This window comes from Mercenaria mercenaria, chromosome 18 (assembly GCF_021730395.1).
Source record: "Mercenaria mercenaria strain notata chromosome 18, MADL_Memer_1, whole genome shotgun sequence".
NCBI lineage: Eukaryota > Metazoa > Mollusca > Bivalvia > Venerida > Veneridae > Mercenaria > Mercenaria mercenaria.
The window spans coordinates 3,924,271-4,212,628 of NC_069378.1; the positions used below are offsets into that span (position 1 = coordinate 3,924,271).

Consider the following 288,358-nt stretch of genomic DNA (forward strand, 5'->3'; position numbering starts at 1 on the left):
TTTTCTGACGAAAATAAGAATAAAGCAGGCTGTTCACGTAAGATATGGTTAATAACATACATGTCTTTAATCAAAGCATACTGTATAATAAATTACTTGACTGAAATCATCTTTATAGTGGCAAAACAATTCGTAAAAAGTGAATGAAGTATTGCCATGCAATACAAAGTCCCCTGCCGGAAGGCACCTAATTTTCTCTACTGCAGTATAACATAATGAACTGAAATCTGTCAATGATGTATAAACAATATTGTACTACATATACAATATGTTATAACAACACACTTGGATTAAAATGTGCATATATAAAAACCCACAGTTGTTTTCATATTGAATTTTTTTGGCTGATTATAAAAATGTTATCATGTAAGTTATTTATAGTAACAACAAAGGGAAATTAATCTTAAAAAAAAAATCTATATAATATAAGTCCACAAGAAACTCTTTACCAGGTAGAGATAGGTCAAAATACACCTAAAAATTGGATGTAACATGCATGCTGTACCACAGAAAAGTGGTCTCGATTTTTCTCTACCGAATAAATTTTCTAATAAAAAAAGTTACAAAAAAATCTATTTATAGTAACAACAAAGGGACGTAATTCTAAAAGCAAGAGTACCTCATGGTAGTGAACATTTGGTCCAAGTTACACCAAAATCCCTCCATGCATGAAGAAGAAATGTTCCTTACAAAGTCATTCTTGAATTTGACCTTTGACCTCTAAATATGACCTTGACCTTAGACCTAGGGACCTGGTTCTTGCGCATGACATGTTGTCTCATCCAGGGGAATATTTGTGCCAACTGATATCTAAATCCTGCTTTGCATGACAAAGTTATAGACCGGACAGGAAAAAAATCCTCTTGACCTTTGATCTCAAAGTGTGACCTTGACCTTTAAGCTAGGGCACTGGGTGTTGCGCATGACACGTCATCTCACCATGGGAAACATTTATGCCAAGTGATATTGTAATCCCTTGATGGATGACAGAGTTCTGGAACGGACAGGGAAAACACCTTATTGACCTATGACCTCCAATTGTGACCTTGACCTTTGAGCTAAGGGTCTGCACTTTGCGCATGACATGTTGTCTTATCATGGGGAACATTTGTGCCAAGTAATATTAAAATCCCTTCATGAATGGCAGAGTGATGGACGGGACAGGAAAAAAACTCTGTTGACCTTTGACCCCCAATTGTGACCTTGACCTTTGAGCTAGGGGTCCGGTATTTGCGCATGACACGTCGTTTCATCATGGGGAACACTTGTGCTAAGTGATATTAAAATCCCTTAATGAATGTCAGAGTTATGGACCGGACACGAAACAGACCCTGTTCATGCTATGTTAACATTTGACTGCTAAGTGTGACCTTGACCTTTGAGCTAGGGGTCTGAAAGTTGTGCATGACACATCGACTTATTATGAAGTACATTTGTGCCAAGTAATATTAAAATCCCTTCATAGATGGGAGAGTTATGGACCGGACAGGAAAAAAGCCTTGTTGATCTTTGACCTCCAATTGTGACCTTGACCTTTAAGCTAGGGGTCCAGGTTTTGCGCATGACACGTCGTCTCCTCATGGGGAACATTTGGGCCAAGTAATATTAAAATCTCTTCATGGATGGGAGAGTTATGGACCGGACAGGAAAAAAGCCCTGTTGACCTTTGACCTCCAGTTGTGACCTTGACCTTTGAGCTAGGGGTCCGGGATTTGCGCATGACACATCCTCTCATCATGGGGAACATTTGTGCTAAGTAATATTAAAATCTCTTCATGGATGGGAGAGTTATGGACCGGACAGGAAAAAGGCCCTGTTGACCTTTGACCTCCGATTGTGACCTTGACCTTTGAGCTAGGGGTCCGGGTTTTGCGCATGACACGTCGTCTCATCATGGGGAACATTTGTGCCAAGTAATATTAAAATCCCTTCATGGATGACAGAGTTATGGACCGGACACGAAATTGCGGACAGACGGACGGACAGACGGACGGACGGACGGAATGACGGAAAAGTGCATTCCTATAGTCCCCGAAACTGGTTTTCAACCAGTAGGGGACTAATAATATAATGATAATTTTATGTAGGTTTTCTTATCGTTGAGTAGCTCCTTTGCCACACGTAAAGAGCGCATGCGCGTTAAAATAAAAACATCCGTGAAATAGCATAGCAACCTATAGCTTTTGTAAAAAGGTCTCAAATACGCGCGCCGGCGCGCCATATATTTTTCTTCAGGTACTGTTCATAAAGACAACAAACCAGCCTTTTTATAATTGTTAGCCTGAAAATGAAAGTTTTAGAAACATGAGAAAGTTTTCGTAAATGAACAAAATATCAGAGCGTAAGAAAAGTTTATTCTATAGACTTCTATAGAAATAACTTTAATAGCTTATCTTTGATCTTTTGCCAGTCTCAATATCAAGTTATTGCAACCACTCATGGACATATTGAGCATATTGCTACACGTGCTATGCACATAGTTCCGATAGTTTATAGACATTTAAGATACAAGACCCTTTAAATATGCTTTAAACAGCACTTTATTTAATAAATGTATGGCGTTGCATCATATTACATAAATCATGTAACAGAAATATCAGTCTATCAGAATTATTCAATTTTGATCAAGTGTAAACAATTCGTCGTTTCTAATAGTTGGTAAAGATGATATTGGGTTGTTTAGAAATTTCCCGACATGCATCCACTCCGGAACTAAACGAAGAATACAGAACGGCTAGCAAGCACAGTAACATTCCATTAAATAACATAACTTTGCCTGTAGACCTGATCAGTATTCAAAACAGTAATAAATGACTGAAATTCTTTAAAATTGTAAGATTTCAGAGCAATCATAGGGAAGCTATATTTTAACTTATTCTATAATTTGTAAAATACGGTAAGCAAGAAAACTAACCTACCTGGACATACAGAGTCTAATTACGTTCAAAACAATTACCGTAGAACGGGACATTCTCATACACATATACAACCAGATACAATTTGTCATATTTTGGTTCGGGGGTTGGGTGGTGTACTTGTGTATGTCGACTTTGTTGTAAGTGGCGTTTCGGTGAATACGTTTTTTCCTCTATCTAATATGCAGCAACTTTTGACATCTTTCAAATTATAGATAATACAAAGTATTGACGTCTCGTGATATGGAGAGACAAGTTATCAGTTAAAACAAATCTTTTCTGACAGTTTACGAGACAGAACTTGTTTCAGAACTTGTTTCAGGGCAATGATTGTTAATATTCTAGACAAACTGCATCTACCAGAATTTTTCTTCTGTCAAACGGCTCATAAGTTTGTCTCAAGTCCGGATGAAATAGACATGTATCTTCCATACAAAAATGTACAGTAAATATTTAAGTGCAAGTAAGATTATTTCTTTGTAAACAGCTTGATCTGATATATTTTGTTTTACTTATTAAAATTACTGCTGTATAAATGAACTTTAATTTTTGACAAGATCAAAGCACTGAAAGTACAGAAAGGCTGACGTTGAAATGGTAACGAAAGTGCAACTTCTGATATATAATGGGTTTTCTCTAGTCGATTAATATAAATACAGGAATCTTTATTATGCATGGGAATGCTACAGACGGAAGAACATACATTGCTCCACAATGGTTCTTTTTTATTCACGAAACCTCAAATTCTAAAAATTACTGATTTATCAGTTATTTTATCATAACAAATAAAGTGACTGTGGACATGCGTGTTTCCCCAATTGTGCAACCTAGAATCAACGAAATCTAAGGTAGTCCTACATGAAAATCATGATTTCACAGTACATGTACATGTATCAACAAATTATTTTTTTTTGCATATTTATTAATAACATGACATTTTGAAACGATATAATTGTTTCGAGTTGTATTCTCATCATCACATGTATTTGTACAATAGATAAGATATAATGTGGATATATTAGGAATTTAGGTGTAATTTTCCGGTGACATAATGCGAAACACAAAATAAAACTTCTGTCCTTTCTTGTGAATGTTCTCATCGACTTCCTGCACAGACACTGACAATAAAGAGAATGCAGTAATTTTCGAAGTATATTCTGGGGAAATTTGCAAATTATGTTATATTTTATACCTATAAAATAAAACTGACGCTAGAAATCATTTCTTTTTGTTGCAGCATCTGCATATTTTATTCTAGGCCAGTTTACATTTTGGACTTTATATCTAAGACAGCCATTCCCAAGTTAAAAATTTATAGATCACTATGAAGCCTTGAACACTACTAAGCTCAACTAATCATAACATCCAAGCTATAGCAAAATTTTTAATACGTGTATATCTTTATCAAAAGTCTGGTGTAAAGAACAGTTCATAATAATATAATGAAGAGACTTACCCTAAGCTTTCTTTACACAAAGGAAGCAATCTGCTTATCGAGTGCTTATCGAGTGAAATTGTTGAGTGATCATAATCCTGTCCATGTTATATCAATGCAATGGAAAATTCAGATATCTATTTCGCCTACTATACAGGATAACAAAGTCATGCATCTAACAGTCTGTGTATTTTCTTTAATTTTCTCATATTTCTAGGGATTTTTTTATATTTTGACGCATATATATGGGCAGTAGAAAAAGTTTTCTTCCCAGAAATAGCTTTCTCTACATATTTTACCTTGTGAAGTTCAGTGCTTTTCATCTTTTTTGTAAAAGAATCGTTTGTTTGTTGACAAATTCCACATATAATAAGTCACATTTTCATCTGATCACTGTATTGTTAAGGTTCTCTTAGATGTTAAAAAAGAGACTATTACTAGTAGGAGCGTAACGTTTAGAAACTTTAAAGATTTGAATGAATCAGAATTTTCCAACGACCTAAGTGCATTCTTGCATAAAAACTACTTTTTTTCACTGGATCCGCCCATGTATTAACGGGAGAAAAATCGTGTGCAAACAAGGCAATTCACGTGCTGTTAATACCCGATTTTTATTTTTGAAATGCTTTGCCAGGGACATATGTATGTATTTTTGCGCACACTGATATTTGGCATCTGCGTCTTGTTTCTTCCATAACAACCTCTTCTTGTAGCATTATAGATACAATGTAATCCATAGTATGTTTAGCTGTATCAGTTTCCAACCCCAAACGTACTGCCCCCATCAATGTACGCACTAGCTTCTCATAGAGTTCACTCCCTTTACAAAGCGTCTGTTCAGTTATTGTAAATAACTGTGAATAAATAAGTATCGCGTGTAACTTGTGCTGTTGCTCGTTTTTAGGAATCATATTTATGATTTTGGTAAGTGTCAGTCGGTATGTTGTTATGCTTAACAAACCTTTTTCAGTACCTGAAATTGAAAGGGCAATTAATGCATTCCTAAGCAATAACAAGGCGTCTTCGACATTTGACAATATTTTGAACGAGTACCTTAAAAATGTTCACCCTAGTATGTTATCAGTATTTTGTAGTTTGTTCAATATCATTTTGGACTCGGGTATTTTTCCCGATATCTGGAGTAAAGGTGTTATTTTACCTTTGTACAAGAATAAGGGTAGCATTAATGACCCCGACAATTACAGGGGCATAACTATACTAAGCTTTTTTGGAAAGTTGTTTACATCTTTATTAAACACTAGGTTAAACACCTTCTTAGATGCCAATAACATATTGTGTGAAGAACAGGCTGGATTTAGAAAACATTATAGCACTGTTGATCATATATTTTCTTTAAAAATGTTAATAGATATGTAGATGGAAGTGTCTAGGGGTACGGATCCGTACCTCTAGAATCTGATTCTAGAGGTACGGATCCGTACCTCTAGACAAGCCTGTTAGGGGTTTTCTAGGGGTACGGACCTCTTTTTTCTAGAGATTTAGGGTTATTTATATCTTAAATTTTGTTGAAAATGAAATAACAACAAAGTCTTAACCAGTCTTCACTTAAAACTTGGATCTAATTGGTTTACAGATACCAGCTTTCGTCCGATTGTTTACCTTCTCTTTCAAAACCTAAATATTCGAGGAACTCCAAATGAATACACTGTTCTATGCCGATAGGAATTATATAGTTTGTTATCAAATAAACTGTTGATAACAGCTAGATTAATGAATGAATCTATCCCTTAAATGAATTCTATTTGAAATTCAGCAAATAAATAAATAAATTAGGCATAATAATATGCACCAATCTTTTTTGTTATTTAACAATGTACATTGTTGTATAATGATAATCGGCACGGAACTTTGATAATCAATTAAGCAACATTAAGTAAAAGAAACTGTTTGTGAAAACGTCCCATGTATCTCGTAACGGCAACCAAATGTGTGAAAAACGCGTAAATACATAAGGGCTAATTATCAATTAAAAATAGTTTTCCCCCAACATACTTAGAATTATTTTGTTTAATCTTTATATCTTTTTTTTCTGCCAGTTCGAAACTTCGTGATTTATTTGGTGTTCCTCGGTTATTTACGTTCCGAAAGAAAATGTAACAAATCGGATGAATGTTGTTATCTGTAAACCATTTAGATCCAAGTTTAAGGTGAATTCTGATGAAATGTTATTTGTTATTTCATTTTCAACAAAATTTGAAATGTAAATGACCTTTAATCTCTAGAAAAACGGAGGTCCGTACCCCTAGAAAACCCCTAACAGGCTTGTCTAGAGGTACGGATCCGTACCTCAAGAATCAGATTCTGGAGGTACGGATCCGTACCCCTAGACACTTCCTATGTAGATTCTATTTTGTCAATAATAAAAAACTGTACTGTGCTTTTGTGGATTACCGTAAAGCCTTCGACTCGGTCAATCGTATTGCTCTATGGCGAAAGATTTTAAGTTACAATATTGATGGTAAATGTTTTAAAATTATTCTCAACATGTATGATAAAGCGAAGTCTTGTGTAAAATCAAACAGTACTCTATCTGAATTTTTTGTGAGTCATACAGGAGTTAGACAGGGTGAAAATCTCTCTCCTGTTCTATTTTCTTTATTCTTGAATGATTTAAATAGCTTTATGTCTAGTAAATTTCATGGTCTTCAGTTATTATCTGACAATGTTAGTCATATGTTAAGTGATAATGATGTTGAGGTTTTCTTCAAGTTATATTTGCTTTTATATGCTGATGATACAGTCATCCTAGCAGAAACCCCTAATGACCTCCAGTCAGCTCTTAATGCCATGTCAGAGTATTGCATCTCATGGGGGCTAAAGGTTAACACCGCAAAGACTAAAGTTGTCATATTTTGGAAAAATAAGAGAGGTATGCGTAATGCGCCAGTATTTCAATTTGAGGGTAATATTTTAGAAATTGTTGACCATTTCTCATACTTAGGTATTCAATTTTCATTCAATGGCAAGTTTGGTAGAACTAAGGCTCATTTAGTTGATCAAGCACGCAAAGCTATGTTTGCTGTTATTAGTAAATCCAGGAAATTGTTTTTACCTATTGATTTACAATTGCACCTTTTCGATACCATGGTTACTCCTATTATCTTGTACGGCTCAGAGGTATGGGGGGTTGAAAATTTAGATATTGTTGATAAATTTCAGTTGAAATATTTAAAACTTATTTTAAATTTGAAGCAAAGTACCCCTAATAACATGTTGTATGGTGATCTTGGTATTTTACCACTTTCAAGTCGTATTAAATGTAGAGTGTTAACTTTTTGGAGTAAGGTAATAAGCTCCAAGGAAGATAAAATTTGTAATATTTTGTACAGAACTTGTCTCTCACTGTCTCAGAGGCAAAACAAGAAATTTAACTGGTTATGTTATGTCAAAGATAGTTTAGATTCTCTTGGTATATCTAATTTTTGGTTTGATCAGAAGATTCACTCTTTTAACTCCTTCAAAAATCTTGTTAACACTAGAATTAAAGATCAGTTTATACAAAACTGGAACTATTCAGTTAATAACTCAAGCAAATGTTTAAATTATAGAATGTATAAACACGAATTTGTATTTGAAAAATATTTCAAGCTTTTACCTTTTGACCTTAGCATTTCACTTTGTAAATTCAGATGCATGAATCATTTGTTGCCAGTAGAGAAAGGTAGATTTGAAAACATTGCAAGAGAACAAAGAACTTGTCATTTGTGTAACAGTAACATTTTAGGAGATGAATTTCATTATCTTTTTGATTGCAAATATTTCAGTGTTGATAGGAAAAAATATATAGATGAATTTTATTATAAGTATCCAAATACTGTCAAATTTTCTAACCTTATGAACAATGACAATAAGAATACTTTGTTAAAACTGGCTGTTTTCTGTAAGAAAATTATGTCTACTTTCACATAAATAGTTCTCATCCTCCACATTATCAGTTACTTCTGCAATAATTTGTCATGTTTTACATGCTGTTCTGATTTTGTTACTATAACTGTTATTGTTATAATTGTTGTCAGATGCCCTTATGGGCCTTGACTTGATTAATAAACTTGAAACTTGAAACTTGTTATCTAATTTCTCGAAGAATTTATATAAACAGCTTGGAAGCTAACACTATGTTCGTACTCATCCGTACTCCAACAGCGTGTCCGTACTCAATATAACTCGAATGTAAAGTTATTATTCTTGAAATTGTGATAGAGTCCAAAAATTGTGAAATGATATAAACAGTTATTGGTAATTTTATGTTTGTAATAATGAGAGATAAAAAAATCGCTTAAAAACCTTCAGGATGTACTTTTGATAGTGTTGTTTATTTCCAGGCCCTGGATACGGATATTTAAAACATGTTTACCATTTCCAAGAACAACAGGAATGGTAAATAATAAATGTACCGGAATCGTCAAGTCATCAATATGAAAACAATACATAAATCGTCGTGAAATATTTTTTTATGCAAGAATAGCGACAATACACACGGTCTCGGTCACAAACAATCCCGCGAGCTTCTGCAGACGTGTATTATCCCTACAATAAACGTTGATTAACAGAATATAGACAAGTTTGTGAAAGAGTTTGAATCGGAAATAGAGGATGTCCTGAATAAGCACGCTCTCCTAAAAGAAAAACTTCATGGCAAAAATCTCAAAAAATACGCCAATCCCAAAGTGAATACCAAAACTTTGAACCTCCAGTAAAGGATATACAAAATTTAAATGAATTTACTGAATTGACTCAAGATGAAGTGAAAAACCTCGTCAATGAATTGAATACTACGTCTTCAGAGTTAGATATTTTGCCAACACGTATTCTGAAATCACCTGTAGATGAACTTCTCTCTAGTATCACTAAATTGGTGAATCTCTCATTACAACAAGGTGTTTTCCCTGTGAAATACAAACAAGCAGTTGTTAGACTTCTGCTAAAAAACCGGTCTTGAACTAGAGGTTTCCAATTATCGTCATGTGAGTAATTTATCATTTCTATCAAACTTATTGAGAAAGCTATTCTTTACAGATTAAACAAACATATAAATCAAAACAGTCTTTTGCTTAAGAACCAGTCTGCATACAGAAAACACCATTCCTGAGAATCTGCGCTATTTCGGTTAGTCAATGATCTTCCAAGTGGTATGGAGAAAAAGGAGGTCACGGCCCTTGTTACAATTGACTAAGTGCGGCATTTCACACTGTCGACCACGACATTCTTTTAGATGTCCTAAAAGCACAATATGGCGTTTGTGATACAGCTCTTCAATGGGTAGACTCCTATGTAAGGCCTCGTACTTGTGAGATTAATATCAACAATGCATATTCATCAGACCGCCATCTTGAATGCAGTGTGCCCCAGGGCAGTTGCCTTGGTCCTTGGCTGTATCTCACCTATGCTGGAACTCTTTTTGATGTCATTCCAAAAATCAGTATCAGTCTACGGTTTTGCTGATCAGCAAGTTTCGTCCTACATCTGTTTCCGTAGAATCACAAGCGGTCGGAGACCTTGAAAGGTGCGCAGTTATAATCAATGACTGGATGAATAGAAACAAACTGAAAATGAACACTTCCAAAACTGAATTTATTATGTTTGGTAGAAGACCGCAATGGAACAAATATCTTACAACTTCCATTAACATTGCTGGTGATGATGTCAAACGTGAAAGCACAATCAAATATCTCGGCGCAGTTCTTGACGAAACCTTGAACTTTAAAGGTCATGCAAATCGCAAATGTCGTAAAGCCATGTTGAATTACCTACGAATTAAGAACATCCGAAAACACTTAACAAAAGCAGCCACTGAAATTTTAGTTTTGTCTCTAGTTATTTCACATCTTGATTATTACATATCATACTGTATGGTGTAGCTAACTGTGAGGTGCGTAAGATGCAACGTATTCAAACCAGGTGTGCAAAACTTGTCCTTAACAGGAGGAAATTTGACAGTTCTAAACAAGCATTGTAACACTTACATTGGTTGCCGGTGAAAGTAAGAACTGAGTTCAAGATACTTTCTTTCATGTATAGCTGTCACACTGGAAGAGCACCTCTGTATTTAACAGAATTGCTTACAGAGTATATTCCTAGTAGACAAGGTTTAAGATCGTCTGAAAATTCTGAATGTCGTTATGTTGTTCCATACAACAAGGGCATAACATTCAATGATAGAAGTTCTTGTACTATATTGGTCTGCCGTTAGAACTACGCAAAGTAAATCACTTGACACATTACAAAAATCTTAAGATACTGTATTTCAGAGATTTCGTGGCATTGTTTTAAATTTTTGATAACTGTTTATCATGCGAAAACAGCGGGTGATAGTTTTTAATTTTTTGTAAAAGGTTTTACATTTCAACAATTACATCTCCAGGGTTTGTTTAATAAACACACTTGTTAGTAAGTCACTATGTGTAGGGTAGTGTGTGTGGTATTTCTTTCTTAAATAGTATATGATGGCACCATTAACCGGGGGGTTTGAACCTCTAAATGCAGCTCGTCTGAGCGTACCAGATGCTTTAAGCATTAGTATTGGCAATAGGGGTAAAATGACCTCAATGGGAGAATCAGATTATTCAGTTTTAGTTTCAGATTCAGGTGCTAAAGTATGACCTTGACCTTGAAGCGAGACATCCAGAACATGCGCTCTGCATGTCGTCTCAATGTGGTGATCATTTGTGTCAAATTTCTTTGAAATCCTTCAAGGGGGTCAAGAGTTACAGAACGGACACGAAACACACACTTCATGTATTTCAGACATATACATCATAACACCAAGGGACAACAAGAGTGCCATGATGACCCTGGATCGCTCACCTGAGTAATATGAGCAACATGTTTCAAATGTTAAACTGATGCTGTCAAAAAGGTCATAAACTTTCTAATATTTTAGAATCAGTTTGGCATTTAAACATGTGGTCCATATTCATGTGGCTCATGAATGTCAGTAGGTCACATTCATGGTCACTGACGTTAGTTTAAGATCGGTGTGCAAAACTGTATGTGTCATCCAAATTTCATGGCTCTATTTTAAAAAACAAAAAAGGTAGGTCAGTAGGTCAAGGTCAGTCGAGTGAACCCTAATTACTTGGGATCATTAGGTAATTATAATAAGACAGTCTAGGAAATATGATCAGAATTTTTTTAAGACTAGTATTCTTTTCCTATATAACTCATATAAGTGACCCCAGGGGCCGGGCCTCTTTTCACCTAAGGAGCATAATTTGAACATTCCTGTTTGAGAACCACTAAGCAATGCTACATACCACGTTCAAAGGCCTAGACTTTGAACTTTCAGATAAGATTTTTTTTATAAGTCCTATATTAGACTACATAAAACTTGGGATCCCTGTGATGGGGCCACTGTTCTTCCCAGGGTAATAATTTGAATAATCTTGGTAGAGGACCATAAGGCAATGCTACATATCAAATATCAAAGCCCTAGGCCCTGTGGTTTAAGACAAGAAGATTTTCGACATTTTCTCTATACAAGTTTATATAAACCATGCGACACCCAGGGAGGGGCCATACTTGACCCTAGGGGATAATTTGAACAATCTTTGTAGAGGGCCTCTAGATGATGCCACATACCAAATATCAAAACCCTATGACCCGTGATTTTGGGCAAGAAGATTTTCAAAGTTTTCTCTATACATGTCTATGTAAATCATGTGGCCCCTAGGGCGGGGCCATATTTGACTCTAGGGGGATAATTTTGGTAGAGAACCACTAGATGATGCTACATACCAAATACAAAAGCCCTAAGACCAGTGATTTAGGACAAGAAGATTTTTTTTAAAGTTTTTCCTTTCAGTTGCAATGGCAATCAGAGTTCTGCTTGGAATTCAATTCTTTGAATAACTTTGAAAGGGGCCACCCAAGGATTTTTCCTGTAATATTTGGTGTAATTCTGCCCAGTAGTTTTCTGTAATTCATGCCCGCCTCATATCTTCTAAATACTGGAAATATTTTCATACAATAACCATCAAATCTATTTACCTCATTAAGACCATGCGGATGCGCATGCTGGTCTGGATCCATGCTGGTTGCAAAGCCACTATGTTGGTTTTCTCATGGCACGGCTCATATGTGATCTATTTTCATCTGTCAAACTTATTGATACTCAAGATCATTTATCATGTAAGTAAATGGCCTAAATGATTGCAAAAAGTTACAATAAAAGGTATTTATAGTAACAACAAAGGGATGTAAATCTTAAAAAAAAAAAGCCTTACCAGTAGAGATAGGTCAAAACACACCTCAAAATAAGCTATTTATAGTTACAACAAAGGGAAATAATGCTACGTTCTTGCACATGACACTCCGTCTCATGATGGTGAACAATTGTGCCAAGTTACATCAAAATCCCTCCAAACATGAAAAAAAATGCTCTGGACAGTCATTCTTGTATCTGACCTTTGACCTCTAAGTGTGACCTTGACCTTAGACATAGGGTCCTGGTTCTTGCGCATGCCACTCCGTCACATGGTTGTGAACATTTGTGCCATGTTACATCAAAATCCGTCCATGCATGAAGAAGAAATGCTTTGGACAAAGTCATTATTGAATTTAACCTTTGACCTCCAAGTGTGACCTTGAACTTGGATATAGGAACCTGCGGTTTGCACATGACCCTCCATCTAACTGAGGTTACTATTCAAGCCAAATATAAACGAGACTGCTCCATACATGTCAAAGTAATGGTCCGGACAAACAAATCCAGACGGACGCACGCATGCACATACACCGAACAGCCATTTGGACAACTATGTCTTCGCTTCCACAAGCGGGCTCAACAAAAAAAGAGGAAAATGATTTTTTGTGTTATATACTGTGATTATGCATGTTCTCCATCCATAATGTACCGTTTGTAAATAAGAATGTAGGTGTAGATATTAATTAAAAAAACATAAGGAATAACATCAAAAAGAGAAAGACCTTAATGTTATGTTTGTAGTTATACATGCACCAGAGGTGATCTGTTGATTGAGCCACACCATGAGAAAACCAACAAAGTGGGTTTGCGACCAGCATGGATCCAGACCAGCCAACGCATCCGCGCAGTCTGGTCAGGATCCATGCTGTTGGCTTTCAAAGCCTATTGTAATTAGCGAAACCATTAGCGCCTGACCAGACTGTGCAGGCTGGTCTGGATCCACGCTGGTCGCAAAACGCACTATGTGGGTTTTCTCATGGTGTGGCTAAATTAAAAGACACACAGATGAGAAAGCCTTTAATTTTAATACATGCAATTTTACAGCTAATTACAGTTCATTTTAGAATAAATTGCTTTTAATGTGAGGTTTGTGGTAAGGCGTTAATTGATAAATGTAATCTAAATTGACTTGTAAGCAAACACACAGGTGAACAATAGTTTCAATATGATCTTTGTACTAAATCCAACAGTGACAACAGTATCTTAAGCAGACATACAATGTATGGCCATTCATAGTGAAGAAAAGAAGTATTCAATTGCAATGTTTGTACTTACTCCACTTAGGAAAATCAATTTTTATACAGCATAAATACTGTAAACGCACATATTTTAGCGGGGTCAAAATTTCACGAATTTGAAATTCTGAAAATGTTCTCAAGGTTTAATATTCGCCAAATTGTAAAAATGGTATCTTGCTTGCATTAAAATCATACTAATGGTGAATAATACGCGAGGATTTATTTTCGCGAGATATAGGGCCTCGCAAATATAGCGAAAATTAAACCCTCGCGAAAATTTCTACTTTTACAGTAAATACATATACACAATTATAGGTCATAAGGCGACTTTCTAGCTTCAATAGTGGAGGAAGACCCCTGGTGCCCCTCCATGCATTATTTCATCACGAGCGGGCACGTCGGGTCTCAGACAAAGATTGTTTTCCATGAAAACTGAATTCTAAAGTACAGTAACTTGATTGCAATAACTAAAACACTTACTGTAAGATGATGCTTTTTAATTCTTCATAATATTACTTTAAAGGGATAAGATCATTGTTGATGCATTAAACATCCTCAACATGCAAGGATATCTTTGAAGTTTATAGTTTAATTTTTTGTAGCCGTAGTAACGCTTTTTGATTTACTCTTGCTGAAATCATATTAAAATGCTTCAAATTTAAAAACCGTTTTGTACCTTAAAATTTAATTTTGTTTCAAAACAAACTTAAATAAACAATTAAACAAGAGATCACAGAGTGATCTTGGCGCCCACCAATGTGCCATTTTTGAGTGTTCCAAATTTCAAGACTTACTGACTAGCTCAAGGTCAAATTTCATTTCCGTACACAACACTTTGCATGTGGTCCAAATTCGAAAGCTGTAGCTTGAGAAATGTGAAAGTAGGTCACTAGATCAATTTCAAGGACGAAATGTGAAAGTAGGTCACTAGGTCAAAATCAAGGTCAAATTACACTTCAGAACACAAATTTATGCATGTGGTCCAAATTTAAAGCCTGTACCTTCAAAAATGTGAAAGTAGGTCACTAGGTCAATGTCAAGGTCAAAGTTTGTTTCGGTACACAATCCTATGCATGTGGTCTAAATTTGAAGCCTGTAGCTACAGAAATGTGAAAGTAGGTCACTAGGTCAATCTTAAGGTCAAAGTTCATTTCGGTACACAAAACTATGCAAGTGGTCCAAATTTGAAGGCTGTAGCTCGAGAAATGTGAAAGTAGGTCACTAGGTCAAAATCAAGGTCAAATTTTATTTCGGAACACAGAACTATGCATGTGTTCCAAATTTGAAGCCTGTACCATCAAAAATGTGAAAGTAGGTCACTAGGTCAATGTAAAGGTCAAAGTTTGTTTCGGTATACAAAACTATGCATGTGGTCCAAATTTGAAGGCTGTAGCTTGAGAAATGTGAAAGTAGGTCAGTAGGTCAAAATCAAGGTCAAATTCCAATTCAGAACACAAAACTATGCATGTGGTCCAAATTTGAAGCCTGTACCATCAAAAATGTGAAAGAAGGTCACTAGGTCAAAGTCAAGGTCAAAGTTTTTTTCAGTGCACAAAACTATGCACGTGGTCCAAATTTGAAGGCTGTAGCTACAGAAATGTGAAAGTAGGTCACTAGGTCAAAATAAAGGTCAACTCATGTCAAGGTTCATCTTGCCACTCAAAACCATACATGTGGTCCAAATTTGAATGTTGTAGGTTATTGACAAGAAGATTTTAAAATCTTTTCCCTATATAAGTCTATATGAACCATGTGACCCCCCAGGGCGGGGCCATATTTGACCCTAGGGGGATAATTTGAACAAACTTGGTAGAGAACCACTAGATGATGCTACATTACAAATGCCAAAGCCCTAGGCTTTGTGGTTTGGACAAGAAGATTTTCAACGTTTTTCCCTATGTAAGTCTATGTAAACCATGTGACCCCCGGGGCGGGGCCATATTTGACCCTAGGGGGATAATTTGAACAATCTTAGTAGAAGACCACTAGATGATGTCATATACAAAATATCAAAGCCCTAGGCCCTGTGGTTTTGAACAAGAGGTTTTTCAAAGTTTTTCCCTATATAAGTGTATATAAACCATGTGACCCCCGGGGCGGGGCCATATTAGACCCCAAGGAAATATTTTGAATCATCTTGGTAGAGGACCACTAGATGATGCTTCATACCAAATATCAAAGCCCTAGGCTCTGTGGTTTTGGACAAGAAGATTTTCAAAGTTTTTCCCTATATAAATCTATGTAAATTATAGAAATAAACAAAGGGCCATAACTTACTAAAAAATTGTTGAACCAGTCTGATTTTCAGGGGGACACAACTAGGGTATCAATACATCATTCTGACAAAGTTTGGTCAAAATCCCCCAGGTAGTTTATGAGGAGATGCGATAACGAGAAATTGTTAACGGACGGAAGGACGGACGGACTGACGGACGGACGGACGGACGGAAGGACGACGGACCACGGACGCAGAGTGATTTGAATAGCCCACCATCTGATGATGGTGGGCTAATAAAATCTATGAACAGTCTTTACAAAAGAACAAAACTAAAATCCTTTCAAAACTAGAGCTATCACTAAAGGTGATGAATGTACCCCCCTCATGCACTGACACAGTACATTGCAATTTGACGCACACAAGATTGCATAATTATGTGGACTGTATGTATATAGACTGTATGTATACAGTATAGTAACAAAAAACAAAGTCCCATAACTATGCAGAATATTTATCTAAAAGAACGAAACATGCACCATGCACAACAAGGGTTGGTACTGATCACTTGTGTGAAGTTTCATTAAATTGTGTTCAAGGGTTCGGAAGATTAGGCGTGCACAAGATTGCATATGCAGACTGTATGTACATAGTATGTTAACAAGAAACAAAGTCCCATAACTCTGCAATTTTTGTCGTTGAAAGAACCTAACATGTCCCATGCACAACTACTGTTGTTACTGATCACTTGTGTGAAGTTTCATTAAATTGTGTCAAGGGGATGAGGAGAGATGGTGCGCACAAGATTGCATCTATGTATATAGTATAGTAACAAAAAACAAAGTCCCGTAACTCTGCAAATTTTTTTTCTGAAAGAGCCTAACATGTCCCATGCACAACTACTGTTGTTACTGATCACTTGTGTGAAGTTTCATTAAATTGTGTCAAGGGGATGAGGAGAGATGGTGCGCACAAGATTGTGTCTATGTATATAGTATAGTAACAAAAAACAAAATCCCATAACTCTGCAATTTTTTTTTCTGAAAGAACCTAACATGTCCCATGCACTACTACTGTTGCTACTGATCATTTGTGTGAAGTTTCATTAAATTGTGTCAAGGGGATGAGGAGAGATGGTGCACACAAGATTGTGTCTACGGACAGACAGACAGACAACCTGAAACCAGTATACCCCTCTTACAACTTTGTTGTCGGGGGGGGGGGGGGGGTACAATAAAAAGGCACAGTCTTAAAGCCACACAATATCTGATTACTGATTCAACCTCTGCTTGAATAAAATCCCTGGAACAAGCAATTAACTTCAACTGGTTCATTTAACTGTAACTGAAACAAATCCTTTCCATAGGCAGACACTACTCCGACACTTGACTTTTGCTGCTTCACTTTACCGTAAAATTCAAGTTCAAGAATATTCAGTAAGTTTTCTCCACTCAATTTTGATTGGCCCTCCGTTGCATAGGATATAGTAATATGAGCACTGCATCCATGCTGAAACAATGCATGTTTCTGGTCACTATCTGATGAGTGTAAATGAACATCCCTGTACCTTTCACGTAAAATTTCTTCTTCATCCTTTACATACAGATCTGATAACCTAATTGTTTCATACTGTCTATCACTACAATTTTCAGAACCTGAAGTTCCTGAGAAACTTGTAATACCCCTGGAATCTGATCCACTTTCCTTAGAAACCAAGTTTACTGCATCTTCTTGAAGAACTACCCTTGCGCTTAAAGCTTGTCTACTGTAAACAAATCCTGAGATCTTAAGTGTAAATTTCCTGCCCATGGCTCTAACTACATGGTCCTCGTTGTGGTAGGCATCCTTGGACCGCCTTGCAAGGTATGCCGCTGTACAGTGCAACATGGGGTGTGGATCAGTATAGGATATCACCACATTGCTCAAAATATCTGGGAAAAAAAAGCAAATCTTACTTGCTAATAAGAAACTGCCTTTATAATAAGAGCTAACACTCAAAGTACATTCAACTGACCTCTTTTAAAACAGTCACATTTCTGTTTTGCATTTGTGGCAAGGTAGCTTAAAGCTAGACATTATGGCTATATTTAGTGAATCATGAAGATTACACACAGAGAGAAGACATATAATAAATACATTTAGTCAGTCAGCCAGTTCAAATATAAGTCTAGAATAACAATAATAATAATAATAAATTTGAAAGACTTTCATTTTTCTTTCACATTTCTATGTGAATCTCTGTTTAAACAATACAAAACTCAAAACAAGGATTTCAGACCACATTTCAATGATTTACCAACATGCACATAAATTGTTGTATATACTCGTATAACCTTTCAAAATATAAAATAAAATATAAATAAATGTACCCTCTAAAGCTGTGAAACTGTCAGAGACATCCTGAGAGCCGAGATCTGGAAAAGCCACTTCATTCAAACACTGCCTTAGAACATCTCTCGATTTCTTCACCAACATAGAGGAATCTTCCTTAGAAAGGAACCATCTGAAAGTATGTAATTTATTCATTTCATTCTTAAACACGAAAACAATTGATGCACTGCATCAATGTTATAGAAAACAACTTTAGCCTTCACGCTTCAGTGATAATAAATTGATTACAGGACATCCATGATGGCCCTGTATTGCTCACCACTGTGTTTCAAAACTGAACAGTATAACAAAAGCTGTTAGTAAAACACATATGCCCCCCCACCATGAAGGCTTATCCCATTCAGTGATGTGATCACTATGACCATGACCTTTGACCGCCGACTTGATAAGCCCTATTAATATAATACCAAGTAAGAAGGTCTTCGGTCAAGTGGTGACCATTCTCAAGTTATTGTTTGGAAACCATTTTCAAGTTTCAGATGACTGTGACCTTGTCCTTTGACCTACTGACCCCAAGAAAACTACAAGGGTCACCATGTTTCCAACTATGAAGGTAGTGGGTCAAGTGATTCTTAAGTTATTGTGCGGAAACCGTTCACTTTACCGAAAGATGGACCAACTGACATACCAATGTGACTGACAGGTACAAAGCAATGGAAGAAACTGATTTCTACCAAATTATTTTGAAAACTGGTCTGCAGATTCAGTCGAGAAGATTTTCAAAATTTACACAGAGCTGTCTAGGGCAAAAATTTTTTAACAAATCAAAATGACTTTTATTAATTATAGTAGAATTTTTTGAAACCATCAATGTGGTTAAAGGTTCAGCGCATACATAGTAATAACTGAATTGGTATAATTGAGTTTGTTTATGACAGGTTACACAATATGCAGCAACATTGAATGGAAATGACAAGAAATAATTACAACACCATGTATGGTCCAAGTACCAGTTACTAGTATTGTAGGATTCCACTTTGCCATTTTTTTTGTTATTAAAACCATATTTTCCCATAGCAACCATGCATATTAGTTGCCAGAGCAACAAAATAAAAGGGTGTGCATATTTTCAATACTACCACCTATTCATGTACCAATTTTCATAGCCTTGGAAATCATCTATCAATCAATTTGTCCATACAAACATGTGTACAATATCTACACATTTAGCCAACTGCAAATATTTTGTATTTCTGACATTTTCAGCTAATGACGAAAGATAAAGTTCAGACTGGATTCTATCACAGGTCTACCATTCCCTGGTTAAACCTATGGCTTATTTGCCAAACATTTGTTTCAGCCAATCAATAGCATTTCTTGACAAATCATTGTGGACCAATTGAAAAAGTCCATGAAAAGCAAGGCTGTGTCCATTTCAGTATCACCACCAAATCACAAGAAATGCAACAGTTTTATTTCTCAAGATAAACTTTTAAAATATCAGATAGAATGAGTAAATGTCTATTGATCACAGTCATTTTGAATTGTCTTAAAGTCAGCAGGTCAAATAAAGGAAGACACTGCTTGACTGGAACAACTCCCCATGGTAATTAAGTCTGCATAGTCTCACCAAAACAATGAAAGAAAGAAATCAGAGGTTCACAATAGGACAATGAATACACTTTAATAAATGAGAACGACTTCTATACCTACCCATAATACAACGGTCTGTACACATTGTCTCTCAAACTCTGTAGCTTCCTGCCAATAGTTTCCCTGTCAACATGATGTTTATTTCTCTGTGCCAACTCCTCTGGGTCATATCGCCACGGAGTTTGGGGTTCTAAAACAACCACATGATAGTAGCAGCTTCTTTGTGCAAGTTTCATGTAAAACCCCATAGACCATCGTTGTATGTTTGTGTTATCTATAATTACGACTGGTGTTCCTTTATTACAGTGGTATGCTGCCTTGTTCTGGCAGTCTTTATGAGCTTCTGACAGTCTGCCTGCATCAAAACTGAAATAAGCAAGGTTTCATATCATTTCTTTCTTTGTATTTTAGATGTACAACAATGGTAAAAATGGCAACACTATCTGATGTTTTATGTACATGTATTTAGCATCTGTATTTCTTGTATATTAAGTTCTTTCACCTGAAAAGTGGATAGATGTATTCTTGGGACTTATTTTCGTTGGTTTTTTTTTATATCAGCTACAAAAAAATAATGTTCACCTGGAGACAAAAAAATCTATAATTATGGTGTGTGCTGGGAATTTGTTATTCCTTTATTTCATTTACAATATTATAGACAAGAGCTGTCCGTAAGACAGCGCGCTCGACTTTTCTCAGTGCTTGACTCTAAATTAGAGCTTTGCAAGTAAATAAAAAATCCAAGTTAAAAAGGGACATAACTCTGTCAAAATTCAAACCAGAGTTATGGGCATTGTGTCTCCTGGTATAGACTTTGATAGTAAATAACTATTTTGAGTTTCAAGTCAAAAGCTTTAATAGTAACAGAGATATTTGACTTTATCAAAAATTTTAACAAAAAATTCTAAGTTAAAAAAGTACATACATGTAATTCTGTCAAAAATCAAAGCAGAATTATGGGGATTGTTTCTCCTGGTGTAGACTTTGATGGTAAACAAGTATTTTAAGTTTCAAGTAAAAAGCTTTGATAGTAACAGAGATATTGGACTTTATCAAAAACTTTAACCAAAAATTCTAAGTTAAAAAGGGGCATAGTTCTGTCACAATTCAAATCAGTGTTATGAGAATTGTGTCTCCTGGTGTAGATTTTGATAGTAAGTAACTACTTTGAGTTTAAAGTCAAAAGCTTTAATAGTAACAGAGATATTTGACTTTATCAAAAATTTTAACAAAAAATTCTAAGTTAAAACGGGGCATAATTCTGTCAAAATTCAAACAGAGTTATGGGGATTGTTTCTCCTGGTGTAGACTTTGATGGTAATTAACTATTTTAAGTTTCAAGTCAATAGCTTTGATAGTAACAGAGATATTTGACTCAATCAAAAACTTTAACCACAAATTCTTAGTTAAAAAGGGGCATAATTCTGTCAAAATTCAAATCAGAGTTATGGGGATTGTTTCTCCTGGTGTAGACTTTGAAAGTAAAAAATATTTTAAGTTTCAAGTCAATAGCTTTGACAGTAACAGAGATATTTGACTTTATCAAAAGCTTTAACCAACGGCGACGGCGATGCTGACGCCGGGGCGAGTACAATAGCTCTACTTTTTCTTCGAAAAGTCGAGCTAAAAATGCAACTTTTTTGGAGATCTGTTAAAAGATTTGAGGCACATAAAAATGTAGCTGATAAGTTCTTCACAAGGGTTATCCTTAAACTTTACTTTGCTAAATTTCTATAATGAACTTGTCCATCTTACAATTTTGACAGTGCCATTAACTGTTAAAAGGGGTGCTTACCTAAAAGATACTGACAGAATGGCGAACAGTGTAGATCTTGATCAGACTGCATGGATGTGCAGGCTGATCATGATCTACACTGGTCGCAAAGGCAGAATCAATCGTGTCCAGCATGATAAGGGTTGAACACCCTTTTTGGGGTAAAAATTTAAGCTAGAGTGCAATGTTTGTTAAAACTGGCATTTTGTCAATGCAGCTAGTTGTATAAATTTATTCAAGTATCATTGTTCACAAAGTATCCAACTAATGTACAATCATTGTTCACAAAGTATCCAACTAATGTACAATCATTGTTTTGAAGTAAAGCATGTGCACAAAATCATTGTGTTGAAATAAAGTAAAGCATGTAAAATAAACTCTCTTCAGAAAGATGCTTTATTGGTCAAACATTCTATAATGACTTACTTGTAACTTCCATCACTACTACGAAAGAAGTCATCAGCAGAACACACTGCCACTGACCCTTTGTAGATATTTTGTAGACTTTTCACAAGTGTTGATTTACCACTGCCAGGGAGGCCCCGCATGATGAACATTGTGTTAGAATGTTTAATGAAGTTAATAGTATCCTCATCACTAAGAAAGGGCATCTCTTGATAGCCATGCACTTTTCTTATCTGAAAAATGACCACCATCACTTAGCAAGAACATTTCTACAGGTTCTTGATATATGGATATAGAATTCAGTTTCATCTTATATCTTTCAAGTTTCAAACTACCAGTATGTGCATCCTTACTTTTTAAATTAATTACTATTGCATTTCATTTTTTATCAGGCCTTAACTGAGTATGTTGGGCCGTAGGAACAGGGGTGGGGGGCCCCTCCCCCCCCACAATAATTTGACCGATTAAGGTAATTATCTTAGCAATTTTTTGACAGCGAGTCAATTTTAGCTGTGACCTGCAGTTTTGTAATTGTTTTAGATGGGCCAAGCATGCACAACTATAAAAAAAAACAACAAAAAAACGTTTGTTTCTTTAATCCGGGTCTGTCATAGGTCGCCTGATTTTCAAAATGTGTGCCCCCTCCCCCAAATCTGAAAATGCCTCCTATGTGCCTGATATGCTCAAACAGAAATAAAATGTCATTATTCTGATTTATCAGAAACTTTGAAAACCACTTTACTGAACAAGTTTGGCAACAAAAGAGCAAATTTAACAAGAGCTGTCAGTGGACAGCGCGCTTGACTACACTCTGTGCTTGATAGTATAATATAAGCAATGAGTAAAACTTTAACATTACAATAAGCATATTCTAAGTCGAAAAGGGGCCATAATTCAGTCAAAATGCTTGATAGAGTTGCCTCCTCCTTTTTACAGACTGGGGTCATGATTGTAAACCAGTATGCAAAATATGAAAGCAATATCTCCATGGACTTTGAAAATATTTGGGGTGGTACGCAAACTTTAACATTTATTCTAAGTTGAAAAGGGGTCATGATTGTAAACAAGTACCGGGATGCAAAATATGAAAGCAATATTTCAATGGACTTTGAAAATATTTGGGGTGGTACGCAAACTTTAACCTTTGTGTGACGCTCACACTAACGCCGACACCAGGGCGAGTAGGATAGCTCCCCTATTTTTCGAATAGTCGAGCTAAAAAAGAGGCTCTCATGAGGACCTATTTCACCTGTATTTCATTTAAAAAGTATTTAACCCTTATGATTTCTAAATGACAAAATAGTTTGAACATCAGAAAAGAGGCCATTACCATTACGTTTGCACAATTTTTATTCATTACTGTTACAAGATGCTTCCAACTAAATTTGATTACATGTAATTAAGAAATTCTGGAGAAGTTGTATAAAGGAAATACTAGCTGTTATGGACTACGTACATTATGACATCAGCTTAACCTTGTCTTAAAAGAGTTTAAAACATTGCATGCTATACAGCATTGAATACTATCATTAATTTTATACTTAAGAAATAATAAGTTCCCAAACGTGGTTTATCATAGAATAACCCGAGTTTTGAGTTCTGATGCGTAAGAATATATAACGAAGTCCGTAGGCTTGAGTGATATATTGTTTCCCATAAGAACGAAAAACTAGGGTTATTCTACGATAAATCACACTTGGGATCTTGTTATTTCGATTCTAACACGACATACTAGTATCAACTGTGTTAGAAAAAGTGGTAACTACTTTTTACGACCATGCTACACACCTGGAGCGGATGACGTCATCGCACGCGAGTGGTTTATTGCAGAATAACCCGAGATAAGATTTTGCTCTACATGTATGTAGGTTATTCGCTGGTCGTGTTAGAATTCTTATTAAAGAAGTTATTAAACAGAATTATCTTACGTCAAATGGTTCCTGACTTTCCTGTTCAGTCATGACTGTAGACAAATGTGCAACTTTCACAGGAACATCAACTTCATCATTGCCAGAGTTATTTCTATCTGACAACTCTCGCTTCCTTGAACCAACATCTGTAACATGCTGACGAGAAATTTCCTCTTTCCTGTATTTGTTGATTGGTTTGGCAGCAGATAAATGGGCAACTTTTACAGGAACTACAAAATCATTGTTGCTACGGTAACCTTTATCATCTGATCCTCGTTTCCTCGAACCAATACCTTCTAAATGATTAATTCTGTAACCCGTCCCAACTCTGCCTACATCATGTGTCCCAGTCCCGCCTCCATCAGTTGTATCATGAAGGTCAGCTGTTGTCTGGTGAAGGTCAAGATCATCTGGCAGTTGACCATTATGATTGTCGTCACTCCATATCCAGTCAATAAGTGTTCTTATTGCCTGAAAATTTAACAGGTAAGTAAGTATAAGAATATACATTACAAAAATGACTTTTCTTCAAAGTTTGCTTAAACTGCTTCAATTTTAATTTTTTAAATAGTAGGGATTTGGTAAACCTTTTATTATTTAACTGGGCATTCTGGACACTTAACCAATACAGTCAAAGTGCATTGTAACAATGTTGTAAAAAGGTTGTTGCTCTGATGATCTGTTTGTTTTGGGTTTTAAGTGCCACTTTTAAACAGTATTTCTGATGCGTAATGGTGAGCAGTTCTCCTTACCAATGTACTGGTATTCTGAGCAAACCTGTTCTCCACAAATAACTGCCAACTTCTCCACATGATTCAGAAGTGAAGTATGAAATAACCCTTGACACAATGTCTTTCTTTGTTGGGTTTGTTGGCTTGGATAGTGACAGTGCTGACTATATGTTGTGTTGGGTGTGTTGGCTTGGACAGTGACAGTGCTGACCATATGTTGTGTTGGGTGTGTTGGCTTGGACAGTGACAGCGCTGACTATATGTTGTGTTGGGTGTGTTAGCTTGGATAGTGACAGTACTGACTATATCTTGTGTTGGGTGTGTTGGCTTGGATAGTGACAGTACTGACTATATGTTGTGTTGGTTATGTTGGCTTGGACAGTGATAGTGCTGGCTATATGTTGTGTCGGTTGTGTTGGCTTGGAGGGTGACAATGCTGTCTTTACATTGTGTTGGGTGTGTTGCCTTGGACAGTGACAGTGCTGTCTATATGTTATGTTGGCTTGGACAGTGTCAATGCTGACTATATGTTGTGCTCGGTGTGTTGGCTTGAACAGTGACTGATGACTATATGTTGTCTTGGGTGTGTTGGCTTGGACAGTGACAGTGCTGACTATATGTTGTGTTGGTTGTGTTGGCTTGGACAGTGTCAATGCTGCCTATATGTTGTGCTGGGTGTGTTGGCTTGGATAATGACAGTGCTGACTATATGTTGTGCTGGGTGTGTTGGCTTGGACAGTGACTGCTGACTATATGTTGTGTTGGGTGTGTTGGCTTGGACAGTGTCAATGCTGACTATAGGTTGTGTTGGTTGTGTTGGTTTGGACAGTGACAGTATTGACCATATGTTGTGTTGGGTGTGTTGGCTTGGACAGTGATAGTGCCGACTATATGTTGTGTTGGTTGTGTTGGCTTGGATAGTGACAGTACTGACTATATGTTCTGTTGGGTGTGTTGACTTGGACTGTGACAGTGCCGACTATATGTTGTGTTGGTTGTGTTGGCTTGGATAGTGACAATGCTGACTATATGTTGTGTTGGGTATGTTGGCTTGGGCAGTGACAGTGCTGACTATATGTTGTGTTGGATGTTTTGGCTTGGACAGTGACAATGCTGACTATATGTTGTGTTGGGTGTGTTGGCTTGGACAATGACAGTGCTGACTATATGTTGTGTTGGGTGTGTTAGCTTGGACAGTGACAATGCTGACAATATGCTTTGTTGGGTGTGTTAGCTTGGACAGTAACAGTACTGACTGTATGTTGTGTTTGCTTGGACAGTGACAGTACTGACTATATGTTGTGTTGGCTTGAACAGTGACAATGCTGACTATATGTTGTGTTGGGTGTGTTGGCTTGGACAGTGACAGTACTGACTATATGTTGTGTTGGCTTGGACAGTGACAGTGCTGACTGTATGTTGTGTTGGGTGTGTTGGCTTGGACAGTGACAGTACTGACAATATGCTGTGTTAGGTGTGTTGGCTTTGACACAGACAGTACTGACTATATGTTGTGTTGGCTTGGACAGTGACAGTGCTGACTGTATGTTGTGTTGGGTGTGTTGGCTTGGACAGTGACAGTACTGACAATATGCTGTGTTGGGTGTGTTGGCTTTGACACAGACAGTACTGACTATATGTTGTGTTGGCTTGGACAGTGACAGTACTGACAATATGCTGTGCTGGGTGTGTTGGCTTTGACAGTGACAATACTGGCTATATGTTGTGTTGGCATGGACAGTGTCAATGCTGTCTATATGTTGTGTTGTGTGTGTTGGCTTGGACAGTGACAGTACTGACAATATGCTGTGTTGGGTGTGTTGGCTTGGACAGTGACATTTCTGACTATATGTTGTGTTCGCTTGGACAGTGACATTACGGACAATATGCTGTGATGGGTGTGTTGGCTAGGACAGTGACAGTTCTGACTGTATGTTGTGTTGGCTTGGACATTGACAGTACTGATAATATGCTGTGTTGGATGTGTTGGCTTCGTTTTTGTTTTGGGCTGACAGTGACAGTACTGATTATATGTTGTGTTGGCTTGGACAGTGACAGTGCTGACTATATGTTGTGTTGGTTGTGTTGGCTTGGATAGTGAAAGTACTGACTATATGTTGTGTTGGTTATGCTGGCTTGGACACTGAGAGTGCTGACTGTATGTTGTGGTGGGAGTGTTGCCTTGGGCAGTGACAGTGCTGACTATATGTTGTGTTGGGTGTGTTGGCTTGGACAGTGACAATGCTGACTATATGTTATGTTAGGTGTGTTGGCTTGGACAGTTACAATGCTGACTATATGTTTTGTTGGGTGTGTTGGCTTGGACAGTGACAGTGCTGGCTATATGTTGTGTTGGGTGTGTTGGCTTGGACAGTGACAATGCTGACTATATGTTGTGTTGGGTGTGTTGGCTTGGACAATGACAGTGCTAACTGTATGTTGTGTTGGGTGTGTGAACTTGGACAGCAACAATGCTGACAATATGCTGCATTGGAAGTGTTGGCTTGGACAGTGATAGTACTGACTATATGTTGTGTTGGCTTGGACAGTGACAGTGCTCACTATATGTTGTGTTGGGTGTGTTGGCTTGGACAGTGACAGTGCTCACTATATGTTGTGTTGGAATGGACAGTGTCAATGCTGTCTATATGTTGTGTTGGGTGTGTTGGCTTGGACAGTGACAGTACTGACAATATGCTGTGTTGGGTGTGTTGGCTTGGACAGTGACAGTGCTGACTATATGTTGTGTTGGCTTGGACAGTGACAATGCTGCCAATATGCTGTGTTGGGTGTGCTGGCTTGGACAGTGACAGTACTGACTATATGTTGTGCTGGCTTGGACAGCGACAGTACTGACAATATGCTGTGTTGGGTGTGTTGGCTTGGACAGTGACAGTACTGACTATATGTTGTGTTGGCTTTGACAGTGACAGTGCTGACTATATTTTGTGTTGGGTGTGTTAGCTTGGACAGTGACAATGCTGACAATATGCTTTGTTGGGTGTGTTGGCTTAGACAGTAACAGCACTGACTGTATGTTGTGTTTGCTTGGACAGTGACAGTACTGACTATATGTTGTGTTGGCTTGAACAGTCACAGTGCTGACTGTATGTTGTGTTGGGTGTGTTGGCTTGGACAGTGACAGTACTGACAATATGCTGTGTTGGGTGTGTTGGCTTGGACAGTGACAGTGCTGACTGTATGTTGTGTTGGGTGTGTTGGCTTGGACAGTGACAGTACTGACAATATGCTGTGTTGGGTGTGTTGGCTTTGACACAGACAGTACTGACTATATGTTGTGTTGGCTTGGACAGTGACAGTACTGACAATATGCTGTGCTGGGTGTGTTGGCTTTGACAGTGACAGTACTGGCTATATGTTGTGTTGGCTTGGACAGTGTCAATGCTGACTATATGTAGTGTTGTGTGTGTTGGCTTGAACAGTGACAGTACTGACATTATGCTGTGTTGGGTGTGTTGGCTTGGACAGTGACAGTTCTGACTATATGTTGTGTTGGCTTGGACAGTGACAGTACGGACAATATGCTGTGTTGGGTGTGTTGGCTTGGACAGTGACAGTTCTGACTGTATGTTTTGTTGGCTTGGACAGTGACAGTACTGATAATATGCTGTGTTGGATGTGTTGGCTTGGTTTTTGTTTTGGGTTGACAGTGACAGTACTGATTATATGTTGTGTTGGCTTGGACAGTGACAGTGCTGACTATATGTTGTATTGGTTGTGTTGGCATGGATAGTGAAAGTACTGACTATATGTTGTGTTGGGTTTGTTGGCTCGGACAGTGACAGTGCTGACTATATGTTGTGTTAGGTGTGTTGGCTTGGAGAGTGACAATGCTGACTATATGTTGTGTTGGTTATGCTGGCTTGGACAGTGACAGTGCTGACTATATGTTGTGTTGGGTGTGTTGCCTTGGGCAGTGACAGTGCTGACTATATGTTGTGTTGGGTGTGTTGGCTTGGACAGTGACAATGCTGACTATATGTTATGTTAGGGGTGTTGGCTTGGACAGTTACAATGCTGACTCTATGTTGGGTTGGGTGTGTTGGCTTGGACAGTGACAGTGCTGGCTATATGTTGTGTTGGGTGTGTTGGCTTGGACAGTGACAATGCTGACTATATGTTGTGTTGGGTGTGTTGGCTTGGACAATGACAGTGCTTACTGTATATTGTGTTGGGTGTGTGAACTTGGACAGCAACAATGCTGACAATATGCTGCGTTGGAAGTGTTGGCTTGGGCAGTGATAGTACTGACTAGATGTTGTGTTGGCTTGGACAGTGACAGTGCTCACTATATGTTGTGTTGGGTGTGTTGGGTGTGTTGGCTTTGACAGTGACAGTGCTCACTATATGTTGTGTTGGCTTGGACAGTGTCAATGATGTCTATATGTTGTGTTGGGTGTGTTGGCTTGGACAGTGACAGTGCTCACTATATGTTGTGTTGGCTTGGACAGTGTCAATGCTGTCTATATGTTGTGTTGGGTGTGTTGGCTTGGACAGTGACAGTACTGACAATATGCTGTGTTGGGTGTGTTGGCTTGGACAGTGACAGTGCTGGCTATATGTTGTGTTGGCTTGGACAGTGACAATGCTGCCAATATGCTGTGTTGGGTGTGTTGGCTTGGACAGTGACAGTACTGACTATATGTTGTGCTGGCTTGGACAGCGACAGTACTGACAATATGCTGTGTTGGGTGTGTTGGCTTGGACAATGACAGTGCTGACTATATGCTGTGTTGGGTGTGTTAGCTTGGACAGTGACAGTACTGACTATATGTTGGGTGTGTTGGCTTGGACAATGACAGTGCTGATAATATGTTGTGTTGGGTGTGTTGGCTTGGACAGTGACAGTGCTGACTATACATTGTGTTGGCTTGGACAGTGACAGTGCTGATTATATGTTGTGTTGGCTTCGACAGTGACAGTGCTGACTATATGTTGTGTTGGGTGTGTTGGCGGCTTGGACAGTGACAGTACTGACAACAATATGCTGTGTTGGGTGTGTTGACTTAGACTTAAAACCATTTCTGCACAATAAATACAGAATGCTTTGGCCTGCAGTTGTCAAACTTCATAATATGATTGCCTGGGGGTTAACAGATGAACTCTACTGTTTTTGTGGTAAGTAGGTCAAAGGTCTTAGTCACAGTGACCATGTGACTAACAACTGTTTCCACACAATAACTAAATAACTGGAATACAATCATCAAACTTCAAAAGATAACTTATGTTTTCAGTAGATAGCCACTATTGTTTGGTGGTTCATTAGTTCAAAGGTCAGTCACTGTGACACTGAGAATGAAAATGGTTTCAGCTCAATAACTAAAAATGCTTTGGCATACAGTCAGCAAACTTCACAGGGTGATTGCCTAAGGTCGAAAGATGGCCCCCTTGTTTTGTGGTACAGTTGGTCAACGGTCTGGGTCATTGTGACTTTAAGAATGGCAAGAGTCTCCTATTAATACCTAAATAACACTTTAGCCTATAGTCATTAAACTTCACAGGATGACTGCCTTTGTTTATTAAAGCAGATGACCCCTACTGTTTTAGGCATCAGCATGTCAGAGGTCAAGGTCACAGTGACCTTGAGACTGAAAGTGGCTAAAAGAACTTATCTCAAACTTTATTGGATTTTTGCCTGTGGACTGAGTAGATGGCCCTATTGCTCTTTAGGTCAGTAGGACAACGGTCATAGTCACAGTGACTTCTGGACTTAAAACAGTTTCAACTTAAATACTTTGATTGATTTGGCTATAGATCTTCATATGACGGTTTCTTGCAGTCAGCAGAAATGAGGTCATTATGTCATAGGTTAAGGCTAGAACATATAAAGTTACATACCCAATTGGCACAAGTTTGCCTTTAATATAGGCTGTCTTGGGGATATGTGTTTTCAAAACAGACTCTTGTTTACATAAGAGCCAAAATTGGCAATAATATACATAGGCACCAGATTTTTTGGGCTACGCTACAGTGCATGACATGGTACTATATATGTTGGCTCGAGCGCGCTCTGCGGTGCAGGAGCGTAGCCCAAAAAATCGGGTGCCTATGATAATATATATAAATTCTGTTATTTTCTCGTATCATCCCTGCAAGATATTCAACTGTATTAGATATGGTTTTGTAAGATCAGGATAACTCATCTTTTACATAAAACTATATGACTTCTTCATTTTAGGTAACACTTTCGGTGTTTTGTAAAGTTTAATTATCATGATAATAGCATTTTCCAATAATGATGATTTATTATCAGTATTATTAAATCTAATATCACCATGATATAGATCCAAATTGCAGTGGCAGAGCGGGGGCTGACCTCCAAGTGTCTGGTAATGGTAATGTTCCATCCTAATATCACAAAAAAACAATGAACTGCAGCAAAAGAAACTGATGATGGACGTATCTGCACACTACCCTTAATAAAAGCATCTGTTAATTTTTTGGCTGTGGCTACGATTACGGTACCATAATCCTAGCCTCCGGTTCTAGGATTACGGAAGTTCCGTATTCCTAGACATGCAACCCTATGAGGATATGGCTAGGATTATGGAAGTATATATTTAGAGGCATAAAGTATATGTTAGGACACACATAAATGATGTTGTAAACTTACTTATTTCACTTAATTTTTCATGCCTGCCTTATTATTTCATGTTTTCAATCCGCCGTTTTGGGTTAGTGTAATCTTAATGGCGGCGCGCGGAAATATATTAGAAATATGACTGTCAAAGTTAGATTTTTAAAAAAATCTATACTTTGAATATAATGATATTTAACCATATTTTATGTTATTAACGACCATTTGTGTTGACTTGATGAAAAAAATATGCAGGTATATACGAAACATAGATAATTCTATATATTTCCGTGCACCGCCATTAAGATTATACTAATGTAACTTGAAAGAGAGTTCGTATCTAGTTGTCAAACAACCTGTTATCAGGGAAATTTTCTTCTGAGAATGGGGAAAAAAACATTTTATGAGGGGAATGGTACCCATATTCGGCCCCAAAAACGGCCAAACGAGTGCCCTGTTTAATTATGCATGTCCTAACATAGCCTAAATTTGATGCCTCTTAAATACTTCTGTAATCCTAGCCTATTCTCATAGGGTTATCTATGTCCCCTAGTCCAAATAATAGGACGTTTCGGGACAGCGTGATAACTTTTGACTGTAAAGGGATGACAACTATAAAATATCAGAATTCAGATCATAAAATAAGTCATCCCGATAAGCCAAATGTCGAAATGAGTATAAACTAATTTTCCCCCCAAACTTGACAAAATAACGTTAAGAATCCTTGACAACTGCCAACACAATAACAAAACTCCATAGATACCGCATATACTTACAAAATGTATCCCAAAAAGAATTGTGAACATAATGACTCCTAAGACGAAATGAGCGTTTGTTAAACGTGAACTGACACGGATAAAATTGCAGTGGATCCTCGTCAAGGGTTGTGAAATGCATAAACCGAAAGTAAAAATAATTTACTGACGAATATCTGTTTTCAATATCGCTGTGATCATTAGACTAAAAGAGACATGTAAACAAATAAATTACCTAACAGTCAAGTTAATTTTCATACTCGAAACACATATAATGGTGTATCGTTATATCGTATAAGTCTGCATTTAAGTTAGATGCATGAACCATTCTTAATTATAGTTACTGGATGACAACGATTCAGCAAATTAGTAGTGAATACTTTTCAAAATGGCGACTCCCATGAATTTGACAGAAAAAATAAATTTTCTACGAGAAAAGTCCTACAAACTTGAAACATTTGAAAAAGTTAAAGAAATTGACTACAACAATTTTTTCAAAGAATATCTGCTTGCAAATAAACCTTGTATATTTACCCCAGATGTCACAATGCAGTGGAAGAGCAGAAAAGATTGGGTCATGGAAAATCACACACCAAACTACACGTTTCTTAGGGCACTGTTTGGTAAATTTGCAACCTGTGTTACTACGTGTAGACGTAGCAAAATTTCCTATGCTGAGCTCGAATGAAAATGCAATGTTACGAAAAAACGGCCGGGCCATTGGCTTTTCATAGGACTGCGATTGTACTGTAATATGAAATTAGGTGCTACCTAAAAAGCAGAGCTCCCTTGAAAAATCACCAGTGCATGCATGTTTTAAATGATAACTCCTTTAAATTGAAAAGCTTGAACCTTGAAAATTTCAAACCTAACAGAATCTCATTAGGCCAATAGCCTAAGGAATTCTGCCTCTTTCCGTGTGAATGTTTGGCAATGAGGACTTAATGTAAATAGTTAATGTTCCAATTCCAAAGTTAATAGAAATTAGAATTTTACAAAATCCTGGAAATGACTATTGAAATTCTTTTAAATGTCATTTACTGAACTTAAGTTAACAATCTATGGCTTTTTTATGGTTAATCTTTTAGCACTATAGAATAGGGATGGTAGTAAGAACCTTTTTGATGTTTATTGATCATTCATCGCCAATAGTTTTAGTTTTTTTGATAAACTTTGGTCAGTGATTTTAAAGCTAACATATGAAATACATGTATATGTGAACGGGAGAAGAGCATTATTTGCTTTTCACAGTTCAATGCCTGTATATTTTGATCCTAAAGCTTTTTTTTTTTTTTTTTAAAGTTATGTCTACTGACTACTGCACAGACACTACATTGAAACCTGACATCAAAACTAAACAAATTTCACATGAATGATTTTAGTTATACAATATTTTCAAAACTCATAATAATACAAAAAAAAACACCTTGAAATAAAAAAAAAGGAATTAAAAAAAAATCTGGTCCAGGTGAGGTTCGAACTCACGACCTTTGGATTTCAACCCGAACTCGCTAACCACTACACCACTGCGGAGTTATGACGTCATCTGGACAAACATAATTATACATAATAAAGTTCAGTAATGGCAGCGTGACGAAAGTTGTTTCAAAATGAAAATATTTTATTTTATTTCTTTTTTCTTTGTAGAAAATGTATTTAGCACTAATTTCTTATTATCAAACGCTCATTTACATTTTTATTCAATATTCAAAGCAGTCAGCGAGACGCTTTTGTCAACCGTAAACAATAAGCTTCTACTGACGTCTTTACTGATTAATTACTATGTGCATAGTGTACTTGAAAAAACCGAACAACACCGATTCCAAAAAGTACCACGAATTTTCAACTCGATAGTATACACAGTAAGATCTCTCTATTCATTTTCTTTTTCATACGTCTAACTGTAATGCGACGCTGTCGGCGCCGCTTTGCAGCGCCGGTAGCTCTGCTATAACTCATTTTTTATATATTGCCAAACAGGCTGGTAACATTGCCCGATCGGGCTTACGACATAAAAAGTGATATTTCTTGAAAAATAATAAAGATATTTCTTTCAAACTTGGTTCATTTATTAAGCATAACATATGATGCTTATCAAGATAGAAGTAACTTTGTTGCCTTCAGTTTTGTTAGAATTACTTCCCTTTTTCAGATTTTTATGATGCATAATTTTTGAAGTCCAAAATAGTTATGTTTTTAATGCAATGTTTAAAACAGAAAAGGTTCAATTGCTTTCTAATGCTCCAAACTTGTGCGCCAATACCCTTATTCTATATATTTAGGATTAATACTTCGTTACTAGTGCAGATGTATGAGCATTTTTTTTTAAACTAACATTTCTCTATGATGTTGTAAGTGAAAGCAGAGTAAAATGTAAAAATTCATGTACTAGCGCAATAATTTAGAGTATTGATAGCCATTGAACCCTTTTTATGCCCCCGAAGGGAGGCATATAGTTTTTGAACCGTCTGTCAGTCTGTCGGTCTGTCAGTCTGTCCGCAATTTTCGTGTCCGGTCCATATTTTTGTCATCGATGGATGAATTTTCAAATAACTTGGCATGAATGTGTACCACAGTAAGACAACGTGTTGCGCGCAAGACCCAGGTCAGTAGCTCAAAGGTCAAGGTCACACTTAGACATTAAAGGATAGTGCATTGATGGGCGTGTCCGGTCCATATCTTTGTCATCGATGGATGGATTTTCAAATAACTTGGCATGAATGTGTACCACAGTAAGACGACGTGTCGCGCGCAAGACCCAGGTCCGTAGCTCAAAGGTCAAGGTCACACTTAGACGTTAAAGGATAATGCTTTGATGGGCGTGTCCGGACCATATCTTTGTCATCAATGGATGGATTTTCAAATAACTTGGCATGAATGTGTACCACAGTAAGACGACGTGTCGCGCGCAAGACCCAGGTCCGTAGCTCAAAGGTCAAGGTCACACTTAGACGTTAAAGGATAATGCATTGATGGGCGTGTCCGGTCCATATCTTTGTCATCGATGGATGGATTTTCAAATAACTTGGCATGAATGTGTACCACAGTAAGACGACGTGTCGCACGCAAGACCCAGGTCTGTAGCTCAAAGGTCAAGGTCACACTTAGACATTAAAGGTCATGTTTCATGATAGTGCATTGATGGGCGTGTCCGGTCCATATCATTGTCATTCATGCATGGATTTTAAAATAACTACGCATGAATGTGTGACACAGTAAGACGACGTGTTGTGCGCAAGACCCAGCTCCGTAGGTCAAAGGTCCTAAACTCTAACATCGGCCATAACTATTCATTCAAAGTGCCATCGGGGCATGTGTCATCCTATGGAGACAGCTTTTGTTTTGTTTTAAACTTAGCATAAGAACATATTTTTTGGACTTCAAAGATTATGCGTCATAAAGATCTGAAAAGGGGAAATAATTCTACCAAAACTGACGGCAACCAAGTTATTTTTATTCTAATTTGTATAATTTGTTATGCTTAATAAATGGACCAAGTTTGAAAAAAATAGCATCATTAGTTTTCATGAAATATTACTTTTTATGCCTTAAGCCCGATCGGGCAATGTTACCAGCCTGCCAAAGGCTCATAGTGAGCTTTTGTGACCGCTCAATGTCTGTCGTACGTCCGTCAACAATTTCTAAAAAAATCTTCTTCTTGAAAACCACTGAGCAGAATTACACCAAACTTCACAGAAATGATCCTTGGGTGGTCCTCTTTCAAAATTATTCAAAGAATTTAATTTCATGCTGAACTCTGATTGCCATGGCAACCGAAAGGAAAAACTGTAAAAATCTTCTTGTCTAAAACTGCAAGGCTTAGAGCCTTGACATCAACTTATGGTCCTCTATGAAGATTGTTCAAATTATGCCCCTGGGGTGAAAAGAAGCCCCTCCCCGGGGGTCACAAGTTTTACATCGACTTATATAGGAAAATACTTTAAAAATCTTCTTGTCTAAAACTACAAGACCTAGGCCTTTGATATTTGGTATGTAGCATTACCTTGTAGTCCTCTACCAAAATTGTTCAAATTATGCCCCTGGAGTGAAAAGAGGCCCAGCCCCGTGGGGGCTCAAGTTTTACATAGACTTATATAAGGAAATTTTTTTATGCCCCCAAAGGGAGGCATATAGTTTTTGAACCGTCTGTCGGTCTGTCAGTCTGTCCGCAATTTTCGTGTCCAGTCCATATCTTTGTCATCTATGGATGGATTTTCAAATAACTTGGCATGAATGTGCACCACAGTAATACGACGTGTCGCGCGCAAGACCCAGGTCCGTAGCTCAAAGGTCAAGGTCACACTTAGACGTTAAAGGTCATTTTTCATGATAGTGCATTCGTGTCCGGTCCATATCTTTGTCATCCATGGATGGATTTTCAAATACCTTGGCATGAATGTGTACCACAGTAAGACGACGTGTCATTCGCAAGACCCAGGTCCGTAGCTCAAAGGTCAAGGTCACACGTAGACGTTAAAGGTCATGTTTCATGATAGTGCATTGATGGGCGTGTCTGGTCCATATCTTTGTCATTCATGCATGGATTTTAAAATTATTGGGCATGAATGTGTACCACAGTAAGACAACGTGTTGCACGCAAGACTCAGGTCTGTAGGTCAAAGGTCCTAAACTCTAACATCGGCCATAACTATTCATTCAAAGTGCCATCGGGGGCATGTGTCATCCTGTGGAGACAGCTCTTGTTTAAAAATCTTCTTGCCTTAAACTGCAAGGCCTAGGCTTTTGATATTTGGTATGTTGCATTGCCTTGTGGTCCTCTACCAACATTGTTCGAATTATACCCCTTGGGTGAAAAGAAGCCCTGCCCTGGCCCTGGGGGTCCCAAATTAACATAGACTTATATAGGGAAAAAAAATCTTCATGACCCAAAGTTCAAGGCCTATGCCTAGTGATCTCTAACAAGAGTGTTCAAATTATGTCCCTGAGGTGAAAAGAGGCCCCATCCTGGGGTCACTTGTTATAATTATGAGTTATAGAGGAATAAATACTTAAAAAGATTATCAGATCTTATTTCCTAGACTGTTCAATTATAATTACCTTATGACCCCAAGCGATGACCTTGACCTACTGACCTACTTTCTTGTTTTTTAAGATACAGCCTTGAAATTTGGATGACATGTGCAGTTTTGCACACCGATCTCAATACTGACTTTCAGTGACCATGAATGTGACCTACATTCTAACATTTTAGCATCAGTTTTGCATTTTAAACAGGTGGCTCATATTACTCAGGTGAGTGATTCAGGGTCATCATGACCCTCTTGTATATATCATCTTTCTCATACTTCAGAGCCTTCCAATTGATGCAAGCCCTTGGAAAAATTGCACTTGCATATAGAGGCTGAGGGGGCCTACATGGCTAAGTGGTTAAGGTCACTGACTTCAAATCACGTGCCACTCATCGATGTGGATTCGAGCCTCAACTGGGGCATTGATTCCTTCATGTGAGGAAGCCATCAAGCTGGCTTATGGAAGGTTGTTGTTCTACTCAGGTGCCCGCTTGTGATGAAATAATGCACGGAGGGGCATCTGGGGTCTTCCTCCACAATCAAAGCTGGAATGTTGCCATATGACCTATAATTGTGCTGGTACGACGTTAAACCCAACAAAATAAAATAAATAAATTAAAATATAGAGGCTTAGTTTGTGTAAGAGCACAAGAACAACTAGCTAAAAAAATTCAGCTCAGAGATGTTTACATGCTGTCACGGATCTCTGAGCTTTAGCATATGCCATATTGAAACCTAACCAAAAATCCTGCAAGAGGTCTTGTCATGCTATATTTTCATCAGATGAAATGCCATGGACTCACCTTTTACTTTAAAATATTTCTAATCCATTTTTCTTTTGATCTGATATACACCATGCCACAAATTCTGAACACAAGTTATACACACAAATTTTAAATGGGTAGCGCTGGAGACCTGCAATATTTTGTGCGCCATTGCAGTTGTGACCTGATCTGGGTACTCTTCATTTGGAAAATAAATAGGTCGTATAGACTTGTTGTAATTGATCTTTTATGTGAATTTAAACCTTCTAATTAAATGAATTATGTTGTTTTTCATTAACTTTATTGAAAATGTACGTTATTATTATATTGTTATATTTATAATTCAATACAATTCATAAATATACAAAATGTTGATATTGATTTTAAAAAACAACAATGTACTGTAGATTTAGCTTTGCATGGCATTGTCAGTTTCTCACTAGAGTCAGTGTGCAGATGTTTGACACTGTTTAAAAAAACGAATGAGGTTACACCATAACTTAATGGATGTAACCATCAGAAAATAAAAGTAGCGTCAGTTAAGTTATGTTCACCAAAACTACAGAAGCACAAACTATCAAGATATTTTCTGTAGTTTGCATCCTTTAAATGCACCTACATGCCAAAATTATAAAATAGCGTTTAAAGGGCAACATCACACCAGAATGTCTAAATAATATATTACCATATATTTGCGGCATTGGCTCACGAATTTTTGTTGTGGCATATTGGAATCCTTCAAACATACAAAAGTACAAATTAGGGCAACGATACAACAAATATTACTTTTGATTTATTGACATGCTAGTTTGTCATTTTGGCATATTGGTACCCTAGTTGTGTCCTCCTGAAAATCAGACTGGTTCAACAATTTTTGAGTGATTTATGGCCCTTTGTTTATTTTGATTTCTAATAATATTTTATATCCATTGGCCCTCCAAGTAGTTAATTGGTATTTAGCTCCACTATTCGGAGAATAGGGGGCTATTCTACTCGCCCCTGCGTTGGCGTGACCTTTCTTGATTAAAGTTTTTCGGCAACCTTTGTTTTTTTGTCATATCTTTGTTACTATTGCTTATATCTTACTATAACTTCACATAAATATTGTCCAATATACAAACAAAATATGTTTAGGGGCTGAGCCCATTATACCCAAGGTCAAGGTCACCAAGGTGTTATACTTAGGTTATTTTTAAGGTTAAAGTTTTTCAGCAACCTTGTTTTTCTGTCATATCTTTGTTATTATGGCTTTTATCTTACTGTAACTTCACATAAACATTGTCCAGTATACAAAACAAAGTATGTGTAGGGGCTGAGTCCATTATACCCAAGGTCAAGGTCACCAAGGTGTTATACTTAGGTTATTTTTAAGGTTAAAGTTTTTCGGCAACCTTTGTTTTTCTGTCATATCTTTGTTACTATGGCTTATATCTTACTGAAACTTCACATAAACATTGTCCAACATACAAACAAAGTATGTGCAGGGGCGAGGCCCATTATATCTAAGGTCAAGGTCACAAAGTTGTTATACTTGGAAGGGGCCTCCGTGGCCGAGTGGTTAGAGTCGTTGACTTCAAACCATTTGCCCCTCATCGATGTGGGTTCGAAACCTCATTTGGGGCGTAGAATTCTTCACGTGAGGAAGCCATCCAGCTGGCTTGCGGAAGGTCGGTGGTTCTACCCAGGTGCCCGCTCGTGATGAAATTGTGCACGGAGGGGCACCTGGGGTCTTCCTCCACCATTAAAGCTGGAAAGTCACCATATGACCTAAAATTGTGTCGGTGCGACGTTAAACCCAACAAAATAAAATGTTATACTTGGAATTATTTTCATGTTAATTTTTTTCGAAAGCTTTGTTTATAGACATATCTTTAGTACTTTAAAAGATAATGACTTGAAATTAAAAATATTTCTTTATAATCATCATCATTCTGCATGTGTGGTTACAAACCCCATAATTCTAATTGTATTTTTAGCTCGACTATTCGAAGAATAGTCTAGCTATTCTACTCACCCTGGCGTCGGCGTCGGCGTCGGCGTCACACCTTGGTTAAGTTTTTGCATGCAAGTACATACAGCTATCATTTAAAGGCATATAGCTTTGAAACTTATTTATTCTTTTTCTAGGTCAATTATCAACCTCACTGGGTCAAGTTCCATAACTCTAACATGTATTTTGAGCAAATTATGCCCCCTTTTGAACTTAGAAAATTCTGGTTAAAGTTTTACATGCAAGTTACTATCTCCAAAACTAATGCAGATATTGAATTGAAACTTCACATGTGTCTTCGGGGTTATAAAACTAGTTGATAGCACCAAGTCCCATAACTCTGACCTTCATTTTGGCCAAATTATGCCCCCTTTTGGACTTAGAAAATTCTGGTTAAAGTTTTGCGTGCAAGTACATACAGCTATTACTAAAAGGCATATAGATTTGAAACTTATTTTTTCTTTTTCTAGATCAATTACCTACCTCACTGGGTCAAGTCCCATAACTCTGGCATGTATTTTGGCCAAATTATGCCCCCTTTTGGACTTAGAAAATTCTGGTTAAAGTTTTGCGTGCAAGTACATACAGCTATTACTAAAAGGCATATAGATTTGAAACTTATTTTTTCTTTTTCTAGATCAATTACCTACCTCACTGGGTCAAGTCCCATAACTCTGGCATGTATTTTGGCCAAATTATGCCCCCTTTTGGACTTAGAAAATTCTGGTTAAAGTTTTGCGTGCAAGTACATACAGCTATTACTAAAAGGCATATAGATTTGGAACTTATTTATTCTTTTTCTAGATCAATTACCTACCTCACTGGGTCAAGTTCCATAACTCTTAACATGTATTTTGAGCAAATTATGCCCCCTTTTGGACTTAGAAAATTCTGGTTAAAGTTTTACATGCAAGTTACTATCCCCAAAACTAATGCAGATATTGAATTGAAACTTAACATGTTTCTTCGGGGTTATAAAACTAGTTGATAGCATCAAGTCCCATAACTCTGATATGTCCCCTTTTGAACTTAAAACTCTTTTGATATTTAACATTTTGGGTAATAATTTCCAGCTTCTGTGACAATATTTCGAATAGTCGAGCTTGGCTGTCTTATGGACAGCTCTTGTTGATAGAATTATGCCCTTTTTTTACTTAAAGTTTTTTTGCAATCTTCGCTTTCAGGATATAACTTTAATGCAATATAATATAAAGACTGGAAACTTAAAATGTATCTTTATCATCATCATCTGCATGTATGGTAACAATCCCTATAACTTTGATTTGTATTTTTGACCAAATTATGCCCCTTTCATACTTAATTTTTTTAACAAACTTTGTTTTCTGGACATAACTTTGGTACTATATAAGATAATGACTTGAAACTCAAAATATATCTTTACCATCATCATCTGCATGTGTGATAACAATCCCAATAACTCTGATTTGTGTTCTTGACAGAATTATGCCCCTTGGTGTATCTTCCTTTTAAAGTAGGGGTCTCTTATTGAGACAAATATTCATTTTACTGTCAAATCCCCGGATAGAAGAGCGCGCTGTCTTATGGACAGCTCTTGTGTATGGACTTACCTATAGAAGGGTCATAAAGTCTGCAGATTCTAATGAGATAATGATTCAAGTTGTTCATTATTTTCCTATTACACCTTAGCAATGGATGGACTACCCTAGTAGATTGATGATTAATTTGTTTAGTACTCAAAGTTTCGGGTTTAATTATTAGTTATAATATAAGTAATTATATTATGTGCATTCTTTGTTTCCGTAATAAGAAAAAAAAAATTAATCGTGTCATCCCTCTTGTTTAGGGTCAAGGTCACTTATTTTGACCTAGTGACCTAATTATTTGTTTTTAACCTACAACATTCAAATTTGGACCACATATATAGTTTTGAGTGGCGAGATGAACCTTGACATGAGTTGACTTTGATCTTGAGCTAGTGACCTACCTTCACATTTCTGTAGCTACAGCCTTCAAATTTGGACCACATGCATAGGTTTGTGTTACGAAATGAAATTTGACCTTGATCTTGACCTAGTGACCTACTTTCTCATTTCACAAGCTACAGCCTTCAAATTTGGACCACATGCATAGTTTTGTGTACCGAAATGGACTTTGACCTTGAGATTGACCTAGTGACCTACTTTCACATTTCTCAAGCTACTGGCTTCAAATTTGGACCACATGCGTAGTATTGTGTTCTGAATAGAAATTTGACCTTGATTTTTACCAAGTACCTACTTTCACATTTCTCAAGCTGCAGCCTTCAAATTTGAAGCACATGCATAGTTTTTTGTACCGAAATGAACTTTGACCTTGAAATTTATCTAGTGACCTACTTTCACACTTCTCAAGCTACAGCTTTCAAATTTGGACCACATGCACAGTTTTGTGTAACGAAATGAACTTTGACCTTGATCATATATTGACCAATCTCTTTGATATTTGGTATGTAAGTACCTTGTATGAAGCCAAAACTACCAGTTGGTATTAGAGGTCACTGGATCCAAGGACTGTGATGACCTGGATTCTGACATAGTTACCTACTTTTAGGATTTTGAGCTAGTCTTGAAATTTGGAACATTCAAAAATGGCTCAATGGTGGGCGCCAAGATCGCTCTGTGATATCTTGTATTAGTGATAAAAGTTTTATTTTATAAAGGTTGATCATCATAACTACTGTAGTCAGAACAGAGAGATTTTACTACTGACAACATTGCACAAAATACGACATTGTCGCACCTTCATCATATTTCTGTTACATATGTTAACTAGTTCAAATTCTTCCAGGTGATGCCATAGTGCCGGTAGCAAATTGTAAACAGGAACAATACAGCTCACATCCTAAACAGGACATACTGTTGTCAGAATACCTTGATTACTGGGAGAAGTACAGGGTTGATGGATATCCAGAGGATGAACCTCGCCTGTATCTCAAAGACTGGCATTTTACCAAGTGAGTGTATCAGTAGAATATATATAGACTGGTTTCACATGCTTCAAGACTATAGATTATAGTTTGAAGGCAAGCCAGTGATCCAGTCCATGTTTAGAATCAACAAGTCAGAGATTTCATTTTGAGACAGATCTCTGTAAACACGTGTATAAACTGGGATACTTGTGTTGTCAGCTGTACCCACTGAGTCACACTGTACAGACTGCACCTTTGGAGAAGACAGAGAAGCAAAATTTTGCACTTTCTCACTCAAACCTATTTTCTGATTCATATTGGAGACTTCCTTCGTCGCACTAGTTATGATGGCTTTATAGTTAGGCGGACTCTTAAATAAATCTAATTCGAAAATAAATGTTCAGGATTTGCATTTTTTTAATGCAAAGTCACTGACTCTATATAAGAGAATATGTATATATTAGGGAGATGCTACAGAGTATATATAATTGAAATTATTTCTGACCAAAAACTGAAATTGATGCATCTTTAGTCATATTCAGGGTGATGGATGCAAAGTACCTTTAATGATAACCAGTATGTAACAGTAGCCATGTTAGAAATTTATGGCTGACAGAAATGCTGTATGTCACTATATGCAGTATAAGAGTAAAACGAAAAAGATACGATTGAACACTGGTCAGAAGTCTGAAATATATATAAAATGGATGCCCCTCCAGTAAGCGGTCACCTGGCTTAAGCAGCCAAATTGTCTGTTTCCACTAGCTGGCTGCTTAAGACAGGTTAGACTGTATATATATTGAAAAGAATTATGTAAATAGCAGTTTGTTAAGTATGAGATACATTTTTTTTTTTCAAAGATCAGAGATTGAATGTTTATTGATTTCAGAGCATATCCAGACTATAAGGCTTATACCACTCCAGTATATTTCCTGTCAGACTGGCTCAATGAATTCTGGGATACCCTGCCTCAAGATGATTACAGATTTGTGTATATGGGACCTAAAGGAACTTGGTAGGTATAATATTACCAATTTGTGTACGTGGGACTTAAAGGAACATGGTGGGTTTAACATCATAGATCTGTGTATATGGGACTTAAAAGGAACATGGTAGGTTTAATATGATTATAGATTTGTGTATATGGGACCTACAGGATCATGGTAAGTGTAACATTACAGACTGGCATCTATTGGACCGAAAGAAACATGGTAGGTATAACATTACAGGTTTATGTTTATGCCATCTAAAGGGTGTAACATTACAGATTTGTGTATATGGGATCTAAAGGGTGTAACATTACAGAGTTGTGTATATATGGGACCTGAAGGGTGTAACATTACAGAGTTGTGTGTATGGGACCTATAGGGTGTAACATTACAGAGTTGTGTATATGGGACCTAAAGGGTGTAACATTACAGAGTTGTGTATATGGGACCTAAAGGGTATAACATTACAGAGTTGTATATATGGGACCTAAAGGGTGTAACATTACAGATTGGCATCTATTGGACCTAAAGAAACATGGTATGTGTAACGTTACAGATATGTGTATATGGGATCTAAAGGGTGTAACATTACAGATTTGTGTGTATGGGATCTAAAGGGTGTAACATTACAGAGTTGTGTGTATGGGACCTAAAAGGTGTTACATTACAGAGTTGTGTATATGGGACCTAAAGGGTGTAACATTACACAGTTGTGTATATGAGACCTAAAGGGTATAACATTACAGATTTGTGTGTATGGGACCTAAAGGAACATGACAGGTGTAACAGTACAGATTTGTGTACATGAGACTTAAAGGAATGTCACAGTGGTAGGTGTAACATAGGAATGTGGTAGGTGTAACATTAAAGATTTGTATGCAAGGGTCCTAAAGAAATATGGTAGGTGTAACATTACAGATTTGTATGTGAGGGACCTAAAGGAATGTAGTTTGTCTAACCATGTAGCATTTATAAGCCGTCACAATAACCAAGTACTGTTGAGATACTATTTGAAAAAAAAGCAAGCTGATAATTGCTTCAACAAAGTGTTTTAACAGCTGCCATTTTACTAAAGATTTTACTGCATGTTAGTTTTTCTACATACATGAACAAATAATGCTTATTAAGAGTATGTGAGTCTTCTGTACAGTTACATACTAGCTTAATTCAGGTACTTTCTAAATTTTGAATATTACATCAGATGTGCTCATTTAATTGACCAGAAGTACTGTGCCTTTCAGGACACCTTTTCATGCAGATGTTTACAGATCATTCAGCTGGTCAGCCAATATCTGTGGCAAGAAAAAGTGGATATTTTATCCTCCAGGTAAATTGGATATTTTTTAAGGATATGTTTTTGTAGGGATAATGCATGTTCTTTCGTGTTATAACATCTGCAGAATCCTGAGGGATTGGTTAGTACCCGAGCCTCGGTAGAACATATTTACACTGTTATGGTGTGTCACACAGGTGAGCGACCTAGGGTCATCTTGGCCCTCTTGTTATAATAGAAAAAGAGAGTAGATTTTTTATATTTCGGCAAAAAAGCTATTATGTGATAAAAAGAATATTACATTTGTGACTTTCCACATTGAATTTATTAAACTTGTTGAGTAAAATTGATAAAATGCTTGGCAGAGCCTCGCATTTTATTAGCTCACCTGTCACAAAGTGACAAGGTGAGCTTTTGTGATCGCGTGGCGTCCGTCGTCCGTCCGTCCGTGCGTGCGTTCGTGCATAAACTTTTGCTTGTGACCACTCTAGAGGACACATTTTTCATGGGATCTTTATGAAAGTTGGTCAGAATGTTCATCTTGATGATATCTAGGTCAAGTTCGAAACTGGGTCACGTGCCGTCAAAAACTAGGTCAGTAGGTCTTAAAATAGAAAAACCTTGTGACCTCTCTAGAGGCCATATTTCTCATGAGATCTTCATGAAAATTGGTCAGAATGTTCACCTTGATGATATCTAGGTCAAGTTCGAAACTGGGTCAACTGCGGTCAAAAACTAGGTCAGTAGGTCTAAAAATAGAAAAACCTTGTGACCTCTCCAGAGGCCATATTTCTCAATGGATCTTCATGAAAATTGGTCAGAATGTTCATCTTGATGATATCTAGGTCAAGTTCGAAATTGGGTCATATGGGGTCAAAAACTAGGTCAGTAGGTCTAAAAATAAAAAAAACCTTGTGATCTCTTTAGAGGCCATATTTCTCAATGGATCTTCATGAAAATTGGTCAGAATGTTCACCTTGATAATATCTAGGTCAAGTTCGAAACTGGTTCACGTGGGGTCAAAAACTAGGTCAGTAGGTCTAAAAATAGAAAAACCTTGTGACCTCTCTAGAGGCTATATTTCTCAATGGATCTTCATGAAAATTGGCGAGAATGTTCACCTTGATGATATCTAGGTTAGGTTTGAAACTGGGTTACGTGCGGTCAAAAGCTAGGTCAGTAGGTTGAAAAATAGAAAAACCTTGTGACCTCTCTAGAGGCCATGTTTCTCAATGGATCTTCATGAAAATTGATCAGAATGTTCCTCTTGATGATATCTAGGCCAGGTTCGAAACTGGGTCACGTGGGGTCAAAAACTAGGTCAGTAGGTCGAAAAATAGAAAAACCTTGTGACCTCTCTAGTGGCCATATTTTTCATGAGATCTTCATGAAAATTGGTGAGAATGTTCACCTTGATGATATCTAGGTCAGATTCTGAAGTGGGTCACGTGCCTTCAAAAACTAGGTCATTAGGTCAAATAATAGAAAAACCTTGTGACCTCTCTAGAGGTCATATTTTTCAATGGATCTTCATGAAAATTGGTCAGAATTTTTTATCTTGATGATATCTAGGTCACATGTGCTCAAAAACTAGGTCACTATGTCAAATAATAGAAATAACGACGTCGTTCTCAGTTCAACACTGGGTCATGTGGGGATAGGTGAGCGATTCAGGACCATCATGGTCCTCTTGTCATTTTATTCAACTAGTTAAATAAATTCAATATGAAAAAACACTCATGTAATATCTTCTATGTAAGAATGCTACAAAGTTATCAGTTTCAAACATATAAAGTTATCAGGATACACTTCACAACTTTTCACTTTAAGGTTTGAGAGTGACAGTTTCATTTTGAATTAGCAAGTTTAACCCTTATCATGCTGAACACGATTGATTCTACCTTTGCGAACAGTGAAGATCATGATCAGCCTACAAAAGTCAATATCTTTTTGGTAAACACCCCTTCTAAAAGTTAATGGTACTGTCTAAATTGAAAGATGGACAAGTTCATTATAGAAATTTAGCAGGGTAAGGGTTAAGGTTTTATGATATTCTTTAATTGTTTTGTCACAGGATGTGAGGTGATGTTAAAAGATAACCTAGGAAATCTTGTCTATGATGTCACGTCTCCAGACCTTGAAAACCAGAAAAAGTTTCCTAATGCATTCAAGGTTAAAGGTCAAATGCTAGAGGTCATACAAGGTGAAGGTCAAATTATTTTTGTACCAAGTGGCTGGCATCATCAAGTTTATAATCTGGTAAGTTATATTTGAATTCTGGTATAGGTTTTTACAAAAATGATGGCACTTCAGGCGGTATTTAATACTTGATGAAATGTTTATTCACTAAATTCTTTAAAAGTTTGGTTTCTTATTATTATTTAGAAAAAGCATGTTTTAGAAAGATCCTGAGATTTCTAAACAGATCAAACAAAACAGTATCATCAATTTTTATACACCCGTCTCTGAAAGAGCGGGGCGTATTATGTGAATACCCGTGGTGAGACAGGCGGGCAGTCGACATCCAAAAGCATGTCCTCTAAGTCGAACAGTTTTGATCGGATCTTCACCAAACTTGGTGACAATGTTTGTGGGCATAATAACTCGGCCAAGTTCGATATCCAGCCAAATCATTTTTTCTGCATTATTAAACCATTAAGCATCAGATCGGAGACAGGTTCATGATTTTTTCTCAGAAGAATGGATATACAAACACATTTAGTTTGTCGTATACATCATCATAAATAGTCACGTTAACTTACGGTTGGGCATGCACACATACAATTATTAAGGTAACCTACCTCCTTAATCAGTGATCATGTACCGTTTTGTGGCTATAAGCAACTTGGAAACTTTGACTTATTCGCAACACTAGAGCTTTAATTTCTGAAAAATGCTTAATGAGGTTCACTCTGTTTTATAGGAAGATACCATATCTATAAATCACAACTGGCTAAATGGGTGTAATATAGATATATGCTGGAAACATTTACACAGTGGCCTACAGGATGTCAAGAAAGAAATTGAACATTGCCGAGATATGGATGGATGGAACACACAGTGTCAGGTATGCACAAGTCCTCCAGTTACCCTGAAAGTTTTACGACAGTCTATGAACAAAAAAGTTCAAAATTGAAATTGAACCCCCAATTTTGAAATTACCCTACCATGATTATTTTTATACACCCAAAGGGACTTATCATGTTATGACGCCGGTTTCCGTCTGTCTGTCCGTCCGTCCATCCGTTAGCAATTTCGTATCCGCTCTGTAACTCTTGAATCCCTTGAAGGATTTCAAAGAAACTTGACACAAATGTTCACCACACGGAGACGACATGCAGAGTGCTTGTTTCGGGTGACTAGCTTCAAGGTCAAGGTCACACTTAGGGGTCAAAGGTCATATGAGTGTGTTTCGTGTCCGCTCTGTAACTCTTGAACTGCTTGAAGGATTTCAAAGAAACTTGGCACAAATGTTCACCACACTGAGACAACATGCAGAGTGCTTGTTTCTGATGACTAGCTTCAAGGTCAAGGTCACACTTAGGGGTCAAAGGTCATATATGACTTTGCTGTGTCCGCTCTGTAACTCTTGAACTGCTTGAAGGATTTCAAAGAAACTTGGCACAAATGTTCACCACACTGAGACGACGTGCAGAGCGCTTGTTTCAGATGACTAGCTTCAAGGTCAAGGTCACACTTAGTAGTGAAAGGTCATATATGACTTTGATGTGTCTGCTCTGTAACTCTTGAACTGCTTGAAGGATTTCAAAGAAACGGCACAAATGTTCACCACACTGAGGCAACGTGCAGAGCGCATGTTTTGGATGACTCGCTTCAAGGTCAAGGTCACACTTAAGGGTCAAACAGTAATTGTAAAAGTCCTTATAGACGTAAACTTGAGCATTAGTTTGTCTTTAAATTTTTCTGCATATGTGTAATGATTTAATAAAGGGGAATAATGTAGGTGATTCCACCTTGATCATTAATGTAGGCACAGATATTATTTCATTCCTGAATATCAAATGTATTTTGCTGCCAATGGTTGCATAAATGTTTTGAATTTCTATTTGTGTTATATTTTTAATCAGTCAGGTAGACGATTTTTATTTGTTTAATATAAGATTGAAATAACCTTCACCTTCAGAAAATCGTATTTGATGATTCTGCAGGTAGCCATTTAAATGTTAAGTATTAATATATTAAAAGCTAATATGAATGTTAATATAGAAAATAATATATCATTTTGTTCATTGATAAAGACTGTCATTTAAAAATTTTGGATAAGACTCCTAATTGTTTATAATTCATATTCTTCCACATTCAAGTGTAATTTTGTTCAAAGAAATCCGTTTCTGATCAATAACTTGAAAACCACTTAACCTAGAATGTTGAAACTTCATAGAATGATTGGATATGCAGAGTAGATGACCCTGTTTATTTGGGGGTCCATCCACCAACTGTCAAATTCACAAGGTCCTGAAGATAAAAAAAATTTCCAGTCAATAACTTAAGAACCACATGACCCAGAATGTTGAAACTTCATACGAAGATTGGACTTGCAAACCAAATGATCCTTATTGATTATAAGGTCGCTCCATCAAAGGTCAGCGTCACAGGGTCCTTCACATGGAAAACCATTTCCGATCAATAACTTGAGAACCACTTCACCCAGAATGTTGAAACGTCATAGGACGATATGACATGCATTCTAGTCGACTATTATAGTATTAAATTAAAATACTGATAAAAATGGTGTTATACCAAATAAAACAAACCAAACAATTTACAGTACTTAAATTTTATATAATGTTAATTTTCAGCTTATATTGAAAGCCTGTGCAGGAATTGATTATAAACAGTTTTTACAAATGCTAAGAGTGATAGCAGAGAACAGAATAGAACAGCACAAAAAGCAAGAAACAAGTGGTGCAATTGCAGAATTATGTATAGGTAACACTGGAATTGTGGCTGAAAGTCAGCCACTAGATAACAGAAAACAACAAGAAATGCAAGAAAACAATGTGAAGGAAATATATATGAGTGAAAAATGCAGTAATGAAATTAGTGAACTTGAAAAAGAGAGAACAAAAGAACAGAAAGAGGTATATACAAAAAGAAGCTTTTGTGATAAAAAAGAATTTTCTCTTCCAAAGGAACTTTGGGAACATTTTGCAATGTTTGCTTTTTCATCAGATTGGGAGTGGTCTGAAAATGACTATTTGATATTTGATTTATATCGTATCAGACATATTTTACAAGTTATTATTTCAGATGAAGATTACAAAAGTTTATATAAAGAATATAACGATTCTGCTGAATACATTATAGATATTATTGAATCATGGAAAACAAACAAACTATTACCTTTTAATTAATTCTCTGCTGATCAACTGATATCGCCTGACCATCATACACCAGCAGTTTCAGGAGTATAAATTAAATGTTTGGTGTTTGACAAAAACAATTCTGTTTTGGAAGCTGATGTAGTTATACCTGGATTGCTTCTTAGTATATTTCATCTTGTAAATAAACCTGTGTGTGTTAAAGACTATAGTTCATCTTGTAAATAAACCATCTGCACTTGTTCCAAATGTTCCGTAGTAGAATAATAGTGCCTTTAAAGCAGCATGCCTCCAGATTTGGCTAAAAAATAATCTTTCTTTCAAATTGAAGTTTGGTCTTATTATGAACATTAGAATATGAATTTTTGTTTCTAAAATATTTTAAAAGTTCCAAATCAAGATAAAAAGATGACCGCGTCGGGAATTGAACCCCCGACCGCCGCGGCAATAAAGACATTTTCCTGTCATCGTAACCAATAGTGCTATAGCTGAAGTAGTGAATAATGGCTTCAAAATATAGATATTTATAATCGAGACACTTTACATTGAGTCAAAGCGTGACAGACGCTTTCCGATTTTTATCGTAAAAAGGAGTAAAAACAGCAAATTCTCATGTGTTTCCATAACATAAAGTTTGTCAGTAATTAAGTTTTAAATCCTTCTTAAGAAATATAGCATTTATTTCAAGACATCTAAAACAGAACTTATGCGCATTTCCCAAATACAAAGCTAATAACATGTAATTATCACCACAAATATAACAGAAAAGGATAGATGTGTAGGCTGATCATGATCTGTACTGGTCACAAAGGCAGAATCAATCGTGTCCAGCATGATAGGGTGAATGAATATCCTTTTCTGTTATACGTTTTTGTGGTGATAGTTATATGTTATTAGTATTGTATTGGGAAATGTGCAATATCTGCACTGTTCACCATATAGTCAGTATCTTTTATGGTATCATCCCTTTTAACAGTTAATGGTACTGTCCTAATTGAAAGAAGGACAAGGGTAGCACTGATATAGCAACACTTACAGTATATAGGACCATAGTAGCCCTCTTGTAGATCCTTTATAAATGTTTTTATTAATCATTGAAAAGTTATCAAAAATTATTGATTAAAAACAGCTATGTCGGTGCTTTTTTTAAAAATGCAGTGGATCTGTTTGTCTGTTAGCAATTACAGTCAAACTTCGTTCCCTCTAACGTGGATAATAGGCTTCTTGGCTCAAACTCGTCCTCAGGTCGCACCAAAATTCCTGTATAATGTATTATGTTTGATGGCTGGAACTACTGATAAGTCGAACAAATTTTGCCTGTCCTGTCAAGTTCGATCGAACGAATGACTGTATTTCAGAGTTTTTGCAAGTGGTAAAAGACCAGCTGAAGAGTAGTATATTGTTACTTCACCTAGTTGACATTTTAGATAATTGTCCATTGCTTCCCACTGCAGTGGATTCAAAACCTCATTTGTGGTGTACAACTTTTCCTGTGAGGAAGCCACCCAGTGGTTCCACTCTTGTGCCAGACCAGGCATGGACACCAGGAAGTCTTCCGCCATCTTCAGAAGCTGTTGAGTTCCCACATGAAACATAATTGTGTCAATGTGATGTTAAACTCAACAGAAACTGAAAGCAAACAGGATGAACTATTGGTACAGGAAGATGATTAAGTGTTCATTTTCTTCTATAATTTGAATATTTAATGGTCTTCTCTGAAACTCCTGTTCAGAATTACACCTTACTTGATCTGTAGCATCCTGTCATCTGGAAATAGAAACATTCTTAAACATTTTGAAAGAGATTCAACAAATTTTCCCAGTAGCAATTTCTTGTATGTGCTCTTTCCAAATCTGTTCATTTGACTGCACTTTACCTCTTTTAGGGGTCTCCAGAGCTAAAAATAGAAAAGATTTAACAACTTCCTTTTGTTAGCCAGTTGATGGATTTTCACCACACTTTGTAACATCAATGTATGGGTCTCTATGAAGTTTTTCACCTGGTTTTCTTGACCCCTTCTAGCAGCCACCAGATTAAAGGTAAAAATTACTTTATACAGTTTCTCTGAATGAACCTCAAGTTTGTTCGCATAATTCTAGTTGACCCCTATTATAGGGACAACCAAAGCTAGAAAATAGAAAATCTTCAGATGTCATTTTTTCATGAACCGCTTCATGGATCTCCACCAAACTTTAATTAATGAATGCCAATGAAACTTGTAACTGACATTCTGGCCTAAAATTATTTTTTTGCAAATTTAAATATCTTTTTATAGCCCCCAATATGTGAAAATATATTGGGAGTTCAATTCCAATAAAAAAAGAGAAAAATGATACTAGTCATTTTATTGTATGTGCAATTTGTTTATATTTTCAGTGCAAACTTTGTAAGTATACTATAGTGCACTCACAATTGTTTTGCACTAAGATTTTTAATTATACATTGGTATAAAAGTATTGTAACTGTAACCATATAATAATTAATATTCTTTTGTCATTCATCTTACCATTTGTTATATAGTAAACTGGTATAGAAATAATTTCTTAATCTTTTATAAGAGAAAAAAAGGAAACAGTGTAGTTGCAATAGTTTCGCACTGAAAAAAATCTAATTGAGTCAGTTACAATACCTAACAAAAGAACAACCTTTTGCTTTAAAATTCAGGTTCCATTTATATTATTTGGTGATTTTGGTTTTAGAGATGGCATATAATCTTTAAACAGAGGGGGGAAAAATGAGTTACAGTAGTTCCGTTAGTTACAGTAGTTCCGCACTGACACCCGCCCCCTCCCCCCAAGATGGCCGTAGGTCGCTCACCTGAGAAACATACCATAACAGTGTAAACATGTTTTACCTAGTGATTTCACGGAAACAAATATTCTCTATAATATTTCTTTGATATGACCTAGTGACCTAGTTTTTGACCCAGGATGACCCATATTTTCAAATTGACCTATATTTCATCAAGGCAATCATTCTGACCAAATTTCAATTGAAAAATACAGCCTGTATCGCATACACAAGGTTTTTCTTTGATTTGACCTAGTGACCTACTTTTTGACCCCAGATGACCCATATTCAAACTCGACCTAGATTTCATCAAGGCAATCATTCTGACTTAATTTCATGAAGATCAATTAAAAATTACAGCCTCTATCGGGTACACAAGGTTTTTCTTTGATTTGACCAAGTGACCTACTTTTTGACCGTAGATGACCTATATTTAAACTCTACCTAGATTTTATCAAGGCTCAGTTTGACCAAATTTCATGAAGATCAATTGAAAAATACAGCTTCTATCGCATGCACAAGTTTTTAGCTCCCCTGAGCACGAAGTGCTCAAAGGTGAGCTTTTGTGATCACCCTGTGTCTGCGTCCATCGTCAACAATTTGACTGTTAACACTCTAGAGGTCACAATTTTGGCCCAATCTTAATGAAACTTGGTCAGAATGTTACCCTCAATAAAATCTTGGACGAGTTTGATATTGGGTCATCTGGGGTCAAAAACTAGGTCACAAGGTCAAATCAAAGGAAAAGTTTGTTAACACTCTAGAGGTCACAATTTTGGCCCAATCTTAAGAAACTTGGTCAGAATGTTACCTTCAATAAAATCTTGGACGAATTCGATATAAGGTCATCTAGGGTCAAAAACTAAGTCACCAGGTCAAATCAGTGGAAAAGCTTGTTAACACTCTAGAGGTCACAATTTGGGCCCAATCTTAATGAAACTTGGTCAGAATGTTACCATCAATAAAGTCTTGGACAAGTTTGATATTGGGTCGTCCAGAGTCAAAAACTAGGTCACCAAGTCAGATCAAAGGAAAATCTTGTTAACACTGTAGAGGCCACATTTATGACTGTATCTTCATGAAACTTAGTCATAATGTTAATCTTAATGATCTTTAGATCAAGTTCGAATCTGGGTTATGTGGGGTCAAAAACTAGGTCACCGGGTCAAATCAAAGGAAAAGCTAGTTTACACTGTAGAGGCCACATTTATGACCATATCTTAATGAAACTTGGTCAGAATGTTATTCTTGATGATCTATAGGTCAAGTTAAAATCTGGGTCAGGTGGGGTTAAAAACTAGGTCACTAGGTCAAATCAAAGGAAAAGCTAGTTAACACTAGAGGCCACATTTATGACTATCTTCATGAAACTTAAGCAGAATGTTAATCTTGATGATCTTTAGGTCAAGTTCGAATCTGGGTCATGTGGGGTCAAAAACTAGGTCACCGGATCAAATCAAAGGAAAAGCTATTTAACACTTCAGAGGCCACATTTATGACCATATCTTAATGAAACTTGGTCAGAATGTTAATCTTAATGATCTTTAGGTCAGTAGGTCAGGTGAGCGATACAGGGCCTTCATGGCCCTCTTGTTTCTTTGATTTGGCCTAGTGACCTACTTTTTGACCCCAGAATACCCATATTTGAACTCGACCTAGAATTCATCAAGGCAATCATTCTGACCAAATTTCATGAAGATCAGTTGAAAAATACAGCCTCTATCGCATACACAAGCTAAATGTTGACAGACGACAGACAGACGACGGACATCGAGCGATCAGAAGATTTGCTCAGGTGAGCTATTAAAAAATCTATACTGAAGCTGTCACTGAATATGTCAAGAGGTATTGGCCTTCTAATACAGTTGCTGTCTTAACTGACAGTATATTTTTTTATACTTTTTTAGGATGCTACAGGCTTCCTTTCATCAAGGTGACCAAAGGTTCAATGGCAATGGAAAACAGTGTATTGCAAATTCACTGACTTCTATAGTCTGTCACTATTGAAAATGTTTCCAACTTGACTGAAGCAACATTGAATGACATACGTCATAAAGGTGATGATTTGTACATGACCATTTCAAGGGATGAAGGAGCAGAATATTTGATGCTGAGCAATCTCCCAGAAATTGTGAACAATGTTTCAGTTAAACTGTCAAAAAAACGAGGAAGAATATCCAACAGGGAAAGCCACGTTCAAAAAAACGCAGCTTCCCCAAAGACGCACACGAACAACTCTCGCACACCACACATAAAAATGAACACTAAAGGACAAAACAAACAAATACAGGAACACAGTGGGGCACCGCCTTGGAACGTCAGTGGCAAAACCACCACTGGGGAGTTTAATTCGATTAATGGTGCACCTAACCTCACTCTTACCCCCACCATGTTCCAAAGTCACAAGACAGTGTAAATAAAAGTTTTTCCCTGCAGGTGAAACCCAAACATACGTAAAGGCAACAGAAGGCATGCAATGTAAAACACAAAAATGCTGTTGTATATATAGATATAAAAATGCAATATTAAGAACCTAAAACGTAGGTACTCAATGCCTTTGCAGAAGACAGAGCAACAAGGGAAACACCCTTAAGGGCCCGACGAAACAGGCCAGAAGACGGAAATCGTAATAGCTCAGTCCTGGTGGGATTTAAGAACTACTAATCATAGAGTCCTCCCCCTGTTCCGTCAGACACAATCAAAGAGGAAAGCGTAGCGTCCTACTGTAAAGGGCTGAACACCAAACGTGCGGTGTGTCTCAAAACAGTTGGATCATAACCTCTTTTCATAACTCTTGTAGCTGGTACTGTGCAATATCAGGATCCCCTTTCTATAGTATCGACGGAGCTTTGAATCATTTCGACGAAAAGTCAGATTTATATATGGGATACATCCTTACAATTGGGCAGTCCACACCTTGCTATACGATGGCTATTATACGACGTAATAAACAATATTATGGCCTTGGTTGTCACAGTCGTTGTGAAATAGGCATGGTAACTGAAAATGGCAAAGCAACAATGACATTTGATAAAAACTTATTTGCACTCTCTATTCGTGAAGCATTTAACCACTTCTCTATACGGCAAGAATGATGTTTCATTTGAAATCGGAGCTGTTTCATTATATGATATTACGGAATTTAAGGGATTAAATTTTGAAGTTAGGGACTTTGAACTCTCATCAGAAAATGAATCAGAGTTTTCTGGATATGATCTTGATGAAAACAGTATCCAGACTAAACTGAATATGTTAAACAATAGCTCGAAGATGGACCTTGAAATGTTGGACACAGATGTTAGTAGAATTTGCTCTGAAGATTTAGTGCTAATACACCAGTCAGTGGAGGGCCTTGATGATTCAGCTGCATTTTTGCAGTCAATTGATATAAGTACATTTTCTGATGATGAAACGATTGCAGAATCAGAACAGAGGTACACAAATTACAATGCTAGCTGTAGATGTATAAACAGATGTTGATACATATATGAATTTGAGTAAAAATTCAGATGAAGATAAAATAAGTAAAAGTTGTAACCCATTCAGTAAAAAAGCACAGAGTTGCATGAAAATGAAGTGAATTTGAACAAAAAAATGACAAAAAAAAAACTGTTAGAATGTGACGAAAATAATAATGATGACAGTAGTAAAGAAGATGAAGCTTATGACAATGACACTGAAACTTGCTCTTATTCAGCAAAAGATGATGTGAAATCTATTGCCCTTAAGTTACATTAGAAAAAAAGAAACAACAAAAAAGGAAAGAAGTTTGATGACAAGAAAGGCTCATGATGAAATAAACAGAGGTTTAATTGTAAACAATGATGTTGGTAGCAGAACAGAAGAAATGTCCGATGTTGATGCAATTATTGTAGCTATAAATGAAAGAGAAACACAGCAAAGAGGAAGAAAACGAGTTCGAAATGAGGACAAATGGAAACGGAACATTGTAAAAAAGGAGAAGAAATCAGGGAAAGAGCTATGTTACAAGATACAATAACATGAAATCATCACGTTTGATGAAACCTCTATGTGGTCACTCCTGTCGAAAAAAATTTAGAGAAAAATGTACTGAGGATGACAGGGAAAAAGTTTTCCATACATTTTGGAGTCTTGGACAGATTGTTAAACAGCGCCAATTTTGCTGAAATATGCTGGTAAAAAACACAAAATGCGAAATAAGCAGAAATTTACCAGACGACAAATTCGGTCACTTGGTCCTTGCCATCTTTTGAAAAAAGAGTTCGTTTAAAGTCTGCAAAACTTTTTTTTAATACTTTATCAATTTCCAACCAGATGGTTGTTACAGCACATCAATTTCAGAAAGTAGGAGTCGTCACAGAAGATGGGAGGGGCAAATCTAGAAGGTCTAGAGCAAACAAAATTTCTGAAGATAAGATTATAGAAAGTAAGAGAGCATATTGAAAGTTTTCCTGTCATGGAAAACCATTAGTGTCTACTGTCGCAAAGACTCAAACAGACGGTACTTAAATACAGGTTAAGTGTATCAAAAATGTACGATATGCATCTTGTTTATTGCAAAACTAAAGATATTGATCCTGTATCACATTTTCTGTACAGACATATTTTCAATACACAGTTTAACTTTCGGTTTTCTAAACCAAGAAAAAGATCATGCATTTTGATCTCTGCAATGCATTTAAAAATGCAGGAAATACAAACAGGGATATATTAGAAAATGAATAAAAATACATATAGAAAACAAGGAAATAGCAAGGTAGAGTAAAGATAAGGACAAAAAGAGAACACAAACTGATCCGGAGCTAAGCTGAAGTGTTACCTGCTTTAATCTTGAACAAGTGTAAGTTATGTCCAAGGGTTCCGAGTCTAGTTTATATTATAAGAGGGAATTAAATGATTACAATTTCGATTACGATTCAAATAATATGTTGCTTCCCTAGTTTTGTAATGTTATGTTGCGAATAACACAGTGAGACAGAACTTGGCCGTATGCGTCTTTCGTCATTTTTGTTTACGCCCGTCAGTTTCCTGCTCAGTTATTAAAATTTCTTTGAATAGACATATTTCACTTAGATCAGCATAAAATAAAAACATTTTTGTATTTGTTTGGTGAATGTGAAAAGCGAGGTGAAAAAGTCTTCACATTTTACCATGTATACATGCTTGTGAAAATAAAACCTTTCTCAATTCTCCTTGAGATAATTGCACTTAAATTCACATAATTATTATTCATTAAATCTGATCCGATATAGTGGCTTACTTGTTTTGTGATATTTGAAGTATGACCTATATCGCCTGTGCATGTGTAGCTCGTGTTGCAGCTCATGTTAGACTAAATCAAGTATTATTAATTTCAAGTCATGGTGCGGATCTCACGAGGCGTACAAGAATAGTATGATCTGACCTTGCAAAATCCATGAGAACCGGACACAAAATACCAGATCTACCTAGCTACTGTTATATAATGACCTTTAAATTTTATTATATGCAACCACCATTTTGTTTGTTGTTTTGTTTTCGAATGTTTATCGATGTTAAAATAGAGCTGATTGAAGTTATTATGTATGCTATTTATAGAACTGTGTCAGGTGAAAGTAGTCCGGCAACATACCATACAAAAGGTACAATATGGATTTTTTCTGCCTGTTCATATTTACTTGTTTTCTGCCTGCGTATTACAGGCTGTGTTTTTGACAGAATTTATAAAGTTAGACATTTTGTTATCATAATATAATTATTTATTATATTCCTATATAAATTTTGTAAAAAATCGGCCTGTATTTCACAAATAAATATGAACAGACAGACAAAAATTCCGTATTGTACCTTTTAAATTCCGTATTGTACCTTCCGTATTGTATGCTGCCGGACTATTTTTATTAATATGCATGACCCGACACATTTCGATAAATAGCGCACATAAAAACTTCAGTAATTTCCATTTAATATCGATAAACATTGAAGATTTCGTTCAAGAACAAAACAAGAATCAAAATGGTAAATGTATATAATAAAAGGGTCATTATAACAGTAGCTAGACCTGGGACTTTGTATTCGGCTCTCGTGGATTTTGCAAGGTCGGATAACACTCGGCGCTTTTGCGCGCCTCGTGAGATCCCATCTGGCAAAATCCACTCCAGCCGAATACCGCATCCCAGATCAAGCTACTGTTATAATAACACTATTGTATTCAGTTGTCATATTTAGAAAAAAGGCTAAATCAAAATCATTCAAATCAGGAACTGAATATATGTTGATGTACAGTTATTAGTTTTAAATTATTTAAAACATTATGTAGGCCTATAACGCCATTGAATATGTCACTGTGTAGAAATAGGCGTTTAATCAAATTCTTCAGTTTCAGTTAAAACGACTATTCATATAAAAAATATAATTGAATACGAAAATATGAAAATTGTAAGTTTTTCAAAACAATTTGAGTTTTGAAAATCCATAAATGAGCGAAAAAGTTATCAAAATTTAAAAATTCCGATCACGAACACAAACGCTGTAAAAACATTGTTTTTGCCAACAGCTCTTAGTTAATGCGTGACGACACGGTGATCTCTCCTATATTAGCAAACCCTTACATCATAAATAAAGTCAAATTAATGCGTCAAGCGTGGTACGTTTGCGGAGGTTTCCGTAGCAGTGGGCGTATTCGAATGGTAATTTTTCGCGGAGCATAGTTATACAGTAATGTTGGTCCACATAATTTTCAATAGATATGGCACAAAATATGGTTCTAGGGAAATCTCCGAATATTGCCCGATCGGACAATTTCATCCACTGATATCGATATGCTGAAATTATCACATGATGAAGTGCTAAGAATATGCAGTACGTCCACCATGTACTTCTCTGGAATTTCTCAAAAGCGGATTTTAATGACTGTCTTTCTCAAACTGTTGACGTATAGTTGTAACCTGAACATATATCGTTATTCATTCTTCCCAAGGACGGTCCTTGTATGGAGCAGTCTTCCTACTGTAGTGGTTACATCATCGGCGTTGGATAGCTTCAAGATCGCCGTCCAACAACCCGGCACCCATTGAAAAAAGGGAAAACATTGTACAGTCTATGTAACAGCTGGATTTTAAAGTGAGAGCACTTAAGATAAGATAAGATAAATTTTATTTTTAGTTGGCAAGACAAGTAACAATACAACATAGGCACTTTAGGTGCTTTTGAGCCGACTATGTGTTAACAAACTTATAAGGAACAAAAGTAAAACAAGCTGTAAAAGAAGGACATGATTAAAAGAAAAACATATGAACATTAAAATTATTTTTTTGTTGCAAATTAACCAAAAAAAAATTATATCTTGCACAAAGACAGAACATTATAATGCCATTGCACAATCAGGGAGATCTAGTATATAAAACAAGCCATACATATAGCACATGAAAGAAACATAAAATGACATGGCAGCATTTTGATGTGTTACTGATAGATTTTAGATTTAACACCCATGTAATACAATACAATAGATTTAAAAACCATGTAATTTAAAAACCATGTAATAGCTGATATTCTAGGTCGGTGACCTAAAAACTGCCATAAGAAAATAAAAGTAAAAAAGTGAAACCATCAAAACAAGCACAATGCATAATTTAAAAGAAAGCCAAAGGAAGTTATCATCTCCGGATCAGACATGAGGTGAACTGAGCAGCAACTACCACATGATAGCAAGAAAGTTCAAGAAAGCATAACTGCAGGAAAAAACTAAGCAAATATATATTTTTGGGAACTAACGACACCCACAAATTGTATAGCACGTTGCAGTTTGTAACCCCTTCCACTCAACACGATGTCCGCCTGCGGATGAAGTTGAGGAACATCATCAAAGTCAAAGTCAAAGGTATCATATACCAATACACTTTAAACTATATGTCTTTGTATCTTTCTTTGCATGTCTTTGTGTCATTTACTCATCTTTGTTGAGTTCAGCAGAAGTCACACAATTTTTATTATTTATTTATCATTTTAACAAATTTTCTTTAAAATCACTATAAAGGCAATAATATATCAATACACTTTAAAGTATTTGTCCTTGTGCATGTCTTTGTGTGCCATGTACTCGTCCCTGTTTAGATTCAGCAGAATTTTTTGCATTTTTTTTACATGTGTTTATTTAGGCATTATCCAGGAATAGTCCCCTCTATATAGCCCCCTCTGCGGAATAAAGTATGTTATATCCACCTCAATCCCCTACCACCACCCCTAAGAGTGTCTAAAACTTATAGATATTTAATTATGACATTCAGAAAGTTTTCTAAATCAACGTTTTTTTATCTCCCTTTATTATTTTTGTTCATTCCGTATATAGAGGGGATGTCGTGTATGCGTCTTTGTTGAGATTCAGCAGAAATCTTCACAATTTTTTTTTATTTATTTATTAATTTTTAATAAACTTACTTTAAAATCAAGTTGTACAAACATTAATATACCTATACATATTGAAATATATGTCTTTGCGATAGTCTTTGCATGTTTTTGTGTGTCTTTGCACGGCTTTGTGTGTCTTTGCATGTCTTTGTGTGTCTTGGCAGTGTTTAGCACGACCCTACAAGTACTATACGGTACGGTACGGTACGGCAATAGAAAATGAAACCGGAAACTGCAAATCAACCGGAAGTGTATTTGGGTCGAAAATGGTTCCAAATTCAATTCGCTGTTAGATATTTCTGATAATTCTATGGTAATTATTGTCGTTTAATTAAATAAGTAAACATTTTTAATGCAGAAGAAGGAATTGAGAACAGCGATGAAGTTGTACACGAAGAAATTTTGTGACTTACGCAAAGAAAATTAACTGAAAACACAAGAACTTTAAATTTTCAAGTTCTGACACGAAATCATGATCATCCTTGAACGGGTTAATCTTTAAGCTTGAACATTTAATATGAAATAAGGCGCTGCCTATCTGACGGGAAAACCTACTCATACAGAATCATTCTTCTTTCTGCATAAATTGTCCTTTTTGATATTTTCAGTTTTGACAGTAAGCATGACGGCTTTGCTCTTTAACTTGTTAAGTTGTTACGAAAATTTTGAGCGAAGGCAAATGTTTTAAAATGTTTGGTTTAAATGAACAAGATCTAATCATATTTTCAAGTTCCACAAGCTCTTGTTCCAATAGGCTTTGAAAGCGAACAGCATGGAACCTGACCAGACTGCGCGGATGCGCAGGCTGGTCTGGATCCATGCTGGTCGCAAAAACTGTTGGTTTTCTCATGGCGCGGCTCATATAATTTCAGATCATTTTGTCTAAATCTACTTATGCCAGTTCTACTCCTCGTGATTGATGTTGTGTTTCTCAGCTTTTTACGTTTTCGAAAGAAATGTAAACTCTCAAGTGAATGCTGGTATTCGTGAACCATCTAATTGCAAGTTTTATGTGATTAATGATTAAATCTTATCGGAAACTTTTGCAAAATAATAATAAAGATGCAGAAATTCACAATATCTGGAACAGGCATGTCTAGACATACGGATCCGTACCATAATAAATAATAATAAAGAGGTGATTAACGATGAAGTCTTATCGGAAACTTTTGCAAAATAATAATAAAGATGTAGAAATTCATAATATCTGGAACAGGCATGTCTTGGCATATGGATCCATACCTAAAGAATCAGAGTCTAGAGGTAAGGATCCATACCCCTAGATACTTCTTCCATTAAAAGATAGCCTTCCTTTTTGGACTCACCTGTGTGTTAGCATTAGCGTCCTGATTTGGTTTAAGTTTTGGTATGTAAGCTGGTATCTCAGTAACCACTTATATATGGGAATGGATTGTAACTTCACATACTTATTCACTGTGATAAACTGACTTGCGCTGCACAGGTTCCATAACTCTATTTTATTTTTTCATAAAATTATTCCCCTTTAGTTATTTAATACTGTAAAAACTCGAATATATTACGCAGTTTTTTACGATTTTTTTCATTTTCTCAAAGGGGTGCGTAATATACACCAAGGTAGAGCTTCAAACATTTTCTCCCAGCTTGAAAACCCGAAAAATCCGCGAAAATCCAACAATTTTGTCAACTGTCATGTGTTTAGACATTTTGGACCATGCTTTTTAAACCTCCTCTTGAAGAGCGTTTTATTGGGTGGGTCTGAAAACACGTACGGAACCGAACCTCTGGTGATATATGGTAACGTTCTATTGGTTTTGATTGGGAGTTAAAATTTTTGTATCTGTAAATTTATTTAATAAATATGGTACATATATATCCAGAGCATGGGATAATGTGTCAGTTTAAAATACAAAATTTCGCGGTTCCGGGTTGTAGGTATTTGATCATTAATATCATTATTTTTCAAGGATGCCCAAATAAATTACAATTAAAACAGATTGTTTGTTATTTCTTTATCTCCAACCAATTATTACTGATCAGTACAGCCACTCGTATATTGGTAAACAAACATGTTAATTAACCGCGATTTTCTCGGTTGATGTGCCCATAATTATGAGAAATTTGTTCACATGTCTGTTAAAGCGTACTAAGGTGTTGACAGCTTGAGAAAGTTCTAACATACTTCAGATATTGTCACTGTTGTCTGTAACCCATTATGCAGCAATTGCGATTTTCTCGAGAAATCGTTTTTACGCATGTCGCTAATGGCCGATTTCGAGTTTGTAAACAACGTTTTCTGACTGAATTTTCGGTGCGCAGTATATTCCGATGTTAGCATTTTTCCCAAGATTTTGATACAAGATCGGGGGTGCGTAATAAACATGCTAGCGTGATATATTCAAGTTTTTACGGTATTAGTTGTTTCTGTATGTACATGAAAGCTGTTATCTCAGTACCCACTAATGGGAATGGATTAGAACTTCACACACTTCTTCACTGTCATAAGCTGATATGAAGTGTACAGGTTCCATAACCCAGGTTTGCATTTTTTACAGAATCATGCCCTGTTTTTCAACTTTTATATTCATTCAATTGACAATGCCGTTGAATAATTGAGCGTTGCTGCTCTTGTTCTATATGTAGTTTTGTAGGATGATTTATTTTGTCAGCTATATTATAAGTTTGTATATACTTTGTATCTATATGAATATATCTGGTCTCTGCAATTAAGTTAATGAATTGTTCAGTAGATCAAATATATTTGGCCATTCCTGGTGTAACTGGGTTTTAAAAAGTAATTCATTATTTCAAAGTGTTGAATTAAATGAAAAATAATAAAGATAAGAACTATAATCACTGGATTCGGCGTCCCAGTACATATAATTGGTCACGGTATACACATGTTTAATGAAGCTTGGGGGACACCAGACACAGTTTCTGCAGTGGGATGCAGTCATTAACTCTTTAATTAAAAAAAAAATACATGTAATTGTTTACAAACACCAGCGAATACATAAGGTTTGACACTCGGTAAATTCCAGAGAGCAATATCACATGCTTGTCATTGATAGCCAGGTATAGCCAGTTGAGACAGGGCAGCATGAATATTACTTAAAGCTTTTGTATGTAAGGTTAGTATTAGGTAGAAGGGCGTTTTATGATGAAGCTATCCCAGTTTAAATAAAGAATTCATTCAAAATACCAGGAGTTGGAAATTTATCTTAAAATTAAAAGGGAAAAATCATCTTGAAGTAAGACGGTAACATTTTGTGATCAGGCCTGAAAGCTTAATAGATAATAGATTTACTTGAAAAAAAGGTGGGGGGGGGCACCTGTTCCCACCAATTTTCTTCACGTATTTGAATTTGTTGTGCGGAAACTTCACATGTGAAATTCTTTGTTTCCTTTGACCAAGCAGTATAGTGGGTGTATTATCCTCTCCTGTGATCATAGCTCTAGTTTCCTCTGATATGCTCTATTTCACTATCCAACACAGAAATAGTGGAGCACAGTGCCCACTCTAATGTCTCTTGTTTAGGTTGCCAATGCTTCATTGCTACTATAAGAATATTGTGTATCACTGGTCAGCTAAAGTTGAGCAGCCTCGAAATGAGAAGAATGTAATTGTAGTAATTTTTCAGTGATGCAAAATTATTTTTTTTTTTCATTACAGCTGTTCCTGTTTGAGTACGATATCTGAACAGAAGATGTTTGCTAAACCAGCTCCCAGAAAACCTGCTAAATCTAACACAAAACAGCAGAAGGTATATTTTAAGAAGCTTTTTATTATACTGTAAAATCGTTTAATTTCGTGGGCATGAAATTTCGTGGTTTTCAATTTGGTCAACACAGCAATTTCATGGGGATATGAATTTGTGGATTTCAACTTCTGAACATAAACTTAATGGGAATTTTACTTGTTCATTGGGGTTAAATTTCATGGATTGACTTAACCGTGAAATCCACGAAAATTAGTCCCCCACAAATAATAATGATTTCACAGTACATCAGTTTGAAATACAGGATAAAACATGGCCCCAGGCCAGCTAGTGGCCCAGTGATTAAGAGCTCTGACTTACAATCACATGCTTCCCCACTGCTGTGGATTCAAAACCTGGCTTAGGGTGTAGATCCAGATGGCTTGTTGGAAGACTGGTGCAAAACAAAGATAATTACTCACTAGTGGCTTGCAGTTTCTACTCGATAACAAGGGTGTTTTTTCTTGGGTTGAAACTGTTGGGTCAAGTTAGATACAAACCACATGTATCACTTTGACCCTTTGTCCCAAGAGTTAATGCACTTAATCAGAGTTTTGGAAATTGGCAGGGTCCATTCAGTATTGAATCTATTAAATATGTTGAATAAAATAATAAAATGCCAAACTCTGTGATGGCCTTTGTTTCATTCCCACAACATCAAACATGTGATAAAATGATTTTTGCAGTGATACAGTAGAACTTTCAAGGTTTTATAATTATTCAGTTTAGTTGGTGACTGTTTTCATGGTTTGATAGAAACAAAAATAGAATTTCATTTAGGTATTTTTTGAGACTGAAGAAACGTGTTTTTTGTCTGTCTTTATTGGATTTGAACTTTTGACCGTTTGTTTAATAATTAGCCATTTTAGGGTAAAGAAAGAAATCTATATTGTGTCTAAAAGTGTGATCACTATTCATTCAGAATGGAAGACTAATTGACTGGTATAAAGCAGAGTGTTATTTTTGTCAAGGGTTGAAAATTATATTTATGATCATTTTCTGTCAGTCAGTCAAACAATCAATTTGGAGTCAGTTAGGACAAAGAAGTATATTTTATTAACCTTTAGCCTGCTGGCGGCAAGTGATTCTGCCTTTGCGATCAGTCAATAAATTTTCAGATAATAAATGGTACTGCCCAAATTGAATGATGGAACAGTCCATTTTATAAATTTAGCAGGCTCAGGGTTAAGAAGAATAGCTTGTCTCTAGTATGAATGTCAGTCTTTTTTATATCGGAAGGAAAAATCCTTCCCTTCAAGTAGTTGTGCATGTTTAAATGCATGAGAATTGTCTTGTCTACAAGACTGTGCTTTACTGCATATTGATGTAGACTGTGTTTTTATTGTAGACTGTGTTTTAACTTTATTTCAGAATTTAAGCAAACCAAAGACAGTCAGTGTGAAGACTGGAGTCAAAGCACCACAGGGTAAAAAGTAAGTAATTACAGCAGTAAGTGGCTAATTCTCTCAGCTCTGTGGCAGATCTTCTAATTTATTAAAAACATGTTTTCCAATTAAATTTCTACAATGAAGCCTTCTATCCTTGGAGATGGTGTAAATTACAAGAGGCAGAAATAAAGCTAATAAAACTGTGTTTGTGAGTTCAGTGCCAGATGAAACAGCTGTAAGTGCAGCATAACTGATCTACTTACATGTTGAACATTACTGTAGCACTAGGTAAATTTTCTTGATTTTATGTTTACTATTTTGTTTTGCTTAACAATCAACACTTCAAAATTTTGTAATTTGAGTTTATTTAGAGTAGACCCTCCAATGCAGATTTTGAAATCCTTTCAACACTTTTTGCAATGTGTTCTGATGGCAATTGTGTGTTTAACCTTTAGCCTGCTGGCGGCAAATGATTTTGCCTTTGCGACCAGTGGAGACGCAGATCAGCCTGCACAACCTTGCAGGCTGATCATGGTCTGCACATTTCGATATTCAGTCAGTAAATTTTCAGTAAACACCCCTTCGAAGAATAAATGGTATTGCCCAAATTGAATGATGGACCAGTCCATTGTAGAAATTTAGCAGGCTAAAGGTTAAGTACCTGAGTTTGATATATAAGCAGTGACAGACTGTCCTATGTATATTTGTAGGCAACTTAGTGCAGTTAAGTTTATTTGTCACATACCAGTCCTGACAACAGACATGATTCACATTTACGAACATTCTGAAATATCATTTCTGTATGTTATAAACATTGTTATATATATAGCCGGTATTTTAGAATACCAGTTTCGATTTCAGGACAAAGTGTGAAGTGAAAAAGTCACTAAAGCCTCCGCCTAGACAAGATGCTGGCTATTGTCTGTATTCCAGTGACAGTGAGGATCAAGTGTCGTTAGCGTTAAATGATATGGAGTTGTGTGAGAAATTATTGACTCAGATCAAACATAATCAGAAAGGTATTAGTTAAATACTGTAATGTGCATACCTTCTTTTGCTTGCATAAACAAAATCAATACGGTGTTCAGATTTTGGTGGGGCGGCCTCATGGCCAGGTGGTTAAGGTTGCCAACTTCAAAAAACTCTGCTCATCGCTGTGGATTCGAACACTCATTTGGAGTGTAGAATTCTTTATATGAGGAGGCCATCCAACTGGCGTACTGAATGTAATACCCAGGTGCCCGCTTTGCATCTTTACATCTGAATATTAACACTTCAATAATACTCACCTTCCTTGAGCAAAGGACTGTCTCTATGTAAATTACTGTCTAACAGAAATTTAGCAAGATATGTCTAATGAAGTAAACTACACTAACACAAATTCTGTAAAAACAGCAGAAAATATGACAGGATTTTAAAGGCATTTGATTCATTTTAAGCATATTATACGCCCGTTTGAAGAACGGGACGTATTATGGGAACGCCGCTGGCGGGCGGGCGGGCGGCTTCCACAGACTTTGTCCGGAGCATATCTTCTACATGCATGAAGGGATTTTGATGAAACTTGGCACAGTTGTTCACCATCATGAGACGGAGTGTCATGCGCAAAAACCAGGTCCCTAGGTCTAAGGTCAAGGTCACACTTAGAGGTCAAAGGTCAGATTCAAGAATGACTTTGTCCGGAGCATCTTCTTCATGTATGGAGTGATTTTGATGAAAGTTGGCACAATTGTTCATCATCATGAGACGGAGTGTCATGCGCAAGAACCAGGTCCCTAGGTCTAAGGTCAAGGTCACACTTAGAGGTCAAAGGATACAAGAAAGAAAACTTTGTCCGTAGCATATCTTCTTCATGCATAGAGGGATTTTGATATAACTTGGCACAAATGTTCACCACCATGAGGCGGAGTGTCATGCGCAAGAACCAGGTCCCTAGGTCTAAGGTCAAGATCACACTTAGAGGTCAAAAGATACAAGAATAAAAACCTTGTCCGGAGCATTTCTTCTTCATGCATAGAGGGATTTTGATATAACTTTGCATAAATGTTCACCACTACGAAGCGGAGGGTCGTGCGCAAGAACCAGGTCCCTAGGTCAAAGGTCAAGGTCACACTTAGAGGCCAAAGGTCAGATACAAGAATGACTTTGTATGAAGCATTTCTTCTTCATGCATGGAGGGATTTTGATGTAACTTGGCACAATTATACATCATCATGAGACAAAGTGTCATGCGCAGTTCCCTTCTTAGAATTACTTCCCTTTGTTGTTACTATAAATAGCTTATATTGTAACTTTTTCATTACTAGTCGTAGGGAAAAATCGAGACCACTTTTCTGTAGTACAACATGCATACTACATCCAATTTTGAGGTGTATTTTGACCAATCTCTACCTGGTAAAGATTTTTGTGTGGACTTACAATTTTTTTTTGAATTTTTTTTTTTTTTTTTTTTTTTTTTTTTAAGATTATCTTCCCTTAGTTGTTACTATAAATAACTTATATTGTAACTTTTTTATAATTGACCGTAGGGAAAAAACAAGACCACTTTTCTGTGGTACAACATAGATATTACTTTCAAATTTTAGGTGTATTTTAAGGTATCTCTACCTGGTAAGGAGTTTTTTAGTGGACTTAGAAAAACAAATGACTTACAATGATTACTAAACAACCACAAAATTAAAATTCCATTTGCAAATACAGGTGCTAGAGTAAAGAAATTTGCTGTGACGGGCGTATATTGTGACATTCTGGCACTCTTGTTTTATAATAGTTTTAGAAAAACTACTTACAGCTGTGTATACAATTGTATTTCTACAGCCATGATCAGTACTCATGTGTAATAACACCTTTAAGGGATTGAAGGGACAGTTGACATATTGACATGCCACTGGATTAAGACCTCAGTCTGGATAAGGACTGACAGTTGTTAGGTTAACGGTCCACTACTTTACCCTTGCATCATATAAAGTATAATGTTTTTCAGATTTTTAGAATTTTGTCATTGTTGTATTGCTGAAAAACTTATTTAAATTTCAGAGGCAGACAACAAACTACAGAAAGGTAAAGGAAAGAAAAAGAAGAAAGATAAATCCCCATTACCTAAAGCGTTAAATGAAAATCCACCAAGAACAGATATAGTACCAGGTACATTTACCGATAGATTTGCAGTGCTTCACAGTTACTGTGCATAATTAGGTGAACTATTTTAAGATTATCTTTCTCACCTTGGTGTCGGCATCATCCTCACACCTTGGTTGATATTTTGCTTGCATGCAGTCATATCTCAGTAACATTTTATTGGATTGAATATTCATACCGTGCTTCCCAGTCATCACACCTATAGATGACTCTTTGTTGCATCTAACATAAATTATGGCAATTTTTCGACTAAAAATATTTAATTAAAGTTTCATGTACGTCTGACTACCGTATTGTATCTTAGTAACAGCTACATAATATCTGATAGCAACTTCACTTGGGGCATGCTTCCATCTAATGAACTTACATAACCTGGTTTTGGCCCTTATTAGACTTATCATTTCTTTGAAGTTTTGCATGCAAGTTGTTACCATTGAAATAATAAAATTCTAGTATTTTGTAACAAGTTTTAATAAAACAACTATGTTATGTAAGTCTTGTCTGACTGTTATTTAAGTTGCAGCCTTTTTTATTAGCTCCCCTGAGCCAAAGGCTCATGGTGAGCTTTTGTGACCGGTCAATGTCCGTCGTGTGTCATGTGTCCGTCAACATTTTCCAGTGCTAGCCCTGGCCATTATAAATTAATAGCCACTTTTTTTCAGGTAAAAAATTAATAGACAAACTTGGCACGCCCGTAATTCGCATGCGCTTTCGTATTTCAATGAAAAACATAAAACAGGGTATTTATAACTTTTTTTTTCATGAAACACTTAAACACAGTTTATCTTTCAGAACTTTATCATTTTTCATGTTTATCATAGGCTTTGAATAATCATACATTTATGCATATCTTCATTTGTTTGTGTTCAGATGTCACTGAAAATACTATTTTAGTATGTGACATGACCCATTGTGAATTCTTGTCAAGAATGATCATTACTTTTTGTGACGAAAGTCAGGGCTTAAGCTAGGCTAAGATTTTAGGGAGAAGTCACTTCTCCCTCAGCTAAGATTAGGGAGAAGGGGAGAGATTTTAGAAGTGACAAGATTTTAGGGAAAATGTGGAAATATTTTAACGCCATGCAATTTGAAAAAGGAACTAAATATGCTTAATATAATGTTAGTATTTTTATTATTTCCTGTCTTTGTTTAAGTCTATTGATTTAAAGTAAATAAATTCACTCAAAATGTCAGTGATTCTGTTTTCTTATCCTTGTAAACCTTGTGAATCTAATGTGATTAAACTGCAAATTAAAGTTTATTCTCACTCTTGTAATGATTGCCCAAACCAAGAAAACCCTTTGAATATAAATACAATTTAAAAAAGTTAATCTGCCCAAAATAAATCAACTCCCAGTGCTTAATGCACTCAAAGTCACAATCACATTAAATAACAGGTGTGTGTATTGATGCTGGTTCTGAATTAAATACATGTCAATAGCAGTGACATCACTATGACATCACATGGAATACAGGTCTTCTTTGGTCTCCTGGTGTGGGCACACATTTAAAGAAACAGTTGTCAAACAGGTTCAACCCAGTTTCTGATGGCAGGTGTCAATGACACTTGAAAAATTACGAGTAAAATTAAGTGGATTTAAGGAAATTATTGAGCCAGTCAAGGTAAGATACTTTCTAAAGGTCGAAAAAGAATGTGTAAGCTAATGTAATGTAAATCCCTACTGTTAATTTGTGCTTGTCCACAGACAGACAGAATGCAAAAACGCACTTGTTGTTTGCTGTCTAAAAGTCTCGAGTCGGACATAGGAATTCCACATCTGAAGGAATTATGTTTAATTAATTTGTTTGTTTGGTAATTAATGGCGATTAAATGATCAAGGATAAGTGAAGATAATTGTTGCTTTAAACTTCTATACGATCAATAGTGCACACATGCGGATCAATTAGTGAAGTATACCACGTACGCATGTTGGCGATAAACAAATCAATTAAGCGTGTCACCGTTTAGAAGGGGTAATTATACCTCTGGGCAAATACGCTTCCAGCTACCGACTTCGCATGTTTTTGTCGATAAAACTACATATGTTCCAACAGTTTAAGGACAGTTTTTTGCAATATTTTTTTTGTTGCATTTTTATAAATTATTCGCCATTTTATATCGCCAAAAATTGCGTTTTAATCGACACTTTAATAAAATAATCGCCATTTGGCGATAATGTCGATTGGCAGCGCGAGCACTGATTTTCTAAAAAAAAACTTCTTGAAAACCTCTGGGCAGAATTACACCAAACTTCACAGGAATGATCCTTTGATGGCCCCCTTTCAAAAATGTTCAAAGAATTGAATTCCATGCAGAACTCTGGTTGCCATGGCAACCTAAAGGAAAATCTTTAAAAATCTTCTTGTCCAAAACCACAGGGCCTAGGGCTTTGATATCTGGTATGTAGCAATATCTAATGGTCCTCTACCAAGATTGTTCAAATTATCCCCCTAGGGTCAAATATGGCCCCGCCCCGGGGGTCACATAGTTTATATAGACTTATATATGAAAACTTTAAAAATCTTCTTGTACAAAACCACATGGCCTAGGTCTTTGATATTTGGTATGTAGCATCATCTAGAGGACCTCTACCAAGATTATTCAAATTATCCCCCTAGGGTCAAATATGGCTCCGCCCCGGGGTTTAAAGTTTTACATAGACTTACATAGGAAAAAAAGTTTAAAAATCTTCTTGTCTGAAACCACAAGACTTAGGCCTTTGATATTTTGTTTGTAGCATTGTCTTATGGTTCTCAACCAAAATTGTTCAAATTGTACCCCTGGGGTAAAAAGAGGCCCTGCCCTGGGGGTCCCATGTTTTATATAGACTTATATAGGAAAAAACTTTAAAAGTCTTCTTGTCTGAAACCACACAACCTAGGCTTTTGATATTTGGTATGATGCATTGCCTAGTAGTCCTCTACCAAAAATGTTCAAATTATGCCCCTGGGGTTAAAAGAGTCCCCGCCTCAGGGTCACTTAATTATTATATGAGTTATATAGGGAAAAATATTTAAAAAATTATCTGATCCTATTTCCAAGACTGTTTAATAATAATTACCTGATGACCCTAAGTAATATGATGTCACTTGACTGTGACCTTGACCTGCTGACCTACTTTCTTGTTTTTTAAGATACAGCCTTGAAATTTGGATGACATGTACAGTTTTGCACACCAATTGTAAAACTGAATTTCATTTACCATGAATGTGACCTACTGACTTTCTTAATATTTTAACATCAGTTTGACATTTGAAGCATGTAGCTCATATTACTCAGGTGAGCGATCCAGGGTCATCATGACCCTCTTGTTACTTAGAAATTGTCAAATATTCTAGCCCTGTGTCCTATGAATGGCTCTAATTTCTATGGTTACACTGTCATAAAATCATCATTTTAAATATGCCAAACAGCTTCAAAATGTTGAAACTAATAAAAAAACAGTGTGGTAATATCTTGTATTCTCTTTGTTATAGTGCTACAGCGAACTTGCCCATTCCGAACCAGTTTTTAATTTTTTATCGTTTTACTTCGTCAAGTTTATATTTTAAATATAATTTTCATTTTAAATGCTGGACAAATATGTCACGATTAAAATAATGTGAAAAGAAATTCGAAACAAAACATTGTTTGTAACAGATTTCTGTAAATGATCAGACTGGTACTGTGCATAAACCGGGTCATACTCGCCTATTCCGAATCACCACAAATGACCTGAAATGGTTTTCTTACTACTATCCACAACAACATAAAACTACCATCTTGAATCGAAAACTGAAATTATTTTATGTCAGGAATAGAAATAATCGCATCTAAGGCCAATTAAATGACTAAAACGATAGGCACGACATCCTTCTTTGGCATTATTGAAATATTCTGTTTTAAAACAGACATGTGGGCGGTCTTGTCCTTTATGTGAATTAAATAGTCACATTGTATAATAATACCTTCGCCTTTTTCTGTAACATCTGGCCATGGGTAAAAACAATAACATAAATTAATATTTTGGACACATTGAATCGATATTTTTTCTGCAATCTTTAAACAACGTGCAGCAGAACAGAACTGAAAATGTGTGATTCGGAATAGGCACAATGTATGCCATCTATATTTCCTCTTTAGGCATCTCAATGGACAAATTGTTTTTAATGTGGGATATATGACTGGAAAAAGCATAAAATTTCCTTCTTTTTAATCTCCCTTCCATTTCATTTCATTAAAAAACTAGAACGCAAGCGCTCTTTGAATCTGACATTTTTGTTTACAATCGTCAAATTTCCACATAAGAAAAAATATAGCATTTGGACAATGTTGTAAATATGTATTATGTAAGAATAACTTGAACATTTACCAGCAATTAATTATTAGTTTAGTGTATTAGATATAAAACCAAAACATAACTTACGGTTTTTCTTGACGTATGCGCGACGGCTGCTTAAAAACTTGGAAATGAGTCAATTTAAAGACTGGTTCGGAATAGGCAAGTTCACTGTATTGAAATAAAAAGAAGAATTAAAAGGATTTGATATTTATTATTTTCAGAGATTTTTTGTCTAAGGCAAAGAAATTTTGCAGAACAAGTTTACAAGACAGAAAGTTGCAGAAAAGAAGCTCATTTTAGTACATTTTTCTGAGATGACATGGAGATGTATATATTTATGGTTAGAGAAGCGTTAGAAATCGTTTTTAATTTGAATTATTTGTTTGAAAATATTTTTTGAAAATTATACTGCACAATTTTTCTTTCCAGGATTCAGCTCTATCTATGGAACAACCTATCCTTATGGTACAGCATTATTTCTGAGACAGCTACAGTCTCAAGACTATGCGAATAATCCTATCTTCAACACGCGTCTTGCTTCGTCTACACCTGATCCAGAAAAGCACCTGGCTGATCTCTCTGCAAGCAAGCTTCCAAGTGGAACTGATCAAGTTTCTCGAGACATACCGGAAAAAGACATCTCGGCAGTGTCTTCAGTACCCCCTAGTTTCAATCATATACAAAATATGGCTGACATGGTAGATATTTACAAGCGAATTGAACTTAACAAATTTACTGAGCTTCAGGAAGCTGCTGCTAGAGCAGAATTAGAAAAATTCAAAGCATTTCGGAGTGCAAGTGTAAAAGATCCCCAAAGTTTAAGTGGATCGGAGGGTCAAGATCATTTGAGTAATGCAGGACAAAATGAAAATTTACTTAAAGATGATACAGAAAATGTGTCAGAGCCAGTTGTTGGTAGACAGTCTGGTGGATTTGTAATGACTGGCAGTCAGGGGTTTTCATTGCCTCCTGCAGATTCAGTTTTCAGACCGGTAGTTCCAGGGACAGGGTTATATGATTCAAATACTCAGTTTGAAGGTCAACAAGATAGCAGTCTAACAGCCTTTCAGCCGTATCTAAGTGGTGATTCCAGGGAAATTCTGCCTCCTCAAGCTTGGCTGGTAGGTGCACAAGCTCAAACTGAAGGTCATGTTCAGAACTTGGAAAATGCACAACCATCCTCACAGAACAGTACTATGAAGGAGGGTGGAGAACAAGAAATGCCTCTCTCAGGAAGGACTGATTATTCTGAGGCAAGTAAAGGAACTGACTATATCGTGTTACCACGGCGATCTGATGTGCCTAAAGGTCATGATGTGAGGTCAAACACTGATGGTAAAGTTGTGTATGAAAAACAGAATGGCCTTTTTCAGCTTCATCAGAAAAAAAGTTCAGATCAAAGTTCAAGTGGTAATTTAAGCAAATCGGACAAGAGTGACTCGACAAATAAAAGTCAAGGTCCGGGATCACTAGATGAAGTTCCAGAGAGGGATACACCCGCCCAAAATTTAAAACAATCTGCTACTCACTCTCAGTCATCAAAGGATGGCACATTTAGGATGGAAGGTTTAAAGAATGATTCACAAAATCTGTCTGAAGTTACTGCATCTACTCCAAGAAATCAAAACATGAGTGGAACTGGTAGTACTAGCAGTTATGGAGGCAAAATTGTATTCATTCCAAATGATTCAAATACTCAAAATGTGATTGGCTATGTCCCAGGTCTTCCCATCATCCCTGGCTCAAATCAGCCAATCAGTTTGCCTGTTACAAATGAAATTGTTGGAAGTGCTGTCCAATCAGGAAGCATTCTGTCATCAGCTGTAGGAACACAGGGACAGTCAACATCTCAAGTGACATCACAAGGTCAGCAAAATAGCACAGTTTATCACAGTGCAAGGCATGCCCAGACCGTTGCAGCAGGGGATGTAGGTGTCAGAAAACTCAGATATCTGTTAAAGGAGCTCAAAGAATGTACCAAAGTTTCCAGTAAGTATACTTATTTTGTTCCTTTTTCATAAGAATTCTAGTACCTTTAAAAATGTTTTAGGGTACTGGTTCTGATGATAAACTCAGACAGAAAATGAGGTTTTTTTTACCTGTAACTCTTTTTATTTCTGCAAATTGTTATCAATGGTTGGTATCGATATAAAACTTAACATTTGCTGAAAAATTGACATAATTTGTATTTAGTAAGCAAACTCACACAATTTTCTCCATAGTGTTACATTGAAACTTTCCCAAAAATGCAGCAACAGTCATTATAGATCAAGTACTGGTAATGAAAAGTTACCCAGTGTCAGGCCTTAATGTGTTGACAGTGAGCATGCACAAAAAACATCCTCTTCCCCAGTGATTTTGGATAAATATTTTTTAAACAGATAAATGTAAGTCATTTATTTATACAGAATATTTACCAATTTTGATTTTGTTAACAATAGTTGGTGTTGTAAGTGGTTGCTATTAGATGGCGTGTTCAACTTCAGTTATGTAAATAGCCAATTGCAATAGAATAATTCGAAGGTGGTCGATTTTACCATCTGTTCTAGCTTATTATTAGTACCAGTAGGGGGCTTTTAGGTTTACTTCTATCTGTACATCTGCCCATCCATGCAAACAAAAGGACATTTCTTGGTACTGAGGACAGTAGGTAATGTTAATTTATGTTCTTTTCGTGCTGCTTATTGAGTACTTTCTGTTGCTTGCTAGGTGCTTTGTAACAAAAGAAATGCCAATTTGTAAGAACGTCTGTCCATATGTCTTGTCTGTCAAAATTTATGTCAAGCATATCTCAAGAAGTATTTGACCTAGAGTCATCAAACATTATAGAAATATTGTTCTGCTTGTGAAGTTGTAGAGTTAATTTTTTGTTTGAGATTTCACTCTCCAGAGTTATGGCCCTTGACTTAGTCAAAACTAGGCATAAAGGGCCTAAAGGTAAATGTCACAAGTCATGTATCTCAAAAAGCATTTGATTTGGAGTCATGAAACTTTACAGGAATGTCATTCATCATTTGTAGTTGTGCACCTGGAGTTCTATTATGTCCCCCACCCCCGCACAGGGGAGACATATTGTTCTTGCCCTGTCCGTCCGTCCTTCGGTCCGTCCATCACACTGCATTTCCAATCAATAACTGGAGATTGAACCATTTGACCTAGAACCTTCAAACTTCATAGGTTGGCAGGGCTTATGAAGTAGACGACCCCTATTGTTTTGGGGGTCACTCGATCTAAGATCAAGGTCACAGGGGCCAGAACATGGAAAACCATTTTCGATCAATAACTTGATAACCAATTAACCCAAAATGTTGAAACTTCATAGTAGATGGTCCCTATTGATTTTCGGGTCACTCAGTTGAAGGTCAGGGTCACAGGGGTCTGAACATGAAAAACTATTTCCGATCAATAACTTGAGAAGCTTTTGACTGAGAATGTTGAAACTTCATAGGATGATTGGACATGCAGAGTAGATGACCCCTATTGATTTTGTGGTCACTTTAATAAAGGTCAAGGTCACAGGGGCCTGAACATGGAAAACCATTTCCAGTAAGTAACTTGAGAATCACTTGACCCAGAATGTTGAAACTTCATAGGTTGATAAAACATGTAGAGTAGATGACCCCTTTTGATTTTTGGGTCACTTGATCAAAAGTCAAGGTCACAGGGACTAGAACATGGAAAACCGTCTCCAATCAATAACATGAGAACCTTTTCACCCATAACTTTCAAACTTCATAGGATGATAGGAGTAAAAGAGAATATGACCCTTATCGTTTTTGGGATCACTTGAGCTAAGATCAAGGTCACAGTGGCATGAACATAGAAAACTCTTTCTAATCAATAACTTGAGAACCACTTTACCCAGAATGTTGAAACTTAATAAAGTTAATAGGATGATTGGACATGCAGAGTAGATGACCCCTACTGATTTTAGGGTCACTCAATCAAAGGTCAAGGTCACAGGGGCCTGAACATGGAAAACCATTTCCAATTCATAACTTGAGAACCACTAGGCCCAGAATGTTGAAACTTAGTGGGATGATTGGACATGCCAAGTAGATGATCCATATTGCAGCCAACCATCAGTGTCTCTTTGACTTCCGCTCCTGTCCCCTATTGACTTCTTGCCTATACAACTTTGCATTGGGGGAGACATGCGCTTTTCTATAAAAGCATCTTCTAGTTTGGTATTTACCCCACTCAGACCTTCAATTTACTTTATCTTTAAGTTTCTTGGTGATGTTTTATTGTATCCTTGCCCTCCCCCTAACAACCCAAGGTAATATGTAAGGTGACTTTGTCTTGCATTGACACGTGCCTGTACATTGACAGGAAGTGGTGGTACCTGTGTCTAGAACTAGTGATACAGTTGGAATTAAATTTTTATTCTAGATAAGTTCTCTCACAATCCACATGAAAAAATCTTGTTTTGTGTTCATAAGTTTATAGAAAATCCTGGTATGATGATTAAACTACTATATTATGACTTTGTAGTTGTCTGTAGAGGTGTGATTGTGTGATTAGTTTGATTATTATTTACCTGTCGAGGTCATTTGTCACATTTACAACTTCAAGCACTTTTTGTTTATGGTCACCAAGGTAGAATAACATATTTCCAGGGAATGATAATGAGTTTTGATAAAGTACATGTAACCGATTTGAGATAAAAGATCACTACCTATTGTTTTTGCATGTTGATGGATTCCAGATCTTTGTGTTTTACATGGTCATCTCACCGAATAAAAGCAGTTTTAGGTTTCATTTAAAATCTTGTTTATTTAAGAGATAATTTATAGCAAAAGAGTGTTTTAACACTATTTATGCACGATGGGCAGTTGTAAGTTGACGTAATAATTTCACGAGGGCACAGCCCTCGTAAAATTATTTGTACAACTTATTACCGCCCGAATGAAAAAATAGTGTTAAAACACTCTTTTGCTATAAATTATTTTGATTCTAATGTGCCCTTAATCTAAAACAGTAGATAAAATAAAGTAGCGCTCTATCTTGGTCGCAACAAAAACATTGACGTCACCGCACATTTATGTGACGTCATTCTAGCGTAAGAGTGTTTTAACAGAGAAAAGCATATTAGAATATGATATAACCCAGGGCTCACAAAAGAAAGCCAGCTTTTGCCAAACCCTCCCAAATACTCTGACAGAGCGGGGCGTATTATCTGAACACCTGTAATCTTCACCAAACTTGCTGACAATGTTTGTGGGCATAATATCTCGGCCAAGTTCGATAACCATCCTAATCGCCCCAGGCACTCTTGGATTATGGCCCTTGAAGTACTCGAAAAACTGCGAATTTAGCCTTGTCCGCTTCATAAGTCGAACAGTTTTTATCTGATCTTCACCAAACTTACTGACAATGTTTGTGGGCATAGTATCTCAGCCAAGTTCGATAACCACCCAAATCGCCCCAGGCACTTGGAATATGGCTTTTGAATTAGGCCAAATTCGATGATGGGGTATTTTGTGACAGTCTGGCACTCTTGTTTTGGGTGAACAAGGCATACAACATCAATATTACAACCTTTATGATACGTAACTTAATATTTAGACAGGCATATTTTGTGACTGTCAGGCACTCTTGTTGTATAACGTAAAATTCCAATTTTTGTTCCAAACCAAATGGAATTTTACCAGATATGTTGGGCAGTCATACACAATATCAAGAGCACTGACTACCATGATATAACAATAAAATACAGAAAAGCATGAAATGAAAAGTGTATGTAGCTCAGCCAGGAAGTCACAAATGTAAGCTTCGAGTGCGGGAGGTCATGAGTTCGATCCCCGGCCGCGTCATACCAAAGACGTAAAAAATGGTACTAGTAGCTTCCTCGCTTAGCGCTCAGCATTAAGAGGGTAATGTTAGGACTGGTCAGCCCGGTGTCAGTATAATGTGACTGGGTGGGGTATCATGTCACGTGTCTATGAGGTGATATCATATTCCAGTGAGGCAGCACTATAAAGTTGGGCATTGTGTTCACTGCTACAAGTAGACACCGTCATTTATATGACTGAAAAAATGTTGAAAAAGACGTTAAACCCAAACACACACACACACACACACACACACACACAAATATACTTAATCAAGTCTATGCTGTTGTAGAAGATGTGAGTATAGGATATGTCTGCGGTTCAGACTTGAAGTACCTCTATAACCTTCAAACTTGAGCTTTTTTTTTTTATTAAACTAATATTACTTGTTGTGCACTAAATATAACTTCTTTATCAACAGAAGATGTGGAGGTGACCAGGCTAGTGTGTAAGATGTGGAGGTACTAGACTAATGAACACTAAATATATTGATAATTGTCTTTATCAACAGAAGATGTGGAGGTTTCAAGGCTTATGAACACTAAATATATTGTCTTTATCAACAGAAGATGTGGAGGTTACAAGGCTGATGTACACTAAATATATATATTTTTTTATCAACAGAAGATGTGGAGGTTACAAGGCTGATGTACACTAAATATATATATTTTTTTATCAACAGAAGATGTGGAGGTTACAAGGCTGATGTACACTAAATATATATATTTTTTTATCAACAGAAGATGTGGAGGTTACAAGGCTGATGTACACTAAATATATATATTTTTTTATCAACAGAAGATGTAGAGGTTACCAGGCTGATGTACACTAAATATATTGTCTTTATCAACAGAAGATGTGGAGGTTGCAAGGCTTATGAACACTAAATATATTGTCTTTATCAGCAGAAGATGTGGAGGTTGCAAGGCTTATGTACACTAAATATATTGTCTTTATCAACAGAAGATGTGGAGGTTGCAAGGCTTATGAACACTAAATATATTGTCTTTATCAGCAGAAGATGTGGAGGTTACCAGGCTGATGTACACTAAATATATTGTCTTTATCAACAGAAGAAGTGCAGGTTGCAGGCTATTAAACACTAAATATATTCTCTTCATCAACAGAAGAAGTAGAAGTTGCCAGGCGGATGTACACTAAATATATTTTCTTCATCAGCAGAAGAAGTGGAGGTTGCCAGGCGGATGTACACTAAATATATTTTCTTCATCAACAGAAGATGTGGAGGTTGCCAGGCGGATGTACACTAAATATATTTTCTTCATCAACAGAAGATGTGGAGGTTGCCAGGCTAATAGACAACAGAAGAAGTGGAGGTTGCCAGGCGGATGTACACTACATATATTTTCTTCATCAACAGAAGATGTGGAGGTTGCCAGGCTAATAGACATTAAATATATTTTCTTCATCAGCAGAAAATGTAGATGTTATCAGGTTGTTATAATACACTAAATATATCTTGTTTATCTTTATCTATAGAAGATACGGAGGTTACAAGGCTGGTAATGGAGATTGATGCAGCCATCAGTGCTATACCACAGTTGGCCTTGACCTTTAACCTTCAGACAGAGATTGACCTTGCTATACAGCCATTGAGGAGTGAAAATAGTCAGCTTAGAAGGTAGGTTTCTTGTGTAGCAACCTTCTTACCTGGAAACAGAGGGGCCTTCGTGGCAAGGTGGTTAAAGTAGCTGGCTTCAAATCACTTGACCGTCATCAATGTGGGTTCGAGCCTCACAAAGTGTGTTAAATTCTTCTTATGAGGAAGCCATCCAGCTGGCTAATGGAAGGTCATTGGTTCTACCCAGGTTCTGGCTTATGAGAAAAAAATGCATGGAGGGGCACCTGGGGTCTTCCTCCTCCATCAAAGATTGAAAGTCACCATATGACCTATAATAATTCTTGTGTTGGTGCAACGTTAAACCCAACAAAATAAATAAATTTCAGGGAAACAAAGTTTATTACATCTGTTTTAGAGAAAGTGCTTAACACTACGTATAGTGACTACTTACAGTTCATTACTCACACCTCAGTATAAGATTACAGAGACAGCTCAGTCATGTTTTGTTCATACTAGTTTCCAAACCATGAGTTAGGAGTTTAATTGCCATGTCTTAAGAGTATCTTATTTATACCTGAATTTTTTACTAAATCAAGATTTGGGAATTGGGTTTTACAATTAAGAAAAAATGCATACTAACATCCAAATTGAGAAATGCTCAAGAAAAGTTATTGTTTTACCAAAACATTATATTTTAAAAGAATAATGGCCAGTAATGCTCGAAGTGTTTCAAATATTTATTGTGTCGTATGTACAGTCTTGCCAAAAAAAAGTAAAAAAAAAAATAACTTTAAGAAATTTAGCTTTAAAATTGGGGGAAAAATACTTCGTGCCATTGAGACTAAAGCAGAAGTTTGGTTCAAAAGTGAGCCCCCCCCCACCCCCCCTCAAAAAAACCCCAAAAAAACACAGCCTGTCAGGGTGACTACTGACTGAATAACATACAACAGGCCATTGTGAGGGAAGGGGAATATTTGATTTACAAACCACACATTTTATTTGTTTGATGTAATATTTACCGATGCAATATTTTTTCCCCCCAGAAAGTTACGCTTGCTAAACCAGCACTTAAAAGAAAAGGAGCTGTCTGCCAATGAGGAACCAAAAGATGTCAATTTTGAAAGTGAGTATCATTTTCAGTTCAATTTTTGTTCTGTCTTTTTGAAGAAAGGTGTATGAACAATTTTGAGATCATATTTTAATGATAGATGAATTTAGCTTTGTATTAAGAAACAGGCTTGAGTTTTATTACAGATATATTACATGACATTGGGAGCATTATATAATGCCTTGTAAAAAATGTTGATGAAAACAAGGCTTATAACTGTTATATCATGTAATATGCTCTTACACCAAAAGACTGACAGACAAACAGCTTCACGTTATTGCTATTTGCATAACTATTATTTTGAAAACTCACCTCATGTGAAATTTTAATGTCACTATGAAAACTTTTATTAGAAATTTGGTGAAAATATGTGGTATATGTTTGGTCCTTCATTTCTGTTGGCTTGAAAAAAACTATTACGTGTGTGTGTGTTACAGTTTTACACCTGCAGACGAGCAATGACACATTACAGAAAGTGCTGAAAGAAGAGAAAGAGATAAAAACACGTCTAGCAGCTGAAGTCCAGTATTTATACAATGAGATACATAAAATGAAAGTTGAGAAATCCAAGCTGATTGCCCAGACTAGTGAGAAGGTAGGTTTTTGGTGACACTTTAGGTAAAAGCACAAATGTAACGAGTACTTTGTCTGCAAAGTAATCCTTAAACTACTTCTCTCTCAAGCATTTTATCTTTAAACCAGTCAGCCCATGTCATGATTTTGCAAGAGACATTCTGTGTTATGTCACCCTGTATGTAGGGAGATATATTGTCTGTCTGCCTGTCTATCACAAAAGTTTGTCAAGACTTCCTCTTTGACTTTGCCTACTTGTCAGCATTCCCACTGACTTTTTGAAAAGTGGGTACATGTACCCACATACTTTAGAAAATGTGGGTACATGATAAAAAAAGTTGGGTACAAACCATACAAATTGAAAAAAATGTTCCAACTGAAACAAAATTATAAAGTTCTAAGTATATGGGAAGTGACACTTTTATTCAGCCAGTGTTAATGACAGTGGTTTGTTTTACACATGCACCACAGGGATACAGCTAAAAGTGACTTCTCCTTATAGAAAAGTGGAGAGACTTCTAGTTGAAAAATAGAAATTTCTGAACATCATTTCTAACACAGTATACCCCCCTCCCCACCACACACACCCAGCAAGCTTGTGAAGCAATTTGAAAAGATGGCTATAATTTTCTTGTTTCAATATGGATAAAAACTATTGATGTGACCATTCATTTTCTTAGATACATCATTTTCCATGCAAAGAGTTTTTCTTTATTCCATAATTCTGAAAAAAAAACCCGTTTTCAAAAAATTAAGCAGACGCTGATGGGTATCACCAGCCGAGTTTTTAAAACATTTTTTTGCTGCTATATCTTGCTGCAACATTATAGCAACAAAAAAAATGTTTTAAAATCAAAACTCAGCGAGTAATACTTATTTAGCATGAACAGTATCGGACTCGAATAAAAATGAAAAATTGCTCGATGAAAGTCAGTCCGCAACCGGTCATTTTGTAAATATTAATAAACAAGCAGTTTACGAGTCTTTCTTTTACAATTGAGACCAAATAATTGTGTAGGGATGCCAGCTGACCAGCTTTTACAATGGAGACCAAATAATTGTGTAGGGATGCCAGCTGACCGCTTGATTATTCAACAACTTGTTGAAAAAACGTCCAAAGTCGTTGTTTTTGCACTCGCACATGTTGACAATTATCGGAAAGTGTCAAAGATGTAACTGCATCGTTGATTGGCTGAATACTATCACGTCTAGTTTTGCAAATTATTTGATTCCCTGTCACAGTTCTCGTGAAAATCTCACAAGTACCTGGAGTAGGCGGAGCTTAAATTATGCCATCGGCATGTAAATTCAACTCGTCTTGACATGTAGCAAATTGTCAACAGTGTGTATTGCGGTAATTTGCGTGTACAGATCAAAAATAATGTCTGGTTACTTGAATTTCGGCTCTTTATCGACGAACAAAGTATTTTCTGTCAGATTTTTTACGCGTGCATTGTACCCGTGGAATTTTAAAACTTGCGTGCAAGTGACTTTTTATGCGTGAATTACGCGGATTTTTGTGTGAATGGGAATGCTGCTTGTGTATGCCTTAGGAACACCTATATTTCTTATTTATATTTGGTTTAGCTGACTTGAACCAAAGGTTCAGGACGAGCTATTTTGTAGAGGCAGATGGCCAGTGGCAATTGTCCTTCATCCATTGTCCATTGGTTATCTTCAACAAATTACATATACATTTTCTGCTCTGAAACTACTGGTCATAATTACGTCAGACTTGGTCTACAGTATCCTGGCATGATCCTCTGTCAGTTTTGTCCAAGTTGGGTTACTTGTCCCCTTTTTAGGCATCGCTAGGGCTTTAACTAGAAAAAAACTTTCAAAAAAGTTCTTTTCAAGTTCACAGGCTTTCCAGCGTTCCTACTTTTTCCTACTTTTTTGAAAGTGCTTCAAATTTTTTCCTACTTTTCTACAAAATCTCCTGTTACTCCAACTTTTTCATGTCAGAATTAGTAAAACTGCATTTTTTGAACCCCTGAATCAAAATTTTACTGATAACAAGGTATGATGTTGGTTGAATGGCCTTCCATGTTGATCATTAAAATGTTGTTTACCTTACTTTATGGTTTTATTCTTGAATTCAGGAAAGTGTCAGATTCAGTTCCCTCAGTTAAATGACATTGTTATACCACATCAGCATCCCACACTGTAAATCATGTTTTATCTGTATTTGAGATCAGCTGCGGTAAACCAGATACACTCTTTTATTGGTTTGAATGGACATGTTTTCTAGAAGTTATGGTGAGAATAGACCAATGAGATGTTTTATTTCACAGTTTAATTTTCATTAGTGTAAAGGAATCTGCAGTCTTATGTTTGCTGACACCTGTATATAGGGTCACCTTGCTTAGAATGGTCACATGTAGGTACAAGTATTTGAATTCCCTATAGAATAACCCTTTATATTTCTAGATCTTGTCAAACATGGCCAGTGGCCAACAAAACATGCCCTACTAAACTGATATTAACAGATTCTCTGGTGTTATATTTGTTAATATACACAATAGAAAAAGGTGTGAAATAATGTTCTTGTTACTCCCTGGAAAATGACGTTGGTATATTAGAGTCATCTTACAGTGAGTTGGTCAGTAGGTCATGCAATCTGTTGCAAAAAGTTTGTGCAGGGAATTTCTTTCTGTTAAGGTATACTGCACCCAAATTTGATATTTGAAAGTATGAACAATTACAACATATCACTCATGTAAATATAAAATTCTTCATGTGTATTAACAGTATTATGTGTAAGGTTTTATGTAGTACACGCATAATTGATACTTTGCTACATGTACAGCTAAACACAATATCTATATAGATGCGTACTATCACTGAAAACAATTTTAACAACCAGCTGTTACTGAATGGCATTTAATTATGACTGTAGCTCTACATACGCAATTAATTTATATATTTAGAAATGTAAAGTAAATTTAATGAAACCGCCTTGGTAGCCTAGTGGTAGAGCGTTCGCTTCGAGTGCGGGAGGTCGTGGGATCGATCCCCGGCCGCGTCATACCAAAAACGTAAAAAAAATGGTACTAGCAGCTTCCTCGCTTGGCGCTCAGCATTAAGGGGATAGTGCTAGGACTGGTCAGCCCGGTGTCAGTATAATGTGACTGGGTAGGGTATCATGCCACGTGTCTACGGCATGATATTCCAGTGAGGCAGCACTATAAAGTTGGGCATTGTGCTCACTGCTACAAGTAGACACTGTCGTTTATTTGACTGAAAAATTGTTGAAAAAGACGTTAAACCCGAACACACACACACACACACAAATCTAATGAGGATTATATACATTTGAAGTAAGTATCTAAAGATAGAATATTTTAGTGAAAGATGGGCAATGGATATCTTTGAAGGATTCTATAAGACTGTGTACATAATTATGATAACCATGAAGTGTTTTCTTTGATGGATAGAAAAGTGGGGCAGGCAGCCATGCCCAGAAATATAATCTGACGAGGGAGGCTACCATGCCCAGAAATACCATGTTCCCTCTGACGAGGGAGGCAACCATACCAAGAAATATCATGTTCCCTCTGACGATGGAGGCAACCATGCCCAGAAATACCATGTTCCCTCTGACGAGGGAGGCTACCATGCCCAGAAATATCATGTTCCCTCTGACAAGTGAGGTACCCATACCCAGAAATATCCTGTTCCCTGTGACGAGGGAGGCAACTGTACCCACAAATATTATGTTCCCTCTGAAGACGGAGGCAACTGTACCGAGTAATATCATGTTCCCTCTAACGAGGGAGGAAACCATACCCAGTAATATCCTGTTCCCTCTGACAAGGGAGGCAACCATACCCAGAAATATCCTGTTCCCTCTGACAAGGGAGGCAACCATACCCAGTAATATCCTGTTCCCTCTGACAAGGGAGGCAACCATACCAAAACTGTCCCTACAAGGAGCAATCTACGAAATATCCTGTTCCCTCAAGAGGAACCATACCAGTAATCGTCATGACAGGGAGGCAACATACTGAATCATGTTCCTTGATAGGGCAACCATACAGAATTCGTTCTGACAAGTGAGGCACTACCAGAATATCGTTCCCTCTGACAAGGGGCAAACAGAATTCTGTCGTGAAGGGAGCACATCCAAGAATGTCATGTTCCTCTGAAAGGATGTTGGGTATAATCCTTACCAAGCATCAAGCTAAACAACCGTGTTAAATATATTTCGGTGAATAGTTTGTTGTATGTCACAAAGATGTCAAATATCTGCTTTCTCAGATAAGGAGTGTTGAGTTATCCTGCTGATTATCACTGATTGTCACATGGTTCCAAATCAAGTAAAGTTTAATTGCCCTAACAAAGAATTTCATGAAGACAAGCAGCTGACAGGTGAGACAGGAGATGACCTTAGAGATGCAGAAGATGAAACATGACCTTGACCTTATAAAGAAGGAGCAGGAGTAATGTGTAACATTGGGGTATGAGAAGGATAATCACATACTCAAATACATTACAGCAAGAGATGATGAGATAGCACAGTCAGATGTGGTAGTGTGGTACACCGAGATAGCGGCAGTCAGAGATTTAATATGTGTGTACATGGATACCAGGCAGCAAGATTGGGTTATAGTGTGTGTACACTGAGATAGCAGGCTGGTCAATTGATTGAGTCAGGCGGTCGGAGTTGAAGATAAGTGTGTGTACACTCTGAGATAGTGCAAGTTTAGATTGTGAAAGTATGATGTGTACTCGGAGGTACCAGATAATCAGTGATTGTTGAGTAAGGTGTGTACCTCTGAGATAGCAGGTCAGATGTAGGTAAAACAGTACACTCCGACTATACAAGACAGTGAGATGTAGAGTAAGTGCGTGTACACTTGAAATAGATCAGAAGTCAGATATTTAGATAAGTGCATGTACATGTGAGATAGCCAGACAGTCAGAGATTGTAGAGTAAGTGTGTGTACACTGTGAGATAGCCAGGCAGTCAGAGATTGTAGAGTAAGTGCATGTACACTGTGGATAGCCAGACAGTCAGAGATTGTAGAGTAAGTGCTGTACACTGAAATAGCAGACGTCAGAGATTGAAAGAGTTGTGTGTGTACACTCTGGATAGCAGGCAGTCAGAGATTGTAGAGTAAGTGGTGTACACTGAGATAGCCAGCAGTCGAGATTGTAGAGTAAGTGATGTACACTGTGAGATAGCCAGACATCAGAGATTGTGAGTAAGTGTGTGTACACTTGAGATAGCCAGACAGTCAGAGATTGTAGAGTAAGTGCATGTACACTGTGAGATAGCCAGACAGTCAGAGATTGTAGAGTAAGTGCATGTACACTGTGAGATAGCCAGACAGTCAGAGATTGTAGAGTAAGTGCATGTACACTGTGAGATAGCCAGACAGTCAGAGATTGTAGAGTAAGTGTGTGTACACTGTGAGATAGCCAGACAGTCAGAGATTGTAGAGTTTGTGTGTGTACACTGTGAGATAGCCAGACAGTCAGAGATTGTAGAGTTTGTGTGTGTACACTGTGAGATAGCCAGACAGTCAGAGATTGTAGAGTTTGTGTGTGTACACTGTGAGATAGTCAGACAGTCAGAGATTGTAGAGTAAGTGCATGTACACTGTGAGATAGCCAGACAGTCAGAGATTGTAGAGTAAGTGTGTGTACACTCTGAAATAGTCAGACAGTCAGAGATTGTAGAGTAAGTGCATGTACACTGTGAGATAGCCAGACAGTCAGAGATTGTAGAGTAAGTGCGTGTACACTCTGAAATAGTCAGACAGTCAGAGATTGTAGAGTGTGTGTGTGTACACTCTGGGATAGCCAGACAGTCAGAGATTGTAGAGTAAGTGCGTGTACACTGAGATAGCCAGACAGTCAGAGATTGTAGAGTAAGTGCGTGTACACTGTGAGATAGCCAGACAGTCAGAGATTGTAGAGTAAGTGTGTGTACACTGTGAGATAGCCAGACAGTCAGAGATTGTAGAGTAAGTGCATGTACACTGTGAGATAGCCAGACAGTCAGAGATTGTAGAGTAAGTGCATGTACACTGTGAGATAGCCAGACAGTCAGAGATTGTAGAGTAAGTGCATGTACACTGTGAGATAGCCAGACAGTCAGAGATTGTAGAGTAAGTGCGTGTACACTGTGAGATAGCCAGACAGTCAGAGATTGTAGAGTAAGTGTGTGTACACTGTGAGATAGCCAGACAGTCAGAGATTGTAGAGTTTGTGTGTGTACACTGTGAGATAGCCAGACAGTCAGAGATTGTAGAGTTTGTGTGTGTACACTGTGAGATAGCCAGACAGTCAGAGATTGTAGAGTAAGTGCATGTACACTGTGAGATAGCCAGACAGTCAGAGATTGTAGAGTAAGTGCGTGTACACTGTGAGATAGCCAGACAGTCAGAGATTGTAGAGTTAGTGTGTGTACACTTGAATAGCCAGCAGTCGAGATTGTAGAGTAAGTGTGTGTACACTGTGAGATAGCCAGACAGTCAGAGATTGTAGAGTTTGTGTGTGTACACTGTGAGATAGCCAGACAGTCGGAGATTGTAGAGTTTGTGTGTGTACACTCTGAAATAGTCATGCAGTCGGAGATTGTAGAGTTTGTGTGTGTACACTCTGAAATAGCCATGCAGTTGGAGATTGTAGAGTTTGTGTGTGTACACTCTGAAATAGCCAATTTATGGCCAATTCATGAAATAAGCGGCAGTTAAACCTATATCATTTAAAGCGTCAGCAGCGATGAAAATTTCATCGGAACTTGCTTCAACTAAAAAGGTCTTTCAAGTGTTTGACGCAAGTGGGGATATTGCCCATGGATACGAAAATTATGTCAATATTTCCTAGGATTGCGTCAAATTAGTTAGACTAATATAAAGTCATCCTGTAGGAAATAATGTTGATAATTGTTCACAGACAGTGATGAAAATGCCAAGTATTTCCAAACAAAGGATTGAGATAGATACATTCCACTCTTTGATATATTTTGTATTAATTTTTATGCCCCCACTTTGATGGGGGGCATATAGATTTGCCCTTGTCCGTCCATCTGTCCGTCCATCCTTCCGAGAATGTTGTGTCGCGCCTAGCTCCAAAAGTATTTGACGTAGAGTCACAAAACTTTACAGGAATGTTGGTCAGCACCTGGGGTTTCGCGTCCGGATTCATTCAGTCATGTAGAAGTTATGGCCCCTGACTTTGTAAAAATTGGTCATTTTAGTGTTTTGTCGCGCCTAGCTCCAAAAGTATATGACTTAGAGTCACAAAACTTTACAGGAATGTTGGTCAGCATGTGTAGTTGTGCACCTGCGGTTTCGCATCCGGATTCATCCAGTCATGTAGGAGTTATGGCCCCTGACTTAGTAAAAAATTGGTCATTTTAATGTTGTGTCGCGCATAGCTCCAAAAGTATTTGACCTAGAGTCACCAAAGTTTACAGGAATGTTGGTCAGCATGTGCAGTTGTGCACCTGGGGTTTCGCGTCCGGATTCATTCAGTCTTGTAGGAGTTATAGCCCCTGACTTAGTTAAAAATTGGTCATTTTAATGTTGTGTCGTGCGTAGCTCCAAAAGTATTTGACCTAGAGTAATCAAAGTTTACAGGAATGTTGGTCAGCATGTACAGTTGTGCACCTGGGGTTTCGCGTCCGGATTCATTCAGTCCTGTAGGAGTTATGGCCCCTGACTTAGTTAAAAATTGGTAATTTTAATGTTGTGTTGTGCGTAGCTCCAAAAGTATTTGACCTAGAGTCACCAAAGTTTACAGGAATGTTGGTCAGCATGTGCAGTTGTGCACCTGGGGTTACGCGTCAGTATTCATTCAGTATTGTAGGAGTTATGGCCCCTGACCTGGGAAATAATTGTCATTTTAATGTCATGTAGTGGGGGCATCTGTGTCCCATGGACACATTTCTAGTTGTTAAATATTTTGCATTTGTATCTCTTTTAGTGTATAAAAATATAGACAATAAAAATGACTGCTTTTTTTAGAACAATGAAAGAAAGTATATCAGAGCTTCTGGGTGAACTGGAGCAGAGTCGGGTTGGAGAGAAGACCTGGGATCATAATAACAGCTATGGTTTACATAGATTGATGAAAATTGTTGAGGAGGAAGGATCTGGGTAAGTATTCAGGTCTGGTTGTGGAAATAAGGTTGGGATGGGAACTTGACTTGGAGAGTATACCTGGGATGGTACTGACACTTTACATAGACTGATGAAGGCTGTTGCAGAGGATGAATCTGGGTAAAACTTAGCAGGGGAACTGGTTTACAGGCAAACCAACATTAGTGGCAAAAACAACTCCATAATTATAAATGGAATAGGAAAAAAATCAGTGTTGTTATGTCTTAAACAAAAGAATTTGGATAGAAATCTTTTCGGACACCCCAGTAATTATGGAGTCAGAGAAAGTGGTTGATTTGGTTAGAATTATTTTGTTTGGCTCATGATCAGTAGATAATGAAAAAAAGAATACATAAAAATTGTAACACATGAAAAAAGATAAAAATTACTGCTGTAAAGTATCAGATTGTAAAATTTAAAGGTCAGTTAATTTTGTTGATGTAAAAAAACATGCACAGTATATTAAATAACTAACTTAAATTACTGTGTACTGAAATATTATCACTTTCACTTCTTTTGCCTCAGCATAACATTTTTATGAGAATTTTTTACCAAAACACCTCTATAAATTCCAAAGCTATGGGTACAGATGATATTCCCTTAACACTGTAAACAAGTGCTGGCTAAACATAGCACAACTTCTGTACTGTATTAGAAAAAGGTATTATAGGTTTTTGTAACAAACTTTAATGATTTTTTAGCTCACTTCGTGCTCAAAGGTGAGCTTTTGTGATCGCCCTCTGTCCATTGTCCGTCGTCAACAATTTGACTGTTAACACTCTAGAGGTCACAATTTTGGCCCAATCTTAATGAAACTTTGTCAGAATGTTACCCTCAATAAAATCTTGGACGAGTTTGATTTTGGGTCATCTGGGATCAAAAACTAGGTCACCAGGTGAAATCAAAGGAAAAGCTTGTTAACACTCTAGAGGTCACAATTTTGGCCCAATCTTAATGAAACTTGGTCAGAATGTTACCCTCAATAAAATCTTGGACGAATTTGATATTGGTTATCTGGGGTCAAAAACTAGGTCATAGATCAAATCAAAGGAAAAGCTTCTTAACACTCTAGAGGTCACAATTTTGGCCCAATCTTAATGAAACTTGGTCAGAATATTACTCTCAATAAAATCTTGGACGAGATCAATATTGGGTTATCTGGGGTCAAAAACTAGGTCACCAGTTCAAATCAAAGGAAAAGCTTTTTAACACTGTAGAGGCCACATTTATGACTGTATCTTCATGAATCTTGGTCAGATGTTAATCTTGATGGTCTCAAGGTCCAGTTTGAATCTGGGTCATGTAGGATCAAAAACTAGGTCACCAGCTCAAATCAAAGGAAAAGCTAGTTAACACTGTAGAGGCCACATTTATGACCATATCTTAATGAAACTTGGTCAGAATGTCTTGATGATCTATAGGTCAAGTTCAAATCTGGGTCAGGTGGGGTCAAAAACTAGGTCAAATCAAAGAAAAAGCTTGTTAACACTCTAAGAGGCCACATTTATGACTGTATCTTCATGAAACTTGGTCAGAATGTTTATCTTGATGATCTTTAGGTCAAGTTCAAATCTGGGTCATGTGGGGTCAAAAACTAGGGCACTGGGTCAAATCAAAGGAAAAGCTTGTTAACACTCTAGAGGTCACAATTTTGGCCCAATCTTAATGAAACTTGGTCAGAATGTTACCCTCAATAAAATCTTGGATGAGTTTGATATTGGGTCATCTGGGGTCAAAAACTAGGTCATAGGTCAATTCAAAGGAAAAGCTTCTTAACACTCTAGAGGTCACAATTTTGGCCCAATCTTAATGAAACTTGGTCAGAATATTACTCTCAATAAAATCTTGGATAAGTTCGATATTGGGTCATCTGGGGTCAAAAACTAGGTCACCAGGTCAAATCAGAGGAAAAGCTTGTTAACACTAGAGGTCACAATTTTGGCCCAATCTTAATGAAACTTGGTCAGAATGTTATCCTCAATAAAATCTTGGGCGAGTTCAATATTGGGTTATCTGGGGTCAAAAACTAGGTCACCAGGTCAAATCAAAGAAAAAGCTTTTTAACACTGTAGAGGCCACATTTATGACTGTATCTTCATGAATCTTGGTCAGATGTTAATCTTGTTGGTCTCAAGGTCCAGTTTGAATCTGGGTCATGTAGGATCAAAAACTAGGTCACCAGATCAAATCAAAGGAAAAGCTAGTTAACACTGTAGAGGCCACATTTATGACCATATCTTAATGAAACTTGGTCAGAATGTCTTGATGATCTATAGGTCAAGTTCAAATCTGGGTCAGGTGGGGTCAAAAACTAGGTCACTAGGTCAAATCAAAGAAAAAGCTTGTTAACACTCTAAGAGGCCACATTTATGACTGTATCTTCATGAAACATGGTCAGAATGTTAATCTTGATGATCTTTAGGTCAAGTTCAAATCTGGGTCATGTGGGGTCAAAAACTAGGGCACCGGGTCAAATCAAAGGAAAAGCTAGTTAACACTTTAGAGATCACATTTATGACCGTATCTTCATGAAACTTGGTCAGAATGTTTATCTTGATGATCTTTAGGTCAATAGGTCAGGTGAGCAATACAGGGCCTTCACGGCCCTCGTTCATAAACCAGGTCATGTTGTCTCCTGGGTACACTCAGTGCACAATGTCACAGCTATATGCAAGTTGAACTTTGTGTTGAGTTTGGTTTAGTCTCTGAGTATTGAACCCAAAATTGAACTTTTCAGTATATATGTCTTTTTAAGTAGGATTTAGAGTTAGACCTGGCTTGTCAGTAGTCACGGTCAATTTTGTCAACAGTTCTGCCCAATTCTTATAACAGTGACTAACAAACAGACAGACAGACAGACCAGTTTGTATAAACAGAGGGTTTTGTCTATCTACAGACAAATATCTATGTGTATTAAATACAATATTTGCTCGTAGAATTATCTAAAGAGCTTAAAACCATAGTGTAATGACATTTTATTGAACTGTCAGTAAGTTGATATGGCAACCTGACTCTATTTCTGTCTGTTTCATATATAGATGTAATATTAAAGTGAGGTTGATTGTCATTTTTGCTTGTAATATTCAGTACAGAAATGTGATTAATTGTTCATTGGAGAAATCTTGTCAATATTTGTTCTTCTCCACCATATGAGGGAGATAATTCATTTTAGCTATTTTAGTCAAAATAATCTGAAACTACTGCTGCAGTTTCAAACTTTATAGGAAGGTTCAGTATATTTGCCAGAGTTATGGCCCCTTTTTTTACTTAAATTTCAGCAAAATGTCTATAAGCATTCGATAACTCTTGAAAAGATGAATGGATTGAATTCATTTTCATTACACGGGTATATTATTATGTCTCCCCCAGGAGACATATTGTTTTTGCCCTGTCCGTCCGTCCGTCTGTCCGTCCTTCCATCCGTCCGTCCCTCCGTACGTCACACTTCATTTCCGAGCAATATCTGGAGAACCATTTGACCTAGAACCTTCAAACTTCATAGGGTTATAGGGCTGATGGAGTAGACGACCCCTATGGTTTTTGGGGTCACTCCGTCAAAGGTCAAGGTCACAGGGGCCTGAACATTGAAAACCATTTCCGATCAATAACTAGAGAACCACTTGACCCAGAATGTTGAAACTTCATAGGATGATTGGCCATGAAGAGTAGATGACCCCTATTGATTTTGGGGTCACTTCGTCAAAGGTCAAGGTCACAGGGGCCTGAACATTGAAATACATTTCCGATCAATAACTAGAGAACCACTTGACCCAGAATGTTGAAACTTCATAGGATGATTGGCCATGAAGAGTAGATGACCCCTATTGATTTTGGGGTCACTCCGTAAAAGGTCAAGGTCACAGGGGCCTGAACATGGAAAACCATTTCCGATCAATAACTAGAGAACCACTTGACCCAGAATGTTGAAACTTCATAGGATGATTGTACATGCAAAGTAGATGACCCCTATCGATTTTGGGGTCACTCCATTAAAGGTCAAGGTCACAGGGGCCTGAACATTGAAAACCATTTCCGGTCAGTAACTTGAGAACCACTTGACCCAGAATGATGAAACTTCATAGGATGATTGGTCATGCAGAGTAGATGACCCCTAACGATTTTAGGGTCACTCTGTTAAAGGTCAAGGTCACAGGAGCCTGAACAGTGACTTGAGAACCACTAGGCCAAGAGTGTTGAAATTTAGCGGGATGTCTGGACATGCCAAGTAGATGATCCCTATTGCAGCTAACCATCAGTGTCTCTTTGACTTTCGCTCCTGACCCCTATTGACTTCTTGCCTAAAGGACTTTGCATTGGGGGAGACATGCGCTTTTTTACAAAAGCATTTTCTAGTTCAAATTTGATTCTAGTTACAATCCACTAATTTTTGGGTAGTGTAAGGTCCCGTTTTGACTTAATATTTGGTTTTCCATTCAATTACTCTTCAACAGATGAATTGATTGAATTCATTTTAAATACACAGCAAATTGATTACAATCCACCAATATTTGGGGGAAGTTTTTGTCCTTTTTAGCTTGACTAATCAAAGAATAGTAGAACTATTGGACTCACCCATGCATCTGCGTCCGCGTCGCTGTCCCGATTTGGTTAAGTGTTTGTATGTAAGCTGGTATCTCAGTAACCACTAATGGAAATGGATTGAAACTTCACACACTTGTCCACTGTCATGAGCTGATATGCACTGCACAGGTTCCATAAGCCTGTCTCCCATTTTTACAAAATTCTGCCCCTTTTTCAACTTTTGTATTCATTCAATTGACAAGGCTGTTGAATAGTCGAGTGTTGCTGTCCTACGACAGCTCTTGTTTTACTTAATGTTTGGTTGTCCACTCAGTTACTCTCCAGACAAACGGATAAAATTCATTTTAAATATGCAGGGATATGATCATAGACAAGTGGCAAAGTTCAATGTTAGTTACAATCCACCAATTTTTGACAGAGTTATGGCCCTTTTTCTGACTGAAAATTTGGCAGAATGTCAATATCTGTTAGGATGTATGTATTTCATTCATATTTGGTACACAGATCTGTGATTATAAAAATATACAGGCCAAGGTTGATTTTGGTTACAGTCCACCAGTCTATGTTGGAGTTATGACCCCACCATGTTTTGACTTAAAATTTATGATAATTAAAAAGGTCTTTATTTTGTACAAGAAGACTGCGTTTAATGGGGGTATTTAGTGACCCGTAAGGCTGACAGTTTTAGTTTGGTTTAAAATTTCTTCAAAAAGGTATCTAGTTACACTATTACACATAATGCCACGATTTTAAACTTTTGAACAGAGTGGATTTGAGTACCTCTGATGAGTACTGCAGAATTTTAATTGCATCCACTGCATGTTGCTTTTTCTTGATTTTCTCTTAGTTTTCATCTCTTCATATCACAGAATGTTTGGATGTGCTTAATTAGTCCATGCAAATGAAACTGAAAATGTTATACAGTAAACATTAGTTTCATTTAAGGCATAAACATTTCAAATAACACATTATTGATATTATGTAATATTAAATGTATCAATTTAAACCAGTACTTTGGCACAAATCTGAGGACCAGACTGTTGTGTCTTCAATAGGACTTTTTTAGATAGGATATTTTTTTTATCAGACTAACATGTCTTCCTACTTTCATTGAACAGATTTTCAAAAGAACAAACAGAAAGGAAACTACAGAGGACACCTGAAAGAAGAGCTTTTGATTTTAACAACAGTGATTCCACGACCTCCACTGCACGATTAACACGTGCAGCCCTTGCTTATCATGATCGTCGACACCAGCCTGTAGGGGGCAGACTGGGACCAGATGGTCGACAAGGGCCAGCATCAGAATCAGAACTAGATACTCTTGTTGAAATGTATTCGAAAAATAAACCACAGACACTTGGTCAGGGAAAAATAGACAGACCGTGTCGGAGACGTACCTCGAGCTCATCACCAGTTCGGCTGAGAAATGACCCTGCAGGTGGAAATTTGCGACACCAGCGGACAGTCAGCTCTCCGACATATAGGCGTAATCAAGTCAGAGATGCTGGCGGGAATATACACAAGTCTGCAGATAAACTTGGCTATGGCCGACCAAGAGAAAATACAATCGGCCAAGAAAGTGATACTGAATGTGATCTGTCTCCTTCTAAAAGAGAGGAAGTCGGCAAAAGACGATCTCCTTACAGAAGAGTTTCTAGAGATGCAGAAAGTGTATCTCCAGAAAGAAGAGCTTATTTTGCAAATATGAAAGGAAGAGTTGCCCGGCAAGTTGATGGGTCAGAGATAAGTGTAGAACAATCTAGATATAGTGTTACTGATTATTTTAAGAAATATCATCCTCAAGACCCTGTTGTAAGACCTAAAGAACTTTTCGTTGAAAGAGATATACCTCCCTCAGGACGACCAGGCCGTCATTTCAGGGGCGACGTAATACCAGGTCATTCAAACAGAGACAGTGCACCCCAAAGTAGATTAATGTCTCAGTTTAGAACTTCAAGTGAAATAGATGATAGAACTGTGAAATCGTCCGAAGGACAAGCAAATCGAAATACAAAACATGGACATTTTTTTAAAGGGATGAGAGATGATCAGACAATTAGCGCGATTCATGATGATGATAATTTTTCATCAGTTTCTATGTCGTCAGTCACAACAGCTAACACAGTGGACGACAGAAAGTTCCGATCAGGCATCGCTACACTTGATGCCAATATTGCAAGGTTACAGCAAGCGTTACAGAAAACAAAATCTATGTTGGCATGAAAAGAAGAGAGATTTGATTATCATATATATAGAATCTAATGATTTTGGTAATTCCTGTAACATATATTTGTTTAATGAAAAATGCCTGTGGATTGTTTATTTTCTAATTTACCACTGTTCAGGGACACAAGGCTGAACTATGAGAATATTAGTTCAAGTAGATAAATATCTAGCATCTGATCTGTGAACCATTGTAAATTAGATAGTAAACCACAACGGCTTCATTTTAACATTCTCATTAAAATGTGATGATAGAAGTTATTCTGTACTTGATTCATTGGTATAGTAATTAACTGGGTGTCATTCTGCTGTTTGGCATTAGAATTGTTTATCGTAGAATATACGATGCTTGAGTTCCTCCGTTGTTCACTGACAAAAAAATATAGTCATGTTAGAATTTATATTTAAGAATTTGTATCTTTTGATAGTCATAAGGTAGAGAACTGTGAGCAGATGCTCAAAATGCCCCTGTATTGATTGACATCATTTACATGCATACAGTGGATTTTTTCTTCTTAAGAGTGTGCAGGAAGTAGTTAACCTAAATCCCTTTTTTGCTGAAATTTGCATTTAGTTACAGGATGATTGAATTGTACAGGCAAAGTGAGAAATCTTTGGCACATTTCTGTCTGTTTAAAGTTTATATGTCTATTGTATGTAATATAGAAAAGCAACATTTATCAACAGAATGGCTTTTTCAATATCTCGAACTGAAAAGCAGTATTTAGCTGATTGTTCAATTTGACCACAGAGTATATCACTCTCGAGTATTAATTTGTTTCTTGAATTGCAAAATGTCAGCGAATTTTGATTACTCAGTAAAATGATATTAAGACATAACATTCTCTTCAATAGAAATATGAGTGTTTCGTGTCCAAATTAAAAAAGGAAAAGAGTTGACGTGGGTGAATTAATGTGGTAGCTAAAGTTACAGAATAATCTGTGTCTAGGTTACCAAAGATCTTGTTATTATATTCTATCAAATTGGCTGTTAGTTTCTTTATTTATAATTATTTTAATATTTTATACCAAGACATGTTGAAGGGGCCTTCATGATCGAGTGGTTAATGTCGATGACTTCAAATTATTTGCCCCTCATCGATGTGGCGTCACTCAGTGCATTGAATTCTTCATGTGAGGAAGCCATCAAGCTGGCTTTCAGAAGGTCAGGGTTCTACCCAGGTGTCCCGCTCGTGATGAGATCTTCCTCCACCATCAAAGCTGGAAATTTGCCATTTTACCTATAATTGTGTAGGTGTGACATTAAACCAAACAAAATAAAATAAAGACATGTTGAAGTAAATTGTTACAAATTAAAAATAAATTTTGCATTTTGATTAGATATCAGTTACATAATTAAGAATTAAGACTGTGAAGATGTTATATAACTATCTGTGTAAGACATGATTTTTCCTACCAGTGGTAAAGCATGGAATGAGAAACAGCATTTAGTGATGTGTATTATCCATGCTGTCCCGAGGGTCGGGAAATCAGCTGTCATAAGTTTACTTATGTATATTCAAGGAACTGATTTAGCGCTGCAAAAAAAATGAAGTAATAGATCCATTATGATTGGATTAATATGTCTTATGAATTGGCCAGAGCAAGTGTCTATATGGTGTTCTTGTAGAAATGCTTCAGTAGTACTTACTGTGTCCTAAACTGTCTTAAAGAATAAGAAATGAATTGCCATGAATTAATTTCATATAAAAGCCATATTTTGTTTTACGTTGACATAGAAACAAAATGGGAGCCATTGATACCTTTTTATACGCCCAGAGGGACATATAATGTTATACCCCTGGTGTCCGTCTGTCCATCCGTTTGTCCGTCTGTCCATTAGCAATTTCGTGTCCGCTCTGTAACTCTTGAACCCCTTGAAGGATTTCAAAGAAACTTAACACAAATGTTCACCACACAGAGACGACGTGCAGAGTGCATGTTTTGGATGTCTCGCTTCAAGGTCAAGGTCACACTTAGGGGTCAAAGGTCATATCAGTTTGTTTCGTGTCTGTTGAATTACTTCCCTTTTATGTTACTATAAATAGCTTATTTTCAAAATTTTTATTATTGGCCATAGGGAAAAACCGAGACCACTTTTCTGTGGTATAACATGGATGGTACTCAAATTTTTAGGTGTATTTTGACATACCTGTACCTGGTAAAGATTTTTTTGTGGACTTGGATTATTTTTTTTGGAATTTCTTCCCTTTGTTGTTCCTGTCCTTTGGGCTTCAACAGTCAAGTTCTTTAAATTTTGCACCCATCTTCTGATGTAACCCTTCGGGCATATATATTCACCCGCTTGGCGGCGCTCTTGTTCATTTTTAAGCTGAATATTTTGAAAATTCTTTGTCTGCCTTAAATGATTCAAGAAAACCTAGCCGGCAGAATCAGTTTTAAACAAATGTTGTCACTTCTTTGATATATATTTATGTCTCTCCCGATCCCCTCCCTCCACATAAGCTTGTAGTCTGCCTGCTTAGCTCATTAGGGAGCCCACAGATCTACAGATGCCTGATGGCAAGGTCTTGCGTTTGATCCCTAGATAGGTGCATGCACTTCCTGATAATTGTTAAAAGACTGTTTTTTTGGAACTATATGTTCTCCACCTCTGATTCATGTTGGGAAAGCTGGTAGTTACCTGCGGAGAACAGGTTAGTACTGGTACAGAATCCAGGTGTGCTCGTTCGGTTAACTGCCCACCATTTCATAACTGAAATACAGCTGAGAAAATGGTGCAAAACACAAAATGAAACAAATAAATTTATAATCACCACCTGAGAAACCTTGCTGTATTTATACACCATATCACTCTTTGCCCATCATATGATATTGTTGTCAGAGCAGAAATTAAATGTTCAAAGACCTATATGATGTAGCAGATTTTCCAAGAGTTTTTTTTTCTCTTCTTAATATGTATATGTTAAAATAAAATAGGACACTTTGATGTGCTCTGACATCTCTCCTAGGAACAATGTGAAATGTTATGAAATTTTGCCTTCAGATGTAAAAGGTATTAAATATTTTTCCAGGTAAATGTCAATACTATTAGATTGTCATCTATAAATTGTTACTGTTTTGTCAGATATTGGCGATTATTTCTGTAAACTTCTGATTCTTGCTTTTTCATGTAAGAAAAGCATTTATGTATTTTTAGCATTTACATATTTGTCAATGTGTTATATATCACCGTCATCAAAGGAGCAATGATACATGTGTGTTAGGTTGAGATGACTTTCAAATTACTACTGCAGTTTGTCTGCTACATGTATTCGTAATACAAATGTATGTTAAAATTTGAAAGGAGGTAAACAAAAATTAAAGTACTTCTGAGTTTATTTCAAACAGTATTTTTTTTTTATCTTACATGGGTAAACATATTGACAACAAGAACTGTTTTGATTTGATTTACAGCTTTTGTTTTTATCACTTTGCTAACTTTACCTATGTCAGCTGAGTTATTTAATGAAAACTTCTATATGTTAATCTTTTTCATATTTGTTTACTTTTACTACTGAAAAAGGTCACTCATTTTTCATGCAACGTCAGTTCTCAACTGCCTGTCTGTTTGATTTAGCTGATTTTGATTAATTTTACAAACATCTATTTGAGCCGTGCCATGGGAAAACCAACATAGTGGCTTTGCGACCAGCATGGATCCAGACCAGCCTGCGCATCCGCACAGTCTGGTCAGGATCCATGCTGTTGGCTTTCAAAGCCTATTACAATTAGAGAAACGGTTAGTGAACAGCATGGATCCTGACCAGACTGCGCGGATGCGCAGGCTGGTCTGGATCCATGCTGGTCACAAAGCCACTATGTTGGTTTTCTCATGGCGCGGCTCATTTAATAAATGAACAAATATGCTTTATTTTAATTATCAGACAATTTGATACTGGGTCATCTGGATTAATCAAGTCAGGTTATAGAAAAACCTTATTAATACTACAGACAATGTTTTCTGCTAGATTTACATAAAAACACAAACCTCAGTTAACCCAAGGGGGTATCCACAGGAAATTGAAGTATATTCTTTCATTCTTGTGGTATTTTCCTCCTGAACAAATTCTGTCAGCATTTATTGATGATATATTTAGATAATGCATTGTCATTTTAGAGAATTGAGATTCCAGAATGTATTTTATTATCTGTGGAGAAATATATATTTACCTGCACATTATAAAGTAAAAAATCTATATCTGGTTTAAAGATAATTGAAAACTCGGTGGATTTATATGTCAGGAAAATTGCATTTCATGGAATTAATGTTATCTGCGGAAATTGTATATTTTCCATTAGAAAAAAGAATAGGTTTCCCTTTATCCATGACAGAATTATTACTGAAGAAATATGAAAATTATTCTTGTGGTTTTAAATTCAGTAATTTACTTTACTCCATGAACTGTTTATTATCTGATATCACCTGTTGGTTGTTCTTGATTTCAATGAAGAAATGTCACAAGGTATAGAATCCAAACCAGCAAGATCATGCTTTGTTTTAGCGCACCTGGGTCGAACGGATCCTAGCACCCATTTGGTGTAGTCACTTCCTTCAGGCAAATTTTCAAGAACTAATTACTTTCTCAAGAATTGCTTAGTATTATTCAACCAAAATTAGGTGAAGAATACTTTTTAAAACATGATAGTCCATGATCAGTAGGTGACCCTGTTTTTTATGGGGGTTGACAGGTCAGAGGTCAAAAGTCAAGTGACCTTTACACCAACAAGAGCACCGCCTGCTAGTCTCAGTGCTCGTCTGTAAGTACTTGTTGTAAGGCATTACGTTAGAAAAGCATCACAGATCTTGGCAGTCTGACTCGCCTGTTAATGACAAAAAATGTAAAACGTTTCAAAGATATAATTTTCAAGAGAAGTGGATGTAAACAAAAAATAGATAAAGAAATACCAGTTTTCGAAGTTAAAAAGCCCCATATTTCTGACAAAATATAAGAGAGAGTAATGGTTTGTGACCTACTTACTAACCTTATGATGATAAAGCTGTAATTGTTATAGTATTAATGAATTATTGACCTAAACAAAAGTTTTAACAAAATAGTTCCTTCCAGTTTTCTAAGTACTTAATTGGACATAATTCTGATAAAATGCATATCCGAGTTATAGTTCTTGGCCTCTGTAATCATCTTACCATGATAAACAAGCTTGCAAGAATTCAAATCTATAATTACTCATATAGTATTCAAGTGAAGTGGACCTAAAAAAAATTTGTAATCAAGGAGTTCCAATTTTCAGAGTACAGAAAGGGCCGTAATGATAAAAAAATTCAAGTGAGTGTTATGGTTCATGGCAGACTTACAGAATATTGATAAACAACAATGCTATAGCTATTATTATATTAGTTTTTGAGAAAAAAATCAGGTGACCACAATAGCTCGTAGATTTTTTATAATGACAGATGAGCTAAAAATGAATATGTTTTAGCTATATTCATTAACTATCCATTTTCTCAAAAGTAAATACTTGTGAAAGTGCTTTTATTGTTGTTAATAGTCTTTCTTGTTGGCCACATATCATAATTATTCTATACCAGTTGTTCTCTTCCAGTCAATGATTTGCATTTGTACCTTGTGACCATTCATTATATTTTATTATTGGATACATTATATTCCATATTAAATGATGCAATAATTTTGATAAGGATCTCCATGTAAACTAAATGATAAAAGCCGTGAACCAATAAAAGTATCTGAATGAATATCAGTGTCAGTAAATGCTTGAGGCAATGCTTCTGTATGCATTTAAAAGATGGAATTGTGTCTGTTTTGTGACCTGTTCTTACTGAGACAAATAATCATAGAATAAAAAGATTATTTAAGTTTGACTTAAATACAACACTTATATGAAAAACATTTTGGACGATGTAATAATTGTGTTTCTTCAAATGATTGCTTGTCCAAATATATCACTGTATAATGCAAAACAATGTTAAATAACCTGTTGATATTGTTGCAAGGAAACCAATTCCAATTTAAAATGTAACAAACTTTGAGCATGGCAGAATCATCTGACTTTATGGTAGCTAGCAAAGTCATTTTTAGCTCATCTGATTTTTTGAAAAAAAATGATGAGTTATTGTCATCACTTGAGCGGTTGTCGGCGTCGGCGTCGGCGTCGGCGTTGCTGGTTAGTTTTATGTTTAGGTCAGCTTTCTCCTAAACTATCAAAGCTATTGCTTTGAAACTTGGATTACTTGTTCACCATCATAAGCTGACCCTGTATAGCAAGAAACATAACTCCATCTTGCTTTTTGCAAGATTTATGGCCCCTTTTGTACTTAGAAATATCAGATTTCTTGGTTATAGTTTTATGTTTAGGTCAACTTTTTCCTAAACTATCAAAGCTATTGCTTTGAAACTTGGAAAAACTTGTTCACCATCATAAGCAGACCCTGAACATCAAGAAACATAACTCCATCTTGCTTTTTGCAAGATTTATTGCCCTTTTGGACTTAGAAAATCAGTTTTCTTGGTTAAGTTTTTGTTTAGGTCAGCTTTATCCTAAACTATCAAAGCTATTGCTTTTAAAACTTGCAAACACTTGTTCACCATCAAAGTTGACCTGTATAGCAAGAAAATAACTCGTCAGCTTTTTGCAAGATTTTATGGCCCTTTTGGACTTAGAAAATATCAGATTTCTTGGTTAAGTTTTATGTTTAGGTCAACTTTTTACTTAAACTATCAAGCTATTGCTTTGAAACTTGCAACACTTGTTCACCATCATAAGCTGACCCTGTACAGCAAGCAACATAACTCCATCCTGCTTTTTGCAATAATTATTGCCCCTTTTGGACTTAGAAAATCATTTTCTTGGTTGAGTATTATGTTTAAGTCAACTTTTCTCATAAACTATCAAAGCTATTGCTTTAAAACTTGCAACAGTTTTTCACCATCATAAGTGGACACTGTACATCAAGAAACATAACTCTATCCTGCTTTTTGCAAGAATGATGGCCCTTTTTAGACTTAGAAAATCATGGGTAGGACAATATTTCTATTACACAAAAAAAATCAGATGAGCGTCAGCACCCGCAAGGCGGTGCTCTTGTTGTTAGCTTGAAATGCTAAGCAACCAGTTTTACTGCTGCAAGACTTATATCTGTAGAATATCTACGTAGTTCTTACTTGATATTTTCACTATCTTTCCTTGAAACCCAATCAATATGGTCTTATCTTATTGTTGAAAAGGTTTATATTTTATTTCATATTATGGATTTATCTAGATTTATCTTGATCGTGACAAAACATTGTTTCATGCCAGCTTGGCGGGGAAAGACAAGGTTGTCCCAGTAGATCATCTTTTCCCTTGGGAAAAGATAAGCTACACTTGCACATACTGACATAATTTAATGTCAAAATATGACATCAGAGTGTATAAGCAACTTTTAGTTTAAAAAATGTCCTTGAAAATGTTGCAGTAATATAAATGGAAGGCAAGAAAATGATCTAACATGTCTGCCTGAGTAGTAAGGCAGATTTTTTTTCCAATCCTCGGGACATCATGGATAAAAAACTTCACTGATATTTGGTTTTTCATTCTACGTTGTCCTTTGAGTTTATCAAAACCCTGTCTTGCACAGGCAGACATATAAGATCCTTACACTCCATCCCAAGATATCTAAAGGCATGGATGAACTTTGTTTTAAATTTGTAAGAACAGTTGTTGTTTTTAGCTCACATGTCACAAAGTGACAGTGTGAGCTTTTGTGATCGCGCAGCGTCCGTCGTCCGTGCGTCCGTCCGTGCGTAAACTTTTGCTTGTGACCTCTTTAGAGATCACATTTTTCATGGGATCTTTATGAAAATTGGTCAGAATGTTCATCTTGATGATATCTAGGTCAAGTTCGAAACTTGGTCACGTGCGGTCAAAAACTAGGTCAGTAGGTCTAAAAATAGAAAAACCTTGTGACCGCTCTAGAGGCCATATTTTTCAAAAGATCTTCATGAAAATTGGTCAGAATGTTCATCTTGATGATATTAGGTCAAGTTCGAAAACTGGGTCACGTGCCTTCAAAAATAGGTCAGTAGGTCAAATATAGAAAAACCTTGTGATCTCTCTAGAGGCATATTTTTCATGGGATCTGTATGAAAGTTGGTTGAATGTTCATCTTGATGATATCTAGGTCAAGTTCGAAACTGGGTCAGCTGCGGTCAAAAACTAGGTCATTAGGTCTAAAAATAGAAAAACCTTGTGACCTCTCTAGAGGTCATACTTTTGAATGGATCTTCATGAAAATTGGCAGAATGTTCACCTTGTGATATCTAGGTCAGTTTGAAACTGGGTCACGTGCTTCAATAACTAGGTCAGTAGGTCAAATAATAAAAAAAACCTTGTGACCTCTCTAGAAGCCTATTTTTCATGGGAACTATATGAGGTTGTGAATGTTCATCTTGATGATATCTAGGCCAAGTTCGAAACTGGGTAAACTGTGGTTAAAAACTAGGTCAGTAGGTCTAAAAATAGAAAAACTTGTGACCTCTTAGAGGCATATTTTTCACAAGATCTCATGAAAATTGGTCAGAATGTTCACGTTGATGATATCTAGTTTCAAGTTTGAAACTGGGTCATGTGCCTTCAAAAACTAGGTCAGTAGGTCAAATAATAGAAAAACCTTGTGACCTCTCTAGAGGCCATATTTTTCATGGGATCTGTATGAAAGTTGGTCTGAATGTTCATCTTGATGATATCTAGAATATTTCGAAACTGGGTCAGCTGCGATCAAAAACTAGGTCATTAGGTCTAAAAATAGAAAAACCTTGTGACCTCTCTAGAGGCCATATTTTTCACAAGATCTTCATGAAAATTGGTCAGAATGTTCATCTTGATGATATCTAGATCAAATTTGAAACTGGGTCACGTGCCGTCAATAACTAGGTCAGTAGGTCAAATAATGAAAAAGCCTTGTGACCTCTCTAGAGGCCATATTTTTCATGGGATCTGTATGAAAGTTGGTCTGAATGTTCATCTGATGATATTAGGTCAGTTCAAAAACTGGGTCACATGAGCTCAAAAACTAGGTCACTATGTCAAATAATAGAAAAAAAATGACGTCATACTCAGTTCAAAACTGGGTCATGTTGGGACAGGTGAGCGATTCAGGACCATCATGGTCCTCTTGTTTAATTAAGCCTTGTAGATCTGAATACAAGTATTTAAATGCATACTTTCTCTGTTCATTTAAATACATTAATAGTACTACTTTGCCAAAATAGCTTTATATTAATATGGAACTTTCTTCGAATAATCATATGGTATTGCCTTTCAAATGCAACAAGAATGTGCAAACTAAAATGTTTTTAAGGGTTAAGAGGTTGTTGTCAAACACCATTTAGCAAAGTAAGATGAGAGTAAAGGTTAAGAGTTTGTTTCTGTCAAACACCACTTTAGGAAACTTAAATGTGTTTAGAGTTAGTTGCTGTCAAATGTGTTTAGAAATAGCTGCTGTTAAACACCAATAGGCAAAGTAAAATGAGTTTAGAGATTGTTGCTGTCAAACACCACTGGGCAACTTAAATGTGTTTAGAGATTGTTGTTTTCAAACACCACTTGGCAAACTAATGTGTTAGAGATTGTTGTTTTCAAACACCACTGGGCAAACTAAAATGTGTTAGAGATTGTTGCTATCAAACACCACTGGGAAAACTGAAATGAGTTTAGAGATTGTTGTTTTCAAACACCACTGGGCAAGCTAAAATGTGTTTAGATATTGTTGCTGTCAAGCACCACTGGGCAAACTAAAATGTGTTTAGAGATTGTTGCTGTTGTACACCGCTTGGCAAACTAAAATGTGTTTAGATATTGTTGTTGTCAAACACCATTTGGCAAACTAAAATGTGTTAGGGATTGTTGCTGTCAAACACCATTGGGCAAGCTAAAATGTGTTTAGATATTGTTGCTGTCATACACCACTGGGCAAACTAAATTGTGTTAGGGATTGTTGCTTTCAAACACCACTGGGCAAACTTAAATGTGTTTAGAGATTGTTGTTGTCAAACACCACTGGGCAAACTAAAATATGTGTGTAGAGTTTAAGATGTTGTTATGGTTGATTTACTAAGACTTATCAACTGGAAAGAAAATATATGTAATGGACAACATGTATTCACTCAAGATCTTTTTAACAGAGGTTAAAATGTATGTATACATAACTTCATGCAGGTAAAGGACAAGCACTTTAAAATTCATAAGATTCATAATTTCACTTTTTGTCATGTTACTGTAAAACTAGATGTAGATAAATCTACTTGACTGCCATAGAGGGTGTTATTATCAGCAGACTGTCGTTTGTATAAGTCTTAACAAATGCTTATCTTATTTTACAATGAAATTGCATTATATGTTACCTGTGATATTACATGTATAATAACATATTTTTTTTTTGTATATTTTCATGTATTTTTGTTTCTTTATGGCAGCAGATATTATTTTTGCCAATAAATCTTTGAAGAAAGTCAAGTGTTGCTTTGTTTACAAAAAAGGAACTTTAGATGAAAGTTGCCCAGTTTATTTTTTCTCATTCATGAGCTTGGCTTGTTTTTCCAGGCAACAGCCTGTCAGCAAACAACTCTACTGAAATCAATGAATGTATAAATCCATTGCCTGACACAAATGATGGAATTATTCAATGTGTAATTCATTGCCTGAGATCAGTGATGAAATTGTAGAATATGTAATTCTGACATCAGTGATGAAATTATTGAATGTGTAATCCACCGACTGACAACACTGACAAAATTATTGAATGTGATATCCATGATGAAATTATTATGTCTCCCACCACACAGTGGTGTGGAAGACATTGATTTACTCCAGTCTGTCTGTGTGTGTGTGTGTCTGTCACAAAGCTTGTCCGCACTCTAAGTCGAACATTTCTCATCCGATTTTCACCAAACTTGAAAAAAATGTGTTTGACCATAAGACCTCGGCCAAGTTCGATAACTAGCCAAATCGGTCCAGGCGTCTTAGAGTTATGGCCCTTGAATTACCAAAAATCGGTCTTTTTACTCTTGTCCGCACTCTAATTCGAATATTTCTCATCCGATCTTCACCAAACTTAAACAAAACATGTTTGACCATGACACCTCGGCCAAGTCCGATAACTAGCCAAATCGGTCCTGGCATTTTGAGTTACGGCCCTTGAATTATCGAAAAATTGGCCTTTTTACTCATGTCCGCACTCTTAATCGAACAATTCTCATCCGATCTTCACCAAACTTGAACAAAATGTGTTTGACCATGAGACCTCGGACAAGATCGATAACTAGCCAAATCGGTCCAGGCATTTTGGAGTTACTGCCCTTGAATTATCGAAAAATCGGCCTTTTTACTCTTGTCCGCACTCTAAGTCAAACATTTCTCATCCGATCTTCACCAAACTTGAACAAAATGTGTTTGACCATGAGACCTCGGCCAAGTTCGATAACTAGCCAAATCGGTCCAGGCATTTTAGAGTTACGGCCCTTGAATTACCGAAAAAATCTGTCTGTTAATTCTTGTCCGCTCTCTAAGTCGAACATTTCTCATCCGATCTTCACCAAACTTGAACAAAATGTGTTTGGCCATAAGACCTTACCCAAGTTCGATAACTAGCCAAATCCGCCCAAGCACTTTTCATTTATGGCCCTTGAATTACTGATTGAATCCACTCATCCAGACCATCTAATTGGATCCACTGGTCTAAAACATCTAGAGAAACTAACATTTTTCATCATCTAAGGGGCAGTTGTGGGAGACATGCGCTTTTCTCAAAAGCATCTCTAGTTGAATGTGTAATCCACTGACTGAGAACACTGACAAAATAATTGAATGTGATATCCATGATGAAATTATTGAATGTGTAATCCACTGACTGACAACACTGACAAAATAATTGAATGTTGATATCCATAATGAAATTATTGAATGTGTAATCCACTGACTGACAACACTGACAAAATAATTGAATGTGATATCCATTATGAAATTATTGAATGTGTAATCCACTGACTGACAACACTGACAAAATAATTGAATGTTGATATCCATAACGAAATTATTGAATGTGTAATCCACAGACTGACAACACTGACAAAATAATTGAATGTTTATATCCATAACTAATATGAATGTGTAATCACTGACTGAACACTGACAAATAATTGATGTTAATCCATATGAATTATTGATGTGTAATCATGAGACAACATGACAAAATAATTGAATGTGATATCCATGATGAAATTATTGAATGTGTAATCCACTGACTGTCAACGCTGACAAAATAATTGAATGTGATATCTACTGACTGACAACAATGACAAAATAATTGAATGTGATATCCATGATGAAATTTTTGAATGTGTAATCCACTGACAGACAACACTGACAAAATAATTGAATATGTAATCCATTGCCTGGCAACACCAATGAAAATATTGAATGTGTAATCCACTGACTGACAACACTGACAAAATAATTGAATGTGATATCCATGATGAAATTTTTGAATGTGTAATCCACTGACAAACAACACTGACAAAATAATTGAATATGTAATCCATTGCCTGGCAACACCAACGAAAATATTGAATGTGTAATTCACTGACTGACAAGACTGATGAAATTATTGAATTGTAATCCATTGTCTGGCAACACTGACAAAATTAGAATGTGTAATCCGTTCACTGAGAAGACTGACAAAATTATTTATTTTTAAATCCATTCATTGAATAACACTGATGAAATTCATCGAGTGATATTAGTGTTGAAATCAGTAGTCCCCTACCAGTGGAACATTGGAGGGGACTATAGGAATACCCTCTGTCTGACCATCTGTCTGTCCGCAAATCCTGTGATAACTCAAAAAGTATTCAAGCTAGGTTCATAAAACTTGGTATGTGAATAAAGGACAATATGTAGATTATACATGTGCATGACATGCTTGTAGGTCAAGGGTCAAGGGCAATATTGAAGGACAAATAAAGTTGTTTTTGCTCCATAACTTTTCTATGCATTTATGGATTATCTTAGCGCTACACATAAACGTTCTCCAAGAGGGCAATTAATATGTAGATGATGCACATATATTATACTTGTGGGTCAAAGGTCAAGGTCATTATTGAAGGTCAAGTAAAAATTGTTTCTGTTCCATAACTTTTGTATTCATTGATGGATTATCTTAGTGTCTTAGTGGTACACACAAACGTTCCCTATGATGAGACAATGTGTCAACACACGATCTATGCTTGTTGGTTAAAGGTCAGGGTCATTGTTTAAGGTCAAATTTCTGCTCCATTAATTTTAATTGCATTGAAGGATTTTTAGTACTAGACAGAAATGTTCCCCGTGATTAGATTATGTGTCGCGCACATGACCCATGGTTGCCGGTCAAGGTCACTACTGAAGGTCAGGTTAAATTATTTTTTCACCGATAGGGTGTAACTGAATATCTAATCCTCTGACATCATTCACCCAGGATGTAGATATAACAATGATGAACTTACTATACGTGCAATACATAATGATTAAATCGTTGTGTCAAAGGTAACATACCCAGGAAATAACTAAATTTGCCACTAGGAGCATGCGATTTATTAGAATTCTTGTCCGTCGGGAAAACCATAGTAGACCCCTGATACGCGGAAGGATTCATGAGATAGTGACAATGTTGATCGCACTTTACGGTACCCTTGCAGGTGGTAAGATCTTCATTTATTTTAAACTATTTTAAAATTAACATCGACAGTCATACATTAAGACAATATTTATAAGAAATGTAAGTTTGTAGAATAACTATTACCTCCCTTCGTTTGCCAACCGAAATATATCGGAAATAAATGAATTTGGTAGCTGCACTTCGTCACCTCAACGCAAGAAGTGGATAACTGCATTGACTTAAAGCAGAACTTACTGACTTTTTACGCTAAGGTGAAGACTTGCAGTTTTGTTTAGATTGTTGATATGTCCAGATCAAACTAAATAGACGGTTCTTCTTTTTATAATACAAATCAATGCACTTATATATCAAAGGGGGTAATTACAAAATTTCGATAAAAATGTACATTTCTAATAGGGATCAAACTCATAGGCCATTTGGTACATATCCAATGTCCAGCTTTCACTAAACAGACTATGCGAAAAAAATAATAAAATGATGCTTAAAACCTGATTGGCCACCAGAACGCGATACTCGTCCTTTGATACCAACAATATTTCAGTGCACGCCTAATTTTGTTTCCACATTTTTATTTCTAAGAGAAAGTTCAGCTTTAATGACATCAATAGAAAACTTTATAGCAATTTCTAAGTCATAACATTTCTAAACTATGTTCCTTACAGCATAAAGCAATTTTGCCATTATTATAATGTGTTCACATACTAGACAGGCTGTGGTAAATTTCGTTTTGCTTTTTTTTTATGAAAAACGCATCGTTCTACCCTGACATGGATCCATTTCTGATAATTAGTGGTAAAATTTTATTTAGTAATCCTGGTATAAATTAGGTATGTAATAAATTATGTTTGGCTTTAGAAACGTTTAATTTTAATACGAACGTACAGTTTTAATAAAAAAATATTTTTTTATTTCCTTTACACACATCTACATGGTAGAAAAGCGTTTTTTATTTTTTGTATTCTTATCACCTGGTAGATCTACCTACACATCAGAAAAAAGTTGATTTTGTAATCGCTTAAAATTAAGAATAGTCTGACAGCACGATATTTGGAATATTACCAGATATGATTCACAAAAACAAGTTTTTAAACTATTTATTTATATAAATCTATTTCATAAGTTCAAGAGATATCTGCCTTGTTGAATCACCAAGTTTAAAATGATTCCGTATCGGTACTTGTCTTCATTTTTATATCTTTCTATAAATAGGTCAGTTAGTAATTTGCATACGAAATTGACCAAATATAGACAGAGGTGAGCTTACAACATGGTATTAAACCCCGAATCGACGTCAAAATAGCACAATTTTTAACACATAGAAGTGGCTCTTTAGTATTTCTCATTATGTAAATCTATGTTTAATAAGTATTTTATTAGTACTATAATTTAACTTTCAGCTGAATAGATCTATCGCATCCGTTGAAACCCATTACATTTTAGAAGCGTGACGAACACCTAGCTATGATAGTTTTTCGTTATATTTTATAAAGTATGTGTGTTTTCATAAAAAAAACACTACCCTGGGCTGATTGAATCACATTTTTAATATATATTTTGGATAAACGTAACTGTTCTAAAGTGCAACCCAAACCTAAAAGTGGGGAGGGGGCAGTCCGACCTTAGAAATACGTGTAGCTAGCGTATCCCAATCATAAGGAGTGTACTTAACTTACGATTTAGGAGAGGGGATGGGGACTTTTTAAACTCCGTTTGAGCTCCCACATGGGTAATTAATTATAAAAAGGAAAATTGATAGAATCCCTGCTCAAGTAGGATCTAACTTCCATTACTGTCTGACCCAGGACAGGGATTAGATAGATGCTTAAATTAGATCAAACAAATGTTATTAGATTGAAACTTGATTGCTTTTTAATTTGTTATAAACGTTGTGTGGCAGGTTTCCTTGAAATAAATGAGAGATCTCTCCAACTGGGATTCATGCCCCTGACCTTCGTTCACGGTATAGTACGCTGTTGTAAAGTGACCCAAACTTCATTAGCTCTGTCAAACCATTATTGATTGAACAGTAGCTGAGATGTGTCAGCGTTTACGATTGGCTACGAAAAATTCTTCGCATACCAGCTCGTTGTTACATAGGTTCTGATTGGCTGAATTTCACGTTCTAGACTACACGAATACTTACTTTTAACATGTACATTGCCTGGATGAATCATGTTGAATGGGTAGAGATGAATTGAAGTTTTTTAATTTTGATTCGCTTCATGATTTTGATACACTACATAGGCAGATAAGTAGATAACCATTCGATTTAAAGAACTGTCAACTAGCTGGATGTGTTTAGCGGCAGCTACCGCGTTATAAATCTTAGACGGCGGCAGGGCTGTCAAAATAAATTACAAACATGGATATTCTACCGAGTGGAAATATATTTCGAGAATTACAAGTCGTGCACGACACTGGGTACTTCTCTGCTCAAGCCTCACTCGAGGACCGTTGGCAACAGGTAGGTCCAGTTTTGAAGATGATTTTAATTTGCAGGTGCTTGAATGGTGGCTTCTTTGATCTTCCATTGATCTGTTGGTTGACAGGTCAAATTGTACTTTGTCACAGTTGTGTATTTTAGTTATAAATGTTGAGCACTGTTCACAACAACAGTGTGAAAGTGTTGCTGATCATGATAGTGGTGCACATGGGTAAAATACAAATTTTATTGCAGTGTAAAATATAGCTAATTAACCAGCTAACTGAAGTAATTTTAATTGCTCTGGTTTACTATTTTTTGGTAAATTGTAATTTCTGGTAGCACATTTATTGAGGAAGAATGTGTTTGGCCCAGGACATTTAAGTGTAAAAATTAAATCCAACTGGTTTTGCTTCCATGCATGGTACAACCAGCGTGGTATTCAAGTCAAATAGAAGTGTGCACACATATTTAACAATGACAAAAAGTGTACATGTTGTAGATCCTGTATCAGTTATTCAGGACAACCATTCTTCAAGTATACAATATGTAACACTGCTGTAGATGGTATGTTTTAATTTGAATAAATGTAAGAGTAATTAAGCAGTTGTATAAACGTAAAAGTCACATTATAAATTTGTAATTTAATCTGTGATAAGATGAGATATGTCATACCAGATTTTCCTATCTTAAGTGCACTCTCACAAACATTTTAATTACAAAATAACCTGATAAAGAACATGCAAATCTTCATTTTCAGATATCATATTCATGAAACTTCCCTTGACCTATTATTTACTGAAATCAAGCTGTTCGAAAGATTCAAGGTTTCGAATGGATTATATTTCACTAAAATATAAAATTTCCTTATAATGAAATGTAGGGGTATTTATTTATTTTGTTTGGTTTAACGTCGCACCGACACAATTTTAGGTCATATGGCGACTTTCCAGCTTTAATGGTGGAGGAAGACCCCAGGTGCCCCTGCGTGCATAATTTCATCACGAGCGGGCACCTGGGTAGAACCACCGACCTTCCGTAAGCCAGCTGGATGGCTTCCTCACGTGAAGAATTGAAATGAAGGGGTATAGAACATCATATCCCAAATTGTTGTCATATGCATGCACACAACCCGACTGCAGCTACAGATCCATCTTAGTTATCAAGGCAGGGTGTCATGTTTTCAAAACTTCCACATGAGCCATGCAAACGAATAGAATCATAAATGCATATTGTTAGAGAATTCATGGGCTGTTACGCAGGCATAATGCATGTTGTGTGTTCTACTATTGTTTCCCCACAGATGATATTTGAATGCTTTCTGTATATCTGATGTATATATAGCAGTTCATCAAACCTTGTAACCCTTCTTGTTTGTAACAAGCTGATACATACATGTCGTACTAACATCTCAACAGAAGATGGGATCTAAGAGTCTGTGACCTCCAAGCTGATTTATAGTTTTTCTTAAAACTGCTATCCATTCAAATGATTGATCAGATACTATCATCAGTCTATGTATTCTTATTTTTAACAATTGGAGACAGTGTCTAGAACATATTCTCAGTTTTTTATGAGAAAAGTGTCAGAGAATACGTTTTGTAGAAAAAAAAACAAAACAAAACATTTTTCTGTATTTCATAAAGGTTAATTGTATCAGCCAGCATTCATACCTACCAGGTATCTAATGTATAAATAATGTATCTGTATGTTTAGAAAGTGATATAAAGGAGCTGTATACCAGATTGTATAGATCAAGGAAGATAACTTGACACATTTGTACATTACAATATAACAGTAACATGATGGATTAAATCATTACATTTCAATATATCATACAATCATATGTTAAAAAGGATGCCCAGAAGCAGGTTATGCAATTAGCAGATTATATTTTAACTACCGTTAACTAGCAAGATTTATAACGTTAATTGTTTAATTATCATCCTGCAGCTATACATTGAAAACAGGTGGCATATGTAATCAAATGTTATGCTCTTTTATTATTATCTGTTTTTCTGTTTAACTAGCATTTTGATATTTCACTTGATGAATCATTAAGACTTTCTGTCTGATCTATTGCTTTTCGTATATAACCTTTTGTTCTATTTGCTAAATTAACAAAGGTGTAATTTCTTTTTTAGAAGATTGTTACTTTCATTGACATTTTATTGATATATTGGATATTTGACTGTGTTCTCAGCCAGACAGTCTTTTAAGGGGTCAAGGGAAGTAGAATATGTTTTTAGGGGTCAAGGACATGCCTTATTGGGTGGAAGTGGATTTTCTAGGGGAATACGGTATAGGGGGAGGGTGGGGGTGGGTTGAATGGAAGGGTCTGCAGTTAGACCTGTAATAAATATGGGTAGTTTGCAGGAGACTGAGAGAGAGTACTAAGGCTGGGTTGTCTCCAGTTAAGATAGAATATGAACGAGAAGCAGGGGTACATACATACTTTTGGATGATACAGACTAAGATATTGATTTAATGGATTTTTTTACAAAAAGATCAGTGAAACTAAGTAATAATTAAGATAGGCTACATAAAAGGGAAAGATGTATACAAATTATTACCATACAAAGATGTATACATGTATATTATACAGAAAACAAAAACAGGAAGGAATGTAGTGAATTAAGGTAGTGGTCATTCATCCTTGTTGAATCTTCCTCATTGAAAACTAAACCAATCCTTAAACTGTGACAATACATAATTTTTTTATGTCCTAAAGAAATAGACAACAACAGATTTTAATTTTGTGTGCAATTGCGGGGCTCAGGTATGTGTGGGCATGCATTTTGTTTATTTTAAAACATTCTTAAAGCATTACACCATTGATGAAAGACTGCTTGTAAAGATGACACCTTAGATATAACATTGAGAACTGACCAGGGGCAGAATGTGTCAATTATAGAAATTATGTTACAACTGATGAATGTTTATGTTTCACTATTGTCTTCAGGCATTTTCTCTCTCGGATCTTGGTGTTCATCTTCATACATGGGTATATCTGATAAAGTAAATCTACATTTAAGTGCAAAATGATTTAATCGGCAGCCATGACATGCTATACAGGTTGTTTACAGGTACAATTAGTTCAGGTAGATGGCAGTAAATTCCAAGGAGGGGGTCTTTTAAAAAAAAAATCTGATGTTTTAAATACATTCAGTGATATATCTATTGCATCCTAATATCATTTAATTTTGTGGGTGTAAATTTTGTGTTTGGAGCCAAATTTGTCATTTCTTGGGCATATAAATTCATAGATTGCAAGATTTGAAGATACATGACATGGAACTTTTATGTTTTTGCTGGGATTAAATTTCATGGATTGGTGAAACCACAAAATTGACAAAAAATAATCCTCCTCAAGTGTTAATTATTTCACAGTAGTTAGTTTAGCGAAGTATGACACACTGTATGTGTATTTTTAAATTAACCTTCTTGACAAATACTTAAGTTACTATAACATTGTAAAACTTGATAAAAGTGCAGCCCTGGTATGTACACTTGTCCCTGTTAAAAAATTAGGGCAGGAATTATGGCAAACTCTTACGCAGTGATCTCCCTTGCCGCTACAGATCTGCCAACAATTTTTTTTATCAATATATGATATTTCATGAATTAAAATTCAAACAACAGTATTTAAACTTTTAAAGTTATTGTAGCAAGAACTATATTTAATTTAGTGACCTTTCTCATATAAAAGTCTTGTTAAGATTTCAAAGGAAGTGCACCGGGTACGTATTGGCAGGGTCGTTTGTTTGGATCAGGCAGGAGTCAATTTAAAAGAAAGGGTTTGACATCATTTTTATAAAATTATAATGATTATATCAAGTATAAACAGTATCACACAGTTAAATTTGTTTAGCTCAGACCTGACTACCTCTGTTTCAAATTTTGTACGGTCATGTCTGCTTAAGTGTGAGAACAAGTTCAGTGTTTCAGTGACATTAATGTAGGACCCACTCAGCACATCAATCCTCTAACTTTTTTATTAATTAACAATCTGCCAAGCTATTTGCTGTAATACACACATTTCCAATATCAGGTTAGGAATAAATGATTATTCTTAATTGGCACAAGCATTTTTTCTGCATAAGAATTAGCATAATTATCACAAAAAATGTTTTTCAAAATATGGCAATGTTATAGCTGCTACAAATGCAGGCTAATTAGAGCACATTTTAGACCAGTCCATTCTGCAGTATGTATTTTGTTAAGGCTAAAGTCTCCAGAATGTGGTTCTTCTCAATGTACCCAAGTTGCACCTGTGAGAAATAAAATTGTGCCATCAGTTGCAAAAGTCTTTGCCACTAATCCCAGACTGTTGCTTGTTGGAGGGTGAACTGATGGAGGGCCTCGTTCCCTGACTGTTGCTTGTTGGAGGGTGAACTGATGGAGGGCCTCGTTCCTTGACTGTTGCTTGTTGGAGGGTGAACTGATGGTGGGCCTCGTTCCCCAACTGTTGCTTATTGGCAGGTGAACTGATGGAGGGCCACATTCCCTGACTGTTGCTTGTTGGAGGGTGAACTGATGGAGGGCCTCATTCCCTGACTGTTGCTTGTTGGAGGGTGAACTGATGGAGGGCCTCTTCCCTGACTGTTGCTTGTTGGCGGGTGAACTGATGGTGGGCCTCATTCCCTGACTGTTGCTTGTTAGAGTGTTAACTGATGGAGGGCCTCATTCACTGACTGTTGCTTGTTGGAGGGTGAACTGATGGAGGGCCTCATTCCCTGACTGTTGCTTGTTGGAGGGTGAACTGATGGAGGGCCTCATTCCCTGACTGTTGCTTGTTGGAGGGTGAACTGATGGAGGGCCACTTCCCTGACTGTTGCTTGTTTGAGGGTGAACTGATGGAGGGCCTTGTTCCCTGACTGTTGCTTGTTGGAGGATGAACTGATGGAGGGCCTCGTCTGTTTTCTGAATGATTAATTTTGTATTTTTATTGTTTGATATCTTACTCTTGAAAGGATGTAGTAGAATTACTTTGCAACAGATACTTGCCTGCCACAAATGACTTGCAGAAATTTGAGATTTTATGGTGAGGAATCTCATTTCTGTACAATGTTTTCTTTCTCTACTGAATATTTTAAATAGCGGTTTCCTTGAGAAAGTAGTTCTGGAAAAAAAAGTCTGAAGATACATACAGTATATATGCTAAAAGGGAAAAGGGAAGATGATTAGATCGAAATATTTTAATTTAGGGTCCTCTTTTTTTTTGCCCAGCAATACCAGCATCCTGTTCAACAAAGACACGATCTGACGTTCAATATTTCTGCTTATCGCATAGTGCGGCAATTTTCCTTTGATCTTTGCAGCATGTTATACATAGTAACACACATTATTACTACAAAACTGTGCTGATATCTTACAAAACTGTTGCGATATATATCAACACGGAAATCTCTATGGCGTTTCATAAGAAAAAAAGTGTTCCGATATATATCAGCACAGTAAAACTGTTCCGATATATATCGGAACACTTTTTCTCTATTGAGGTCCTATCAAGGGAGTATAATTTTTTCCTTTCAAAGAAAAGATGATTTTAGCTCCAATTTACAGTTCACAGAGAAAGAATTGTCACAAACACCTACATTTATAAAGTAAAAGAATAAATAAACTAGAATATTTCAAAAACTTGATAGTTATTGCCAAATTCAAAAATACATGAAATATATGAAATTCTGAGATTTCTCAAATGTTTCTTTTTCTTTGATTTTTTTTTACAAACAAAACAACAAGTTTTACAATATGTCTGGCCAATGAAATGCAAAGATTTAAAACCAATGCAGAAATTTGTTGGGTACTTTTATCTGGGGAACACATTTTCTAAAACAGAAGTTTTGGTGTTTCAGTCAGCGAGGCGCAGAAAGGGAATCAAAATAGTAAAAATAATAATAAACAAATTTAAATGAAAATAATATATAATTTTTTTTGATAAACTATGCGATAAAACAGTTATAATATGTAGTGCTCGTGTGTTACCAGGATATATCAGAGCTAGGGGTAAATCTCGTTATTTTTCTCTTCACATATCTGTCTCGGCCTACCGGCCTCGACGATATGTGCAGAGAAAAATACCCTCGATGTACCCCTAGCTCTGATATATCCTGGTAACACACTCTCACACATACTATAACTATTACATATTTTTGTTCATTTCTGTTTTTGTGAGGCTAAGTATAATAAATTGTTGTCAGATTCATTACAATGCAGCACTGGTTAGAATTTCTGGTGACAAAGGTGTCTATTGTATTATGGTCAAGTCCTTAAGGTGCCAGTTTAATATAAGACGTAAATCTGGATGCAGCCTGCATGAATTTACTTTGAGCAAAAGGACATAAAAGTGTACATGAATTAAAAGGTTTAAACTTCCATATTAACATTAACAGTGGAAATACACTGCATTGAGCTAATCAGTTGTCATGTTGTTATCATTTGTGTAAACACCTGTAATGTTCAGTGATAACTCATTATGAATTATGATACACCCTCGTGTTGAGATAGTCTCCTGGTTCCAGTATAATAATGTTTATAATTACATGTATATTTCAGTGAATTACCAAAATATTAGAATGGAATATAATCCGGTATTTTCACCATGTAATTTTTTTCACTGGTAATAAACTAAAATGGGTAATGAATTTAGTCAAAACATGAAATAAAAAAAAAATGTTTGTTTTACATGTAAGATAAAAATTTCTTTCACTCATGACACTTTATCTTACATTTTTATATGCGCAGAGGGACGTATTATGTTATACCCCTGGTGTCCATCTGTCTGTCTGTTTGCAATTTCCTGTCTGCTCTGTAACTCTTGAACACCTAGAAGGATTTCAAAGAAACTTGACACACTTAGTGTTCACCACATTGGGACCACGTGCAGAATGCATGTTCTGGATGGCTCGCTCCAAGGTCAAGGTCACACTTAGGGGTCAAAGGTCATAGGAGTGTGTTTCATGTCCGCTAGGTAATTCTTGACCCCCTTGTAGGATTTCAAAGAAACTCTGTTAAAAACATGCATTTAGTCATATAGGTAATGCAGATAGAGCTTTTATCTTGTGATGAAGCAAATCAGTGTAGTGAAGACTTACGTCCATGCTCTGCCTTTAACTTTCTGTTAAAATCGGGCCAAAATATGCAAATTAGAAGAATACATATATCATTACAAATGTCACTGAGCGGTCACTCCTAATAGGGAAGGTTCTGTATCGTGTATGATATAGTTCCCAATTAGTTTGGATATCTGATTCTTCTGTATCTAATTGGTTTTTCAGCAAAAAACTTGTAAAGCAAGTCATTTACTTAATTTATATGATTATTATTCAAATAGTGCATATTTACTGGCAGTTTGTTTGTTTATTTTCACCCGGTTTCCATGTTTCGTCACTGCCTAATGAATGCATGATGATGATGCAAAATTCATGTTTATAAATATTGTATAAATACATTGTTGTGTGTTACTGGTACGGTTTAATGCTTTCTGACAACACAGTCATATAGTGAAGAAAATGTTTAAACAAGACATCTTCATACCAGATCAAATAAAGATAAAACAAATTTATCAAGAAAGTCCCATTTTTTGGCTATATTTTGCTGTAAAAGTCACCTATACTGCTGTATAAGTATGCAGTGCTGTATAAGCTGTAAAAGTCTACAACGCAGTAAAAGTCTGCAGTGCTGTAAAATCCTAAAGTGCTGTAAAAGTCTGCAGTGCTGTAAAATCCTAAAGTGCTGTAAAAGTCTGCAGTGCTGTAAAAATCTGAAGTGCTGTAAAAGCCTAAAGTGCTGTAAAAGTCTGCAGTGTTGTAAACACGTACAGCTAGAGCTGTGAAAGCCTGCAGTGCTGTAAAAACGTAAAGTGCTGTAAATTAAAGTCTTAAGAATTCAGTGCTGTAATAGTCTGCAGTTCTGTAAAAACCTACACTTTTCAGTCTGCCGTTGTTCGTAAAAATAAACTCATTCATTCTATCTCTGAAAAAAAAAGAAACTGAAAAAGGAGAGGCTGATAAAGGTGGGGAAGCATTAAAACTATATTTGTCAATATTTGTTTGATGATATTGGCAACACTGTTGTGTGATAAACATTTTACCCTGTAGTGATTACTAAATGTAATTGCGATCTGTGAATAGATCAGGAACTGTTGTTAATGATGATATTATACTAGCAAAAATCAATTAGGCGCCTGCATTATGATAATATATAGCAATATGATAAACACAATCACTCTGATATTACTCTTAGATAGCAGTTATATATAATAGATAAAGAAGTTTTATTTCAAATTTCAGCAAGATGCATAATTATAACAATACAACATAAGCTCTGAATGAGCTTTTTAACCAGGAAATGAGCTTTTTAATTGGCAGTTTATAATATATTACTATGGTATCAACAGCTGAAATTTTTTGTTCCATCATGTTTATGACCATGTCATAATAAAGCCAGATCTGTTTCCAAGAAGCAGCATTGACTGCCTTGGATGCCTAGTGGTAGAGTGCCTGCTTTGAGAGCCGGAGGATGTTGCGAGTTTGCTCCCAGATCATGTCTAACCAAAGACGTGAAAAATGATACTAGTTGCCTCCTTGCTTGGCACTCAGCATTAAGATCTAGGACTTGTCAACCTGGTGTCAGTATAAGATGCAAAATCAAGGTAACGAGTTTTCTTCATGATTCAAATAGTAGGACTCAGTTCTTCAGCATGATTTCACACTGTGGTATATTATATTTTTTTTTAAATATATATTTTATTTTAAATATTATCAAGCTGGGGAATTGTTAGTTGCTGATCACATTTACAGAAATAACATGATAGAAGACTTCCAAAAACAGGAATGGTTACTTTAAAGCTTGAATTTTGACATGGCAAACTTTTTAAAAAAAATTGGAGACAGTAACAGTAGCAGAAGAAAACTACAATGCTTACGTATTGGCAGTTAGAAATATCAACATTGGTGCATTGTTGACATCTGCCTTCAGAACGTCCAGGCAAAAATGTCTTTGACAGGTCAAGCAGATCTCATGTCCAAGCTTTTATATAACTGTAAGGTATCTACAATATACCTTGAGACATATGAATAATACTTGATATAACAGGAGAGTGTTTTATTTTCAAACTTGCAAGAATTAAGTCATTGACAGGTTTTACTGGATTGTTGTTTAACGTCTTGTTTAAAGTCTTTTTTCCTCTAAGCCAAATTAAAATTTTTCACAAGACTTTTAACCCACATTGTGCAAACATTCCTTTCCTCCTTTTATTGAAAGCAGTGAGCCTTAAGTTATTGAAAATTTGATATATATCTCGCCTTTAAACTGTTTGTAGGTTCACATTCTTTAGTAACATTTTGGGTCACAGTCACATTACCAATTAACTGTAAAGGAATTTTTCCGTAATTGTAAAGACCAGTATTGTTGTTACGCTGTGGTATCTGTCCATGTAGTAACACGGTGTTGTCCACTAAAAGTACAACTGACAAGATATTTCACCCTGAACACCTTAAGGCAGAATGAAAATTTTATGGTCAGTTGAAGTTATTTTAACCCCTAATTGGTAGTTCTTACCTTGAAACTATAAAAATGGTTTTTATTCATGCTTGTTCTAAAGATTTGATTATTAATATAATAAACGGATCATATTTTGAAAGTCTGTTTACCCATTAAAATGAACTTTAATTATTAATGTTATATAAAGAATCAGAAAGTTTGATTTTATTCTTATAGATCTGCTTAAATACATTTTTGACCAGGTCATAATTATGTTATACAACTTGCAAATTGGAAGGCTTTTAAGCAAATTCAAATATAAACATTTTCACATTCCATGTTTTTAACTATTAATTTGCTAGCTCTAATGTGAAAGGATCATAGGAAATGCATCTAGTTAATGAATGTTTTCCGCCAAGACTAAAATCGTCTCCCTTGAAATGCTCACCCCATAGGTAATGGTTCAGTGGAAAGACAAAACAGTTCTATCAGTAGCTGTGAGCACTTGATGCCACAGGTGCGAAAACAGCTACCCAGAGTTCAAATTTACATAAGAGACTGTTGGTAACCTTTTTATACAAATTTTAAGAAGATGAGAAATTGGTCAAACATAAAGAAGACCATCAAATTGTCAATAAAACTCTGGTTCAAGAGCAAGGCATACTGACCACATTTTATCTGACCATAATCCACATAAGTTCAAAAGAATCGCTTCACCCTAATCCAGAAATAATGATAAATCTTTCAATAACATTTTCTGTTTGAAGTAGATAAATCATATACCTTAGTGATTTGCCTGAAGATGGTTACAAGAAGTCCAGTGGGAGGTGAAAATCCCTCATTAAAGCACTTTGAGAAAGTAAGCATTCACTTTATTACTAAATATTTCAAAACTGTAAAGATTGAAGCATATCAAAAATGCACAATGGATATCCATTACTGTTAGAAAAGAACAAAAGTTCAAACTTTTAAAGAACTTAAAAACTTTAGAACTAGGCCTAATTAGCCTTGGTAGCTGGCTGCTGGACTATATATATATATCATCTAATACTGAGCTTGGGTTATAGACATCACTTCCCTCACATAGAGCAGGAAATTTTGAAATATCTGTGGTCAGAAGGTCCTTACTTGGGATGAGGCATATAAGCTTGGTAATACCTGAATGAAGAATAACTTAGAAGCCCATTGGTCCTGCATCCGTGGTTGTTAGTTACTTTGAGGGAAGAGTGGCAATACAGAAGGCTTACTATAATTATTTCATTTAAATACTGTTGAAAAAAAAATGGGTTTTCAAATGATTGAGATTTATGTTGTTAACAAGATGTTTTGATGTTTTCCCCTACACAGGTGAAAATGGGAGGACAGTTTAAAATGAAATGAATCATATCCATGCTAATTTACAAAATAAATCTTCGGAGCATGCAAATATTTGAAAGTAAAATGTATTGCAAAACCGCAAATTACAAGTTGTAGGTGTTATTATCAAAAAGTTTTTTTTTATTGACAACTTGCCAACATTTTTGTGAGCTTCTAACATCATGGCGAACCAAAATACTAATTTTAAATATTTGTTTTTAAATAACACATGCAAGATCTAGGAGTGCTTTTTTAAAAGCCAGAAAGTGTCCTGTCATAATTGCGTGCATGCGTGCGTGTGTATGTTTCTTTGTGGTTTAATAGAACATAATAGACACTGCATTTTTTCGAAAAAATTGAAAGCAAAATGTCATTGTCCAAGGTCAGGTAGATTTTGCGTGGTGGCCCGTGGTTGTCCTGGCAGAAGATTACAGTTTTTCATTGTTGATTTGATTTTTGTATTTACAAAAGAAATTAAGAGATGTTCAAGTAACATGTATTTAAACAATTGCAATTAATCGTACAATTGCTTGCTACAGTGATTGTACTTTTAGATGATATGAAAAAGTGGGGCATATTTCGTTTAAAAAAAAAAGAGGATTATAGTTGGAGCAATTGGTGCGATTTAGTTGATATTTGCCGTTCCTTGTTATACATAGTATTATTGTCAGCTTAGTTCATATTTTTTGCTGAATGAGACTAATAGTGTAAGGTTTTAAAGATTATACCCACAAATTAGCCCACTTTAACATACAGAGACATTCCGATAACAGATTTAAACCAGAGATTTGCATAGTTGTAGAACAAAAGTAAATTCTTGTTTTGTTGTTGAGACGATCCTGCAGACAATTAGTTTTATTTTCCTTATAATGTTGTGTTTCAATTAAGAAGATAAAAAATGTGATAATGTATGCATGCCTGTTTATCTTCTTATGCAGCCAAATGAAATAAAAATATTAATTTATTCTGAACAAAAGGTGAAAAAATATTAGCTTAAATTGTTCAACAGAGTAATTCAGGCAAGGTCTGAAACAGCCTTATTCCACATGAAATTATCACTGTGATCTGTGATTGTTCTGTCTATCAGTAGTTTCTCATACTTGAGCTCAAAGATCAACAGAGCTTCTATTAATTGTAATATAAAATGTGATTTGTAAATAATATAAGTTCTTGCAGGATTCAGGGCACTTTGTTTAGACAATACAAGCTTAAGTCCAAACAGGCTACATGGGGTCTCAAAAGAGATAGACGAGTTTGCATTAATTTAGCTGGAAAATACTAAATGCAGGGGTTTCATTGGTTTAAACATATTTTATTCGTCGTTATCATATGCATATTATATAGTTCAAAATAATTGTACATGTATCATTTATGAAATGGATTGAACTGGAAGCAAGATGCTTATAAATATATAAGTTCTATCCTAAGGGTATCTAGGGGTTTCCTTAAAGGGAGAGCATGGGTTTTCTCTGCTTTTTTTGTCTGAAGATAGTGCTTCTTTCCCTAAGCAATTTAGGTCATTTGGCAACTTTTCCAGCTTTGATGGTGGAGCAAGATCGCTGGCACCCCTCTTGGCATAATATTTCAGACATGGTCAGCACTGTCGTTAAATTACAACCAGTGAATGGCCTATTGCAAGCTAGCTGGGTGGCTAGCTTCCTCAATTGAAGATCATTATGTTTACGGTAGAACCCACAGTAAGCGAGAAGCAATTAAGCCATTTTAAGTCAGTGGCCTTATATAATTATAACCACTTAATGCTAGGCCGTGGGGGTCCTAAACACTGTTCCATTTGAGGAAGTTGCCTAAATTTACTTCTGATCATATACTCAACACCATAACAGACCATTCAGTTAAATTATAAAAAAAAACAACATATTTTTGTTATTGTACATACAGTAATTCTTTTCTCATTTTTTTCTTTTGTAAAAGGGATTGTATGGTTATATAAAGACTTTAAAGAAATAAGATTTAAACCTTAAGTAATTATAACTGCAGTTTGTACGTAGGTGTATACTTATTGAATACAGAGTTATAAAAGGTGTGCAAGCTTTATATTATAAATGTTCAAATTGTTTGCAATCAGGGTGTGTTCTTTTTCAATTTTAAAAAATGCATCTCTTGGACCGCAAGACAAAACGCGCGCTCTGTAAGAAATTCTTCCTACTTTTGTTCGAAGCAAGTGTGATTTTTTAATTACATCTTGCCATATTTGTAAATACATTATCGAGGAATCCAATTTGGAGAAACAGTGGCTTGTAATGGACTTCGACAATTAATAACACTTGATTGTTAGCTTGTCTGATTTGACTTGAACATTGGCATTGGTTGAAATTTTTGTTTAGGTCCAATTTTTCCCATAACTACAAGAGTTTCAGCTCTGAAACTTTGCACACTTGTTTATCATGTGTAAGTGGACAAAGAACCAAAACTCTAACCTGCATATTGCCAGAATTTTTTGTACTTAGAAAATCTAAACTATATCTCTTTTCTTACATTATATACTGTCCAGCACTTGCAAATCAGTAAATATTGGCACCCACAGCAGGGTTCGAATTTAGCCAGATTTTCTACTTGCATTTTTTCGCAAGTGGCATTTTTTTTAACTTGCTAAATGAAAAAACAACTTGCATTTTCCGCGACTTGTCACTTTATTAGAACATTAACACAAACATCCACGTGACGAGTCAAGCCAATCGTATTTGCACTTTATAAATAGTAGCTTAGGCCTCACCAAATTAAAAAGTTGTTCATCGGATTTGCCGCTCGTATTTTTTCAGAAACACAAAAAAATATTTTTTTTTGTTTTTGGCTTGTGCTCGCCCCATTGAAAAAAATCGATCCAAAATTTTTTGGTGCGCTACTTTTTACGGACGTAAAAGTGTATAAATGCTTATAATTCCAGTCCCAGATTGTTCTCAAATGGATTTTAATCAAAATAATAAATACATACTACGCCACATCGTCTATAATAAATCATAACACTTATATTTAGTTGGATTAAAGTTATTTCCCCTTTATGCAGTTACACCATTTTCTTCAAATGTTTACCAAATATCGATTTATTTCATTGAAATCAGGATGAAGATAAGCATACTGATTTGTTTGATAACATCAGTCTACATTATTTTGGTAAGGGTAAATACTTATTGTTGCATGTCACTTATCTGTTTTCTGTTGTTTTTTTTTCATGTCAAAATGATCAGCATTTGCATCAAAAGTTGGTGGGGTAAGGAATTTACATTACGAGTTGTTTTCAGAACACTTTTGATTTTCAAATTTTCCAGTCGTTTAGTGGACTAATGTTTATGCATGTTAATCTCCATTTCAGACTTTAATTGAGACTTTGTTTCAACAAATTTAATATGTTATGAAAGTTTAAAGTTAGAAAAAGAGCTGTACATAAGACATCATGCTTGACTTTTCTGAATCAGAGCTTTGCCAGTAAAAGGGGCATAATAGTCAGAAGCTATTAAAGTACAGAGCTATTCAGTATTGGTCATTATATAAAACTTAATTAAAAATACTCTGTGTTAAAAAGGGGCATAACTCTGTCTAGATTCAGAATTAAGAGTATTGTTTCTCCTGGTGTAGACTTTGACAGTAAATAACTGTTCTAAGTTTCAAATCAGAAGCTTTAATAGATCTAGTAACACTCACATAGACATATGATGTATCAAAAACTTTGTAAAGTTAGCTAAGAATGCTACATTTTCATAGCAGTAAATATTCAAGTCACATGTATGTGATAAGTATAGTGTAAGGTTATGCATTGTTGTTTATTACATATTTTCTAACAGCATTTTCAAAAGCATGCATTATTTGATTACAGTGTACTGTATGACAACGTTATTACCTTTTTTCCCCGAGTTCGCTTTTTTGTGCATCTGCATGTCAGATTTTCTCAATCCCTGGGGACTTACTTTTTAATTTAAAAGGGCTATACATTCTATTTTAAGGTTTTTATTAGTCAGTCGAGAGACAAATGAAGACAAATATATTTCTTCGCTCTTCGCTCGCTCCTGATTTTCTCAAAAACCAAAAAAAATATTTAAATTATTTTTTCGCTCGCCGCCTCAAATTTTTCAGAAAAAAATCCGATGAACAACTTATCAATTTGGTGTGGCCTTATTATAGATTACCAAAAAACCCACCGGATGCGGTAAAATTTATGTCATCAAAATTGGCGCAGGTACTTGTCAGCAGTTGAAAAGACATGCGCACAGTACAGTATCGAGTGTAAACTCCGTTTACGAAGAAAGATGAAAGAGTGCTCCGAAATCCGTTCTGCAAAATGGCAATGGGCTGCAATGACCGCGAGTTGTTAAAGAAAGAACAGTGTAAGATCGAGACGACCGTTAGAAATGCACATTATTCGGCCAAAAATTTTTACTCGCAAAAAAATGCTGGTGTCTGAAATCTCACCTCGCAGTTTGAAATTTGCTCTCGCATTTTGCGAGTATGCGAGCTTAAATTCGAACCCTGCCACAGGACTGTGGTGCTCTTGATTTTGTATGATATTTCGTAACACAGGCTCCTGATGCACAGGTGACAATGGTCACACTTCAGGTATCACCATATTTGGTTAGATTTATAAATGCCATGAATGGATGATGAATTTTTAATTTTCTTGAGTGTATATTTGTTTTCATTTAATAGCTTATCAATGAGTCATAGTTTATGCAAATTAGTTAGAAATGTAGGCATAATGTATTATTAAGTGTTATGATAAATTATTTTAATTTTTGTTGTTTCGCAAAGCTAGCTTTGACATATTAATTAGGGACAAACAGTTTCAACAAAATGATTATGCAGTATACTGAATATTCTAACACGATCCGCAGCAATTGCTATATAAACATATAGCGAAATCGCCTATACATGAATCTACGATAAAATATGGCTGGCTGTTACATTTCACCCCTATGATTGTAACATAAGATATTCTACTTCAGTTCCATTACATACGAATTATTTCAGGGCCAAACAGTTGAAAACAGCATTTCAAAAACATAAATATAATAAAAAGTCATACTGACTTATGTGTAGGTCGGTAAAACACGTTCTGATCTCTACGAGCGAATTCAATTAGTTTAATTATGATTCAGCGGTGACGTCATAAATGTATGACATAAAGTATGACGTCATAATGATGTGACGTCATATAAAAGTTAAGCTCGCCACTCGTAACACAGGGTCAACTCGCCTAATTTGATGATTCTGTTCATAATTAGTTTGCGAGCTGTTAGATTACTAATTTATGAATACTTCTCAAAATTCTGATAAAAAAGAAACAAATATCTATACGTTCCATTGGCTGTGCAACACTTTCTAACCATAGGGGGTAAATTGTAACAGCATGTGACCCGAATGACGTATTACACTGAAAATGTAGTACTGTAAAATGCGAATTATTTGCGTTGTTAGAATCGAAATAATAAATCTGTTCCAATAATTTTATCAATTAATAAAACATGGGCAGTCGTTTGGATGCGAATAATTAAATCACTCGTGCTACGCACTCGTGATTTAATTATTACACATCCAAACTCCTGCCCATATTTTATTAACTGATAAAATATAGGAACAGATTTATTATTTCTTAAACAAACACGATAATTTTGCATAACAAATGAGCACTAAAATGTTTCTTAAATTTGCAATTGTAATTACAAAAGTGGTCAAGTTTAATAAAAAAAAGTGGTGTAAAGTACATAACAATAAAGTTGGCTTCATTTATCTAGCATGTGAATTAAAAGTCTAAAATTTAAACTTTAATAAAAAAAGAAGACTTTAAAAGATTGTATTAAAATGTTGCGTATGTCAGCAAAAATTGAAGCACTACATATATTCATATATAGCTGCTGTTTAACGTCTCTGTTTAAATTTCAAAGTTACAGTGATGTAGAATTATAATGGACCCTGACTGTCTTGGAACAACAGATGTATGTGTCCTGAGTTTTTGTAATAATTAATAGAGGACATTTTAGTAACAATTGGGGTGACAGTTACTTAAAAATGATGCCTATTATTTCTTAGTTATTACATTGCTAAGAAAAGAGAAACTGCATTTTTGCAGTGCGTCCGTGCGTGCGTGCACACGTGTCCATCCGATTTTGTCAGGACCATAGCTTAACAATTGCAAGGACCAATCATGTTTATATTTGGCATGAATGTTAACCTCAATGAGAAGGAGTGTCATGCGCAAACCCAATGTTCCTATCTCAAAGATCAAGGTCACAGTTGGAGGTCAAAGGTCAAATTGGAGTTTGTCTGCAGCATTTCTTCTTAATTAATGTGTAGTGGGATATTGATGTAACTTGGCATGAATGGTCATCATTATAAAATGAAGTGTCTTGCGCAAGAACCAGGTCCCTAGGTCTAAGTTCAAGGTCACACTTATGAGGTCAATGGTCAGATACAAGAATGACTTTGTCCGGAGCATTTCTTTTTCACGCATAGAGGGATTTGATGTAACTTGGCACAGTTGTTCACCATCATGAGACGGAATATCATGCGCAAGAATCTAGAATTTCTTCCCTTTGTTGTTACTATAAATAGCTTATATTGTAACTCCTTTTATTGCTGGTCGTAGGGAAAAAGCTGCTTGAAGACCACTTTTCTGTAGTACAATATGGATCCAATTTTGAGGTGTATTATGACCTCTCTACTGGTATAAGGATTTTTGTGTGGACCGAGTGTTGTGTGCAACTCCCAGTCCTTATTACAGCTGGCGGGCTCGACTTGTTGCCCGTCACGGCATCTTCTTTAAAAGAATGTAATTGTTTGGCAAACATTTAGTAGGTTTTTAAGGTACAAATCGTGAGAAAAAAATGAAGATAGAGATAATTGCGTGATGATGAACAACATCTAAATGGGATGTAAAAAAGTTATTCAAAGGTAGCATGGTGGAATTTTATGTAAAGTATGCTTGAGACACCGTAGCCATAGCTTAAAGTTCCTATTTTGGGCCAATTTTAAAAGATGATTACCTTATATGGCTCCTTTATAATAAAATTCATGTACAGATCATGCGTGAAACTTTACGATATAATGATTAACAGTATAGAACCATTTCCCATAAACATAACATTAAACCAGCTATTAAAATAGTGTTAGGTACATCACGTTTTTTTTTATAATTTTTAAATCACACGGTTGATAAAGTTTGAAGAAAGCAATATGAATGCCTTTTCATATTTTTAATCGAGCAGCTTGGTAGGAAGAAGATACTAGTATCAGTATCACTTAAGTCATTAAAAAATCCCCCCACTCATATTCCTTTGAAATTTGAATCGTTTTATTCATCGTTAACTTTTTAGTATAAAGTTCATATAATAGATGAAGCAGTTTTATAAGTAAATTTCTATCATCATTTCCTATGCTTAAAAAAAGTTTAAGCTATTTTGCATTTTATATCCATTACAGGTAAATTTCCATAGTAAAATTGATACCATATAAAATTAAATGGGTTCATATCACATATAAAGTACATATAGTGAAATTATTATGCTGATTTAATCATAATATGGGCCTGATGTTTCATATATGGTTTTATAATTGGTCAAAACAGAAATTTCCTGAAGATTTCAACTTTTGAACATAAAATGATTGTGAATTTTACTTGTCCATTGGGTTTTAATTTTTTGATCGACATAATCTTGAAATCCATGAAAAGACTCTTCTCTGAAATATGCGTACAGTCAAACCTGTATAGTTTAGCATTTAACCAAGGGAGCAACACAGTCTGGCTGTTTAAAGGCAGGTGGCTTCTTAAGACAAGTTGAAGTTTGAACAAGGTGTCCATTTGGGAATGGTAGCTGATTGGCTGCTTAAAGCATTTATATATAATTATATATACTTTTAAAATAATTGCATGAGGTCCAATACTGATAATATAATCAAGGAAAAAAGATATTTTAGGATTTGATGTTATTTTTTCTGCGCTTTTTACATTCTGTAAAGTTTTCTTCTTCAAAGAGACCTGTGTTCGGAATTACTCCCTATTTTTGGTACTTTTCAACTTACATATACTGTTACAATCATGGTTATTATGCCAGTAAAAGGAGGGTCCAGTTTGTCAATATGAAATTTATTCAGAAATGCATGTTTTATGTCTAATTGATGATTTATATTGCGATGTACTTCACGAGATGCATCGAAATGTGGGCGATATAAAAACAGAATCGGAAATACCTCGTGTTCATTCAACTGCAGTGAAAACAAATTGATATCTGCTTATATTAATGGATGCCAGTGATTTACATTTTAATGTGAATATTTTAAGCGATAAATCAGTAATTTTCTTTGTGTCCAATCAAATTTGAAAAAGTTAAGTGATATTTGTTAATAGATGTCAAAAGCTATTGCTTAATTATGGCCAAGGCTTTTTCTAAACCACTGACCTAGAAACTATTACCCTTAGTGGTTTATGAACTTAATTATTTTTAAGTAAAATTAACCAACAAAAAAGCTCTTTTAACCATTTATAAATCATAAAAACATTTGAAACGTGATATTTGACCCATATTTTTTATCGCTTGAGAAATCATTACATACAAAAAAAAATGTTTGATTTTTTTGTTAAGAAACAGAGAGTTAAATTGTTTTAAAGAAAATAACTTCCAAAGACAATATTAAAGAATGTGTTCAATGAGTGGAGAATTTAGTATAAGCAAAGATTTAAACAGTTTGCAAAAAATTAGTTGGTTAATTGGGTAGGTCTATTGTATGAGCAGGGAACACAGTGATTTGTGGCATTATAATTCATCTTAATACAACCAACTTACAAATCTGAATTATATATTTTTGCTATATACTTATAAATTGATACAAAAGAACTGTTAAGTCAAGTTGACAGCGCAATTTTTAAGGTTTTATGCAGTGTCGTGGGACAGTTAACTAATGTCTTTGACAAAAGTTGCTCTTCATAACTGAATGTTTACTTAAAGTCTGTAATAATACCTGTGACATGCCTTGACAGGTTTTTGTAGGATTTTCTTGTCTGTCAAGTTAAATATTTAAGATTTGAAGGAATGCTTGACAATTTAAAGCTCCCATTCATAAACAAGAACTATTCATAAATGACATACTGTACCTTACAAAACCACCAAAAATAAATTTCAAGTGGAATTGGGCTGCGTATTAAACATTACCCTATCGTTTATTTGCATTTGCTTTTATGTTGATATTTTACACTTATTTGTAAACAGAAAGCGTCTTTGAATACCCGAGTGAAGTAGAACGCTCAAGTCTTAATCCAAACTCATGGATTAAGAAGAAGATCAAAAGTTATACACATAATAGTATTTCTTTAAAGATCTATTTTCTCAAGACTTAGGAAATGGTCAGTGGGTGGAAAATTTGTATTGATTTTACAAAATTGATAGTATTTTATTTGCATGGGAGAATTGCTAACAGTTGATTTGACAAAAGTACATGTACTGTTTTCTTAATTGTGACAGCAGAAGTGAGGAAATTCCTTACATTTTCAATATCAATAGACAACCAACTGTATGTCTTAAGGCGTAAAAAAAAAATTGTTTTAAACTTTTTAACAAAAAGTTGCAAAACTGTATTTTTTATGCTTTAAGCATGGGCAGCAATGTTAGAAATCAACATATTGATGCTCTAAAGGCATAACCTTGTTAACTGTATTCATTTTTTGACACAAAAATAATTTCCGAAAAGTTCTCAAGTTAAAGCAGTCATAATGCAGTTCCGTAGTAGCCCCTGTGAAATGAAATGTTACTGTTCATGAACAGTTCATGAGCAGTGCATGCATATTGCATGAACGGAGTTCATGAACACTTCATGAATTGTTCGTGAAGATGAAATGGCACAAATTCTTGAAACGTTCTTAAATACCGTGTTCCTGAACAGTGCATGAAAAGTGAAAGATGACTTCAAGAACTAATGTACACGAACAGTTCATGAACTGTTCACATAATGAATATATAGTTCTTGATATTTTGTTGAGCATGAATAGTTCATGAACTTCTTGCTGTATGTTTTAATTGTGCCATTTTATCTTCACGAACTAGCAGTGAACCATTCATGAACTACCTGTCATGAGTAGTGCATGAAAGATTCAAGAAAATACCATCATGGTTGTTCCTTTAACCTTTTACCATGGACAATTCAAGAACTCTGTGTGATTCTTTAGTAGTACATGAACTGTTCATGAACACTTTTTGAGGACAGTTCATGTCCAAAAATTCATGAACACAAATCAAGAACTGTTGAAGGTTAGTTCATGAACAGTTCTTTAATGGTTTGAATTGTTCATGATTTCAAGAACTGCATTTCGCAGGGGAGATCAGGAGAGATTTTAGCATTGCAAACAATAAATCAACTTCAACTTTAGATGTTTCAGTGATCCAGCTTCGTTTTAATTCAGTTTATTATATTTTTGGTCAAAATTCACAGTGACGTCCTGCAGGACAACTTACTGCTAAGCAGGTTTTGCTTAAAAAATTGCCCAGAGCAAATTTCTACCATTTTTTTACCAGTGGACGATTGGATTTAGGGCCTGCAGCCAGGTATAATTCTCATCCAAAACTTAGTGAATGAGAACATTTCTGGCAAAGGCCTTAATAAGATTAAAATTATTTACATAATTTTAACTATTAGTCACAGGTTTAAAATTTGTTGAATATTTGTCAGTGTTAATAAGTTTTTATTCATGATTACAGCTGTGCAACAATTTCAGTATTAAAATTTAGTGTTTGACAATAAAAAGGAACAAAATTTAATGCGCAAAAAGCTTTCCTGGTTCTCCTTTTGGTAGTTGTGCTGGCGTGACGAGATTAGATCATCAGTTTAAGTATATGCATATATTATAGCAGTTGTAATAATTATGTAAGAACTATTTTTATGTTGTATATATTTAAAGTTTTACATTGACATGTAAACAGTAAAACTTACTTTCTAACATGCCCTGTTTACTTTCTAACATGCCCTGTTTACTTACTGTTTTATTTCAAACATTTCATCATGTTTGAATACACTTAAGTGAAGTTTATTTAAAATTTTCTTAAATTGGTTCTCGACCCAGATTATCACAGTGTCAGTGTAAAAGAACAGTCTGTCAATGGTCATTTAATATGATTGAAATGATGTATCTGAGCCACTTCTTAATACAGACACACCTTTAAACCAAATAAGTCAGATCAATACGTATTTATATAATGAACATCAGTGGCATACCAGAAGTAATTCACGAAAAAAAATTTGAAAACTGAAAACATGTGGAATAAATAGGTGTGATCAAGTCTGAGTTTTTATGCCAATTTATACTGAATACGAAAGTTTGAAGTCTTGCAGCTTCCTACATGATTGTAAAAGTTGTGTCACATTGACAACACTAGACAGATTATTTTAGTCTGCCAAAGATACTACTTACAGTTCATAAACTGCCTTTCATTCACATAATTTTCATTTCATATTTAATAGGTATAATTCATTTTTTCCTGATAAATTATAATCACCTTATAATTTATTATGTATACATTGGAGCAAGTATTAAAAAAATTGATAAATTCCAAATGCACTCCTTTTGCTGCATTTGTCCTTGATAACAGTGACAGCTTTTGAAAAGTGTATTATTAAAGAATTTGTGCAAATTATAGATAAGACAGTGAAAATTGTGCACATTTAAGATAGTTGTTAGGTGGGGAGAAAGCTTTTGTCGCTCACTGATCCAAACTGAATGATAAGTCTCCCAGGCATGGGAAAATTATAGGTAGAAGCAAATTACAAAAGATTCCCATGATTCCACGGGTTTTAATGAAAAAAAGAATTAACATGAATGTTAGGAAAATGTGGTTTCATTAAAAAACAATTTTGAGAAAGTACTGTACTATTAAATGAGCTGTGCCATGGGAAAACCAACATAGTGGGTGTGCGACCAGCATGGATCCAGACCAGCCTGCGCATCCACGCAGTCCTGGTCAGGATCCAGCTTTCGAATAATGGTTTTCTTAAAATAATAGTCTTTGAAAGGAAACATGCATGGATCCTGACCATGACTGTGCGGAATATGCGAGGCTGTCTGGATTCCATGCTGGGTCGAAAAAGCCATATGTTGGTTTTCCCATGGCACGCTCAAATGTTTTCAGTCCACCCCGTATCAAGGCATAGTTTTCCTCTTACATTCACTGTCCCTTTGTTAATATAAACATTATTAAATTCTTAATGGGTATAAACCAGCACATAATATGATTTATTATTATTATCTTTTTCTATTGAAAATCTGTGAAAATTGCAAATAATAATTTTGAGCAAGGAGGAAAACTACTGAATAACTGATAATAAAAATGTTCTTTTGTATGGTTGAAATGAATGTAACCAGTCAATATGATCTGCTTTATGGTAGAAATGAATGTGACCAGTCAAAATGTTCTTCTGTATGGTTGAAATGAATGTAAACAGTCAATATGTTCTTCTGTATGGTTGATTCCATACCTCATGTTTTTATTTTGACGTAAATGAGATATGAAACCAAAATTTGTAGTCCTGTTTGGCGCCATATAACCTATACTGTGTTGGTGCGCCGTAAAACTAAAATAAATAAGTAAGTTCTGTATGATTGAAGTCAAAATGTGTTTCTGTATGGTAGAAATGAATGTAGCCAGTCAATAATTTTATGTTCTGCAGTATGGTAGAAAAGAATGTAGCCAGTCAATAATTTTATGTTCTGCAGTATGGTAGAAAAGAATGTGACCTGTCAAAATGTGTTTCTGTATGGTAGAAATGAATGTAGCCAGTCAATAATTTTATGTTCTGCAGTATGGTAGAAAAGAATGTGACCTGTCAAAATGTGTTTCTGTATGGTAGAAATGAATGTAGCCAGTCAATAATTTTATGTTCTGCAGTATGGTAGAAAAGAATGTAACCAGTCAAAATGTTCTTCTGTATGGTAGAAATGAATGTGACTAGTCAAAAAATTAATGTTCTTCTATATGGTTGAAATGAATGTAACCAGTCAAAATGTTCTTCTGTATGGTAGAAATGAATGTGACTAGTCAAAAAATTAATGTTCTTCTATATGTGAGAAATGAATAGTAACCAGTCAAAATGTTCTTCTGTATGGTAGAAATAATGTACAGTCAAAAATTAATGTTCTCTATATGGTTGAAATGAATGTAACCAGTCAAAATGTTCTTCTGTATGGTAGAAATGAATGTGACTAGTCAAAAAATTAATGTTCTTCTATATGGTTGAAATGAATGTAACCAGTCAAAATGTTCTTCTGTATGGTAGAAATGAATGTGACTAGTCAAAAAATTAATGTTCTTCTATATGGTTGAAATGAATGTAACCAGTCAAAATGTTCTTCTGTATGGTAGAAATGAATGTGACTAGTCAAAAAATTAATGTTCTTCTATATGGTTGAAATGAATGTAACCAGTCAAAATGTTCTTCAGTGTGGTAGAAATTGAATGTAACCAGTCAAAATGCTCTACTGTATGGTAGACATGGAATGTAACCAGTCAAAATATTATTCTATATGGTTGAAATGAATGTTACCAGTCAAAATGTTCTTCTGTATGGTTGAAATGAATATGACTAGTCAAAATATTCTTCTATATGGTAGAAATGGAATGTAACCAGTCAAAATATTCTTCTATATGGTTGAAATGAATGTAACCAGTCAAAATGTTCTTCTTATTGTAGTGATAAAAATGTTTTTATGTATGGTTGAAATTAATGTAACCAGTCAAAATGTTCTTCTGTATGGTAGAAATGAATGTAACCAGTCAAAATGTTATGCTGACAAAATGTTCTTCTGTATGGTTGAAATGAATGTAACCAGTCAATGAAATTTAGTATGTGGAACTTGTGAATAGATAAAACATGAAAAACACTTAACAAGTTAACAGCAGTTTCTGGTTTTATAGAAGTTTTTTCAGAAGCAAACCAGATTAATATTAACCCTTACCCTGCTAAATTTCTATAATTAACTTAAACGCCATCTTTCATTTGGACAGTACCATTAACTGTTAAAAGGGGTGCTTACCAAAAAGATACTGACCAAATAGCGAACAGTGCAGACCATGATCAGACTGCACGGATGTGCAGGCTGATCTTGGTCTGCACTGGTCTCAAAGGCTGAATCACTTGCCGCCAGCAGGCTGAGGGTTAAAGGTGGCAAAAGGTATCAAATTGCATATTGAGTTTTAACTCTAATAGAATGAAACACTATAATATAATGTCAGAGACAGATATGTGGGATTTTCGTTTTGTTTGATCAGTCATACAATAAAAATGACTTGTTACTTGAATTAATGAGAAATGTAATTGGATTGCTTAAAAACTCATAAATTGTCAGTGACAAAATTCAGAATGGTATAATATACAGTGACATATTAACAGTTTCAAATGAAATGATTTTAACCAGCTTGCTGTAAAATTCAGTATATAACAAATGTTTTTTATTATATCATAAATTTGACAGATATGCAAGAGTGATTATGTAAATGGATGATTGTACAAAGTAATATTTTTTTACTAAAAAGTCAGAGAAATTTTCGACAGGACTCTCTGAATGAATACTTTGTTTGAACTGGGCTGTCATTTTTATGATGAAGTAACAACTTTGTTAGGTTTTTGCAACAGTTAATGTCAAGAAAAAAAAAGTAACAGAAAAAATACAAAATTTAGCCAGATGGAAATGTCATTCATGCATTTTACTATACCACACAGAGATAGGACAGCATATAGTTTATTCATCTGTTAAACATCTAATATTTTCAGCAAAAAAGAATTACCATCAATAATGTTTTTTAAACTTTAAGAGACTCTTGTATACAGACCAGGCTGATCATTATGGACGTTTTCTTGCACTGACCCTCAGAAAGATGACTTATCATAAGAATTAATATATCATAGGGTATTTTTAAATGAAGTTTGCAACTTGTGAGACATTTTATCACATTCAAATAAAGATTTGAGGCAAGGATCATTCTTTAGGAAGTTTCGCTTCAAACCTTCAGTTCAAAGCCTGCATCTTTTAAGACATTGGACATGCTTTTTATAAGCAGTGCACACATGCAGATTATTAGATAATAATAAAAATGAATAGTATAGAACATTTTTTAACTTATGACAAGCCAGGTATTTCATGCTTAATTTGAAAAGTTACCCCAGTGTCAAACCATAAGTGACAGTATAATTATTTATTGTAAAAATTGAAAAGAATTCCACAGATAATGCTTGCTTAGCTAGTGTAAGATAATCGTCTGTGTTATTTAAAAAAAAATTAAATAAAAACTGCAAGCTCAGTACTTTTTAGCTCATCTGATTTTTTGAAAAAAAATGATGAGTTATTGTCATCACTTGAGCGGTTGTCGGCGTCGGCGTTGCCTGGTTAAGTTTTATGTTTAGGTCAGCTTTTCTCCTAAACTATCAAAGCTATTGCTTTGAAACTTGGAATACTTGTTCACCATCATAAGCTGACCCTGTATAGCAAGAAACATAACTCCATCTTGCTTTTTGCAAGATTTATGGCCCCTTTTGTACTTAGAAAATATCAGATTTCTTGGTTAAGTTTTATGTTTAGGTCAACTTTTCTCCTAAACTATCAAAGCTTTTGCTTTGAAACTTGGAATACTTGTTCACCATCATAAGCAGACCCTGTACATCAAGAAACATAACTCCATCTTGCTTTTTGCAAGAATTATTGCCCCTTTTGGACTTAGAAAATCAGTTTTCTTGGTTAAGTTTTATGTTTAGGTCAGCTTTTATCCTAAACTATCAAAGCTATTCCTTTAAAACTTGCAACACTTGTTCACCATCATAAGCTGACCCTGTACAGCAAGAAACATAACTCCATCCTGCTTTTTGCAAGATTTATGGCCCCTTTTGGACTTAGAAAATATCAGATTTCTTGGTTAAGTTTTATGTTTAGGTCTACTTTTTCTCTTAAACTATCAAAGCTATTGCTTTAAAACTTGCAACTCTTGTTCACCATCATAAGCTGACCCTGTACAGCAAGCAACATAACTCCATCCTGCTTTTTGCAATAATTATTGCCCCTTTTGGACTTAGAAAAATCATTTTCTTGGTTGAATATTATGTTTAAAACAACTTTTCTCATAAACTATCAAAGCTATTGCTTTAAAACTTGCAACAGTTTTTCACCATCATAAGTGGACACTGTACATCAAGAAACATAACTCTATCCTGCTTTTTGCAAGAGTGATGGCCCTTTTTAGACTTAGAAAATCATGGGTAGGACAATATTTCTATTATACAAAAAAAATCAGATGAGCGTCAGCACCCGCAAGGCGGTGCTCTTGTTCACCTTTATAATTGAAACTTTACACCATATTAAGTACAGCTTTAATAGAACTATTTTCTTGTTTCCCATTTAAACATAACTTTAAATCATTACTAACATCATATTTTATCTTCTCCTTTTCAATTATGTTTATAGTGACTCTAATTACCATTTTTCAAAGATTCTCATTACCTCTTCACTTTACGTCATAAATTTTCAATGGGAAAATACAACAGACCTTTTCATAATTTTGTGATTTATTTTTACGCTCATTGATTCTGTTACAATGAGGTTACAGCCACACAGATGAAACTGTATTACTTAATATTGAAGTTAAAACAATAATTCAGAGATTCAAGATTATGTGTAAACATAGTTTAAGAATACAGGAAGCAAATGCGAATAAAATTTTGCGAAAACATTTACAGGTTTTTGAAATATTTGATGTTATTTTCACAGGTGTATTGTATGAACGAACAAGGTAAGGTAATTACAGGTTACTCGTTGACGACTAGACGGTCATTAAAACCATAAAAACGTTAAAACTTCAAGGGTGAGAATTTTTGATATTTTAACCTCAGATATTATATGTCCTTTTATTTACTTAAGTATTTTGGGTATAAAATTCAAATGTTTACATACACTTAAATTTGACAGACTGAATACATTATATATACATTCGACAGAAGAACATTATTTCAATTTATTTAAATAAAATTGTATGGTGCACATATTGCATTTGTATTATACATCATCTTTTATATTCATGTCATAATGTAAATGGAGGTGAATGCCGGGCATGCAAGTTTGTATAAAAATTACTTGATATGTAATTGTTATCTAATACATCTGTAAATTATGAAAAATACGTTTTACTTAAAATGAGTTATTATGCCATTATGTCAGTGACCTCCTTGGCTTTAAGTGAGTTAAGTGATATTAGTATAGGGTTTCGATAATTTTGGCTCAAAAATAACTCAATCTGCAGGTTACCCTTTTGCTTGGCTGAGTCAGACATTGAATAACTCACCTGTCAGTCTATATTGTTCCAAATCCTCATCAGGAAGCCCATCTTTGTCAAGCAACAAAAACAAGTAACAAATATATGCCGCAAAATATTGTTCACTTGATACCCTGTTGTATCAAGATGTACCAGGCTGACACTGTAACAATAATGTATGTACCAAATAAAATGCAATACCTGGTTACAAAAAATAAAAGATATTAAATGATTGTCTTGACATTATGAATAATACTGGTATATTATACTCCTGTAATTCAAGATACTGGTAAATTTAAACCATTGGTAATAAAGCCCTGTTGAGAAATTCATGAACAGTTCATGAATAATCCTTGAACTATTCCAGAACTTTGTTCATGAACAGTTCACGAATAGCTCATGAAAGTTCGTGAACTACAAATGGGACTTTTTACGGCATCAAAAATTCATGAATTGGGAGTGGTTCATCAAGTTCATGAACTGGTTCATCAAATTCATGAACTGGATGTGTTCATCAAAGTTCATGAATTGATAGGTTCATGAATTTGATGAACCAGAAATTCGCAAACTTGATGAACAGTTCATGAATAATTCTTGAACTATTCGTGAACTATTCATGAACAGTTCATCAACTACAAATGGGACTTTTTGCGGCATCAACTATTCATCAAGTTGATGAACCATAGTTCATGAACCAGGGGTTCATGAACTGAAAGTAACAAGATAAATGGAAAGTTGATGAACCCAGCTGAATTAGAAACAGTGATTTTGACCATAGTGACATTACTATAGCAACTGCCTGATAAAGCCTGTCTGAGAAAAGCAGGCTTTCTCATGTCAGTGACTTGAGAACACTTTGCACTGTTTAAACCTGTGATTAAATCCCAAGGACATCCGATTGTGTCCATTTTGCATTTAAAAATTATTACGCCCTCATAAGACACTGAAAAAGGTCTTTAAATTCCAAAATATAAAAAAGCAGAAAAAACAACAAAATCCCAAGTGAAATTTTATCCAAAATTCAGTTGCTAGACGGTCTAATTTACTTTAATCTCAAGATTGACATTCAGATTAGATACTAACTTTGTTTCAGGGTCGTGAAAACATGTGACATTTTAAAAGGATTTTATATTTTTAAAATGAACAATTTATGACAACACCATAATTACTTATTTGATATTCAGTATACTCATGTTCCTTTTTAACCATTCCTTACTGTAGTATGATAAATATTTCCTTCTCATTTGCTGCACAAACTTCTAAAAAATTGCTGAATCACATGTGCAAAAAATTTCCCAGCATGCAACAAAATAATGGAAACTGATCGTGTGACATAAATTTTATGTTCATGAACTTATTCATTTATTGTAAAAGGAAAACCTAAGTTTTATGTTTAATGAGTGAACAGTTCAGAAACTCCTCCTATTGGGTTCAAGAACTGGTACTGAACTAGAAAAAGGTTTTGAATTTTTAGTACTTTTATTGAATCTTAGATGACTTTTTCTTAAGAACACATCAAGAATGTTTTAAGAATTTAATATTCTTAAACTGCTCATAAAATGTTCATCATTTTTTTTTCAAGAATTTTTCTTGAATTCTATAGGTATATTGACATTCATGAAAAAATCTTGATTCATTCTTAAACAAGTTCATGAATATTTCAAGGATTTCTGGTATGAAATGAAAGACATCAATAAATTCACCAACCAAGTATCAGTGTACACCATTATTCTTTTCCAGTGACGTTTTCTTAATTGCCAAATAATGATGAAACTTCTGTTAGCTATCCCCAATGTTTAATCAAAATTTTGTACAAATTGCAGACAACATAAAATACAAAATACATGTAGTAACATTCCTAGTCATATGTATGTTATCAGTAACTCTGGTATTAGCCTTCTGCTGTAAATACTAGAAGCTTTTACAAGTAAACGGATCCTGTTTTATGAATTTTATGAATTTCAGACTTGATTGATCAATTCATTAATATGAAGTTCATGAACAGTGTATGAACTTCAGGTTCATGAACCATCAGCATAATTGAAATAAAATCAAATACTGCACTGGAGTTCTGAATGAAGTCACTTTTTTGATTACTGAACTTATAATTCGTGAACTTAAGATCATGCACCAAAAGGTGAAATTTTTGAAGAACCAGTTCATGAATAATTCTTGAACTTTAGGTTCACAGACAGTTGGTGAACTTTTTCAGGAATAGTTTCATGAACAATTCATGAACTTTTGGTTCGTGAACAGTTCACAAACTTTTTGAGGAACAATTTCATCACATTGTTTACGAATGGTTCAGGAATGTTCATGAACAGTTCATGAACAGTTCATGAATGCTCATCAGTTCATGAACTACAGCTCAACAGGGAGGGATTAGATGACAAGTTGTTAAGAATAATGGTCTGCCCAAGAGCAAATTCAAAAAAAAAAATTGTTCCCATTAAAATATCGATGTTTTTTGTTACCACATCTAATGAAGCCTTTTTTTGTTTAGTTTAGTACAGTCCGTGTATGATAACTTCGGAGTGACGTCACGTTTGTTTATATTTTCTGGACTTATAGAAATAACAAAATAGGTAAAGCAGCTTACATAAACAATAATATTGGGAATATTTTATTGCAACATGTCTGTCAGTCCCGGTAGCTCAGTGGTTAAGCCTTAGTCTTTGAAATTTCGAATATTGCGGGCCGTAGGTTCGAATCGAGCGGAGTGTTGTTGTTGTTTTTTTTTTGTTCTTTTGGTTTATCTTTCAAGGTAACCACCATAATCATTCATTTCTCCTGGAATATATTTTTATTTATTTAGATAAAGGGGACCAAGCATCAGCTCTGTGTAAACACATCGTATTATGAATGCATAGTCAAGAAAACACTCGTAAATTTCGTGCAGGTTAAATTCCTCTGGTATATTGCCAGTATTACTGTAGTCAACATGTCCGAGGCATCCACGTCTTTTTTGCAAAGAGAAACACTGTTCAGTATAAGAATGATGCATAATGCATACTACAAACTTTTCTGAAGGTTATTTCAAGCATAATCATTTTTTTTCATATTTCAGTTCGTTATTATATACCGTAGCGCTGTATTGCTGCATTTTGAATATTTTCAATTGTCTTTGGAAAACTGTAATTAAAACATAGATAAAAAGCAAGGATTTAAAAAAGTATAAATCACGTCGGACTCGAACTAACGCGACAATGGAAATATAAAAGAATCGCACATGTAAGGCTAACGCGCTACGACTGGTACTAATCTTCTACTTCAAAGAAAGCGTTTCAGTTAGTAGTATAATATAAAAGTGTTTACTTAGATTAATGATAATTATCGATTACCTGCCTGACTTGGACTCGTCCAAATAGTCTCTCCGAAGTTATCAGACACGGACTGTATCTATATATCATACCAGTAACACACCTTGAATACACTTACCTCCATGAGGCTTGTCATGTGACAGTTCCAGAGCATATTGTAAGGGAGACAACTAGCCTGGATCTAGGAGACCTTGAAGCTCTAGGTTTTACATTAAATAAAGAACCAAAATGTGTCAGTTTCGCTGATACAAGTTCAGCTTGGAAGTATCATGTACATATATTGAAGAGAAAAGAATTGCGCACAGGGAGAGCAAGTATCATGGAGACAGAGAGAGGGAGAATGTATATGAAGAGTGATGGAAGAATGTTCATGCAAAAATTAAAACAGCTGGATCGAGTCACTAGTATAATCATACCTTGTTTACCTTAGACTGTTTCTGAAACAATAACTTACTGAAATTTCTGCAAAATGAAAATATTTATTCATTGTCATTAGAATAAGTAAGGCAAGATAGTTAATATTTGATAGCATTGTGACATTAAAATGGCTTGCCCTTGGGTAAAATATTTCTCTACCTTCATCAGGCAGTTCCTGAATCAATTATGCGCTTTATGATATTATTACAATACCTGATTTATTGTTAGAAATTACCTTTTCAGCAATTTTAACAAAATGTTTTTATCTGTGGCGATGTTTCCTAAGAGAATAGAATGTGTAAATTATCCTATATTTTTAGTGTTATTAGAAATGTTGTGTGATAAGCTGGAAAATATTCTGTATAAATGTGTTTGAAAAACCAATTTGAATAGACAATGTAATCTATAGTAACATTACTCTCCATTGTACGCATTTAATTTCATGATAATTTGCTTCTGGAAATTCATTGATTTAAAATAATAAATTGTTGTGTATAATTTCAATATTACAGTGTAAGCAATTGTTTCTATGGGTTACAGTTTTTCCTCTATTGTAATGTCAGAGGTGTGGTTTAAAAATTATGACAGGAAATTTTTCCAGGCTCTCAATATTTTCCCCACCACCATGAAAATAATAGTCTAATTGATACTGTGATATCATTTAATTTAACACTTAATATTTTATGGGTTTGGTCAAAACGGGTGGGTATATTATAAATTCAGGGATTATAAGGTTTGAGCATAAGAGCAATGGGAATTGTATTTGTTTGTCAGGATATAATTCTATGGATTGAAGCAAAGCGAAACCAGGAAACTCAGTCCCCCCCCCCCCCACAAAAAATAATATTAATTTAAGCATGCTGATAGTTTACATTCAAAGCCATCTTAGTGGCAATTAAAACTACATTACAATGTTGCTCACTTTGAAACTCCTGCCTTACCCCATCCCAGAACACCTCAGCACTACCATCGTCCTCCCCTACCCCACCCCAGCACACCTCGGCACTACCATCGTCCTCCCCTACCCCACCCTAGCACACCTCGGCACTACCATCGTCCTCCCCTAGCACACCTCAGCACTACCATCGTCCTCCCCTACCCCACCCCAGCACACCTCGGCACTACCATCGTCCTCCCCTACCCCACCCTAGCACACCTCGGCACTACTATAATAATTGTCCTCTCCTAGCACACCTCAACACTACCATTGTCCTTCCCTACCCCACCCTAGCACACCTCAGCACTACCATCGTCCTCCCCTACCCCACCCCAGAACACCTCAACACTACCATTGTCCTTCCCTACCTCACCCCAGCACACCTCGGCACTACCATCGTCCTGCCGTACCCCACCCTAGCACACCTCGGCACTACTATAATAATTGTCCTCCCCTACCCCACCCTAGCACACCTCGACACTACCATCATCCTCCCCTACCCACTCCAGCACACCTCGGCACTACCATCGTCCTCCCTTACCCCACCCCAGCACACCTCGACACTTGTAACCATCGTCCTCCCCCACCCTGCCCCAGCACACCTCGACACTTGTAACCATCGTCCTCCCCCACCCCACCTCAGCACACCTCGGCACTACCATCATCCTCCCCTACCCCACCCCAGCACACCTCGGTGCTACCATCGTCTGGATCTCCTACTCCACTACCATCTGAGAGATGTGTAAGCAGTCTTCCAGATGTCTATGGGAAGCGGATTGTTCTATAAAAATCAAGATTTCCACTTTGCCATTGGTCAATCTTAAAATAATGTTTTATGGAAAAACAAGTTTGAGACTGTTAGTACATTAACTGAGACGAGCCTATGAAAACAGCTTTTTGGACTATAATGTGGAATTTAGATTTAGATAGAGCTTGTTAGTTGTAAATTGTTATATATAGTTTCACAGTTATTGTAGTAATTTTTAACTTTAACAGTATTGACTAAAGTTTGTTTTGTTTTTAGCTCATCTGATTTTTTGAAAAAAAATGATGAGTTATTGTCATCACTTGAGCGGTTGTCGGCGTCGGCGTCGGCGTCTGCGTCGGCGTTGCCTGGTTAAGTTTTATGTTTAGGTCAGCTTTTCTCCTAAACTATCAAAGCTATTGCTTTGAAACTTGGAATACTTGCTCACCATCATAAACTGACCCTGTATAGCAAGAAACATAACTCCATCTTGCTTTTTGCAAGATTTATGGCCCCTTTTGTACTTAGAAAATATCAGATTTCTTGGTTAAGTTTTATGTTTAGGTCAACTTTTCTCCTTAACTATCAAAGCTTTTGCTTTGAAACTTGGAATACTTGTTCACCATCATAAGCAGACCCTGTACATCAAGAAACATAACTCCATCTTGCTTTTTGCAAGAATTATTGCCCCTTTTGGACTTAGAAAATCAGTTTTCTTGGTTAAGTTTTATGTTTAGGTCAGCGTTTATCCTAAACTATCAAAGCTATTCCTTTAAAACTTGCAACACTTGTTCACCATCATAAGCTGACCCTGTACAGCAAGAAACATAACTCCATCCTGCTTTTTGCAAGATTTATGGCCCCTTTTGGACTTAGAAAATATCAGATTTCTTGGTTAAGTTTTATGTTTAGGTCAACTTTTTCTCTTAAACTATCAAAGCTATTGCTTTAAAACTTGCAACTCTTGTTCACCATCATAAGCTGACCCTGTACAGCAAGCAACAATACTCCATCCTGCTTTTTGCAATAATTATTGCCCCTTTTGGACTTAGAAAAATCATTTTCTTGGTTGAATATTATGTTTAAGTCAACTTTTCTCATAAACTGTCAAAGCTATTGCTTTAAAACTTGCAACAGTTTTCCACCATCATAAGTGGACACTGTACATCAAGAAACATAACTCTATCCTGCTTTTTGCAAGAGTGATGGCCCTTTTTAGACTTAGAAAATCATGGGTAGGACAATATTTCTATTATACAAAAAAAATCAGATGAGCGTCAGCACCTGCAAGGCGGTGCTCTTGTTTTTATTTTCAGGTGAGTACATTGTCATCATATGGTAGCTTTATGTTGAAAGAGAAAAGAACATACTGGGAAAGAATAGATCAGACAATTGTATGAAAACTGTTTGTACTGCTGTAACCAACTTGTATATTTTATGTAAATATTTCAACTACATGGAATAGAAGGTATATTTGATCTATAAGTGTGGGTCTTGTGCCACAGTCAGTGCAAAGCTACTCAAGTGGGGAAGCTCCATAACTTCCAATACAGCACCCAAGTTAGCCATTTAGATGAAATATACCTGTCATTCCATTAAGTCTTGAGGTCTTGACTTCAATACCCGAGACAGGCAAACATGCAGTCTCCATAACAACTTATAGAAGACATGTTTAGATAATTGAAGTATATAGGAAAATAGTGTCAGACAAAATATTATCCAGGTATGGTTTGATGTTGCCTATCGTTTCTGATGACAGTTTGTTTGACCAAAATATTTTTTTGTCGTTTGGCAATTTATCTTGCAACAATATTGCAGGGTTTCTATCTCTCTGTAGCACATTTCATTACTGTTTAATGGCTTTGAATGGCACTGAAAGGGTTTGAACAATAATTAAGTGGTGATTTTAATTGTAGACATTGGGTGGTGAAGGTCAGTTTGTAACTAGTAAAGGCAGCTGTGTTAGGAGAGGAGACTGGTTAACCAACAAGTCTTCTTGTGGTTTTTACAGTGGTTTTAGTTGTCAATTAAAGTAACTGCGTGAAGAAAGTGGATCAGTAAGGTAGTTATATGTAAGAGGATCATGATATCATTGCAAATGGGAGTAATTATTGGAGAGCTGGTGGATTAGGTATTGGCCACTCAACCTGGAGGGCTAGATTTCAAGCACTGCTGGGGCGGCACACTGCCTTCTGTGACACTGTTACTGGTTTTTCAAGACATTGTTCCAGAGACAGAGTCATTATAAGCTTTGCTTTCTCATAATCAAACTATAAAATGAATACATAAACTTAAACTTCCACAAATGATTAAATAAAGTATTAAGTACAAACGTGTAGAATCAAGGTCAGTGTGACAAGTAACATTTTTTGGAAGAAAAAAAGATAATAGTTTTGTTCTGTACATTTTTCAGTCTGTAAAATGCAGAAGTATTTAAAACATTTATTGTTTATTTGCCTTTTTCGGCAGGAAAAAATATGATACAAAGCAGTTTAAAAGACATTGAGCGATATCTGTTATCAACACGGGTTGACCCGCGATAACCTCTTGTCAGTTCTACAGTAGTATGATACAGTCAGATAGGTACTTTGAACATTCCACAGTTGTAATATGTATTCCTACACTACTTTATCACACATGGTTACAGTATTATATTATAAGCGACAACATGGTAATTCAAGGTGCGAAACCATTATTTATTAATATAAATTATTTACCGCTTTTAAAATGGGCAGACATTATTATATAATCATTCAGTCAAGGCTATGATGAACAGTCAAGTATATTAAAGTTTGAACCACTGAGGAAATTATTCAGTACTTATGCTAATTGCAGACAACAGCATTTAACCACAAATATGTACACTTCATAACAATTTGTAATTCACCTTGCAGAGAACACTCTGAAAGTTTGTTTACCATTATGAATTATAATTGCATTTGTAAGGTACCCTCTGCAGATAGAAATATATTTGATCAGTATGATCAAATGTGAGGGGAGCATTAGTGGAGTCCCCATATTGATCATACTGACCCTACGTTATTTCCGTGGAGGGTCACGAACAAACCCTATACAATTGATTTGTTATATCAACCACATATTCTAAACTAGATGGACATGAATATCTACTGGCCCCGCCTCCCTAGAAATGTAGGGAGTCCCAACGTGACAACCTTTTAACCAATTAAAATGCCAGAATCTTATGGAAGGTTACCAACAAAAGTCCTTAGAATAACTCTAGATTTTATTTAAGATATTTATAGCATTTACTTGCAAAATATTCTAGCAACCCTCTTAAAATTCTAATCACAGTACAGTCTGTTTTTACCCACACATAATTATGAAAGATGTAAAGACGTCATCATGTTGGTTGGTCGTTTGGACCTTTCGTCGTTCATGTAGTCAATCTGTTGCAAGTAATTTATGATTTGGACTATTCCCATAGTTTTAAATATATTCCAATGAAACTTTACATTATATGATCACTGTGAAATATAGTTTCTTTTGCCTTGTAGAGTAATATGCCAAGAACATTCGGGGCCTTCTTGGCCGAGTGGTTAAGGTCGCTGACTTCAAATCACTTGCCCTTCACCGATGTGGGTTACTTGAGCCTCACTGAGGGTGTTGAATTATTCATGTGAGGAAGCCAACCAGCTGGCTTGCAGAAGGTCGATGGTTCTACTGAGCTGTCCGCTCGTGATGAAATTATGCATGGAGGGGCACCTTGGTTTTTTTTCTCCATCATCAAAACTGGAAAGTCGCCATTATTACCATAGAATAATATTGTGTCATGCAGTGCGATGTTAAATCCAATAAACTGGAAGGACATTCCTCCCGATTATGATTTGTTAATATATCTGTCTGCCTGTCTGTCTGTCAGGAGCTATAATATCTGCTAAATAATTATACATCATCTTTTAAAATGAAATATGGAACCATTGCATGAGCATGCATGTAAAACTTTCATGCAGGAGCATCATTAAAGATTGAAAACCTGCTTCTGTTTAACAGCTAGGATTCGCAGCACGTATTTGTCTGCAGAATGTTATAAATCATTTCTTAATGAGGAGACTTTCAAAGGTACTTGATAATTTATAACTGTTTATTAAGTGATTGCATTGAAGATTTATGCTCTTCCATTTTTTTGTCTCATTTTAAGGGTTTAGAAGCCCTTTACTGAAAACTGGTTTGCACGCATCGCAAATTATTATACAAACGTCACACTTTTCTCATAGTTCATGATCATTCTGTAGAATGTTCCATGTGTCTCATATTTGACCATGTTTAGCAAATTGACCAGCTTGTTGAACTGTTTTATAAAATTTACCCAATTACCTCCCTTTATCATGTTACAGCAAGATAGTAATATCTTGATACTTTCAAAGAAATACTTTATGTAAACTCGCGTAAATTTTTTTAACTGTTTATATAAACAGTTCTTTCCTATTCATTAATTAAAAGCACGATGAAATTCTATAAAATAAAAAAAAACAATATATAGGTCTACCACTTGATGGTGCATCCCTTATGAAAAACCTTCCCTATTGTCAGTGTGTGGTCAGTTTATGTCCAGTGTGTTTCCAGTCAATAATACTCTAAAATCCAGTTACTTGCCAGCCTATTTCCAGAGCTGACAATAAACTGATCCAGTGTGTTGCCATTGAATAACCATCATGTGTCCATGTGCTTGTCAGCTGATTTCCAGACCTGAAAACCAGCTGTAAAATTTAAATTCCAGTCTGCTGTCAGTTTATATACAGTTTGTTGTCAGTGATGTTTGTAATGACGTTTTAACAAAATTTCATTGAGTTTTCATATAAAACTATTTGAAGGAGCTAAATTATTATAGATGTATCTGGAAATAAACACTGACAACAATCTGGCAACAAACTGGTATGCAATGTCAATCTGGCAACACACTGGATACACAACTGACAACAAGCGGCTTTTTGGACTTTCCAGTCTGTTTGTCCTTGTATTGTCAGTGCACAGCCAGTCAACTGGAAATAATTTTTCTGACAACACACTGGCATATTGCCAGTGTGTTGTCATTGTATTGTCAGTGTATAGTCAGTCACAACGTGCCAGGCTCTCTTACATGGGACAAGAGAAACACTTTAGCAAACTATCATTATTTAAAGTTTTAACTAAATTCCTTCCAGTGTTCCTGAATTCTGTACCAGTAAAAACCTGTTCTCTGTAAGAAACTGCCAACTTCCCCACATGAATCAGAGGTGGATGACTAATGATTTTCAGACACAATGTCATTTATCAAATAGTCACCGAGAACATAAGCCCCGTCCTAAGATCGAACTCGCGACCCCATGATCCGTAGATCGACGCTCTGCCTACTGAGCTAAAGATGGACTAGTATCCCAATATATCGCTTACTACTCAGTGTTACTAATTTTTTTTATTTCCCCTAGGAAAATTGTCTTATTACCATTGTATTGTCATAGCATTGTCGTGTATGGGAAGTTTGTTTCCAGTTTAGTGTCAGTATATATTTTTTTTCTATTTATCCTTATTAATGTTTAATATGAATTTTAATGTGACTTAAAACCTTCATTTGCTTGTGACTCAATTTTAATACCAATTAAGATTTGCAATATTTCAGTTATCAATAATATAATACTGAAACAAAGGAAATTTGACAAAGATTATGGTAAATCTGCAAGTTTAATTTTACAGGGTAGCGAAAATACATGACTTTTAAAATTTCTGCATCTGTTTAGCAAAAATACTTGTTGCGGACAGAATCTGTGTTACAATGAAAACAAGTAACTGTAAAATGATGAAAAAGTACCTTTACAATGTGCCCATCAGTGCTGGAAAAAATATTGAAACCTGAAAATAGTTTTGGAGGGAAAAATGCAACACTCGGCCAATTTGATAAGTTGTCTTGTAATAATCTGTTTTGCTGTGAAAATTGCTAAGATGGGTATATTGCCAGTGTATTGCCATTGTGTAGCCAGTGCATTGTCAGAATCTGCTCTGAGTAAATTTATATCCAATGTACTGTCAGACAAACAGAAAATCCATACAATATTGTCACTTATGTAATTTTTATCTCGATTATCAAAGAATAGAAGTTATTGGACATGCCCCTATGTTTTTTTTGTTTTTTTGTTTGTTTTTTTTTTTTACAAAATTATAGATTGAAACTAATTACACACTTGTTCAATGTCATGACCTGACATGTACAAGCAGGTCCCATAACTATACTTTTTTCCAAAATTAAGCACCTTTTTCCACATAGCATTTTTTGCTTAAGTTTTTGTATGCAAGCTGGTATCTCAGTACTCATTCATTCGATTATAGAAATTATGTTTTTTATTTCCAGTTTCTTGCCATTTTCCTGCCAGATTTCTTCCAGATGCTGGAAACAAGCTGACAATATTGTCAGTGTGTTTACATGCTGATGTTATGAGCCAGTTATTTGTCATATAGTTTGCAGATTATTCCCAGAAACTGGAAATAATATGGAAATAGTGTCCATATTATTTTCAGCTAAACTTTTTTTCTTGGAAGTTTGTTCCCATATAGGAGTCAGATTATTTCCAGTTACCTTTTTTTTTTGACAGACTGTTGCCAGATCATTGACAGTTACCTTGCAGCTTAATGCCAGCTTGTTTCCATATTTCATTTTCGTAAGGGATGTATTAGACTGAATACTATTTCATATGGAATTTACAACTGGCATTACCTATATAATAAGCAATAACAGATACCTTATTCCTGATGTTTAATAAGCATTCCTATCCATAGATATTTCTTTTTTCTTGGAAAACCTTGTATTTATTGGAAATCACATTATTAATGAATTTTTAGAGGGTCTGTTAGTTGTAGGTAGTTAGTTTATTTGTACTTGCCCTGCCCTGGCTTGGTCGAGTGAGAGCTGTTACTAAATTGATTCCCTATCAAAGTAAGAAAGTCAAGAAAGAATACGTGTCTGAGAATGTTCTTTCTCCACCTTTTTGTTGTGGAGAAGTTGTGAGTAACAGTATGGAGTCCATGAGCAATCTGGCAAGGTTAACATTCTGTCATTACATAAATGAAGTATGGCATTAAACCTAACTTTAATATATAAAATGAATACAAAATTTGAACTTGCTTTTTGTGCAGTGGTAATTTGAGTAAACTTGGTTCACCATTTAAAGTTACATTTGAATGATAGTAAATTTTGTTTGTGGCAATTCATCATTCAGCAAAATGTATTTATAGAACAGTTTTACAAAAAAAGTAGTTCTGGTGTGTGAATAAATAAATAATAGAGTAGGCTCTGTGCCAGTTTATATTTAAACCGTGTGTATTCTCAGCAATTCTGTATTAAAAAAAGTTGTTTTAATCAGTTTTGTCTGGGATATAATTCATTCAGCATTCTTAGACAACAGATTGTTGTATTTCTTGGTGTATTATAATGAAATAATGTCAGCTCACATAACTTTCTTCTTTATTACTTAAGTGCAGCATACCTTAATCTTAATTCATATTTAGTACCATAGTATGGTGGTGATATTCAGTGCAAATTATGTATGGAAATATTTATATTAGCTGTCCTGAACCAAAGGTTTGGGGTGAGCTATTAGTATAGTTGGATTGTCCAGAGACAGAATTACATCAAACTAAACAATGCTCTGCCTCTGTAGCCACCTTGCAAAGTTACAACTCTCTCAAAATGGTTCATATGGCTGTGCTTGGCCTCTTATAAGGGGCATTAGATCTGAAAATTAAAAAATGTTTAAAGAATTTCTGCTTATGAACAGCTTGATGGATCTTTATCAAATTTGACCTGTAGCTTCATGAAAGATCTTCTTTCAATATTCTATACAAATTGGGGCATTTGGTCCCATTTAGGGGTCTTTAGAGCTATAAACACAGGAAACCTTTTAACAATCTGCGTGATTGATCTGCATCAAACTTGGTGTGAATCATCTGTTGTTCAAATTGGGCACTTAGCCCCTTCTAGGGGCCGCTAGAGCTAAAAATAGAAATACATTTAAACAACTTCTACTCATGTATCGCTTATTAAATCTTTATCAAAATTGGTGTGTATATCAATTTAAGGTCCTGTGCCAGTTTGATGGAAATGGGGGGCATTATCATCAGCCATTTATTGAAGCCTCTAGTCTCAGCTGAAAATAGAAATAACTTTAAATGACTTTTACCTTGAACTGCTTGGCAGATCAGCATTAAACTTCGTACATAGCAGTCTCGTAAAGTTCTCTGTCAAACCCAAAGGGTGCACATGTCTTGTTTTATGTTTTCGTTATACTATATCAACACAGTTAATTGTTACTATTCATGATTCAATGTGTCATGCATAATATTCAGGACCAAGAAGTATGGGTCAGGTGAGTGACTTAGGTTTTTAGGCCCTCTTGTTTCAGTATATAATTAGGGTATGAGGAGAAAAGCCCTCATTTTAAGAATCATCTAGAACATGTGCACAAATAGTTCCAGGTGGGGTATATAATGCTGCACAGTACCACTCTAAATGTAAAAATTGAGCTGGAGCATTGAACAATATACTATACCGTAAATTGTCTGTGTGCACCCAGTCAAATAAAGATTTTATAATTGGAATGTCAGAATAAATTCTTAGCATTTTATCATTTTCAAATAACAAACATGTTCTGTTTCTTGAAGTAGAATATTATATACAAAAATGCTCTAAACTTGCCAGCATAATCCAAGTGTAGAGTAAAAAAAACTATAAAAGGGAGTTAATAACAAAAGTAACTTTCTGCAATAAATCTTGTTAACTTCTGTTTAAGTCTATAGAAGGGAGATATGGAAAAATACTTTCAGCATATTATATTCTATATCTCTCAAGAATAGTCCTGAAATCAAAATTTAAAGTCAGTGTGCAGTGTGGAATTATTAGCAAAAGTTTAAAGGTTAAATTTGATATTGTTTGAAGATGGCCTCGGATTTCGGCTTTTAAGGCATAACAAAAAATTGTTTGTTTCTGGTAACATGCTAAAAAAATGAGGGTAGGTAGGTCGGTATTTTTTTTTTTTTTTTTTTTTTTTTTTTTTTTTTTATAAAGTGGGACTTTTCAGAAATTATTTTCATGTCAAAAACTGAATACAGATAAAGGGGTTATGCCTTTAGAGTATCAGTAAGTTAATTTCTAACATCACTGACCATGTTTAAAGTATAAAAAGTGCAGTTTGCAATTTTTTGTTTAAAAGTTGGAAAAAAATATCCAAGGCCTTAAAAACATTTAGGGTATAGGGCCAAAAATTTAGGGTAGGTTGGAAACAAACAATTTTTTTAACGCCTAAACAGAGTGCAGCTTATAGGAGAAAAACAATATTTTACAAATTCCAAGCAGATATGCAAGCTCCACATTAAATATTTACATTATAGAGTAACAGTAATGCAGAATATATTATAGTGTTACTCATACAAGTTCATTCAGTCCTCACACAAGAAAAAAAATCATCATACTTTTAAAAGATGTGGCCCCTGCTAAATTTCTATAATGAACTCATCCATTTTTCAATTTGGACAGTACCATTAACTGTTAAAAGGGGTGCTTACCAAAAAAATACTGACTGGATGTCAAATAGTGCAGATCATGATCAGACTGCACAGATGTGCAGGCTGATCGTGATCTACACAGGTCGCAAAGGCAGAACCAGTCGTGTTAAGCATTATAAGGGTAAAGGTAGCCCACTGACAACAGTGAGTGTTATGTGAACTACATTCTGTAATATTTCATTTTCTGTGGAATAATGTAAATATCCATTCATGGCTTGACAAAATTTTTGAAAACAAGTAAAAGTTCTGCAGGGTGAGCTACCAAGAATTTTTTATCGTTCTGCAGCAGTTTGTACTTGCAATATATATGTCCTTCAGTTCACTGAGCAAAAACAGTAAAAGCTATATTTACCTGCAATGTCTATTTTTAAAGTCCTATTAAAATGTTATATTACATACCAAAATCTTATCAATTGGACTATCAAGTGTCTCATAGTGTGGTACTTCAACAAAAAGAGAAGAATTTTAAGAGCTGCAAGCAATAAATCAACTCCTTTTCAATAGTTTAAATATCTGACCTGCACATAGTTTCGATATCTTACCAATGCACAGCACCATTTTCATTTGATTTATGATATTTGACTTATGATATTTATTTTGTCAAAAAGCCGGCTTGTCCTGCAGTGGGAGCTTGTACTACATGTTCTGCTCACTTGGAGCTCAGGTTTCTACTGGTATTTATGAGGAGATGTGGAGCCATGATATTTATTGTAATTAAGGCATTTATGAATTAATCTGAAACAAAATTTACACATACAGTAACTGGAATTAAATACTAATATAGCGTATAATTAATTTCTTGCTGTATTTTCTGTTAATCTGTCATATTAACACTTATCATGCTGGACTCAATTTATTCTGCCTATGCAACCAGTACAGATCAAGATCAGCCTGCACATCCGTGCAGTCTGATCATGATCTGCACTGTTCACCATTCAGTATCTTTTTGGTATGCACTCATTTTAACAATTAATGGTGATGTCCAAATTGAAAGATGGACAAGTTCATTATAGAAATTTAGCAGGGTAAGGGTTAATACTGTTTGAAGGTTGCTCGTTAACCGAGTCCTATAAGGAAAGAAACAAAAACATCAGTATAAAAAATGGGCTGTAAAACTCCTGATTTAGAAATGGTCTCAAATGAAATAATTTGATGATGAATGAACGTCATGTTTACTTGCTTGTTACAATAATGTGTGGGTGAAGTATCATCATTGAGTATTACCTGCGGGTGTCAAATGGGGAAGCAACGTACAGTATCAGGGTGACATCTTCAGTGAACTAGAAGATAAATGATTGGGTTTGGTATCCTGGAATTTAAGATATTTGATTATTGATGTCTATCAGTGAAATTGTCAAAATCATACCGCCATACAGAAACATACCTGTTGTTGATGTTGTCAAACCTCGATCTAACATAAACGAAATAAATGAGTAATGTATATGTAATTTATTAAAACTTCTTTCATCTGTATGAGTTCAAATTGCACTCTTTTGTTATGTAGAGTGATATAGGAACGCATCTGTAGGTTTCACACCTCTATTGTATAATTCTCAGATTTGAGACACTAATTTCTGTTCTTGTGCAATTAAGAATGGTTGCCAAGTAAGGCATTAAAATAAGTATTTTAAATGTTAACAAAAAAAAAAGAGAAAAAAACATACATGTTAGATATGTAGGTATGAAGAACATTTTTTCCAGTAGGATTAACAAAAACTGCATGGCATGTATAAAAACGATACCAAATATCTTCTGTTGCAGTCTGCAACTATCTTCAGTACACGTTTTCATATCTCAAAAATCTAATAAATATCATGAAATTCATCAACTACAAAATGTTTCAGATGCAACCAATTTTTTTTTATTTAAACGCATAAAAAGTCACATGATAAATTGTGAACAGATGCTGAATTGAAAAAAAAAATGTCCATCTATATAGGGGGGTGACACTGGTATTAAATTTGTCTGGTTCAAATAGTTGTTTACTTGACCTTGGTACATCCCTGGGGTATTTTGATTAAAGTCTGTCAGCTAAAATAATTGTGTGGGAACCTGTGTCTAACTCAATAAATATTAGGGTTGATTTCAATACATTTGGGTTTATCTCATCAATTTTGGGTGATTATTGCATCTATAAACTGACCATAAACTGCAAGGTACTGAATGACTTTTAAGGAAGATGGGGTATCAAAATTTAATTAAATTTCTTTCTGACTGGTAAATAGTTTGCTTGTCCAGTATTCAGTGAACTGGACATGATGATGGGTGACCACCCAGTACAAGGTCATATTGTTTACATGCACTGCTGCATGAGACGGGGGTATATTATTATCATTTTTAGCTCACCTGTCACAAAGTGACAAGGTGAGCTTTTGTGATCGCGCGGTGTCCGTCGTCCGTCCGTGCGTCCGTAAACTTTTGCTTGTGACCACTCTAGAGGTCACATTTTTCATGGGATCTTTATGAAAGTTGGTCAGAATGTTCATCTTGATGATATCTAGGTCAAGTTCGAAACTGGGTCACGTGCCATCAAAAACTAGGTCAGTAGGTCTAAAAATAGAAAAAACCTTGTGACCTCTCTAGAGGCCATATATTTCATAAGATCTTCATGAAAATTGGTCAGAATGTTCACCTTGATGATATCTAGGTCAAGTTCGAAACTGGGTCACGTGGGTTCAAAAACTAGGTCAGTAGGTCTAAAAATAGAAAAACCTTGTGACCTCTCTAGAGGCCATATTTTTCATGAGATCTTCATGAATATTGGTCAGAATGTTCACCTTGATGATATCTAGGTCAAGTTCGAAACTGGGTCACGTAGGGTCAAAAACTAGGTCATTAGGTCTAAAAATAGAAAAACCTTGTGACCTCTCTAGAGGCCATATTTCTCAATGGATCTTCATGAAAATGGGTCAGAATGTTCAACTTGATGATATCTAGGTCAAGTTCGAAACTGGGTCACGTGGGGTCAAAAACTAGGTCATTAGGTCTAAAAATAGAAAAACCTTGTGACCTCTTTAGAGGCCATATTTCTCAATGGATCTTCATGAAAATTGGTCAGAATGTTCACCTTGATGATATCTAGGTCAAGTTCGAAACTGGGTCATGTGGGGTCAAAAACTAGGTCAGTAGATCTAAAAATAGAAAAACCTTGTGACCTCTCTAGAGGCCATATTTCTCAATGGATCTTCATGAAAATTGGTCAGAATGTTCACCTTGATGATATCTAGGTCAAGTTCGAAACTGGGTCACGTGCGGTCAAAAACTAGGTCAGTAGGTCTAAAAATAGGAAAACCTTGTGACCTCTCTAGAGGCGATATTTTTCAATGGATCTTCATGAAAATTGGTCAGAGTGTTTACCTTGAAGATATCTAGGTCAAGTTCGAAACTGGGTCACGTGGGGTTAAAAACTAGGTCAGTAGATCTAAAATAGAAAAACTTGTGACCTCTCTAGAGGCCATATTTTTCATGAGATCTTCATGATTATTGGTCAGAATGTTCACCTTGATGATATCTAAGTCAAGTTCGAAACTGGGTCACGTGGGGTTAAAAACTAGGTCAGTAGGTCTAAAAATAGAAAAAACCTTGTGACCTCTCTAGAGGCCATATTTCTCAACGGATCTTCATGAAAATTAGTGAGAATGTTCAGCTTGATGATATCTAGGTCAGGTTTGTAACTGGGTCATGTGTGGTCAAAAACTAGGTCAGTAGGTCGAAAAATAGAAAAACCTTGAGACCTCTCTAGAGGCCATATTTTTCACGAGATCTTCATGAAAATTGGTGAGAATGTTCACCTTGATGATATCTAGGTCAAGTTTAAAAGTGGGTCACGTGCCTTCAAAAACTAGGCCATTAGGTCAAATAATAGAAAAACCTTGTGACCTCAGTAGAGGCCATATTTTTCAATGGATCTTCAAGAAAATTGGTCAGAATTTTTTATCTTGATGATATCTAGGTCACATGTGCTCAAAAACTAGGTCACTATGTCAAATAATAGAAATAATGACGTCATACTCAGTTCAACACTGGGTCATGTGGGGATAGGTGAGCGATTCAGGACCATCATGGTCCTCTTGTTTTATCTTATTACAATTCTGGCTGTTCAATTTTTACCAAGTATTTTTATTGCGTTGACATTTTGTCCAGTCTGTGTTTCCGCGGCTGCCAGTGTGTCTTGGCATGTAATCTATAGCATTATTTTTGCCCAGGGGAGGGGAGCTGGGCACCGGGTACTTAGATTTGCATTTGTCCATCCGTCCAAATTTGTATCATGCATATTTCAAAAAGTGTTTCACTTAGAGTCATCAAACCTCACAGAATTGTTATTCAGCATCTGAAGTTTGTGCACCTGGTGTATTAATTGGGATTTCATACAGCCAGACAAGAGTTACAGCCCTTGACTTGGTAAAAAAATAAGCATACAGTGACAGGAGTGGGGGCACCAGTGTTCTATGGGCACACATGTGGTTTTGCTACTGCAAAAACAAGTTTGATTTCAGTACCTATTTCAATACGAAGTAAATTCTGTAATTCTGAAATGATTTTATCCAATAAATATACTATGTAAGTAAAGGCAAGCAATAATTATTAGACGGCAAGGATAAAACGGTATAACCACATAAATCTCAAATACTAAAGCTTTTTTTGCCAGACAATCTAAATATTGGCTGTTCTTGCTGGACTCTCAGTCTATTGCCATTAAAATAAACCTGTTCCAATTTCATAAATGAAAGTAAAAATGCCTAAATTTTTTATGTGAAATAAAGGCATGATTTGTTAAGTTGTTGTAGCAAATTGTTTTGCAAGAAGGAATGTTGCAGCTGGGTTATATTATTTTTTCATAATTATGTTTTACATGTAACAATCTGCCTATTATATATTCAAGATAAAATCTTTGCCTCAATTTATAAGCAAAGCACTCAAGTTGATCAGGGTATATTTGTATATCATGACGTGTCACCATGGCAACAGATACATGACAGATATTCATGTATTACTATTATATAGAAAATTTTCAGTTATTGTAAGAGGTATTTGTAACAAAATGTGCTATCTGATAAACATGCTGTTGCCATTTAGCCTGTCATACTTGACTCTTATTCAATACATTTAAAAAAAAAGCTATTTGTTTACCTAAAGCCCTCTACAGACGGTAAGTTTTTGTTGTACAACACCAATTAAATTCAAGATGTACAGCCAAATATTACCGTGTGTACGATGCTATTCCTTGGTTTCGTAAATCTTATGTCTTGACTTACAGATTAGGACATGTTCTATTTCGTAAGTTTTGCCTTACGTACCACCCATGTTGACAAGCAACAAATTGGTAAATAATTAGCTGATAAGAGGCAAGTGAATGAAATTCCAGAAACAATTGGCCAAAAAATAAACACAAATCTGAATATAAAATGGCTTTTAATGCATAATGGAAGGATGACACTGAAAAGTTAAATGATTTGAGCTGCGCCATGAGAAAACCAACATAGTGCGTTTACAACCAACATCCGCGCAGTCTGATCCATGCTGTTCGCTAACGGTTTCTCTAAATGAATTAGACTTTGAAAGCAACCGTCACTGATCCTGACCAGACTGCGCGGATGCACAGGCTGGTCTGCATCCACGTTGGTCGCAAAGCCACTATGTTGGTTTTCTAATGGCGTGGCTCATTTGTGTCATGCGTAATCAAATTCATGGGACATAAAAAGGTGCATATTATTTTTTATAATATTAATAGTTACATTCTTTTCAGTACCTGATGCACTATGTTTACTTGGTTAATCTCTGTGATTTATATAGGAATGGAATACTGTCTGTATGTGCAAAATGTACAATTTCAAAATTGTACATCTTTGAGATAATTAGTGTTGTACAACAAAAACCTACCGTCTGTAGAGGGCTTAACTCTAATTACGAAACTGCCTTTAGCGGTATATTTTTGATAAACCTGGTAACATTTTACTGTCAAGTCCTAAGAAGAGAATGATGTTCGTTTATGAATCTTTCCTGTAGCCATTTCTACAGAAGTCTGACACTGTGGTTTTACTGTTGGCGAAAAGAGGGAGTTCGCAGTTTTTTTAAGTCGAAGCTTAGACTTGATGCTAGAAACTTGAGCACAGGCTCAGTTTGTCTTGTTCAAGTTTGAAATTGTCCTGCAGTGCCCGATTGCAGTCTGATACTGCTTATCAAGATTTTCTGGCAGATCAGGTTAACACCAAGAATAAAACATTTCAATGTGTTGTATATAATGCTTATTACATATATAGTGCTTGTTGCTTTGTTTTTGGAAAAAATGTGTAAATCATTGTATCTTGTCATAAACTATTGTCTGCCTTATCAGGATAGTGTCCAAGACAATATTCAGACTGAGGCACAGTTTGTATAGTCTGGTTCAAGTTTCATTTTGTGGTCATTGTCATTTGGAAGCTTGTTTTACTCATTTTTTGTTATTTTGCTTGTCAACACCTTTCCACCTGAGTGATCCAGATCAGATCAAACATGATATGTATCGCATTTTGAAACTGTGGAATATTATATGACACCTTTTGTTTAAAATAGTCGTTAATTTTATGCACACTAAATTATTGACAGCCTTTATGAATTTTCATTCACAGATAGTTGAATGGTTAATAAGCTTTGGCTCTTGGGACAAAAATTCAGTTATCAAGCATTTGTACTTCTGTGTGTCCTGATGAAGATTCTGCACGTTGATTTTTAGCTCCGAGAATGATGATCCGAGCAGAAAGTACTCGTGTTAAACTCTAAGGACTGATGGATGTTGTTGTCCATCTCTCATCTGAGTCAGACATCTTAAATTTTGTTTGTTTGCACTTGCATCCACTTTTTTTTTTTAAACAGTATTTTAAAAGCATGAATGTATACTGAAGTATTAGTTCAATTAATTAATTTTTATTATTGGTTGATTGAACCATTATGTTAAGAAGGAAGAGTTATGGTCCTTGATGCATCAAAATGCTTTACCTGTTATTAATATTTTTAATATTCTAGCTTCTTATATTACTTAACTAATTAGTAGATCATACTTAGACAGAAATATGCATGATAATATTATGATAAAGTTTATTTAAGGGCAAAAGTGAACTAATTGGTTCAGAGTTATTGCACTTGATAGATCAAAGAAATGCTGTATTTCACATTGTTTCACCAGTTCTAACACATCCATGCAGAGTGTAAGTGAATTTTTAAAGACCTTTAAGCATGTTTAATTGTAAAGCCCTTGATTTATCATAAAAGAATAATAAAAAAGAGTTCTGTCAGTATTGATTATACTCTTTATTTCAAATTACTATGGTTGATATCTCAAACTGGTGAGAGACTTACTTTCTTATTAAGATTTAGAATATGTTACATATTGTTCTGCATTCCTGAAGAGTTCCTTCTAATTCTTGAAACTGGTTGAACATAAATACTGGAATATAAGAGCTATAGATCCAGACTCTCGTGAGACCAACAGAGGGTTTCAAATGGTTTATATTATTTGTTGTTAATCACAATGCACTGTGATTTACATCGAGAAAAGTATGGTATAGGCATATTTATTTCATCTACTACTATACTTGATTCAGGTTTTCAGTCAAGTTTTAACCCTTACCATGCTAAATGTCTATAATGAACTTCTCCATCTTTCAATTTGGACAGTACTATTAACTGTTAAAAGGGGTGCTTACCAAATAGATACTGACTGATATGCAGGCTGATCAAGATCTACACTGGTCGCAAAGACAGAATCAGTCATGGGTTAACCACCTTTAATACTGTTTTGCTGCAGTTGCTAATTTATAAATATGATATGTCATTAATGTATTGCTAAGTTCCTGCCATATTACATAATAATTATACATGTATTTGTATGGTGGACATATATTTTAAGACCTTTTCAATGCATTTAATTCTCTTTCTATTAGACTTTTGTTATAGAAAAAATTATTGCTAGATCTTGTTGAATTACAACTCCTTACTTTTTTCATGCCAGTTACTTGCTATTAATTTTCAAAATGTGTATTAATTGATATATAAATGCCAAGACATATGCACCTTTGAAATCAAGTTAGAAGAAGCATTGATATAAACTAATTGATTAATGTCTTGAATCTCTCTAAGAAGCTCAGGGACTAAGTACCTCTCTTAGAAGATCAAAAAACACAAAGCTCATTCTTAATTCTTTGTTTGATGTCAGCACAATTGATAGAAAATTAATAAGGAAGATTAAATGGGCAGTTTTTTCACCTTTACATTTAGAGTTCATCAACCTTTATGGTTGGGAAAAGAATAGAAATTTTCCTATTTAATTGATCATACCAACAATTTGTTACCTAGGTGAAAACGCTGTGACAGATTTAGTTGCACTATCTGAATGACTATATTGTGTAAAAATGCTAAACGCTGGTGGTGCTGGGGTCGTGTGTGTACATGGGTGTTTGTGCTTGTTTGCAGTTTTTGTGGGCGACTTCTCAAGAAGACTGTTAGCAATTTTTAGATGCCTGTTTTTGAAAAGGGATGTTTTACCGCTATTTGAAGGGATGAGCATTTTTCCGTCTGTCCGTCCATCTTATTGTGTGTCCGATTTGTTAATCACACAAGTGTTTGTAGACATGTTCAAGAACTTCATACACAATTGAATTAAACTTCTCTAATTAATAGAAAATGTTGATAACTTTTTCTGTTTTTTATTTTCAGAATTGCCTGGAGATGGAACGTTATTTAAAAAATGAGCCAAAACTTACATCTTTCAAGAAACTTAAAGACTCAAAATTAGAGCCCAGGCAGGCATGGGTTGACTCAAATCCTCCAACACCATGTTCATCTGTGGATCAGGAAAATTCGGAAAATTTGGCAGGTTTAACTGAAGATAATGACGATTTATTAATTCCGGAACCACTTAGTGATTGTGGGGACGAGGATGATGATGATTTGACGGAAACAGAGTCAGTTGATCGTCTTTCAGAATTAGCGCACCTTAATCTTAATGATCGAACTGCAGATAACCTTAGTTTAAATAGCTTTAGTTCATCAAGTAGTGGTGTGTCTTGGGATTCAAACATGTCGGACCCGCCACTTTCGCCGATTCAACCGAAATCCAATGATCCGTTTGCATTACGGCTTGTTGCTGGACCAGGTCGTACACATATGGTCGCCATGCGCGTCCATTCTGCAGATAATTTGCATAAACAACAACGTGTACTTGTTCCAGGACATAGTGCTAATCGTTCACGACCTTACACTACTCAAAATGTAGGTCAAGGACAAATCCAAGGCCAAACATTGACACAAAGACCTCCATTGCCTAGTGCAGTTCGCCAGTGTGATTTGAGCCCCGATTCAAAAAGGAGGAACCATAAATGTCCGTATAATGGATGTAAAAAGGTTTATACTAAAAGTTCACATCTCAAGGCACATCTACGAACACATACAGGTATGTTCCTCATAACAAATGTAACCAAGGAAACAAAAACTAGATGATTTGTTATTGGAAAAAAATCACTAAGTGTATGAACAGTTATATTTGTTTTTCATTTGGAGATATGATATTGACTGGTATAACAGTTACAGTTAGAACTGAATATCTATGACTGCTGTTTTCAACACCAGTGCTTTTTTTCCACCAAACACTTCTGTGTCAAAATACTGCTTATTTTAAACTTCATAACTTTAATTGCTATATTTTGCTCTAAGTTGTCAGAATAACTTCGAACTGAATATTTATGACAGAGAAGGTATTTAAGGGTATTTTATGTATGAATGAAACTGAGGTATTTTCACATGAATTTGAATGATTATTCATAACTTACAGCTTTATGTTACATTTTGAAACGTAATTTATCTTATGAAAGCGAAAAGAAATTCTTCATCCGTATCTTATGATACATAACTTTTTAAGAAGTGATTTGACAAAAAGTAAATGAGCCATGCCATGGGAAAACCAACATAGTGGCTTTGCGACCAGCATGGATCCAGACCAGCCTGCGCATCCGCGCAGTCTGGTCAGGATCCATGCTGTTCGCTAACAGTTTCTCCAATTCCAATAGGCTTTAAAAGCGAACAGCATGGAGCCTGACCAGACTGCGCGAATGCGCAGGCTGGTCTGGATCCATGCTGGTCGCAAACCCACTATGTTGGTTTTCTCATGGCACGGCTCAAATGTATTTTGGCTTTATGAGCTTAAATTATACACATTACAGAACCAGCTATTACTTTAACATAGTCATTACTTTTAAAATAACCAAATTATATTACTTTATCACGAAATATCGTAAAATACAAAAACTGAAAAAGGCAAAATACTTTTAAGTGGCAAATATTAAGAAGCATGACATGCACAAAATGATTTATTTTTAGCAGAGAAACAGTAAGTATTGTGAATCATTTAATTTCGTGGACATAAAGTTTCGTAACTACACTAAAAAATGCAGTTTTGTGGGGAATTGATTTCCTGGATTTGAAATTGTTGTTTGTCTAGATTAAAATTTGTTATTTGACCCAACAAAGAAAAAACAAGAAAACCACGAATACTATGTCCCCCATGAATATGAAATATATATTTAGCATATAATATAATAGTAATAACTATTTAAATTAATTAATGTTAATAATTATGGCAGTTGCTTTAGACTGATTTTTTCAAGAGTTGAATGTGACTTGCCTAAGGGAAGCAAGTTTTATAGAGATAGTTTTTAGAATTGAAGAGTTATTTTTCTTCATACAGTATTGTGTAGAGATTTGCAGTGTGTTCAATAATGAATATAAACCTCAAAAACAAAGATTTTAGTATTGAAGAGTTACAATTCTATAATTAGTTTTCCTATTCTTGAGTGAAGAGTTACAATTTTCTATTTTTCAGGTGAGAAACCATACTGTTGTAGCTGGGAAGGTTGTGAGTGGAGATTTGCTAGATCTGATGAGCTTACACGACATTACAGAAAACACACAGGGGCCAAACCATTCCGTTGTAGATTTTGTGATCGATCATTCAGTCGGAGCGACCATCTTGCACTGCACCTCAAACGACATGCAACGTCTGATTTGTAACGAGATCTAACTTAGGACTTTTTAAAATTTTTCATACATTTCCATTTAGAAGATTTCTTGACTTCAATTTCTTCAAAAGGTCTTTTTTGTTTAATGGAAGTTCAAATATCTTCAGTTCATGTTTTCATATTTTCTGAGGGCGACTTTGCAAAAAATGTTGCCATCAGCACAGTGCGTAACACTGCAGTGACATTTACAAACACCTTACATATAATGTAATTCATATCGTTTCAAACATTCTAAATGTCCTATGTGATATATGTGACTCAAAACTTATTCAGGGGCTTCATATTACCCTCCAACCTCAGCCTGCACATGTCTCGTTTCGTGAAGGGAGTCGGCCTACGTTACACAATACTTGTAGTGTGTTTGTGTTTTGACTTTGAACTTTGACTCAACTTTATAATGCCAGTACTATGAAAGACGTGTCAGTAATGTATTCTTATAAGTAGTGGATATGGTAGTGACGTGTGCATTGTATACGGAACGTGTGATACAGACTGAATATTTTCTTACTTATATTTCAATTCCAACCAAAGCATATGTGATACCGGTACAGCATGCAATCATTATACCGAAACTCGATTGTCTAGAAAACCTACTCAAGTCGGCTGTAAAAAATTTCACAACCAGAAAAAGTTTCGTGAAATCATCATAGATACACAACCACCTCCAAGAAACTGCATTAGAAGTTTAACAATGGAAGAAAAATGTGAAGAAATTATTTCTTTGGTAGAAAGTCCTATCATATAGATAGTTTTTCTGCGATGGTAGTAACAGATATTTTTTCATTCAAGATTAGTCTTGTGAAGAGATGATGTTTTTGACACAACAAAAAGAATGAGGTTTCTTTAAACAAAATTATGGTAAAAGAAAAACAGTCAATTTTTATTTAATTTTGCTTTTAATGAGATGTTACACCTCTTTTGAATCCCTTATTATGTTTGAAATAAATTATAGACTGGTTTAATTTAAAAGAAGAATGCTATTCAAATTTTCTATGTATCTACTGAAACTTGAAACTTTTCTAGCCATATACCATTAAAAGGGCTGGTTCCTAGAGTTAATTAGTTTTGTATTATGCAAATTTATGCAAACTGTTGGAAGATAAAGATCTGATTGCAGATAAGCGTGATAAGTTTTTTTACTTATTTATTTAGTTGTTATGTCATAAAAGACTTTTTTGCTGGCAATATATTGTAAACTGTGGTAGGGTAATTTTGAACAGAAACTTAATGAGCTGGGAACCATTCTTTGTCTGTAGCTGTATTGTAAGATCTTCTCTCCGAAATTTGTATTTAATACTATATAAGATTTGCATGCATATAATTATTATTTATTTTTTTATCTGTGGCAAATTTATGTTAAAGTAATGTAATCAGTTTATGTAGAAATATTTAAATTACTGAACGATTTATTAAAGAAGTTTTAATTGATGATTTACTTTAATACAGCACTAATTTTACAAAATGCCCGACCACAGTAGCTGTTTTTTTTGTCACTGTTAAGATACTTTCAATGGAAAATGTACAAGTATGTTCACTTTCATATAGATGTTTTTAAATAAACAGGTGTCAAACGATAATCATACAGAAAATTGTTCCGAACGACATTGCTGTCTCGTTTTGTATTTCTTTTTTGTGTTCGCTTTCCCTGTCTTTAAAGGGGCTTGCCTCCAGGTTAATGTCAATATCTCAAAAAAAAAAAAAAAAATTGCTGAAAATAATTGTACGCTATCACAATTGATGAATATACACAATTCAGATTTGATAATTTTTGTTTAACTACAAAATAGACTTAAAATCCTGATATTTTCTTGTACAGGTATAGGATTAAAAGTATTTTCTGTACATTTTACTACCACATGTGTGTGTTTCTGAACGCTTCATGATTCCAGGCTCTCATCGTCTCAACTTTAAACTTACATTTACTGACTTACACTGTATTTACTCTTTATTTCAAAATGTTTGGCATAAATCTGGCAGAAAGCCCCTTTAATTAAAACTCATGCTCATTTCATAAGATTATTCTTTTGTTTCATATATGTCATGTTAATCATGTATTATAAATACTTGGGGTAAAATACAGTTATCATTAACCATTTTGCTACAAAAATACACTAACCCTATTGCACAGTTTACCTAATATGGCACATATTATACATTGTATCAAAATATACTATACATAAACTGTAATGTCATATAAATGCACAAGGATTGCAAGAAAAGGTAGAAAAGATACATGATGGGGCATTGTTTTATGTCGTTATATTCCCAAATGTTTTTGAAGTATTCACAAGTTGTAGGAATAAAGTGTACAACAAAAGTTTGATTGACAGTTGTTAATAGAGCAACATTTATATGTCTTTTTCACTCTTTAATTTCATTACTGTTAATACTAAAGTGAACAAATGCAAAAATTGCTCACAGGTTTTTATAACCTAGTGATGTATAAGCAGTTCTTTAAAATTTTAGCACCCATATGTCTCTCTTATTGTTTAAGGAAATAAAACTGTCCTAGATATAATGTACCCAGACCTTCTCTTCAGTTCCTAGTGCTTAGACGATATTTGTTTCTACAGGAAGTTAGTTACAAATTTTCGATATTATGTAATGTCTGTGATAAATTTCGTATAGAAGTGTTATTTTTTGTTGTGTAAATGAAATAGGATTGACCTTCTTGATGTATTATATTCTTTGTTAAGTAAATTATCTGCAATATAACGAGGTATTTCGGTTCCATTTTTTCTTTGTAAAAAATGGAGGTTCACAGGTTGCCTGACCCAAAATTTGAAAAGCACCCCAAGTTTTCTGGGTTGATAACGATTAGTTTGCTCAAATTATCCTTAGGTATAATTTGACATGTATATCACTGTTATTTGGGGTCTAAAAGATAAAGAAGAGTTTTGTGAAAAATTTCTGTAACAGAACATGGAAAACAAACAGTAATTTACTGTCTTTATTGGCAGATTATCGATTTTTCATCAAAACCATCATTTTAACAATCAAAGTTTACATTGTTTTTGCTGTAAGATTTTTTTCTTGTCTTTTTCTTCTTTTATAGTCAGGTTGCTTTAGATGTCATATTTTCTATACACTTTATTTATCTATATTCAATTCACTGAAACATTCCTAATAGCTAGTCTGTTATAATATTATTTTGGCCTGAAACTGTCTTGTTTTGTCTGAAAAGCTGTTCTCATTGTGTCTGTTTTTGTCTCGTTCTGTCTTTGTCAGGTTGGTTTGTTGTTAAAGACAAGGTAGTTTTTTAGAAATTACTGATCGATTAAATGTGGTTTTTACAACACAATTCTGTCCATTTCAAATCTGCTGAAACCCTACAGATATTGGGTAATCTGCATTTGGCATTTTCTGCAGTTTATGATTTGCCGAAATGTAAAAGTTTGCCAGACTTGGCAGGAACACATATCATTCTGCTTCTTGAACAAATTTTGTTGCAATTTTAGTAAAGTTTTTGCAATTTTATTAAAGTTTCATCCAAATCCACATAATGTTACTCATTACAGCATTTTGTTTTTTCTTTTTTTTTTTCATTTCAAAATATTGATATCAGTACTACGTATTTTCTGTAGTTTAAAATACAGGTAGGTCTTATTGTAAGAAGTTCCATGCAAGTTGAAACATACATCAACTACACAGCAAGTCTGCCTGCTTAGCTCCATTGTCAGAGTGCATATTTGCGGATTGAGGGATTATGAGTTCAATCCCTGGGGTGAGGCGCATGTTCTTGACGATTTGATAAAAGACATTGTGTCTGAAATCATTCATTCTCTACCTATGATTCATGTAGGGAAGTTGGCAGTTACTTGTGGAGAACAGGTTTATATTGGTACAGAATCCAGGAACACTGGTTAGGTTAACTGCCCGCTGTTAAATAACTGAAATATTGTTGAAAAATGGCATTAAACCTAGAGCAAAACTAACAGCTGTCCTAAAACAACAAAAACGTGACATGTTCTCAAGCTTCCGTCTTCAACAGAGTACTGTAAAATCGTTTGATTTTGTGAGTGCAAAATTTCTTGGTTTGTGCCAAAATTGATATGAATTGATGTAGTTTAAACTTTTGAACATAAAAGTATAGAAATTTTACATATACTTATGTATTTGATGTCATGGATTCACTCACCCATGAAATCCCCAAATATTAGTCCACTACAAATGTTAATGATTTCACAGTATTTTGATTTATCTGCTGAATTTTTGTGCCTTTATCTTCATTCCTCCTGCTGAACTTTATTTACATCCCTCCTTGACTACTTTCACTTTTGAGAGGAAAATCCTTGTTCACTGCAATATTAAGAAGACATTTATGTAAAAAAGGCAGAAATTTCTTTTGTAAGTTTTTTTGACATGTTCTTTGAGAGGCCTATATGCAGAAAATTGTTCAACGTTTCGATGAAATATTGTCATTTCATATTTTCGCTGTCTTTAAAGTTGAACAATTTCAGCTTACTGTTAGGCTAATTCTGATAAGTGAACACAAATATAATGTTAACATAATCAGTGTAGCATCATTTACTTTGCATCCTGATGCAATGAAAAAAAAAACTGACCAGTATGTCAGGCAATAAATTTAAGTTTGGAGACCAGTCTCCGACTTAGACTTCTGATTGGTTGTATTTGAGTTTATTGTTGAAACTGACCAATGGCATGTCTGCATTTTTAGACTGGTCTTCAAACTCCAGTTTTATAATCTTGAAGCTACTGCTCTTGCCTTTGTAAAGAATTTGGGTGAATCCTTGACCTCCAGGTCTAGTGATACACCTTGACTGTAACTGTTGTATGTAATCTATTTATAAGGTGAATAAAGTTAGTAGGTCAAGGTCAGTTATTCTGATCAAAGTGTTCTGATGGCTTGAATCGTTGTTTTGTTAAAAAATGATATGAAAGAATTGTAGAATCTGTGTTGCACAAGAATCTGGGTAATATTTTTTTTTCAGGTTTTTTCAAGTTTTAGAATATCAAAAAGCTTAACGACATAAAATTCTTCCTTTCGGTATGTATATCATGTTAAGATATATTGAACTTTGTCATGGTATTGCTTCTTATATTACAAAGTAAAATCAACACACTTCATTAATTTAAGAATATTTTTTCTAATTTGACATCTGAAGCGTAGAAACATCAAACGGTGATGCTTAATTTCTCATCCTTCATTTCATCAACATAACTGGTTTACACATGTGGCCTATGATGAATTAACAGGTTTTTTTTTCACTTACTCTTTTATGTCAAGTGGATGAACTCCCACGAAAATCTTTGATAAATCAAGAAGGTAATAGGGTTAGGGTTCAGTCAGAAGGTTTATAGCACAAAAGGAAATTCAGCTAGACAGTCAAGAATTTACTTACAGTACACAGAATTCTTCAGCAATGTTTTCTGTTAATTCTCAGTAATTTCATACAAAACTCCAGAAAAATTTAAAGTCTAGCGACCAGGTTAAAGCTTTAAAAAAAAAGCCCCTAATAAGTGGCGTGATTGTAAAGTAAATAGTAAGGGTTAACATTAGCTAATAAAAAGTTTTCGATTGAATAGTTTCTTCGCAGCTTACCAGCACACAATATTATGTCATCATTAGTCACCAGTGAGTGCCTTTACAAACAGAAGCACCTCATTTGTTTTCATTGAACCATCATTATATATTCAGCATTCAACTTGATGTTGGTTGACATTTCAGTCCATATAACAAGACATTTGACTCGATTTTTCAGACGTTCAACTCAATATTGTCAGACATTTGTTTTCATTTTGTCAGACATGTATCCACTTGGTATTGTTGGACATTCAACTAAATGTTGTCAAGACATTCAACTGGTTATTGTTCTGTGATTTTTTTCTTCTTTTTTTTTAAATTTATATTTTTTGTTCAATTTTTATCAGCGATACAGGTGACTTGTCCAGTGAGTTTCAAGGTTTTAATTTGTATTTTTCCACCAGTTCTTTTACAATGCATGGAATACAAGAACAAAAGTTACAATTCTAGGTATTTCCTAGTTGTTTAAGCTATCATAGTAAAAAGATCAAAATGATAAGAGGAGGTTGAAAGATGAAGACGTATTTGTTGGGTTGTGTGGAAAACAAAGACATGTAGCGAAAAATGTTTGCTGAAAAGACAGACATTTGCTTAGGACCTGTTTACCATGCTAAAGAAACCAAAAACTTTACTTTTTTCCATGTAAAAAATAGTGTATTTAAACCTGTGGATACATTTTTCCATGTAAAAAAATATAGTGTATTTAAACCTGTGGATAAAGGTCGCCTTTAAGAGTGATGATGGTCTTTATACACAGGTTTGACTGTTATCTGAAAAACTAAATCAAATAGCGGGAAATGTAAAACATGTTTCGGCAAATTGAGCGAAATTGCAGTTACGACAATTTAAATCCTACATGTACTTTTATTAATACATATAGAAAACCTCAACCTTTCTAAATAAACTTGAGGTTTAAAATGAGTGTAACACACCTCTTTTAGTGGGAGGTTTTGGCAGATATCTTTATAAGGGAGATAGTGCAATGATGAAATGTTCAAATTATACATGTATGTTTGTTGCTATGTCATAATAGGTGTGCTAAGATTTATGTATGTGAAATAAAGTCCACCTCCGATATAGAAACAGGTATAGATTGGGTTGTTCCACGTTTGTGAAGAAAATTCTTTTAAGGGAAAACCTAGCAATGGAATATATATATACTTGATTGAAAAGTTAGTTTATGTGTCATTTACTTGCTTTTTTCACTTAATTGAAAAAGTAAGATTTAATTGCGACCTGTTTGCTTATGGATAAAAAATATTTGCAAGATAGAATGAAGGTAAAATGAAATGATGCAAGACAGAAATCTGTGTGTTGATGTACTGAAGTTGTTAAATTGTCCCAGCCAAAATGTCTTAAACACACCAAAGCTATGTTAAGTTTGTATAGAATTATTGTCTGTTTTACACGTTGTCGTGCAAAATATTCTTGACTATTTCTTTTTTGAATGAAAAAAAGAAATTGTAACTTTTAAGTGTTAACAACCTTGTCTTTGAAAGTAAGTTCTAACTTTAGTATACAAGATATTAACTAACCATTTTCATTGAAGAAATTACTCGTTATTGAAATGAAGTGTACCAACAGTTTGTGCCACGATAACACTGTAGAACAGACAATAATTTTTACGGTATAATGCTTTGATAGCATCGTTTGTTTCTAGTGAAGTTAAGTAGGTAACTCAGTGTGATTATTGTTTTGTTATTTGTTTAATATTGTCTTGAATTTTTTTTTTGAAATTTGATATGTATATATAAATATATACAGAGCTATATGAATTAAATATTATACATTAACTTAATATGTCTTGTGCTTCTTAGTAATTTTCCCCATCTTGGAATCCAAGATGATTTTTTATTTCCTGCCACCGTTGTGTGGGACTGTACAGGAATCATTTTGTCATTGCTTCCGGTTGCCTATGTCCAGAATTGTTTACAGTTTTCCGGGAATACCAGACATTGATCATTCAGAGGTTATTTTCCATTTTGCACTGTGACAATGTCCAGAAATTGGCATTTTTAGCTCGACTACCTGTATTTGAAAAATATATGGAGAGCTATACAACTCACCCTGGCGTCAGTATTGGTTAAAGTTTTTATGAAATGGTAATATCTTGTATATCATCAAAGATATTTACTTCAAACTAAGAACACTTGTTTATTATAACAGTCTCTACCTGTAGGCAAGAGTACATAATGTCAGTTATTTTAGCTGAATTATGACCCATTTTGGACTTGGAAACTGGTTTAATTTGACATGTTGCTTTGAACACTTGTTTGTTGTCATCTGTATGAAAGAGTACACAACTCCTATCAATTAATTTAGCTGAATTATAGACCTTTTTTCACTTGGAAATCAGTTAAATTTTTCATACAAGTCCATATTTTGCCTAACCTGTTTGTCGTATGGCTTTGAAACTTTGACCACTTATTTACCATCATAGTTTACATATGTAGGCAATAAAATTTGTAAAAAGATCCTTTGGAAACATAGAATGCAACCAAGAAGAATAACAGAAGACTCGGTTTGATTGTGTCTGTTCGTGAGAAGTAATGAAATGTGCAATAACTCTCACGCCCGCTAAGTTGAACTCTATTACACATAATGTTAAATGAACTCTATGTTCCCTAAGGATCAGAAAATATAACAACACTGAATGCAAGTACGGGGGAGACTTTTTACAGCCGCCACATGGCACTTAAAGGTTGCTGTTATGATAGATAATAAAATTTGTAAAAAGATCCTTTGGAAGCATAGAATGCAACCATGAAGAACAAGAGATCACAGAGTGATCTTGGCGCCCACCAATGTGCCATTTTTGAGTGTTCCAAATTTCAAGACTTAATGACTAGCTCAAGGTCAAATTTCATTTCCGTACACAACACTGTGCATGTGGTCCAAATTCGAAAGATGTAGCTTGAGAAATGTGAAAGTAGGTCACTAGATCAATTTCAAGGACAAAGTTCTTTGTACACAAAACTATGCATGTGCATCAAGTTTGAAGGCTGTAGTTTGAGAAATTTGAAAGTAGGTCACTAGGTTAATCTTAAGGTCAAAGTTTATTTCGGTACACAAAACTATGCAAGTGGTCTAAATTTGAAGGCTGTAGCTTGAGAAATGTGAAAGTAGGTCACTAGGTCAAAATCAAGGTCAAATTTCACTTCACAACACAAATCTATGCATGTGGTCCAAATTTGAAGCCTGTATCTTCAAAAATGTGAAAGTAGGTCACTAGGTCAATGTCAAGGTCAAAGTTTTGTTTTAATACACAATCCTATGCATGTGGTCTAAATTTGAAGCCTGTAGCTACAGAAATGTAAAAGTAGGTCACTAGGTCAATCTTAAGGTCAAAGTTCATTTCGGAACACAAAACTATGCAAGTGGTCCAAATTTGAAGGCTGTAGCTTGAGAAATGTGAAAGTAGGTCACTAGATCAAAATCAAGGTCAAATTTTATTTCGAAATACAGAACTATGCATGTGGTCCAAATTTGAAGCCTGTACCTTCAAAAATGTGAAAGTAGGTCACTAGGTCAATGTAAAGGTCAAAGTTTGTTTCGGTACACAAAACCATGCATGTGGTCCAAATTTGAAGGCTGTAGCTTGAGAAATGTGAAAGTAGGTCACTAGGTCAAAATCAAGGTCAAGTTGTATTTCGGAATACAGAACTATGCATGTGGTCCAAATTTGAAGCCTGTACCTTCAAAAATGTGAAAGTAGGTCACTAGGTCAATGTAAAGGTCAAAGTTTGTTTCGGTACATAAAACCATGCATGTGGTCCAAATTTGAAGGCTGTAGCTTGAGAAATGTGAAAGTAGGTCACTGGGTCAAAATCAAGGTCAAATTTCATTTCGGAACACGAAACTATGCATGTGGTCCAAATTTGAAGCCTGTACCTTCAAAAATGTGAAAGTAGGTCACTAGGTCAATGTCAAGGTCAAAGTTTTTTTCAGTGCACAAAACTATGCATGTGGTCCAAATTTGAAGGTTGTAGCTACAGAAATGTGAAAGTAGGTCACTGGGTCAAAATCAAGGTCAACTCATGTCAAGGTTCATCTTGCCACTCAAAACCATACATGTGGTCCAAATTTGAATGTTGTAGGTTATTGACAAGAAGTTTTTAAAAGCTTTTCCCTATATATTTCTATATGAACCATGTGACCCCCAGGGCGGGGCCATATTTGACCCTAGGGGGATAATTTTAACAAACTTGGTAGAGAACCACTAGATGGTGCTACATTACAAATATCAAAGCCCTAGGCTTTGTGGTTTGGACAAGAAGATTTTCAAAGTTTTTCTCTATATAAGTCTATGTAAACCATGTGACCCCCGGGGTGGGGCCATATTTGACTCTAGGGGGATAATTTGAACAAACTTAGTAGAAGACCACTAGATGATGTCACATACAAAATATCAAAGCCCTAGGCCCTGTGGTTTTGGACAAGAGGTTTTTCAAAGTTTTTCCCTATATAAGTCTATATAAACCATGTGACCCCCGGGGCGGGGCCATATAAGACCCATGGGAAATAATTTGAATCTTCTTGGTAGAGGACCACTAGATGATGCTTCATACCAAATATCAAAGCCCTAGGCTCTGTGGTTTTGGACAAGAAGATTTTTAAAGTTTTTCCCTATATAAATCTATGTAAATTATAGAAATAAACAAAGGGCCATAACTTACTAAAAAATTGTTGAACCAGTCTGATTTTCAGGGGGACACAACTAGGGTACCAATACATTATTCTGACAAAGTTTGGTCAAAATCCCCCTGGTAGTTTCTGAGGAGATGCGATAACGAGAAATTGTTAACGGAAGGACGGACGGACGGACGGACGCCGGACCACGGACGCAGAGTGATTTGAATAGCCCACCATCTGATGATGGTAGGCTAATAATAGCAGACTCGTTTTGACAGAGTCTGTTCATGAGAAGTTATGAAATGTGTAACCCCTCTTATGCCTCCTAGCATCAACTTAAGCGGAACTATTACACCTATGTTGAACGGACTCCATAATCCCAAAGGACCTGAAAATATAACAACACTGAATGCATTTTTAGGATAAGGACTTTAGCACAGTTTTAAAGGCATTTCTAGTTCTAGTGGCCCCTAAAAGGGGCCAACTGCCTCCATTTGAACAAAATTGGGAAAGGACCTCCTAATGATGCTATAGACTAACTTTGATGAAGATCCTTCTTGCGGTTCATGAAAAGAAGTCGTTCAAAAGTATTTCTAATTTTTGGCTCTAGCGGCCCCTAAAAAGGACCAAGTGCCCCCACTTAAACAAACTTGGGAGAGAACCTTCTAATGATGCTACAGACCAAGTTTGATGAAAATCCTTCAAGTGGTTCATGAGAAGAATTTGTTTTAAGGCATTTCTTATTTCGGCTCTAGTGGCCCCAAAGTGCCCCCATTGGAGCAAACTTGTGACAGGACCTTAGAATGATGCTACAAAGTTTGATGAAGATCCATCTAGCAGTTCATGAAAGTAAGTTTTTTTTAAAGGTTTTCTATTTTTAGCTCTGGCCATGCCAGGATGCTAATGACCAAGTTTGGTGTAGTTCTGACCAGTAGTTTCAGAGGAGAAGCTGTTGAAGTGAAAATGTGGATGCTGGATGCCGGATGACCGACGCCTGACCATCAACCTATTAGTGGCCAAGGTGAACCATTTGAAAAAAACTTGATAGAGGGCCATGCCAGGATGCTATTGACCAAATTTGGTATAATGCTGAAGAAGTTTCAGAGGAAGATGTTTAAGTGAAAATGTGGATGCTGGACGCCAGACCAACCACCTATATTATATTAATGGCTCACCCTGAACCTTTGGTTCAGGTGAGCTTAAAAGTAATATACAGAACTGACACAGCTGATCATACATTATTTGATACACTCAATCAAAATAAACTTTAACACTTTCTTTACAAATTATTTCATATGAACAAAGGTTATCTTTCAAAAAAAGAGAGGATTTCTGCATTTTAGAATATATCCAGTGTTCCCAGAAACCCCCAAATGGAGGTTTTTCACCCCCAGGTACTTTGCACCCCCAATTTGGAGACAGCTGTTGTATATCTCTTAGCAGGGGGGTGCCAAAGTGCAAGAAAACTCAGTTTTCACCCCCCAACTTTAACTGCCAATAGGAACACTGATATACTTTTCCATCAACTTCTGTTGATTGCCTTCCTTTATCAAGCTAAAGTCTATGAACCTATCTGTGAAAAGAGGAGAAAATTGGGTAAAGACCTTTAAGTTAATTATTTCAAGAAGGAAACAACTTTGCAAAATAAAGGGTTTCTCTCTTGTATTTTATGTATTTTTATATACTTCTACAGACAGCTTGCATTATATGCTTATCAAAAATATTTTCTCCTGTATGAATTCTCATATGTGTATTCAGATCACTGTCTAAATTGCAGGCATAATCACAAACATCACATTTAAACTTAAAGCATTTCTCTCCTGTATGAATTCTCATCATATGTCTCTTCAGACTTTTGCTTTGACAACATGCATAATCACACGTATCAAATTTAAAGCATTTTTCTCCTTTATGAATCCTCATTATGTGTTTTCAGATCACTGCTTAAATTGCATGTATAATCACAAACATTACATTTAAAGCATTTCTTTTCTGCATGAATTCTTATTTTATGTCTTTTCAGATTATTGCTTTGACGACATACATAATCACACATATCACAGTTTAAGTATTTCTCTCCTGTATGGATACTCATATGTATCTTAAGAGAACTGATTGAATTACATGCAAAATCACAAACACTACATTGATAGCATTTCTCTCCCGTATGGGTTCTCAAATGCATCACAAGGGCACTTCTTGAATTACATGCATAATAACAAGCATTACATTTATAACATTTCTCTCCTGTATGTATTCTCATATGTCTCTTGAGATGACCTCTTTGAATGCAAGTATAATTACAAACATCACATTTAAAGAGTTTCTCTCCTGTATGTATTCTCATATGTATTTTCAGATCAGAATTTCGATGACAAGCATAATCACAAACATCACATTTAAAGCGTTTTTCTCCTTCATGAATTGCCTTATGTTCCTTCATACGGTTGCTTTCTGTACTTGTATAATCACAAACATCACATTTAAGGAGTTTCTCTCCTGTATGTATCGTCATATGTCTTTTCAGATTACTGATTTGGTTGCAAGCAAACTTACAAAAACTGCATGTAAAGTATTTCTCCCCGGAATGAATTTTCATATGTCTCTTCAAATGTCCTCTGTGATTACTTTCATACCCGCACACAACACACTTAAAACATTTCTCCTTAGTATGTATTCTCATGTGTGTGCTAAGATCACTACTTTCAGTACATAAATAATCACAAACATCGCATCTGAAGAGTTTTTCTGCCATATGAACTGTCATATGTTCTTTTAGACGACTACTGTCAGTACATGTATAATCACAAACATCGCATTTTAAGAGTTTTGCTCTTGTATGCATTCTCGTATGTCTTTTCAAATTACCCATTTGATTGGATGCATAGTTACAAAATTCACATTTAAAACATATCTTCCCTGTATGAATTCTCATATGTACCTTCAAATGACACTTGTGATAACATTCAAACTCACATATGCCACATTTAAAGCGTTTCTCTCTCTTCTCAATTTTAATAATTCTCTGCTCAGTATTGCTTTCAATACATGCAGGATCACACATATCATATTTGAAGCAGTTCTCTCCAGTATGCATTCTCATATGCATCTGAAGCTCATCAATCTTGTTACTTGTGTAGTCACAAACATTACAAGTAAAGATATGCTCCATTCTGTGTTACACAGCTCTAGTGTTAGGAATGTTACTCCAGTATTAAGTCTCTTCTGTAGTAAGTAGCATGACAAAACCACTGTATCTGCAGCTACTACTTAACTTTACTCTATCTTCTTATGCTGACTGATACAACATGACCACCAGCAGTACTGTTTTGAATGTCAATCTGCATACACTGACAGATATAAAAGCCATCTACAACATGTCTATGTTCTTCGTCTGAACGGATCTACAAAAGATGAACAAAACAATTACACCACAAAACATGTCAATCAAGTCTGGGAACAACATACGACCACCTGTATGGCAAAACCATTAAACACCTGTAAGGAACACTTATAGAACAGATGTATAGGGAACAACTATAGACCATATGAAGGTAACAACTATAGAAAACATGTAGGAATAAACGATTCTTTCACTTGTAAGTGTGGAAGGGAATTTCCGGCCTTGAGGGTAACTGTTTAGGTGCTAACGAGGCTTTGTCGAGTTACCACATAAACAGTTACCTGAGAGCCTGATATTCTCATAGATCTGCACCTGCAACCAGTGATAGAATCTTTTTCTTGCATACCATAATTCAAGAAATAATAATTTAATTTATAAAATCAATCAAACAGCTTTCTTTTTAGAACTATTTCTTATACTATAAAGCAGCATATTTAAACAAAGTGTGGGAAATCCACACCCATAAACAGGAAAGACGTCATGATGTTTCAAAGACAAATAACAATGTTTAGTTCTGGTTTTGTTTTATCAGTTGCAGCGTAACATTATGAATTTTTTATACAGTAACATTTTTTGAATCAAGAAATATATTATCAGGAACAAAGAGGAACTGTCAAGGTATTGGATTTTCATTGTTTTTTAAAATAAAACATAAATTACTACATAAATCTTCTTCAAGTATGTAGTTCTTCATAGGTCATTTACAGAACGAGTGTCATCTTACACTTGGGGTGTAAGATGGATTTTCCCAGCACCTGTAAAAATACTGGAAATCCCCTTATGGCATGAAAGAAACAACCGTACATCACCTGTAGGGAACAGAAATAGAAAACATGAAACAAGGGAACAACCATAGACCACATTTACAGAACAAAATATTGACAGTGTGTAGGAAACAACTATAGTAAAACATGCTGGGAACAACTATTGACCATACGTAATGAACAAACATAGAACAAATGTAGGAAATTATCATGAATATAAGGAGAGATCAATCACAGACCACCAGTAGGGATCAACCATAAACTAGAGCTATCACTGAAGGTGATGAATGTACCCCCCACATACACTGACACAGTGCATTGCAATTCGATGCACACAAGATTACATAATTATGTGGACTGTATGTATATATAGACTTTATGTAGATATACAGACTTTATGTATATGGTATAGTAACGAAAACAAAGTCCCATAACTCTGCAGAATATTTTTCTGAAAGAACCTAACATGCACCGTGCACAAGTAAGGTTGGTACTGACCACTTGTGTGATGTTTCATTAAATTGTGTGCAATGGTTCAGGAGATTAGGGGAACACAAGATTACATATGTAGACTCTATGTTGTAGCACAGTAACAAAACACAAAGTCCCATAACTCTGCAGATTTTTTTCTGAAAGAACCTAACATACCCCATGCACAACCAGGGTTACTGCTGATCACTTGTGTGTAGTTTCATTCAATTGTGTGCATGGGTTCACGAGATTAGGTGCACACAACATTGCATATACAGACTCTATGTATATAGCACAGTTACAAAACACAAAGTCCCATAACTCTGCAGAGTTTTTTTCTGAAAGAACCTAACATGCCCCATACACAACTAGGGTTGGTACTGATCACTTACAAGAGTGAAGTTTCATTAAATTTTGTCAAGGGGATGAGGAGAGTTGGTGCACATAAAATTGCAAATATGGACTCTATGTATATACATGGAGGTAATATAGAGATGGAGTGCGGACAAAAGCGCTTCAAAGGTACACTGTGCGGCACCGCGGCTTTGTTTTCCTCTGATAAGTACCTGTCAATCAGTAGTAACTAGGTGTTAATCGCATATCATGTTGTTCCTTACGGAGTTTATCGAGGGAGTCCCGATAAACAGCCGGAATAGTCCGATAATGGGATCGTGATGTTCCGATATTTTCCGTTTAGTAACTACCTGACACTTCAAATACACATTCTGATGTTGTTTTGTAAATGCTGACACCTTGGCAATTAACGTTGACGAAATACATGCATTTTACATGTCATCCACGGTCATGAATTATAATTGATTTACATCGAAATTGTTCTTTTTGAAAAGACTTTATTATAAGTGTTACTTCTGGCAAATAATGATTACGAAAATTAAGATTTTGAAGGGATTTTCTTTTCCAATGAATTAATTCAACTAACAGGGATGTGGAGTGATTCTGACAATGAGTGGCCATATTGTCCATGTGAACACCCAAACGATAGAGAAATGATTAATTGCGAACATGTAAAATGCGAATTTGAATGGTGGCACTATTCGTGTGCCAATTTGAAAGCTGAAACTATACCGGAGGGTCCCTGGATATGTCCAGAATGTAAAGACAAGAAAGATATGAATACGAAATTTCACTTTATAATTATAATAAATGAGGTTATAACGTAATATTACTGACCTACAAATCCAATTTTAGTAGTACAGAGTGTATATGGATATTAAAACATCTCTTGTCTTGTCAATATGCTTGTACATTCTAGGCGAATAAGTGAAATGCAAGGCACATACTTTAAAAAAAACAAAAAAAAAAAAAAAAACAACAACAACAACAACAAAAAAACATGTGCACCTTTACAGGCACTGACCTCCAGATCGTGCGACAAAATTGTAGAAAAAATGTTCCAATTTAACAGTGAGATTTCCCACCAGCTTCAAATCTGCGAAATAAATTAAATAATCAAATAAATAAATAGATATATAGATAAATACACGAAGAAGGGGTTTGGTAACTACTAAAATAAATAAAATTTAATACAGTTATACGAACGACTTATATAAACTTGTAAACAAGACCAATTATGTAAAATATGCAGTCTAAAACATGGTCATTATTTAAAATGCTCACAACTGCTCACGTTTTTAATACCCAGTAAATGAAAATTTGATACCTTGACTTTAATTTAACATGTCTACATTTTTTAGGAAATTTTAGGAAATTTAAAAGAATTTAGTTTAAAATGACTACATAGAAAACTGTAAACGCTTACTTTACCGAGTCACAGCTATCTGAAGAGTTACAAGATCACAGAAACGCATGCTTTAAGTAGTAGTACATTTATTCTACCGATGAATCCCACACAGTGTGCATTGTTTGTATTAATTAGTTTCAAAATATGACATGTGCGCATACGTCACCCACAACTTCCGTTTTGTTAAAATTTTTATGCACAGGATTCTGAAAGGAGCTCAGCAAGGAACAACATGTGGTATAATAAATAATTATCATCAATTATCTCATCCGCACTCCATCTCTATATTACCTCCATAGTATAGTAACAAAAAACGAAGTCCCATAGTTCTACATTTTTTTTTCTGAAAGAACCTGACATGCCCCATGCACAACTAGGGGTAATACTGATCACTTGTGTGAAGTTTCATTAAATTGTGTCAAGGGGATGAGGAGAGTTGGTGCGCACAAGATTGTGTCTACAGACAGACAGACAGATGACCAAACAGACAACCTGACACTTCCTTTCAATAAACAGCTGACTGCTGATGACACTAAATTGCAGAAACAAAACACAAAATATACAGTCATAAAATGTCAGTGAGGCAATTTTATGCTTTAATGTCAACATAAATTTATTATCAGAGATATAATCATTATAAAATACTTTGTATATGTACTAGAAAACCTTCCTTGAAGTTGACTACGACGGTTCTTCCAGACAGGAGGTATTGATCAAAAGATTACAGATTACAGATGGCGACGCTCATGGCAAACAGTAAAAAAACTATAACGTCTATAATTTATTTGGAAAAAAAAAGCGAATGCAAGCATTTGAATTATTTTGTGGTCACTTTTTTTGGAAATCCTGAATCAGTGTTTGCAAGAGTTATCTTTCCTTTGCCTGTGGTTACTGCTAGTGACAGACCCCTTTGTTCGTGTCGATTCAAACTAAAAGGCCAGTACGAAATCACGAGACTGCAAAATCAGGTATTCCTTACCTAAATGTTGGATTATTTATGATTATTTATCAATAAGGAAGAAATTATCTGAGTGAGGATGTTCTAGGACATCCAGACGCTTTTGCAGAACGTTTGAGTGATGGAATGGATCTAATCCCCGTACCGTATCCGTGCCATACTCGGGAGCAGAGAAAGGAGGAAAAAAGTACGGAAACCACAGTCTATTTCTTTTATTATAAGTACGAAATATTATAAATGAAAATAAGGAAAAACATAATGAATAAAATCATATAAACCTATCAAGCTATTTGCATTATAACACTTTCATGCCGAAGTGAGAATTATACATTGATTTCAATTTTTGTATTAATATGTAGTAAAAACATACTTCAGATACAAACATTTTTCTCAATCTGTAAAATGTTATCAGAAATCATCATAGATTTGGCAAATATACTGATCTGAGGAGAAACTCAGTTGTCGGTTAAGATGTAACCTGTTTGGATCAAAACTTGAGAAGGTTCTAGATAAACATGCTTCTCTTACAGAGAAAAAAAAGCAATTGTAGAGCACCGAGACATTGTTTTAATGAAAACATTCTGTATCTCAAGCGTTTATTTCAGATATCAGAAAGCCTATATGGAGGAAATAAAGAGAAGCATATCGAGTTGAGGCATTTAGTCTAAATCAGCACGTAATTAATACCATTATGAAATCAATCGCCAGAAAAGGATATCTCTTAGTAATAAAGTCATCAGAACTTGAACAATGCGCAATGACAATTGCCTGCATGAGAACAAACTTAAAATGAACACTTCAAAAACTGAGTTTATTATGTTTGGCAACAGAGCACAGTGGACTAAATGTTGTAACAAGAAGATTAACATTCCTGGTGATAAAATGAAATCTTCAAGTATTGTAAGGTATTTTGGTGCTTTCAGTACCAGTCATGTCAGGGGTACTCAAAGGTTCTGTCCTCGGTCATTTCCCTTTCCTCTGTTATATAAACGAACTTACCTAACAAAATGACTCCTCTGTAGATACTCTAAACCTCCAAAATGATTATACAAAATTAGAACAGTTGGAATTTCACTGGTAAATGGAATTTAATCTCGATGAATATGAGGTCGTCAAAATTTGAAAAAAGAGAAACATAATGTCCACTTCCCATGTAAATTAAATGGCAATGACCTTAAATCTATAAAAATGTAAAATACTTAGGAGTAACAATTAGCGAAGACTTAGCTGAAATCACACAGAGAAACAATGCCATCTCAACACGTTGGTTCTATCCAGGTGCACGCCCATACCTAGAATAAATCATGAAGCGGCACCTGGGGTCTCTGCCCCCGCCACACACCACCGTTAAGCAGCTGGAAAGACACCATACGATTATAACTGTACTAGCGTGACATTAAAGAAAACAAACAAGTGAATATGTTATACATTAAATAGTTCCTGCAACGGCCTAGTACAGCTATTTAGCATGTTGTAACTTAATTAAAAAGATATAAAATATATAGAGGAGAGAAACGCTTTAAATAAGATGTATGTAATTGCATGTATTACAAGAATGCATACAGTAGAGGAATGCTTTAAATGTAATATTTCTGATTATACATATGTTACAGGGGAAGATTAAAAAATACATACAGGAGAGAAACAGTTTAATTATGTATGTGTTTATAGCAGTAATATGTACTTCATACAGGAGAGGAACCACCTTTAAAAATGTGACATGTTGTGTGACTATAGCAGTAATTTATACTTCATACAGGAGAGGAGCCACTTAAATGTGATATGTTGTGTGATTATAGCAGTAATTTGTACTTCGTACAGGTGAGGAACCACTTAAATGTGATATGTTGTGTGATTATAGCAGTAATTTGTACTTCCTACAGGAGAAGAACCACTTAAATGGGATATGTTGTGTGATTATAGCAGTAATTTATACTTCATACAGGTGAGGAACCACTTAAATGTGATATGTTGTGTGATTATATAGTAATTTATACTTCATACAGGAGAGGAACCACTTAAATGTGATATGTTGTGTGATTATAGCAGTAATTTGTACTTCGTACAGGTGAGGAACCACTTAAATGTGATATGTTGTGTGATTATACGTGTGTTTAAAGTGATTCTATTATGATGCATTGAGAAAACGTACTGGAGATGTAGCGCCATCGTAACACTTTTGTTTTCCTAACACTTTCCCATTTGTCCAAGTAAAACAGGACAAAGTTAATCACAAAAAGGAATAGTAGAGAAACACCCTTAGCAAGCGGTACTTCTATACTAGTCGGAAAATGGCGTGCATAAAAAACCTCTTATTTTCAGCAGTTAAAATTACTGTTTTCACAATTTATGAACGTCTACACGTTTTGATAACATTTTCAAATTTCAAGAAATATAAACAAGTCTCCTTACACATATATTATTACTGATGTTTTAGGTTAAGTTTTGAAGAAGTTCGTAGTCATACAAAAACCTGTTAGAAAAAACTGCGGTTGTTGGTATCTTTTACCTAATATATGTTTTTTTTACATTTAAATCAACACAAGAAAGCTAAGTTCCATTTCTGGTAGAGAAATATTAATAAAGAATGTGTTTTTATAAGAAAAAAAATGCTAATTTTAGCCTAAAAATCGCCAAAAATGTTGGGGTAGGGGTTTTATTTTGAATTTTTATTCAGACCCGTGGTACCCAGATGCTCTTATTTTTGTATTATAATAGTTGTACACATTTGGGAAAGACAATCACACCATTTATACAAAGAACGTTGTACTATTTTTACTTTACTAGCCCAAAAAGTGGGTGGGGTATATAAGAATGTATTAAATTAAAAATTTAGAATTTCGCATGAGAACAAATATTCGCAAGTGTTCTTGGCTTTTTTTGTCTTATATATGTTTGTTGTAATTGTTATTACCACAAGCAAGACAAGTTTTACTACTAGAAGCAAAATATACCAAACATTATGGTTTTTACATGAAAAAGCTAATGTTTAGCCTCAAAATGCCCCCAAAACATTGGGATAGGGCTCCTATTTCAATTTATTTTTCAGGTTTGTCGTTTCTAAGTGTTTTCATTTTGTAATTATAATAATTTTACACATTTAGATAATGCAATTACACAACTTGTACATTTAATAATTAACTAGTGACAAAAGTGGATGGGGTATATCAACATACATTTCGCGCCTCTTTTTTACATAGCTAGTGTTTTCTCAATACAAAATTTTGTATGATAAAATAAAATGCTACGTAAATATTCGTATTTTGATAGACATATAACTCATCTGTTTTTATTTGTGATGTAAGATTTAAAATGGAGGCCATTTTCCAACATGGCCACCAAAATGGCCGATATTTACAGTTTTCTTAACTTGAATGAATGTATGTGCTTAGTGAGATCACCATAAACCATTTCATAGTATATTTGCATGTATATGGTGATAGGTTTATTTAGTCAATAGAAATGCACAAAAGTTTTTTTATTGAAAATTAGTCTCAATATATGTGGTTTGAATCCGTCAATAATAACAATTGAATTGTATTAAACAAATCTTCAATATTTCATTCTTATACAGCTTAGAATAATGACCTCTCAAAGAACTGTTTATACCATATACTTACAAAATATTCCTCACGCAAAACATTCTGAATTGACAACATACAATACAAACATTTGGATTGTTTTACAATACTATTGGAACTGAAAGAACCACATCCGGGTTACCGCAGATGTTCAGTTGGTGTGGGTTTTCTTTGCATTTGCAAAAAACACAGCATCTAATGCCAGCTCAGCTTTCACTAAACATTTTATTTATAGAAACTTACTTCAAATGTAGAAAATCCTCATAAAAATATCAACTTACAGAATAAATACTAACTGTGTTTGTGGAACTACATTCACGATTAAGGTATTAGACCCCTTATAGTAATTTTAAAAATGGCACTCGCTTGATATATTCTTAAAGTTGACCTTATTTCGCACTGTGTTGAAAGTTTTAAACAACTTTTACCGTGTCATGTTTTATACATTTTGCATAGTTTAAGCTATTTCTTTTTACTCAAGTAGAGATACATTCCAAAACAAGGACCACTGTCCAAAACGTTTGCAGAGAATCCATTATTTTTTATAAAAGAAACGTCAAACTTTTGGTAAACAATAATAGAAAACAAACTTAAACTGTCAGTATCATTCTTTTCTAGAGTCTCTTAAGAAAAAAGGATTTAATGGGACAGAATTCTTACTCCAACATTGAACAATTAAAGTCGAGTCAAGTCATCTAAAGAGTAAAAGCAAACTAGAGAACTTTTACCACATGTAACTCAGTATTTCTAAAAATGTCTAACTCTGCCCCTTCTGTTTCAGAGGTACTTTCACTTTGAACAGCAAAACTACTCTTATTAGATGAAAAAATTCCACTATTGTACAATTAATCAATATAATTCTTTAAAAAGGTATAAAACTTACTAGAAAAAAGGGAATATAAGGGGGGAAATAGTCCCACTAGGGCTCAAACCTATGCCCACTTGAAAAATTTAAGTCAATGTAGGTTTATGGTAGGAACTGAATACTCTTCAAAAGTAGGTACACTATAATGGGCCTAATACCTACGTTTTTACAGTATACAGATACCAATCATCTGGCATATACTGGTACTGGCGCTTGAGTGGTGTAAGAAATTTTTTTAGGTGCATATCTTGGTAAAATATACTATATTACAGTATATCTAAAAACCATCCAGTATAAGTTTAGCGAAGCTCTAAAGACTGCACTTCCCTCCTGAAGCTGTCTAATGAGGGGCAACTTATCACTGTTTTGGGAAGGCTGTTCCATAACCTGATAGTGTCTGGGAAAAGCGACTTCTGGTAGTTGAGGGTCCGGGCAAAAGGCACCAGAAATCTTATGTCATGAAGGCCATTGAAGATGATGTAGTATAAGTGTGACGCGGCTGGTTCGTATGTGGTCAGAGAAAACCATCTGTGCTGACCTTCGCTGCACCATCTCCAGTTTCCGTATATTTTCCTGTGTATAGGGATCCCAGATGACTGTAGCGTAATTGGTCTCACCAGGGTAGTATAACAAGTTCTCTTGTTTTCTTTGGGAACTGATGCATATTTCTCTGAGTAAAAGAACTGCTATTGTTTGCTTTCTTTGTAAAAAATGATAATATGATAGTTTCAGTTGAGATTCTTATGAATGTTGATGCCTAAATATACTTTGCTGAGTTTACTTCTTCTTAAATGTGGCCATGGATTGTATAAGGATTTCTAATTGGTTTCCGTTTGTTGGTGAAGTGCATTATTTTGTACTTCTGAGAGTGAGATTCCATCAGCCAATCCTTTTCCCATTGCCCTAGCGCATCCAGATCCCTTTGCAATGCTTGTGCATCTTTCACTTACCTAATCCTGTGGTAGAGCACACAGTCGTTAGCGAATAATCTAGCTGTTGATCCTGCGGAAATGTAATTACTATAGGCAAGTCATTAATGAAAAGAAGGAACAGCAGAGGGCCCATAATATTTCCTTGGGGAACACTGAACTGGGGCTGTATCCGAAGAAGTGCCATCCAGGTTCACATGTTGAGTACAGTTTCTGAGAAAGTTGCTGATCCAACTATGTAGTTTCCCTCTCACACCATAGAACTCTAGCTTATGAAGACGCCTTAAGTAAAGGACCTTGTTAAAGGCCTTTGAAAAATCCAGCAGAATCACATCAGTCGGTCCCATGGAGTCGCTATTGCTGGTCAGGTCTTGTATCGTGATTATCAACTGGGTCTCACAGGATCTTTGGTTCCTGAAGCCGTGTTGAGCATCAGGTAAAACTGATTTGTAACCTTAAATGTCATGTAAAACAGTATTTGTTAAAAATAACTTCTATTTTCTTTTAGTGGTAGTACATATTGTGCTTATTATAAAAGTATTAAGTGTGTTCTAAGACTGCATATAAAACAAAATGGTGAAGGTATATAACAAAAGGGTCATTATAACAGTAGCTTGATTTGAGATGCTGTATTTGGCTAGCATGAACTTTACAAGGCCAAATGTTATTTGGCACTTGCGCCCCTCATGTGATCCGACCTGGCAAAGTCTCTTTAAGCATATAGCATCCAAGATAAAGCTACTTATATAATAATCTTATTGTCATATATAAGATAGTGGTTTACAAAGAAATAATATTACTTCATCTCTTGTCTATCACTTCCACCAAACGTTTCATTTATATACTGTAAATTGTGTCCATAGGACATGCCCCAACAAACGGTGTCATCTTCAATATAGCAAAAACTATCAAAGGGTCAAAACTGTGGTAAAGACAGTCACAGGAAAAAAGTTAATCTATGGTCATCTGTATATCAAGTTTGATCATCTGTGGCAGTTTGAAGCAAATCTGGCTAATAGTGTGGGAGAAGTTAGACACACAAGCTTTACACTATCATAGGGTCATAACTGTGGTAAAAATAGTCACACAAAATATTCCTTCCTTAATGGTCATCTATACATAAAGGTTGATCATCAATGAAAGTTAGAAGCAAATCAGATTAATAGTGTGGAAGGGGTTAAATACACAAGAATATTCTCTATATTCGTTACAGCAAAAACTATCAAAGGGCCATAACTGCGGTAAAATAGTCACAGAAAAATCTTTCCTTTATGGTAAACTACACACCAAGCTTGTTGATCTGTGAAAGTTTAAAAAGTGTGAGAGAAGTTGGACACACAATATTTCATAAATGTGAGATATGTATAACTTACATACAGGCCTCAAAAGAGTTTAGAGGTCATAGCGTCTGCATTACTCCAATGGCGTATTTTAAACAAAGGGAATTAACGTAAAGAAACAACTTTTAATCTATCAGTATACTTAATTTTAACAGATCAGATTTACCCGTATCTCAGAAATGATATGTTTAATCTGGTTGGGCACACTAAAGAGACTTACATAGGTACTCTGTATAATATAATAGAATATGCTAAAGTGCATAGTTATACACCTCACCCACATTTTTGGCTGGTAAAATGAAAGTAATTCATTTTTCATCGTACAAATGGTGTAATTGTCTTTCCTAAATGTGTACAATTATTATAATACAAAAATAAGAGCACCTGTGTGTTGTATTCTTTGTCAATGAACCCATAGTTTAGTGAGATTGTAATGAAATACCCGGTCGGAAAATAAAACAAAAGGGTCATGATGACCCTGGATCGCTCACTTGAGTAATATGAGGTACATGTTTCAAATGTTAAACTGATGAGTTTTAGAAGGTTTTTTTGGAAGATTTTCCGATGTACAATCAAGTAACCTGGGGCGGTGCCAATTTTACCCCGGGGGTCATGATTTGAACATAGTTTGTAGAAGTCTACTAGGCAATGTTACATATCAAATATCTAAGATTTAGGCCTTCTGGTTTATTTTTAGCAAATGTATGAAGATTTCCCTATGTACAATCAAGTAACCCCTGGGGCGGGGTCAATTTTACCCTGGGGGGTCAAGATTTGAACAAATTTTGTAGAGGTTCACTAGGCAATGCTACATCACAAATATCAAAGCTCTAGGCCTTCTGGTTTATTTTTAGAAAATTTTGAAGATTTTTCTATGTACAATCAAGTAATCCCAAGGGGCCAATTTGACCCCGGGGCCATGATTTGAAATTTTTTTATAGAAGTCTACTAGGCAATGCTACATGTCAAATATCTAAGATCTAGGCCTTCTGGTTTATTTTTAGAAAAAATTTTGAAGATTTTCCTATGTAAAATCAAGTGACCCCTGGGGCGGGATCAATTTTGACCCCGGGGGTCATGATTTGAACAAATGTTGTAGAGGTCTACTAGGCAATGCAACTTGTGAAATATCTAAGCTCTAAACCTTCTGGTTTATTTTTAGAATTTTTTTGAAGATTTTCCTATGTAAAATCAAGTGACCCTGGGGTGGGGTCAATTTTGACCCCAGGGTCATGATTTGAACAACCTTAGTAGAAGTCTACCAGGCAATGCTACATGTCAAATATCTAAGATCTAGGCCTTCTGGTTTAGGGTTCAGGTTTTTGAGAAGAAGATTTTTGAAAATTTTCCTATGTAAAATCAAGTGACCCCTGGGGCGGGGTTAATTTTGACTCCGGGGTCATGATTTGAACAAACTTGGTAGAAGTCCACTAGGCAATGCTTTACACCAAATATCTAAGCTCTAGACTTCTGATTTTTAAGAAGAAGATTTTTAAAGATTTACTTTTGATTGCCATGGCAACCAGAATTCTGCATGGAATTCAATTCTTTGAATAAATTTTGTAGAGCTTTACCCAAGGAACATTCCTGTGAAGCTTGGATGAAATTGGCCTAGCGGTTTATGAGGAGATGTCGTTTAAAGTAAACTGACGACGGACGACCAACGACGGACGCCGGACGGTGAGTGATCAGAATAGCTCACTCTGAGCCTTTGGCTCTTGCGAGCTAAACACGTATACTAGCAATAATTGTGTTCTCTATTTATTTTATTCCATACACATAGAAGATCTGGCGACTATATTAATATGTCGTTTGTCACACACAATGCAGAAAGTCTACATCACTGTTTTTATGGCACATGTCCAGTGTCAGGCTAGGAAGAACAGATTAAATGAACAACTTTAGCATTGTATGGTGCAAAAAGGGGGGCAACTTCATTTCCAAGTGTTTTAGTGCAATACACATGGAAAACCTTAAGTGTTTTATATGGATTAAAACTGGAAAACTCTTCTTACATTATTATTATTATTATTATTATTATTAATATTATCATCATCATCATCATCATCATTATCATCATCATCATTTATTTTTACTATTTTTACTATATTAATATGTCTTTCGCCACACAAAATACAGAAAGTCTACATCACTGTTATTTTGGCTCCTGCTCAGTGTCAGGCTAGGTAGAACAGATTGGATGAACAACTGGAAAACTCTACTTACATTATTATTATTATTATTTAAATCATTATCATCATCATCAGCAGCAGCAGCAGCAGCAGCAGCATTTATTATAACTATTATTACTTTATTTATATGTCTTTTATCACACACAATGCAGAAAGTCTACATCACTGTTTTTGGCAACTGCCCAGTGTCAGGCTAGGTAGAACAGATTAAACGATCAACTTTAGCATTGTATGGTGCAAAAAGGCGGACAACTTCATTCCCAAGCGACGCGGAAAACCTTAAGTGTTGTATGGGGCAAGAAACTGGAAAGCTCTTCTTACATTATTATCATTATTATTATTATCATTATCATCATCATCATCATTTATTTTTACTATTTTTAGCTTACCTGTCACATAGTGACAGGGTGAGCTTTTGTGATCGCCCTTCGTCCGTCGTCCGTCCGTCCGTCCGTCCACAATTTCTGGTGAACAAGATAGAGACCACATTTTGCAGGCAATTTTGATCAAACTTTCGAAAATTGGCCAGATCCCATCATGGGTTCTAGAGTTATTGCCCCTTAAAGGGCCAGAATTTGCTATTTTTGTGCGTCAACAATTACTTGTCTGCACGATAGTGGTTTCATTTATGATTTTATTTTAACCAAACTTGCATACAACTTGTATCACCATAAAATCTTGGTTCCTTTCTCGAACTGGCCAGATCCCGTTATGGGTTCCAGAGTTATGGCCCCTGAAGGGCCAAAATTAGCTTTTTTGACCTTGTCTGCACAATAGCAGCTTTATTTATAATTTGATTTTTACCAATGTTGCTCACAACTTGTATCACCATAAGATCTTGGTTCCTTTCTTGAACTGGCCAGATTCCATTGTGGGTTCCAGAGTTATGGCCCCTGAAAGGGCCAGAATTGGCTATTTTGACCTTGTCTGCATAATAGCAGCTTCATTTATGAATTGAATTTAACCAAACTTGCACACAACTTGTATCACTCTAATATCTTGGTTCCTTTCTTGAACTGGCCATATTCCATTATGGGTTCCAGAGTTATGGCCCCTGAAAGGGCCAGAATGAACTATTTTGACCTTGTCTGCACAACAGCAGCTTCATTTATGATTTGAATTTAATCAAACTTGCACAAAACTTGTGTCACCATAAGATCTCGGTTCTTTTCTTGAACCAACCAGATCCCGTAATGGGTTCAAGAGTTACGGCCCCTGAAAGGGCCAAAATTAGCTTTTTTGACTTGTCTGCACAATAGCAGCTTTATTTATGATTTGATTTGACCAAACTTGCACACAACTTGTATCACTCTAATATCTTGGTTCCTTTCTTAAACTGGCCAGATTCGTTTATGGGTTCCAGAGTTATGGCCCCTGATAGGGCCAGAATTAGCTATTTTGACCTTGTCTGCACAATAGCAGCTTCATTTATGATTTGAACTTAATCAAACTTGCACAAAACTTATGTCACCATAAGGTCTTGGTTCTTTTCTTGAACCGGCCATATTCCTTTGTGGGTTCCAGAGTTATGGCCCCTAAAAGGGCCGAAATTAACTATTTTGACCTTGTCTGCACAATAGCAGCTTTATTTATGATTTGATTTTAACTAGTCTTGCACACAACTTGGCAGATCCTTCTTTTGTTCACTTACAATATTTTTTTTAATTACTTCCCTTTTATGTTACTATAAATAGCTTATTTAGTAACGTTTTTATTATTGGCCATAGGGAAAAGCCGAGACCACTTTTCTGTGGTACAACATGGATGTTACCTCCAATTTATAGGTGTATTTTGACATATCTGTACCTTGTAAGAATTTTTTTTCTTTTTGGTTACATTTTTCCCTTTGTTCTTCCTGTCCTTTGGACTTAGACATTTTTTCTGAGGACTTAGATTTATTTTTAATTTCTTCCCTTTGTTGTTCCTGTCCTTTGAGCTTCATCAGTCAAAAGTTTGCTCCTAACCTCCTCTGATGTAATCCTTCGGGCATGAAACTACTGGCCTGATTTATTTGAAGTAACTTTAAGAAAATTTCAACCATATTTTCTCATAATTTTTTTGATTGATCTTGATTATTTTTTTACCTTCTTGTCCTTGAGTGCAATGATAACAGGTGAGCGATATAGGGCCATTTTGGCCCTCTTGTTATTATATTAATATGTCTTTTGCCACACACAATACAGAAAGCCTAAATAGCGGTTAATTTGACTCCTGCTCAGTGTCAGGCTAGGTAGAACAGATTGGAGAAACAATTGGAAAGCTCTACTTACATTATTATTATTATTATTATTGATAATATCATCATCATCATCATCGTCGTCATCAGCAGCAGCATCATTTATTATTATTATTATTACTATATAAATATGTCTTTTGTCACACACAATGCAGAGTCCACATCACTGTTTTTTAGGCAACTGATTAAATGAACAACTTTAGCATTGCATGGTGCAAAAAGGGGGGCAACTTCATTCCCAAGTGTTTTAGTGCAATAGACATGTGAATCTTAAGTGTTGTATGGGGCCAGCAACTGGAAAACTCTACTTACATTATTATCATTATTATCATTATTATCATCATCATCATCATCATCATCATCATTATCATAATTTTGTATTACTATTATTACTTTATTAATATGTCTTTTACCACACACATTACAGAAAATCTACATCACTGTAATTTTGGCTCCTGCTCAGTGTCAGGCTAAGTAGAACAGATGGGATGAACAACTGGAAAACTGTACTTACATTATCATTATTATTATTATTGATATCATCAACATCCTCATCATCATCAGCATCATCATCATCATCAGCAGCAGCAGCACCACCACCATTTATTATTATTATTATTATTATCATTATTATCCTTTTTATCATTATTACTATTATTGATATCATTATCATCATCAGCAGCAGCAGAAGCATTTATTTTTACTATTTTTATTATATTTTAATATGTCTTTTGTCACACACAATGCAGAAAGTCTACATCACTGTTTTTTGGCACCTGCCCGGTGTCAGGCTAGGTAGAACAGATTAAATGATCAACTTTAGCATTGTATTGTGCAAAAAGGGGAGGGGGTGGGGGGGGGGGGCAACTTCTTTCCCAAGTGTTTTAGTGCAGTATGGAGCCATAAACTAGAATACTCTACTTACATTATTATCATCAGCATCATCATCATCATCATAATCATCATTTATTATTTTTATTTTTACTTTATTACTATGTCTTTTACCACATACAATACAGAAAGTCTACATCACTGTTATTTTGGCTCCTGCTCAGTGTCAGCCTAGGTAGAACAGATAGGATTAAAAACTGGAAAACTCTACTTACAGTATCATTATCATTATTATTATTATTATTATTATTATTATGATTGATATCATCATCATCATCATCATCAGCAGCAGCAGCAGCAGCAGCATCAGCAACATTTATAATTATTATTTTCATTATCATTATCATTATTATTATTATTGATATCATTATTATCATCATCTTCAGCAGCAGCAGCAGCATCATCATTTATTTTCACTTTTATTATTAAATTTAATATGTCTTTTTTCACACACAATGCAGAAAGTCTACGTCACAGTTTTTTTGGCACCTGCCCAGTGTCAGGCTATGTAGAACAGATTAAATGATCAACTATAGCATTGTATGGTGCAAAAAGGGGGGCAATGTCATTCCCAAGTGATTTAGTGTAACAGACATGGAGACCCTTAAGTGTTGTACGGGGCCAGAAACTGGAAAACTCTACTTACATTATTATCATCATCACCATCATTATCATCATTTATTATTACTATTATTACTTCATTTACATGTCTTTTACCATACACAATACAGAAAGTCTACATCACTGTTATTTTGTCTTCTGCTCAGTGTCAGGCAAGGTTGAACAGATTAAACGATCAACTTTAGCATTGTATGGTGCAAAAAGGCAACAATGATGAACAACTGGAACAGTCTACTTACATTATTATTATTATTATTATTATTGATATCATCATCATCATTACAAGTATCATCACCATCACCATAATCATCGTCAGCATCATTTATTATTGTTATTATTATTATTATTATCATTATTATTAATATCATTATCATCATCACTATCATCATCATCAGCAGCATTTATTTTTGGCACCTGCACAGTTTCAGGCTAGGTAGAAAAGATTAAATGATTAACTTTAGCATTGTATGGTGCAAAAATGGGGGCAACTTCATTCCCAAGTGTTTTAGTGCAATAGGCATGGAAAACCTTAACTGTTGTATGGGGCCAGAAACTGGAAAACTCTACTTACATTAATATCATTATTATTATAATCATCATATCATCATCATTATCATCATTTATTATTACTATTATTACTTTATTTATATATCATTTACCACACACAATACAGAAAGTCTACATCATTGTTATTTTGGCTCCTGCTCAGTGTCAGGCTAAGTAGAACAGATAGGATGAACAACTCGAAAACTCTACTTACATTATCATCATCATCATTTAATATTATTATTATCATTATTATTACTATTATTGATATCATTATCATCATCATCATCAGCAGCAGCAGCAGCAGCATTTATCTGTACTATTATTATTATATTTTAATATGTCTTTTGTCACACTCAATGCAGAAAGTCTACATCACTGTTTTTTTGGTACCTGCCCAGTATCAGGCTAGATATAACAGATTAAATGATCAACTTTAGCATTGTATGGTGCAAAAAAGGGGACAATTTCATTCCCAAGTGTTTTAGTGCAATAGACATGGAAAACCTTAAGTGTTGTATGGGGCCAGAAAATGGAAAACTCTACTAACATTATTATCATTATTTTTATTATTATTATTATCATCATCATTATCATCATTTATTATTAAAGTCTACATCACTGGTGTTTGGCACCTGTTCAGTGTCAGGCTAGGTAGAACAGATTAAATGATCAACTTTAGCATTGTATGGTGCAAAAACGGGGGCAACTTCATTCCCAAGTGTTTTAGTGCAATCGACCTGGAAAACCTTAAGTGTTGTATTGGGCCAGAATCTGGAAAACTCTACTTACATTATTGTCATTATTATTATTATTATTATTTATATCATCATCATCATCATCATCATTAATTATTATTATTATTAATATTATTGATATCATTATCATCATCATCAGCAGCAGCAGCATTTATTTTTACTATTTTTGATAACATTTCTGTTAAACCCCACTCTCTTCAATACTCATATTATCTGTTTAAGAGTATATGTAACCATTCTTTAGAATAGGAAAATAGAACAGCATCGTCTGCAAACAAGAACAGAAATATCTGTAATTCATCAAGTGTAAAAACATCAATTGTATCATTGTGCATTGTTCTTTCATATCATTAATGAAAAGTACAAATAGTAGATAGTAGATGGGAAAGTGGTTCCCATTGTTTAACACCCATATAACAATCAAAATAATCAGTAAGCGATCCATTTACTGTTATACGTAATTTTACACTATGCTTTGTAGCATTTTTACAACCTTTAAGTTAGATGAAACTTCATATTCTATTATTTTAAACCATATACTGTTTCTGTATGCTAAGTTGAACGCATTTTTAAAGTCAACAAATGCTGAGTACACTGTTCTTTTGTCATGTTTAATCATTTCATTGATAATAGAATTTAAGACAACTATGCAATCAACGGTAGATTTTCCCGTTCTAAAGCCAAATTGATTATCAGCTCTCGTACGTATTCGTGTATCGACTATATTGCAGATATCTTAGAAAAGTTCTAGTAAGTAGTTATTTACATCGATCAAGCTTCTCTTCTTTGGAATAGGTGCAATAATACCACTACACCATGTCCGAAGATACACTCAAGATCAGCAAATGAGTACAGGTGAAAAAGCATGCTTACATTCAATAAACATTTCGGGGATCAAAAGATCTTCTCCCTCACTTTTACCTCTTATTAATGATGATATTGCCTTAACAGCTTCATCAACAGTAAAATCAATGTCTAACTGTTCAACATGATAAACATTAAAATTAGTGCGTGATAAATTTTCTTCTTCTTCATAACCACTCGTATAAACATAGTGATTTGCATTATAGTGATTTAAAATAATCGTAAAATTCTTCAGGCGAGGTAGAATTAGTTTTATGTTTTTTCCTAATTTGTTTAATTTGTGACCAAAACTTTTGAAGCTGGTCTGTAGCAAAACTGTGATTTTTTTCTCTGCTAGATATTTAATTTAGCCCGTGCTCTCCGTTTTGTTAGTAATCTACAAGTCACCGTTATTCGCCGATCGGTTTTTCCTACATAATTTGTTTGCAAGCGAAAAGTCTCACAGTCATTATCATACTAAAGGTTTTTTAACTTCCTACTTCTATTATTGGATACATTTCTTTGCTATATAATATAATATATTCGATATATTTTAAATACCCTGATCCAAACGTGTGCCTTCTATGATTATATCATCAACAATTGACTCGATATTGAGTCATTCACAATTCAATGCATCAATATACAAATGCACAATTTCATTATTCTATGATAATGTCCTTGTAGGAACAAAATCACCATTTTCTTTATTCTGATTACATTTTAAAAACAATCCAAGTACTTAAAAGTGCGTGAGGTGAGAACGAATGCATATCGTGTATAACAAAATTATTAACAATCGTAATTAGGTCATATAATTTTTCAAGATTACACTGTTACTATTACCTGACATATGTGTGTATTGCCAATACCGGCATCCTGTCCTATTCTACCATTTACAATTTTGAGATTAGTGCTTATACAAATGTCAAGTAATTTAATACCAGATGAGTTCACGACAGTGTCGATACTGTTCCTTACTGGTAAATCAGACGTTGTAATATTTATTTTATCTTTTATTATAACTGAAATGTACTTGTCAAAATGATTAACATATTCAATAACATCCGATTTATTGCTACACCTTGCATTCAAATCCCCAATTACTGAGACTTCACCATATTGTAATAAATTTCTTATATCAAACTCTAATGTTTCAAAGAATCAAATATCGTGCATTATTAAAATGCAAAGACTTTTGATGAAGAATGTATACAAAACATATGAAAAACACTTGAAAAATATTTTACACAATTTTATCCATATAAATCCAATTTTGTCAGTTTCAACAACGGTAACACCGGATTCAATTGTTTCCTTGTAAAATAAACACTACTCCGTATCCCCTCATACATCTATCCGTCATCGATTTTGGCCGCGGTAACGCAGTAGTCTCATACTCATTAAGTTTAAGTCATCATTTTGATTCACTGAAAAAATAAACAATACACTATCAAACGCATATACAATGTTCAAAAGGTCTTCATCATTAAAACTTAATTTATTAAGACCTTCAATATTTAAACGAATGAATTGGCTTTTTTCAATGTCGCATAAATTTTTAGCCATACAATCTGGACGTGCCGCAATGTCCTTGATAGCTAAGTTTAACTGTATTTGGTCTAGCTGACATGCTCCAGCTTTTATGTTGTCAGTATCTGTGACACTCGGGGGTAATTGTTGAGGGAGTACTTGAGATCCAGAATTAGCCCGGCAGTTACAGAATTAGAATTATAAACCCGTACGTGATAATCACGTATCGAAAACTGGAATACCAGGTTAAATATAGATTTTGTAAACTTCTATTTTCACATTCAAAATGCAGAAAGCAAGGTTGGTTAACGTGAGTCTAAATAGCCTGACCTCAGATCCAATACCTAGCATTAATAGAAAATTATTTTAATCCGACTGTCATACATCCATCACTGTGACAATATCTTGATTTAAAGTCACCCATCCATCACAATAGCTGCATTTAAAGACACCCTTATCCACCACAATAGCTTGATTTAAAGACACTCATCCATCACAATAGGTTGGCTATGGCCATCCAGCCACCAAGCTTCAGTAGTCATGTTTTGCGACTAGAAACTCTAACTGTAAATGGTATAGGTGACAAATTATGTTTTTGAAGCCCGCATAAATATTTGTAAGTTAGAAGACATCGTTTCAGCATAAATTTGAGATAAATGTATAACCAAAGTGATATTCATATATACTAGTACAGTTTTCAACAGAAATCATATCCAGTGCAATATTGTGATTACTATTGTTTCATACTAAGAAATGCATTAACACTGGATTCTAACAAAATACTATGCATGTAAAACTGTCATGAGGACCTCAACATTGTTCACTGAATTTATTCCATGCAAATCTGTTAGCGTTTTGATGTCAAAAACATGTATAATTAGCAAATATTGCTTGCTGTTTAGATATACTGTACACTGACCGATATATCATTATTTCATTTGGCCAGTGTATTGTCCGTAAGTTTTGAACTGGCTCTCATTAATATTTCCGAATATTTCCGCAAATTAAAATTTCGGTATCAAAATATAACTATTGTATATACATTTCTTAACTGACATAATGCCGCATGTGGAGGTAACTGAAAGAACAAAACGTTTAGCTGACGATATCGAGGTTGTGCATTCGAGCCCTTCGTCTGATATATCTTTTCTTCAAATTTTACCTGCAAACTTAACAGGCAGGAAATTTTCTACACTTATCTGGTCAAATATATCATGATTTTTATTGTCCACTTACTGAAAGAAATACACTTGCAATCAAGTTAAAGTTTCATAAAGCTTTAAATTTATGTTAAAAAAACCCTGATAAAACAGCTGTCCAAATAGAGTATCCAAGTATCTTAGATAAAAAGAAACAATACTTGTCACAATCGTTTCAAGAACATAAATACTACAAGAGAAAACAATTAAAATTCGTGGAATATGTTACCAAAAACTGTAAAATAACAATACAATATATTTAATAAAATTTGGCCCGAGATGATCTCGAAACATTGGTAATGTGCGTGGAAGCCAGACAACTTACCACTATCGTATCTTCGGTTAACAATATAAATATGTTCAGGATATAAGTATAAGTATGAAAATGACCGAAAATATTACCAAAGATTAATGAGTGTTGCCAGGGCCATACTTACGAACAAAAGCTTAAGAAATATATACAAACAAATGAGCAGCAAATGAGATTACTTGCAAACTATTTAGTAAAAGTGCATAAGCCGTGCTATAATATATGTATTACATCTCTACAAACATAGCCTATCTTTGTTGTATCTGGTGGTGTGTTCATTTCGCATTAAATATGGAGTGTATATATTTCATATTAGGTAAACTACACACTGAAAAATGACCTTATGTTTTAAACTATATTTCATACGCTCTTTAATAAGTATCAGTAAACAGGAAAATTTTTATGAAGTTTTAAGTCCAGTTCCAGTTAAGTTTTACTATGTGTCTATATTCTCCAGCGTAACATTAGGTATAATTTTAACATAGCGGATACAGTTTTGTTTTACAAATCCCCTATGAATGTTTAAATCTTGTTTCTGATGATACACGTATTTGATGCTCAGCCCCTATTAATTAATGTGCGGATGTTTGTTTTAGAAATATGAATGTATAAATTTAGGTAGAAATTCTATAATTTTCTGAATTTCGACATCTATGATCTGAATTTTGATACCCTAACGCTTTTTGGTAAAGAAGGTAAAACGTAGCCTAAGAGTACTTGCTAGAAATCCTAAATGCTTTTTTTCTGATATTCAAAGCAAACAAATATGCAATTTCAGTAGTAGAACAACACCGCGTTTTTGTAAACCTTTTACCCAATCGCGAAAAGCAGATAAATAGTATTATTTTGGTATCTGTAGAAGACACTGATAAATGGCGCTGCCAAGAGAACATCTGGACTTATGTTTCTTTCCAGAAAGTATTTTCAAAGCCTTGGAGAAAAAGTCACAGGGATTCATGTCAGGTAAATAAGGCGGATGGTTTACAGCTTCCACCTTTTCAGAAGCCAAAAAAGACTTAACAAATCGCACTTATTAGAGGAGGCGTTGTCGTGTATAAGATGGTATCCTGACCCTCCTTTGCTTGGACGTTTCTTATTGTAAAATTCAAACATTAGTAAAGCAATTAGTAATGTACTAGACAGTTAAGCATAATTACTTTAATGTGATTTAATAACTATTCAAATGGGTTTCAATACAGAAACTATTTAAACTTTAGCTAGCATTTTACATTTTGTTATAGTTTAGGCAGTGGAACTAAAAATGCAAACTTCAAGTAAGAACTATACAAACATATTGTTTCCCTTGCGTAAAGTGGGCTTAGGGTAAGTCTCTATATAATTGTGCAATTTCTATCTAGTCACAAAATTCTTTAAACTACAATATGCCTCTCTATGTTATGTCATGCCACCAACAGGAAGGACCACAATGGAAATAAGAGGTTTTTGTTGTTGTTGTTTTGTGTGTGTGTGTGTGTGTGTGTGTGTGTGTGTGTGTGTGTGTGACTTAAGTGATAGTATGCCTTTTTATGACTGTTTATAAGTTTATGTGTGTATTTAATTTATGTTTTACTTGCTTTACATGTTGTTTTAAATGTTGTTTTAAATGCCCATGTATGTGCATGCTTTACCGAAATCTACCTACCTACATACATAAACACTAAGGGCGCCCATTAGTTAGACGTTAGAACTACATAAGAATTCCATTAATATCTAAAAATGTGCCATGGTATTTTGAGGACATTTTTCTGTGTCTCATTTCCTTACATACTGTTTATTCCACACTAAACTGTTTACGTTGGAATTAGTTCAACCCCAAATTTTAAAACTGATATCAGGCTTTTTGACATTCCCTAAACATAATCACTAATCACTGTCATTTTCAAAATTAAAGTCAACCAATGTTTTTTCCTATAGATCACTTGAGTGGACTGCAAGTATGATTCTTTAGTTGGAAAAATATCGAAAAGCTTTAGGATTTAATAATCATACTTACCTTATACTATTCCATCAACAATGTTTCTAATCCCATCCCACTGAATACTCAGAGTCGGACAGCTTTGCATAACTTGAACTAAAACATCCAATGTAGCCATGTTTGGTATTTGGTGGCTCCATTCTTTCAACATGTAATAAATTTTCATCAACGTGCTATTCGGATGATCTTCAACAATGTGTTCTATCTGTACTCGTGTAAGGCCAAGCTCGTAGCCAAGTAACTGCCAGTTCTCGCCTATGCAGTGTGATAATTTGCTTAATAGTTTGTCATTCAACTGTGTGTTTGGAACAAATATTAGATTTTTGCAATCTTGAAACCATTCCAATTTTGCTTCCTCTGCGTACAAGTCATGAGTCGACACATCTGGGCAGGCAATAAGCTTATTGCCATCTAGCTGGGCAACTGATTCTGTATTGATGCTACCATTCTGGCCATGGCTCTCATGGTTGCATCTGAACTGAAGTATATATGGTTGAATGTGTTCTGTATCATCTTGAAGTTTTCGAAATTCATGGATGATTACTGCTTCAGAAAATCGCTTGAAAATATCAGCTTGCTTACCGTCAACATCTAACGATGGAATTAGACTGACAACCGTCAACTCGATGCCACTGTACTTCATTTCCGCTACTCCTGCATGATTTGCGTTAAGTCTAACAACGCATATGTCTGCAAAAATGAGAGATTGTCTGCCTGTATGCACAATTGGCCATTTAGCTATTACCGCAGCAATATAACGATGGTATATTGTCGGGACAATTTGTGAAAGTTCAAAAAACATCACAAGCCGAATACGTGATTGCTTCTTTCCCTGGAGAAACTCTTGTATGTCTGCTTTCTTTGAATGATCTCTCAGCAAGCTTGGAACAATATACCAGCCTAGTGCCGATGAGGTTCCAGTTGTTTCATCAAATTGTTTTGCTTCTGATATAATGTGATGCTTTGTCAGAAAGGCAAGAAGTATATCTCTATATTGGTGAAAAAGGTTTGCTTTATTTTCAAACTGACTCCATTGCCATTCAATGAGCTTTTTCTCCAACCTTGCCTCTGTAAGTAACTTCTTCCAAATTGGTCTTATTTCCGGATCAGTCAAACAGAAACGCTCACTAGTAATAAGCGTCTTGAATGCATCGATAAGATATTGCGGATCGAGAACAACATATTGTGATATTGGTTCTTCATCAAAGTAAACAAATGTGCCTTTACTGTGATGGTATCGCAGGAACAACTTCGCCTGTTCCAAACTACGTAACGGAAATTCGTTTTCACTATCAATAGCCATTACATGATCTAAAGAAAGTATTTTGAGGTGTTTTTTCTCTTTGAGAGACTTTTCAAGCTGAATCCATTTTGCAGGTATTTCAAGAATATTTGTTTCCTCATTTCCAATTTTACCAATGGTTTCTTTTAAAGCTGCAACAGATGCATCTTGAGGGTCAGTATTATCGACCGGAAAGTCGTCGGGATGCAAATGCATGAGCATTTTTGTACCATCAAACAGTTGTCTAACATCATCGAAGTAATTCTTTATAAACCGTCGTTTCTCATCTGCGTTTCCCCTGACCTGATCTTTGTGTGTACCTACTAGAATTACTTTTGGTTGCGTACCGTCTGCTGACCCTACAAATGAATGGATAGACTGCATCCAAAATTGTAGGAAGAATTCCATGTTTCTGTTATTCGACTCTGCAGGGAATTCGTCATCAAAAACAACTGTTTTGAGATCCAAGGAGAGGTCAAATACTAAAAGATAAATTGCCCTTCTGCTATGAAAAATCGTATGAGTAGCGTAGAAAATATACTGTCCACCAAAATCCCATATGTCAAATGTTGCTGGCATGTTCACAGGCGATTTAGACGTTTTCTTACTTAAAGCTTTTGAGAACGAATCAATTTCTTTGTTCGTTAGGACTCTTTTGGCTTTTTCATTGCCATCATCTGCCCGATAATTGCTTTCGGAGGCATTCCCAAAATCAGATAATTTGCCAGTGCAATCTTGTTTCCGATTTTGATCTGTATCATATACACTTTGTCCTAAAGGCTTATACGTGGTTTTTATTGAGCGGGTCGGTTGTTGTTTGCGTTTTTGCTTATCTGATATTGAATTTTCTTGAAGTGCTACGGCTTGTAAAGGTTGCTGGACTTCAACATGTTTTTCCCCTTTTAACTCTTTGTTCAATGCAGCTGAAACCAAACGTTTGACAATATCAGATTTTTCACCCTCTGTTTTTCGGTATGTAAATTGTCCACCATCTTTTTTATAACATGTGTAATGTTCGATTTCTATACCATTGGTACTTTTAACACCTCTCACGTTCTGTCCAAGCAGTCTCTTAGTTAAAGAAGTTTTTCCTTGCTTGTAGTTTCCAACGATATTTACTCTTACAGACCTGTCTTGCTCTATACCATCTTTCAGCGCTTTCTCATACAAATCTAATATATATGGATCTAATTTCATTTCACCTGGAACTAAAACAAGAAACATCCTTAAAACCAATAGGTTCTAGCCGAAGTACGATTATTGCATATTAAAAGCACAAAAGCGGCATTCATCGACTAGGCACATACATCGTCTTAGTATTGAAACTTCCAAAGAAGTTTCGTAGCCCTAGAACGTACTTTGTTAAGAAACAACAAGAAATAATCTGACCAGAAAAAGAAGACAATAACTTAAGAGTGAACTTCCTACGAATTTTTGCTGAAATCCAGCCCGGGGTTGCTAAGTAATTCTCCGGATAAGGATGTCGCTCTAATTTACTTACGTTGAATAATCAAAGGCCAATAACTCGAAAAACCCGTACATAAAGAAAAAATCACATCTCCTCTTTTGAGTGAAGTTTCCTAGTATGAATTTTTAGGGAATTCCAGCCAGTGCTGGGGGAAAACTCATGACAAGTAATGGTGCTACAGTTTACTTATGCTGAATAATCAAAGCGGAGAGAAGTTACTCTGGACAAAATTTGAGGAACTGACGGATGGAAAAAGCAGCGACTTGCATGTTCCCAATTTTTGGGAGCATAATAATAAGTCGGAAGAATCTATGTATTTTTAATTAATTCTACTGTTTTCTGAGTTTTTGTCGAAAAGTGTCCAGGATGCAATAATCGGCACTCTCGACAGAATCTTCGAGAAAATGTTTAGTTTATCTCGTACATGTATGTTAAGTTGATAGACAAAGTTTTAATAGGTCTCGTTTATTTTATTTTCTTTTATAAGCATTCTGTGTTGTCTATAAGATTACCTGTTGAATATGTGATTAACTGTATAACTGATACTGCGTTGTTTTTTCTGTCAATAAAGAAGACGTGCCGAAGTATAAGAATAATCCCAAATGTTATATTATTGTAGCATATATACTTTGATTTTGTTAAATGTCACGACAATAAGGAGTAGACAGCGGCTGTAAATGATAACTAACTATAAACAATACTTTAAAGTATCGTATAAATATACCATACCTGAGAACTTTTCCGATATTTCTTGAAAAGTGTCAATTATCTATAATAATGAAATAAAAATAAGTTTAGCTTATAATAATTTATTTTAGCTCGACTATGATGAAAGCTTCAAGTTAATCTGAATCACTTTTGAGTCAAATTTAATACCCGCCGGTATGGAGACAGTCAACCAGACACGATATGAAACAAGAGGGTCATGAATACCCTGGATCGCTCACCAGAGTAATATGAGCTACATGTTTCAAATGTCAAACTGATGATGTTTAGAAATTTTTTGGAAAATTTTCCGATGTACAATCAAGTAACCCCTGGGGCGGGGCCAATTTTACCCCGAAGGTCACGATTTGAGCAAATTTGTAGAAGTCTAATAGGCAATGTTACATATCGAATATCTAAGATCTAGGCCTTCTGGTTTATTTTACGCAAATTTATGAAGATTTCCCTATGTACAATCAAGTAACCCCCGGGCTGGGTCAATTTGTCCCTTGGGGGGTATCAAGATTTGAACAAATTTTGTAGAGGTCCACTAGGCAATGCTACATGTCAAATATCTAAGCTCTAGGCCTTCTAGTTTATTTTTAGAAAATTTTGAAGATTTTTTTATGTACAATCAAGTAACCACATGGGGCGGGGTCAATTTGACCTCGAGGGTCATGATTTGAACAAGTTTTGTAGAAGTCTACTAGGCAATGCTACATGTCAAATATCTCAGATCTAGGCCTTTTGGTTTATTTTAAGAAAAAATTTGAAGACTTTCCTATGTAAAATCAAGTGACCCCTGGGGCGGGGTCAATTTTGACCCTGGGGGTCATGATTTGAACAAATGTTGTAGAGATCTACTAGGCAATGCTACATGTGAAATATCTAAACTCTAGGCCTTCTGGTTTATTTTAAGAAAATTTTTGAAGATTTTCATATGTAAAATCAAGTGACCCCCAGGGCGGGATCAATTTTGACCCCGGGGTCATGATTTGAACAACTTTAGTAGAAATCCACTAGGCAATGCTACATGTCAAATATCTAAGCTCTAGGGCTTCTGCTTTTTGAGAAGAAGATTTTTTAAGATTTTCCTATGTAAAATCAAGTGACCCCTGGGGCGGGGTCATTATTTGAACAAATTTTGTAGAGATCCACTAGGCAATGCTACATGTAAAATATCTAAGCTCTATGCCTTTTGGTTTATTTTTAGAAATTTTTTAAGGTTTTCATATGTAAAATCAAGTGACCCCAGGGGCGGGATCAATTTTGACCCCGGGGTCATGATTTGAACAACTTTAGTAGAGGTCTACTAGGCAATGCTACATGTCAAATATTTAAGGTCTAGGGCCTCTGGTTTTTGAGAAGAAGACTTTTTAAGATTTTTCTATGTAAAATCAAGTGACTCCTGGGGCGGGATTAATTTTGACCCCGGAGTCATGACTTGAACAAACTTGGTAGAGATCCACTAGGCAATGCTTCACACCAAGTGTCTAAGCTCCAGGGCTTCTGGTTTTTGAGAAGAAGATTTTTTAAGTTTTTCCTTTCGGTTGCCATGGCAACCAGAGTTCTGCATGGAATTCAATTCTTTGAACACTTTTTAAAGAAGACCGTCCAAGAAACATCCCTGTGAAGTTTCATCAAAATTGGCCTGTTGGTTTAGGAGATGTTGTTTAAAGGAAAGTGTGGACGGACGACGGACGTACAACGGACGGACGGACGCCGGACGGTGAGCGATCACAATACCTCACCCCGAGCACTTTGTGCTCAGATGAGCTAAAAAAAACAAACAACAAACAACATGAAAATCGTATCCCCAATCCCCCTTTAACTTTTCCCTTTCCAATTTTTGAGGACCATGTGCGCGCAGCTGCACATTTTACGTAAAGCTAGTTACGCTCCTGGAAATAGAAAACGAGCTCAAGCTAGATTTGGTTTATCCACGCTGTTCTGAGGGTTATGAAAACATTTGCCTTACTCAAGCAGACATGTTCGATATTTTTTCTTTCCTCCTATTAATTTCATTACAACTCTTTCAAAGATATTGTAAGTTAAAATCGCTCATACATTATGACGTCGTCAAATAATCATGTCAGTATGCGCTCCGTGTAGCTTATCTTTCCCTAGATTGCTGTAAGGTGATCTCCTACCCGAATACCATTGTCTTTCCTTGCTAGGTAGGAAAGAAAAATCATGAGATTCCATTAGAAATATGTAAAGTGCCACGAATGTGTAATGTTTGGCAAGGGTACAACTTTATCGACTTCATTTTGCACTATATCTTTATGATACCTTTTATTTCGAAGCCACTATAATTTAATGTCTAGAATATGTGTACCTACCGGATTTAGCAGTCGTCTTATGAAGCCTGGCTCCGTGGTACTTTCTTTCTTTCTACTGCTATTTGAGCTGATAAGATCGTTTTCAGTACCTCTATAAAATACCTGTAAATCACAAGTCTGTTAATATACCGAGGCCTTTAAGAGATTAGATTTTCAGTTTATGCTTTCAGTCGTTTATCAAGAAATAAGACAAAGTACGAGGATTGTTCAAAAATAACGTAGACTTTTGTCGTCAAAAGGCACCTATTGTGTTGAGTGCAATGTGTGGCAAATGATTTTAATCCGCAATCCTTTTGTAAATTAGTCAATATTGTTTGAACATTACATTTTAAATACCAATGCTACGCATAACCGGTGCAGTCGCTGTTTCATCTGTTATGATTTGAATCCGTCCGCATAGACAGTCTACTTGCTGACTTGAAACAAGAACGCCTAAGTCTATCAACACGTCACGGTGTCACAAAAGTATGGCGTCATTCGGACGTGGGAGTCGGAAGTAAACAAGCTACAAAGTTTAAGTTTAACCTATGTGACATTGCTGTTTATAACGCATGTAATGTCTTCATCGGCTCGCACAGCCAGCAAGTTATGTAGAGAAGTTGGCAAACACCAGCTGAAATTTATAAACGAATAAAACCGACGCCCAAACAATGCCGATTATTTGTGTCACAACCTTTAAGTGGTACAAACGATTCAGAAATTTTCAGAATTGCTAAAAGACAGCGAAGGTCGAGAGAAAAAAATAATTCCGTGATTAAACGTTAATCTATGACGCCAGTGATAAATACCAGTTACTCACGGTGCGCATGTCCGAGATGTTTAGTGTCAGGATACTTCTTATATGACCAAGGAAAGTGCCTACGCCTTTAGTATCTTGATTAATGAAATGTGTTCAATCGCTAAGGTGATTACGTCTCAGACTAGCTTACAAGCTATTTAGAATGGCTTTTGTTTAAACGTAGAGCTGATGAGACCATATATAAAATATATAGTTTTTTTCTATGGCTACCTCGCCTAAATTATTCGTGTACCAATGATTCGTATATGATTTAAATTATGAGCTAGACAATTTCAGGTATCGGGCGAATCACTCAATGTTCCAAAATAAGAACATTCAACTAATGCAAATCTGCATAAACTCCTATAGACTGGGGATACTATTCTTAACTGGTCCTTTTTGTTAAAGTTCACGTCAGACGATGTCTTTGAATCAACAACATACGAGTCCTATCACCTTAATGTTAAGCTTATGTCCTCTTAATTGAAGTTTCAACACAATATGATTGCCCTGATTCCTGGATAGTCAGCGCCTATAGGCTATAACATATAGTATTAAACTACCATATATAGGTATGAGCGCGATGCATTGGCTGTACTTCGCCAATAAAGTTGAACCTCGTCAATAAGCTTGAACTCTCCTACTGTGTCAGTAGATTACCTAACCATATCTCTCTGTGTCAGCTTTTCGCCTATAGCATTCGACTATCCCGTAGAGGTTTACCTTCCGTGCGCTGGCCTTAAAGCTCGAAACCTTGTTACAGTTCTGCAACTCTTCTTTAGTTTATGAACGTCAACATTCTTTTTAATAATATATCTGCCCTTTCAGCGTAGCTGCAATAACTTTGTCATCAAGATACTGTGATAAATTATTAGCTGACTTTTCGATGTGCCTGCGTCAAACGCTGGATACAGAATGAATTCACTGTCATTCTTAAACCTATTTATACCCTAACAGAAGTGCGCTTTGATTGGTGCTATTTATAAAACTTGTTTCTGATTGGTCTAAATTTTTACATGGTATTTTACGAGTACTTGCGCTGAGAAATAGTTGGTCCCCTTTTACTATTGTCTATAATATAATGTGTGACGCTAAGATCCAGCTATCACTTTTATTAACCAAAATCGCCATAAATGACATAAATCTATTTACAGAAATTCACTTATAATTATAGCAATAATGCAGAATGCAGATTGAATCTTGCACCATCTATGCTTATGTATTACGTTTTCATTTTATTCAATATACAAATTCTTCTTCTTCTTCTTCGTTCGCAACTACACTGTCAGACCAGTTGCCCCGATGAAACTTGTGGTTTGTCGCAGATCCTCAATGTCTCCATACAGTTTCTGGTGGATTGAGGTATCTATCGGTCAAGTCGCAGCTCGCTCCTGGTCATGCCTTTTACATAGCTTAATTATATGCTCATATACAAATTCTTCTGAGACTTGGCGTAAATGTTCATACTGTTTTTAATGTTCTAACCAAACAACTTATTATCACTTATTTATTGTTCACAAGATTTAATAAAGGAAATTTACAAATATATATTAATGCAAACCTAATGAAAGCATCTCCTTGATTGTGTCAGGACGTCGTTCACGTCTTTGAAATTAGATTATCGTGCGCCGGGTTCGGGTAACTGTTTTTAAGAAGCCGTAACTCTGATGATCATAATCACGTTAAATTTGCAGTTTGGGAATTATGATTGTGTATTTTTGCTCTGCTTCATTAACGTATATCATATTTAGAAAAAAGTCTACGTTACTTTTGAACAGCCCTCGTAAGCAAACATTGTACTTACTTTTATGAGTACCAGTCTATTGTATTAATCATTTCATTGCCATTAAGCCGTTTTCATATCAAATTATTTTGTTATTACATACGTCATATATTGCGCTGTCAAGCCATACCTCAGATTTCTGTTTTCTGTGTAGCATTTGTCTGACTGCTTGATCAAACATGCTACGAACACAGGAATAATCTGTTGCAATGACTTCTAAGTACATTGCCCCATAACGTTCAGCGATCTAAAAAGAAAAGAAACAAGGACTACTTCAAACAAAATAATAGTAATATCTATGTACAGTCAGTTTCGTGGAATTTACATTAATTGCTTCAGAAAATTTTATCATGAATGCTTAGAAGCTTTTTCATAGCTTTAATGCGTCTGTAAGGCAGTCGACAAATCTAAAAACAAGATAACCATCATAGACCTTAAGGAGGTAGGTTACCTTTATATTTGTATGTGCGCATGTCCAACCGGAAGCTAACGTGACGATTTACGACGACGTTTACGACAAACTAAATGTGTTTGTTTATTCATTCTTCTGAAAACAAATCATAGACCTGTCTTCGATCTGACGCTTTATGGTTTAATAATGCAGAAATAATGAATAAATTGCCGCAGAAACGCTTCAAAACAATGTTGCCTTAAAATGACGTCATTGACGTCATGACGTTACGTGTCAGTTACCGCGCAAAATTAATAGCTTTTATCTTGAAAGTACGTAATTCTGTGCATTTTCTTTATTCAAACTATTTTCAAATAACCATTATTTGCTGAAATATTTTTTATGAGTCTTTTGCTCTGAAAAATAATCAATATTTTGCTTCTTTTATGTAGTTATATTGAAATGTTATGCGGAATGTAAGAAAATGGATGATGGTAACCAATGTTATTTGGAATATAGTTGGGTGAGAGGTTACTTGTTACGGCCATTTTCAAATAAAAAATCCAGCAGTTTGATTTGTGATACCTATTTTTCAGGTTCCGTTGATAATTTGTTACTTATATACTAAAACTAAGATCTTAAAGTGTTCAAATTTCAGTAGAAAATTGTGGTTTCTTGAATTGAATTGATGTTACCATGGAAACGAAGCCCGTGACCTATGTATCTAAATGTAAAATTCAAAAGCGTTGACACTAGTCTATTTAAGAAACACAGCTTCGGCTTTTTATTTTCATTTCAACAATATCCATGAGAATAATAGTAGCATGCTGAACGATTTTTCCATGAAAAATGCCAGACGAGGGGTACTGCTTAAGTATTCTAAGCTTTGAAATTTGTTTGAATAAATGCAGATAACACGAAAATATAACTTACGTTAGAAATAATATGTTTTAAAGCTACATCAACTAGAAAGATAATCTTATTCAATATTATTTTATAAGAAATTACGAAACAAAGCAAGATATAAGCCATTTTAAACATCTATGTTGCCATGGTTACTTTAAACTTTAAGAAAAATAGGGTACCACGTATAGTGCTTGGTATTTTGCTAATAATATTACCCAGATATTCCATGTTGGTCATTAACAGAATGGCACTGAAGCCGTCGAAAACCCCTATTTTTATACATAATTGTTCAAAAATGAGAGAAAATGCGTTACCATGGAAACACGAGCCCCGCGACATATACATTTTAAGCTTATATTAGAAAGCTAACGTGCATACTAGTAAAATTATAGATTATGCTGACGTGTACGGATATCAATGAAACTAAAATACACTGAAAAGTGTTAAATATCCGTATTTTCCTTCTTCTTTCAATATGAAATACCAGAGTTCAACAGCCAAACATGTGCAATGTTTTGAATAGAGTCACCCAAAAGAATAATGTTTGTCAAAATATTTTGAAAACTAACCTGCAAAGTCAGGGGAGAAAATGTGTTAAAGTATTTATAGATCCGTATGGGAAAATTGGACCTGGCCCCACAGGGGCCATTTACTTCGTGAAGCCAAGATTAATTTAACAAATTTTGTAGATCACCTTACAAGAAACATTAAATAATATCTTTTTTTTCCAAAATCCGATCAGTAGTTTAGGTGAAGATGGTGTTTCAATATATTTCAGTTTTTAGCTCTGGTGGTTACGGTAAACTAAAATAATCTGAACACTCTTTGAGTACAGTATTCAAATGATCAGATAAGTTTGTCAGAGATTTTTCCATTTTATTAGAACACACAACACTAATAACAAATCATTCATACTTATGTCATTATATGCTTTGAAATGAATTGCCTAGATTCATCATCTGCGACCAATAAAATAATAATAATGTATATTTACGAGCCAAAGTGTGTATAAATGTTCTCTTGCTGCACTTACAGCATAATGAAGGGTTCATGGATATATGTTAAAATGTTTGTACAGTAGAGGGACAAGACACAGGATCATATAGTAAATGTAGAAACTACTATGGAGTTTGTCAATTAACTTCAAGTGTAAGCCATATTCATCATAAGTCACCAGGCCTGATTTGAACCCTGATTTCGTACTTTTATTAAATGTTAGTAACAAACAAAATTTGTGCTCCAAATCCCCGGCTTTGACATGCGGTGTTCATTACTTTTGAAAGCTCCCAACTGGACGGAAAAAATTAAAGTTAAAATAGCTTATTCGACAAAGCATCCTTTCTTTGCAGATTTATTACCTGACATAAGATATATTATGCTAAGGTAGAACATAGGTTTGAATTACACATTGACTAGATTAATACAGTTAATCGTACGCTCTGTATAATTCATTTGGTGGTTGATGACCGGTTATGATGTAGTCCGACACAAAGGTTGTAACTCCTTCACTTGGTTACGATGGAGAGAGTGGAGAGGACGTGTCTAAAATTAATTTTCATTTCGGCAAAGTTTCAGAATTCTGCAATTAGTTCTCCTGTATCTGTCCCCTGTGTTTATTCAAGACTTCTCAGCCTTACGGTAGGGATAGGTCCTGCCTATGAGGAGAATAATTTTGCATATGAAAGGCAACGTGTCACTACGTGTTTTCTACTATTATAGGCAGTACGGTTAGCATACATATAGACCTAAACCTGTGAAACTTAGATAAATTCAAATTCCCTTATTTTAGCAAATGTGCTACAAATGGGAACGGAGTCAATACACTCCCACCTAAGATGGAATAATTCAATATCCTTCTGGTACAAGTCCTTACGCTCCTTCAAACAACTTAATTGGCTAAGGTAGCTGACTTTACATCACTTGCTCCTGACCGGTGTTAATTCGAGCCTTACTTAAGGTATATAAATTCTTCGTGTATACTGTTGAAAAACGGCGATAAACCCAAAACAAACAAACAAACAAATCTTCATGTGAGGAAGCCATCCAGCTAGCTAGTGGAAGGTTGGTTATTCTATCCACGTGACAAAATCATACCCAGAGGTGCACCTGAGATCTACCTGCACCATTAACAGCTTTTAAGTCGCCATATGATCTATAATTTTGTCAGTGTGACAGTAAACGCAACAACAGCAAAATATTAACAAACACATCAAACAGCTTGAATCAAAAGTATAACATAGTGATGGCAAGATTTAGCGTTCTCATTAATAATTTTAAATGTCAGGGCATGGTTCTCATTTAAATCACATTGCCAGCCACGGACAATTGAATGTCGTCAGCATATAACAAGCAACATATCTGAGTGTCATTTATATGTATCCCCTTGTTAAGAGACTTAAGTCCTTCAACAAGATCATTTAAGAAATGAAATGTATGTCAATGTGGCATAGTGCCCTCATCAGTCACTGTACATGGTGCAATGACTAAGTGAAACATGTTTCAAGGTGTATGCGACACAAACTGTTAAAGAATTTGTGTGTTTTTTTCACTAAGTCAATGACTGTAATTCTGGTCTTGCTGAGTGAAATCACAAACAGAACACAAAGTACTAACTTTATATTTTACATAATAATCTTGTAACGTGTTGACTCTAGGTCAGCTACTTTTGAGGTTCATAGGGCTCAGACTTTTATATCTGTAATGCATATTCTGACAAAGTCTAGGAATATAACTCTGGTCTGGCAGAGTGAAATCCAAAACAAAACTCAGGTACACAAATTAACATGCTGAATAATATTCCTACATGGTTCCATGACTCCAGGTCAAATATTATTTAAAGCATATGCAACACAAACAATTAAACATTTCATGTACATTTTCAGTTAGTCAATGATCAATAACTCTTGTCTTACTGGGTGAAATCCCAAACAGAACACAAGATGCCCAACTTCAAATATAATATATCAATCCTCTTAAGTTGTATGACTCTTAAGTCAAATTCTTTTTGTGATACATGCTATATAAACTTGTATGCCCTTTATGCATATTTTTGACTAATCGATGGACGTAATTGTGATCTGACCGACCATCGCAGGCACCTTTGTATAACCACAGACTTTCCTTAAGCCAGCTGGATAGATTACATGATTACATCAAACAATATCGGTGATGGGCAAGTGGTTCGAAGTCAGTGAAATTACACACTCGTCACGGAGGCTCCTTTTTCATGAAACGAAAACATGTTATAAATCGGCCTTAGATGAGATATTATGATCGTTTCATATTTTATAAAAAGGCAGCCATTTTGTTTCCATAGCAAATAAAACAAATATGGCCGATTTGGGGCCAATCTGATTGACACGTGATCTATCAAAACTATGTTTATTCACTTTATTGTACATTACATATATTCCGCGAACCATTCAGTTTACACAAAAAAGTGCTAAACAAGAAACCTAAGGCTCTATAGGATCTTTTAAGAAGACAAATTCTTGATTTACACACGGAAGCATTTTTGACCGAATTACTGCTGTATTAGATACTTAAGTTAAATTACCGTCTTTCCTTCGCTACTGCTTACATTCCTTTTACTTTTCAAATAACAAATACTTCCAACTATAATTATATTGACTTCGGAAACTGCATCCTGAAACATAAACCCTAAAAATCATTAATTTATATATCAAGAGGTTAATATGTAAGACGATGGTGCCTTTTGGCAATAATGGAACACCTAGTGGCATATGCCCACAATCTCTATCGTGACGGCCATTAAGAAGCTAGGTGTGCCATCCAAGAATCAAAGCCATTTATTAATCCTTTAATTAAATACCTTCATTCATTCATTTTTGTTACTCTTTATAGTACGGTAAAAATAAATGATTGTAGCTCTTCATGCTGTTTATCAAAAAAGAGGAGAAAACTTTGCAAGCAATAGATGAATTAAACTTTAAACATATACGAACTAATTATAAAAAATAAATTTCGTACGCATTCAACAGTTGATATGAAGTCTTGAACTTTGCTAGACAAGTTGATGTTTGTTGCATCACATACGATCAGTACTCCCTAAAAGAACAAATATTACTCATATTTAATAACAGGTAAGTAAAACAGAAATTTGCCTAAACTGATGTGTAATAGATAAGAACCAAGAACCCGGGAAGTGGACAAAAACATGCACATGCTAGATCCTAATTTGACAGCTATAATATGTTCTAAGTGCAGAGGAAAAAAGTTTGTCGTCGCAACAGATAGACTTTTGTTCTGTAATATGCAAGTGTCATATATGTACCTCTCAATTTACAATGGTTATCCGAAGTGCTACCCAATCGCCAGTTTTTCTGTAAGCAATTTACTCGCAAGCTTCTAGTTTTAGTAAATTCGAGTAAGTTAGTTAAACACCTTACATGAACTTACACCTTACATGAACTTCAAATTGCCTTTAATTCTGACTCAATATCATATTAACCGAGTGACTAATTAGACTTTCTTGAATTTGGTAAAGTAAAACACGTTTCATCAAAAGAAGTAATGACCCGACGTTTTTAGACACACCGGTGTTTAACACTTTTACAGATACACGTTACGTTTTCCTCTATGGTGCCGAAAAGCTGCTTTGATACTTGTTTTCTTGCTAACTTCATCGGGTCCTTAATGGTGTTTCACTTGTCCTGTTTTCTGTAAAGGCATGGGGTACACGCGTTTATGGTTCTTTAGGCTTGTAATTATACAGATTTACAAAAGCAGTTTGGTGTTTTACATACAATGTTCTTAGCACCCCATTAGTATTTTGCCACTGACCGTTCCCTGTGTCCCACTTCTTTCTTTTACTTGTTAGTTTTGCCCTCGTTATCAATATATCTCACTTTGTGTTTCTATTTTTGTGCTTATGTTTATCAAAATATACAACCATGCATACTATGTTATAGGGTTGTGGTCTACGGAGGCTTCGTTCCGGAACGTGGCTTGGTCTATTGTAAATATTTATTCTTGAATTTATACTCTTAGGAGAAAAGAATAGTCTCCAATGTGAAAGGGTTGAACACACACTCACGCGCACGCGCGCGCGCGCGCGCGCGCACACACACACACACACACACACGCGCGCGCACTTACAATTTTACAATCGCTCTAACGCCAGTGAACTCGGACGCATTTACTTTTATTCAAATATTCAAATGCCATTTACCTCACCATGACTATAATTTTCAGCATAAACTGGATCTAGTATTAACCTCTGCCTTGTCGACATTGGTATCCTGAAATAAGACAACTCATGATTATATGACATGAATATTTAGAACTTAATACACATTTACCAATTCCTTTAAACAGTTAAGACTCAGGGAGGTCAATGTACCCTAGTTATTTATTTCATTTCACATCAGAATTATCTTAAAGGTCGTTGCAAAACCCCATACCTGTTTCGGGCCCTAGTAATATAAGATACAAACACTAATGTTCACACAGGCAAGGCAAAAGTCATTTAAATGTTACTTTATAAATCTGACAAAAATATAAGATAATGATATTTATTTTGCGCATCAAAATTTACGTTGTATCCAAGGTTACTAATACCAAGCGCAATTTTGATGCATCTTGCAATTTTCGTATTGACGATAAGAAATAAGGTGTACAACGGTCATGTTCATAGTCATTGCTTGTACAACTAACAGAAACCTACCTCTCTAATACCAAGAAAACGGATATCATATTCATACGGAGTTTACAAAGCTTCTTTCACTTGTAACTCTATTTAATGCTATTTTGTTGTTTAATTTCAATGTCGTTTTATAAAATAATGTAGATTTTAAAGGTATGTATCGTAAAGGTGTATCGTTTAATTTGATTTATAGATAAATATTCCCTGAAAAAACACTACTGAATTTTCATTGAACGGCGTTTTCCAACAGCATTTCATTTATGTAAGAGCAAGCAGTTATCTAAAAGTCATTTAAATGTTACTTTATAAATCTGACAAAAATATAAGATAATGATATTTATTTTGCGCATCAAAATTTACGTTGTATCCAAGGTTACTAATACCAAGCGCAATTTTGATGCATCTTGCAATTTTCGTATTGACGATAAGAAATAAGGTGTACAACGGTCATGTTCATAGTCATTGCTTGTACAACTAACAGAAACCTACCTCTCTAATACCAAGAAAACGGATATCATATTCATACGGAGTTTACAAAGCTTCTTTCACTTGTAACTCTATTTAATGCTATTTTGTTGTTTAATTTCAATGTCGTTTTATAAAATAATGTAGATTTTAAAGGTATGTATCGTAAAGGTGTATCGTTTAATTTGATTTATAGATAAATATTCCCTGAAAAAACACTACTGAATTTTCATTGAACGGCGTTTTCCAACAGCATTTCATTTATGTAAGAGCAAGCAGTTATCTAAACAATGGTTAAAGTCCAACAGGAAATGCAAAGTTAAAAGAACGCAAGTACATGCATACCACTCCACTAAAAGGTGTATGTATGGAATTCGTCCAGCTCACTTACGGAAGGTTAGTGGCTTCTCCCAGGTGCTCCAAATATGCCTGACACAATGCCTAGAAGGATATCCGGGGTCTTCCTCCATCATTGAAAGCGGAAAAATCGCGATACGACATACATCGTGTCGGTGCTACTCTAATCTACACAAAAAAGACCCCATAAACGTTTACCGACTGAGCTCAGCCACCCATACAACACATAATAAATACTCAAAATAATAGTACAAAATGTATTATAAGACATTTGTGCCAGAACAGACTGATAAAACAAATAATCGGAAAAAGTGCTTCTAGTTATCTTGCAAATATTTATCAAGTTGCAACTGCCTCGTCCGATAACGACACTGATACCAAACAAGAGAGAACAAGCTAGATACAAATGCACAACGTTACAACGCCAATTACTTGCAATGTAGACCACATATCTTGCAAACAATTTGTTTTATACAAGAGTGCTGTCTTCAGAAAGTGCAAAACACTGACATTTTATGTTCATCTGTAAAGGTTAATCTGTATTGCGATAATAGAGAAAACTCTTACATCAATAAGTTTCAATTGTTCTGTTATCAACATATGCCAATGTTTGTGTAATTTGTGTTTCCGATGTATTCATAACATGATGTATAAGCAAGGACACTGTTTGAATCTTCACATTGTTTCCGTGCTGCAATTTTAGCTGAACTGGTGTAAGTACATATATCAAACATTATATCTTTATACATATAAAGGGATCAATTCATTCTCGTTGTAAAATACCACATTCGTATTTAAATTAAACCGCCCTCTTTAAATAGAACCAATCTGAATGGATTTCTTTAAAACAGAACAGGAGTTCTAAGGTATGCAGATGGCAGATAATTCATTTGGTATCTAGTAACTTATGTAGAAATATCAAGGATTCAACAAATACTTTTTTCTCTGTACCTTGATAAAAAGATATTGCAGCTACTGTCATGGCGGATGAATTATTTAAAAGAAGAAGTTCAAGCTTCGTAGATAAAAATTAAAGAATAGTGCGGTCATTTTGTGAAAAAGTCCTGCTATTGAAAGGGTAGAAAGTGAATACACGTTGTCTCAAATTCAAAACTGAATGGAGGTTTGAAAACAATGAGAATGGCTGAAATTACATGTATTTCAAAATGGCCGTCATTCATGAAATATACGAAGAGATGTGATGATCAATCATGCTCAGCAAATATCCTGATATTCAGAAATAGAGCTCTGATTTTTGGCAGAGGTAACTATTAATGTATGAGAAAGTTGATTCTTAAATCATAAAACTGAATATTAATTAGATATAGACAAAAAATAATTGTATGTATATAATCAAATATGAAAACTTCATAACCTGGATTTACATTGTTTAGTGAACATCTTCTCAAAGGATAAACTATTAAATGCGCCTAATTCAATATAAAAGGGAACAATTATTGGATTTAATGGTCCATTACTAAGGGAAAGTAAGTTGGCAATTTTTTTCATAGCCAGTGCATAGACTTCTGCAAGACACTAAATAATGAAGATTGGCAGGTCAAAATTTACAGAAGGTCTTTGGAACTCAAAGAAATGTATGTGTATTATGTTGAATCGACAGAATGACCCCCCAGGTCTTTTTAACTTTCTTCATACTTCATAGAAAAATAATTGTACATATACTGCGATTTATTTCGAATTTCTACATACCAACTTTCATTTTTCCAATAAATTGAAATAGTTTCTGTGCCTTTTAAAAGAAATTAAAATGTTCACTTTCCTTAGTATTGGACCTTTAAGAGTATCGAGAAACCATACAATACCAGACAAAGTAGCTTTAACAACATTGAAACATAAGAGATAAGGAGATTCGTGTATGGGACACAAATAAAGGTGTAAATCTGGACAATTTGAAAACTTTACCTGAGCAAATCCAAACTGTAACTCTAAATAGAAGAATCAGTACACCAAAAAAGTATGATGGAATTAAAAAACTTACTTCAATAAAATATGAATCATTAACTGTAGTGAAAGGCCAGACCAAATTAGACATTTGTTGTATCAATGGAAGATCAGTCAAAAACAAAACTGCATTATTGTGTGATTTCGTCCTCTCAAACGATTTTGATATTCACAGAAACTTGGCTTGGTTTAACTATAGATAAGGCATGCATCAGCGAACTCGTGTCATGATGTGGATACCATATAAAACATGCCTCCCCCACTCCCCCCGCCCCCGTCCTGGTAATAAGCGCGGAGGTGGTGTTACACTAATCCACAAGTCTAACATAAACGTTCGTATTAACAATTATAGTGGAAATTTCAACCGTACCAAAATCTTTCAAAAGCTGTCGTATACGACCACTCTTTAAGAAACAAAATCTCGATGAAAATACAAAATGTATCTTGAAGAACTACAGACCAGTGTCAAATTTACCATATGTTTCCAAACTTGTAGAAAAAGTGGTCAGCTCTCGTATTGAAGAACATCTAACACAAAATAATCTGCATGAAGATCACCAGTCAGCAAACAGGAAATTCCATTCAACCGAGACGACCTGAGTGAAAGTACAAAATGATATCCTGGAATCCCTGGACCAAGGCGAGGTCTCAGTATTAGTGCTACTTCATTTATCAGCAGCCTTTGATACAATAGACCACGCAACATTGTTACACAGTCTTGAAAATCATTTCGGAATTACTGATAATCCTCTCTCTTGGATGAAATCATATCTCACTGATTGTTATCAAACGGTGTGTATGGATGCGAAACTATCAAAACCAGTCCACATGCGTTTCAGTGTTCCCCAGGGTTCAGTACTAGGACCCAAATTTTACACCATGTACACGAAGCCTGTTGGTTCCATCTGCAAAGGACATGGGCTTAAACATCATTTATATGCTGACGATTCGCAATTATACCTATCGTTCAAACCAAAAAATAAGCAATCTCAAACAGACACAACATATCGTGTTGAAGCGTGTCTTCAGGAAATTGTGTCATGGATGCACGGCAACATGCTCAAGCTAAATACAGATAAGACGGAAGTGATAGTTTTCGCATCAAACAAAACTGCTCATCTAGTTGAAAACGTCACAATTACTGTTGGCGACTCTGAAATAAAACCACCGTCCTGTGTTAGGAACCTTGGGGCAATGACTGACGCGAGATTAAACATTAAACATGGAACAACACATAAGCTCATGTTATGGTCAGATCAGACAAATTGGTCACATACGAAAATATCTAACAACTGACGCAACAAAATCTCTAGTAAACTCCCTGGTAACATCACGGATGGATTATTGTAACCTGCTGCTGCATGGAATACCAAAAACGAGTCTCAAAAGACTGCAGCACGTTCAAAACACAGTAGCCCGCCTCATCACAAAATCGTCCCGCTATGACTATGTTACTCCTATTCTTAAAGATCTCCACTGGCTACCTGTAGGGTACAGAATCAAATTCAAAATCCTAACACCTACCTATAAAACACTACATAACAAAGGTCCAGTATATATAAAGAAAATGCTGAATGTGTACCAACCAGAACGAGACTTACGATCCCAGAATGGTTCACTTAGACTGGAGTTACCTACGAACATTCGAACAGCAATTAATGGGGACAGACGTTTTGAATCAGCCACTACAAAATTTTGGAACGCACTCCCTCCAGGAATAAGGGACTCAACATCGTTGTATTCATTTAAAACATGACTGAAAACATACTTTTTCATTCAAGAATTTGGGAGACAATTTTTACGATGACTGGGCAAAGTCTCACACTTGTTAAATGAAACTGTGATATTGAAGTGTGTGATATTTCTTTCTAATACAGTATATGATGGCACCATTAACCGGGGGTGGGGTGGGGGGGGGGGGGGGAAAGCGGTTGAACCTCTATTGTACAGCCCGTCTGAGCGTACCAGATGCTTTAAGCACTGGTATTGGCAATAGGGGTAAAATGACCTCAAGGGGAGGGTTGCAGTCATGACTATTAGTTTCAAAAGGGCAAATAAATCATTTATATAAATGAGTGTTTAATAAAGTTATTCAGTTTAAGCTTTAGTCTTAATCTTGCATATGCCATGTTTTGTGATTTTCCTACATATCTGTGATATGTCACATGTTTAATTGTAAAGTGCTCTTGAACGTTTATTTCATATGAAAAAGGCGCTCAACAAATCTGGTATAATAATAATAATAATAATAATAATAATAATAATAATCCACTCTGGTAAATATGTGTTTTTGTGCCCCCCATGAGCGGTGGGGGCATATGGATTTGGTATTGTCCGTTCGTGCGTCCGTCCGAAGCTCGTGACGCGCCTAGCTCAAAAAGCTTTTGATTTGAATTAATGAAACATTGCAGGAGTCTTTACCATGATATGAACTTGCGCATCTCCTATTTTTCGTCTGTCTCCGCCCCCTAATTACAGAGTTATGGCCCCTGAAATAGTCAAAAATGCACATTTTCACCTTGTGACACGCCTAGCTCAAAAAGTATTTAACATAGATTCATGAAACCTTGCATGAGTCTTAATCATGATATGAACTTGCACACCTTCTATTTTTCATCTAGGTTTGCTCCTATTTCCAGAGTTATGGTTCCTGAAATAGCCAAAAGTGCTAATTTTCACCTGGTGACGTACCTAGCTAAAAAGTATTTAATATAAATTTATTAAACCTTGCATTAATCTTTATCATGCTATGAACTTGCGCACCTCCTATATTTGTCTGCCTCCGCCCCTGAAATAGTTAAAATGCACATTTTCACTTTGTGATACACATAACTCAAAAAGTATATGAGAAGTAGCCGATGACGGTTATCAAATGTGAATTAGTCCTAAATCTGGGTCACAGGAAAGGGCATTCCCCTAGGACACCCTATGAAGGTCAATATGTTTCCCGCATTTTTGTATGTAAATTAGTTCAAATTCCGCGGGCTTATTTGTGGCGCCAAACGTCATCGACGTAGTTTGAGTAGGCGCGCTCAACTCTTTAGCCGCGGTTCGATTTCTAAAGTAGGTCTCTTTGTGCTCTTTGTGTTCTCGTTTTAATAGAAAGCAAATCGTAAAGGCGAAGTATTAAAACGTAAGATATTTAAGGTTATGGAAGGTTACAGCAAGCAGAATATTTTAAAATAGGTCTATTTTGTATCTTTACAAGGTTGTGTTGTGTTTATTTTGCCGGTAATATCATAGCTACTTGATATTCTTAAAGGAAACACAATATGATCAATATATTTCTTCAGCTAGAGGCAAAATTTTGTCTGTCTATTGATTTATCTTCAAAATTTACTAAACAGTAGCTTGGTTTATTGATTGCTATCTTCAAGCTTCATTTATCCACACGATCTTAGTTAATTACTGTTTAAACATTCTGTAATACAAGATAACCTTAAAAAGCTGATTTAGGTTGGTGGCCGCAACAATGTACTTTTTATCGTGGGATGGCTCTTTCTTTCATCATTCAACTCAAGAATTTCCAGCAAGGAGGATATAGAAACATGATATCATTTATCTACAAAGCAACGAAAGTAATGCCTATTTTCCTGACAATAAACCATACCGACTTTAAATACATCTTAAAACACCACTCATATTGGATGGAAATTATTCTGTTGCGTTATTACAATTTCAAGCATTTAGATCGTGTAAATGAAACTTTGTTCATATATATTAATATCTGTGACGAAACAATTGTAAATTGCGTGAAAAAACACCACTTTTACGGCGTGTTACACCGGTCAAAGGAAACCGTTGGGTTGCATGTTTTGATACACCGATATATCTCCGAATGAAAGAAAATGTGCTGCTAGAATTTGATGTCTATATAAAGAATCTGAAAGGAAGTGACTTACAAAATCCAGTATTGCTGATGCTACATTTTGTAAAGGAATCATGACTTCTGGATCATTGATTTCAACTCATTTAGATTTGAAGATTGAATACTGCTTAAGCCGGTGCTAGGGGCGTGGGCAGTGTTGCATTTTCCATTACTGCTCATGAACAGACTCGATCAAACCGAGTCTGCAATTTTCACTGTTTGGATTGTTCTCAGTGCTTCTTAGGGATCTACTTTTCAGATTATATTCTAAATCCAAATCATACATCCCAAATCCTAAAAAGTGGAAGAATTATTTTAAACCAAACCAATGGGATGGTTTTGAAGAGGAAGAAACTAATACATGTATTAAGCTCGTATCGCCAATTCAAACGGTGGCGGAGACAGCAAAGTCGGAGTTAGAACGTACATGTATAAATAAGCAGGAACCTTCAAAACCAGTCATAACCACAGGCGACACTCAAGAGAAAAAGATTAAACGTCTTACCAATAAAAAGATTCAAAGAAGAACGAAAAAGCATATACCAGTTGAGAGCATTTTAAAAATCAAGGAAACCAAACCGCTCGCAAACAAGAAGAAAAAAAATACTAAAAATATCAATAGAATGTGACGACATATTTGGATGAAATAGAGCCTAAATATTTGAAAAATATCTGCAGCTAAAAATGTTCTCCTGTGACATGTGTGATAAAACGTTCCATAGAAAGTGTAATATGTTGAGGCATAAACAGGCTAAACATCATCAAGAGAACTTTGATTCTGAAAATATGGATGCAAATAGCAATGTCAGAGATGTCGGAAAGCGATGATCCTATGGATCGACTTGTGGATGAAGTGTTCGAACAGTACCAACCTAAATATGAAAAAGAAGTTCTGGCTTTAATGAATCGAGAACACATTTCAGAAGAAGAAGCTCGAGGAAGGACGTACAAATAAATGAAAAGCATTTATCGAAAATCGCTCTCTGGGGTCTTTTCAGACAATATTCTATGGTTTAGTTCACTCAAACACAGTCCCCTGTTCCAAGCGGTCAAGATGACTGTAGATCGCGTTATGCAATCGGAGGATTTTGACAGAGAAGAAGCTTGGGAATTATGCCATAAACAAAAGAAAGTTCCTCTTTGAATCACTTCTGGATAATTATAGCTCACACGAGATTACAAAAGAATGACAATTTTACAAATATAATGCATACGTGTATATATAACTGACATGTTAATTAAATCGTGACAATGTATGAGATTTACACGTATTTAGAAGGTAAATTAACAAATGCTTATTTGAATTACAGAATGATGTATAGTATAATATAATACTCTGAATAAAATAGGAATACGAACGTGTGATTGTATTTCATTGATATTTGTTTTTTCGTTTTTCTTGGGGATTGAAGTGTGTGGATTTTATAGTTTCAGTGTAACATTGTGAAAGTTGCTCTTTTTTCTGAGTAACACTGAAGAAATTACTCTTTTCACTGAGTAACACTGGCGTAATTACTCTTTTCAGTGGGTAACACTAGTATTTCTTTAAGCGATACAACTTAATAGTTTGTTTCAGATGAAATACGAAACATTCGTTGGTATGGTTGTTTAGGTTTTTTTTGTCGCTTTCAACAACAATTCTTCCATTTCCATGGTTATGAAAGCAGAAGTATACTTTTCGCTAATATCATATGCATGGGATCGAATAAACCAAATGACTCGATTGGATTGATAGTATTTCATCTTTTAACGGCTACAGTTACCTGCTTGAGACTTTTCTTTGCTTAAAGGCTTATATTCATGAAATGGGTAAAATTCTCTGCTACCATTGCCCTCCCGGGAAGAAATGTTTGTCCTTTTGAAGAAAAAAAAAGACAAGCCGTTTTTGTATTGTAAAGTTGTTTTATTAAACTTAAAACTTAACAAATCAGAAATCACAGCATTTGCATGATGAAACAAATAAAAGTATCTTAACAAACCAGAAATCACAGAATTTACATGATGAAGCACAGAAAAGTACGTTACGTTGTAAAATTAACTTTTTCTGTAGATGATCCATTATTTCACTAAACTTTGAAAACATTTGTTGCACACCTCATACTATTTCAGGTGCATGTATCAAAACATTAAAATTATATTTGTAGATAAATCGCATGATGTTAGTTTAAGACCACCAAAAGGGTCATTTCAAGAGGTTGTTTAAGGTCGCCGGTAATGATCCATGGCTATATCATGTTTTAAGTGGGAGACAGTGTTGGTCAACAACGGAAACCGTAAATAAACATCTTGTTAGAATACGGTAGAAAAATATTATAATCTTTTCGTCATCGATGGCGCGATCGGAAAAAATCTGTAGTAATTTTTTAACCATTTGTACTAAAGGTCAATAACCTATCATAATCTATTAGTATAATGTATTAAATTTTGTTCAAGCAGGTAAACTTGTTTAAACACCTTAAAAAGGTATAATGTTAATAATAAGTTCAATACACTTTGTCAAAACAGCTTGACCATATGTATTCAACAATCAGAGCAGAGATAAATGAAGTTAATACACTTCAGTCGTAGAACTGTTAAACATAAAGGAAAAAAAAACTGATGTACAAAACTTTATTTACATTATAATAAAATGATATTGGTGTTACAAAAAGTGAATTTAAAGTCACACTTTAAAATACATTTTCAGTGACAGAACAAATATTGTTCGTTTTCACATTTCAAATGTTAGGCTTAAGCAGTCTACGTTCAACAGTCTTCTCACGATTTCAGTGATGGCATCGTTTTGTTTTGAATTAATTGACGTTGAGTCCATCCATTTGAATGTCCCAAGGTTGTCAAATAGTTTAATTTTAAAATACTTTCGGTCGATTCATAATAGGATACTCCTTGACTAAATGTTTATATGTGAAGAAAAGAGATCTAAAGATTGTACTGATGATATTCATTCCATAATGTGTGTCCACAAAGTATACATTGCCAGTCTGTATCATATGTGATCCTACTCCAAAATATGATCTGGTTATTAAAGAATGAATTCTTTTCAAAGAACATGTGTATCAATATTTTAAAGAAAGAAAGGTTCCATCACAAAATTGTGTTTCAAATATCATAAGTCCAGTCTTTAATGTCCCCTCATCAGCATAGGTATGTACAACCGGATATAGAAGTTAAAAAATCCCACAGTAAACAGGTTATGTATTGGGCTACAAGTTATTACAACATTAGAAGTCAGCCCTTCCCAAGTGCGTAACATTAATAGCAAATGAAAAATGAACGAGTGTATTAGTTAGATTTAGCATTCCTTAATATATATCATAAGATATATGATATAGTAATGATAGTGATAATAATTGCAAATATAAAAAAAAGAAGAAGAAGAAGAAGAAGAAGAAGAAGAAGAAGGGAAATATTATGATGATGAAATCAATGTAGTAACAAAATGACAACAATACCGTATAGCGGGTTATTTCTACGGGGGGGGGGGGGGGGGATATTTCTGCGTTTCTGCGGTCTCTCGGTAGAATCGCAAAAATATTTCCAGCAGAATATTCATCCAGCAAAAATTTAAAACGCAAAAAATCTGCATTATTTTCACCAACGTTGTTTCACGCTATGTTTCCCTAGGTAATCCGAAGTTCACAATGGCATGGTCTAATTATTGGAAATAACCGTCGCCATTTGACAATTACCGATAATGGCATAATTAGGTGTGATGGTCAATCAAAGTCCTAACTGTTAATCCCACAGAAAACATTTTTCTTCTATGAATGAAATAAACTGAGTGAATTTCACTTGTGTTATTAATCCCTTGTAAAGATCTTCCGAACTTTACTTTAGTAACATTTATTTGGGCAAATAGTATACACTGTCTACAGGGTTCGTTAACTAAAAGTGTGCAGGTCTTTAATACCCGCAAGTTAGTTACCGCACTGTTGCATAGGAAAGTATGCCAGCGTGTCTGGAAGAGTAGACAGCGAAGTGTATTTTATTGATTTTCTGCTCTAGTATCGGTTTATTTTACCTGAGCTTTACACATTTGTAAAGCAAGAGTTTCAAGTACTCACTGAACTGCTATATATGGCAATGAGGAACGCCTACAACTACCATATATGGATGGCTATGATACAAAACAAAAAGAACATTTTAAACTCTCGGGTAAATGATTTTTACTCGGGGGCTATGCCCCTCATATAAATCGTTTACCCTCGAGTTTCAATGCTCTTTCTATTACATATGTGTAACCGTTATGCCGATATACCGTACTTTGAAGTTGTTGTTTGTGCAATTATTGTTATATTTTTTCAATTCACATGTTATTATATCCTACAATGTATTCCTTAAATGCAAAGTTATTTTAATACAGTTACCAGTAATTTAGTTTATTATTTTCATACGCTATCATTCTCACAACGCCCGAATATTCGAAGAATTACCTCCTCTTTGGCATAAAAACGCAGAAAGGACTTCGGACACTATCATATGCTTCTAGCCTACATTTTGAAGGCAAAATTTCCAATTAGTATTTAAACAATACCCAAATCGTTTCGAGTCAGTGATAAACCAATGTGTTAGTTAACTTATTACAGCAGAAACTGGTTTGTATCTGTTCCTATCAAGATGTTTTTTCTTATTTTATCTAGACCAGGATATATTTTTTTGAAAAAATAAAATGTTTAATTTCCGTAAAAATATAATGTCATCATTTTACGGAAGTTTTAAATATATGAATTCCAGTCGAATAAAGTGACAAAATTATTTTTTTAAGGAAAAAATAACATTTTAAGATTAAAATCCTACAAATAAATAAAAGGTAGAACGATATTTTTGCAAACAACCTGTACTTGACTTATCTATACACTGTTCGTAATGTAAAGTTATTGATGCATTACATGTGTGAATAAGTATACATGTATAAATGACCGGTCAGTTTTATTACAGTGGTTCAGGTAGTTATTTAAGTACATGTACGTGTCTATAGTTCTGTTATAAGTGATGGCAGATAGTTGTGTGCTGCATAACATTAGTACTAAGAAAAATGCAGTCATCTTATCAAGGCCATAGGGTTGGTTCTTGTTTAGGATAAGTACCAGTGGCACATATAACATTTGAGCCGCGCCATGAGAAAACCAACAGATGGCATATATAAATACGGCTAGACACAAAAACGAACTAAAAGGTCCATCCGAGTTTCAGGTAGATTTTTTATGCAGCGACTTGGATACATTTTTATTACATGTTTAAGCCAAATGAGCCGTGCCATGAGAAAACCAACATAGTGCAATTGCGACCAGCATGGACCCATGCATGGGCATCTGCGCAGACTAGTCAGGACCCATGCTGTTCGCTAACGGTTGGTCTAATTCCGATAGGCTTTGAAAGCAAACAGCAATGATCCTGACCAGACGGCGCAGATGCGCACGCGAGTCTGGAACCATGCTGGTCGCAAAGCCACTATGTTGGTTTTCTCATGGCACGGTTCATTTGACTTAAACATGTAATAAAAATGTATCCAGGTCGCTGCATAAAAAATCCACCTGAAACTCGACTGGACCTTTTAGCCGTATATATATATGCCATCTGCATAGAAAGCGACTTGACACATCACTATCGTGGCATCACACTGAATGTAAAACCGTCAGTGATATGACCTGCCATGAAGCTACTGTTCTTGACCTATGTATCACAGGCATATCAATGCCAAGCTTTATTTCTGTTGGATAGACTATAGTCAGGATCAGATTAACTGCTGTGCACATATTGCCTCTTTTTTTGTGGTGTTTAGGCCTAGTCCGCCGCAAAGGACAGTCTTCAATTCAGTTTTCACAGAAGGAAGAACATGAAGTGATGAATGCGTGTGACATTTAGTATGTGTCTAGAAATGTAAATATAAACGCACAGAAGAAGATGAAAAAAATAAAGAAATGAAAAATATATCAGAAATACAAAATAATAAAAAAAACATACTGAAAAACAAACTACATCCTCATCGCTAGTGGCGTGCGCGTCGCGAGGGGGGTGGGAGTGTAAGGTCGGGAAGGGGGGGGGGGCATGCAGATGATTACCTGGTGTGTTGCAAGTATGTTAAAGCACATATTTGTCAATCTACTGCAACAAACAACCAGGATAAGCCAATGAAAATTTATCCCAACGAATAATAATGAATTCACAGTATTTGCTTCTTTCACTACTTTACATGTATAACATGCCTATGTGTACCCATTCAAACATTTGTATAGTATTTGAGTTACAAACAGATGTAAAAATATGTGACTATCAATTTATTAAAATGAATATATAAAGTACTGGTTATTTCACATTTGGGAACACCCTGTAGTTATATTTTTGTTTAAAAGTACTGTTCCACCCCTTGCATCAACACAATAGTCACAGAAAATGTGTATAATTAATATCTACATATGCTGGCCAAATATGGTTTTGATGCACGGGTGGGAACAATGTTATATAAAGCAAAACACTTTTTATATCTATATAACAGGGTACGTAATTCTATTTAGAACAAAAATCACTGTTCTATGAAACAAATATTGAAAATTTGACCTTAAGAAATAATTTCAAATATGTATTTTAATGGCATATGTAATTAAATACTTATTTCTTAGTTGTTTATTTTTCACTCTTAGAGTAGGCAAATTCATACAGAAAGTGTCCGAAGTCCTTTCTCTTCCTTTTATGTGAAAACGCAGAAATAAACACGCAGTTTTTTTGCTTCTCAATTTTTGGGGCCAAAACGCAGAATATTTTGACCGCAGAAATAACCCGCTATTGGGTAGTAGTATTTATGATAATAATTACACGATGATAATTTATAAGTTTTAGTATTAGTCAAGTTTTGATTGTAATCATTACAGATGAGCTACAGAAGAAAAGAAACAAATATGCTGCTCCATATCCCCGAGTGTCTACCCAGTAATCACAAACATACTGTCCCAAAGTAACGTAAAATGACAAGAGGACATAAGATATACATTATGTACTGTGGAAACCTCTTGTGTGTTTGATATAGTTTTGAACTTCTATGAAAAGAGTAGTGTTATCTGCTATAGAAATATTATGATTGCCACATAATAGCTTATTGACAATAAGTGGACGAAATGATCTTGTTTTAGAAATAAAGTTCTCTTCTTTGATGTGAAAAACGAGTGCATTTAAAGAAGTAGTGTTCTGCGTCTTCCGTTTCGGATCCGCAGTCGCAGTTTGGATTTCCTAGCGTGAAACACAGAGTATCGTCTGTCACCGATTAAGTAAAAAGAAGGGAATTGCGGAGGCTTGAAAATTTGAAAGTTTACTTTTGAAAGTTGGTAGCTGACGAGTTTCAATGTTCAGATCATTCCATAACTTTTTTTGGACTGGGAGTAAATTTAAATACGCCTGGCTAAAATTTCAAAATCGGCGTTGTTTCTTAAATTGTACTGGTTTAAGTCATCCACGGTCGATGGAAATAAATCTAGTAAATATGTTGGAAGATCATCATTTTTTTCCTTTGTATATTAAAATTAATTTTTGTATTTTTCTACGGTCAGAAAGAGAAACCCAACCAATTTCGTTAAGAAGTCTTCCTATTGATACTGAACGCGTTAGCCCAGTAACAATACGCGCTGCTTCAAGTTGGATCTTTTCTAATTGATCTTTTTCATAATTCGCACAGTTATCCCAAACAACATATAAGGCATATTCTAGAACTGGTCTCAAGTAAGCTATAAAGATTTTGTTTAAGGTGTGTCTTCTAAGTTAAATTTCAGCGCTCTCATAGATCATAGAATTTTTGTTTCGACTTTACAATATTAGATATATGTTCATGCCAAGATCCATCTTTAGAGAGCGTTATGGCAAGGTATTTGTGATGTTCGACAAAATTTAAATGAGTATTTTCAAACAATATATTAGGACATTGTCTACGCGCAAGGGAAAAGAACATAGCTTCTGTTTTTGTAGGATTAAATGTAACCAGCCATTGTTTTGACCATTCTGATATTTTTATAAGGTCAGAATTTAGAGAAAGTACAATTTCGTGTATATCGGAAGACGAAGCGGCTAGAGAACTATCATCTGAAAATAATCGTGTTGTACTTATAAGTGAATCTGCGATGTCGTTAACGTATATTAGAAAGAGAGGAGGACCTAACACTGAGCCTTGGGGAACGCCAGTTTTAAGTCCTTTAGAGTCTGAGAAAGAGGAATTAACGAAAGCTTTTTGGCTGCGATTTGAAAGATAGTGAGTAATCCAGTCAATCAGTTTGCTTGAAAAGCCGTGTTGTCTAAGTTTGAAAATAAGACCCTTCTGCCAGACTCTATCAAATGCTTTTGATATATCACAAAATACTATGCATGTTGCTTTTTTTGTCAAAAGATTTGCAAATTTGATTACTAGTATAAATATCTATGAGCTGAAAATATGTGGAATGTCCAGGTAGAAACCCTGATTGACCTTTGTATATTAAATTGTTTGACATTAAAAATTGTGCATGTATTTAAAAATAACACGCTCCATGACTTTACCTACACAACTGATTAAAGAGATGGGTCTATAGTTAGATGGGGTGTTACTTTCTCCTTTTTTGAATAGTGGCATATCATTAGCTTGTTTCCAACAATTTGGGTAAATGCCTTCTTGTACTTACCTGTTAAATAAAATACTAAGAGGTTTTTTAAGTGTGAAAAGTGTTCCTTTTAACATACGATGGCTTATTTCGTCGGGTCCAGATGCTGTGTTTAATTACAAATTAGAAATAACATCGAATATATCTTGTTCCGAAATTGTTACATCATTTAGCAAAGAGTCTGTCTTGGCAATAAAAGATGGAAGAGAATTCGAATCATCTAAATTTGAAATAGACACAAAATAATTATTCAGTTTAGTATTTGCCTTTTCAATATCAGACACAGAAAAAGTTTGGTCATTATTTACACGGGTTGGGATAATGTTATTTCCTTTTGAGTTTTCTTTGACTAATATTTTAACAATTTTCCAATATTGACGCGGATCTCTGTTGGTGAGGTCATTCAAGGTCAATTCTATATTACTATAAAATAACTCTTTCACATGTTTTATCATATTATTTACTTTTTTTGCGTGTGCATTTATATTTGTGCCAATAAGAATCTTTTCCGGAAAGAATTGCGGTGGTTTTCAGTCGATCACGTTGTCGCGAGGTTTTACGTATCTCTGAATTGTACCAAGGCTTGTCATTAGGACGGACAGTAACAAAAGATGACGGTTTACATATTTTTGTTAATTCTAGAAATTTGCTAACAAAAGAGTCGCATGCATTATTAAGAGTATCGTCGTATAACAAGAAAGGACCAATCAGTTGCTTGTATCAGAGTATTCAACATTTCAAAATCGGCGCGTTTATAATTCCGTACTTTTCTTTTAAAAGGTATATTATGTTGGAGGTTAATTTCGATATGTACATATGTCCGTAATGGTCACTAATATAATTTTCTGTTTTCAAAATACCAGCCTTGAACACCGAGATGCAATTTGAAACAGCTATAGGGTCGATTAAGGTACTAGAGTTATTAGAGACGCGAGTTGCTTCTGTAATAAAATTAGTCATGTTGTATATCATGAGCAAGTTGTTAAATTTTGTATTGGTGTCACTAAGTTGATTTTCATTTACATCTCCAACAAGAATAATGTTATTTGATATTTCAGTAGCTTTATCAATACATACAGCCAATCTGTCCCGAAATTCAACAGTATAATGTGGATGCCTGTAAACAGTGCCAATAAGGAAAGTATTGTTATGATCTTTAATTTCTATCAAAAGAGATTCTGGTAATATATTTTCTAATTCTAATATTCTTTTTGGTCTCAATAAGGATGAAAAGAAGATTAGATATCCGCCAGAATGATAGGTGTTTTCTTTACGAAGCATTGTATCAAAACCTTCTAATTGCAAACTGACGTTATTCATTTCGGCACACAAATGAGTTTCAGTGAAGCATAAAATATCGAAATCTAAGAAACTATCTGAAATATATTCAAATTTATGTCGTATGCTACGTATATTTTGATGGAGTATTGATAAACAGTGATTCGAGTTCTCATCCGGACCGGGGTTCAACTTAACATCTCCTGATAATAGTAACAATTTAATAAGGGTCAGTATATAATAGATATTGGAATAAAATAAGTTCTATTTCAACCGTTAAAGTAAGGTGTGTGATTTTTGTCTGTGTGCGAAAGAACTAGAAATTATTAATCTCAGATAATGTAAACTTCGTGCTACAAAAGCGTTCACAGATTTAAATGGGTAGTATATAAAATTGAATTTCTCAATCCTTAGTCCTCTACAGTTGAATAGCCCCACAGCCGCTCTCCAAGAGAAATTAAGTCATTACCTATTGGGGAACAAAATCACGTCATTGATCAAGGAGAGAGACCACAGGGCTATTTCATGCGTGTGTAATCTGGGCAAGGTGAATGAAATAATGTAAATTATTTTGAATAAAAATAATTTTATTTATTTTCGAGAATTCACGTTATTGGTTGCTAAGCAAAATAATATCGATGAATAACTGGTTCCGTAGCTCTTCTTTATCTTCTGGGTACCGGCGTACTTTAAACCGGTCTCAAGCTAATACGCATGAACAGGTAGTTTACTATAAATACCGCTAAACCCGTGCGCTTCGTCCACTTTGTATTGCTACACGGTTGTATCAAGAGAAAACTTACCCGCCCGCCACACCCCTGTACTAGAAATCGTTTTTGTCAGATTGATAATGAGATTAAACATATTTCAGTTTTTGTATGGATATATATTCAAAATACAATGTATTAACCTTGTTACTTTAATATCTTAGACAAATTGACTGTTTCTCTGTAGTATTTATGCTTACAGGCAACTTCTCAGAGTAGTTGACAAAAGGCCTTATAGAAGAATGCACAGTCATATACACAGGAACATTATGCCAGTAACTATCGCTGCGAGAAGGGATATCCGGCGATTCCAGGACATTCATTTGAAGAAAATGTGTGGTAACCAATGAACTCTTTTGAGATCATTTTAAGCATGTGAATTACTGTTCCTGGATATTCTTGTTATAGTTACATGTAATTGTGCGTTCATTTGAAATGTGATAAGTACTATTAAAGGTGAAATAGACAATCACTGAACTGTTCCTGGAAGTTCTTGTTTAAATTACATGTGATTTGTGCATTCATTTAAAATGTGATAAGTACTATCAAATGTGACATAGACAATCACTGAACTTTTGAACAAATAGATCAATGTGACTGTAAATATTCCCACCGAGAAATATTTGAAGGCTTTTTATGTAGACATATTTGCGAACAATATTCTTTTCTTTGTATTTAATAATTAACGTCGCTCTATTTTCATATAGGAAAATTCTATAAACCGGAAGGTGATCAGGCGTGTCTGCTTACATTAGTTTACAATAAACTGATAAGTATAATTTGGAAATAAATATTGTTTCATAAAAATACATCTATTGTCTGGCGAGAACTTACAAAGGACTGTATTTTCGTCGTGTGTTACTCTTATGTGGTTACTCTTATGTTGTTATGTGGCTAGGGTTGAATAGGTTTTACCCATAGTACCTGGCGAAATCTAGTTTTGTATTGCGTATTGCTTTGTATTGCGTATTGCGTATTGCTTTGTATTGCGTTATCAACCCTCTTGCATGCAACTTACTGCTTTCCTTCACGCAGTGGTTTTGGTATGTATTGACCCGTCATTCCCGGATACCTGGTCGTGTCTGGTAACTATCATACCGTGACTACTGGCACCGAAGTTGCCGTGAATTGCCACATTATGTTTAAGTTAGTCAGTATTGCTACCTCGTTATGTCCGACAGTGCAGAGTTACGTTATGTTGAAATTAGCCGGTGTTGCTACCACGTTATGAGAGTGTAAATTATGTGACAGTGCAGAGTTTCACTGTAATAGTTTGCAAATTTTAGCAAGACGCGCCTGGTCTCCTTCCGGTTACTTTATTCACATACTTGGCGAGATATATCGTCAACATCTTTGTTTTTGAGCGGCCAATAACTACCCAACCTTGTATTCATTTAGTAAATATTTTATTTGTTTGTTTTGTAACATATTGAAATATTAACATTACAATATAAAATCCTATCGTGTAGTAATTAAAAGGTACAAGCATGGTTTAGTTGTAATCTTTTAGAGTATTAAAATAAAGTCAAGAGCAGACATTCAACAGAAGGGAGCAGCAAAGATAAACAAACAATGATAGCATCTCATATACAAAAGAGGAAAATACACAAAAAATATACAATTTCCATATGGATCAACACATTTGAGAACAAGAGTGCCAGAATGTTACAATATACGCCCGTCACAGCAAGTTTCTTTACACTAGCACCTGTATTTGCAAATGAAATATTAATTTTGTGGTTGTTTAGTAATTATTGTAATTCTTTTGTTTTTCTAAATTCACATAAAAACTCTTTACCAGTTAGAGATACCTTAAAATACACCTAAAATTTGGAAGTAACATCTATGTCGTACCACAGAAAAGTGGTCTTGGTTTTTCCCTACAGTCAATTATAAAAATGTTACAATATAAGTTATTTATAGTAACAACTAAGGGAAGTTAATCCCTAAAATAAAATAAAAAAATCCTAAAAAATGTGTAAGTCTCCACAAAAATCCTTACCAGGTAGAGATAGGCCGAGTGGTTAAGGTCGCTGACTTCAAATCACTTGCCCCTCATCGATGTGAGTTCGAGCCTCACTCGGGGCGTTGAATTCTTCATGTGAGGAAACCATCCAGCTGGCTTACGGAAGGTCGGTGGTTCTATCCAGGTGCCCGCTCGTGATGAAATAATGCACGGAGGGGCACCTGGGGTCTTCCTCCACCATTAAAGCTGGAAAGTCGCCATATGACCTATCATGTGTCGGTGTGACGTTCAATCCAACCCCCAAAAAAAATAAAAATAAAAAAAATTGTAACTCCCCATAAAAATCCTTACCAGGTAGAGATAGGTCAAAATACACCTAAAATTGGATGTAACATGCATGTTGTACTACAGAAAAGTGGTCTCGATTTTTCCCTACGACTAGTGACAAAAAGTTACAATATAAGTTATAGTAACAACAAAGGGAAGTAATTCTAAAAAGGGATCTGCGCATGACCCTTCGTCTCATGATGGTGTACAATTGTGCCAAGATACATCAAAATCGCTCCATGCATAAAGAAGAAATGCTTCGGACAAAGTCATTCTTGTATCTGACCTTTGTCCTCTAAGTGTGACCTTGACCTTAGATCTAGGGATCTGGTTCTTACACATGACACTCCGTCTCGTTGTGGTGAACAGTTTTTATTCTTGTATCTTTTGACCTCTAAGTGTGACCTTGCCCTTAGACCTAGGGACCTGGTTTTTGCGCATGACACTCCGTCTCATGATGGTGAACAATTGTGCCAAGTTACACCATACTACCTCAATGCATGAAGAAGAAATGCTCCGGACAAAGTCATTCTTGAATGTGACCTTTGATCTCTAAGTGTTACCTTGACCTCAGACCTAGGGACCTGGTTCTTGCGCATGACACTCCGTCTCATGATGGTGAACAATTGTGCCAAGTTACATCAAAATCCCCCTGTGCATGAAGAAGATATGCTTCGGATAAAGTCATACTTGAATTTGACCTCTAAGTGTGACCTTGACCTTAGACCTAGGGACCTGGTTCTTGCGCATGACATTTTGTCTCATGATGGTGAACAAATGTGCCAAGTTTCATCAAAATCCCTTTATGCATGAAGAAGATATGATCCGGACAAAGTCTGTGGACGCCGCCCGTCCGCCCATCCGCCCGTCATCCCGCCAGAGGCGTTCCCGTAATACGTCCCGTTTTTCAAACGGGCGTATAAAATGAGTTACACAAGTCATTGGAACACAAACAAATAGATAGACAAGCAAAAATAACTGACACAGTGACCCTAATAGGTATAACTGAAAAGCAGTTATTAGACAGTCGAGCTTCATTATCATTAACAAGTTTTGCAAATCAATCATTTTATGATAACAAAGATCTTACAACACACAAAAAAAAAAACGTTGTAAGAATGTTTTTAATTAAGTATATTAAACAAGACTGAAATAGGGATAAAGTCCGTACTGTTGGCAAGAAAACATGTAGACTTTGCTGACAAACAAAAACGAAAAGATATAGCTGGAAATAAGAATTGCAGCTATTTCGCTAACAAACTTCAAGACAAATTTGTAATAAGCCCAGTAAATGCGCGCTAACATGACATAATTTGATCTTCAGGTAAGCGCGCCATCTAGGACCTTCTTTAGAAATCGAACCGCGAAAAAGAGTTAAGCGCGACTATATAAGCATAGGTTTATGAGCTTATTTAGTCTTTAAATGCGCTCTAAAATGACATTATTTCATCTTCGGGTAAGCGCGCCATCCATGACCTACTTTATAAATAGAACCGTTAGAAAAGAGTTGGTCTATGACGTTTAGCGCAACAAATAAGCGCGCGGACTATGGATTTATTTACATACAAAACCGCGGGAAACATATTGACCTTTAAAGGGTGACCTAGGGGAATGACCTATCTAATGACCCAGATTTGAACCTGGATCCACCAGAGCCACCTTTGATAAGCCTAGTCTGCTGATATTTATATGATATAAATGGATGAAAACTTGCATGAGTCTTTATCATGTTATAAACATGCACACTTCTTATTTTCTAGCTTTCTTAGTTTTTGCCCCTGAAATAGTCAAAAATGTAAACTTTCACCTAATTACATGCAAAGCCCAAAAAGTATTTGATGTGAATTCATGAAACCTTGCTTGAGTCTTTATCATGAGGTGACCTTGCACACTTGACATTCTTCTTAAGAATCTTAGCGCTTATTACAGAGTTATAGCCCTTGAAATGGCCAAATAAAGGATTTTTTGTTTGTGATTCTCATAGCTCAAAAAGTATATGGCCTAAAATAAAATGTATAAAACATTTTTTTTTGAATGGATTTTAGCTATTCATTCATTATTTACACTATTCTTACAAGCAAGAACTATCTTTAACAAGCAAATTCGATGAATTGGTATCCCCCGCCAAAAGGGTTTATGGTGAGGAATGGCAAAAAAATATATCCGTCAAAAAGTTAAGGATGTTAATAAGAAGCAAATAATTTCATTAGTGAAAATCAATTTAACAGAAAACAAATGTTTAACTAGAGATGCTTTTGAGAAAAGCGCATGTCTCCCACAACTGCCCCTATCAAAAATGTCTAGTTTCTCTTGATGGTTTAGACGAGTAGATCCAATTAGATGGTCTGGACGAGTGGATCCAATCAGTAATTCAAGGGCCATAAATCAAAAGTGCCTGGGCGGATTTGGCTAGTTATCGAACTTGGCTAAGGTCTGATGGCCAAATACATTTTGTTCACGTTTGGTGAAGATTGGATGAGAAATGTTCGACTGAGAGAGCAGACAAGAGTAAAAAGGCTGATCTTTTGGTAATTCAAGGGCCGTAACTCCAAAATGCCTGGACCGATTTGGCTAGTTATCGAACTTGGCTGAGGTCTTATGGTCAAACACATTTTGTTCAAGTTTGTTGAAGATCGGATGAGAAATGTTCGACTTAGAGTGCGGACAAGATTAAAAAGGCTGATTTTTGGTAATTCAAGGGCCATAACTCCAAAATGCCTGGACCGATTTGGCTAGTTATCGAACTTGGCTGAGGTCTTATGGTCAAACACATTTTGTATAAGTTTGGTGAAAATCAGATGAGAAATGTTCAACTTAGAGTGCGGACAAGCTTTATGACAGACAGACACACACACAGACAGACCACAGACTGGAGTAAATCAATATGTCTCCCACACCACTATGTGATGGGAGACATAATTAAATAGTACATAATAAATGTATGATACTTTGATCTTGACTAAAGAATTTATTTTGAATGGGATATGCTTATTGTAATAAGCTTAGCTTTTAAAATTAAATGCAGTTAATTGAAATGTGAGCTTGAAGTTTAACTGGAACGAAATATTGTCTTGGAGTGGTTTGGCACCAGGTGTTGCTGATTAACATGTACATTTGAACTTAAAAGAACAGATGTCCTTAAGAGAGCACAGGTAAGATAACTTGAACATGGCTGAGGGCAAGGTTTGTGCAGTCACAACTTAACATGTTGAAGGTTTGAACATTAAAAAAAAATGGAAATATATATATCTATATATTTATTTTTTTTAGGGGGTTGGGGTGAGGCAGAACGGGAGAGGAAACCAAATTTCACATGTTGATTATAAATATTGATGGAAAATTAAAAATGAAAAAAAGGGTAAAAGGGTGAAGTTGGGGGGGGGGGGGGGGGGGGGGCAGAGGATGCATGATCAGTGGTGGGCATGACTGTATGGAGGAATGAGGTGGGGGAACTTGCATGTTGATAAATAATCATGGAAGGTTTGAAAAAAATCTAAAATAAGAAATGAAAAAAAAAAATGTTTTTTGGGGGAAGGGGGGTTGGGAGGGGGAGGGGTGTGACCAAGGCAAGTGGGTGACCAGGTGTGGGTGCGCAACTTCACATGTTTATAATAAATGTTCACAGAAAAGAATGAAAGCAATTTAATGAAATTCTGCCGAATGGTACATGTAAGTTTGTTATGTACAAATATGTGGATTGATATTTTTGGGGGTTGGGGGTGGGGGGGGGGGGGGGCAGAGGATGCATGATCAGTGGTGGGCATGACTGTATGGAGGAGTGAGGTGGGGGAATGGTACAACTTGCATGTTGATAAATAATCATGGAACGTTTGAAAAAAAATCTAAAATAAGAAATGAAATAATAAAATATTTATTTTTTTGGGGGGTTGGGGTGGGGGGGGGGGGGGAGGGGTTGGGAGGGGGAGGGAGTGTGACCAAGGCAAGTGGGTGACCAGGTGTGGGTGCGTAACTTCACATGTTTATAATAAATTTTCACAGAAAAGAATGAAAGAAATTTAATGAAATTCTGCGAAATGGTAAGTTTGTTATGTACAAATATGTGGATTTTTAGACAATTAAAGGGCAATAACTCTGAAGTTACAAAAGAAATCCGTACAAAATTGTGTGTGCACAACCACATTATAGTGCTCTAAATTCTGTTAAAGTTTCATAGTTCAAAGTGAAATATATCAAAAGTTATGATGCAGAAATTGCCATAACTATAGATCTAAAGTACCCTATATAGTTAACACTAGAAATTTCTAAGGGCCATAACTCTGGTGTTACTTGGGCAATCTGTCTGAAACTTGATGGGCCCCATAACCTCATAGTGGTGAACATGTTGTTTGTCTGAAAAAAAAATAAATAATGATTTTTTTTTTTTGGGGGGGGGGGGGGGGGGGGGGGGGGGGGGTGTGATCAAGGTAAGGGGGTGACCAGGTGTGGGTACACAACTTCACATGTTTACAATAAACGTTCATGGAAAAGAATGAAAGAAATTTAATGAAATTCTACCACATGGTAAGTTTGTTATGTACAAATATGTGGATTTTTATACAACTAAAGGGCAATAACTCTTAATTTACACATAAATCCAAACGAAATTGTGTGTACACAACCACATTATGGTGATCTAAATTCTGTTTAAGTTTCATTGTTCGAGGTCAAATATATCAAAAGTTATGATGCAGAAATTGCCATATTTATAGTACCCTATATAGTTAACACTAGAAATTTCTAAGGGCCATAACTCTGGTGTTACTTGGGCAATCTGACTGAAACTTGACGGGCCGCAAGAACTCATAGTGGTGAACATGTATATGAAGTTTTAAATAAATATTCCCAACCATTTTATAGATATGGCTCCGGACGGACGGAAAGACGGACGGACGGACGGAAGGACGGACGGACGGACGGACGGACAACGCCAAAACTATATCCCTCAGACTTTCGTTGGGGGATAAAAAAGACAGTCGGCGCATTTTAGATCAAAGCATAGAATACGAAGTTCTGCGTACATTTCCATGATAAAAACTATCATATTGAACAGTCAACTTTATTTACCAATAAAACTTGAATATCAGTCACGTTCATCCAAGAACAAGTTTTCAAAACTCAATGTATATCAACCCCTGATTGTTCATCCTGTGGTGTACCAGCACTTAATACGGAGCTCAAACTAATTAATAATGTACACGATATTGAATATTGCAGATTTGTAACTTTCCTGTAATATACATTGTATAGTCATGTGTATTATCTAACTTGAACAACAGTTATAGTTTAAAAGAAACTAGTTTTGATTTGCGAAATTATGTTTTGAATAAACCATAAACTTTGTTTTTCAAAATTATATTTAGTATCATAATTTCTTTTGAATATGAAGAAAGTTATATTCCTACAAACACAGTTGTACTATTTGCAGTCAGACAAAGCAAATCAGATAAATGATAGTGTGCATATTAACTAGATAATGTAAATCTTGCACTGGTAAAAACGTTATTGATCTATAGTCTGACTATATCAGCTTTGGGTCAAAACAATGTGGTGATGTTGATGTTGATGTTGATGTGTTCATTGTAATTTAAATTAATGCACTGAAAGGACTGATGTGGGCGGCGGTTGGTAGCTTCTGGTAATGAGCATGAACAGTTAGCTTTAAAGAATTTTATTTCATGTGTTCATTAATAATTGTGCGAGGTAGGTGATTTTACACGGACAAGATTTGGGTATTGATCACTTCACTTTAGTTGTTTTTTTTCAAATTTAATCAATATAAAATTTCACCATGTACTGGATTTCTGAATTGCATAAGCAATCGTATAAAAATTATTACATCGAGCTCTTTTGCTCCACTACTAATATAATCTAAATTGTAAGCATTTTGAGTTACTGTTACATGTGTCAAAGCCCTCGTGGAAAGCTAAAAAAGCTAAAAGTGAAAAGTCCTTGCTTGGTTAGTGAAGAACTCAAGCGAAATCTTCTTAATAATTACAAGATGTATTCAGTCAGCATATACGAAAACTCTCTTTGATACACTACTTTTAAATTACCAAAAACTATACTAAATGATAGTGAGGAAGTCATCTAGTTGCCTTACGGAAGGTCGGTGGTTCTACCCAGGTGCCTGCTCGTGATGAAATAATGCACGGTATGGCACCTGGGGTCTTTCTTCACCACCAAAGCTTAAAAGTCGCCATATGACCTGTAAGTGTGTCGGTGTGACGTTAAACCCAGCAAAATAAATACATAAATAATAGCTGATTCAATTTAAACGACGTTTGCTATGGAAGATGCTTTATTTGTTAAAATTGGGTTAAACGCCGTTTTTTAACAGTATTTTAGTCAGGTAACGGCAGGCATTAACCTTACCAGTGTTCCTGGATTCTTTACCAGTTCAAACCTGTTTTCCGCAAGTGACTGCCAACTTCCCCATATGAATCAGAGCTGGAGGCAATTGGTTTTAAACACAATGTTGTTTATCAAATACTCACGGAGAACATATGCCCCGCCCCAAGATTGAACTCACGACCCCGCGATCCGTAGACCAATACTCTACCTACTGAGCTAAGCGGGCGGGCATAATGCTAAATTCATTACTTATAATTTCAACTGAGTTTTTTTTCAGTACCATCATAGTTAAACAACACATGATGTGGACTTAATTATGTTATTTTACCATCAGATATCTACATTTAGTTGATTATCTAATGATGCAAGTGCCAGTTAGTTGAAGATTGTTTCTTATCCTCAGCTCTGATCCTCTTGAAATCGGTTGGAATTTGTGTATTAAGTATTTAGCAAATAAATCTACTTGTCCACACGAACTTCCAAGACTACGGAACAACGAATATATTAAACGTCTAGAACAACTGTTATAAATTAGCAATAAAAGTTCTGGATCATAGCAAAACATTTTAAAAACCGCTAATGTTGGTGATTGAAAGTCAAAAATGTCTTGACATAATTCCACAATTTGATATGGCGAAAACATATTCAGTAAATCCATAACAATCACTGTGAAATGATCTGTACTCGCAAAATCGAAGTAGAAAAATAGAATATAAAATAATTTTCTGCTGCGCAATCTTTCAAAACATCCTACCACCATCCAGGGATGTGCCTAATTATTATAAAAATAATTAATTCCAATTACATTGAGAAAATTGCTAATTTAATTAAATAAAATTACAAGCCATTTTCAAAAAGTGATTAATTAATTACAATTATTTTGCCAAAAGTAATTAATTATATTTGATTATTTTATCTCTAACAATTTAGTCATTTGCAAAACAATTTCTATTATTCAACATAATTGTTTACAATTCAAAGCTTTTTTGACAAAATTTGCATAAAAGCAGCAATCAAATCATTTACTTAATACATGCATGTTAATATCAGTAAATGTCAACAAGAAAACATACTGAAATTCAGTCATTCAGTTCGTATCAGCAAATGTACACATTGACATTCATATGAGACAGTATCCTGCAACTCACAAAGGTAATACCACAAAAGAATGACAAGTTTGAATATCGGTTTTTCTGTACATTCCTAATTATTAGGATAAGTGACTAAAATGTTCACCCAGTGATCTCACTTAACAGAACTGAATAGGGATTAACACCTCTAACACCTGATTGTTAATACAACAATACCTGTCAGCTATTTACTGTCACTGTGAAAATTTCACACGCTCATTGACCAGTTAAAAAGCCAAAGTAATTGAAAATAATTAGATTTAATTGACAATTACAACTAAATTTAAGTCAGTAATTAATTAATTTCAATTACTTTAATTTAGTTTGTGCTTAATTATTCATTATATTCAATTAGATCAAAATTTGTAATTAATTATAATTAATTAAATTACAATTATAATTAAGCACATCCCTGCCACCATCATGACTCATTGATACTATCTTGCAAATTATTCGATAGACAACTAAATGTGTCAGTGAAAACAATCACTTTACAGTGTTTTATTATTATTATTTTCCAGTATTTTTTTTCTAAGCATGTCTGAGGCATAAACTGTTTTATGTCAGTGTGTAACATTGTATTCAGTTTTGACTGCAAGAGATTCAACTGATTTCATTTTTCTGTTGCAATGACAAGTAGAATTCTGCATGATGTCTTACTTATTTTCCAGGGGTTACATGATCAAAAGATTTTAGTTTATTGTAAGACACACTTGTTGACGTACTGAGATCCCATGAAAACGTTTTAGTCCGAAGTAAAATATACAATTTTAGCAATGTAACATATAAATGTACGAACCTTATAAGCAGGTTAATCCTTTTCACATCTAAATGCAGACATGTTTCAGTAATAGGGGGGTACTCAGAACCTGAAAACAAATAAAACATGAGTTAGTAATTAAAAGCAACCGTGATCATTCAAATACAGTATACTCGTCTGCAAAGACGTCACAAGAGAAAACTTTTCTTTCATTTAAAAATGTGTTGTTTGGTTTAGTCTATCTTCACAAAGATTATCTTAATTTAGTTAAAACCTTATAAAAACGCTTAATGATGGCTCACGAGAGTTACGCTGCTTGCATGAAGTTAAGGTAGATGGTTATGAAATGAAAATGTTTGTGAAATTGTATTGAAATATTGCAAGAGTTTTCTAACAAGGATATGTAAAATGTTTCTACTAAATAGATATGGGCAGGTTATGTGTATGTCTGTGTTGAAGAGGAGATGGGATAAGAAGTTGAGGGAATGATATAATTTTTCCACTACTAGTCAAACAAAAAGGTCACCCAAGAAACATTTATGTAAGTGTTTTAAACTTGGGCCTGCTGTTTTTGGCTAGAACATTTTTAATGTTTCCAATATATACATCAATGGGAAAAGTGACAACTGCCCATGGAGGCCATGTTTTATGACAAGTCAATTTGAATAATCTTTGCAGAATGTCACACGAAGAACATTTGTATGAAATTATTTTAAAATTAAGCCAGTCATTTCAAATCAGAAAGAGTTTCAATAATATACACTTATGTATATGGAAAAGTGACCACGCACTCTGGCAGACATTTTTTTGACGAATCAAAATAATTTTGAACACTCCATGCAGAAGGCCTCCAAAAGACCATTAGTGTAAAATCGGACCATTTATTTCAAACAAGAAGATTTATATTTAGATTCTACTGTATACATGTAGAGAAAAGTTACCATGCCCTCGGGCGGCAAAGTTTTTCGAAGAATTAAAGCAATTCGAACAATCTTGGTAGAAAATTACACAAGAACTGATCCGAAAGCTCACGGACTTTTATAGCAACAATTGAGGCCAAAAAAAGTTTATACTTTTTTTGGAAACAATTTTTCATATCCTCCATGATATGCAATTTATTTTAATGTATACATATCAAGCAAGGTAAGTAATGTAGGTCATATCCCAATAAGTCAAAGCCAAACATATTATCAAAGGTCAAGGGTCAAATAAGTGTGAACATTCGCAAAAACAACATTTTTGCAATGATTTTTCTTTATTGTTTTAGGGTATTTTTGTCAAAATTAGTAATTGACCATGATTCATTTTAAATTATATATAACAGATGATATCATTCCTCCTTAATAATGAAAAATTAGGGTCAAAGCTGACATTAAAGGTCAAAGGTGAGACTCGCCATTATGAAAAATCTGGCTGGAACAAGTTTGGGAGCCAATGAAAAGATCCTACGGAAAGTCTACACAGGCACCGTTTGGCCCATAGCAGACTACGCATCTACCTCATGGGTAACTGCTTTCTAAACCAGTAACGATGAACTGGACAAGATTCAAAATTCAGGCCTGAGGATAATTCTCGGAGCAATGAAAACAACTCCAGTAAAAGAAATGGAAAAGACAGCAAACCTTGAGCCAATAGAGACAAGACTGGAGAAGCGATCAAGATATATATATATATATATATATATATATATATATATATATATATATATATATATATATATATATATATATATATATATATATATATACATAAACCCTGAATAACCTGGTTTGTTGGAACATTCTTTTGTTGATGATCTATGATCGTTCCAAGATCCAAACAAAACAAGTGTATGAAGTATTGCCAGGCAATACAAAGTCCCCTACTGGAAGGCACATTATTTTCTCTACTGCAGTATAACATAATGAACTGATATTTGTCAATGATGTATAAACAATATTGTACTATATATACAATATAATATAACAAAGCACTTGGATTAAAATTTGCATATAAAAAAACGTACAGTTGTTTTCATTTGGATTTTTTTTGGCCGATTATACAAAAAGTTATCATAAACGTTATTTATAGCAACAACAAAGTGAAATTAATCCTGAAAAAAAAAAAATCTGTAAAATGTAAGTCCACAAGAAAATCTTTACCAGGTAGAGATAGATCAAAATACTCCTAAATATTGGATGTAACATGCATGTTGTACCACAGAAAAGTGGTCTCGATTTTTCCCTACGGCCAGTAATAAAAAAGTTACAATGTAATCTATTTATAGGGTGGACGGATAGCTCAGTGGTTTGCACACTGGCCTTCCAATCCTGAGGTCGGGGGTTCGATCCCCGGCAGCTACTCGGGAATTTTCAGAAACGCTTTTCAGTGTTTCCCACCTAACTAGAGGTGTACTGGTCAGGAACCCAGGCAATCCTTGCGTGTATCAGTGCTATACACTGGGCACGTTAAAGAACCAGGTTGTCTATTCGTAACGAGCTAGGCTAAGTTAGGCGGACAAGCCTGTATCTGATTTCTGATCTCTCTGTCGTTGGGGCTTTGTCTCACTCTGTCCCTCTGGTCAGATCGTTCTGTGTCTGTACTAGTAGAGGATGAATTTATGCGCCCTGTGTGGCTGCATTTGAACTATGTAAAGCGCCTTTGAACGTGAAATTGATCATGAAAAGGGCGCTATGTAAATCTGGTATAATAATAATAATAATAATAATAATAATAGTAACAACAAAGGGACGTAATTCTAAAAAAAGTGTGCCTCATGGTGGTGAACATTTGTGCCAAGTTACATCAAAATCTCTCCATGCATGAAGAAGAAATGCTCCGGACAAAGTCATTCTTGAATTTGACCTTTGACCTCTAAGTATGACCTTGACCTTAGACCTAGCGACCTGGCACAAGACAATTTGTCTCATGGTGGTGAACATTTGTGCCAAGTTACAATAAAATCCCTCCATGCATAAAGAAGAAATGCTCCAGACAAAGTCATTCTTGAATTAGACCTTTGACCTCTAAGTATGACCTTGACCTTTGAGCAAGGGCTCCGGGATTTGCACATGACACGTTGTCTCATCATGGAGAACATCTATGCCAAATAATATTGAAATCCCTTAATGAATGACAGAGTTATGGACCGGACACGAAACAGACCCTGTTCATGCCATGTTAACATTTGACTACTAAGTGTGACCTTGACCTTTGAGCTAGGGCTCTGAAAGTTGTGCAGGACAGATCGTCTTATTATGACATACAATTTTGCCAATTGATATTAAAATCCCTTCATGGATGAGAGAGTTAAGGACCGGACAGGAAAAAAGCACTGTTAAATTTTGACCTCCAATTGTGACCTTGACCTTTGTGTTAGGGGTGCAGGTTTTGCGCATGACACGTCGTCACATCATGGGAAACATTTGTGTCAAGTAATATTAAAATCCCTTCATGGATGAAAGAGTTATGGACCGGACACGAAACAGACCCTGTTCATGCCATGTTAACATTTGACTACTAAGTGTGACCTTGACCTTCGAGCTAGGGGTCTGAAAGTTGTGCATGACACATCGTCTTATTATGAGGTACAATTGTGCCGAGTGATATTAAAATCCCTTCATGGATGGGAGAGTTATGGACCGGACAGGAAAAAAACCCTGTTGACCTTTGACCTCCAATTGTGACCTTGACCTTTAAGCTAGGGGTCCGGGTTTTGCACATGACACGTCGTCTCATCATGGGGAATATTTGTGCCCAGTAATAATAAAATCCCTTAATGGATAAAAGAGTTATGGACCGGACACGAAATTGCGGACGGACGGAATGACGGAATGACAGAATGACGGAAAGACGGAATGACGGAAAAGCGCATTCCTATAGCCCCCGAAACTGGTTTTTTTAACCAGAAGGGGACTAATAATGTTCCAAGATCCCAGAAACATATAACGGCACATTACGGAATGAATAGAATTACGTTCCAACATACAAGTATTTTAAGGATATATATATATAATATATATACCTTTGATGTTAGCTGTTATCTTTACCAATTACTGTTTTGTAAAATAAGATCTGCATTGCTGACATTGCCTTACAAATATACATAAGAAAGAAATAGTTTAATGAAAAAAATGACAAGATAATTTTTAACGAATAAAAAAATTAAATATGCTGTATTTTGAATTTTTACATGAAAATGACATTTGACCTTAAATGTCAGGTTTCACCTTGACAATATTTACATGACATATATGACATATTGTGACAGTGATACTGTCTGAAAGATATTTTAAAATGAATAATGATGAGTTTTACTAGTAGTGACAAAAATTACATAAAAAATAAAGAAAAATCATTGCAAAATGCTGTCATTTTTTTGCGAATTTTTACATAAATTTGACCTTTGACCTTTGATGATTAGTTTGGCTTTGACTTATTGGGATATGACCTACTTTGCTTACCTTGCTTGATATGTATACAGAAAAATAAATTGCTAACAGTGAACTATAACAGCAAGGTATTTTGAACAAAGTAATGAATAAGTATACTACATTTTGATCATTTACACAAAAAAGACCCCTGACCTTTAATATCAGGGTTTACTTACTTTCTCTTTCATGACATCGTCTGACATATATACAGTAAAATAGACAACGATCAGTTGCTAAAATGACAAAACAAATACTTTTAAACAATTATTAAAAATAGACGATATTCATGCAACATTTTACTCACTTTTTTGACATTTGACCTCTACAGTTATTTATTATTTGTTGGGTTTAAAATCGCACCGACACAAGTTTAGGTCATATGGCGATTTTCCAGCTTTGATGGTGGAGGAGGAACCCAGGTGACCCTCCGTGCATTATGTCATCACGAGCGGGCACCTGGCAGAACCACCGACTTTCCAGCTGGATAGCTTCCTCACATGAAGAATTCAACGCCCCGAGTGAGGCTCGAACCCATATCGATGAGGGCAAGTGATTTGAAGTCAGCGACCTAAATCCCTCGGCCACGGAGCCCCCAACACCCCCCACCCCCAACCCGATTTGACCTTTGATATTATGGTTGACCTTGAATGTTTTGAAATTGTATGTGCATACCAGGCATTGCCCAACATTTATGCATTAAAATGAACTGATACCATTGACTTCTATTCAAAAAGTTAAAGAGCTATGTTTTCATTCTTTAAAAATTTACTTGAAAATGACCTTTGACCCTTAATATCATATTTGAACATGACTCTTTCCAGACTATAGTTTATAACTGACATTGTGGGACATATATTCATTAAAGTAAATCCCGAGCAATTACTAATAATGAAAAAGGTATCTGTTATTTTTCAAATAGGAAGCTATTCAAGCGATTTTCACAAAAAATTGACCTTTGACCTTTGATATTAGCTTTACCTTGGCGGCTTTGGGGCTTCATTTGCACTGCTGAGGTTGCCTGACATACAAACATTAAAACGAATTAACTTCAGCGACTAATAATGTGAAGACATATTAAACAGATTAGAAAAAGTAAAGGTAACATTTTTCACATTTTGCATAAAAAAGAACTTTTACTTTCATTTATCAGGGTTGACCTTGACTTTTTGCAATGATACTTTTATTTCTGAGTTTTGCTGATATATACACATTACATAAATAAAAATTAATTACTTATGATAAAAACTATTTTCTAAGAGTAAAAATAAATTTCAATTTTGCCAATTTTTGTCATTTTTACATAAATTTGACCTTTGAACTTGAATATCATTTTTGCCATTTATTCCTTTTTTGATGAATTTCTTATTGCTGTCATTGTTTACTGACAATCATATAGTTACTGTAATTAAACAGTGAAAAGACGTAAACTTTACTGTTCCCCTAAATATTTTACCACGTGAGTTTTACTTCCCCTGCAATCTGACTAAAGTACATCTCCTATTACGCTACGCTTAGGATCTGAACACGAGTTATTGATAGCCTCGTTCTGACGACCCTTCCGCTGGCCAGTCAAAAGCTAACTTACAACATTCTGCAAGCTTAGAAAAACCTTGGTTTTTGATATCTACAATTCTTTTGTCGTAAGATGTCAGATAGCCGGCTAGCTCAGTCGGTAGGACACTTGCTCTGTAAGCGAGGGGTCCCGGGTTCGAGCCCTGGACTGACTGCAAATTTTTCTTACTCTTTGACATTCGAACAAGTCGTCTGATTGGTTCAAATAAAAATAGATTTGTGAAAATAGAAATAACAATACTGGAAATCCGAAATACACAGAAGACATATGTGAATAGGTCGTTCTCAGATCTTCGTTTAGAAGATCAAGTACTTAAGTCAGATTGACTTCCCCTGTCACAAACATCAACGAACAAAATATAGATAGGCACGGCTTCGACACTTAAGAAATGGGTTTTCACGGAGGATATGAAATATTGTTTCCAAAAAAGTATAATCTTCTTTTGGCTTCAGTTGTTGTAAAAAAAGTCCGTGAGCTCTCGGACCAAACGATTGGTGTGAAACTATTTCAAAATCAAACAAGCGGTTTAGGAGATGTCGTTTCTAGTTTTAGCTCTTGCGGCACTTGCGTGGAACCAAGCAGAACCGTTTGAACACTTTTGGTCAAAGACAATCCGAGGTACATCTAGGCAAGGTTTAATCAAATTTAGAGAAGATTAAAGAATTGTTGACGAGGGGCGGACGGACTTACATTGGACGACGGAAACAGCGTGATCACAATAGCTCACTACATGAACACTGCTTGCTAAAAATACTTCGGGTTCTCTAAAAAAGTTATTTTTGCTTCAAAACCTTGAAAAAAGAACTTCTGGCTCCCATACCACTGAAACAAGAAGACTCTAGCTCCAAGCCAGTTTATAAAAAAAAAACATTTCTTTCAACGAATCTTCGCTTTTATATTGCTTTTAGATTTAAAGACCCACCACAACATAGTGACATAGTTTTTCTTCCAACATGAAGTTCGTGAAAGGCATTCTGATAATGCTGGTTTAAAATAGAAATATTGCAAGATGACAGGTGGACAATTTAGGTCCTTCCTGAATTAATGTGTTTTAACACCTTCATTTTCAAACTTATACAATATATCCTTTTCAGGACAGTTTTAGAACATATTTAAATAACTTACTCTGTACAAACATAATGGTTCAAAACTCGACTCATCAAATACTGTGCATACCGCTTCTTTCATCTAATAAAATGTTTAGACAACACATTGTCTTGGCCTAATATATGTCACTTTCAATAAGTAAGTAGATACTTGTATTTCTCATTGTTTTCTTGTTGTTTTTTTTTTTGCAAATCACGTATAATAACAATCATGGGAATACAAAAGATAACAGTTATTATGTGGCGCGTCTTTGACACTAGTCTTTAAAGTTAGTGTGGATTAGTATATATCATATACCATTACATAAAATTCGTTCTTCGTTATTAATGAATAACACCACTTCCATCGATGTTTACATATTTAACACCATTTAACTCCCTTTAACAAAAAAAGATGACGAGTAGGCTGGTATACTTTGTCGTAATGAAATGTTTTAGATATATAGATTAATTGGTATTTCCAAAGGATGTTAGAGAGTATGTCTCAAAATGGAGGTATAATGTTCGAATAAGGAACTGGACTTATATAAGATGGAAATATTCAGTAAGAAACAATGATTTTGTTCCCTATTCCTTTTTTCAGTAGTCGAATCAGTAACAGAACACATTAGAAATGAAAATATCTGAAATTCAATAAAATATTTTTAAAAAAGTAGGTGTACATTTAATGATTTTTATATGTAAGCGGTATTTTTTTGCGGGTTTAAGAAAGTGTAATGCTTCAACAGACTTGAGGAGTTTTCGGACTTAGTGTATAAAATGTATATGTAACAATTAATGCATACACGTTCAACATCTAGAAAATAAGACCTCTTTATCGTTTCAAACTGCAACTCTTGCATGTTTAAAAGAGGTTTTCATGACAGGCCATTGTTTTCATTTTGGGTTTATCTGCACCTGATTCGACTTTTGAAAAAAGGAATAGGGAACCAATTTGGTTTTTGATCTTACTTGTTTGTATTGTTATCTAACTTGTTCATTTTATGATGTGAAACGTTTTCAACCGCGGGTAAGAATCGTTTTCTCATTGCATTTATAAAGTATTCACCGAATTGGGAATAAGTTCGATATTTTTTTATTTGTAAAAGGAATAAGAAATATGGCACCAGCCTACTCGTCATCTGAAAAAGAGTTCAAGATTGATTTGAAAGTAAAACAAAGCTGCAGTGCGTATTATTTTGTTTTCTTTATGATTTATAAATAGTTTCAAAATATGAACAATAACTGATACATAGTCACACTGTCACAATTATAGGTCATGTGGCGATTTTCTAGCTTTAGATAGATGTAGACCCCAGGTGCATCTTGATCAATTATTTCAGCATGGGCCGCCCCCTGGGTAGGACAATTGTCCTTCCTATGTCCTTCCTATGCAAGCTGGGTGGTTGACATGAAGAATATCCAACGGCCAGAACAAGGCTGGAACCCACATTAGTAAGAACCATGCAATTTGAAGTCAGTGACCTTAACCACTCCGCCAACAAGGCCCTGCTTCCAATATAGGGCTAGGTGCAATAGTTTTCACAGGTTTTATTATTTATAGAAACTTAATGATTTTTAATTGGAATTTTCAGCTCAATGAAGATGACATACCAAGAGAATCATTACCATGTCCTCCAGAAAGTTGCTTGATATTAAGTTGCGAAGCTGACTAAGGTGTCGTGGACACCACATTAAAACAACGTCGAAAAAGTCTGTTCTCGTTAGCAGGTAACAATTTAGGACTATGCGTTTGCTTTTGTGTCTCAATAAATGTACGCTGTTCAAACTTGTAGAAAAAGAGGATGTGTGTGGAAAGTACTAAAAGACCAATGCAAATGCGACATTCGTTTTCAAGTTTAGCATGTGCACTTTCATATTCTCTACTTTTATTCTTAGAAAAACTGAAGGTCATCTGACGTCATTTTCTGTGTTGTCAAAAACATACGTATGCCTGGCAAGATTGAATAAAGATATGTTCCAGTCCTACCTTTTAACCTTAAATTGTCACCGAAAAAGCATGAAAATCCATGAAAAATGACGCCTTTCAAAATAGAATCTATCTTATATAGAATTCTGTATAAAATACCTATGGTTTTGCGTCCTAAAGGGTGGCGCGAGGCCGTTAACTGTTACCTATTGTAATCATGGGTTGCATACACACAATAGCCGCGGAGTATGGCTTTAAATGATGTTTCTAAGAGCAGGTTTACCACTACCTCCAGCAATAAGACGACGTTACTATGAATATAAATAGAAAAGGATAAGGAACACGTTATCGGAAAAGTCGATTATTTTATTGGTAATTAAGGGTTTTCTTTATACTCAATACAATTCAAAAGTAATTTAAGTATTTTGTCACGGATAATGGTTTCACTACCCGATTCCCCTTTTCTCAATAATAACCAAAAGATGTTATCGTTTAGTTTTGTCACTTTTCTTACTTATTAACTGCCAGCAATTAAATGGTTTATAAGTCATAGTTATTGTCCGAGGAACATGTCTTCATTGTGTTTATACACCTATGAAGGATTTGTGAACCCAGTGAGCGTAGCGAGCGAGGTTTTCAAATCTCCTCACAGGTCTATAAACACTATGCAGACCTATTCCGAGAATGATAACTGACATACCTACATGCTTCATTGTTTTACATAGTCCAGATTGGTTTCGGATTTGTAAAACTTTAGTAACGTTCATGTATTTTCAAAAACAAATAATTAGAAGAAGGAACAAGACAACATGCGCTACAAGTTATCGGATAGCATTAACATAACAAAATAACCATGTTGCTACGTACCTGTCAATATATTTGTCAGCAATTAAGACATTACATTTTGTATTGCATGAAATCCGTGCACATTTGGGAAATACTGGGAAGATTATCATCATGGTGTGACTAGTCAATTAGTCAGAATTTTATGCGAATGTAATTTTATAAGCTTTATTTTAGCTCAACAGAGCACAAAGTTCTCAAGGTGAGCTATTGTGAACGGTCATTGTCCGGCGTCCGTCGTGCGTCGAGCGTCGTGCGTCAACATTTGCCTTGTGAACACTCTAGAGACCACATTTGTGGCCCAATCTTTATGAAACTTAATCAGAATATTTGTCTTTATGATCTCTAGGTCAAGTTCGAAACTGAGTCAGGTTGGGTCAAAAACTAGGTCAGTAGGCCAGATCAAAGGAACAGCTTGTGAACACTGTAGAGGCCACATTTGTAACCCAATTTTTATGAAACTTGGTCAGAATGTTTGTCTTGATACTCTCTAGGTCAAATTTCAAACTAGGTCAGTAGGCCAGCTTAAAGGAAAAGCTTGTGAACACTCCAGAGGCCACATTTTTGACCCAAACTTTATTAGCTTTTATCAGGTTGTTTATCCTGATAATATTTAGGTCAACTTTGAAACTGGGTCATGTGGGGTCAAAAATTAGGTCAGTAGGCCATATCAAAGGAAAAGCGTGTGAACACTCTAGATGCCGCATTTGTGATCCAATCTTTATAAAACTTGGTCAGAATGTTTATCTTGATGATCTCTAGGTCAGAAAGTAAACTGGGTCATGTGGAGTCAAAACTAGGTCAGTTGGCCAGATCAAAAGAAAGGCTTTTGAACACTCTAGGGGCCCCATTTTCGACCCAATCTTTGTGAAACTTGGTCAGAATGTTAGTCCTTATAATTTCTAGGCCAAATTTAAAACTGGGGCATGTTGGGTCAAAAACAAGGTCAGCAGGCGAGATCAAATGAAAAGCTTGTGAACATTCCAGAGGCCACATTTGTGTCAAATCTTTATGAAACTTGGTCAGAATATTTGTCTTTATGATCTCTAGGTCAAAAAGTAAACTTGGTTATGTGGGGTCAAAAACTAGATCAGTAGGCCAGATCAAAGGAAAAGCTTTTGAACATTCCAGAGGCCACATTTGTGGCCCAATCTTTATGAATTTCGTCAGAATGATTGTCTAGATAATACCTAGGTCAAATTTGAAACTGGATCATGTGGAGTCAAAAACTAGGTCAGTAGTCCAGATCAAAGGAAAGCTTGTGAACACATTAGAGGCTACATTTGTGACCAAATCTTTATGCAATTTAGTCAGAATATTTGTCTTGATGATCCCTAGGAAAAGAATTAAATTGGGTCATGTTGGGTCAAAAACTAGGTCAGTAGACCAGATCAAATGAAAAGCTTGTGAACAACCTATAGACCAGTTTTGTGACTCAATCCTTATGAAACTTGGTCAGAATGTTAGATTTGATAACCTCTAGGTCAAGTTCGAAACTGGGTTATGTTGGATTAAAAGCATGGTCAGTAAGCCAGATCGAAGGAAAAGCTTGTGAACACTTTAGAGGCCACATTCGGGACCCAAACCTTAGGAAACTTGGTCAGAATGTAAGCCTTGATGATCTCTAGGTCAAGGTTGAAACTGGGTCATGTTGTGTCCAAAACTAGGTCAGTAGGCCAGATCAAAGAAAATCTTGTCAACACTCTTACAGACCACAATTTAAGTTTGAAACTCAAATTAATTAATAGAATAGAATAGAATTAATCAGAATGTTTGTCTTGATTATCTATAGGTCAAGTTTGAATCTGGGTCATGTGGGTCAAAAACTAGGTCACCCGATCAAATCAAAGTTGTAGCAGTAACAAGTACTAACAACAGTATTTGAAAGTTGCGCAAAATACAATATAAAATCATTTTTATCAATTTATGCATTATTTGCCATCGAAAATGTTTCAGAGCTGTTCTTTTTATAATGTTTTTATTTTATATATAATCATTTATGTCTCAGGAAACGGGCTTCAAGCCCTCTTCTTGCTGTTAGTCACAACTTTTATGTGGACTTTAGGATGCATTTCACGATATTGATATATTGTTGGTATGCTTGTTAGACAAAGACTACATATTATATTGTCAGCTGATGTTCAGGATTCCAAAGGCATCCTATATTTTTTTTAGATTTTTTAATGTTCAAAATGGGCTCAAGTCCTTGTTACTGCTGTAATTAACAGCGTCCAATAGGAGTTTTGGATTATATAAAACATGTGGATATATTGCTGGTATGTATGTAAAAATAATAATACATATAACATAGCCGACGGCATACATCCAAAGAAGGCCTCATCGCGGAATTAGAACATGTTTTCGTACACAGTTAATGCTATATTCTGCGCCGCAACGATGCCGTTAAGCCAATATTTGGTCATCTTAGGTCATTGTTGAGGTCTTTATAACATACGAATTAAAATTAGTTTCAGCACTTTATGCATAATGTTTCGACCAAGAACGGTGAAATGTCCGGAAAATCTGAATTTAAAGCATTTTATAGGTGTACGGAAATGGGCTCGAATCCTTGTTACTGTTGTTATTTTAAACGTCCAAAAGGACTTGAGGATGAATCAAACCAGATGGATATATTGCTGGTATGTATGTCTAAATAAAAGTATATATTTCATTGCCGACGGATTATCATTATACCGACGGCATACGTCCAAAGAATACTACATCATGAAATTTGAGCATGCTTTTGTGCTCAGTTACTGCTGTTTTCTGCGCCGAAACGATGTCCTTGAGACAATATTTGGTCATCTTAAGTCCTCGTTGAGGCCTTTATGAGATATAAAATGATTTTGGTTTAAGCAACTCATGCATAATGTGCCGAAATCCAACAGTGAAATGTGTTGAAAATCGTAATTTAAAGCATTTTTCAGGTGTCCAAAAATGGGCTCGAATCCTGATTACTGCTGTAAATCACAGCGTTAAGGTGGACTAGAGGAAAAATAAATACATGTGGATATATTGCTGGTATTTTTGTCTAAATTATAGAATATATTTACTTGCAGACATGTTTTAGAATGCCGATGGCATACGTCCAAATAAGACATCACGAAATCGAAACACGTTTTGGTGCCCAGTTACTGCTGTATTCTGCGTCGAAACGATGCCCTTAAGCCAATATTTGGTCATCTTAGATCATCGTTTAGATTTTTATAATATATGAAGTGAGTTTAGTTATAGCAATTCATGCAAAATGTACCGAAGGAGAACAGTGAAATGTGTTGAAAATCGTAATTTTAAGCATTTCTCATGTGTCCAATTCTTCGCCAAAAACGATGCACATGAGACATGATTTGGTTTCCTTAGGTCATTGATGAAGTCTCTGTTATATATAAAATACAATTAGTTATAGCAGTTTCTGCTTTATATCCCTGTGAAGAATGGTAAAATCTGTTGAAAATCGTAATTTTAAGCATTTTTCAGATGTCCAAAAATTGGCTCGAATCCTTGTTACTGCTGTTATTCACATCGTTCTGAAGGACTTGAGGATCAATAAAACCATGTAGATATATTGCTTGTTCATATGTTCAAATAATAGTATATACAACATTGCCGGTGGATTTTAAGAATTCCGACGGCATACGTCCAACGGAAACCTTACCTCTAATTTGGAACATATTTTGGATGTCAGTTACGGCTGTATTCTGCATTAAAACGATGCCCTGAAACCATTATCTGGTCATCTAGGGTCATTGTTGAGGCCGTTATGAGATACACAATGAACTTAGTTTTAGCAGTTTATGCAATGTGAGACGACGAACTACAATACAATGTGTTGAAAATCGTAATTTCAAATAATTTTCAGGTGTCCGAAAATGTGCTCGAATCCTTGATACTGCTGAAATTCACAGCGTCGAGGAGGACTTGAAGGTGAATCAAGCTATGTGGATATATTGCTGGTATGTATGTCCAAATTAAAGAATATATTGCACTGCCAGGAGATATTCGGAATGCCGACAGCATAAGTCGAAAAAACGCCTCATAACAAAATTGAAACATACTTAGGTGCTTAGATGCTGCTGTATTCTGCGCCGAAACGATGCACATGAGACACAATTTGGTCTCCTTAGGTCATTTATGAAGTCTCCATTATAGACAAAATAAAATTAGTTATAACAATTTATGCTTAATATTCCTGTGAGGAATGGTAAAATCTGTTGAAAATTGTAATGTTAGGCATTTTTCAGATGTACAAAAATGGGCTTGAATCCTTGTTACTGCTGAACCTCTTAGCGTCCTAAAGGATTTGAGGATCAATAAAAGCATGTGGATAAATTGGCAGTACATATGTCCAAATAATAGTACATTTCATATTGCCGACGGATTTGAAAAATACCGACGGCATAAGTCCATAGAAGACCCCATGTCGAAGTTGGAACATGATTTGTTGGTCAGTTACTTCTGTATTCTGCACCAGAACGATGCCCTAAAACCATTACTTGGTCGTCTATGGCCATTGTTGGGGCCTTTATTAGATATGAAATGAATTTAGTTTAAGCAATTTATGCAATATGTGCCGACGAAGAATAATGAAGTGTGTTGAAAATCGTAATTTTAAGTATTTAAGGTGTCCGAAATTGGGCTGGAATCCTTTTTACTGCTGTAATTCACAGCGTCCAGGAGGACTTATGAATCAATCAAACTATGTGGATATATTGCTGGTATGTATTTCCAAATCAAAATACAGATTGCATTACCGGCGGATTTTTAGGATGCCGACAGCATACGTCGAAAAAAACTCATCACAAAATTGAAACATATTGTGGTGCTTAGATGCTGCTGTATTCTGCGATGCACATGAGACACGATTTAGTCTCCTTACGTCATTGACGAAGTCTCTATTATATACAAAATAAAATTAGTGTTAGCAGTTTATGTGTATATATTGCTGGTATATATGTCCCAACAAAAGTACATATTACATTGCAGGCGGATTTTCAGGATGCTGACGGCATACGTCGAAAAGAATGCTTCATCACAAATTAAAACATTTTTGGTGCTTAGATGCTGCTGTATTCTGCGATGCACATGAGACACGATTTGATCTCCTTAGGTCATTGATGAAGTCTCTATTATTTACAAAATAAAGTAAGTTTTAGCTGCTTATGCTTTATAGTCCTGCAAAGAATGGCAAAATCGTAATTTTAAGCGTTTTACAGATGTTAAAAAATTGGCTCGAATCCTTGTTACTGCTGTAATTCCACAGCGTTCTGAAGGACTTGAGGATAAATAAACCATGCGGATATTTTATTTGTTCGTATGTCCAAGTAATAGATCATATCACATCACCGACTGATTAGAAGAATGCCGACAGCTTACGTCCAAAGAAGACCCCAAAGCGAAGTTGGAATATGTTTTGTTGGTCAGTTACTGTTGTAGTGTGCTCCAGAACGCTGTCCTTAAACCACTACTGTGAAATCATTAATTTTCGTGGGGGACTAATTTTCGTGGATTTCGTGGTTGAGTCAATCAACAAAATTGTATCCCAACCAACAAGTAAAATTCCCATTCATTTTATATTCAAATGTTGAAATCCACGAATTCAAATCTACTCGAAATTGCCGATTTGACCAAATCCACGAAATTTCATGCCCACGAAATTAAATGATTTTACAGTATTATGTCATTTTAGGTCATTGTTGAGGCCTTTATGAGATATAACATGAATTTAGTTTTAGCAATTTATTCATTATTTGTCGAGAAAGAACTAAGAAATTTGTTGAAAATCGTAATTTTAAACATTTTTCAGGTGTCCGAAAATGGGCTGGAATCCTTGTTACTTCTGTATTTCACAGCGTCCATGAGGACTTAAATATTGATCAAAACATATGGATATATTGCTGGTATGTATGTCTACATATAGTATATCTTTCATTTCCGACGGATTTTCATTATTCCGACGGCATACGGAATATCTCATCACGAAATTGGAATATGTTTTGTTGCTCAGTTACTGCTGTTTTCTGCGCCTAAGCGTTGCCTTTGAGCCAATATGTGCTCATCTTAGGTCATTGTTGGGGTCTTTATAACATACGCAATGAAATTAGTTCAGCACTTTATGAAAAATGTTTTAGCAAAGAACAGTGAAATGTGCGGAATTTAAAGCATTTTACACGTGTACGGAAATGGGCTCGAATCCTTGTTACTGCTGTTTTTCTATGCGTCCAGGAGGACTTGAGGATAAATCAAACCAGGTGGATATATTGCTGGTATGTATGTCCAAAACAAAGTATATATTTCATTGCCGACGGATTTTTATTATACCGACGGCATACGTTCAAAGCACGCCTCATCACAAAATTGAAACATATTGTATATTGTATTCTGCGCATCAACGATGCTCATGAGAAACGATTTGGTCTCCTTAGGTCATTGATGAAGTCTCTATTATATACCTGTGGGCCGGTGGTCTAGTGGTAACACGCTTTATACAAGGGCGGTCTCGTACGATTTTTTCTATAAATGCGTTCTCGTTCAATGCATCTTTTTAAGAAAGTATGTTTGCGTATAAGATTATAATATTTGTATCAGTCAATCATATTGAGTACAATTCACAGATGAAATTCAAGCATTTAACCTGAATATCAGTCATATTTCAAGTTATATTTAATCGCGTAAAAAGAACGGAACGGCGGAAAAATGTAAAATCCGTTCCATGCCGTAATTTTCCGGTTCCATTTCGTTTTAACTCGGGTGGTTTAAACATCTGAATTTATCAATTGATTGAATTGTATTAATTTAAAATTGATAAGAAAGGAGAAAAGTGTGCATTTCGTATTGTTGACATGTTTAAGGGATGAATACACTAAAAAGTACTTCTTCTATATGACATTGGTAAAATTGGAAGAACGCAGCAGGACACATTTTAAATTGTCTGTGCTCTACAGATTCTTGAAGAACATTACATAGCTAAATTAATATAAAGAAAAGTAGGATCTTGTTTCTTGATTATTCTAAATTCCTCCTGGAAGCTGTGAATTACAGCAGTAACAAGGATTCGAGCCCATATTCGGATACCGGAAAAAATGTATAGAATTACGATTTTCAACACGATTCATCGTTCTTCGTCGGCACATAAAGCATAAATTGCTAACACTAAATTCATTTTATATCTTATGTGTGTGTTCGGGTTTAACGTCCTTTTCAACAATTTTTCAGTCATATAAACGACGGTGTCTACTTGTAGCAGTGAGCACAATGCCCAACTTTTTAGTGCTGCCTCACTGGAATATCACGCCGTAGACACGTGGCATGATATCCCACCCAGTCACATTATACTGACACCGGGCTGACCAGTCCTAGCACTATCCCCTTAATGCTGAGCGCCAAGCGAGGAAGCTGCTAGTACCATTTTTTACGTCTTTGGTATGACGCGGCCGGGGATCGAACCCACGACCTCCCGCACTCGAAGCGGACGCTCTACCACTAGGCTACCGAGGCGGTCTTTTTATATCTTATGAAGGCCTCAAAAATAAGATGACCAAATATTGGTTTGAGTGCATCGTTTTGGGGTAGAATACAGAAGTAATTTAGCACCAAAACATGTTCCAACTTAGACATGAGGTCTTCTATAGACGTATGCTGTCGGCATTCTTCAAATTCGTCGGCAATGTGGTATATATTATTATTTGAACGTAAGTACAAGCAATATATCTATATGGTTTTATTTATCCTCAAGTCCTTCAGGACGCTGTGAATTACAGCAGTAACAATGATTTGAGCCCAGTTGCAGACAGTTGAAAAATGCTTAATTACGATTTTTACCTATTTAACCGTTCTTCACAGGAATATAAAGCATAATCTGCTATAACTAATCTTATTTTGTATATAATAAAAACTTCATCGATGACCTTAGGAGACCAAATCGAGGCTCATGTGCATCGTTTCGGTGCAGAATACAGCAACATCTAAGCACCAAAATATGTTCCAATTTTGTGATGATGCGTATTTTCGACGTATGCCGTCGGCATCCTGAAAATCCGCCGGAAATGCAATATGTATTTTTATTTGAACATAATACCAGCAATAAATCAACATAGTTTGATTGATCCTCAAGTCCTCATGGACGCTGTGAATTACAGCAGTAACAAGGACTCGAGCCCATTTTCGGACACCTGAAAATTGCTTAAAATTAAGATTTTCAACATATTTCATTGTTCTTCGTCGGAATATAATGCATAAATTGCTATAACTAAACTCATTTTACATCTCATAAAGGCCTCAACAATGACCTAAGATGACCAAATATTGGTTTCAGGGTATCATTTCGGCCCAGAATACAGCAGTAACTGACCATCAAAACATGTTCCGATTTCGAGATGTCATTATTAAAATTGTTCCGCCCGCCCGCTTAGCTCAGTAGGTAAGAGCGTTGGTCTACGGATCGCGGAGTCGTGAGTTCGATCCTCGGGCGGGGCGTATGTTCTCCGTGACTATTTGATAAACGACATTGTGTCTGAAATCATTAGTCCTCCACCTCTGATTCATTTAGGGAAGTTGGCAGTTACTTGCGGAGAACAGGTTTGTACTGGTACAGAATCCAGGAAAACTTGTTAGGTTAACTGCCCGCCGTTACATGACTGAAATACTGTTGAAAAATGGCGTTAAACCCAAAACAAACAAACAAAAAACAAATAAAATTGTTCGGCAATGTGGTATGTGTTTCTGTTCGGACATATGCACATGCAATATATCCACATGGTTTTAACGCTTCGGCGCAGAAAACAGCAGTAACTGAACAACAAAACATGTTCCAATTTCGTTATGAGGTATTCTTGGGACGTAGCCGTCGCAATAATGAAAATACGTAGGCAATGAAATATGATTTGGACATACATACCAGCAATATATCCATATGTTTTAATCAATGCTCAAGTCCTTCTGGGCTCAGTTTTTCGAAACTTTAAACTGTTAAACTAATCGCCTGTTAAATTTTGAGTCAAAATACAAGACTTGATGGGAAACACTAGTAATATGTTTTAATTTTACTGTAAACACGTTTTAGTGTTCATAATCCTTAAGCCATACATTTGTTTTTCTAAGTTTTCTAACATATCGAAATATTACTTTAAAAGTTAATCGACTGTTAGCTTAATCAACTGTTAAAGCTTCGAACAACTGGGCCCTGAACACTGTGAATTACAGCAGTAACAAGGACTCGAGCCCATTTTCGGACACCTGAAAAATGTTAAAAATTACGATTTTCAGCAACTTTCGTAGTTCTTTGTCGGCACATAATGCATAAATTGCTTAAACTAAATTCATGTTATATCTCATAAAGGCCTCAACAATGAACTAAGATGACCAAAAAATGGTTTGAGGACAGCGTTTTGGCGCAGAATACAGCAGTAACTGACCAACAAAACATGTTCCAACTTCGTCATGGGTTCTTCTTTGGACGTATGTGGTTGGCATTTTTCAAATCCGTCGGCAATGTGATATATACTATTATTTGGACGTACGTAGAAACAAAATATCTACATGGTTTTATTTATCCTCAAATTCTTCATGACGCTGTTAATTACAGTAGTGACATGGATTCGAGCCCATTGCCGGACATCTGAAAAAAATGCTTAAAATTACGATTTTCAACAGATTTTACCTTTCTTTGCAATAACATAAAGCGTAAACTGCTACAAATTATTCTATTTTGTATACAATGAAGATTTCATCAATGACGTAATCAGACCTAATCGTGTCTCATGTGCATCGTTTCGGCGTAGGATACAGCAGCATCTAAGCACCAAACTATGTTTCAATTTTGCGATGAGGCGTTCTTTCGTCGTATACCGTCGGCATCCTAAAAATCCACCAGCAATGCAATATGTACTTTAATTTGGAAATACATACCAGCAATATATCCACATAGTTTGGTTCATCCTCAAGTCCTCCTGGACGCTGTCATTTACAGCAGTAACAAGGACTCGAGCCCACTTTCGGACACCTGAAAAATGCTTAAAATTACTGTTTTCAACACATTTCATGGTTCTTCGTATGCATATTATGCATAAACTGCTATAACTAAATTCCTTTTACATCTCATAAAGGCCTCATCGATGACTTAAGATGACCAAATATTGGCTTAAAAGCGTAGTTTCGGCTCAGAAAACAGCAGGAACTGAGCACCAAAGCATGTTCTAATTTCGTGATGATGTATTATTTGGACATATGCCGTCGGTATCCCGAAAATCCGCCGGCAATTTAATATATACTATTATTTGGATATACATACAAGCAATATATACACATGGTTTGATTCATCATCAAGTTCTCCTGGACGCTGAGAATAACAGCAGTAACAAGGATTCGAGCCAATTTCCGTACACCTATAAAATGCTTTAAATTCAGATTTTCTGAACATTTCACCGTTCTTTGTCCAAACATTATGCATAAAGTGCTGAAACTAATTACATTGCGTATGTAATAAAGACCCCAACAATGACCTAAGATGACAAAAATATTGGCTTAAGAGCATCGGTTCGGCGCAGAAAACAGCAGTATCTGAGCAACAAAATATGTACCAATTTCGTGATGAGGTATTCTTTGGACGTATACCGTCGGAATAATGAAAATCCGTCGGCAATGAAATATACACTATTATTTGGATATACATACAAGCAATATATCTATATGTTTTGATCCGTTCTCAAGTCCTCCAGGACGCTGTGAATAACAGCAGTAACAAGGATTCCAGCCCATTATCGGACACCTGAAACGCGCTTAAAATTACGATTTTGAACACATTTCATTGTTCTTCGTCGGCACATATTGCATAAATTACTAAAACTAAATTCATTTTGTATCTCACCAAGACCTCAACAATGACCTAACATGACGAAATAATGGTTTCAAAGCATCGTTTTGGCACAGAATACAGCAGTAACTGACCAACAAAACATGTCCCAACTTCGACATGAGGTCCTCTAAGGACGTATGCCGTCGGCATTTTTCAAATTCGTCCGCAATGTGATATGTACTATTATTTTGACATTTGTACAAGCACTATTTCCACATGGTCTTATTTATCCTCAAGTCCTTCAGAACGCTGTTAATTACAGCAGTAACAATGATTCGAGCCCATCGTCGGACACCTGAAAAACATGCCTAAAATTACGATTTTCAACTCATTTCTTTGTTCTTCATCGGCATTTAATGCATAAATTGCTATAACCAAATTCATTTTACATCTCATGAAGGTCTCAACAATGGCGTAATTTTACTAAATATTGTTTAGAGGGCATCATTTCAGCAGTAACTGACAATCAAAACATGTTCTAAATCAGAGGCATGTTCCAATGTCGTGATGTGGTATTCTTAGAACGTATGCCGTCGGTATAATGAAAATTCGTCGGCAATGAAATATATACTTTTATTTGGACATACATACCAGCAATATATCCAGCTGGTTTGATTCATCTTCAAGTCCTCCTGGACGCTTAGAATAACAGTAGTAACAAGGATTTGAGCTCAACAATGACCTAAGATGACCAAATATTGGCTTAAGGGCATCATTTTGGCGCAGAATATAGCATTAACTGAGTACGAAAACATGTTCTAATTTCGCGATGGGGCCTTCTTTTGGACGTATGCGGTCGGCATCCTGAATATCCGTCGGCTATGTTATATGTACTTTTATTTTTACATACATATCAACAACATATCTACATGTTTTATTTCATCCCAAAATTCCACTGGACGCTGTAAATTACAGCAGTAACAAGGATTTGAGCCCATTTTGGATATTAAAAAATCTAAAAATAAATAGGATACCATTAGTATCCTGAACATCCGCCGACAATGTAATATGTAGTCTTTTTTGAACAAACATACCAACAATATATCGATATCGTGAAATGCATCCTAAAGCCCACATGGAAGTTGTGAATAGCAGCAGCAAGAGGGATTGAAGCCTGTTTCCTGAGACATAAAAAGACAAAAACATTATAAAAATAACAGCTTTGAAAATTTGTCGATGTCCAATAATGCATAAATTGAAAAAATTGATTTCATATTGTATTTTGCGCAACTTCCAACTACTATTGCTACTGCTATAACTTCCAACATTAGCATCAGTAATATTGTTGTTGTTGCTAAAACTGCCAGCAGTAACAGCAGTAATACTGTTGTTACTGCTATAACTTTACAACAGTAGCAGCAGTAGTAGCAATAATACTCCTGTTACTGCTATAACGTTCCAGCAGTAACAGAGTATTACTGCTATTACTGCTAGTAGACAACGTTATAGCAGTAATGCAGCTGTACTGCTGTTACTGTTTTACTGCTAACTTCCCGCTGGTTCCCGGACAAGCGTTTCAAAAAAGGAGATAATTTAAAATGGGACCACATAGGGTTCTATTTCATTGTCACAGCACATTCTCTCAATGAGCTTATCACTGTATAAAGTTACAACCTGTGAAATTCTTACGTGTAGGCAGTCAGTGAACAGAAATAAGTGTAAATGATCATTTATTAAACTTATTAATATCTGACTTATTAATCCATTCCTTGCACTATTAAACACACAGGGAATGTAGATAATAATACTTGTACTTACGGAAATAAGGGTCAGGTTTAAAATGTGGCACAAGTGTACGCATTAACATCTCCATATTATGTTCATCTCCTAATAACCATACTGTTATCAGATCACAATTGCTCCTTCTTGTATATTCAGAAGCCATAATTTTTTACTGTCAATAAAACGTTACTGATGACTTAGATATTTCATTTTGTATGCGGCACATGATATTATTTTATCTTATCTAATCACGATCAAACTCGTGTTATAGCATGAAGGTAGTAATTTGCCTCCGTGGTCGAATGTAGTCCACATCAATATATAGTGCACTTTTCCCGCCTAGTAAAGGCCATTTTCATGTTAGATACAAGCTTTATTGATGCTGCTTTGTAAAGAATAATGTCTGAGGATGATTTTAAGCTACGATATATGCTCAAAAATTTATTCGAAGCTGTTTAGTAAAATGAAAGTGAAAGTAGATATTTCCTGAAGTCTACTTCACAGTATTAGCGTTTTCATCATGTCTTAGTCACGTGACCATGGTTTCATTGCATTATGGTCAACCCCATATTTGTTGTGTTTTTGTAACTATGGCTTATTTTATATATGGTAGTTTGAGTTCTAACTACTTAATAAAGAATAACCAATGTTGTTTGCGTGGTTCGAAATGTCTTTTTTATTATTTATCAATTGTATCACATTTTGTATCACATCCTTATATCGCCTTTGACACTAAACAGTCTGGTATTTATCTAATCAACATTTTCCTAATCAAACGGTGACCGAAACACGGTGACCTGAAATACACAATTAGCAATAGTAAATAGGATGCAACAATAGAAGCTTATACCTGAAAACATACATGTATCTAAAGTTCTTATGTAGTGTTATACATGCACATTTTACACTTCGTAAACATAAATCTGCGGGTTCAGTGGTCTATAATTACTTAATTGAAATCCTGTATCATATGTAATACACATGAAATACTCGTCTCACACACTGCATATAAAAATATCTACTCAATAAAGCACTACACAAAATAGTTTACACAAACTCACCAAATTATGGACTTGATCACACTAGCTACCTTACACAACACATCTTCGCCTGTCTCCCGTGAGTGCTTTACTGTTATTAAACTGCAATTTAAAAGAACAACATGTGCAAAGGTTTTCATAGTTGTGATATGGTTAAAATTAAGTTACGAGGTTAGAATTTCTACTGCCATTTTGAACGACATGTACATTTCTCATGTATACGGAAATTATGCCAAATATAAATCTTTTACTTAGATAATAAACAACTCTTCGTTTAGAATGAAATGATCCGCAAACAGAAACATTTGAAATAAACACAATACCTATTAAATAAATCCATTATTTAAGTTCCTTTTTAAAGAACTCTACAGAATAACCAACATGTCTGCTCTATCAAACTGAAAACGACGCTCTGCCCCGAGACAGCTGATCACGAGAACCAATAAAAATAGAGTACAAATAAGGTCAACAATGTCAAAGGTAAAAACTGGAATGGAGGTCTCACATAACAACAACTGAGAGGTCTCACACAATTGATGGTATCAGAACCCTAACTTATCACCCTGTTACACACTCCCCCTCTGTGGGAAATGACGTCTCGTCATTCGTCCATTGTCTTAGGTTAAACATACACTAGTACTACTACTCATATGACTAATATTAACTGCTCTTATTTTCAACAACTACCTAGTATGTATTAAGTACACACATTTCTACAACTCTAAAGTTATGAGTTCATCCATGCACCGAGTATGACTGTACACTCAAAGGTGATTGTGATTAATTTTGAGATAAAATTTTATTCTCCTTCCTACCTCCTTCCAAAAAATTGTGACCTCACAATAAAAACACATATATAATACTACTACTAACAATAAAAATCACAAAAGAACAAAGTTACATCAAATCATCACAATATTATCTATCTAATTGTGAAGTAAGCAAAAATATGTTTAATTAAATTGCATTAAGATGCAACGAAAATATGAATTACGCCTAATACAATATAGGAAGTCTAAAACATCTAAGCTTGACAATATATACACAATTCATATTCACATGGATTCTCAAATTTTACCTTTTTTTTTTTTTCATATTAGATCTATATAAAATACTATCATTTACTGGTACCTTTCACATTACATATTTTCAACACATTGCATTAAAGCACTAAAATATTTCACAATTCATAGATATTTTAAAACAATATAAAATATACTATTCCATAACAGATTGTATTATCTTATGGACAACCTCTGTGTCTAAACTTGTAAATATTCCAGAGTTCATCAAGACGTTAAGGGTTTCTAATTTCTTGTCCCTCGGTCGTGTTTCCAATGTCATCTGATACATATGAAAATCTTTATATTTCCCTGGAAGTTTGTTTCTGGTAGGTCGTTTTGTCCTTGATTCTTTTTGTCCGTGTATTTCGACATCTACTGTCACTGTTTCTTTAGGTCTAACCGCTTTAGGTTTTTCAGCTTTGTCTTCAGACTTAGTTTCCTCAGTAACATTAAGCTCTGTAACATTTGAATCTATGTCAGGTTCATCCTCTATGATGGTAGGTGTTTCTTCATCTTCTACTATGTCAATTTCTACATCACTCACTTCTTCCCTATGATCTTCAGATATTTCCATTGTTTCAGATACACCTAGTACCGCATCCGCTTCTGTACCATCAGTACATGCTTCCTTATGTACTTCTACCTTGTGGTCTTTGACCTTCTGGTTATCAATTTGATCACCTGGTCTAGTGACTTTTTCTGCCATCGTCTTATTTCTTCCTGTTTCCTTCAGATGCGCATCTTTCTTTACTTGCAAATCTTTGTTTCCACTCTTCATGTGGGCGTCCCCACGATGATATGTATGTACCACATAATCATCTTCTGAATCTTCATCGTCTGATGAATCTTTATCCTCTTTCCCTACATCCACAATTTTCTTATCCTGTACTGGTTTTGTTGTCTCATCAATTTCCTTCTTTGGTATGTGTTTTCGTGGTTTTGGTACTGGTGTCCAATCTATGGTACTTCCATCAAGTTCTTAAGTGTTGATCAGTAATAGGTGGTTCCTATGTATTACCTTTTCTATTCCCTCTTTGGATTTGATTCTGAACACTGGAATATCTGGTCTTATCTGCTGTAATACAACATATGGTTGGTCTTCATACTTGTCAGCTATCTTGTGCTTCCCATCATGCTTAAAAATCCTGACTAGTACTGTGTCGCCCTCTGATATCTTTGAAGCCTTTGCCTTCTTGTCATATTGGGTTTTCTGCTTGCTTCTTGCTTTGTCTGTATATTTCTGTGCTATTTCTTGGGTTTCTTTCATCTGTTTCTTCGTCTTCCAAATATTCTCTTGCGGTCTTATTGGTTATATCAGATTCATCTAGTATTGATTCAAATGTTGAATCTATTGGAAGTTTCGGAGTCCTTCCAAACATCAATTCAAACGGTGACATTTTTGTACTTTCGTGTTTAGTACAATTGTATGCATATGTCAGGGATGGTATGTAATCTTTCCAGTTTGGTTTCTGATTTGGTTCCAATGTCCCTAGCATGTTAAGTAAAGTTTTGTTCCATCTCTCTGTGCAACCATTACCCATAGCATGGTACGGAGTAGTTCTAGTTTTCTTTACACCCGTGATTTGACAAAGTTCTTTAATAAGTTCTGACTCAAAATTGGCTCCTTGGTCACTGTGTAACTTTGTTGGGATTCCATAGTGCACGATGAAATTTTTATATAGAGCATCGGCAGTTGTTTTAGCCGTTTGATTTTTCGTTGGTATTGCAAGGGCGTACTTTGTAAAATGATCTGTTATCACTAAAATGTTTCCGTATCCTTTTGATGGTTCTAAAGTTAGGTAATACATGGATACAAGTTCTAAAGGGTATGTTGATACAATGATGACGAGTTCGGATTTGCTGTTGGTACTTGATTTTCTTCTTTGACATCTCTCACATTCTAAGACCCGCTTTTCTACATCTTTTGCCATGCCTGGCCAAAATTAACGTTCCCTTAATAGCGACAATGTCTGATCGCGTCCGGGATGTCCAATATGATTGTGAAGACCAGTAAGAACTTCTGTTCTGTAGTATTTAGGCAATACTAGGTGATATGAGGTTTCTTTCTCTGTCTTCAGTTCTCTATACAGTACTCCTCTCTTCATAATGAATGAGTCAAAATGTTTCCTCACATAAAAATCTTCCTTTGTATGGCATTGATTCTTGTCTGGTAAAAAATTATCTATTACTGCCCTGCGCCATCTCTCTATCAAAGGATCTGCTCTCTGTTGTCTTCTTATTTCTCTATATTCAATCTGGGCTAAGGGTACTCCTGGTTCTTCAGTAACTTCTACTATATTTATGTTGCAAACTGGTATGATATCTATGTATGGATTGCAAGTCATAGAATTGCAGATGGCCTTTACTGTAGAATTATCCATTAAGCAAATGTCACCATGTTTTGTATCTATGCTTGGTAGTCTGCTCATTACATCAGCATCTATGTTTTTGTGGCCTGCTCTGTACTTTATGTCAAAATTATATTCGCCTAATGCAGAGGCCCATCTGTGTCCTGTTGCGTCTAGCTTTGCTGACGTAAGTATATATGTTAATGGATTGTTATCCGTTAGTACTGTAAAATGTTAAACAGCTAGGTAATCTTTAAATTTCTGTCACAGCCCACTTCAAGGCGAGGAATTCCAATTTGAATGCGGAATAATTCTTTTCCGATTTTTTTAAAGAACGACTGGCGTATGATATAACTCTGCCATCTTGATAGAGCACTGCTCCGAGTCCAACACCACTTGCATCTGTATGCAATTCAAATGGCCTTTTGAAATCTGGATAGGCTAGTACTGGTGGCTGTGTAAGTTTCTCTTTCAGGTCTTCGAAAATTGTCTGTTCTGTATTAGTCCATGTCCATTCTTTGACTGTTTTTTTCTTTTTCTTGGAGGAAGTGCCTGGTAATAAATCTGTTAGAGGCTTGGTTATCTTAGAAAAATTCTTGAAGAACCGTCTGTAATATCCACAAAAAGAAACAAAGGATCGAAGCTCGTCGGCATTTCTTGGTGTTTTCCAATTTCTAATCTTTTCAATTTTGGCAGGGTCTGTTTCAATGCCGTTGGCGCTTACTACATGGCCTAGAAAGTGTACACGTTCCTGGAAGAAATGGCATTTCTCTGGAGATAATTTCAGGTTATTTTCCTTCAATCGAGTAAGTATCAGGTCGATTCTTTCTAGATGTTCTTCATAAGTCTCAGAGAAAATGATAAGGTCGTCCAAATAAATGACACATATTGTCATGTTATAATCTCCTAGTACTTCTTCCATCAACCTTTGATATGTTGCAGGCGAGTTTGATAGACCAAAAGGCATTTTTACATATTCATAAAAACCAAGTGGACCTACAGTGAATGCTGTCCTCTCTTTATGCTTATCTTCAAATTCTACCTGGTGGTATCCAGATTTCATGTCAAGAGTAGAGAAGTATTTGGAACCGTTCAGTACGTCGAATACTTCTTCAATCCTTGGTAATGCGTATGAATCTTTGGTTGACTTTTTGTTCAATTCCCTGTAATCAACACAAATTCTAAGAGAGTTATTCTTCTTACGTACAAGAACGATGTTCGAAGCCCAAGGAGATTTTGATTTTCTAATGACTCCTGTTGATAGAAGTTGTTCAAGATGATTTCTAACTTCGTCTATCATATGTGGAGGGATACGTCTATGGGGTTGTTTGAACGGGACATCATCAACCAAATCGATTCTGTGTTTGACCTTTGTACATTTTCCTATGTCGGTGTCATTTTTCGAAAATGAATTGACATGTCTTTGAAGCAAATCTCTTATTTGTTTATTTTGTTGTTCAGTCAAATTGTTATTGTCATCTATAGTGATCTTATCTAATATATTCTTTTCAACATCCTGTTTCTGTATTTCTTCCATCAAGTCTTGTTCTGTTTTAATGGGTTGCAACTCGCAAATAATTTCTCTTGGAGAGATAACTACACTATTTGTTGTTAGATTGGATAGGGTAACATAATGTTGTTTGTTCTTTCCGCCATCGTAATTGACTATTCCTGGTGTTATGTCTATGTACTCTGGTAATGTGCTATCTTCAGACTCATGTATGATGGCTGTTGTTCTACCATATTCTAACTCTTTGTCTGTTTCTGTCAATATGTCCTTGGACTCATTTGGGCCTAGTATTATCTTGTTGATTTCCGCACATCGTATGAGTGCTATCCTGCTCTTGTGTTTCTTAAGTTCTTTCTCTCTCATTGATATGCATCTAAATGAAAGGTACCATGGTGTGTGTAATTTGGCCTTCTGTAAATATTGTTCTCCAAAACTCTGTTTACATTCTTCAAGTAATTCTGTCAAGATATTTGTTCCAATAATTACTGGAGTTGTAAATGAGTACTTGGTATCCGGTGTTATCAGAAATAAACAAGTATGTGTAGATGCATTGGGTAAACCCTGAGTCACTGTCATATCAATCTCTATGTATCCTTCATAAGGTAGCTGGTTTCCATCAGCACATTCTACATGTAAAATATCTGAAAGCGGTTTTATTTCTATGTTACTAAACTGTTTGTCATAGAAAGATTTTGATATGGCGCTGATGCAACTTCCAGTATCTAAGAGTGCTGAAGTGATGACCCCTTCTAAATCAATTTGAACTTCGTTTGTGTCTCCTACTAATTTAGGATCTCTTTTAACTTTATTGTCCATGTTAATGGTGCTTTTGTTTGATCCTGCAACAAAAGCACCTACTCTTTTGGGCAGTTTCTCATAAGATGTCCAGTCTGATTACAATTAAAACAACGACGAGGTGAAAACATGTTGGTGCCCACTGGACGTCGAGGTTCATACTGTTCAGTTCCACGTCCTTGACCTCTATAGGGTCTATTCCCTCTACCCCTAAATCCTTGTCCAGCTCTGTATGCTCTATCTCCTCTGTTGAAACCGTAGTGCCTGGGTGATCTTTGATATTGTTGTTGATTAAGTTGCTCCTGTAATTCATTCTTCTCTTTCTCTATCTTGTCGATTCTGGCATTCAATTTCTCAAGTAAGTCCTTCACCTGGCTCATCTCCGATTTCCCTTTATTTTCCATATTCATAGCAACATTACATTTCTTCATCTCGGTTTTTTCTAAAATCAGTTCATTTTCTATTTTCCTGAGTTCCAATTAGAATTTGTCATAGTCTTTAATCGTGTCGTGTTTGTATGCAGCTCTCAAACTAAAATCTCTACTCAGTCCTGCAAATAATACATACTGTAAACTTGAAACATCCTTTGGTGCAACTCCACCCAATTTAATTGCTTGTGAATATAACTCTTCGACTCGTGCTGCATAATCTGATATACTTTCTCCTGTTTGTTGTTTGCAATTGAAAAACTTTCCAAGCACCGTCTATCTCGTGTCGACTAATCCATATTCACTTTCAAATTTACTGATCACTTTTTTACCGTCATTCCATGTCCCATTCTAGTCAACTTTTCACCTGCCTTTCCTAACATTGCTCTTTTTATTCCAAACATAAGTTGCTCCTCTGTATATATGTTGTCCTTCATTAATTCTTCTAAGTCATATTTAAATTTGGGCCATGAAGCTTCTCCTTTTCCATCTTCCCCATAAAACTTAAGTAATTTTGGGTAGTGGTAACTCTTAAAATCCTTGTCATGGTCATGTGATGTAGACGGAGGTTTCACTTCAATTGTTGTTTTATCTGATCCCCAATGTTCATCCTCGTATTTAATAGGTGGATGCTCACTTGTGTCTCCCTCTTCTTCAGCTTCTAAGGCCTTTGTCAATAAGCTTGTGTTTAATTTCTTCCCAGACATCTTAAATGCCTTAAGGGCTTCCATTAAAGTTTTCTCTTCTTCCGACATCTCTTCCATTGCAGTGGCACCCTCAGTGACTTCATCTCCACCACTCTCATCAACATGTATGTCTGCCTTGGTAGTCATTATATTAACTTTGAATATTTTTGTTGATAGTTGATGAAGTTTGGTTCAATATTTTGAATTCTCCAAATAATATGTACAAATGTGTATAATATTTACTTATAAATATATTTATCTATCTGTTGTCTCACTCAACTCTATCTCTCAACACTTGCTCTTTTATTATAATACAAGTGTAGTCACTACTTCAGCCCAGTGTTTTTATAAGTACACTTAAGTGCAAGTTTCAATTTAATGCACCATAAAATTATCACGTTTGATTCTTACAGCCAATATCGGTCAACAAAATATGTTGTACAAAAGGACTCGTATTTTAACAAACTGTTTCCTAGTGAAATATTTCTATCAATAAAATCTTGAAAATAAATTTTAATTTATCAACAAGTAACTTATAAACCTTTTAATACTAATGTATGTGTTATAAAAACACTATCGGCATTAGATCCCACAATGTTTCACTTCCAAAACCGCTTTCGCACACTTATCTAACACTTACACTATCTTACACTTTTCACCTCTTACACCAATATGTCTTCTCTCAATGTTTATCAGTGTAAAATACACTATATGTTTTATATATCAATATAACTATACAATATCAGTGTCTATGAACACTATCACTTATGTATTTTAAGTATAAAGAATACCAAGTATTAAAGCTTACACTTATAAGCTTACACCAATTTCACACCAGTTCACACCAACACGTGCTATCATTTATATCATAATTCAATCAAAGTCTATCAATGTTTTCTTTCTATCAAATGCTTTCTATTGTAGTGTAAAATTCAATTTACGCTAACACTAACTTACAACATTTACACTAACACTTTTACACTATTGCACACTTCAGTAATTTAACACTAACACAATTTCATAAATCAATAATTTATTTCAAATTTCAGAATAATTCTATGTAACCAAACACCTAGGACATCTGCCGGTTTAATTGCTATCAAGATTTTATATTAATAGCAATAAAATATTTATTCTGAAAATCTAAGAGTCATCAATTAGCTTATGTAGATTTTCTTAATTCAATATTCTAAGTAAAGTAAAATACTGGCTGCAAATTTTCTTAAAATATCAGAAATTAATTAATAAAATAATGTGTTTAATTCTATTTAACTGAAGCAATAATTAAAGAAATAACTAATGTGTTGGTTTAATTGTCAACCAAGTATACCCCAATATAGACTGAAATTGTTTCACTTTATGACCAAGTTTCTTACTGCAGTTATCAAAGAGAAATCGTTTTATAAACAGATATTCTTTTAGTATACAGTTCACATCAATACATAAATGAACCCATAACTATCTTTTGCTATGGTAGAACCAGTCAATGTACTTCTACACTGTTCAAATACACTACAAACTACAATTTTGTCGACTATGGTTTTGTAAGCAACACCTGTTTTCTACATATTTCCGTTTCCGGCGGATAAATTTCTTGTATATCCGGTACTATTTTAAGAAACTTCACATAAAGTAGTCCGTCAGGTCAACCAATGAAATCCATCAATTTATGGCGGGCTAATTAATATGCGTGGGCGATCCGGAAGAACCTACTAACAGCCAATGAAAACGCTCAATAGGTGGCGCTGTAAAAAAATGGCTACCGGAAGGTAAATAAAGAAAATTAATCCTTCAAATATATCACCGAAACTCTGTGAAATGGCCAAGAATCTTCCAAATATCAACCAAAATTAACAAGGCATAAGTTTTCAAACCAGAATAGAGTCAAAATACCTGTTTAATAAAGATTGCAAACCACGTGGTATTCGTGACCTATATAAACCTTGAGTTGTTTATAAAATACAGATGTATATCATATAGTACTACATGTGTACATGCAGTTCAAAATAGCAGTATATGGAGTTAATTAACCTTCACCTTTTTATTAAAATTATGTAGGAGTTAATTACCTTGATCCAGGGAAATGAAATATTAGTTTAGAATCATGCAAGTGAATGACCTCACTTACTTGTACAATATCTCTCAAAATATACTCAAAATTTACAACAAAAACTGTGGTAATGTAGATTTATAGAATTACTAAAAATCTGGAGCAGTATCTTTCCAGAAAAGAATTATTAGTCTGAGTTTACCACAATTTATGTATGTAAATTTAAATTCAATGTACTCACACACTCATGAATGTATTACTGTAACCACTGTACTGTAACTGTACCATCACATATTCTGTAAAAAGTTCTGACCACTGACGCACAAAGATAACTGTCAATTTATTATTATATTAAGAAATGTTCTCCATGTTGCTGGTGAAGTCTGACCGTCTGTTGCTGGTGAAGTCTGACCGTCTGATGTGAGGTGGTTAGATGAATATCCTTGGGTATACGTGTAACCAATCCGTCTCGACCAAAATTTGTTGAATTCCGAGATGCCAATTTCGACTTGTAGTATGGTTATATGAATCTACCGTGGGTGTACGTGTAACCCGTCCGTCCTGATTGATGTGTATCTGTGTGATTCTAATTATCTTCCTCTCTAATTTAGCGGAAGTTCATTAATAGTCTGATTTTTTATACTTGGTTTAACAATAACCGAAATTTAGTGATACAATTAAGTCCACAAAATACATTAATGTTATCACTGGAATACTGATAAAAATTCAGTGTAAAATCTAAATAAAACGTATAAAGTTCTCTTAAAATGTAATAAAAGCTTTAAAATCCTTTTCTGACTGTACAAAGTTCCATTTTACGCATGAGGAAGAATTGACCTCATGACCGATATTGCAGAAAATCGATATCAGGGGAGACAACAGCTATTTGGTATTGGTAACATATATTGGTAACAGGTGACCGGTATTGCGATGCCGATATCTACTGCCTCCGGGTATTGTCACCTGGATGTTTATTTCAATATCAAGTGTAATAAAAGAAAAGGTTTTTCATAAGATAATTAAACAAGCTTGAATTATCACTGGAGTTACAAATTATGGAAAAGGGATTTTTCATTAGAAATAAAAGAAGTCATTTTTATCAAATGAATGTTTAATATGTAATTTTCTGAACCATAGCATTTTTAACATGTTATTTTATAATAATTAAATTAATTTTTATATCAATAGACCATATCTATCAGCAATAAAAACCATATTTTCATGTAAAATTATTTTCATACATATTCTTATATAAGAAGAATGTATATTTTAACATGTTTTCGAAAAACAATGTAACAAATCGGCTGAACATTGCTATCTGTAAACCATTTAGATTCAAGTTAAAGGCAAATATCGATGAAGTCTTTTATTTATTTATTTTTTTCATTTTCAACCAAATCTGAAATGTAAATGACCCTTAATCTCTAGAAAAAAGGAGGTTCGTACCCAAAGACACATCCTTTTATATTTATATAGCACTAGCATTGATATTTTTACGGCGTCTCCCATCTATAAAATATGCTGTCGTTGAAAAATAAACTGATACTGATAAGTTATTTTGTTGTTGTTTTTTTTTTAAACAGCTGTTTACAATTTATAATTACACAGGTGTAGGTTTTGAATTATTTTAATCTGAAATGGTTGAACATCACACGTATATCAATTCAATAATTCTTAACATATAGACAAAATAGCAAGTTTAATGAATCGAAAATTATGGTATGTTTGTAAAATTTAAAAAAAAAAAAAAAAAAAAAAGATAGTGGCAATCAGCGTGGTACAGGTATTTTGCCATATTCAGGCAGACATTATTCATTTTAATATAACTCCACCAATATATGAAAACTGTTTGCAAAATAAAAAATATGCAAAAGATTAAAATCGCATGATAATTTTACCTTGTAATTACAAAACAAATACCCGTATTAAATTCAAAACGCAATTATAGCCTTATCAGTATTATAAACGTCTGTGTTGTTTTAACGTTCCTTATTTAGAGGTAATTGGCAAGTTTTATTACAGGTCCAATAAAAAGGATTTATGCGTGATGCATACAACATTTTATTACTTCTATATAGAAATTTGTTTCATGTAAAATTATCTTGAATTGAACATGTACAATAAATTATGAAAGTAAGTTAATGACGACGACATTTATGATAACTGAAAAGATCATGAAACCAGATAAAATGTTCACGAAAACAAAAATATATCATTAAGTTACTGAAGTAAAATTCAATTCTGTTTTAAATGCAGATATTATTTACATTGCAAAAACATTCTTGTACACAAAAAAATGCTGTGGACATATTTTCCAGCTTTAATTTGATCAAGGCGGACCTTGAAATTTATTTACTCAAATTTATTAAGATTTTACTTAATAATATACAAAAAATTCTGTATTTTACTTTTTTACGACAGTTTGCATTTGTGATCCAAGGGTCGATAGGAAAGCTATCTCTTTTAATGTTTAATTGGCATAACTGACACTTGATATTTAAATGTATATGAAATAAGGTGAGAACAACAACATAAGAAGAAATGCGCATCTCTTTCTTTTTAGAACCGAAATATTAAAATGCAATATTTATCTTATATTGTTTTTGTGATATTAACACAAAATGAATTACTCGCGAAGTAAAATTACATTAAATGATTAAATCATTACTTTAACCTTTTGATCACAATACCATATGTTCACGCGGCATACTATAATATCGTCTGCTTATGACGCTACAACAACAACTTCGCGCTGAAGTTAATTTTTCTTCGAAATTAGTGGAAATAAACCGTCTGAGAACGAATCAAATTTTTATTTCACAAAAATGAATAAATATCATTCAAAAGATAAATTCAATGAGAGTAGGAAAGTTCTTGCACCTAAGCTTTCATATCAATGGTTTTATACAAAAAAATGCTTTGAAGAAACGCATGTATGAGCTTTTTGTACATTTTATATGGAAACAAAGAAGGGAAAAAATGACGAAATGATGGCATCAAACTTCATGCGAAGAACGAATCAAAAATTAAGATAAAATTTAATTTAAAAAAACCTTGTGATGAATCAAATGTTGAACTTTGGTAATATGTTTGCACCTAAGGTTTCTTATTTTTAGTAATTTTGTTATTAAGTAAAATGTGTACATGCCCTTCTTATTTCTATATAGAAAATCTGACCGCTATCGATTATTGGCCGGAGGAATATTCTTCGGTATGCTTAATCCATGTGTTTATGTATTCACGGGAGTATCCAAGGCACCAATGAAAAGTTCACTGTGTTGACACTGTCAAAATTTACTTTTAGACTGATTTGTTGAAAGTTTTCAGAAGTGACACAATTCTAAATATTCACGTTGGGCGCCATTTGTAACTATGGCTTATTTTATATATGGTAGTTTGAGGTCTAACTACTTAATAAAGAATAACCAATGTTGTTTGCGTGGTTCGAAATGTCCTTTTCATTATTTATCAATTGTATCACATTTTGTATCACATCCTTATATCGTCTTTGACACTAAACAGTCTGGTATTTATCTAATTAACATTTCCCTAATCAAACGGTGACCGAAACACAGTGACCTGAAATACACAATTAGCAATAGTAAATAGGATGCAACAATAGAAGCTGATACCTGAAAACATACATGTATCTAAAGTTCTTATGTAGTGTTATACATGCACATTTTACACTTAGTAAACATAAATCTGCGGGTTCAGTGGTCTATAATTACTTAAATGAAATCCTGTATCATATGTAATATACATGAAATACTCGTCTCACACACTGCATATAAAAATATCTACTCAATAAAGCACTACACAAAATAGTTTACACAAACTCACCAAATTATGGACTTGATCACACTAGCTACCTTACACAACACATCTTCGCCTGTCTCCCGTGAGTGCTTGATTGTATTTAACTGCAAATTTAAAAGAACAACATGTGCAAAGGTTTTCATAGTTGTGATATGGTTAAAAATAAGTTACGAGGTTAGAATTTCTACTGCCATTTTGAACGACATGTACATTACTCATGTATACTGGTTGGGAACCATTTTCCGGGCAGGACCAGTTTCCGGACACATGTAATATTCGCTTTATTTCGTTGTAATTCATGCAATTGTTTCATCTAGATCATTTAGATGTTTGTTCTTCATGTCTACAGCAAACCACTATTTTATAAGGCTGTATAATGTTTTGGTTTTTGATGATAACTCACCTGCGTTTACAAAACAATTTTCTGTCTTAACGGGGCATGAAGATAGCATTGCTCATGCGCAGTAGTTCACACATGCCGAGGTATCAAGAGGGGAGGAAATAATCAAACTACATGATGATTGTCTGCTGATAACATGTTCTATTTTGAATTTAACGCTCAAAGTTACATAAGATGCAGGGCTGAGGATTTTTGCACTAATTTTATTCTATATCTATTGGAATTATCAAGAATTTGTATAAGACGAAAATCGAGTTTTTTATAGTCAACCTCGGTTTGCTTTTGTAGCTACTATTGAAAGTCGAGTTATGTTTCGTGCGCAATTTTGAAGAGATGAATGATAAAGAAATGTGTAGAAATAGTTTAATTACTTATTTTGATATCAAATTAACAACAAAACACTGTCAAAATATTTGTCCGGAAACTGGTTTACCTGATGGGAAAAATAACTCATTTGAGGCCCCATGGAACCCATATTTTACGTCACAATGCGATGCTGATTACAACATCAGATGTGGAAGGAGCTGAAGTTTGTGCAGTGTGAGCTTCATTTATGTCAATTATTTTTTTAGGGAATAATATAGCCGAAATATGAAAATGTGTCCGGAAAATGGTTCCCAACCAGTACAGAAATTATGCCAAATATAAATCTTTTACTTAGATAATAAACAACTCTTCGTTTAGAATGAAATGATCCGCAAACAGAAACATTTGAAATAAACACAATACCTATTAATAATAATAACCTTCCATTATTTAAGTTCCTTTTTAAAGAACTCTACAGAATAACCAACATGTCTGCTCTATCAAACTGAAAACGACGCTCTGCCCCGAGACAGCTGATCACGAGAACCAATAAAAATAGAGTTCAAATAAGGTCAACAATGTCAAAGGTAAAAACTGGAATGGAGGTCTCACATAACAACAACTGAGAGGTCTCACACAATTGATGGTACCAGAACCCTAAGTTATCACCCTGTTACATTTTTTCTTTCTTTTTTGTATTTTTGATTGCCTAAAGACAGACAAGGGTAGTTTCACAAAAATGAAAGGTAGAATTGCTAAAAAGTGTCATGAATTGTTGGTTTTACATAGAAAATAGTATCGGATGCATTTAATACCTTCTTACCTTATTACTAGCCGGCATAGATAAACGTAATCTCACTAACTGTGTTCATATCTGTAGATAATATGTTAATTTAGATATACAGCCTATATATGAATGTTGAAATGCATTATCATATCTAACGATCAACTGTGTGTTTGGCCGAAATTACATGCATCATATGATTTATTAAACTCCTAATGAATCTTTTGTCATTGTATGTTCATATTAAGAACAAGGTCCAACTACCTCAAATGTTTATGTGAACTTACAGTAAGATAAAAGCAAAAGTAACAAAGATATGACAGAGAAGCAAAGGTTGCGGAAGAACTTTAACCTTAAAAATAACTAACGTATAACACCTTGGTGACCTTGACCTTGGGTATAATGGGCCCAGCTCCTGCACATATTTTCTTTGTATGCTTGACAATGTTTATGTGGAGTTACAGAAAGATATAAGCCATAGTAACAAAGGTATGACAGAAAAACAAAGGTTGCCGAAAAACTTAAACCTTAAAAATAAACCAAGTATAACAACTTGGTGACCTTGGCCTTGGGTACAATGGACCCAGCCACTGCGCATACTTTGTTTGTATGCTGGACAATGTTTATGTGAAGTTACAGTAAGATATAAGCTATAGTAACAAAGATATGACTGAAAAACAAAGGTTGCCGAAAAACTTTAACCTTACAAATAACCTAAATATAACACCTTGGTGACCTTGACCTTGGGTATAATGGGCCCAGCCCCTGCACATACTTTGTTTGTATGCTGGACAATGTTTATGTGAAGTTACAGTAAGATATATGCAATAGTAACGAAGATATGACAGAAAAACAAAGCTTGCCGAAACATTTTGACCAAGAAAGGTCACGCCGACGCCGACGCCGGGGCGAGTAGAATAGCCCCCCTATTCTCTGAATAGTGGAGCTAAAAATAGCACCAAACACATTTTCCCTCTAGGTTTGAAGGTTTTTGCTGTAACCCAGCAACATGTATCTAAAATGTTATTTAAGATACCTTTGTTAAGGTGTTCGCAATATGATATGTAATATTGCATGCACAGACGGTTATCGACTGAGCACTATTTTCGTTGTCCGAAGGCCGAGTATGAGAAGCATTACAAGCAGAGTCTGCACAGTCCTTTAGCTGGACAAGACTACATTTTAGCTGTTTAGAATCACACCTAGTTTTTAACAAGTAATAACTTACCTGCTCATATGAAACATGCTGCTATCAAGCCGTCGCCGGCATTTCTCACTGTTTTTTTCTGCATCATTTTCTAACCTTTAGCATTATTTTCAGTGAGTCAGCTACTTTTCCACTCGCCAAACTAATGTCCAACTTTTTGACATGTGAGCGATATCTCACATAAAGCTCGTGCAGGTTTATTGGTCAATGTGGGGACAATTCAACGGATTATTTTAGCCTCCGGGCTACTTTGGTAACACTGTAACAAAGGTCATAATAAAGTGTACATCCTTATAAAATCCAGACAAATCCATGCTATGAAAGGATGTGTTTTAACGATTTATTAGACACACATGGCTGACATCAGAAAGAGACTGTAATTTTTTATAAATTAAAAATGTGCATGGGTTTTTCATGCAATACATGTCATGTCTTTGCTCACAAACACATTTACAGGTGTGTAGCAAGTCGGGCATTTTACTATGGTAACATATTTCTGCACATGGTGTTGTTCCTTCTTTTCCT

General features: G+C 35.3%; 5 protein-coding genes across 13 annotated transcripts; 3 read left to right on the top strand and 2 right to left on the bottom strand.

The window, feature by feature from the left end:
• Positions 1–13,578: 13,578 nt before the first annotated feature.
• LOC123538711 (uncharacterized) lies at positions 13,579–32,336 on the bottom strand. Its single transcript, XM_045323006.2, has 6 exons — positions 32,206–32,336; positions 24,119–24,571; positions 22,212–22,423; positions 20,072–20,377; positions 18,397–18,530; positions 13,579–17,958 (listed from the first exon to the last, which is right to left on the bottom strand). The coding sequence occupies exons 1-6, from the start codon at positions 32,233–32,235 to the stop codon at positions 17,306–17,308; spliced, it is 1,788 nt and encodes a 595-aa protein (XP_045178941.1). The 5' UTR covers positions 32,236–32,336; the 3' UTR covers positions 13,579–17,305.
• A 233-nt stretch (positions 32,337–32,569) lies between these two features.
• Positions 32,570–50,705, top strand: LOC123539079 (2-oxoglutarate and iron-dependent oxygenase JMJD4-like). Its single transcript, XM_045323556.2, has 7 exons — positions 32,570–32,807; positions 42,777–42,942; positions 43,787–43,912; positions 45,128–45,213; positions 47,234–47,418; positions 48,083–48,226; positions 49,980–50,705. Exons 1-7 carry the CDS (start codon positions 32,573–32,575, stop codon positions 50,532–50,534), a joined length of 1,497 nt encoding a protein of 498 aa, XP_045179491.2. The 5' UTR covers positions 32,570–32,572; the 3' UTR covers positions 50,535–50,705.
• Positions 50,706–61,871: 11,166 nt separating this feature from the next.
• On the top strand, positions 61,872–101,862 carry LOC123539334 (uncharacterized). Its single transcript, XM_053530649.1, has 14 exons — positions 61,872–61,974; positions 65,314–65,404; positions 66,770–66,831; positions 67,648–67,805; positions 69,823–69,930; positions 74,676–76,235; positions 81,581–81,722; positions 82,706–82,785; positions 83,208–83,365; positions 86,781–87,321; positions 87,842–87,948; positions 88,301–88,326; positions 91,323–91,454; positions 97,118–101,862. The coding sequence occupies exons 2-14, from the start codon at positions 65,348–65,350 to the stop codon at positions 98,223–98,225; spliced, it is 4,239 nt and encodes a 1,412-aa protein (XP_053386624.1). The 5' UTR covers positions 61,872–61,974; positions 65,314–65,347; the 3' UTR covers positions 98,226–101,862.
• A 12,175-nt stretch (positions 101,863–114,037) lies between these two features.
• LOC123538881 (Krueppel-like factor 6) lies at positions 114,038–175,802 on the top strand. Its single transcript, XM_045323290.2, has 3 exons — positions 114,038–114,361; positions 166,103–166,838; positions 168,264–175,802. Exons 1-3 carry the CDS (start codon positions 114,260–114,262, stop codon positions 168,449–168,451), a joined length of 1,026 nt encoding a protein of 341 aa, XP_045179225.1. The 5' UTR covers positions 114,038–114,259; the 3' UTR covers positions 168,452–175,802.
• A 4,060-nt stretch (positions 175,803–179,862) lies between these two features.
• Positions 179,863–282,132, bottom strand: LOC123537934 (uncharacterized). Of its 9 annotated transcripts, none has more exons than XM_053530713.1 (12): positions 281,559–282,132; positions 271,433–272,193; positions 270,709–270,795; positions 249,022–249,091; positions 220,660–220,729; positions 219,459–219,536; positions 219,025–219,114; positions 214,302–214,418; positions 211,611–211,712; positions 209,293–209,332; positions 205,832–208,303; positions 179,863–182,040 (listed from the first exon to the last, which is right to left on the bottom strand). In XM_053530713.1, exons 2-11 carry the CDS (start codon positions 271,557–271,559, stop codon positions 205,833–205,835), a joined length of 3,252 nt encoding a protein of 1,083 aa, XP_053386688.1. In that variant the 5' UTR covers positions 271,560–272,193; positions 281,559–282,132; the 3' UTR covers positions 179,863–182,040; position 205,832. The 9 variants fall into 9 exon arrangements, with proteins under 9 accessions (XP_053386688.1, XP_053386686.1, XP_053386687.1 ...); XM_053530711.1 differs by lacking the exon at positions 179,863–182,040 and adding an exon at positions 201,454–202,226; XM_053530712.1 differs by lacking the exons at positions 179,863–182,040; positions 281,559–282,132 and adding exons at positions 201,454–202,226; positions 272,458–272,539.
• Positions 282,133–288,358: the final 6,226 nt, after the last annotated feature.

What these genes read in the sequence shown, in the direction of transcription:
- LOC123538711 (XM_045323006.2), bottom strand. Translation starts at nt 32,235, where the DNA reads ATGTTCACAATTCTTTTTGGGATACATTTT. An exon ending in TTCTTTTTGGGATACATTTT is followed by an intron (nt 24,572 to 32,205) that starts GTAAGTATATGC and finishes TTAAATTTTCAG; the next exon opens with GCAATAAGAACACTTATTGA. An exon ending in AAAGTCAGGAACCATTTGAC is followed by an intron (nt 22,424 to 24,118) that starts GTAAGATAATTC and finishes GTCATTTTTCAG; the next exon opens with ATAAGAAAAGTGCATGGCTA.
- LOC123539079 (XM_045323556.2), top strand. Translation starts at nt 32,573, where the DNA reads ATGGCGACTCCCATGAATTTGACAGAAAAAATAAATTTTCTACGAGAA. An exon ending in GTGGATATTTTATCCTCCAG is followed by an intron (nt 45,214 to 47,233) that starts GTAAATTGGATA and finishes GTTTTGTCACAG; the next exon opens with GATGTGAGGTGATGTTAAAA. An exon ending in GATGGAACACACAGTGTCAG is followed by an intron (nt 48,227 to 49,979) that starts GTATGCACAAGT and finishes GTTAATTTTCAG; the next exon opens with CTTATATTGAAAGCCTGTGC.
- LOC123539334 (XM_053530649.1), top strand. Translation starts at nt 65,348, where the DNA reads ATGTTTGCTAAACCAGCTCCCAGAAAACCTGCTAAATCTAACACAAAA. An exon ending in AAAAGATGTCAATTTTGAAA is followed by an intron (nt 82,786 to 83,207) that starts GTGAGTATCATT and finishes TGTGTGTTACAG; the next exon opens with TTTTACACCTGCAGACGAGC. An exon ending in GTTGAGGAGGAAGGATCTGG is followed by an intron (nt 91,455 to 97,117) that starts GTAAGTATTCAG and finishes TTCATTGAACAG; the next exon opens with ATTTTCAAAAGAACAAACAG.
- LOC123538881 (XM_045323290.2), top strand. Translation starts at nt 114,260, where the DNA reads ATGGATATTCTACCGAGTGGAAATATATTTCGAGAATTACAAGTCGTG. An exon ending in TCGAGGACCGTTGGCAACAG is followed by an intron (nt 114,362 to 166,102) that starts GTAGGTCCAGTT and finishes TTTTATTTTCAG; the next exon opens with AATTGCCTGGAGATGGAACG. An exon ending in ACATCTACGAACACATACAG is followed by an intron (nt 166,839 to 168,263) that starts GTATGTTCCTCA and finishes TCTATTTTTCAG; the next exon opens with GTGAGAAACCATACTGTTGT.
- LOC123537934 (XM_053530713.1), bottom strand. Translation starts at nt 271,559, where the DNA reads ATGGCTTCTGAATATACAAGAAGGAGCAATTGTGATCTGATAACAGTA. An exon ending in GCAGTAGCGAAGGAAAGACG is followed by an intron (nt 214,419 to 219,024) that starts GTAATTTAACTT and finishes TTTTCTTTTTAG; the next exon opens with ATCGCTGAACGTTATGGGGC. An exon ending in ACAGAAAACAGAAATCTGAG is followed by an intron (nt 211,713 to 214,301) that starts GTATGGCTTGAC and finishes TGTGATTTACAG; the next exon opens with GTATTTTATAGAGGTACTGA.